At 37.1% G+C, this 288,358-nt stretch overlaps 1 long non-coding RNA gene and 2 pseudogenes across 1 annotated transcript; 2 read left to right on the forward strand and 1 right to left on the reverse strand.

Moving 5' to 3' along the window:
* Positions 1 to 13,856: 13,856 nt before the first annotated feature.
* Positions 13,857 to 163,963, forward strand: LOC140593816 (uncharacterized). Its single transcript, XR_011994113.1, has 5 exons — positions 13,857 to 14,368; positions 69,406 to 69,600; positions 71,691 to 71,817; positions 109,436 to 109,530; positions 161,588 to 163,963. It is a non-coding gene; the product is annotated as an uncharacterized lncRNA (long non-coding RNA).
* Positions 163,964 to 257,968: 94,005 nt separating this feature from the next.
* LOC112919399 (large ribosomal subunit protein eL18-like) lies at positions 257,969 to 258,927 on the forward strand (annotated as a pseudogene).
* A 930-nt stretch (positions 258,928 to 259,857) lies between these two features.
* On the reverse strand, positions 259,858 to 271,169 carry LOC112919398 (large ribosomal subunit protein uL4 pseudogene; annotated as a pseudogene).
* Between the last annotated feature and the right edge of the window lie 17,189 nt (positions 271,170 to 288,358).

Genomic DNA, 288,358 nt, shown 5'->3' on the forward strand with positions numbered 1-288,358 from the left:
AATTAGGCAATCTAGAAGAAATGAATGCATTTATGGAAAACCACAAACTGCTAAAACTGGAATAGGAAGAAATAGGAAACCTGAACAGATCAATACCAGGGAGGAAATTGAAGCAGTCATCAAAAACCTTCCAAGACACCAAAGTCCAGGGCCAGATGACTTCCCAGGGGAATTCTATCAAACGTTTAAAGAAGAAACCATACCTATTCTACTAAAGCTGTTCAGAAAGATAGAAAGCGATGGAGTACTTCCAAACTTGTTCTATGAGTCCAACATCACCTTAATTCCAAAACCAGACAAAGACCCCACCAAAAGGAGAATTATAGACAAATATCCCTGATGAACACAGAGGCAAAAATTCTCAACAAGATACTAGCCAATAGGGTTGAACAGTACATTAAGATTATTCACCATGACCAAGTGGGATTTATCCCTGGGATGCAAGGCTGGTTCAACACTTGTAAAGCAATCAATGTGATAGATCATATCAACAAGAGAAAAAACAAGAACCATATGACCCTCTCATTAGATGCAGAGAAAGCATTCGACAAAATACAGCATCCATTCCTGATCAAAACTCTTCAGAGTGTAGGGATAGAGGAAACATTCCTCAGCATCTTAAAAGTCATCTATAAAAAGCCCACAGAAAATATCATTCTCAATGGGGAAACACTGGGAGCCCTTCCCCTAAGATCAGGAACACAACAGGCATGTCCACTCTCACCACTGCTATTCAACATAGTACTAGAAGTCCTAGCCTCAGCAATCAGGCAACCAAAAGAAGCAAAAGGCATTCAAATTGGCAAAGAAGAAGTCAAACTCTCCCTCTTTGCAGATGACATGATACTGTACCTAGAAAACCCAAAAGACTCCACCCCAATATTGCTAGAACTCATACAGCAATTCAGCAACATGGCAGGATACTAAATCAATGACCAGAAGTCAGTGGCATTTCTATACACCAACAATGAGACTGAAGAAAGAGAAATTAAGGAGTCAGTCCCATTTACAATTGCACCCAAAAGCATAAGGTACCTAGGTATATACCTAACCAAAGAGGTAAAGGATCTCTACCCTAAAAAGTACAGAACACTTCTGAAAGAAATTGAGGAAGACACGAAGAGATGGGAAAATATCCCATGCTCATGGATTGGAAGAATTAATATTGTGAAAATGTCTATGCTACCCAGGGCAATTTACACATTCAATGCAATCCCTATCAAAATGCCATGGACTTTCTTCAGAGAGTTGGAACAAATCATCTTAAGATTTGTGTGGAATCATAAAAGACCTCTATTCATCACAATGCCAGATTTCAGGTTATACTACAAAGTAATCATCAAGACAGTGTGGTACTGGCACAAAAACAGACATATAAATCAATGGAACAGAATAGAGAATCCAGAAGTGGACCCTCAACTCTATGGTCAACTAATATTTGACAAAGCAGGAAAGACTATCCACTGGAAAAAAAGACAGTCTCTTCAATAAATGGTGCTGGGAAAATTGGACAGCCACATGCAGAAAAATGAAGCTAGACCATTCTCTTACATCATTCATACAAAAAGATAAACTCAAAATGGATGAAAGATCTAAATGTGAGACAAGAATCCATCAAAATCCTAGAGAGAACACAGGCAACACCCTTTTTGAACTTGGCCACAGCAACTTCTTGCAACATACATCCATGAAGGCAAGGGAAACAAAAGCAAAAATGAACTATTGGACCTTCATCAAGATAAAAAGCTTCTGCACAGCAAAAGAAACAGTCAACAAAACTAAAAGACAACCTACAGAATGGGAGAAGATATTTACAAATGACATATCAGATAAAGGGCTAGTATCCAAGATCTATAAAGAACTTATTAAACTCAACACCAAAAAAAAACAACAACAAAAAAAAAAAACAAAACCAAATAAAAAACAATCCAATCCTGAAATGGGCAAAAGACATGAACAGAAATCTCACTGAGGAAGACATAGACATGGCCAACGAGCACATGAGAAAATGCTCCACATCACTTGCCATCAGGGAAATACAAATCAAAACCACAATGAGATACCACCTCACACCAGTGAGAATGGGGAAAATTAACAAGACAGGAAACAACAAATGTTGGAGAGGATGTGAAGAAAGGGGAACCCTCTTGCACTGTTGGTGGGAATGTGAACTGGTGCAGCCCCTCTGGAAAACTGTGTGGAAGTTCCTCAAAGAGTTAAAAATAGAGCTGCCCTATGACCCAACAATTGCACTGCTGGGGATTTACCCTAAAGATACAGATGCAGTGAAACTCTGGGACACCTGCACCCCGATGTTTCTAGCAGCAATGTCCACAATAGCCAAACTGTGGAAGGAGCCTCAGTGTCCATCGAAAGATGAATGGATAAAGAAGATGTGGTATGTGTATACAATAGAATATTACTCAGCCATTAGAAATGACAAATACCAACCATTTGTTTCGATGTGGATGGAACTGGAGGGTATTATGCTGAGTGAAATAAGTCGATCAGAGAAAGACAAACATTATATGGTCTCATTCATTTGGGGAATATAAAAAATAGTGAAAGGGAATGGAGGGGAAAGGAGAGAAAATGAGTGAAAATATCAGTGAGGGTGACAAAACATGAGAGATACCTAACTCTGGGAAACGAACAAGGGGTAGTGGAAAGGGAGGTTGGCGGGGGGTTGGGGTGACTGGGTGATGGGCACAGAGGGGGCACTTGGCGGGATGAGCACTGGGTGTTATGCTATATGTTGGAAAATTGAACTCCAATAAAAAAATATATATAAAAAAAACTATTCAAACTTCCTTTCGGTTTTCCACTCCAATAATTATTTCCATTTTAAAAAGGTTAATAATGTAGGGTTTTAGTGATGTATAAACTTTGTACACAGGATAAGTTGACCATCTACTAGATTATCTTGTACCAAGGAAATATCCATTGCAGATAAAGTGGTACAAACAAAATTGATTTACTTATTTAATCAATTCACTAAAGAGATAGTTTCTCAAATTTATTTTTTTATATCCTGGGTCTTTATTTCAGCTCTAGACCAAAAAAGGAATTTATAACACATGACAGTAAATGAAAGAAAATCATGATTCTTCTTTTTTAACAATAATTTTTCATTGCTGATCAATCATTTGATTGATTAAAATTCAAGGAATTTCTAGAGTGAAAAAAATTCTATTCAGTACTTTGAATACAATAGTTTTTTTCACTATAACTTTCTTAACAAAAACAAAAGTATGGGATAGTTATATGATTATTAATTTAGACCAATGCTTCTCAAATATTAATACGAAGACCCATCAACTGAGGATTATCTTAAGATGCAGATCGTGATTTGGTAAATCTAAGCTGCAGCCTACAATTCTGCATTTTCACAAGCTCCCCTGTAGTATCAAGGCTGTTGGCCCTTATAGCAAGGAGTATTCTAATAATGGTATTCAATCTAGATGCTATTATTATTTTATGATACTTCACAACAGTTCACTACAATTCAGTACTCAGTACTCAGATGCACTGATAAGTAACAGAAGTAAGATCGTCCTGCTAGAACAGAAACACAGCATTTTATCTGAACTATTGATGCTTATGTTAGAGGCCTAATATTAAGCATGCAGAGACTACCTTTTTTTTTAATTTGACTGATTATGGAACATTTTAAAATATTTTTAAAAATGTAAAAGCCCTCTTTCTTGATTGTCCAGTAAAGAATCTGCCAGAAGCCAAATGACTTTCTTACATAACAACCTTCCTTGGCTCTAAGACATTCCTCTTGTCTCCATTTTACAGTGCTCATCAGCTTCTTGATCAGCTTCCTTTCCCTTTGTATTATCTTTTTAAAATGTAGTTGGAGACTTTTTACATATACTTCCTGACAACTAGGGAAAATTCATATGAGACTTCAAATTTATGGACATCACAGGAATTAAATGATCAAAAACTACTGATGCCATTAGCAGTACTGCAGCCAGGAGTGTTAAAAATTAGATAAAACTCCAGAAAGACAAACAAACAATACCTCCTATTCCTCTATGAAATGTTAGTAGTTAAGACGATAACAGAGGAGAGATGTTAAACTACAAACATTTTAATATTGAGACCTACAAAATCCCTAGGACATTTTGCTTCTTTCATTCAGCCTGACGTCAGGGCACATATATTTCACAATGTATAGAAAGAAGTCACGATCGCCAGTAAACCCTCCTGAGAATATGTAAATCAAAAAGGCCTCTATTTTAAGTTATCCAGAGATGCTGAAGATCCATAGATATGGGAAAAGAGTCCAAGTATTGGCAATATTTCTTCTCCTTATGTTATTCCTAACTATGAAAGGTCTTAAACAGTCAGACATGTAGTCTAATACAATTCACAAACAAAATAAGTATCATCATACCCAAGCTAAAACTGTCTTATTTATTTATTTATTTATTTATTTATTTATCTATCTATCTATCTATCTATCTATCTCTTTATCTTGTAAAGATTTTATTTATTTGACAGAGAGAGAGAGAGCACTAGCAGGGGGAACAGCAGAGGGAGAAAGAGAAGCAGACTCTCCACTAAGCAGGGAGCCCGATGTGGGGCTCAATTCCAGGATCCTGGGATTATGATCTGAGCTGAAGGCAGATGCTTAACCAACTGAGTCACCCAGGTGCCCCTAAAACTGTCATATTTAAATTAGTAATCATAAATAATTTTAGTCATCATGAGAGTGCATTCAGTTACATGGTGCTCTTATTTGCAGCTAATTTGTTCTGGCAAGACCTTCACAATACAATTTTATTTAAGATCATCCTTTCCACTGAGCACTCATTGAAGTGCTTAATTAATAGAAATTGGCCTTAATTTTTTTTAAGCTAAAGTTGCCTCTTCCATGTTTCATAGCCCAGGACACTGTCATCTCTACCTTGTGTTATGCAAGTGCTTAGGGTTTTTTTTTAAAGACTATTGAAGATATTTATTCTGCATTCACAATTGGGCTTAATGGAGAAAGGTTTTGATCTCAAACTTTTGAAACATATCTGATATGTAAAGTGTATGTCCCTTAAGCAATATGAACCACCCATGGGCTCCTATTAAGAGAATTCAGTCTAGTGTCAGAGATCCAACACCTATCAAGTCCCATCTAGCACAAGTGATAGTCACAGAGACAGTTTAATGTATTACTATTCAGTTCTATCTCTGTTTCAGATGGCATGCCGAGGTAGTAGCGTGCATCCTATTGATCACTTCCATTACCGCACATGCATCCAGTTTATTTTTACTATGCTTCTCTCTCCTTCATAAACTCTGTGTCCTCTACAAGCCTTTTAAGTGTGTTTCCCAGAGTCCCAGACTCTAAGTCATCACCCTAATATACACTGCCATCTATAACTGCCATCTACATGCTGGTAAATTCCAGAACTATTGCCTGTACTCAGACCTCAGTGCTCTACTGGAATTTTCCATTCAATGTCCCATAATTACCACTGAACTCATCTTCACCCTCTTCCATTCTTTGCTCCCTACCCACAAATCTAATTTTCCTCTGGTATTCTTGATCTCTGTACATAATCTCACAGCTGCCCAGTCATCTAAGCTAGGAAACTACTTAATTCTTCTCTCTTCCCCTTCTTATAGTCATTAACCCATAGAAGTCAATCTCCTAAATAGCTGTAGAATCGTCCCCTTTTCTATGTTATCATTGCTTCCCTTCAGATCTTCAGCACTTAAGAAGTGAATTACACCAACGGCCTCCTAAGTGACCTCCCAGTCTGTCTCCCTTCCACACTGGCTAGAGTAATCTTTCTAACACAAAAATCCGATCATGTGACCCCTCTGCCTAAAATAGTGAGAGGACCACCCATCATTTTCATATAAAGTGTAAGTTTTTGGCCTGATCTTTGGAATCTGACCTCTACATACATCTCTGATTCCACATCCCCATGTAAACCCCACCTTCCAGGTTAGGAAAGATATTTGTTATTCTCCTAAATGTCCTGTACTCTTTCCCTGCTGCTTAGCCTGCTATTCTTCCTCTTGAAATGCATTTTCAGTGTCCATCTATCTGATTAAGCCTATTTAGTCTTCTCTGATCCCCCATAGTCTCACCTAGGTCCTCCTTCTTTGTGTCCCTCTAACAAATAAGTGACCACACACCTTTATTTCCAGCTCTAGCCTCTCTCACTTTGAAATGTTGGTTTTACCGAGCATTTCCTCCTCTGTACTGTGAACTTCTTGAGAGCAAGAATTATCTTATTGAGCACCATATTCCCAGAACTTAACAGTGCATCCGGTATATATCATTAGCACTTGAAAGCAAACAGGTGACTGACTGACTGAAAAAATGAATGAGTGAATGAACAACAATAGAAATGTCTTTACTTATTCATGATATTTGGTTCATTCAACTATATAAGGATTCATTCAACTATCATCAACTGATCAGAATTTCTATGATTTTTGCAAAACTGTGGTAAGGATATTTTAACTGTGCTATCCCAAAGATATATGTATTAAATTATTGCTTAAAATTAGTTCAAAAATAACAATTCTCTCTGCAAATGTGGAGCCATTTTTAGCCAAAATGTACAACTATGTTCCTTAACGTGTTTCCTTTTTTTTTTTTTTTGCATTTACTGCCAAAAAACCTAAAGACAAATTTAATGTTTGATAGTAATAGTTACACCATCTCAAGTTCTGATAATTTCAATCCCATTTCATCTCATGGAGGTCTATTTCTATGCTAAACTCTTCTACTATACATTATTTCTAAAGTTTTCTATCATAAATTATTATATTTGTAAGTAGTTGAAGAATGATAGAAAAACCCAATCCTCCAAAATACTTGTTTCTTCCACCATAAGTCCCAGGCATTAAACTATTTAAGCCATACAGACTTGTAGTAACCTACCAGAATCCTTCAGTTTGGAGTTAGTCTGGTTCTGCAGTTATGCATATCAATCTAAATGTCCCACTCACATAAAATTGATTGAATATTATAGCTGCCAGCACAATTTATCTGCAATAATAAAGTTCCACTCATGCTTGGAATGTGGTCACATTTTTATTAATTATAACCCATGGCCCACATAAGTTTTGTTTCATTCCATGTAGTATTTTAAATGTTAGCTGATAATGGAGGTGGACAAATTTAGCAGACGATAACAAATGTGATTCTAGAGCAGTGATTCACAACCCTGGATATACTAGAATCTCTTGGAGACATCTTTAGAAATATTTAGGAAAGATCCTCAATTAAAACAGAATTTTGGAGCATGTGGGTGGTTTAATCAGTTAAGCATCCAATTCTTGGTTTTGGCTCAGGTCGTGATCTCATGGGTCATGGGTCAAGCCCCATGTTGGGCTCTCCATTCAATGAGGAGTCTACTTGAAAATTCTCTCCCCTTCCTGCTCTCCCTCTACCCTGTGCTCTCTCTCTAAAATAAATAAATCTTTAAAAAACAACAACAACATAATTTCTAAGGTGGTGGGGTTGGGGCTCAGCATCATTTTTTCCAAGGATCCCAACTGATTCTGATGTGCACTGAGTCAGGAATGCTGATTTGGAGCCTGAGAGAGAGATGAGAGAGACAAAGATTTGCCTATCCTGTTTTTTTAAGTGAAAATAATTCCACCTTTTAAAAATCAAACATTTACCTTACTGAAATGGAACTTGCTATAAAAACTTGAATTGGAGAAAGGAAATTAGCGGTGATTACTCATTTTAAAAAGGATTTTCTGTCTTTATAAAGGATTGATCTAAACATTTCTTCAAGTGACAAGCAGTGATTTAATTGATTTGTAGACTTATCTCAGTTATTAATTATGCTTGTGACCCTTGCAAAGTCACTGGAATCTCTCTAGACCTCACTTTTCTAATGTATAAACTGAAGGAATTGGAGTAAAGAAGCACGTTCCTAGCTTACATGGTACTACACATTGGTGTCCAGATGTTACATGGAGGTGTAGCAGTCAGGGCACAGACTATGGAACCAGGCTGCCTATCTTTGAACCCCAACCACGCTAATTATGTTATACCTTGGAAGGTACCTAGTTTAATCGACTATAAATGGCATTAATAATACTCTATATCTCACAGGAAGATTAAATGAAATAATACATGTCAGAGCATTTAGAACCATTTCAGGCACATTTTAAGCACTATTAAAACATTAGTTAGCTTTCCTATTAATAATGTTACACCCTGAAAAAGAGTCAGGGCCTTTAGTGTATTAATGCATTGGTGAGCCTTTAAGAAGGGAAAAAATATGTAGCATTTCAAAAATATATTTGACCAATTAACTTTGATGGCAGGAGTACCGCTCTCTATGGAGCACATTTTTAGGAAAACTGTACTACATGATTGTTGTGTCCCTTTAAACTCTGATAAGGTGTGATTCATCTGTCTTGGAGACCCAGAAAACTGTGGCCCATGGACCAAACCCAGCTCACCATCTGTTTTTGTAAATAAAGTTTCAATAGAAACCTGCCATGTTCATTTGATTACATATTGTCTATATCTACTTTCACGTTACAACAAAAGAGCTGACTACCTGCAACAGAAACCATACGATACATCAAGCCTAAAATACATACTGCCCAACCCTTTACAGAAAAGCTTACTGAACACTGCCTTACATATGTAATGTATTGGGAAGCCTACAGCTCTACCCAGAATAATTTAATCATCAAGACAGACAAATTTGATTTTATGAATGGGCATATTTAGTACATAAACTCATTTGGCTGAAGGAACAAAGGAAACGTTCATCAATGTGGGATGGAAAGAGAGAGTGGCTATAAGGGTAGGAGGCTCTCAATAATTGGCTAGAAAGGATAATAAAACAAGGATCACAGAGGAAGAACTGCTGATGGGAGACAAACAAAGCAATTGGGAAAACAGAAGGTGTCTTGAAGGTTTTGACCCTGGTTGAAGGTGCTGATGTATAACAGGAACTTTCTCCCATGTTCTCCCCCAAAGCCTATACATCCTCCCCAAAATATTATATTTCATTTATAATTACCACTATTAATCACATAAAATCCTAGAAAAAAAATTTTTTGTTAGGCTGCTTGATTTTTTTAGGATAGGTATTATTACAGGATAGGATAGTTTTATAGATGAATAAACCAAGCCATGCAAAGTTTAAGCAACTTCCCCATATCTAGTCAATGGTTGAGGCTGTAGTCACACCCAGTTTTTTGGTCTCAGATTTTCCATCACGTCTCAACTGAACATTTTCAGTTCTAGAACTTCTCTTAAGTGAAAAAAAAATGCTATCTAAAATTCTGATGACCAGGATTTCTTAGGCATTGTGCTAGGCCACTGTTCATCACTGGGCAAAGCTTTACTATGTCTACCCATACTAATAATCTGTTGCTTTCCACAAGTTTCATTCTTGGGTAGAGGTGAGAGACAATAGGAGATGAGGGGGCAAGGTGACTTAAGGCATCTTCCTATGTCCTGCATCAATGGCAACCCTGATGAAATTTGTCTTGCCAAGAAAGATAAAGAAGGGGATTCATTCAATATGAATAAAAACACAGGAAGCTATTAAATAGACAAAAATGACTGTTTGAAATGGCAGCTGCAAACCTTATCTCTTATACTTCGTTGCTATAAGGACTCGCCAGCTTTTCTTAGCCAAATGTGAATTAGAAGAAATAAAATTTAGTGTTTAGAAAATATGCCTAGTTTTCCACCAAAGCTATACAATTTGTCTTGAAGTAAGGAATTCAACATCAGCTTTTTAAAATGATGGTGATTAAGTAGACTACAATATACTTCCAGTGTTCTGTTCTTTTCATTATTTGTGGCACCCTGATGAAAAGTAATTATGCTTGGGCGAATTTTCCTCTTAGATGTAATTTGGACCACTTATCTGAGATTCTCAGAAGGGAGCTGACTTGACAACTAAAAAAGAACACCTGTTTCTATCAATGTAAAGGAAGCTTTCCTGAGAGCCCTTACCTCTGCCTAGCAATGCATAGCATGTCTGCAGTGAGAAATATTGAGTGATACATTAATGAATTGCCTTCTCTTTCCAGCAAACAGAATCAGGAATTAAGTGGTGGGATTTTTTACATTTACACAAGGAAAGGAATAAGAACGGTCATGAATATAAAATAACCACAACAGAAGAGGATGTGTGGCAGTGATTGAGAGCTCTGAGTAATATTGATGCCCACCCTAGTGACCAACACACCTGCTATAGTATGTCCCTCAGCAACTCAAGAGCTTTTTAAAAAAATTTCATAATTTGGGATGGTTATTTTATTAAATAGATCAAAGGGATCTGCAGAAAATGTTCATGTATGTTTTATTGTTTCCAACACAAATTACGGAAGTGAAAATTCTATCCATCCACTTCTTGTTGATATTAAAAGTAGGCATGCAGCTGGCATGATACTTATAGTGCATAAAAGGTCCCATGGCTTTATTGAATCACTAAAGAATTTCATTTTCTGACTAGGACCCATGAAGCTCCAAATATACTTTTAAGAGGCTTTGTTTCTTTTATGATCTATAAAAGGCTATACTGCTATTATGTTGGCTTTTCCAATGTGTTTTAGCAAACATTGGAAAGCACTTTAACAAATACAACCAATTGGCCTATCACATTCTTGAGATAGACATCAATAAGTAAAATAAGTACAGTATCACAGATCTAAAACACAATTTAAGTAGATCTACTGAAAATCAGTTAATGGACTTCAAAAAAATTTTGTTTTACTCTGCCTTTTATTTTACCATCCCTACTTGTTTGCTTTGAATGGGAACCTAATTTTCTGATGGAAACTACTGAAATGTTGCAACAAGTCATTTTGGTTGTTTATCTTTGTAACACATTTGGATTTTTTTCACTCTGTCAATTTTTTAAGTATTTGCAAGACTAGCTACATGAACTTTTAAAAACTTTCTATTGAAAATAGCATACATTAAAAATACATATAAGTCGACTGCTCAATAAATCTTTTTACAGACTGAATATAACCAAATAGCCAGCACCCAAATCCAGAAATAGAACTACAAACCCTAGAAGACTTTCTTCTTACTTTCTTCCTAACCTCAGCAATCAGGCAACCAAAAGAAATAAAAGGCATTCAATTGGCAAAGAAGAAGTCAAACTCTCCCTCTTCACAGATGACATGATACTGTACCTAGAAAACCCAAAAGACTCCACCCCAAGATTGTTAGAACCTATACAGCAATTCATCCATGTGGCAGGATACAAAATCAATGCCGAGAAATCAGTGGTATTTCTATACACTAACAATGAGTCTGAAGAAAGAGAAATTAAGGAATCAATTTCTTTTACAATTGCACCCAAAAGCATAAGAGACCTAGGAATAAACCTAACCAAAGAGGTAAAGGATCTCTACCCTAAAAAGTACAGAGCAATTCTGAAAGAAATTAAGGAAGACACAAAGAGATGGAAAAATAATCCATGCTCATGGATTGGAATAATTAATATTGTGAAAATGTCTATGCTACCCAGGGCAATTTACACATTCAATGCAATCCCTATCAAAATACCATGGGCTTTCTTCAAAGAGTTGGAACAAATCATCTTAAGATTTGTGTGGAATCAGAAAAGACCTCTATTAGCCAGGGGAATATTGAAAAAGAAAACTAGATCCAGGGGCATCACAATGCCAGATTTCAAGTTGTACTACAAAGCTGTGATCATCAAGACAGTATGGTACTGGCACGAAAACAGACAGATAGATCAATGGAACAGAATAGAGAACCCAGAAATGGGCCCTCAACTCTATGGTCAACTAATATTTGACAAAGGAGGAAAGACTACCTACTGGAAAAAGGACAGTCTCTTCAGTAAATGGTGTTGGGAAATTGGACAGCCATGTGCAGAAGAATGAAGCTAGACCATTCTCTTACATCATTCATACACAAAGATAAACTCAAAATGGATGAAAGATCTAAATGTGAGACAAGATTCCATCAAAATCCTAGAGGAGAACACAGGCAACCCCCTTTTTGAATTTAGCCACAGCAACTTCTTGCAAGACACATCTATGAAGGCAAGGGAAACAAAAGCAAAAATGAACTATTGGGCCTTCATCAAGATAAAAAGCTTCTGCCCAGCAAAAGAAACAGTCAACAAAACTAAAAGACAACCTACAGAATGGGAGAAGATATTTGCAAATGACATACCAGATAAAGGGCTAGTATCCAAGATCTATAAAGAACTTATTAAACTCAACAGCAAAGAAACAATCCAATCATGAAATGGGCAAAAGACATGAATAGATTTTTCACCAAAGAAGACATACACCTGGCCAACAAGCACATGAGAAAATGCTCCTCATCACTTGCCATCAGGGGAATACAAATCAAAAAACCACAATGAGATACTACCTCACACCAGTGAGAATGGTGAAAATTAACAAGACAGGAAACAACAGATGTTGGAGAGGATGTGGAGAAGGGGATACCTTCTGTACTGTTGGTGGGAATGTGAACTGGTACAGCCACTCTGGAAAACTGTGTGGAGGTTCCTCAAAGAGTTAAAAATACACCTGCCCTATGACGCAGTAATTGCACTGCTGGAGATTACCCCAAAGATACAGATGCAGTGTAAAACAGAGACACCTGCACCCCAATGTTTATGGAAGCAATGTCCACAAGAGCCAAACTGTGGAAGGAGCGTTGGTGTCCATGGACAGACGAATGGATAAAGAAGCTGTGATATATGTATACAATGGAATATTACTCAGCCATTAGAAATGACAAATACCCACCATTTGCTTCAACGTGGATAGAACTGGAGGTTATTATGCTGAGTGAAGTAAGTCAATGGGAGAAGGACATACATTATATGGTTTCATTCATTTGGGGAACATAAAAAATAGTGAAAGGGATTATAGGGGAAAGGAGAGAAAATGAGTGGGAAACATCAGAGAGGGTGACAGAACATGAGAGACTCCTAACTCTCAGAAACGAACGAGGAGTGGTGGAGAGGGAGGTGAGAGGGAGGATGGGGTGACTGGGTGATGAGCACTGAGAGGGGCACTTGATGGAATGAACACTGGGTGTTATACTATATGTTGGCAAATCAAAATCAAATAAAAAATATACAAAAAAGAAAAAAACAGAAAATATAATTTATAAGGTAAAATATAACTTTTGTAACATAAAGAAAAAAAACCATTATTTACTTTGATATTCTACTAAAAGAATATGTATGTAATTTATAAGGAAAATTATAATACTTTGTTGAAGAAAATAAAAGGAAATTTATATACATTGAGGGCTATACCATGTTTACAGATGACAGACACAGTTTGCTATAGACATTTAAGTGACTCATTAAAAAGAAAGTTACCATAGAATGGCCTAGAATGGAGTCTAGTTACAAAGAACTATGATCATACGTATAAGGCAGAGTCTAATGAGATTTTTAATGTTTCACTCTTAAATATGTGAGAAAAGCTAAGGATTACCACGTACATAGGAACTCTTCCCATATATGTAAGAAAGATATCAGAATATACACAAAAGGGTACAGATAATATAGAAAACTGGGACACCTCAATGGCTCAGTTGGTTAAGTGTCTTCCTTCAGCTCAGGTCATGATCCCAGGGTCCTGGGCTTGAGCCCCATGTTGGGCTCCCTGTTTTGCAGGGATAAACTATGCTTGTCCCTTGCCCCTCTATTCTCCACCAGCTCCTGCTCTCTCTCAAATAAATAAATAAAATTTTGTTTAAAACAAAATAAAGGAATAAAGGCCAGAAGAACAGTGTTTAAGTAGTAGAAATTTCAGAAAGGGAATATAGATAAAGCATTGGGGAAGAAATTGTCAAAGACATAGTAAAGAAAATCATCCAAAAGTGAGGGACATAAATTTTCAGATTGGAAAAGTTCACTGAATATTCAGCACAATAATATTCAGTAGACTTTATTCCTGAATGTTTAGAAGTAATTAGAAAAGTCATATCAAGACATTTAATCATGATATTTTAGAATATCAGAAGACCCTAAAAGCTACCTAAAATTAAAAGTAAAGAAGTCAGATACAAAGGATTTGAGTGGCTCAAAATAAATATTGGATGATAGAAAACAAAGAAGCAGTCTTCCCATTAGGAAAACAATTCTATGCCTAGCCAAATTATCAATCCATAGAAGTGCAGAGTAAGATATTTCCAGACATATAAAGTCTTTAAAAATGTATTTCCTGTTCAGCACTTCTTCAGAACCTAATGAAGAATGTTTTCCTGTCAAAACAAGTGAATAAAGCAAGATTGAGGAAGACCTAAGATCCGATGAACAGGATACAGAATAGAAGAAAGTAAAGAGGAATGACAATTCTGTTGAAGGCTTGGAGAGAATCCAATTCATGTGATAGTCAGAAGGTAAGAGAGTTCTTGGAAAAGTGGAAGTATCTTTAGTTAAAAAATGGAATCATTGGGGATCCCTGGGTGGCTCAGCGGCTCAGCGGTTTAGCACCTGCCTTTGGCCCAGGGCACGATCCTGGAGTCCCGGGATCAAGTCCCGCCTCAGGCTCCCCGCATGGAACGTGCTTGTCCCTCTGCCTGTGTCTCTGCCTCTCTCTCTCTCTCTATGTCTATCATAAAAAAAAAATCTTAAAAAAAATGGAGCTATTACCTTGTCAGTATGACGGTGTAGAAAAGTATATTGAGTGATATTTTTATACGATTGTGGAAGGTATAGGAAGCCATCCATAGATTTAAAGAAATGAAAATAAATGAAATAAAAGAGAGATATTTTGTAATTCCAGGAAGAATTAGAAGAAGCACTAGAAGAGGAATTAATATAATCAAAAGTAGAGAAAATATCTACATAGTTATAATAAAAGTATTCAATATATATACTATAAAACCTGTGATATAACAATATTGAGAAAATGGGAAAAGAGGAACAGGAAACCTAAGAGATTTTAATCTAACAGGATAATTAGTAGGAAGTCTAACATAGTTAACAATATGCATCAGATGTATATTTTTTAGAGATGTGGAGCAAATCCCAAAATAAATAGCAAAAGCTATAGAAAGTGATTGTTCCTGGGTAGTGGGAGTGGGGTTGGGGATGTAGGAGAATATTTTTGTCTATGCTATATACTGAACATGTTGTAATGTTTCCAAATAGGGTCATTATTGGGTTTTGGGCGTCAGTGCTTTTCTTCTGGGGAGCATCCTATGCATTGTAGGACATTTGGCACACCTAATCTTTGGATATACAATGCCAGTAGCCCCTCCTGGAACTTGTGACTAATCTAAATACTCCTACATTTTCCCTAAAGCCTTCTGAAGGAAAAATGGCACTACTTGCAGCTGAGAGCTATTATGTTTCTTCAATAAAGATAAAGACTAAGTATAGAAATTATGGAACCTGTGGGATGTAGAGAAGGGTGTACTCAGAAGAGAATCTGTAGTGCTAAAATAATTTCATTATAAGAAATATATAATAAGTGGAAACATTCACTTAAAAAACTTGAAAAAATTAAAAAACAAAATAAAGAAAAGATAGTTAAGATTTAAACAGAAATGAATGAATTAGAAGAAAAAAAGTAGACTTGATATATAAGACCTAGCTCTTTGAAAAGGTCAAAAGACTTAAGAAGCCTCTGACAATATTAATCAACAAAAAACATCAGGAAAGTACAAATGTATTATATGGAAAATAAGTGGTACAACTACAGATTAAAAGAATATATTTTTAAAAGATTTTATTTATTTATTTATTCATGAGGTAGAGAGAGGGAATCAGAGTGAGAAAAGGCTCCTCGTGGAGCAGGGAGCCCAATGCAGGATTTGATCTCAGGACCCTGGCTAGGATCATGACCTGAGCAGAAGGCAGATGCTTAGCCTACTGAATCACTCAGGCATCCCCAGATCAAAAGGACATTTTTTAAAAAATGGGAACACAATGCCATATTATACAAATATATTTAAAAATTTTAATGAAACATAATTTTCCCAGCAGAACTGAAATTATAAAAAATAATGAGGAAAAAGGAATCTTGAAAAGAAGAAATATGTTATTAAAAACTTATCTTCAGAAAACCAAACACTCACTTTTAGAAAAATACAAAGTTTATATTACACAGAAGTTCTAAGAATCTTCAAGGAATAAATATTTCTACATCACTGGAACTATTTTATAAAAAGAATGGAAAGTTTCCCATATAACAATAATATGAAAATGGAAGTTGTGAGCATACACATGCAAATCCTGAAGACCAATTTATTTATTTGACTATTTTTATTTGCAAATAGTCAAATTCTAAATGAAATATCAGCAAATTTTATTCAGCACTATAAAAAAGCACTAATAAATTACCAACCATGTAGGAATGTTTCACCAGGAAATCTATTAATATATTTTACCAAAAGATAAAAATTATTTGTTAATCTCAGTAAACATTAATAAATACATTTGATGAATTACAACACACATTACTGATATGGTGTTTTAGAACACTAGCAGTATAAGGATACTTCCTTGAGTTTTAAGGAAGTTGTTGTTTGGAACAGTTAAGTTTCCTCTATTATTATTTTGGGCTAACATTTTATTATTAATGCCTGGTTTTATCACACTGTGTTCTGAGAGGCCAGATCCCACTGGCCAGCATGATTATTCATCAGTGGACTTTTCCGTTAAAATCGAGATGCAGACAGGGGTGCAGATAATTGTTATCACTGTGCTATTCTGGACATGCTACTCAAGGAGCTAAAGATAAACAAAAAGGAAGAGAAGGGGGGTATAAAAACTTTTGCAAACAAAATCAAAAATCATTGTTATTTGCAATGATATAATCGCCTAACTAAAAACAATTATCTGGAAATGAATGGATTGAAATGTGGCTGGTTTCAAAATCCATATGCAAAAAAAATAGTTTTGTCCTCTACCTAGAATAAGTGACTGAAACCCCCCAATTTAAATATTTTTATTTTAAAAAGCAACAAAAATGTGAAATTAAAAACCTATGGTACACGTGTTACATCTTTGTATATTTGAACAAATGAAGAGACACAATCTGTCAAAAGAGTGTGTGCTTAAATGGGATCTCGATCTTGGGGTTGTGAGTTTGAGCCCCACATTGGGTGTGCAAATTACTAAAGCAAATAAACTTGAAAAAAGAAAAAAGAAAACTGGCTCATTTCTAATGATATTTTTTAAAAAAATAAAACATCCATATGAAACATTTTTTTTCTGAGAACTTATTAAATAAATTTATACTTAATCTAAAAGAATGAAGAAATATTAAAGTTGTAATATGCAATTTCCATAACTGAAGCAAGATGGTTCTGATGTCAGAGAAGATAGGCATATCAAAGAATTAAATAAAATACAAAAAAGACCCCCAAATTTATAACTGAATACAGTAAATTTAAAAACTAAAGTTGGTGAGGGACAGGGATTATTATTCCAGAATATACCATGAATTAAATATTTAGATTTTTAATTGTGTATGTATTAAAAATATAACTTCCAATGGCAAGATCGAAGCACCAAAAATGGAGCTAAAAGGCAAATGACAAACCAGGAAAAATCAGTTACAAAATATAAAAAATTCTAATACATCCTTAATATATAAATCACTATGAAAAAAAGTTGGAGGGATCCCTGGGTGGCGCAGCGGTTTGGCGCCTGCCTTTGGCCCAGGGCGCGATCCTGGAGATCCGGGATCGAATCCCACGTCGGGCTCCCGGTGCATGGAGCCTGCTTCTCCCTCTGCCTGTGTCTCTGCCTCTCTCTCTCACTGTGTTCCTATCATAATTAAATTAAAAAAAAATTTAAAAAAAAAAAAAAAAAAAAAAAAAAAAAAAAAAAGAAAAAAAGTTGGAGAAAAACACAAATGGAAACCACACAAAGTCACCAGACATGGTATATCAATGGCTCTGATAGCTGTCTTAGATTCTTGTGGTGGAAATAAAGTCAACTCTTGTGTAGGTAATTTTAAGCCATTTATTAAAATTCTTCAAATTGTACACACCCTCCAATCTAGCAATTCTATTTCTAGGAATTTATCCTAAGGAAATAATTGAAAAAGTACACAAAAATGTATGTACAAAGATGTTGACTCAACTTGATTATAGTGCATAATTTCTATATATTTTAGGATTTAACTGGCTAATATTTTATTAAAAAATTTTCATGTATGTTCATGTGCAGAGATGATCTATACTTTTCCTCTCGTGATATCCATCTGGTTTTGGTATTTGCAGTGATACAGGCATCATAGTTTGAGTTAGTGTTTCCTCTGTTTTTATTTGCTAGAAGGAATTATGGAGAATTAATATTAGTTCTTATCTAAAAATTTGATAGAATCCACCAGTGATGGGATGCTTGTGTAGCTCAGTTGGTTTAGTGTTGGCTTCAGCTCAAGTCATGATCCTAGTACATCCCAGGATTGAGCCCTGCATTGGATTCCCTGCTCAGCGGGGAGCCTACTTCTTCCTTTCCCACTCCCTCTGCTTGTGCTCTCTCTCTCTCTCTCTCTCTGTCAAATAAGTAAATTAAAAAAGAAAAAAAAAAAAAAGAATCCACCAGTGAAACTATCTGGGTATTGTACTTTCCTTTTCTGAAGATTATTAATTATTGATTTAGTTCCTTTAATACATATATTAATAGTTACATACCAATAAATATATTCAGAATTATATTTCTCTTTGTGTGTGCTTTGGTAGTTCGGATCTTTTAAGAAATTGGTCCATTTCATCTAAGTTATCAAACTTGTAGATACAGAATTGTTTTTTAGGATTTCTTTCTTTCTTATCTTTTTAATATCCACAAGATCAGCAATAGGAACCCACCTTTTCTTTCTTACATTGGTAATTTATATCCTCCTGTCTTCTCTGCCCCTTCCTTTTTAATTTTATTGATCTTTTCAAAGAAACAGCTTTGGTTTTATTATCTGTTGTTTTTCTGTTTTCATTTCATTGATTCCTGCTCCAATTTTTATTATTTTCTTCTGATTGCTTTAGACTTAAATTGTTCTTCTGTCTCTATTTTCTAAGGAGGAAATTTAGGTTATTAATTTTACTATTAATTTATTAAATTTAGATGAGATTATATATTTAGATATTTTCCCTTTGTAATGTATACATTTAACGATGCTACAAATTTCCCTCTAAGCACTGCTTGTGCTGCTTCCACAAATTTTGATATGTTTAGGTTAAAATAGTTATTAATTTGTCTTGAAATTGTCACTTTGACCCATGTGCTATTTAGAAGTGAGTTGTTTAATCTCCAAATTTTTGGATATTTCCAGCTTTCTTTCTGTTGTTAATTTCTAGTTTAATTCCATTGTAGTTTGAGAACATAGCTTGCATAATTTCTATTTTTTGGAAAATTTGATAATGTGCATTTTATGGTCTAGAATGTGGTCTAAGTTGGTGCATGTTCCATGGGATCTTGAGAAGAATGTGTACTCTGCTGTTGATGGGGGTTTTATAAATGCCAACTGGAACAAGTTGATGGATGGTGCTCTTCAGGTCAACGAAATCCTTACTGACTTTCTGCCTGCTTGATCAATTACTGAAAAAAGTACATTGAACTGGTTTGTCTATTTCTCTTTGCAGTTCCATCAGTTTTAGGCTATCATGTGTTGATGCTATGTTGTTAGGCACGAACAAATTAATGATTGCTATGCCTGTTTGAAGAATTAGACTCCTTTTTACTATGTAATGTCCCTTTTCATTGCTGATAATTTTCCTTGTTGTGAAGTCCACCATGTCTTAAATGAATATAGCTACTCTAGATTAGATTATTGCTAGCACGTCATGTCTTTCTCTCGCCTCTTGCTTTAATCTGCCTGAGTTTTGATATTTCAAATGAGTTATCTGTAGACAACTATAGCTCAGTCTTATTTTCATCCACTTTGACAATTCCTTTCTTTCAATTAGTATATTCAGACCTTTCGCATTTAAAGTGATTATCAAAATAAATAAATAAATAAAGTGATTATCAATGTGGCGGGATTAACGTCTGTTATGTTTGTTACTATTTGCTATTTGTTGTGCTTGTGCTTTGTTTTTCTTTTCACCACCTTTTTGTGCTTTCTCTGTTTTAATTAGGCTTTTTTACATGGTCCATTTTATCTCCTCTCTTAGCATACCATTTAGGCTTCTTTTCAAAAACTTTTTTGCGGTTGCCATAGAGTTCAAAATATGCATTTTTTGTCTAATCTAAATCCATCTGCAAATCCACTCTGGTGGTACCACTCTGGGTGCAGTGCATGTACCTCCTAACAGTATTCCCAATTCTTCCTTCCAGTCTCTTATGATGTTCATTTCACTTTTCCGTGTGCTATAATCATCTGATACATTGTTACTATTATTTCTTGAAACAATGAATTATTTTTTAAATCATTTTAAATAAAATATTTTATTTTACCTTAATGTGTTCCTGTTTTCTGTTCTTTAATAGATCTGAATTTCTGACCGATATTATTTTCCTTCACCCTGAAGAACTTCTTTTAATATTTCTTGCAGAGCAGTCTGCTGATGAATTTTGTTTCTATTTGTCTGAGACATTGTTTCTCTTTCACTTTTTAAGGATAATTTTGCTGCATGCAGAGTTCTAGAATGGTGCATTTTTCTTTCGGCACCTTAAATATTTCACTGCATTCTTTTTCTTTTTTCTTTTTTCTTTTTTTTTGACTTGCACGGTTTGTGATGACACATCTGCTATAATTCTTAATCTTCTTCCTCTACAGATAAATTATTCTTATTCCCTGCACTTCTTTTAGTAGTTGGTCTTTGATTTTTTACAGTTTGAAAATGATATGCCTCTGTATTTTGACATTTAACCTGTTAGATGTCTCTGACTTTCTTTAATACTTCCAATATTTATTACAGAATATTTCCATCCTACCTTTTTTTCTTAATGTTGTATTCCAAATATGTGCATTTTATGCCTTTTGAAATTTACTATAGTTCTTGGATATCCTTTTTTTCTTCATTTTTTTTCCTTCTTTGCATTTCAGTTTAGAAGTTTCTATCCAAACATCTTCTAGCTCACTGATTTCTATCCAAACATCTTCTAGTTCTCTTTCCTCAGTGTGTCCAGTCTACTAATGAGCCCATCAAAAACATTCTTTATTTCTGTTACAATATTTTTTATTTCCAGCATTTCTTTTTGATGTTTAGAGTTTCTATCTCTGTGCTACATTGCCTATTTGTTTTTGCATGTTTTCTGTTTTCTATTAGGTTCCTTAACATATTAATCATAGTGATTTTAAATACTTTGATCTTCAAAGAACTGTGTCATATCTGAGTCTAGTTTTGATGCTGGTTTGGAATCTTTAGACTGTATTCTTTATTTTCTTTTAGTATGCCTTGTATTATTATTATTATTATTATTATTATTATTATTATTATTATTATATTTTATTTTTTAAGCATGACATGATGTATTGGGTAGTAAGAACTGAGGTAAGTGGCCACTGGTTTGACCCTCCATATTATTAATCTGGCTAGGAGACAGGATGTGTTTACTGTTTGTTGTAGGTGCCAGTGGCTTTCAGTTTCTCTGATGTCCTTGTTTTGGTCTCTCCTTTGTCTTTACGGTTCTCTAAGGACTCCTCCTAAAGTAGTCTGTGCCTTATAGCTCTTTGGGCTGTCATCCACTATTCTTATATTGAAGTCCTGTTTTGACATGGTGTTTTGGTGTGAGTGAGAGGAAGTGTTTTATAATTTTAAGATTAAATCTCTGTCTTTTAGTGGGCCTGTGTCCTTGGGCTGTGCCTTTACTCATGTTGAGCTCTTTCCCTCTACCTAGGTGAAACAGAGGGGTGAGAGGAGGCTAGAAAAAGGGTCTTGCCCTTCCCCCAGGTGAATAAGGCTCTGATACAGTCTTTTCCCTTTCTTACGGAGAACATTCTGGCCATATTTCAATATGATTATTCTCGCTTCCTTCCATCAGGGACATACTGGGAATCTGTCTTGGCTTTTCAAGGTACAAACTTTGTGAGACCTACAGAAGTCTTAATTTTCTCAAAGACAGTAGCCCCCAGGAGTTTCTTATTAGCATTCTAATTCACACTGAGACTCCAATCGTCTGTCAAAATCATCAATTTTTTCTACCAACAGTGCATGGCTCCAGCAACTTCTGCTCTGGGTACTCAGATGTTGACTGTTGTTTCTGTATTCTCCTGTCTCTACAGATTTTAGCATTAGAGTTTGCCCTATGACTTTAATTCTCTGATGGAGGTAATTGATTTTCAGTTTGTTTAGTGTTTTCTCTTAAGGATGGCATTGACAATTTCCCAGCTCTTTATATGTCAGAACTGAAATTGGATGTTGGGATTATTTTTCCTAAATTTTATTTTGCTTCTGTCTCATTTATTTCTTTTTAAAATTTGAATGGTACAGTGACCATGCACCGCATGAACAATCTAGATCTTAGTAGACTTCCCATTAATTCAAGCTGATCCTCTTTTGGCCTAACATCAATCAGTACATGAAACTCAGACCCTTTGCTGGTTTTCACATGAAATCCAATTGCACTCACCATTCATCATCATTCTTCTCTTTTTCTTAGTTTTGTAGTCTCTACTTAAGATTAATGGAGGCACTGAAAAGGATGACAGTCACATGCTGCACATCATGCCCCAAAACAAAGCCCCATTAAACACATCTCTTACAAAGTCCCCCTGTCCTGTTGCTGCTGTAGGTATTCTGCTTTGCTGCCCTCTGGACACCTGCCTATTCTCCCCAGCAACGATACTCAGCTTCCACTTCTTAAGAAAAAAGTTAGATTCTGTAAATGAAGTACTTATTATTTTATGGAGGTCAGCACATATGTGAGAGTGAGATAGTGAAATGCTCTGTCCAGTTGTACCTTAGATTATACTTTCCTCACCAACAGCTGCTTCCAGGTAGCTCTAATTCAGACGCCCTCTCACAGTGGTAGCTGCTTTTGTAAACCACCTCCAGATTGCCTACATATTCCAGAAACTTGGGTTATTTCTTACAGTACAACACTGTATTCTGCATCCTGATGGTCCTGATACATCCATTTGTCACAATATATTGTTCCTGAGTCTTTATCTGAATGTTTCCCTCTGATACTAGAAGTGTAAGTTTATAGAGTACAAAACTTAAGTTGTACACTATATTTTAGTTATCTTTTAATATTTAACATCTTGCAGTATTTTTGGCATATGGTGAGTGCTCAAAAATATTTAGTGAATGAATGACTTATTGGTAATGATTTTTTTTTATCAACAAAGTGAGAATGTTTGTATACATTTATGATACCAAGGGAAAAACAACTTATAACAATGAATGCCAATTACTATGATTTTTACACATTAAAGTTTTTCTTAATACTTTGCCCAAATTTGAATCACTTTTGAATTAACTTTGGGATTACTAATGAAACTGGGATAAAGTTTCCTGAAGGGCATTTCTCAAAAATAACTCAATTATCCAAGGTAAGCATGTTCCACATGAGGAATTTTAATTCTGTTCTCTAAGGAATTAATTCATGAATTGTACGATTTGTCCATTCTTATTAAAAGGAGAATCAATAGGACTCTAGAGTAAAATTAATTTATTTCACTATAGCACTCATGGTTTTTATTAGTTTTTTTCTAATATGAAAGAATGTTAAACTGAGATTATATATTTTTTTCCCAGAAGATAAACATGTCAATACTATACTCACTGAGGTCTACAAATCCTGTATTTGGCAATGAAGACACATTATTAAGGCATTGTAATTGTCTATGTAATGCATTATGGTTTATTAGAGAAACTTATCCTGAGGTCTTTGGTGTTCATTGTCAGCAATTGATAAGCATTCCCTTAATACATTTTGAAGCAGAGTGAATGGCAGCTAAGTATGTAAGTGGTTTTCCAAACAAATTACTCTCTGATTTGTGCATACATAACTTATATTTAACTCAGAGGTTTTGTTTATGAGATTTCACCAACATTAAATTTTCATTTCTAAATCTCTTGATAATTTGAATTATAGAGAATAAGATGGATTTATTTAAGAAAATGGCATACTCTTTAAAGTTTTAGATATTTTGTTACGTTTTATACCTCATCAAGCATTCCTTTAACCCAAATTCTTGTGCGTGTGTGTTTTTTCCTCCTCTTGGGAATGATAAAAGACTTGGGTAAAGTGAGAATTATGCTCCATTATGACAATTAGAAGGTACTCTATGAATTAGGTACTCAATTTGTGTGATACATTGCAAGGAATTGCAAATCATGTTTTGTCCCTAGCTTCACCTGTTTGAAAAAAAAAAATTAGTCCCTTCTTTCCCCAACTTGCTGTACCGAGAGAATTCTTATCTACAGAAGTCAAGGAACAGCTGTTTACTAATGGATCACAGCAGGAGAATAAACACAGCAGTCTGGGCAGAGGATATTTTTCACTCTTGTGCAACTTGTTTCTCAATATTTTGTCCTCTGTTGTGGATTATAAAGTGTGTATGTGAGAGTAAACATCAGGCAATCACTCTTCCTCTCCCTGCATGAAGAATAACACTTCGAGGCATATTAGTAATTCATATATTCTGAGCCATGTGCAATGCAGTTCTTTATTGAATAAAATGAGTACAAAGTAGAAACATGGATCGGGTTTACTTTTCTCATTAATCATAAGAACAGCATAGTAAGATGAGAATGTTTCTTTCAAATGGGGCATCCCTGATTTGGCTGTTTTTATATTCTGTTATATTAAGCTACTACCAATTACTGCATGCTTTCCATAATTACATGGCTATTGCCTGGATCTAGGTGAGACATTATGAGGATGAACTAGAGAAGTGATTAGAATGAGAACATTTCAAGAAGATAAGAGTTTTCAAGAGTTTTAAATACTTGAAAGAGGTCATGTATAAAAGGAAATTAAAAATCCAACCCAATGCCATTTGCTGGATTTGGCAATTAGGAGCTTTTGGTAGTGTTGCAGTCAGCTTGGAAGTGATACTAAAAAGGATAAAGATTATATTAGTTAATGATTAGTCTTTCAGGCAGATTGGCATTAAGGACCATCAGAGTTCATTTGGAGTTTTGCTTTAGATGAAGCAGGAAGTATGCATTTCTTTGGGTTGGGGATATATCTGGAATTATTTCTATTATGTTAAATTCTAAAGTTTTTTTCTTTGAAGTTGGGTTTGGGTTGTGGAGGATGCTTAGAAATTACTATTAAATAAATAGGAATAGAGAGCTCTTTCTACTTCCTGAATGGGATGCTGCCCAATTTGTGGATCTTTGAAGAAAGCCAATTATCCTTTCAAATTAAACATAAATGATTGAATGGGAGAGATCATTTTGGAGGGGGGCACATGATTATCTCCACATTGTATAAAGATCGAAATAAAGGAATACATTTTTGAATGTGTATCTTGTGTATACCTTACCATATTTCTTTATTTTCAGGTATAGTATTCACTGTTGTCTTCATTCATATTAACACTGTCCAAATAATAGATGCCTGGGCTATAGACTCAATGACATGGAGTGGTCATATAATTTTCAAGGGGTAAACAATTTTGATGGGATAGTTTGGTATTTGACAGTACCCTGCCATTACACCTGTGTATTGCTTGCCTCCCTCCTGAGTGCAAAGGTTTAGCTTGGAAAAATAGTAGAAAGAATAAGATCTCTATACTAACTTTTAAAAGACTTAATTAAAAAAAAAAGGACTGCGAAGAATATGTAACAGGAGAAAGATTTAGTATCCCACACTAAACAAGCAAAACACTAGACAAAATATATAAAACAATGACTTTTAAGACATTGCATCAAGCAATGAAGGACCTTGAATGATGAGAGACAAGTGACTTGAGCACAGTGACTGTCCCACTTACTGCCTAGCAATAATCTCCAGGCTGTGTCCAGGAAGGGGAGATCTAGGTGGTCCCCTGAGCAGGCTCCATGAGAGTTTGGGTTGATCAGAGCAGCTAGATTTTGCAGGACAGAGTCCTGGAGAGGTGAGAACTAGACAGAGAAAAGAAAAGAAAAAAAGAATTGAAAGTTTACACAGACCTGGGAATTGTGCCTGTTCTTGCCAACCATTATGGAAAACCTAATTTATGGAAATTTTGTAAGTACATAAAAGTGCTTTACATCAGAATTGTGGCAAAATTAGCTTTAGGCTAAGTGTACTCTGGTCCTGCTTAATCTATTTTAAATACAAGACTTAACAGAATCAAACTGTTTCCAAGTAACTTAATTATATGCCAAAACAAAACTAAAAAATGATGATATATATTATAGCCATATAGCAGACTAACACTATGTGAAATGTTGAAGTTCTTTAGACAGACGATACCAAGTGGAAATATAGATCTAATCAGGAATAAAGAGAAATGAAAATTGGGGCACCTGGGTGGCTCAGTAGTTGAGCATCTGCCCTCGGCTCAGGTTGTGATTCTGGGGTCCCACATCGGGGATGTCCCATGCCTATCTCTGCCCTTGTCTCTGTGTGTCTCTTATGAATAAATAAATACTTTTTTTAAAAAAAGAGAAATAAAAATGGTAACACATGGGAAAATTTATGAGACATTTTTATTATTAAAATATTTTTGAAAAGATGATTTAAAAATAATAACAATGAAGTCTCAGGTTTATAATGTACATAAAATTATAAATCTCAAAGACCAAGAGAAGAAAAATCGAAATATACTATTACAAGGTTATTACATATGAAATGATATAATATCACTTAAATATGGACTGTTATAAGTTAGAGATTTTACTATAAACCTAAAGTAATCACTGAAGTAACAGTACAGAGAGTTACAGCTAAAAAACCACAAAATGAAATAAATTGAAAATAAAATTCAATTAATCCAAAATACAGAAGAAAAGGAGAGACAAGGGAAAGATATGTGGCAAATAAAAACAGAAATAGTGATAGTAAATCTAGCCATATCAATAAGCACAATAAATATAAAGGGTCTAAATATTCCTTTAAAAGGCACAGATTGTCAGACCCAATTGTAAGCTACCCAGAAGAAAGGTACTTTAAATGGAAAGACATTCCTAGGTAAAAAGTTAAAAAATAAACACATACCATGCTAACACTATCAAAGAAAGCTATAGTGGTTGTATTTTATCAAAATAGATAATAGCCAAGAATGTTCTGAGGGGTAAACAAGATCATTTCATAATTATAAAAGGGTAGATGGGTCGAGAAGATGTTACAATACTTAATGTTAGAGGATCTAAAAATAAGGTTTAAAATACATTAGGAGAAAGCTAATAGAACTGTAAGAAGAAACAAACAAATCCATAATTGTAGCTGGAGATTTCAGTCTTTCTCTCGGAAATTGATGCAAGTAGTTGGAAAATCAACAAGGATGTAGAAAACAAACACCATCAACTTAAGCTAATTGACATTTATAGATCATTCTACCCAATAATAGAATTCATATACTTTTCAAGTGCTCGTTAATTATTTGCCAAGGCAGACCACATTCTGGCCCATAAAAAGAGTCTCAATAAGTAACTTGAACTCAATAAAAAATCAAATTCAGCATACCAAAATTTGTGGAATGCTTCTGAAGTCATAGTTCACAGGAAGTGAATAATACTAAATGCCAGTATTAAAAAAAGAGGCTCTCAAATCAATGATGTCAGCTTTCACTCCAAGAAACTAAAAAAATGAGAGAAAATTAAACCTAAAGTACACATAAGAAAGAATATTATAGTGTAAATTGGTGAAATAGAAAGCAGAAATATACAAAAAAGGCAATTAAACCAAAATTGCTTATTGAGGTCAATGAAATTGATAAATCTCTAGCCAGAGTGATGAGGAAAAAAAGAAAAAGAAGGAACAAATGAGTCAGATTAGGAATGAGTGGTGACATAATTATAAATTCTTTTTTTTTAATTTTTTTATTAATTTTTATTTATTTATGATAGTCACAGAGGGAGAGAGAGAGAGAGGCAGAGACACAGGCAGAGGGGGAAGCAGGCTCCATGCACCGGGAGCCCGACGTGGGATTCAATCCCGGGTCTCCAGGATCGCGCCCTGGGCCAAAGGCAGGCGCCAAACCGCTGCGCCACCCAGGGATCTCTATAAATTCTATAGATATTAAAGGATAATAAGGAAATAATATGAACAACTTAAATTGACAAATCAGAAGGCTGAGTTTCTTAGAAGATACTGACTACCAAAGTTCATGCAAGAAAAAGATAATCTGAGTAGTCCTTCACCAATTAACAAAAGTTTGCAGATAGAAATTTTCCCATAATGCAACTACAGGGCCTGACGGCTTCACAGTTGTTTTCTACAAAAAATGTTTACTATAAACCCACAGTTATCAAGACAATGTATTTTTTTAAAGATTATATTTATTTATTCATGAGAGACACAGAGAGAGAAAGAGGCAGAGACACAGGCAGAGGGAGAAGCAGGCTCCATGCAGGGAGCTGGACGTGGGACTCGATCAGGGTTCTCCAAGATCATGCCCTGGGCCAAAGGCGGCGCTAAACCACTGAGCCACCTGGGCTGCCCAAGACAGTGTATTATTGGCACAGAGAAGGACAGAAAAGTCAATGGACCAGAATGGTAGTCCAGAAATAGACTACCATATCTATGACAACTGGTCTTCAACAATGTACACAGGTGATTCAGGAGAGAAAGTATGGTCTTTGCCACAAATAGTACTAGAACAGTTGGGTGTCTAGGGGCAAAAACAACAACAACAACAACAACAAAACAAACCAGAATAACAACAAAAAAAAATCTTTGATTTCTATCTCACAGCAATAAGAAATTAACTAAAAAATATAATATACCAAAGAAATCCTAAACATGTAAAACTCACTAGAAGAAAACATTGGGAAAAATTATTGTGATGTTGGGCTAGACAAAGATTCCTTAGACATGGCATCAAATGCATGATCCATAAAAAAGAAAAGAGAAAATCGGACTTAATCAAAATTTAAAACTTCAGCATTTGAAAGACACTTTTAAGAGATGAAGACATAAGTCATAGAGTGGGAGAAAATATTTTCAAATGATATATATGATACAGGACTTCCACCTAGGATATATAAAGAACTCAACACATAATAAAAAAAAATAAGCCACTCAATAAAAAGATGTGCAAGTTTTGAACAGACATTTCCCCAAAGACCTTCCAAAGATAAGGGCGAATTAACACAGGAAAAGATGCACAGCATAATTTGCCATTAAGGAAATGCAGGTTAAAACTATAATAAAATACTGCTTTCTGTCTATTAGAATGGCTAAAACTAAAAAGATTGACCATACCAAATGTTGGAGAGGATGTGGAAGAAATGGAACTTTCATACAATGTTGCTGGGAATATAAATGGTTCACATTACTTTAGAAAGCAATTTGGCACTGCCTCAAAATGTGAAACCCAGCACCCACCATATGATCCAGCTGTTCCACTCCCACATATTTACTCAGGAGAAAAAAAGCATATATTCATACTAAGGCATTCATAGCAGTTTTATTTGTAATACTCCAAACTGGGAATAACTCAAATAATCCTGTCGATCAACAGGTAAATGAAAGAATGAACTCCTGATACAGGCAATGACTCAAAATAATCATCATGCTCAGCACATGAAGCCAGACAAAAAAAAGTACATAAGAAGTTATCGATTCCATGTATATCGAACTCTAGAAAAATGCAAATAAAAAATGAATGAATGGTTGCCTGAGGATTGGGATCAGAGTAGGAGAAATAGATCATGAAAGTAGTGAGGAAATTTGGAGGGACAATAGATACATTCACTATCTTGATTGTGGTGATAGCTTCACAGAATTTACATGGATCAAAACTTACCAAATTGTACATTTTAAATATGTGCAGTTTATATCAATTAGACAAAGATTGTTTTAAAGAAAGAGTTGCTATTTATTCCTGGTCATTGGCTTTTAAACTGTCAGGTTTGTACTTTTGGATATTATATAAATTAGGACAAACTGCTGCTGTGTTGTCCTAATGACAATATTTCTTGACCCTGAAATCTGACCCCTAGACTCTTTCCTACAAATCTCTCATTAATTGGACATGAAAAGGTGAAGAAAGTGCAGAACAGAAGAGGGTGGCTTTCCCCAGAAACCTGTAACACCAGGGACTAATTTTTTCCATTCCCCTTGTAGCATTGCTTCTGAGGTCTTGAACAGTATTTTTTTTTTTTTTTTGAGAGGGAGAAAGTGTGTGAGCGGGGGTGGTGGTGTGGGTGAAGTGGAGGTGTGTGGTAGGAGGAGGGGCAGAGAGAGGGGGAGAAAGAGAATCTTAAGCAGGCTCTGTGCCCAGCATGGACGCAGGGTTCACCTCCCAACCCAGAAATCAAGTCTGAGCCAAAATCAAAAGTCCAGTGCTTAGTGGACTGGGCCACCTGGGCCCAGGAACAATATTTTTGAACAGCTTAGGGACAGTCTTCCAGGACAGGAATTTGAGGTGAGAGAGAATGGGAAGCCAGCATATATTAAGATCTTTGGAGGATGGGTTGATGTGTATAGTTTTGAAACAAAGCAGATCTATGTCCTATTTATGGTTTCTTTTTTGGTGATTTTTACTTTATTTTGATTTTTAAATAGTTTTAAAAAAGGACAGTGGATTTTTATGTTCATGAAACAGGAGATTAATAAAGATTAAGAAACACTATTTTAGGATATTCTTATTACCTTTTATTTAGTGGCTCTTAACTTTTTGAGGAGTTTTGAGAGCTATAGGCCCTTTCCCTGGAAAAATGAATCCACACATAATGTTTTGTAGAAATGTAAGGGATTTCACAGAAGCAACCGCCAGGTGCCCATGGATTCCAGGTCTATAGCTTGTATCTACAGTCATCTTGTTTCAGATGCCCTCAGGGCAGTATTAGGAACAGTAGACCCAACATGTGCTTCTGGAAATATTTTTTAAAAATGCAGGGTGCCTGGGTGGCTCAGTTGGTTAAGTGTCTGCCTTTAGCTCGGGTTATGATCCTGGACCCTGGGATGGAACCCCCTGCCCCTCCAAGTCAGGCTCTGTGTTTAGCAGGAGGTCTGCTTCTTCCTCTCCCTCTGCCTTTCCACTCTGCTGGTGCTCTCATAAATAAATAAATAAATAAATAAATAAATAAATAAATAAATAAATAAAATTTTAAAAAGATGAGTCTGACTGGTAAACATTGGGATGATGAGATTATATTGGCCTGCAGCCTTTGGAGAAGAAGCAGAAGGTAAGCCTTGGCTAAGAATATTAGCTTTATTTCCTGCTACCTCTGTGATTTTGGGGAAAGCACCTAACTGCTCTGAATCTCACGTTTCCTCATTTTAAAATGAAAGGAGAATCCTATCCTGTCCAATCTCTTTTACAAGCATTGTATAAGGCTCAAATAAGACATGATTAACATTGACTATGTTAGTGTAAAAACTATCAAATGTGGATAATTATTACTCTGCATAGAAAAGACAGGAACTACCTAAGTCAAAAGGGGGCTTTTAGATAATGCATTTGATTATATGCTTTGAGATGGGACATAGATTTTCATCTATGGTATTTGCATAGTACTCTTACAATTTCACATAGCTTCTTCTTCTTTTTTTTAAAGATTTTATTTATTTATTCATGAGAGCCAGAGAGAGAGAGGCAGAAACATACAGAGAGAGAAGCAGGCTCCATGCAGGGAGCCCGATGTGGGACTCGATCCCAGGTCTCCAGGATCAGGCCCTGGGCTGAAAGCAGGTGCTCAACCACTGAGCCACCCAGGCGTCCCACAATTTCACATAGCTTCTTGATCATTCCAGAAGGCAATGAAAATCAATCAACTTGTTTCCTAGAATGCATTTGCCATTGCCACTAGGGTGCATGAATTTTCTGGTTTCATCAGGTGCTTTCCATAGTCTGAGGCTTGTTCTGCCACAGGGTCGAATGCTGGCAGAGGTAAGGCGGTGAGGGGGCGTTTATGAGGTCCCTTGAATGTTCTTGCATGAATGGCTCTGTCTCTTCACATTATCAGGCCCAGATAGTATGCTGAAATGGTTCTAGTACCACTAAAGAGTAAAACATGTTTGTAAAATTCATGCTGCTTAACCAGGTGTTTTTTTTCTTTTCTTTTCTTTTCTTTTCTTTTCTTTTCTTTTCTTTTCTTTTCTTTTCTTTTCTTTTCTTTTCTTCTTTTCTTTTTTCTTTTCTTTTCTTTTCCTTTCCTTTCCTTTCCTTTTCTTTTCTTTTCTTTTCTTTTCTTTTCTTTTCTTTTCTTTTCTTTCTTTTCTTTTCTTTTTTTTAATACCTGTCCAGGCTATTATTATAAAAGTAGATTAAAAGTAGATGTTGACTGCACCAGCCTTGCAGGAGTCAGGATAGAGTTGATGCTGAAGTACCATTTCACTTTTTCTTTTTCAAAGTATAAAGCTTTTAAAGAGGTATAAATTTTCTTGAACAGCATCTCAGCAACTTGTATATCAGTTGGTTTGGTTTTGAAAACTCCATGCCTGTGGTTGCCTCCTCCCCCTTTCATTCCATTGTATTGGCCACATTGATACCGCCAGTACAAACTCATTTATAGTCTAGGCGCCAGCAAACTGGCGCTGCTGGAACACCTCAAGGGGAAGTAATTATTCCATCAGAGGACTCTTATTGTCCTCATCATGCCACTAATTTCTGCATGATTTAAATGTGCATTTTCCACTGCCTATTATTTGCCTGCTGCTGACACCACAGGTGCTATTATCAGCAAGGGCCTGGCTGGCTATCTTTTTCTTCCCTGTGGTGTCACGTTGGTATTCTGACATTTGAAAAGAGAAAAAAGCATGGAGGAGATTGGAATCTAGTTCTTGGCATGCCCTTACAAAGCACTTTGCACTGCACTGGAAGTCACAGATCTGGGCTCCTATTCTGGCTTTGCATTTACAGGTCATGTAAACACGGATAAGTCACTCAGCCTCTCGGTGTTTCAGTTTCCAATTTGTAAGATGACAAAACACGGGTTTCAGCCTTTTGGAGTAGTCCATTTCCTGAGTATCATCTCATTCTTGGCCCCCTGGGAAAATCTGAAATGCAGAACAGGTATATTTATATAAAGCTATAATAACAAGTTTAATTAACATGATCTAAATGAATATAAAATGACATTAATTATGTGGCAGCCTTCTGTCATGCTGTCAAATTCTTGATCTTTAAGGCTGGAGATATGAAATGCTTCTTGTCGACGAGTGTGAGTGGCTGGAGAGCTTACTACTAGGCTCTCTAAACACCCAGCCTATCCTGAGGAAAAGTTACATATTCTGGGCAGCTCACAGAGGATGGTGGGCCAAGATGTCAGACTCTGGGGGAATGACCACTGGGGTACCTCTGCATGATCCCATAGAAGCACCAGCTGTTCCTTGGCATGATCTGGCTTTAGGATTCAATATCTGTATGATGGATCAAATCGTGGTTGGGGAAACAGAGTGTGGCAGGCACAGCATCCACTAAATTTCATATACTTTCTTACATTTCTCAGGCTCCCCTGCAGTTAGGTTGGGGTCCTGTGGCTAGTTCTGACCAATGAGATAGGAGTAGATGTATTGGTGCCTCTTACAGATATAAGCATAAGAACCAGTCTACTAACACCAATTTTTTTATTCTGCCTTGGCAGCACGTTCTAGAGGATATAACTCCAAGATGGAGCTGGCTGGTCAATTTGGATTGGACTTTACCGAAGCAAGGAATAAAACCTTTGTTGTTTTAAGTCATCCAAACTGGGGGCTTGTCTGTTGCAGTAGCTCGTGTTAATTATCCCATTTAAGACTGGGTAAAAGGTATGGGAAATTGAGGACAAGTACTTGAAAGTTATTTAGAAACAATTTCAGTTCTCAAGGAAGAGTATTCTAAGAAAACTTTTCAAAAATAGATTGGTCAAGAAAAAAATATTGACTTATCCAATGAGCTAGTTAACTGTGTCCGGGTTCACCACAGTGTTTAAGAAGATATGCATACACGGGATGCTGTTAAACAGCATCCAAGGTCTTCCTGCTGTACCTGTTCCCCTGATGGTCTAGGGGAACCTAGTGAGGGAGACCCACTAAGATGACGCCTGTGAAGCGTTGCATGAGTGTAAGACAGCGTTAACAAACGGTGGGCTTACAGAGAGTGTACCGAGCACATGTTTTCCCTTTACCAAAGTCAACTTACTCTTTTGTGATTTCCAAGGAAGACTTCAGACTCTGTTTATTGGATTTTCAGTGTCTTTTTATAGTACTACTAAACCAGAATGACTTTGACATAGGCACCAGGCACTTTCCTTTCCTAATTTACTAGATTTCTTCAGGTCTTAGGCTACTTTTGCCTTTAGGATTGTTGCCAGGCAACAGCTGAAAGTCATTGGTCTAAAACACCTTAGAGAAACTCGTCTTTTAAGAAACTTTAACAGTTTCTTTTGACCCCAGTAAAAAACAAAAGATTGACTAGTATTTTGAAAGGTGGCTTTCAGTACCTTCTGAATGTTCTTTGTTTGCTGTTTTGGGTTTTGGTAAAGGGTTTTTGCTTTCTCACTCTCAGGCCACATAAAAGCAGCTCCCCTTCAATAACTTTCACTGGTCAACACTTAAGAAAGGAGTGAACAGGAGCGCCTGGGTGGCTCAGTTGGGTGAGCATCGGACTCTTGATTTTGGCTCAGGTCATGATCTCAGAGTTGAGGGATTGAGCCCCCACATTGAGCTCTGCACTCAGTGGGGGTCTGCTTGAGATTCTCTCCCTTTCCCCGCTGCCCTTCCCCCTACTCACATTCCTTCTCTCTCTCAAATAAATAAATAAATGAATGAATCTTTAAAAAAGAAAAAAAAAAAGAATGGACATTGTGGTCAAGGTGATCACCACTCAGCAGATGGTTATGACTACTCTTTTCACTTTGAACAAGGTGTTGGGGGCAAGAGATCAGGCTGGGGGCTGCAGAGTGAGTCAGAAGAAATTCAGGACAAGTCATGTGCAAATAGAACGTATGTGAATAAGAGAGCCAGCCACCAATAATCCAGGCACTGTCCAGAGAGATAGTTGGCATTTCTATTTTATGCCAAAACAATTCTTCAGAAATATTAGTGATAGAAGTTACCTTAATGATGTTAGTTGGAAAATATTAATGATAGAGGAAGCTTTGAGCTCTTCTGGTCCAAATTCTCTAAATTTCAGGAGTTTGAAAGGCAGCAGCAAAGATATGGTTTGCTTAGTGTCACAGAGTTAATGGCAGATCTAGGACTAGCATTCAAGTCTCTGAATTTCCAGTCATTGCCTTTTGTATTATACCACTGATATGTTCCTTGGAGATGAGTATGCAGACAATGCACACAATTTTTGGTAAAACTCATCTATCTAAGAACAAATAGCCCCAGGATATGAAGTTACTGTAACATTCATTCATTCATTCATTCATTCATTCATTCATTCATTTCTTCTGACCTTAAGGAGCTTCTACTTGAAAATAATATTAACTGACCCAGACATTAACTTAGAGAAAAGATTTGTATGTTTCTTTCCTTCTTAAGCACACCATTGTTTCGTGGGGCTCATAAAACACGTAAAAAAGCAGTAGTCATGCACGGGGTGCCCCATTCCTGATTTCGGTTTCCTGAGGTGTAATGGTTAATGCTTCTCTCTTTCCGTTATGAGTAGAGAGAATTCAGCTCACCTATTCTACTCTTCCAGAGCTTCTCAGGGCAAGGAAGATGGCCTCCCATGACCATTCAGACAGGTTGACACCCATCCTTTCTCAGGACTGTGGATTTCAGAAGGCCACCATCCTTCCAAGAAAAGTAGTACTTTCACTCAGGTTTTCCTTCTGCCAAGGCTCAGAGAGCAAACACAATCTTATGCACAATCTGGAGCTAGACCCCAGCAGCCACCCTGTTTGGGAAGGGCGTTGGAGCTATGAGAGCAGGAGAGCTGGTATGTGTGTTAAGATGAGTTTTCCAGGTGCCCCAATTTGAACCTAGTTGAGTTCATGTTCCTTCCTTTTTGCCTAGGCACTTCTCCCCTACCGTTTCATAAATAGCAACTTGATCTGAGCCTTCAGAGGAGGTTACAGCTGCTCGAAGCCCTGCTGTTATCTTTCAATTGCATCTGGTGCACCAATAAAACCAGGTTGCCACGAGCACTAGTTGTTAGTATTATGTGTTAGGATTGTGACATTTTTGGGGCAAAGAGCAGGTAAGTTAAAAACCATGGAATCATAATGTGGGCATTCCATCAGGAAGGGTGGCCAGTCTGAGGGTGCCAAGACGAGAGAGAGAGAGACAATCTGAGTCAGGTGTGCCGAGGGCCAACACTAGAAGGTGAGACTGAGGCCAATGGAAAGCTTGGGGACAACCAGAGAAATCAAAGTTCAGACTAGTCAGCAGGAAGGGCATGAGTCTCCTGTAAGCCACCCAGGTATGGTGTTCTAATGCTGCCCCCATCAGGGAACCCTGTGTTAAGACAGAGATGGTGGGGTGCATGGGTGGCTCAGTTGGTTAAGTGTCTGACTTTGGAGTTCAGCTCAGGGTCATGGGATTGAGCCTGGTTAGGGCTCTGCACTCAGTGGGGAGTCCTCTTGGAATTCTCTTGCTCCCTCTCCCTCTTCCCCTCTGCCTACATGTGTGTATGAGCTCCCTCTCTAAAATAAATAAATAAATCCTAAACAAACAAAAAACACAAAACAGAGATGTTCACTGATGAGAGGATGCTAAAAGCTGCCTGAGGCTTATATGACAGTAGCAGTGGTGATTTAAGCCCTTCCTTTACACAAACACAGAAATAAGCTCCAGGCAAATTTAAAAGGCTACAGATTATCTGGGCCACCTTAAATGTGAATGTAACATTGGCTTTGATAGGTGGTTGTGTCAGGATCCACTAACTTCCCACCAACACCTGCAAATGCATATATACCCCACCCTCCTTGTGTATGTATTACATACTTCATAAATATGAGTAGTTACATTCATGACATTGCAGTTTATGTACTATATATTAGTGGTAATATATATATATATGACATGAGTTACAACACAGTAACACACACACACGCAAGTAAATTTTGCAGGACCCTGTGTCCTCTTCAGAGGCTGAATGATTTTTTCCCATTCCTTGCGCTGTGCCCACCTACCCTCCCTGCATTCATCATGATTCTTCTGTCATATGCTTGGGCAGTGCCATAGGTTCCAAACCTCAAATGCCCTATATTTTTTGAAACTTACCTGTTCAGTGTCCCATTTCCTGAGAACCTTTTTAGTGAGGTTGATTCTAATCTAATAAACTAGTTCTCCTCGGTGGTTGCTAATGACTTACTGTGTTATACTATTCAGAGAATGTAATTGTGTGTTAACTGAGTCCTATCCCAAATGTGCTGCTGTCAGGGCCTGGAAGAGGTGAGGTAAGTGGGGTGCCTTAATTTAAGGAGGTACTTGCACTCCTCAGAGAGTAAGTGTCCCCTTAGATTTTGTGCCTTAGGAGCTTGTGTTACCCCACCCTCTTTTAGGCCCTGACTGCTAGTGCTGGATGGAAATGTAAAGCACTGTCGCCAGCAAGAAGAGAGATCATTCTTGTCACCTCCAAAATCACATTCCATAAGTATCTGCTTGCTTTGAAGCATTAACCTTAGGACAACTTAGGTCTTAAATTCACTTGCTGAAGTCAACATATAAAATACCACATAAGACATGTCAGTTTGTCAGGATATTCCTTGATGATTGAAACATAGCTTAAAAAAAAAAAAAGATTCTGGGTAATAACAACAGAGGAAATCGGGCACAAGATGATACTAACTTGGCACTGACTAGTTTTATTTTAGTAGAATAGAAATTCTGGATTAGTATGGTATTAAAGATGAATTTAAGGCCTAGAATGTGACACAATCAGTAAAAATGGAGTTTGTAAGGTCACAAACATAGCTGTATTTCTCAAATAGATTAATTATCTTTCAAGGCAAAATTCGCAGGATTCTCAGAGGAAACATGCTAGCATGGGCATACCCCATCATCAAGGGGGCTTCTTCCCATTTCCATTTCCAGGTACAAATGGATGGGTGTAATGCTGATGTTTGTTGACTTCTGATTGCCTTGCTTAAGTCACAGTACAAAGGTAATATTGTGATAATAAGGAATATGTAGTGCAATCATTTTGAAGGTTCTAGAAATCATTCTAGTCACAAATGTTTTTTCCAAATGGGAAATTAAATGAACAGGAAAATATTACATTATTTTCTTATTAAAGGAATAGTGGTTTTGAACAATTGCTTTTGAAAACAAATGGGCGATTATTTCACATCTATCACCAAGGGCTAACTATATTAGCTAAAAATAAGTGATAGGGGTTTTGTTGCAGGCATTCCTATTAAGGAAGCAATGGTACATAATTTTCTCTAGTAGATGCATGCTAATGATCTTGAGCTTCAGAAACTTCCTCTAACTCCCAGCATTCTTCTCCAAGGGATACTTGATAGACTGGAGCTATGGCATGTAAACACGGAGGGGGAAGGAAAGACACTGATGGAGCTGGAGTGAAACTTACTGCACATGTTTTCAATAGCATTAAAGAAGGGATGGTCATGTGCTTATTACTTTTCTGTATCACCTATTTTTTTCCTTATTTTCTACATCCATGTTTAATGATTTATTCAGCACTGTGGTAAGGGGAGAGGTGGGTCGACAGATTTCTGCAGGGATTCAAACCCTGTCTTAAACCTTAGTCTCAACTTTTTGATGCAAAAACAGGTTAGATTTCTTTGGGTACACAATACCTAAGTGCAAAAGTTAGAAATGTTTTATTGATATTTTTGTTTTTCCTCTTGTACCACCATATCCGGATCTCAGGTTTTCTCAGCTTACAGTAAAATTCTGACCATGCTTCTCCAAGCTGCCATCTTTTAATGACTTCCCATTGTTCTGGCCATCAAATCCAGATGCTTAGCCAGTAGTAAGCCCTGCATGACATGACCTCTTTTGGCCTCTCTACTCTCATCACACTCATTGTGTGCCAAACACATTGGCTTCTTTTTGTTCCTGAAATATTTATGACTTTGGATTTTTGCATATATTCCCTCTCTCTGGGATGCAGGAAGTGTATTAATACACTGGAGCAGCAGGAGAGAGAAGGGAAGGTCTTTGAGAGGTAACCAGAGAGAATGAAGAGGGTCCTCTGCAATGGGACAGCAAGGAGAGAGCTATGAAGCTCACAAGGGAGTGTAGACTGGGCAGCAGTTCCCAGGCAACATCCAAGGGTCAGGGGCAGACAGATGGGTGGCACCCGAGGTGCCAGAACTCAGCCTCCCCCAAAACTATCAGGCCCTGAGTGGACCATCAATGTGTCAGGGCCCTTGATCCTGAAGAAATCACGCACTCTGGACAATGATGTTTCAAATAATTCATGTGGACAGGTGACCAGTGGCCTCCTCAGATCTGGATGCTCTATCAATTCAGGGAAATGAGCCCTTAACATTGATTCAAGTTGCATTTCCTTTCAATCTGGGCCGGAAATAGGTTGATCTAGAAAAGAAAGATGTTTCTTGCACACCTGAATTTGTGAACTTTATTTATACCTGCTACTCTAGTGATTTATTTAACTTATTAAATTAGCATGATATTCATCCTTCTTTTGTATTTGTGTTATATCTCTCCAGCTCTATCAAAAGCTCCTGGAGAACTGTGTGATTTCAGACTCTACTAGAATTTTCTGCATACAAATAACAACCAGGTTTTTGTGTACAGAAAAACTGGGGACACTGTCTGGCATAGAGACTTTAATTAGTCACTTGATAGCCATTGTCCTCATAAGTGGTCCAAGTGCTGGGAAGTAGTTCACATGCATTCAGTAACCCAACCATTATTATAGAAGTAAGAGAAGATATGTGAGTCAGGGAGTGGGAGAAAAAACAGATAGGTCAGCTGTTAGGGCTTGCCTGACTCAGGGCTATCATTTATAATAGTAACTGCCATTTGTGTGTCCTTACTAGAGCAGGGCCGTGCTGCCCCCACCCCCCTTGCTTTGTTCCAGTGCTTGTGTTAGTAAGGTGAGAAATGCCACTTCAAAATCAAAACTAAAGAGGTGCCCATTAATCAGTAGGACAAAACTGTATATAGGAATTACTCTAATTTTGTTGTTTACATATCTGCATATGTATGTATTTGGAGAATACACACCCACAAATATTTTTATGGATATGAATGAAAATATATCTCTCTATGCCTATATCTATATCTATAAACTCTAATCCCGGTGATCTCTGAATGGTGAGATCCCTGATGACTTTTATTTATTGTTTATAATCCTCTAAGATTTCTACAACAAACACATTTTTTAATATTCAGGAAAAATAGTAAATGATTCAATTTTTAAAAAGACAAGTGGATAGAGGCAAGATGCATTATTTTTAATCCATACTTTATTTTATAGCAGAGTTAGCACAGTATTTATTTGCTTGACATGTATCTGGGAAAAGAACCATGGATCTACATGTTCAGTTATTGTCATTCTCTGACCTGTGTTCTCCAGAATATTTTTAGTGAAACATTTTCTGAATTGTATTACTAAAATCAATTTTACAAATCAATAACCTTAACGTACAGGATATATAGCAATTTGGTTATAGCTCTGTAACTAATATATGAAGACAAATTCAAAGTGATTATTTCAAAATGAAACCAATGGTCAACTAAAAATATTTGACAAAGCTGTTTATTAGATATATGGTTTTAAACAGAGGAAGCATTAATAGTTGAGTCAGTGGTAGACCTACTCCATGCCTTTTTTTCCCCAAATCTGACCAAAACTTCTGTCTGTCCATGCCCTTGAAGAGAAGGGAGCTAACTCTTAGTATCTCTGAGTGGGCGGTAGCCTTATGAGTACCTGAGTCCACATAATTACGTATGAGTATCAGGTGAGCAAGAACCAGCAGATAGATGTATCTGATTTAATTTGCCAAGTAGTTTCTTTTTCTTTTCTCTTTTCTTTTGACACTGTTTAAATAGGAAATGCAATGAGAAAATTTTACATAAAAGAACTAGATTTCCAGTTTCTCCTGAATTCCAAGGTTTGGTAAAACCAGTCTCATTTGCCTACATGGCATGACATGAGCCAGATATCAGGGTCCCCACCTGCCATGTTTCATACAATTCATTTATCTGCCTGGATCCTGCAAGCACTTCAATTTACAACCCATGAAAGCCCTCTAAACCCAAGACACCAAGGTTTGGGACTTTGCTTTAGCATAAACATCAAGCTATTTCCTAATGCTAAGTCATCTAACTAGACCACAGTCCCTCGTCATTAATTGTGAAATGCAACTGCCTGGAAGAGCAAAAGTTTTGGCAGCTACACTTGACCTGAGCTGAGGTTAACCTTCTATAGCAATCATCAAACATTTTATTCTCTAGACTCCTTTCACTCTTGAAAATTACTGTGGACCCCAATGGTCTTTTGCTTATATTAGTTGTATTTATTCATAGTTACCACATTAGAAATTAAAATGAAAAGTTAAAAAAATATTTATTCATGTTTGTCCTCAAATAACAAGTCCATTACATGCTAACAGAAATAATATTTAATGAAAATAACTACATTTTTCCAAACCAAAATTTTATTAAGAAGAGGGATTATTATATTTTCTTGCAAATCTCTTTATAGGCTCACTTAACAGGAGATAGCCAGAGTCTCTTTTCTGTTTCAACATTCAATCTGCCCTTAATATCACACATCAAGGAGCACCTTGAAAACTTCACTATACATTCAGAAACGAGGGAAAGTAAGAAAGTTAAATGTCTCAGTATTTTTATAAAAATAATTTTGGCTTCATAGATCCCTTGGAAAGTTTTGGAGATTTCCAGGTATCTCTAACTTATACTTTGAGAACAGTTGGACTCTTATAATTTTTATTTATCCCACTTGATAGGAATGTTCATGTGTTTCACTGGAGAAAACTACTGTGTTTGATTACATGGTGTGCCCCAGACTTTGAGGGGAATGGGGACATATAATATAGTATGTACCCTATATGAATTTTGTAAAATATGAAAAACTCAAAATTTCCCCCAAAATCTGTCCTTAAAGTTTGTGGATAAACAATTATGTACCTTGTACACTTTCTCAAATAAAAAATTAGTTTTAATTTGTTAATTAAATTGTTTTAATTTGTTTCATTGTAACAATCCAAACTGAAAACACAAATTAACAACACAATGGTAACAATGAAAACCTCAGCATAGTACAGAGGCAGATATACTTCTGAGAATTTAAAAATTTGCAGCATCTGGAGATACAGCATGATTGAAGAACTATATCCCTATATTTTGATACATCCCTTTATTCATCCAACAGATAGTTTTTAATCATCTACTTGAACATCTATGATAGTCTTAGTTCTAAATTACTGAAATTACTTAAAGCTGGTGAAAAAATCACACGGTTTGATGAAATCTCCAACCCAGGAGAATATACATGAGTATTTAATTTTGTGGGATGATTTAGATGTTGATAGGGAGTTTGCAAGTGTTGATAAACTATGGCCGGTGGCCCAGACCCTGCTCTCTGCCTGTTTTTAGAAGCACACAGCTATGTCCTTTCATTTATATATTATCCAAGGCTGCTTTTGTAAGACCTGAGTCTGTATGATAGCAAATATTTCAAAGCCTGAAATATTTGCTGTCTAGCTCTTTACAGAAATGTTTGCTCACCTCAATCTTGAATGTTGATCTGAATGTCCCCTGAACAACTGGAAAAATAAGATCCAGGTTTTTATATGATGAGTGCTTTATGACTTTTATGTTGTGAGACATCTCTGATGATTTTAATTCCAGAAAAGTGTGGATTGCATCAAGAGATTCTAAGTTGGTGGAATACATACTGAACAGAACTGATTTACTAAGAGAAGAGTTACAATGGAGGCTAATTGGTCTTTCTAGATAAATTTCACTGCTGACTTCACTGTTGCCTCCTGGGCTGATGTCCAAGGCCAGGGTCTATCCATAGCACCAGTTTGTTCAAGTACTTGATGTGGGTAAGAAGCTTCCAGATGGACATTGGTGCTCCAGATGTGGCCTTCCTACCCTCTGTTCAGTGTCAGGGTCTTATACCATTCAGTGCTGGAGCCTTTTAACATTTCTTTGAGACAGTTAGATCAAACTACTTCTGGTTCTTCTTTTTCACACAAATACTTGGATCGCAAAATGAATCCTAGCTTTGTGAATTGTACATCTGAAGAGTTTGAGTTAGGACCACAGAGAGCAGAGTGGATAATGTTGTCTTAATGTAATTATTGTGTCAATCAGCCTCAGATTAACTGTGGTGAAGAGATTTGCTTCTTATGAAGTCAGGATCAATTAATTTACTGTATTGATTTGGTGTTTACTTTAAGGAGAATGTGTGGTTGGAAATAGGGACCATCCACAGACAAAGTATGAAGGAGTAAATTTGTCTCTCTTCTACCATCCTATTAAAAACTTCCTCTTTCCTGAGATGATTATTTTTTTAATTGATACTAATGGTATTGGATAACTGTAGTAATAATTATAAATAATGTAAAATTCATACAATTTAATCTCTATCCATTATTTATTAGTTGCATATAAGCTTATACTTTATTTGTCACAACTTTATTATGTTGATCATAGAAATTGAGACAAAGAAAACAAAGAGATTTGGCCCAAATCGCATACTCGAGAAGTAGGAAATTGAGATCAACCCTTGGCTTTATTCATTTTTCCAAATCCTTTGCCTCTATTGTCTGTAGGATTCCCAGGACCATCCACTCAATTCTAATTTTGGTCCTTTTGGATAATTCCCTAGGCTCTAGGCATTGCCTGTTCCCTTTTATTTGTCATTACAACCAGCTCCCAGATAGATTGCTGATTGTCAGAAATGTGAAAAATTAACTCACATTGGGACTAATTGGGATTGGTTCATTTATATATTATACATCGAAATGTTGATGGCCTCTTTTTACCACATATTTTGCCTATTTCTGGATTCTAAAAATGAAGGCAATATGCCTGCCCTCAGGAAGCTCCTGGCTCACAGACATATATACTGGACAAATAATGACCATATATTGCCTTTACTCCATGGTATATATATCCATTTTAAGAGGGATAGTGTTGTAATGATGAAACTTTAGGCACCAACCCACCAACCTTATACAAGTATAATGGAAGAGTGGGGGTGAGGGGTCCAGGGACCCTAGGATCTGTAGCAGCTTTGCATAAGGCTCATTTTGTTAGAAAACAGTCCAGTTTAGGCTGCTACCATGCCTATAATATTAGCAATTGGGAAATTTATCAAGATTTATCTCTTTTTTAAATCCAAATTTTAAAATGTAGCCCAGTAGGTTGGTTTTCCTCAATGACATTTTTGGCAAATCACAATTTTGGCAAAGTGGAAGGTAAAGTGACCCAGAAATCCCGACAAACCGACCTCATTAAACTAATCCTTATTACTTCTCCACCACTTACTACCCCTAGTCCAAACTGCTTTGTCCTAATTATTCACTAACATATTATTTGTTTGTCTAAAAGGTATATAAGCTCTCTGCTCTGGTGACTTTTTGAGGTTTTCATTTTCTTGTGAAGGCCCCCATGTACATGTAGAAATTCAGTAAAATTTGTATGCTTTTCTTCCGTTAATCTGTCTTTGTCAAGTTTAATTTTCAGACCCTGCACAGACCCTAAGAGGGTTGAGGAAAACCTTTTCCTTCCCTTCAGCCCTATTATCTCCTGCCAAAAAAATGGAAGATTCCTGATGGAAGATTACTCTTGAAATACATCATTTCTGAATTTAAAGATATAATGAAACACTGCCATAATGATACCATGCTTGCATAGAGACATCTTGGTTTTAAGTTTTATTTATTTATTTTTTAAAAAAAAGATGGGGGGAAGAGAGAGAGAGAGCAGGGAGAAGGTCAAAGGGAGAGGGAGAGAAGCAGATTCCCCTTTGAGCGTGGAGCCCCATGTGGGGCTCAATTCCATGGCCATGAGATCGTACCTAAGCTAAAATCAAGAGTCGGACGCTCAACTGATGGTGCCATCCAGGTGCTCCAGGGACATCTCTTTCCTGTGTGTCCAGTGAAACACACACAGATGATCTGTTAAAATTGCTCTACTTTTATTTTCTATTTTTACATGGATGTATTATCACACTGGAGATAGAGGAGACCTCAGGCATGCCATGGTTTGCTATGAGCAAAAGGTCTCTCTTGCTTTTTAACATGACTGTACAATATTTGCAGATATACACACCACCAGAGTTTCCTTGATTGCTATGAACAAATATAACTACAAACACAAAAAAGTCTCAATGAAAATCATCATAAATACTTCAGATGTGTTCAAGGAAAGAACAGAAATCAGAGACATAAGCAGTTATGTGATTTGAGTGCTCATATTCTTAAGGAGAGGAAAGTCAGCTCTCCTCAGCAAACAGGTGTCAGTCACTCCAAGGAGAATACTGCTGGAGGATAAGGTGAAGCACTTCAAGTTGCTCTGCTTAGAGTTTTCCAGCCAGCATTCAGAGATCCTGATGCCAAAGGCTGCTCTCTAGAAAATGGGCGGACTCTTAACTTCTTGTATTAACAATATTACCTTATAATTATAAGTGCCTTTCCTTCTCCACTTGTTACCTCATTTCCCAGAGCTCTAAATACCTTCTGCCTTCTAAATATTCCCTTATTAACCTCAAAGCTGTGGTGAAGCCAGCAGGGAATTTAGAAGTACTGTTCATTTTCTGAGCTCAGAAAATTCTATCACATCAGGGTCAAGCCACTTGCAAGATCTCTGCTCATCAGAAATGCATTTGAACCTTCTGGCTTTGCATTAAGAAATGAGGAAAAAATAAAATTACGTCAGTGGTAGTCACCCAGAGGAATGGAAGAGCATGGTCACCAAGGTGTTGGTTGAAGGCATCTCCACAAGTACACAGCTTGAGGCCTGGGCAGTCTTGGAGTGCTTTTAGATGTTCTGTTTACAAAAGGATTGTTTGTTAAAAATATAGTCCTGGGACAAAAACTTTAAAAATATATATATTTTATTTATTTACTCATGAGAAACAAAGTGGGAGAGAGAGAGGCAGAGACACAGGCAGAGGGAGAAGCAGGCTCCATGCATAAAGCCTGACGTGGGACTCGATCCCAGGTCTCCGGGATCAGGCCCTAGGCTGAAGGCACTAAACCGCTAAGCCACGGGGCTGCCCCAAAAACTTAATATGTAAAAATGTAAGTTTTTTTTCATTTAATTGAGTGGCTTTGGTTGTGGAACACAAAATGCAAGCAGATACAAAAGTAATGGAATCTGGAAATAGATTTTGTATGCATAAAATGCTATGACTGCAAACAAAGGTTAATGTGTAGTTTAATTAATGTTCTCCATTACAGAGTCTTGTCTTTGCTAGGCTGCATCTACATGAGGAAGCACGAACTTGAGTTGTTTACATCAGGAAGGTCAGGGAACTACTTAGGGGAACACAAAAGAATAAATCCAAAAGGTGAGAGGGGAAGAAAAAAAAAGTTAAGATTGTTAGGCAAGGCAAGGTTAGAGAACCTTTGGGATACTGAGACAGCTGTGTGCCTGTGTGTGTGTGTGTGTGTGTGTGTGTGTGTGTGTGTGTGTTTTAAGATTGAGAAAAAGAAAAGGAATTTTAGAGATTTCATCTGTGGATTAAAAATTTAACATCCTTATTTATTTTTGTTTGTTTCTGGATGTTGTTGAGGGGTTTCTTTTGAAACAACACTGATAGTGCCACAAAGCAGCTTGGTTTTAGTAAGCAAAACCTATGAAATGGCTGATTTTTGTACATCAAACGTAGTCAAATATTGCTGATTTTTCCTGGGCCGCCTTACATTTGGACTGAGGTAGTTCATGCACAAGGACTGGTATAAGTATTCCAGGCAGAGGAAGTCACAGGCACAAAGGGAGGCAGAGGAGGAAAGGCAGGCACTGGGGCTCGTATGCCACTACCTGCAGAGGAGCATCCATGACCTAACGCTGATACTAGACTAACCGAGTGCTATCTGTATGCCCTTTTTTTCATGTGCTAAGCACTGATAGAACAGCGTCCAGTACAGCCTCACAAGGATCCTATGAGGCAGGTGTTATTAGTTTGAATTATTCTCGTTATTATTTTACTAATGAAAAAATGAGCCTGAGATAGTTAATTTTATGTGTCACCTTGACTAGGCTGTAGTGGTGAGGTGATATGGTTAACATATAACTATTAGACATTGAGTGAAGCATATTACCATAGCCTGGGTGGTCCTCATTCAATCATTTGAAGGTCTTAAGACAAAAGACTGAACCCCCTATTTTGAGAAAGGGATTCTGGCTCCAGATGACCTCTGGACTTGAGACTACATCAACTCCTGTCAGAATTTCAGTTTGGGCTTGCCAGCCCCCACAATCGTGTGAGCCAATTCTTTAGGCTCAACCTCTCCCTCTCTCTCTTTTCTCCCTCTGTCTTCCTTGCCCTGCCCCCTGTAAACTATGCCATGGGTATACCTTGTTCTATGGTGCTTCACTTGATTGCACTCTGCAGATCTTGTTTTTTACAAATCGAAGGCTTGTAGCAACCCTGCATTGAGGAAATCTATTAGCACCACTGGGTCACATCTTGATAATTCTCTTAATATTTCAAAAATTTTCATTCAGATGATGATTAGCATTTTTTTAGCAATAAGGTATTTTTAAATTAAGGTATATTCATTATTGTTTTTAATGCTATTGCACACTTAATAGACTGCAGTGTAGTGTAAGCATAATCTTTTAATACACTGGGAAAACAAAAAAAATCATTCACTTTGCTGTATTGTGAATTTACGTTATTGCAAGGGTCTGAACTGACCCTGTAATATCCCCAAGTATGCCTGTATGTATATATACTATATTTATAGAAATATATATTGCATGTTAAATATACTTAAAATGTATAATATGTCATATATATAAGAACATGTATAAATATACATATATACATATAAATATATAATGTACATATACATATCCTATTAGTTCTGTTTCTGTGGAGAACCCTAATATAGAGTCTTATTCAGGGAGCTGGAAAATTATGGAGCAGGGGCAGGAAATCAAGGTTTTTCTGGTTCCAAAGTCCATACTTTTAATAACTTCATCATACTGCCTCCCCCTTATTTTTCATTATGAAAGTGTCATCTTATGTTCCTATCATTTGTTTATGTGTTCGTTTCCTCTACTAAGCTACAAACTCAAGAGGGCAAGAAGTTTTATATCCCTGACATCTAGCATAATGCCTGTCACATGGCATTGCTCAATACATATTTTTTTTAGGGTCTGAGACAAAAAATTTATAGTAATGTGCTTTGAAAACTACAAGCACTATCAAAATATGGGTTTTGTTGTGACATGGCAAATACATAATTCTTGTACAGTTATTTCCTTATTTATTTATTTAAAAATTTATATATTTATTTGAGAGAGAGAGAGAGAGGGAGCATGAGCAGGGTGAGGGGCAGAGGGAGAAGCAGACTCTCCACTGAGCTGGGAGCCCAATGTTGGGAGTCAATCCTGGGACATCCCAGGATCATGACCTGAGCTGAAGGCAGTAGCTTAACTGACTGAGCCACCCAGGCACCACATTTTCTTGTTCAGTTATTTATAAGCAAATACAGAATGTGGGTACCTAAAAATCAGACTGTGTATGCCTAAGCCATTGTGAATGTCTAAGCCAATGTGATTACTTGTTATAATTTTTACCCTTTGCCAGCAACCAGAAGTGAAAGAATATTTCCAGGAAAGAAAATAAAATTATATTTCTCTCCAAAACAACTAAAGAAGGAAATAGCAATCATAGATTGTTTTCCATATAGAATAAAGCCAGCAGCCTTTAAGTTGGAAAAGGCCAAGTAGGTTCAATATCAAATTCTAGCTTTGATTGATTGGAAGGGCTGTCTACAGCCCTTGAAAAGATTGTGATAGCAATTGGCCCCTCAGTAAAGAGTGTCATGATTAACTAGCAAGGACTGCCTTGGGCAGAGGATTGGGGGGTGGACAGCACAAGTGCCATTTTGTCTCCTGCTCTGATTTAAGCAATACAAGACTAGTTCTTTTATTGTTTTTGTGAATTAGTGAGGCTCACTGCTGGAAAGAGGACAGGAACAAAGGTTCAATTTTAAAGGGAGCCAGAATGAATTTCTTGAATCAGGTAAAGCATTCTGAGTTCCTAGATGAAGATTAATCTCCTTGATGCTGTCTTTAACAAAGAGTATATTCCACAATTTTTTTCCCTGTAATCACCAAAATCAGATAAAATCAAATTAATCAACGTTTTTGGGGACATGTTTACTGGACTAGAAGAATAAATTGCCAGGGCCCTGTCCAAAGGGTAGGATAACTGGGTAGAAATATATACTATTGGCTCAGCTGGTTAAGTGTCTGACTATTGATTTCAGCTCAGATCATGAGATCAAGCTCTGAGTTGGGCTGGGTGTGAGCCTGCTTAAGATTCTCTCTCTCCCTCTCACTTTGCCTCTCCTCTCTCTCTCTTTCTCTCTCTGAAAAATAAAAAAAGAAATATATACTATTGTTAGAGGGTATTTTAGTTTTCACCTACATTTCACCATAAATTAGACATTAATTTCATAGTTTTATACACTCACTGGTTGGTCAATGTCTTTGCACACTATTCCTTTTTGCCAAACTTCCATCTGGGATCACTTCACTTTTATTTGAAATTTATATATTGTTTAGAATCCATGGTAGTAAGGGTCTTTTGGTGGTAAACTCACTTAACTTTTTCTTTTGTCTGAAAATGTCTTTGTTTTCTCTTTGTTCTTGAAAGATACTTTTGCTTGATATGGAAATTTAAGTTGGCAGTGATTTTCTGTCATTTTGCTTTTCTGTATTCTTCTGATTTCCATATTTTATTATGTGAAGTCAGCAATCACTCCATTTATCTTTCTTTTGCATGTAATCTTCTCTTACTCCTTTGAGTGTTTTAAATATATTTGCTTTTGTCACTTTGCAGTGTCACTATTGTGTGTCTAAAATTGAATTTGTTTTATTTCTTTTTGAGATGTATTGAAGTATTGCATCTAAAGATCTTTCAATACTTCTTAAAAGTTCTCAGCTTTTTTTATCTTCAAATATTATCTATTTCCAATTCTTCATCTTTTTCTGAGTCTCTAGGCATTTTATAGCCATTGTCACTCTATCCTCCATGTCTTTCAATCTGTTTTTTTGTATTTTACATCTAATTTCTTCATGGCTTTGTTTCAGTTCTCTGATTCTCAGTGAATAAGCATTTCATCTGCTGTTTAATCTCTCTTAAATTTCTAATTTAATTATTAAAGTTTTATTTATTTGGTTTTTATATAAATATATATTTTGGGGGTTTATTTTGGATATATTATCCAAATGTAGTTTTATTTGATTCTTCATCAAATCTGATCATTCATTCTCTATCATGTCTTATTCTTTGCACATGCTTTCAAGTGTATTTAATTTTTAAAAATAATGTAAACATATTAAACAGTTATTTTGCATCCTTTATTTGATAATTCTAATGTCTGACATTATTTTTAGTCTGTTTCTATGGTTTATTCTTTATGGTACCTTTCTCTTGTGAATTCTTGGTTTTTGTACTGGGAACTATTTGTTGTCTTGGTCTGTATCTGCATCACATCTTTGGTTGGGATTGAATTTGACATCGTAAAAAATGACTTACATTTATTTATGCCTTTCTGTTTTGTGTGATACATCCAACTCAAAAGCATTTTATAATTTAATTCTTAATGTTTGGACTACAAAGTGTGTATTTGGGCCAAGCCCATTTGAAGACTAAGTTGAGCTCTCAAGTTCTTGGGGTAGGCTTTTTTTTTTTTTTTCATCTAGGGTCATAATCAAGACAGGCAAATTTCCTTACTTTCTCCTTTAGTGCCATTAGGGTCTCTGTTTTATACATGGTCTCCTATCGGGCTCCCCATCTTCAGTGGGCACTAGGCTTTTCTACCTCCCCTCATGTACAAAGAAGCTAACAAATCAGAAGCTTAGCTTTCTGTCATTCAGCAAAAATCCTTGGAGCAAAAGCCAGTCTTGGTATTTACTTAACTCCCAGTTACTATTACACCTAATTTTTAGGATCTTTGGAGTCCTTATTTTTTTTGTGTGTGTGCTATTTCAGCAGTGCACTTAAAATGATTTCTAAGAAAATAACCCATTTGGAAAAGTCATTTGAGTTGTATAACCTGTTATATTGCTGAAAAGTCAAAATCAAGTTTTATCCCACCATGCTTTAATCATACTTCTGCTGGGGGCATTTGACTTGAAGACATGGAATCTCTTCACTCACCGAGAACCACAATCATTGAAGGTATTTAGGGTTTCTCTGATTTGGGGGCTGAAAGCTATAAATGCATTTACCAATTTATGTACTTCTTATTGTACTGGACTCTACAATGTATGAATAAATGGGAATTCACATTAATTCTGGTTAGAAGACTCCTGGAGTCATTTCAACTCCCATCAGCTTTTACCTGTATATTAATAAATCATGTCAGGGCAGGTGATGGAGAATATTGAAGTATACTGTACATGAGGTAGCAGCAGAGAAACAGGGCCATATGGCTTTGCAAAATGTCTTATGGCTATTATGCCACACATAATCTCACTCTGGGATGAAGGATCCTGTGACCATAAGTTTGTGCTAGGAAGGGCAGGCTGCTCATCATAAGGCACCATCTGGTAGAGCTTATCCAGATGCAATTTCCCTTAGCTATTTTCCTATGCTCAGCTCCATTACCATAATGGATAGATTTCTATCATCTGTTCCTTGGGAATATTTTGTAATATCAGTGTTTACAGTGTTAAGATTTTTAAAAACAGATTTTATTTATTTATTCGTGAGAGACACAGAGAGAGAGGCAGAGACATAGACAGAGGGAGAAGCAGGCTCCCTACAGGGCGCCTGATGCAGGGCTCGATACAGGACCCTGGGATCACGACCCATTTCAAAGCAGACGCTCAAACACTGAGCCATCTTGGTGCCCCTACAGTGTTAGGATTTAAAAAAAAAAAAGGTTTTTGGCAAGGAACTAAAGAATGTGACAATTTATTGTCAATGAATTTGAAGAGTAAAATATTTCTTTGCTCTGAGCTCTTTTGCTCAGTTTTGCCTCATGAATACCCTGTTCCAATTACTTGAGTCTTGAGCCAATGGGGAATCACACTGGGTTTTGGGTAGTTTTGCTACCATGTGAATCTTCTTTCCCATATTACCATGACATATTTGGTATGTAAGTAAGATTCTGACATGGAATTACATCACTGCAGATAAAATACCTTTTTAATTCTAATTCTTCAAAACAGCATCATATTGCTTTATACTGTTTTGTGATGACAAGCAGGCTTATAAATTTTAAACCAAAAATAAGGATGGCATTTGAAATAAAATTTCCTTTATCATCTTTAAATGTAACAGATAATAACATCTAAAGAATTGAGCAAGGTGGTAAACAATCTTAGTGTCTATGAATCATAGCACATGTGTTTTCATCATTTCTTGGGATCATGACCTTTTGCTGTGTAATTCTGCCCACATCACTGGTATTTTTGAAGAATTTTCATGTACAATAGCAAGAGATAACTAAAAGTAATACTCACGGAGGTGCCTGTCAAATAGAGTGTCTCTAGTCCTCAGTGTAGTTTACACAGTAAAAATTATTATTATTATTATTATTATTATTATTATTATTATTATTTTTAGAGAGATTGTTGGGGAGGGATAGAGGGTGAGGGAGAGAGAGAATCTTAAGCAGGCACCATGAGCAGCATGACCTCGATGCAGGGCTCTACCTCATGATTCTGAGATCATGACCTGAACTGAAATTAAGAGTTGGATACTTAACCGACTGAGCCACCCAGGTTTCCCAGAATAAAAATTCTTAATATAAGTTTACAGGGTATATTTTTCAACCCACTACACAGAAGTTTGGCTATGAAAGAGTCTATCCATTATTTGAATATGAGAAGATTTCTGAAGGACATGGCATTTAAATTGATTTTCAAAGGATGCCTCTTAGTGTGGAGAAACCATATTTTTTAACAGTAGAATTTTCCTCTAGGAAGAGCCTTGTTTTATTTGATGAATACTCTGAAAATACTATTTGAGGTGGGGTTCTGACGCCACTTAAGTACGGGCTATGTACCAGACTTTTGATTTCCTGAGTAGAATAAGCAAAGTGAGTGTGAGCTGAATTCAGCTTTTAGGAAAATAAAAAGAATTTTTAAAGGCAGAAGAATGCAACAGATGGAAGACAAATGAGGTGTCTTCAGGGAAGAGGCTTTTAGGGGAGAAGAGAGAGATCAATGGGGAATCACATTGGGTTTTGGGTAGTATTGCTACCATGTGAATCTTCTTTCCCAATTACCATGACATATTTGGTAAAATACCCACTTTAATTTTAATGTATCCTGGAATTAAACCTACCAATGTCCTGCTTCAAGGCTGTTGCCAGAGGTCTAGTCCCTGATAATTAATAGATAGGGTTGTGATGATAGTGAACTGTAGTATTTTTCTTATTTGGGCTCTTAATAAAATTTACAGAGAAGGCACTTAAGGGTATATTTTCTGGCAAGTGTTTGAAGTCCAAATAAACTCAACTCTTCATTGAGAGCTTATTAAAATATTATAGAGGGCACAGGACAGAGAGTGAAGTTGGTGGGCCTTGATGGAAATTGAGGGCTCTTGCCAAAGAGTCAGAGGGATAGATGACCGTTTCAGTTCCACATGGAGAAAGAAATGAAGAGCATTATTTAATCACAATATGGGGGAGTATGAGGGAAAGTGGTAAGAGACAAGGCTGGGAAAATAATCTAGAGCCAAAGTATAAAGGACCTTGAATGACAAGATTAAGTATTTGATTCTTATTTAGAAAAAAAGAGAGTCATAGAATATTTGTTTTAGGCGGTAATTTGGATTTATAAAATGTTTTTTATTACTTCTAAAAACAATACATTCTTATGAAACCACATAATACAGAAAAAAAAAGAAAAAAGAAAATAGATATCCTGGTATCTTACCACCTATATTTTTTATATTCTTTCTAGAATTTGTTAATACAGGTTTTAAGAAGTAAAAATGTCATTATGATGCTCATACTGCTTTGGCAGCTGCAATATTTTATTAATCATTGAAGACTTTGATGGAGATTCATTCTATGTGAATGAATGTGGTTGCAGTGAAGTCCTGGGTTGTAGTGAGCAGAGCCTGGAGTACTGGCACAGCCCAGGAGAGGTCTCAGGCAGGGAAAGGTCAGGGTCAGTAAGAAGATGGAAGAGGCCAAGGAGAGCTGGTTGGCATGCTGCTTCCTGGGGGAAATTGAGGCACAGGAGGGCTTTGTGGGCAATGATTCCAGTTTTGAACCTGAAACTGTTGAAAGGTTAGGCAAAACAAGGAGTCAGGATGGAACAGTTTGTCAGTTTTGATAGGAAATTGCTAGGTTTGACTTGAGAGTTATGTGTAGCTGCCAGCAAATCTGGGTTGGAAATGTCCGGTGTAAATCGGAACATTGGGGCATGGCAACTAGGCTAGAGGATGGGAAGAGAGGAGGGAACAGTAGTTGAGTGTTTATTCATGCTCATCTCATTTAAATCCCTCAACCTTGCAAAGTAGGAATTCTCATCTCCATTTTATAGGTAAGAAAGGCTCAGCCAAATTATTATTATTATTTTAAAGATTTTATCTTTAAAAAGATAATAAAAGAGGCAGAGACATAGGCAGAAGCTTCCTGCGGGGAGCCCAATGTGGGACTCCAACCACAGTGGCAGACATTCAACCACTGAGCCACCCAGGTGCCCCTCAGCCAGATAATTAAATCATTAACCCACAGGACTACTAAATGGCAGAGCAAGAGATTTCAATGCATGGCTCCAAATGCTAAGCTCTTCTGTCTTTGCTATGCAAAGAAATGTTGAAGGGGTAGAATGAGTGGGGAAGATCATTAAAGAAAAACTTTTTGTGTGGGAATATATATGTGTGTGTGTATGCAAACGTGTGTATGTGTATTTTGAGTGTTCATCATGACTGAGCCCTGAAGCTAAGAAAATAACACCCCCTCCCCTCCACACACACACTCAATACTGTTTCTACAACCATGAAGCTTACATTTTAGCAAGGGAGACAGTCATTACACTACCAAGGATCAATTAATTTCAACTAAGTGTCCCGGAGGCGAGTTAGAAGGAATTAGTATTTAATAGGAGGACCGGACCCAGTATTGTGGTCAGGGAAAATTTCTCAGAAGTGACATCCTTTTAGATATAGGTTTCAATGAAAGAAAAGGGAGAGAAAGTATTCCAGTCATGGAGAGGGACTACCTTGAGCAAATTCTAAGGTGGGAGAGAGGCTGGCAGGCCAGAGGTTCAGTATGTCTAGAGTGTAGAATGAAGGAGGAAGATGGCAAGAGATTTAGACTGGAGCTGCAAGCAGGGTGCTTCCCTGCAGGGTTTTGTAGGGCACTTTTCTTTCTTTCTTTTTTAAGGGGGGGCATTTTTTTTCAATGGTAATACAGCCATTCAAGAGTATGGGAAGGGGAGTAACATGTTTATTTAAATTTGTTTACTTAGAAGACCTCTCTGGCTTGATGTGGGGAATAGGCAATAGGTAGTGTGGTATGCTGCATTATCTTTTCCAATTCTGCATTCCCTCCACAGTTGGAATAACGGATCCTTGCTTTTAACCTTGTGACTTCGTACCTATTTCCACTAGATTCAGGCAGTATATGTACATACCTGCTAGATGGTAGGCTTGGCAATGTGACATGCATTGCCCAGTGGAATGTTAGTGAAGGCTCTGGGTGTGTTTCCAAGGTTTGTCTTGGCCTCTTGCCTCTGCATCAGTCATGAGACAGCACGCCCATGTGCCACAGGTCCCAGGATGAGACTCAGACAGACCTGAGCTAAGCCAGCTTCCAGGCCTTGAGTGAGAAAAACAAATAACTGTGCTGTAAGCCACTGAGATTTCATGGCAGGCTTTTCTAGCACATACAGGAGGGTATCAGATTGAAAGCAAGGAGACGGTCTGGGTGAGAGTTAATGGTGGATCAGTTTAGGATAATGGCTGTGCAGAGATGATGGAAAGAACTAAATAGATTCCAGAGATGCTTAGGCTTTTGGGTTGGTAATATGGATGACTGATTGGATGCAGAGGTAATGAGAAAGAAAATGCCAAAGATGATATTTCAACCAAAGACTTTTATAATATTATCTAACCTTATGGTCCTAAATATAATTGAATATGCCCAGAGCTTTCAAATGCTGTATGTCATTTTATTTGTGACCACAGAGATCATTATTTTGTGAAAAAATTCAATAGTCAAGCCTCCTTCTCTTAGGAGTCCCTGGGGGAGGTTGCAGGCTGCTGCTACTATTCCCAAGCCTTCCAAGGACCTGTGGCCATGGGCTAGTCAGAGCACAAGCCCTGACTTTTGACGTGATTGATCATCTAATGTCCTGTTAAGGCTCTGGGGCTGTCATAGGCATGCCAACTTTTACTCTTAAGAAGCACTAAACCTATCACTTTTACAAGGCAGCAAACCACCACCCCCCAACTCCCATTTATTACATTTTAGTGTAGGATGCTTGTCAGACTTTCTGCCTGAGGCACACTTTATGCCTGAACTTGGATCCATGGCTTTATAGCCTGCCTTTTCCCCACACAATTTCCCGATTAGTTCTGGGTAATTGTAATGGCTGGGTATTTATTTATTTTTTTTTCGCAGAGAAGCAATAGACTATTTTCTGTCCGTTAGTGAGCTGCAAGCAGCATGGGTTTCATTAACATAGTGAGAAAATAAATGTTGGCAGTTCAGTTGTTGGGAAAATGAGGTTGCAAACTGCACAAAGTCAAGAATCCAGGCAGAATGTGACTCACTCTGTCATTGAGCAGGTGGTCTTGTGGTCCACAAGGGTGTGTAGGCAGTATGCTTGCTGTGGCCTCCTCCTGATCAGGGGGTTAGGGAATAAGAACCATTTGCGAGTCATTCTTCAGGCAGTTTAGACTGTTCGGTCTGATTTTCCCTGTTCTGCCTGCTGCATTCGCCTGTGTTAGACTGAACTCCAGCTTAGCAGTTGGTCTCCCTTCTCCTTTCATTTGGATTCAGCCATTACAGAATAACTAAAAAAAAAAAAAAAACTGACATCAGAATTAGGAAGATTAATTACAGTTAATTCTTAAGTGTTTCAGTAAGTTGGTAAAGTTGAGATGCATGAATCCCATTTGGTCTTGTACATCCAACATTCCTTTAAGATTTACATCAGAGCAGCTAATAAGGTCTTTATAAAATATACTGATGTGTGTTTCTATCTTTTTTCATTTTGTAGCCCTTGAAGTTTAGGGAAAATATGGCGCAATAAAGGGGGAGAACATGACAAAGATGTAGAAAGTGGTCTAGAAAATCTCCAAGCCATGTCCTGAAAAAAGCTCCTCCTTTTATGTAAAGCCAAATACAAAACAAATGCTTTTTTCCTTTTTTTTCTTTTCTACTTCATTTATCAGAGATACTGTTTCAATGGAAATGGCAGGAGATTTGGAACCAGTAAATTTTGTTTTTCTAGTTCTGACTCTGCCAAAATTTATCGTATGGCCTTAGGCTGGTCATTTAGTACTTCTGAGCTGTAGAAGTCTCCTGTGGAAACTGAGATTTTTCTTGGATGATCTCCATGAGGACCTTTTTTAGACAAAAGTCTATGTTCTTTATTCTGTGAATTGGCAGTTGATGCTGGCCTGGATCTATTATTTTATAATGATATTGTTGCTGGTGTAGACACCTTTCGGAATTCACAAATCATTCTTTGACCTGACAGTAATTTATTTTGACTGTATTGATTATCCTAAGTGCCATTCATTTTTCATGATTAAAAAAAAGAGCATCTTTTGTCTCCATTCTGTTTATATTTTTTCAAGGCTATAATTCTCATCCCTTTAATCTCATAAGTCTAAATCTAGCAATGGAAGGTGCTAAGAAGTGCAAACACAGTGAGCAAAATGAAATACAAAGACAAAATCAAGCACACAATTAAACCAACAAAACTAAAATCAAAATATTAGAGGCTAAAAAATCCAAAGCAAGATTTAAACTATCCAAAGGGGTCTAGCTAGGAGCTCTGGCTTAAATTACCTACAAAATGACATCAGGTGAAGAGGATCTGATTGGCTTTGAAAAAAGTGTTTTATTTCCTGGTTATTTTGACCTTTCAGGAAGAACTCTTTGCTTTAGCAATTGACTTCATTATTTCTGCATCTTCTTCACATACTGCTTTCATTTATGCAAGTTGATTAATTTTTTAAAAGATTTATTTATTTATTTATTTATTTATTTATTTATTTATTTATTTGAGAGAGAGAGCATACATGTTGAATGGGGGAAGAGGCAGAGGGAGAGTGAGACCAAGAGTTAGAAAGAGAGAGAGAGAGTCTCAAGCAGGCTCCCCAAAGGAGTGAGGAGCCCAATGTTAGGCTCAATCCTAGGATTCTGAGATCATGATCTGAGCTGAAACCAAGAGTTGGACATTCAACTGACTGAGCCACCCAGTTGCCCCTTTGTAAGTTTCTTAAGATACCCTCCCATGGGTACCTCAAAGGATATTTCAGGCAGAACTGAAGATGACTTTGAGCAGTCCCTACCCAGAATATGGGAGTATTTACCCACTCCTGTGAAGGGGTCCAGAATATGCCACCCCAATCATGCCACTTTGGCATATTTGATTATTTTGAGCTAAGGGCAATTGTGAAATAACAGACCCAAAAGAGCTTCCTGCCCTCCTCATCTGTCTGAAAAAAAGGGTGTAAATCCCCATGCACCCACACCTCAGACCAGGACGAAAAAAGAGACACTTATCACTGGAGATGGAGAGCTGGCACTGAGATTGGACCATGTTACAAACCTTAGTAAGAGGACTCTTTTCTTCCATGATTAGCTCTTCCCTGTATTTCCAATTCACTTCCCATAGTTTGTGAGCCCTGGCAGCCCACATGCCTTTCTTTTCTAGTCATGTTTTGGCAGTTCACTGCCCTTTGTGAAAATGTTACATGAGCCCCTGAGTCTGACTGCTCCTTTGGGTTTTCACGTCTCTCTGATGTCCCCATGCACACAAAATTTTAAATATTGAGAAAATTTGTATGCCTTTTCTGTCAGACTGTTAGTCTGTCTTTTTAGTTTAGCTCACAGGCCCCAGTCACTGAACTTGAGGGAAAAGGAAGAGGGTTTTTCCCCTCCTATATACCTGAATTTCATTTATCTGCCAGGAGAAGGTCAGGAGTCACTCTGCCATCAAACCCTAACCGTGGTCTTTGATAAAGGAACAGGAGTGAATCTATACAGTTGTAATGGCAAAGGGGATCAGGAAGGTAGGATGCACTTATCCCAAGTAAGATTTGGCCAGCAGGGAATCATTAATGGTTCTTCATGGTTGGAAAGCGGTCAGAACCTTTGGAACCACATCTTTATTAAGATGTAGACTTGACTTTTTGTTTTCCTTCCAGTCAGGTGTTTTATAGTTTCGTAGTCTGATAATATTTTCCATGAATTTGTCCTACATTCCTTTGAAGTAACTCTCTGTTTTATCTAAGAAGACTTAGCCTTGTTTACTATTAGCTTCTCATACAGACAGCTGAGTTTTTAAAGAAAAATAAATGTATTTAAAGACAGAAAAGTCTAAAACATGGTACATGTGACTTGGAAATGTTCGATATTTTTGCCATATGCCCTATGACTTTCAAGGCACAGAAACCAGAATTCTATGTGGCTTAGGTGGATTTTTGTGCACAGTATTCTTCTCTAATATATCACACTTAGAGAAATTGACATTAATTTGTCTAGTACAGACCTCTGGAGCATTTTGGCATTTAATGGCTATCATTACAGTGATATTCTTAATTCTGCTTCATTCATTTATTAAAAACACCTGTTTAGAACCTATGAGATGACAGATACTGTGCCAGTGCTGAGGGCACAAAAATGAACATCTTAGAGTTCTCGACTGACTTTGACTCCTTCAATTGGCATATATGGAGGCATCTATTGAAAATTAGGTCAAATACTTATGAAATCTTTAATTTTAACTACTTAAATTTCGTAGATTGTTTACATGCATGATGGTCCCAGAAAATTTTGGCTTACTGAGTAAGAATAATTCAAAGTATTTTAATTTACTAGAATGGCTTACCATTAAAGATTCTAATAAAGAACAATACCAAATAAATATATTTTTTCCTAACTACAGTTAATAATTATTTTTAGTTATCCACAAAACTGTTTTCATGCATGCTTAATTTCTTAATTACAAGGAATCTGCTCACACCTTTAAAAATTAAAAAAAATAAGGGGTACCTGGGTGGCTCAGTGGTTGAGCATCTGCCTTTTGCTCAGGTCATGATTCTGCAGTCCTGGGATTGAGTTGGCATCAGGTTCCCTGCAGGGAGCCTGTTTATCCCTCTGCCTATGTCTTTGCCTCTTTCTCTGTCTTTCATGAATAAATAAATAAATTTTAAAAATTAAATAAATAAAAATTTAAAAAACAGAGTGTGTGTGTGTGTGTTGAGTGTTACATCCTCACAAACAGTCCAAAGTGGCTGCCAGTTCTGTCTTTTACAAGCCAAAATTTATATCTGACTTTGAATTGCTTATTCTTATTTTGTAATGGAATAGAAATAAGAACAGATTCTGCATAATTATAGTTACTCTAAATTTTAATACAGTCTTTTAAATAAAAATTAAAAATAATTTCTGTCATATACACTTGTCTTCTGGGTTATCAATATTTCTAAGTAATGTTAGGGCTCTGGATTAACCATACACATAATTTTAAATCTCAGTGTTTACACTTTTTTTAAAAGCTTCAGAATGTGCTTAATGGGAATTTCTAACAACCTAAACAACATTAGATGTCAAGAGACCTTCTGAAAGGATAATTTTTTTTCACACTTTTTCATATTTCTTTGCTTCCTCTCATGCATCATATTTATTTTATTAAGTGTGTCAAAAAGAGAAATTTCCCTAAAGAGAAAAATGTTTTATTCTTTACCTACCACTTGGTTCAGCTCAAACTTGACCAGGACATGGGTTTGGAGATTCTTGCTTTTGTTCAGAGCTGAAAATACATACTTTCAGACCTCTTCCTATTATATGATTCTCTCATATATATATGAGAATCCATGGTGTCATGAAAGAAAATCATTAAGGGTTGATTTGTTGGATTGCTAAATCATACCAGGTAAGAGGAGAAGGGAGGTGTGTAATGCTGGGGGTGAAGTAAAGATATATCCAGGAGAGAGGCCTTCCTGCCCCTCAGAGATTAAGGTAATTTTGGCTCAGCCCCAGCTCAATGTCTGAGAATTCTGAGCTCTTCTCACCATGTAGTATCTTCTGACATAATTCTTCTTTGTGGTTTCCTGTGGACTTTTCCACTGGTGTTTCAAAACACCAGAAAAGTTTAAAGTATTAATAGAAAAGTTGAGGTACAGTAAGGTTAACAGATTAGGAGATGATTGCCTTTGAAAAACTAGTTATTCACAGTTCCCAAGAGGGGGAGTCATGCCAAGACTGTGGGGCTACACAGGGAAGCACGCGTGGGAGTCAGCCTGAGGCAGGGCAGCAGGGAAAATTCGAGCAAGAACCTTTAATGTGGTTTCTGTAGGAAGGAACAGGCAAGGCAGGGTAAGCAGCCTTGGGATTGGCAAATCAAACAATTTCATCAGGCTCTGGGGCATAGAAGCTGTCCCTAATTGTTTGAGACGATTAGAGGATGTGAATGGTGGCCCAGAGTAGGAGGCTAGTAAAGGAGGTGGTTGGAAGCATGGGCTCTGCATTACTTGGTTGGCATTTGAAGCTTGCTTCCAGAGCTCTTGGAGTGTGGTTTACTATCTCTAGGAATTGGCCAGCTCTGGGAGAGTTAGCAATAACCCAGATGTCAAAGCATCAGAATATGTGGTTAAAAAGACAAGGTTAATAGAACTAGGTCTAGCTCACTATCTTGGTTCTTCCTCTTATAGACCTAGACTGAAAATACAGCCCCTTCATCAGTGTCCACAAAAGTTCTAATCACAATAAGAATTGTATTAGTTTAGGCTTGAAGTGTCCTAGGGAAGTTCCAAGGAGTTATAAACAACTGTGGGCATTATCTCTTTTCCTGTCTTTGTCTAGGTCCTTCCCTCTCCAGTGCAAACAATTTCCCCTCCTTGCCTCTGGCAGGCAAATTCTTATATTCAGTCCCTCTAAGGTCTTAGCTTCTACTCAACCAGGAGTTTCAAATCATTTTCTGAGCATTGGTGGATCTCTTCTCCTTATGATAAATGCTTCTGTCAACTGCTAAGAAAATAAAAATGCCCTATCTCATACTGATAACATCATAAACATATATAAACATCAAACTGATAAGATGGCTGGAGGAGAACTGAAAATAACAAAAAAGCAAGAAGTGATTTTATATTAACCACAAAGTTGAAGTGAATGTGGAGAATGTGTCACCTTTGAATCCTAAGTGACAGTTTTGGCAGCAGCATTGATAAATGTACCAAGACTTTGCTCCCTGAAGCAAGATGTGATCTGTGAGATTGTGTAGAGGAATTTATCATGTATGCTTTCATTATTACAATGCAATTTGTATTATCATTTGGGGGAAACCAAGGATGGTTTGCTATGTAGCAGGAGAAAGAGCTCCTGGGTGCATAAAACACTGGCCTCTGAGGAATGAAGCTGTCTCTATGACATGTGCCCTGAGTTATTCTGTGAAAATGACCTAGGAGCATCTTTGAATATCTGCTGTCACAGGACGTGTGTGATGGTTAATCTTATGTGTTAACCTGAATGGGCTGCAGGATATCCAGAATGCTGGTAAAACATTTCTGGGTGTGTCTGTGGGGGTGTTTCTAGAAGAGATCACATTTGAATTAATGAACTGGGTAAAGATCACTCTCACTTTGTGAGTTGGCATTGTGCACTCCACTGAGGGCCTGAAGGAGATAAAAAGGGAGAGGAAGGGCAGATTTGTTCTGTTTGAGCTGGGACATTCATCCTCTCCTGCCTTGGACATTGATGCTCCTGGTTCTTGGGCCTTTGGACTCAGACTGAATTACGGGTCTGGCTTTCCTGGTTCCTTATTGGTTATGTTTATCTAGAAAACTAATACAGCATGAGCAACTGGGAGCAAGGATTCCTGGCATCTAAAATAAGAGCTGTACAATTGGTTTGCTGGGTTCCCTTGGGTCTTTCTGGGGTTCACAATCTTCTCATCTACAACATGGGAATAATGTCTGTATCACGTGATTGTGCAAATTACTCCAAAGAATGTATTTAAGTGTTCATCCCTGAATTTAGTTGGTGGTTACCATTCTCTGGTTAAGTTGATCTCAAATACAATGATAATCTAAATCTTAGCATAATAAACACTTTTATTTGCCTGGAACTAATTGGCACGATACTTATTACAACATTCAAATGTTCTTTAAAAAAATAAATTTGATAGAAATTTACTTTTTAAATATATAGTGGCCTATGTGTTCTTGTCAGCTACAAATTTCTTGAGCTGAATTTAATGGGTAATCAAGTCATATGGTGTGAGGTACTCCTCTTGATTGGACCAGGGCTGCTGATTGTTGCTCGGGCCTCATCATCAACAAGGAAGTGGCACTTTCAAAAGCCAGAGAGAGAGAGAGAGAGAGAATATGGAGTGGGATCATGAAGAGCTCTTGATGAAGAGCTTCCAGAGAACTCTCTGAAAAGCATCCAGAGAAATCAGGAATATGCTGCTCAGGTACCTTGGTTTTGCCATAGCTACTTCCTTCTTCTTTCCAAGTAATTATTACCTAGTTATATATATATAACATATATATATATATATTATATATATATATAACATATATAAATATGTTACATTTAGTGAATAAAATTATCAGTGTATTTGTGGCTAATCACTGCAGTCAGGATATGGGACAGACTGGAAAGCAGAGGATTAAAAACCCACCATAACCCATGTTCTTTCTATTGGTTCTGAGAGATTGAATATATAAACGACAGTGGCCAGACCATATATAAAGACATAACTTTGACTCACAAGCTACAACAACCTGTCCAGGAAACCAACCCCTTATCTACAATAAACATCCAGGAAGACAGCCTGCTTGCTATAACTCAGACTTGAAGGAAGCCAGATTTCTACCTCTAGTGACAATTCAAGAAGCTAAATAATGAGTTCTGTAACAGTTGGCCCCAAATAGCCAGAACCTGATTAATAAATGACACCTTCTTGGGGCACCTGGGTGGCTCAGCTGATTAAGTGTCCATCTTTGACTCAGGTCATGATCTCAGGGTCATGGGACCAAGACCCATATCAGGCTCCCTGCTCAGTGGGGAGTCTGCTTGTCCTTCTTTCTCTTCTCCTGGTTGTGATCTCTCTCTCAAATAAATAAATAAAACCTTTAAAAATAATTTAAAAAATAACTGACATTTTCCCTATTTTTTTGCCCCCATGTCCAGTTTATAACCAATAAGAGAAAGCTAAATACATATTCTTAACCAATCACAGAGCACTTCTAGCTAGCCCACCTGCAGCTTCCTTATGCTAACAGCTTCCTATCAGGGCACACTTGAAGCCTTACCATTTTCACCTTAAAATTTCTAGCTCCTCTGCCTGTCTTTGAGTCTATACCAAGACACAAGTGATAATGGTGGACTCCATTGTTATAGCAAGTTCAGAATGAATAGTCTTCGCTTTCCTCATTGGTTGGTGCTCATTTCTTTCCAGAGTTTGGAGAAGAACAAGAGGGCTGAGTGTAGATGGCTCCATACAAATGCAGGAAAACTCAGTGACTGCCAAGGCTGGGCAGTGGCATCTCTCCCTAAGTAGACAGCCCAGTAGGTTTGTGTGTGAGTGGGTGATCATAAAGATCTAATGTGTGTGGGCAACCAAACTTCACATCTTAGCAATGAACGTGAGGGATGGGGTAAAGGCATGGCAAAAACAAAGCAGCACAGCCTCTCCAGAAGGAGTCCAAGAGAATTAGGTAGAAAGCCAATAGCTTGCAAAGACCCACGAGATACAGCTGTACTTTTAACTGTCCAATGTGCTGCTGTTAAATTTTAGAAACTTATTGACTTTAGCAATTTTAGGACAATATTTTTCTAACTTTTAAACTGCTTTGACATAGCCTTGAAATTCATTTAAGAGGATTTCCCCCCTACCTTAAACACATCAAAGCAGGGCTTCAGGCAAAAAAATAACTCAGGGAGTTTTACTCCTATGAAAGTCAATTTGGGAAAGATAAATTTGCAAAGTCAAAGTGAAGTTACAAAAAGCATCATCAGAAGAAACAAAACCCAATTGAAGCTACTAACAACAGAGCATTTTTACTCAGTTTCACTTACCAAAAATAGCTGTACACATGACACAATTGTGATTAAGAACTTCTAACTGTAGAATGGATCTTCCTCACCTCGTTGGTTTTCAGTGCTAATTGAGCTGTGTTTCTTCATTTATTTTATTGTTCTTATTTATGTACTCTCAGTTACAAAGGTCATCACTGCAATGCTGGGAGTCCTCCCTGGGTCTTTAAGAATCTAGAGGCTTCCACTTACCCATTTAAGGTGGTGGTTTTTTTTTTTTTTTTTTTTTTTTTTTTTACCGTTGCAGGTCATTAGAACCATCTTACCTCAGACCAATTAAATCATAACCTCTCAGAGCATTTTAAAAATAGCTACCCAGGTGATTCTAACATGCACAGAGTGTTGAAAAAAATCCTCCTAAAAGAGGCAAGATTTCCTTCACAGTGTCACCTTGAGTTGTGTTCATTTTGTTTGAGGATTGTCAAAATTTAACAAAGCAACTTTTACCTTGTCCATTTTAAAGTGATGGTAATGCCAATGTTATAAACTGACTCGTTGGAGCCTTGCTGGACTTGTTCACTGCTGCTGTCCCAGGGTCCAAGGTGATGGTGGTGGTGGTGGTGGGGTGCTCACTAGACTTGGGGTAATGGGACAGCAGAAGGCAGATTCATCTATTTCTTCTCTGTTGCTTTGGTGTTCAGTGTGAAAATGACTAGCTAGCTGATACAGGAGGCAAAGAGATGAAGCACACACATAAGTCAGGTAGGTTGTATAAACAGTCGGTAATGACACAGGGTCACATGCTGGCTCCATTAGGGAGTACAGTGTCTTTTCACCACTGCAGGTGACCACCCAGAGGACACAGGGCCTACAAGTATGGTGGCACCTTTGCATTGATGATTAGAGAAAGCCTTGAGAAGCTGGTTTGGAGGCATGGAATCTGGGTCTCAGATTTCAATGCAGAAATAACACCAAGTGACTCCATATGAGGAATTTTGTTTTCTAGAATTCATGAGACCACAAATGAAGTACCATCTCTTTTAGAATAGAGCAAATAGGAACTGTGTGACTATACTTTAAAGTTCTCAGTACCTGGGCAATCAGAGGAGGGAAGCAGGACTGTCAGCCCCTTCACCAGTCTGCTCCTGTAGTAGTGGAGGGTCCAGCTTCCCAGTTTCTGCTGACTGGACCTTTCCTTGAACAGATATGTCTAGGGACAGCATTTAGGGCTTCCTGACCCCTTAGAAGGGGCTCTGCATTCCTGATTTACTTTGAACATGTTCTAATAGAAATGACTGCTTTGGATTGTTTCTTAATTTCTCCTGCCCCACTTAATCGTTAGAGACAGAAGTATTCTCATTGTTTTTGAACTTCTCATTGATCTAGGAGAAAAGAGGTTCAGAATAATATGCACTCTCACTGAAGTTAAAGGAGTGCCTTGAAAGTACCATTTTATGCATAGTCCTTTCAGAGCTGGGGGAGGGTCCCTGGCAGGCTGAGTTGTATCCTTATTGCTTATCTTCTGATGACTACTCTTCCAAAAGCACAAAGTTCACCTGTGAGTAAAACCCCTCCAACATTACCACTGCTTTCACCATTCAGCAGATTATCAATGACATTTGCTAGTGGAACAGGAGGCAAGTGAAGCCATAAAGAATATTAGAGTTAAAATTTTTTTAATTTACAAATTTTTAGTAGAGTAGTTTTAGGTTCACAGCAAAACTGAGTGAAACTACAAAGATTTCCCATATACATCCCACCCCCAAGATGCATAGCTGCCCCATGATCAGCATCCCCTACCAGGGTAGTACATTTATTGCAATTATAAACATAGATTGACACATTATTATCACCCCAAGTCCATGGTTTAGATTAGGGTTTACTCTTGGTAAACTCTTGTGTATTTTATGGGTTTGGAGAAATTTCTAATGATAGCAATTATAATGACCATAGTGTCATACAGAGTCATTTTACTGCACTAAATCCTTTGTGCCCTGCCTATTTATCTTTCCCCTTCCTTTACAGTTTAATTTTAACTACTAAATTTGACGATTCCACTTACTGAACACTTCCAGAACTATGTTCATTTATTCAACAAATATTGTGTGAATATATTCACTGATCTAGGCCGCACACTGATGTAGGCACTGGAGATACAGGAATAAACAAGCAGATTGAGATCTGTTCTCTCCTGAGTCTTATATTTTAGAGGGACAGCAATAAACAACAAACAAGTACAAATTAAAAAAAAAGTAGTAATGTGAAGAAAACAAATGAGTGACATAACAGAAAGTGATCGGTGTGAGAGGAAGGACAGGGCTCCTCTATAATGGATGGTTGGGAGTCATCTTTCTGAGGTGGGGGTATTTAAACTGACATCTGAAATATGGGAAAGCCTGGGCCGTTCAGAGATTGGGGAAGTGTTGCATAGAGCAAAGAACAAATTCAGTTTTTTTGCCCAAACAAGAATAAGTTGGTACATTTGAGAAATGGAAAGAAGCCCCTTGGGGATCCCTGGGTGGCACAGCGGTTTGGCGCCTGCCTTTGGCCCAGGGCGCGATCCTGGAGACCCGGGATCGAATCCCACATCGGGCTCCCGGTGCATGGAGCCTGCTTCTCCCTCTGCCTGTGTCTCTGGCTCTGTCTCTCCTTCTATCTCTCAAGAATAAATAAATAAAATCTTTAAAAAAAAGAAAAAAAAAGAAATAATTAAAAAAAAAAAAAAAAGGAAAGAAGCCCCTTGTGCCTAGGGCATAGTGAGTGAACTAGAGAGGGGCAAGAGCAGGGGGGCAGAGAGGTAGGTGGGGCTGGACAGCACAAGGCTTCCCAGGTCATGTCAAGGCACTGAGGGTTTTCTCCAAGTGAAATGGGGAGGCACTGTAGTGTTTAAAAAGGGGAATGCAAGTTTTATGAAAATCATGATAGTTACTTTGTGGAGACTAGTGGAACGTTGTGGACAGAGCAGTGAACCTGAATTGGCAGCTATAAGGTAGGTTAGGAGGCTATGCAGGGTCTAGTGAGGGATGGTGGGGGCTTGGGTGGTGGCGGCGGCAGTAAGATGGAAGGAAAGGAACAAAGAGGTAGAGTCCGGGGACTTGATGGATGAGAAACAGGGTGAAGGAACAAGGGCATTGAACATGACTGTGGTATAAACATTGACAAGACAGGGAAGAATAAATCAGGAGCAAGTTTTTTGTTTTGTTTTGTTTTGTTTTGTTTTGTGGGGAGGCTTGGGAGAATTAGTAGTTGTATTAGACCTGGTAAGTTTGGGAAGCCTACCATCGTGTTCATGTTGAATCAACAGTTGAATGTCCAAGTTTGATGCTCAAGAGGGAGGATGGGGCTGAATGAAGATGTAAATTTCAGAGTCACCAGGGAATAAATTGTATTTAAAGCCAAGGGACTAGATGAGATCATCTAAGAGAAATAAGCAGTAGTCTGGAGGGAGTAGTGTGAGGTCAAGAGAAGATTGATTTATTTACTTTTACAGCAGGGCTACTAGAGTGTGTTTGTTGGCTGATGATAATGGAGGTGAACTGGTCAATGTTAGTGTCAAACAGCAAAATCTGGAGGCCTGGTTGTAAAGTCTCCCCTACCACCTCATCCAGCAGGATTAATTATATCCTTGTCTCTACTCTCATAGGGTTTGCTCAATAGTATTTATAACGTTTTATTATGGTAAGTTATGTAATTTTCTGACTCCCAGGTGGATAGTAAGCTCCTTTTTACTATCACAGGTGTCATTTATTAACTGTCAACTATGTCAAGCCTTTATTAGGCACATGATGTGTGTGATCTTAGTTACTCTTCACAATAGCCTTTTATGGAAGACATAATCTTCTCCAGTCTATAGATGAAAAATTCAAGCTCAAGGAGGCTAACTGACACACAATAATTTTGGGTTGGAAGCAGAGTTGAGATTCAAGTACAGATCTGCTTGCCTCTTAGTCATATGCTTTTCCTTGCCACACTTCTTTTTCAGTGTGTTCTACTGTGTATTCTGGTATCTGTTTAGCACAGTAACCATCAGGTATGTGCTAACCTGAAATTCAGTAATGGTGAGTGAAGTAAAACAAAGCTACAGTAATAAGCCTTAAAAATCTGCAATTTGCTAATTCTCTCATTTCTTGTTGAAATTCCATTTGTTGATCTAGGAGGAATATCCCAGATTTTTTGAACCTACACTTGTCCTTCCACTGGAATCCTGCTGTACTTCTTGATCAGGAGAAAGACAGAAACAGGTGAGCTGGTGCTGGAGGTCAGTTGAGCAGATGTTGGCAGTTGTTGAAGCTCTACTTGAGAACTTGCTGGGAAGAAGGAGCAGTGGAAAGAGCAGAACCTTTGGCCAAGTAAGTGAATATGATTTGCTGCAATTCGGCAACTACACAAGTCAGAGAATGTAATTCTTTGCTTAACATCAAAATGATTATTTCCTTTTGTTTGGTCATTTTCCTTCGTAGGAGTCTTTTGCCAAATTTGTCAGATTATGATGATAACCTCATGCAATTTATTTGCAAAAAAGATAGATTATTTCTTTTGGGGGATCTTTTGTATTTATTGCAATCATCAGATACACTCATTTATAAGTTTCACATAAATTTGATGTAGTAAAAACAATTTTGTCCAGTAGCCAGAATGGTAGCTACTGAGTCTAGAGGCAAATATTTGCTATAACTGAATGAAAACAATTTACTATACTTTATCTGTGCTATATTAGCACTCACTTGTGTTCTATTCTAGTATACCTGAGATCAACTGGCCTGAGTGGGGATTTTGCAGGTCCTGACCCTACTATATCACCAAGGGTAAAACTGCAGGACTCACAGAGTTCATTGTTTACCAAGTGCCTGTTCCGTGTTGCCAACTCTTTTCTATACTTTGGGAACTACAAGAGAATTACTATCCTTAGGAATTTTCATGCAACTGGGATTTCAGGATTTCAACAGATATTTAAATCATCATAATGGTTGGACTCAATTAAGAGCTAATCATTCATTCAGAAAGCTCATACTGCCTTTTATGTACACAGACGTAGTGTTAAGAACTACAGAAAGTTGAACAAAACAAAACAAAACAAAACACACCAATATTCTGCCCTCAATGAGCTCAGATTCAGAAGAGAAACAGACAAATTAAAAATGAGTAATTTACTATATGGAAAATGTCTTGATGTAGATAGGAACAGGATGCTTTGGGGACACATAGATGGAAACTGTAAACTCACTAAGAACCCCTGAGAAGGCTTTTTGGAAGAGGGCAAGATTGAGTTAACTGTAAAGAATGAGCAATAATTAGCTAGTTGAAGAAGGTGGTGGAATAGGGAAAAGCATACCTGGAAATAGAAATGCATTTGTAAAGATAAAAGAGTTGAGGAATTGGCTGTAATTCCATGTGGCTGGAGCACTAGGTGAACATGATGTGCTGGAAAGCAGTGAAATGTGAGGTTTGAGGCAAGCAGGCACGAGATAAGCAGCTGCCTAGTTTTTCTAAGGAGTATGGATTTTATCCGAAGGCAATATAAAGCCTCCACTGAGACACTTTAAGCAGGTTTTTAGGAAATAATACTCCAGAAGGAATGTGGATAATGGCTTTGAAAATGGACAAAACCATAGCAAAGAGTCTGGGAAACTGCTTTAGTAATCTAGTTTTGAAATTTTGTGGGTATAAATTTCTACCTGTGGGGGTGGGACTGGAGAAGGAAGACAGTTTAAAAGGTAGACTTAGGTGATGAAACCAACAGATTGTAAATTATTTTAATGTTGCTGGTTAGGGAAGGAGGTCTAGGAAGTCTTGATTTCTGCCTTACATGGAATGGATGAATGACACGTTCTCTGGGTCTGCTGGTGGAGGGGGCAGGGAAAGGGTAAAATAGTGAGTTAACCCCAGAGCATGTTATATTTGAGGTACTTGTTCTGCATCCAAATGGAGACAGCCAACAGGTAGAGAGTATTTCTGTTGGATGCATAGACAGGAAATCATCTCAAAACATGCACTATTTAGAGCTAGGGTAGTTAATGCAGAAAAGATGTAGAGATGTGGATCTTCAGCATTTGCAGGTCTTAAATTCTTTGACAACCGATCACTCTCATAGATATTGTCATTATCAATACATCTAATTCCTCCAGAATCTTAATTTCATCCATTCCACTCTCCGACCACTGCTTCCTAAATTTATAACTCACTCCCTCAGTGTACTAACTCCAATGATGTGTCTACACCCACTGGGACCAGCAACAATCCTGTGTTTAAATCTTTTTCATCTAATAGTATTTCACCATTTTTTTCACTATCCCTTACTCCTTCAAGGTTCAGAATCCCTGCTTATGCACATTAAATTTATGGTCAATCATTCTAATCATTTTCTTGCTCTCTCTTGCTTCATTGTACTTACTTGACAAACAGTAACCTTGACTAAGTCCAATCTTTTGTCTACTTTTAGTGCCTATGACTGTGCAGCTGATTGTGATTGGGAAAAAAAAACACACACAGCCACACTGCCTGGTCTCATTTCTACATCCTTGACCTTGGATTTCAGGTGGTTCTTTCAAGTGCCACCTGACAATAAGGTAAGATGTCCTTATCTCTTATTGTACTAGATGGCTATTTTATACCTTCTTTCATTTCTTCATTCCTTCTTCCCCAAACAGCCCCTAATCCCTTCTTTACTCTCAAGAGATGAATTTGCTGTTGGATAATTTACCTGAAAACATCGACAGAATCCCTCCATCACCTCTATCCCCCCAACAGAATCTAGTGCCCATACTCTGCTTTCTTGTCCATTACCATAAATAAAGTCTCCATATTCATATTGAAAGCCAGACATTCCAAACATGTATGCACTAGATCCTGTGTTCTCTTGCCTCCTCAAGGACATCACTTCAGCAATCTCCTCTCTTTATCTCATCAATTTTCCACTCTCTGCTCAACCATTCTCAATAAAACACAAACTAAAATAGTTCCTCATTAAAAAATAACTGTTTCTCTCACCATCATTTTTGGTCCTCTTTGGTGCAGAATTCCAATTTCCCTTCTGTTCATTCTTAGTCCTCCTCCACTCAGGTCTTCATCTCCACCAAAATTGCCCTTATTGTAGTAACCAGGAACCTCCATGGAACCCACTTCAGCTCTCATTGTCCCTTTTAATAGCACCTGACATAGCTGATGTCACCTGACTCCCCCTTCTATGTTACTTCCTTTGGCTCCAGTATCTCAGCTTTCTTTCTTTCTTTCTCCTCCATTGCTGGTTGCTTCTTCTCAATTTTCTTTGCTGGCACCTTACCTCAATATTTGAGTGCTGTAGGTCTCAGTTTTTGATCCTTTCTTTTTTCCCATCAAAACTCATTTTCTTAGTCATATCTTTCTGTTATATAACTTTAAATACTGGGTATATGCTAATGACTCCTAAATTTATAACTTCTGTCTAGACTGTTCTTCTGAATTCCAGATTTATATATTCGACTGCTTGCTTAATATTTCCACTTAGTTGTGCATTAGACGCTTCAGGCTTTCCAGGTCCCAAACTGATCTTCCCACTGTCTGTCCCCCTTCAATATTGTCTACCCACAGTTTTCCTCATCTCAGATGATGGTGACTCCATTCTTCCACATGCCAAGGCCAGCAATATCGAGTTGTCCTTAACTATTTTGTCTCTCATATCCTCTATCTAATATATTGGGAAATACTGTTGGATATAACTTCCAGCATCTCTTGTGCAGGTAACTGCAATAGGCTTCTGATTGGACTCCTACTTCTACTCCTGCCTCTTTACATCCATACTGAATACCCCAGCCAGAGTTGATTCTTCTACTTAAGCCACATAGCATAACTTCTAAGCTCAAAGCCCTACAATGGTTGCTTATTTCACTCAGAATAGAAGTACTTATAGTAATCTAAAAATTCCTGCATGACCTTGGTCACCATCATCTTTCTGAACTCATCTCCTTACTATGCTCCCCTAGTTCCTCTGTTGTTCTTTGAGCAAGTTTTTATTTAAATTACAGACAGTTAACATACAGTGTGATATTAGTTTCACGTATAGAATTTAGTGATACATTACTTACATTTAACACATAGTGCTCATCACAATAAGTGCCCTCCCTAATACTCATCACCCAGGTGACCCATCCCCTGCTCACCTCCTCTCCAGTAACCCTCAGTTTCTTCTCTATAGTTCAGAGTCTGTTTTCCGGTTTGCCCTTCTTTCTTTTATATCCTCTATGTTCATCTGTTTTGTTTCTTCAATTCTACATATGAGTGAAATCATATGATATTTATCCTTCTCTGGCTGACTGATTTTACTTAACCTAATACTGTCTAGCTCCATCCACACCATCACAAATGGCAAGATTTCATTCATTTTTTTGGCTGAGTAATACTCCATTGCGCACACACACACACACACACACACACACCCCAGTACATCTTCTTTATCCATTCATCAGTCAATGGATATTCACACTTTCCATACTTTGGCTATTATTGATAATGCTGCTATAAACTTCAGGGTGCCTGTATCCCTTTAAATCAGTATTATTGCATCCTTTTGGTAAATACCTAGTAGTGCAATTGCTGTATCATAAGGTAGTTCTATTTTTAACTTTTCAGGAACCTCCACACTCTCTTCCAGAGTGGCTGCACCAGTTTGCATTCCCACGAACAGTGTAGGAGGATTCCCCTTTCTCCACATCCTTGCCAACACCTGTTGTTTCTGTGTTGTTAATTTTAGCCATTCTGACTGGTATACCTCATTGAAATTTTGATTTTTATTTCCCTGAGGTAGGCCTGTGTTGCTATATACTTCCCTCTGATGACTGCTTTTGCTGCATCCAAAAGATTTTGAACCATTATGTTTTCATTTTCATTTGTTTCCATGTATTTTTTTTTTTATTTTGTCTTTAGTTTCCTGGCTGACCCATTCATTCTTTAGCAGCATGTTCTTTAACCTCCATGTGTTTGTTGTCTTTCCAATTTTTTTTTTTTTGTTGTTGTTGACTTCAAGTTTCATAGCATTGTGAACAGAAGAGGTGCATGGTACAGTCTCAGTCTTTTTGTAGTTTTTGAGGTCTCATTTGTGATCTAGTATGTGATCTACTCTGGAAAATGTCCCATATGCACTTGAAAAGAATGTGTATTCTACTGCTTTAGGATGAAATGTTCTGAAAATATCTGTTAAGTCCATCTGGTCCAGTGTGTCATTCAAAGCTATTGTTTCCTTGTTGGTTTTCTGTTTGGATGGCAATGATGTAAGTGGAGTATTAAAGTCCCCTACTATTATTGTATTATTATCAATGAATTTCTTTGTGTTTGTTATTAATTGTTTTATATATTTGGGTGCTCCCAAGTTGGGGGCCTAAGTATTTATAACTGTTAGATTTTCTTATTGGATAGTCCCCTTTTTATGATATAGTGTCCTTCTTCATCTCTTGTTACAGTCTTTTGTTTAAAACCTATTTTGTCTGGGGGCTCCTGGGTGGTGCAGTCAAATGCCTGACTCTTAGTTTCAGCTCAAGTCTGATCTTAGGGTTTTGAGATCAAGCCCTGTAACAGGCTCTGTGCTCAGAGGAGAGTCTGCTTGGGTTTCTTTTTCCCCTCTCCCTCTGTCCCCTTCCTCCCCACCCCTAAAATAAATAAATTTTTAAAAATCTAATTTGTCTGGGGTGCCTGGGTGGGTCAGTCGGTTGGGTGTCCTACTCTTGATCTCAGCTCAGTTCTTGATCTTTGGATCATGAGTTCAAGCCCCATGTTGGGCTCCATGCTGGGGGTGGAACCTACTTAATAAAAAAATCTATTTTGTCTGATGTAAGTGTCACTACTCTGGCTTTTTTTTGATGTCCATTTGCATGATAAATGGTTTTCTATCACCTCACTTTCAATATGCAACTGTCTTTAGGTCTGAAATGAGTTTCTCATAGGTAGCATATAGATGGGTCTTGTTTTTTTTTTTTTCCATTCTGACACCCTTTGTCTTTTGTTTAGAGTATTTAGTCCGATTACTTCAGAGTAAATATTGGTAGATATGTATATATTGTCATTTTATCACTTGTTTTGTTGTTTCTAGACATCTCTATTCCTTTCTAATATTTGACACTGGGTCTTTCTTTTTCTGTGTGTGTGTGTGTGTGTGTGTGTGTGTGTGTGTTTTAAATCACTTAGACCCTAGAATCTAGAAGAGTGTGTAACAGAATATAGATCCTCCACAAATATTTATGGAAATAAGTAATATTGAATGAAAGAATACTTTGCTTCGAAAAAATGTACATATAGAAAATAATTTGTATTAACTTCAGAGGCTCACTTATCACCATACAGGGTTTATCCACTGACTCTGAGCTAATTACCCATGGAGAAATTAAGAACGACAGAAATCAATTGGCACATAAGCGTTTTAGGAATGGCTGAAAAAAGAGGAATATAGGAAGGAGATAGATGGAGGGTCATAGATGCAAGTGTGAAGCCAAATCTAAGATGCCACAAAGTTGGATGTGGGGTTTTGTGAACAGTGTCACATGCTACAGAGGAAATTATTTAGGAGGTGAAGGCTGATGGCAACTGTTGAGTGTTGGGATTAGGAGACCATCACCTAGTGAGGTGGAGTTATTAGGTAGAAAAATGAATAGAAAAGAGAGCAGAAATTATAGGCAGTATCTCAAGACAATTGATTAGGAGCAAAAGGAATTAGGTAAATAATTGAAGAAGCTGCCTTGTTATAAATATGGGCAAAATCTTATTATGTTAATATGCTGAAGGGAAAGAACTTTAAATAGTCAATGAGGGATGTGGAATTCCCTCATTGTAGTTTGGGGAAGGAAAAGGAATCTTAAGAGATGGGTAGGATTTGACTGTGTGAGGATTCAGTCTCAAAATATGAGACAAAAAGTTTGTCTTATACTGGTTGAGATTGTGCCCTCAGTAATTAGAGTTAGTATTGTAATCCTGCTCTGCAATTTACTAGGTATATGACTTTGGGGATGATTCTGAGTCTGAATTTCCTCATCTGCAGAATGCAACTAACAACAGAATCTTCCTCATACAGATATTATGAGGGTTGAATGAGATGGTTTCACGACCTAGGTGTCAACCTGAGACCTACCTGCCCCTCAAGTTCTAGGGAAAATTGGTTTAAACCTTTCCTGATTTCATAATATTCAAAAGTCTAAGGACTTTCTCCAAATCTTTTTGACCCCCTTGGATTTTACATTCCTAGGTCACTTCGTTCCCTTCTTCTGTGTGCTGCTTAGCAGCTTCTATGTACACTGTACTCACTCTAAGAGGGCCTGTCTTCTTTCTGTGGCATCCTTAAAAAAACCTAAACAATTTCAAATACAATTAAAAAGCCACCATCAAAACAAAACAAAACAAAAACCCATTCAATGAGTATTATGGAAAATTGGTAGGGAGAAGAGTGCAGTGGAGGGAAGATTATGTCAGCAATTTCAACAATCCTGGAGGCAAATGTCAGCGTCACCCTTCCTGTACTGTTTCTCCGCTGTATTTCACCTTTTCTGAGTCTTGAGTCTCTCTCCATGTTGCTACTCCTCCCTCCCTCTCATTTCTTCTTTCCCCTATTCACTTGCAGGAGTCAAATCCCCATGGTGGATTATATAGGGAAGCTTTCTCTCTCCTCTGAAGTCTGGAAGATTCTCAAAAACAGCCTAATTAATAGGGGTTTTCCCTCCTAATCACTTAATAAGATTCCTCCAGAGGAAAACAATTCTTTTAAGAGGAATTCAGGAGCTGACTATTTAAATAATAACATTTTCTTTATCCTGCAACATTTGTAAAGTACTTGAGTAAGCAAATCTAGCTATTATTGTTATAAAGAAAATGAACATTTAGTTCAATCCAAGGTTGGACTCTGGCAGCAGAGTATGGAAGATCTGGAACTCTTCTTATTTCCATTTTTGCTGTGTTTGGACACTCCATCCTTAACATGCTCCATGTTAAGCTCCAGCCCTGCCTTTCCAGCTACCAACTCGGTCTCTACTTCTGAATGTCTGGTTGGTATCTCACCTGTTACACACAATTTATGTTTCAATAGAATGGTCCATTCTCTATGCTCTCTGTGTCAGAGTTCTCGATTACTACTCTGAGGTCATAGTATAGGCTACCGTAGTGGTTGATGGGGCAAAATGAGAAGAGAAATTATTAATTTCTCCAACTCAGGATAAATATGTGGTATTCTTAGTTTCTTCTACTCAAGGATAACTGTTAGTCAATTCTAGTCACAGAAAGCGATTAGTAGACTTACTATGTCATAACCTTTATTTTTGTGAGTTTCACACAATCTGGAGCTGATCCCTGGGTAAATGCCATTCTGATTCCATTAAGGTTAAATTTCAAACAGACAGTAAAGGGCAAAGCAAGAGCTGAAAGTAATTACAGAGAAGAGTGCACATCTGCTCTTCCAGAGTGTCCATCTTGCTGCTGATGCTGAAATGGATTAGTCCTTTCTCAGAATTGGCTGAGCAGCTTGAACGGTAGGATGTTATTAAATGACAAGATGAGTCCATTTTGGAATGAAGTCTAAAAATCAGGGTGCCGAAAATAAATCACACCAATAACAAAGTACATTTCTCCACTTCTCTGGAATCAACTAAAGTTATCTTGCTGAGAACGCAAAACATTGACCTTTATCCTAACCAAAAACTTCTAATGTAAGTAACTGGGATATTTGAAAAATGATATATGGTTCATTACATGTAGAACAGTAACCACATTCACCTTCATGTAAGGTCCTTCTCTAGTAGTAAGTTGTGATTTTAAGACAATTTCCAGAGTCCTTCAAGCCTTTGGAGAAACATTGAGTTCCTGTTATGGTTTATGGGCTTTGTATCTACATGATAATAGAAGGCAAATCTTTTAAGTGGCTTATCAGTTGGAGTGGCCTCAGGAGCTTCCCCACAGGCTGCTAAAATGGCTTTTTCTATAAATTGAGTGTTCTAAGTTTTATTTTTGTGTCTCATAGATGACGTAGAAATCTAATCATGGTAGTGTAGCACATGATACTATTGGAGACACCACCTAATGAGTTTATGATAATCCACCATAATCCTAGAAGACCCATATTTCTGTCCAAATAGGACATGGAATTTTTTAATGTGCATCTTTAAGTGCTTGCCTGACTCTTGAGGATAATACACTATCCACTTAGTGCCTCATTGTCTCCCTTCCACAGATGCCGCTAAAGTGAGCATATTAAAGATATTGCCTACCAATCATATAAATTAGGTAGTTTTTTTACAATGACAGAAATAATTTTTATCTATTGCCATTTAAGTAGTTCTTACATTATGCCTTTTGAAGCTCTTCTGCTTGTGATAATGGGTTATATGAAAATAATAAAGTCTTTGGGAATGTCACTTCTGAGAAGCTCTGTTTATTCTAACACAAGATATTCCTTGGGGAGCCCCCAAACAGAATTCCTTTAGACAGGTATATATTGCTACTTGCCCAAGGCAACTTTTTTATGCCCTTACCTGGGAGACAAGGCTATCTGAAGCTCAGATCCTTGGAACCAAAGGCCATTGCCTATTTTTTCTTTTCTTTTCTTTTTTTCTTTTCTTTTCTTTTCTTTTTTTCTTTTCTTTCTTTTCTTTTCTTTTCTTTCTTTTCTTCTTTTCTTTTCTTTCTTTTCTTCTTTTCTTTTCTTTCTTTTCTTTTCTTTTTTCTTTCTTTTCTTTTCTTTTTTCTTTCTTTTCTTTTCTTTTCCCTTTCCTTTCCTTTTTTTTTTTTTTTAGTATTTATATATTTATTTGAGAGAGAGAGTGAGCATGTGCACAAACAGGCTTGAGCAGGTAGGAGTGGGGGTTGTGGGGGGAGGAAGGCCCAGAGAGGGAATGAGATAGAAACTTTAGCAGACTCCCCACTGAATGCGGAGCCTGCTGTGACAGGGCTGATTTCATGACCCTGAGATCATGGCCTGAGCCTACCCAAGAGTCAGCTGCTTAACCAACTGTGCCCCCATTGCCTAATTTTATTTTATCTGGCCACATCCTTCCCTATTACAGCCCTACAGAGGCTCTATACATACATGTTTATTTTTTGCAGGTGAGAGAATCTCTGGGCCCACATGAGATACACTTAAGCTAGCCCCACGGTCTCACAGTCCTACCATGGTGGCGCAAATTTAAAGTGGCATTAATCTCTTTGATGCTTCCTGATATCCTGTCCTCACTAAGATCTTAGGGATCACTATTGTTTTCTGACCATCTCTACCCCTCCTTAATTTTATCAGTAGGCAGGGACTAGGCTCTTAGCTGCTCTAAGCTTGTAGGTCCTCAGAAAGGCAAGGACAGTTTCTTGTCAGGTCTTTGAAATGTTCTACTTGGTTACAGGTTCAATTCCTCTCCTGGAAATTCTTTCATCTTTTCCAGGACTTTGCCTAGAGGACAGTAGCTACAATTGCAGTTACCACCTGATTGGATTTATATTTCACCTTCAATATCAAAACTCATTCATACATTCAGTTAGGTGAGTTAAAGGCACTATGTTAGGAATCACCATCCCTGCAACTTGCAAGTCTTTGATGATGGCAATAATCACAGCAGTTGTCCCAAGAATATGGGAACATTTGGTTGGCTATCCTGTTAGGGAAGAGAGTTATAATTGGGCTCTGTGAACCTCCACTCTTGACTAGCTTCTAGTAACATTGGATCATTAAGTGTATGAGTTCAAGGTCAATGTTCAATAATCCTCAAAAATATTGGTATGTCCCCTTTCCCCTATACATAGTCACTGTGGTAAATGGATGCAGGTTCTTTTGGGAAGCCTACAAGGAAGATCTCCTGTATAAACATGTGGCAGTGTCTTTGGTTCCTTCCTCATGGGAACCAGACTCTAATATGAGAATTTAGTGAAAGGCTGGAAAAACTGGGGCCTCAATCTCAGCTCTGTTTACAGTACCTCAAATTTTTGGTGTCTACAAACTGAGTAATATTTTTGTAGGCTGCCCATCAATTTCAGTCCTAGACACCATAATCAGTTGTAGTCATTACCAAATCCCTGATTATTACCCCAGTCCTGCTGCCCTATCAGTATCCATGCCCTCTCTGTCTCTGGCTATCAAGTGGCATCTGCACTACAAGATCCCGTCATCCACACTGATATTAGGGAGACTTTCTTAGGGCATTCTGTCCCTTTGTCATTGCCTATTGTCAGAAGACAGCCAGGGTAGAGCTTTACCAGATATCCAGTGCTTCCAGCAATATACTCATTAATGCCTTGAAGAAGGGAGTGTCCTTTGGGTCATCCTAAGTGGCATGGTTAGAAGTAGATAAATGTTCTCCATGATAAATCCACTCAAATCTGCTCATTGCTTCCAGATTTCATCAAGCTTCCAAACTTCTCTATAATCAGGATTTCTCAACCTTGGCATGACATATTTTGGATCAAATAATCATTTGTTGTGAGGGGTTGCCATGTGCATTGTAGAACGTTTATCAACATTCCTGGCCTCTACCCACTAGATGCCATCAGATCCTCCCTTCCATTTATGACAATCAGCATCATCTCCAGACATTGACAAATGTCTCATGGGTAGGATCCAGGGGAGCAAAATTTTTCCTGGTTAAGAAATACTGCTCTATACTATTGTGGAAAATTACAGTTGAATTCAGGTATCAGACAAAGAAAACCATTACAGCAAATTGTTAAAAAATATTTGGCTATTGCAGTTAACACACTGAATCTACATTTTTAAGTAAATGTATATATATCAATAAATTTGACTTAGTACAACATTATGTTTATTCTTGCCTGATCTACTACCCTTAGAGTTCATTCCTGTTATACTCCTTATATTTTTCCTGATATAGTTTGGCGGAATCTTCCAATTATTTCCACATATGACCTGTTTCTCCTTGGTTGAGACTTGTGATTAAGGCTTTGGGGTTTGCTGGTATCTGATCTAATTATGGAATCCGGAGACAATCTGGAAGGTTACAGGTAGCCCTGAGAAATACCATCACCCACTTGCAAGAAAACTGCTTTTGGTGATGTGGAAGAGAAATTTTCTTCTCATCAAATAACTCCATGTTCCACTATACTTTTTAGTCTCCTTGCAATGATGGAGTTCCTCATTCTGGTAAATGTATTGGAGGAGTTCACTGAGAGGACATGACCTCTGGTTGGCCTATGAGCTGAACCTGGGCAATCAGATGCTGCTCACCCCCTTCCCTGTCCTTGGAATTTACCCTCTGCCTCTTGTTCTGCAGTGGGAGCTGCCCAATGACCCCTTGAGATAGTAGGATGTTGTTGGAACCATCTGGATATTATAAGTAACTAAACCCAGTCAAGCCCTCTATATAAACTCTTAAGATTCTGGCAGGTGAATGTGGAGACCTACTCCTCTTGTGGCTACCCAAGACAAGCTTCATGTATAAGTTCCCTTGCTTAGTAAACCTGCCACCTAACAATCTGGATTGGTCTGTCTCCTTTGGCCTCTCCCTGCCCTTCTTGTAAGGAGCTGGTTTTAGATTTTGATTTCCTGAGGTTGTGGACTAACAAAGAGGAATAGGTGATACTTTTATGCTGAGGTGTTTGAGAGCTGGTTTGGGAGTCTCCCTTTGTCTCTTCCCTACCAACAGCTACCATGTGCTCTACCAGTCCAGCTGCAAGTTGACTGAACTTCAACCAATCTGGAGCCATAAGCATCCATGTGGAATAAAGTCCCTGCCTGTCTGCACCAGATAGGTCACATAAAAGAGAAACACACTCTTGTTATGTTAAGTCACTGAGGTTTTAGAGTTGTTGTTACTACATCATAGCCCATCCTGTCCTTATTAATCAAGGGAGGCCATTACAGAGTTTTCAATTATGGGGATGGCAGCCCCATAAAATAGGGGAGAGCGCCAACTTCTGCTGGCAAAGGAGGTTTAGTAGGTATTTTTTCCTGAAAACTACAGTTGATAATTTAACTAAGTACTTTGCCACTTGCATGCCATGAACAATCAATATTCATATTTCTGCTGACAGTGAAGTCATCATTGCCTTCAGATCTAACTAGGTTAGATGAACTGTCCTCAGTGCCTAAACCTGATGGTCTGCTTCCTGGAATCCCTTATAATATCAAATTCTTTTGGTCAGAAGAAACAATCTTCATTTGAGGAATCTCACTGGCAAAAAAATTCTGGGGAAAAAAATGGCTTCCAGATTTGTAAAATGTTCTAGATCAGAGATGGTATTGACTTGCCAAAAGATTTCCAGCCTTTGCCAAGTATTTCTCTTTAAATTCTGTTCTCAGCTTATTGTGAATACCCATTATTTGTTTTTCTGCATCAATTAATGTGAGAATCACTGTTAAAATGTTATTGGCTAGCAGAAAGTTTGAGATATTAAATGCTTGTGGTACATGATAAAAATGATCGATATGGAGGATGTCTTATGCTTAGGATTGTTGCCATCTTACGCTGGGTTCTTCTCAAGGATAATGGACTTGCCTATTCGATTCCAAGTTTATAGTATATTGAACAGTGCCTAGAATATAATGTGTTCGCTAAAAGTTATTGAATGACTGACTAAATAAATGTGCATTTCAGCATCTTAAAAACATGTATTGAAAGACCAGTATAGGCCAGCTCTGGGCTACAATTCAAAGAATAAAGATGACCTTAAGGAATTACAGAAAGAAAGTTGAGGGAAAAATTATAAATACAAATTTTGAATTTATTGTTTACAGGGAGCTATCAGAACACAGAAGAAACCCAAACAATATCTGATCAGAGTCTTGAAATACTGGCAGGAATTTATTGGGTAAAGTGGAGGTGAGAAAAGAGGGTATTTCTGTAGGAAGAGGAAATAGCATAATGCCCTAGAGAAACTATACACAGTTCACAAATTTTGGAGAATAATGTTGGAAGGTGGAAAGGGCAAAGAGCCAGGCTGAAGATGCAAGCAGAAGCTATTCTCATATTGGAGCTCAGTGCACTGGTCCATGCTTCCCAACTGTTTTTAACGCTATGACCCTTCTTCCCCATCTAACCTAGAATGCCAATTATGTAAACCAAATAAAAATAAAATGTTATTAGTATATTTTTAATTGTCAACATTTATATAATACAAAGGACAGTGAGAATAATGTGTATTTTTATGAAATAGAGACTTTGATCTGAGAAATTGTATATATTTGTGCATTTTTAGTACAGTTTAAAATATTTTAAATTTATGTATGTATGCATGTGCATACATGCAGATCAAGTGAAAAATTCAGATCAAGTGAAAAATTACTTCTACAAAATAATAGGGGTTTGAAAAATTCTACTCTAGGTGATACACAACTATTAAGTTTTTTTGTAATCAAGAAAAGACCAAAACAGTTAGCTTGCATTTTAGAGAGAAGAAGCCTAGAGGCAGTGTGGAGGGAATATGTAAAGAGAGAGGAGACTGTGGCTGGGGGACCTGATGCTTACTGGATGTCTGTAAGTGCACCTTCCTTCCTGGCCTCCTTTTCATTTAGGTTAGAACCATATGACCATGACCAGTTTGGATCAACTTTGTCACTTCCAGGCTGAATCAGAAAAAAAATGAGTGCAGTTCCTCTATCCTGTCTCTTCCTTTTTTGCAAGGCAGTCTTGGGTACTACTGTTGAGACAATGTTCTCACAAGTTGGAAACAGCCTGAACTGTTGTCATGACACAGAGGACAGTGACCATAGAGAATCAACTCTCTCCCACTGGCCCTTGAGTGAGAGAGAAATAAACCTGTACTCTGTTATGCCATGGAGATTTCAGACTTAGTTTCTTATCAGCATAACCTACAGCCAGTGGACTCATAAGATAATGAGGGATGCAAAGCAGAGATTGAAAAGAGGGGAAAATTGGAAAAAAATTATTATCGAATTGGCAACAATTTGTAATTGATTTAATTGAGGGATTAAGGAATGGAAGGCATATAAATGACTGTAGATGTTAGGCTTGAGCAACTATGCATGAACATATAATCAAAATACAGAAATAGAATATGGTATTAAATGAGTTTATATTTATATTTCATTTGTAAAAGTACTTTTCTCAGTTCCAGCTGCATAGTAACTCAATAGATAATTTTTTCTTCTATTCTTAAAATTCACATCATTTTATGTAAAAAGACATTTAGCAAAGGGCTAATTTTCTTAAATCTTTTATAAATTATTATTATAAAACTAATAATTGTTCTGCCTTGAAAATTGGAACTTAATGAAAACAGGGAAAAAGTCATTTGCAGTACCAACCCTGTCTATCAAGTTTCTGTATCTACAAACAAGCTCAACAATTTCACCCACCAGGCACTTATGGCGCTCTTTGCGGTGTTTGCAGCAAGCCTTCTGAACCCTACTTGCTTGTTTCTGATTTACTTCCTTTCATTCTGTTTCACAAAACCAGAAACTGGAGAGTGGGCCAGTTTGAATGGAGATCAGAAATGGGCTAGGTAGTGAGGCCCCTTGGGCTAATTCCTGCTCATTGCCAGTGGAGGGTTTGTACAAACCAGGTGCCACCCCTGTTAACAGGTTGACTTCTTTTGCCATGCCTTTTTTTGTTTGTTTTCATATGCTTGAAGTCATATTATATATTCAATTTAGAAACTTATTTTTACTAAATTTCTCAACCTACATTTTTCCATCGCTACTGCATTTTTACTTAATACACTTTATTTATGGCTGTAATCCCATTTTATCTTGTGAATATATAATAATTTGCCCTGCCTTTCCTGTACTTTTAAACTTTTAGGTTTTTTTCACCTTTGCTGTTTTTATTTTAGTTTTTTATTACTGTTAGTCATGATGTAGTGAACAACTTGATGTCTAAGGCTTTGTGTAATTAAGCCTATTTTGTGGGGAGGGGTGCCTGGATGTTCAGTTGGTTAAGTGCTTGACTTGGTTTGGGCTCAGGTCATGACCTCAGGGCTGTGAGAATCAGCCCAATGGTGGGATTCTGTGCTGAGCACAGAATTGGTTTGAGATTATCTCTCTCCCTCCCCCTCTCCCCACTCATGCATGCTCTCTCTCTCTCTCTTTTTCTCAGACAAATAAATAAATAAAATTGTTAAGAAAAAAAAAAGACTATTTTGGGGCGAGGAATGCTGGGAGTGAAATTCCTGCATCAAGGATAAGGCTGCTGCATAAATATTGCAAGTTCTTTCTGAAACTGATCTGATAATTTATATGCCAAAATTAATGATTAGATTCCCCTCTTCATACCATAAGGATTTCATTAAAAAGTAAAAATAAACATACGCATATATGTACAAATTATTGTTTTTCTGAACCATGTAAGGTAAGTTGCAACCATGATGTCCCTTTACCTCTTAAATAACCACTATAATTACTAAAATCAGGATATTAACAATATTAATCAATTATTATTATCAAATCTTTAGACCTTCTTTATATTTTACCAGCTGTCCCCATTACTACCTGAAAAGCAGAAAAAAATAAACGATATATATGTATACATATATATACCTGTATATACTGGGAGAGATGAAACACATATGGTAAAAGGTTAACAGCAGGGAATCTGGGTGCAGGATATACAGGAATTTTTGGATTATTCTTGCAAATTTTCTGAAATTATTTCAAAATAAAAATTACTGAAATTGTTTCAAAATAAAAATGACAAAAGAAAATAATCAATGATCAGAAATAAAAACCTCTCCCACACTAAAGTTTTTCTCTACTTACTGTTGATACAATTTTAATACCAGCATTTAATTAATAATTTTAGTAGTAATAATATATGATAGTCCACAATAAGGATTATTATTTATAAGTTATGCGGTATCATGATTATGGGAGCATCACTAGAAACGTTTAAATGGGATACGACAAGGCTAAAGCTTAAATTAATTGTCCTTTCATTTAGAATCACTGCTCTGCAAAATAATCATGCATTCAAAATCCTTTTAATGCATGTTTGTAATGAGTATTACCACAAATCTGCATTAAAATCGTTGTTCAATTCAATGTAATGCTTATTCAGTGAAAACCTGAAGATCTCAAGATGTTAATTTTCTTATTGATTTGCACATTCAGTGTGTGTCAGACATATATATTAATAGTCAGGGTTTATGTTGGGTTCATTGACTTTTATTAAGCACTTCCAATTTGCTAAGTGCTACATACATGATAGGAGACAGTCACTGTTTATTTTCAAGGTGCTTTCCTAAGATTGAATAATAAAGACAGCTTGAGCAAGGCTGGCCCTGTGCCAGGCTTTAATAAGGCTACCACCCGGCTCCTCCTTCTTCCAGATGGGGAGGAGGGGGTGGGTAACACGTGCTGCTTGGGGATGTGGGAAGAGACTGCAGGTGAGTGCGGGTGCACCTCCTCCCTGTAAGCAGCTTCCTCAGCTGTCATCTCTTCTTCAGGAAAGTCATTTATTTGGTGTTGTGCAGTCATTTAGAGGACAGTTCTCTGTGGCTCACCTCAGGATGACTTTGCAAAAGCAAGGAACTCTGGAAATGATGCAGGCAGAGTTTGGCCTCTGCCAGAGCTGTGTGGCAGATGGCAGCTTTGGGAGGCAAGAGGCTTGGCTGGGTTTGGTCTGGCCAGCAACCCTGGACAGCAAGGAGATGCACAGAGAGCAGAGGAATTCCCATCTCTCTCTCTTGGCCATCTTGATCTAGCCCGACACTTACCTAGTTTGCCAAAGTTTTCCCTGAATAATCTGAATTCACAGCGGCTCTCCTTTCATTGACTCTCAAGGGTTTAGCTGTGGGCTTTATTCTACTTTCAAAGTCTTGCCTTGACCTGGATTCATGCCTTTGTTGCCTTGCTTGAAGGGTGTGTGCCTCGGTATTCAATTAGGTATAAAATCTCCCTCTTTCTTCAGACCAGGGGCAAGAGTTCAGTGGTGCAGGGTTCAACTCCAGGTTCTTTCTTCTACTCCAACTCTAAGACTTTGGACAAATATTTAAGCTCTTTTAGCCTGAGCTTCTGTGTCTGTTAACATAATAATAAGAAGCTTTTATTACAATGGTTACTTCTACCTACACCTCTCTTCTTCAGGACCTTGCCCTTGGGATTCTGGATTAGATGGAAGTAAACTGAATAGACTAAATAAACAATTGGGAGATTTCACTAAACTTATTATACGTCTTGGAACGTAGGTGATACGTAGTGATGGTTACAGGCTCACACAGAAGAGAAAACTTTAATTAGCATTGTGTAGAGGTGTTCCTACCTAACAGAACAAAGTCTCTCACTATGCCTTCTTCCTCCACTCTTTTCCACTCTGTAATAATAGGCACCCTCTAAATAATTGTAGCCAAATGGGAAGCTACCCTTCTAGAGTTTCTGGACTAAAGTTCAACTTTGTGCTTTAGGACAGATGGGTCTACAGTAACCTCAATTTTATATATTGGTACGACTGGAGGCAATGGCTCTGAGTTCCAGCAGATGGCCACAATATTTTACAGAGAGGAAAGACTCAGGAAGTAAAATAATTAGGACAACAAAAAGGACAAGAGTAAAGGAACCATGTGGCTATTCCAGGTGATTCTATCTCGAAATCCAGGGCCACACAGGTTGAGTATCACACAACCGTCTTTGATGCCCCTGGGAATATTGCCAGATACGGTTGGACACAAAGGAAAGTTTCAGAATTTTTTTTTTCCTGTTGATTAGTTTTGTCCCAAATTCATTTGATTATTAAAAATTTTGTGATTGTTATTATAACTCAGTAATAACAGGAGCCTGAATCTTTATATTGTGAAACTCTTCGACATCGACATATAAAAGTGACAAATACTACAGTTCCTGTGTTGAGAAAATGTTAGCTGTTATTATTATTACAAATGTCATATGCCTTACTGAATCCTGCCACATGTGAAATATGGCTCCTCCCAAAGCTTGATGAACCAGTCAAATTACTCTAGCACCCTTACTTAGACAATTACCAATAAACTGAATCTGCATATTTAAACTACTCGCATTTCCTACAAACCAAACCTCTGCCATTCCCAATCATCAAGGGTTAGTTTACCAAGCTCGGGCTACATCAAAACTAGTAGAATCATGTGACAATTCTACACATTTCTTTCTTTCATGAAAGCCAGCATACTCTAATTTTTCCTTTCTGTTTACCTTCTTTGATTTTTACGAAGAAGTGAAGTGTGGGTATGGGTGCTTTCTCAGTTTTTCAGCCTAATCAGAGTTGAGGATCTTTGCTAGAAGGGAGAAGGCAAGTCAAGGCAAACTGTGTGAACACGTAATTTATGATTACAAATTTCCACATCTACTACACTTGACTCCATTGTAGTTTAAAGTCATTTTCTCCCATGTCAGATTAAAATGTATAAATTCTGTTTATCCTGTTTATCCAGGCATCTGAGCCTGTAGGGGCCAGGAGAGGTTCTTCAGAAATATCTATCACATAAGGTCTGGGGATCTCAGGAGCCAGGTGTTGATTTGAGCAAATTTGAAGTAACATCCACAGGAACTGCTGACAAAACCGCTTAACTCTTCTCATCTGCCTCTTGTCTACTGACTAGTCTTGTAAATACCACTGCACCACGTGGGGGTTGACCCCTAAATAGCAGGTGTTGGTCAGTAGCCCTCTGTGCCCTTGGTGGTGAGTGACTCTCTTCCACAGGCCTGCGTACTGTTACCTGATATTCAGGTAGGTATCAGTAAACCTCATTGCTTAGATTGTGTAGCTAGAGGCATAACTTGGAAGCATTCTTCTCTTGGCAGTTTCCTCAACCTTACTGGGGCTTTAACATCAAAATGCAAGTCATAGAAAATCAAACAGAGTGGGATTTACATGTTCTGGAACAAGACGGTTGCTCCTGTTTTATTTGCTTCACTCAAAGGGCTTTGATGAAGGATGTTTTGATGAGACTGTTTCTCTGAACAGTTGGAACATCCATATAAATGATTGTTCTACAGATTTAAAGGAAATTCTCTCATACCAACTCACAAGTTCTTTTTACCCAGCTCTAATTACATAAATTGTTATATAAACAGATGTCTGTTACACTAAAGTCTACTTCACTTGGGAACTCAAATCTTTCTGAGTTCATATGCCAGTGGGCTAAAAGAAGCATCTTTTGATGTTACCAAGGAACATTTTATGCTGTCAGGATGTGAGCAGAAAGGCAGTCATCAATCAGGCTCCTTTGCCTTCATGCTCCAAGGAACAGAGAGAAAAGACCCAGAAGAGAGAGCACACTACAAGTCTCGGCTTGATCCCTAACGGAACTCTTTATCTTGGTTAAATTAATTCCTTTTCCCAAAGTACACACTTTTGTCAGTGTCTCCTCTATAACTGTGATAAAGACAATAATATATAAAAGACTTTCCTCTGCAGAGTTTTATTGATCTTTATAAGAAAGTCACGAAATAGGTAAAGGAGAAACTGTGGTCTTCCATTAGACAAAGACTCGTATTTCAAAGCCACAGTGCTAACACCAATTCATTCATTCACTCACTTATTCATTCATGCATGCATGCATGAAACAAGTATTTTTTTTATTGTTTGCTATGCACCAGGCACTGTTTTTGCTTCTACAGAATGAATGACTACAAACAGACCTGAGCATTGCCCTCAAAAAACTTACAGTTGAGGAAGCAGACATTAATCAATTAATAAGAAGAAGTTGACAGGATGCTTTAGTGGCTTAGTTGGTCAAGTGTCTCCCTCTTGATGACGGCTCAGGTCATGATCTCAGGGTCACGAGATTGAGACCTGAATCAGGCTCTGTCCTAAGCATGGAACCTGCTTAAGATTCTCTCTCTCCAGGGAGACAACCACAAGAGACCTAATCATAGGGAGCAAACTGAGGATTGCTGGAGGGGGGGAGGGTAAGAAGACCGGGTAGCTGGGTGATGGACTTTAAGGAGGGCACGTGATGTAATGAGCACTGGGTGTTATATAAGAAACAATAATACATTACATGTTAATTAATGAATTTAAATGAAAAACAATAAGGGAAGAAAAAAAGATTCTCTGTCTTTCCTTCCCTCTGTCTCTCCCCTCCACTCTCTCTCTCTCTAAAAAAAAAAAAAATAATAATTGATAATTATAAGCCATGGTAAGCTTATGATTTGAAAGTATAGGAATTATAAGGGTATATAGGAAAGATACTGAAAAGGATCCGTCCAAGAAATGAATTTTGGGTTGAGTCTGAATAATGTGTAGGGTTTGCTTAGGGTGGAGCAGGTCAAGGGAACACAAGAGGTAGGGCAAAATACATTATGCTTTGTGATCCTGAAAAAGACCAACTTGACAGGAACTTTACCAAGGAGAAGGCAGGGGGTAAGACAGAAGAGGGGTCAGAGGCAAGGGATCAGATTGAGAATAGCTTTACGTGTCATGTTCAGACTTTTTCCTCATTCTAAGAGCAATATGACAATACTATAGATATATATTTTTTGAAAAGACACATAACCAGACATGTATTTTTAGAAGTAAGTCTGAGTATAGTGTAACTAATCAGCAGGAGGGATCAAAAGTGAATGGGAATTACTAGCAAGTTGGCATTCTGTAGTCGGTTGTCTGTGAAGGAAAGACTGGAGTTCTAACTAGATCTGGATAGAGAGGCATGAACAGATTTTTATGGATATTTAGATAAAGTTTAGAGGCGAGTATCCTTAGCATCTCCTACCTCGAGAACCTGGATAGAGTCCTCTTTTAGGATGCTCTGCAACACGACCTGCTGGAGCTGATGGTCTTCAGCTTTATATCTGGGGCAACCTCTCAGTTATGCTCTCTTTGGAGCTCCAAGCACTGGCTGCAGCTGCTGCCTTGGTCCACGTATTAGTAGACACTTAAAGACTCTGAGCCTACCTGAGACTCGGAAGCATGGCATTTCTTGGCTTCTATCTCCAAATCCGTCAATTTTTCTGTACCTGATCCCACCCTTGCCTGTGATCTTAGGAGCAGAAACATCCCTTTATTTGCTGAAGGTTGACCTGGGCTTCTGTGGGCTGGATCTCTTTCCCTGTCTTCTGCCCCAGGACCAACACTTCATGTCTTGCCTTCCACCAACATCTGAACGCATTTTTGCCTCTGCCCATTTCTTTCTTGACGGTCTGTGATTCACTCATTTCTCTTTCTGCAATGTCCCCTGGCTGCCACCCTGTGCCACCAGTCAAGGCCACGGGACCACAATTTGTGTCCACTCTCTTCCCACACAAGTCATTCCTGCTCAGTTTTCCACTATTTCACTAACAATCTCCTGGATCTCAAATCTGCTCTGTAATCATCAGAGCATGTTTTTGAATAATTCCCCAGCATTTGATGTTATTAACTACTTCCTCCTTTCAAAACTCCTCTTTGGGCTTCCACGACACTACTCTTTGCTGGTTGCCTCTTTTCCCTCTGATGATTCCTTGCTACAAGGTTTCTCCCATTTTCCTATTGTGACTTCATTATTGGCCCAACGTTACATTCCAGGGTACCTCCTTTTTCCCTGCTGCGACATGTGATGCTCCATTGGTTTTAACTATCACACACATGTTGTACTCACAAAAGGAAATTTCTAGCCTATACTTCAGTCCTTGATGCCAGTATTTTCTTTGTAATGTGACGTGCACACCTATACTTAAACACCAAAAAACTGAAATTAAACAAAAACAAAAACAAACCCCCCAAACTCTTATGCCGTATATTTAAGATATTAGTGATAAGAAGTGAACTGTCTTAGTCCCTTTCACTGGACATATTCAAGCTGAGTATAGACAACCATGTCTTGGAGATATTATAGAGTAAAGCCAAACATTGAAAAGGGGGATAAAGTTAAATGAAACCTTTTTTAAGGACTCATGCAACCTGGAATTTAATGATTCAAATGCCTTATATGGACATGGTGACGGTGATACATTTGGCATTCACATATTTAGTTTTATTAATTCTCTGTATATCCTTGTTATTTAAGTATTATGTCTGTACTTCTTGTGTGAACAGAAAGAGGACAATTTATCTATAATCACATGGCAGAATATAGGTGGCAGAGCTGAGATTTGGAGATTTTATTTATTTCCTGACTCCAAACCCCATAACTTTCATATGACAACAGATGCTTCTTTGATGCCTAAGTATTGTTTCTTCAACAGGATTGTTATCTTTGAAGAACGATGAAAATAGACATTTATTATTTTAATCCCTTAGAACGCCTTGTCACTGTTCTGAGTGCAGGTGTAGATTTAGATTTCATGAGGGTTGAAGCTTGTAAAAAATTCGAGGTGCCGCTCTTAGGAAAAATGTATAAATTTATGAAGATACCTTCTGTGGCTTTGGCAGGGGCCCATACATTTGGGGGGCTCTGAAACTTAAACCTCATTAGTCTAATTACATGAATTGCAGAACTTAACACTTGTTACCTAAACAGAATGATGTGTATCCTAAACCATTAGAGAAAAGAGTAGAAAAGCCCATAGAGCCACAATTACTCTAACCATTTTAGCTGTTTCTAATCAGTGATGTGATACTTTGGATGGTTTCCAAAGGAATTAGCCTATTTGTCTAAAAGCTGGAGCTCTTCAGGAGTATGTGAAACTGGCGTTCAACACAGATTTATTTGTTAATATTTGCATGCCATTGGAAGTCATATTCTTCTCATTAGAAAGATATATTTGTAAGTGTAACTTCTGAATGCTTCTTAGCCATCTGAGACAGACTTAGAAACCCAAGCAGAACTGTTGTCCTGTTCAGATAGTTTCTATGAGACAAGCCTCCAATGTGCAGATGTGAGAGATACTTTGACAACAAATGAAAGGTGAGGGGTTTGATCACAGTGATGGCCGGAAGCATGAAAGATAAATTAGGTACAAAGCAAGGAAGTTATTAAGAAGTGAGTGTTTTCAAGACCATGAAATATGTGCTCAGGCACCCTTGTTTACCATTACAGCTTGTTCTTGTCTAATATAGAATTGCTTGCTTTTCTCTGGAGTTCTAATCCAAAGTCACCCTGAAACATAGCAACAAAGTTTATGCCTGAATGATTCACTTCCTTAACAGTGTGTCTTTTTAGTCATTAGTGTAGGTAAGAGGATGAATGAAATAATATCGCCAGTTGTATTTCAGTCTTCAGGGAAATGGTGGATGGATGATTCTCTTGCTCCTTAAATTCCAACTTCAAAAATAGGCAGCTGAAAAAACCCTTACTTAAGCTTCCATCCTTATTTTAAGAGGAAAGGAAAGAAATTAGCTGTCTTTGTTCAAGAAAGGTGTAGAAACATTCTTCCAGTGATAGCCAGCTGAAGACTGAGTGAGCTACCAGTGTTTGTTGAGAGTCAGCTACACTGAGGAGTTTGAACTTGGGACTAGCTAGACATATTGCTTATGTGCTACAGAAAGGGTTCAAACACTAGTGTGCATTGGTGGTTTAGTAGTGAACATAGCTGCCTTCCAAACACCAGTGAGTAGGTTTAACTTGATTATCTTCAAAGCAACTTTTAACTCTGTGAGATAGGTTTATTTTTTTATTTTTATTTTTTATATATTTTTTATTGGATTTCAATTTGCCAACATATAGCATAACACCCAGTGCTTATCCCGTCAAGTGCCTCCCTGTGAGATAGGTTTAAATAATGACTATTCATGCTAAACAACAAAGTTTTGATTTAAAAAGGAATAAGAGAAAGAAACTTTTTTTTTTTTTTAAGAGAAAGAAACTTTGATGAGCTTTTGTTTTTCCATTTGCTCTTCTAATTGACATTTACCATTGTGCCAGTAACTGCACCAACATATAGCAAATAAACTGGTGAGGATTATGTCTTACGATAGATCCTAAGACATGTGCCAAGACATCACACGGTTTTGTTCCATGTGGAGCTGTCCATGCATTGCCAAGTAACGTATTATTCAGGCATTGCATTTTACACTTGCCCTTGAAGCGATTCTTTAAACCACGGGAAAAAGAAGAAAGAATAGCTATAATTTAGGACATAAATAATCAATGCAATGAAACAAAGACTATGGATAGTGACAAATGAAGACAAGAATGCTGACTATAGATATTAATGCTGATCTTAAACAAAAAGATTCATAAAACAAAATGGGTACTTATATTTTCCGTCATCAGGCTTCAGTGAATTTCTGCTTTCAATAGCTGCACAAAGCCTTTTCTCCAAGTGCATATGAGGTTTTCATGTACTATGCTTACTAATGACCCAGAGTTCCTTATTTTGTCCAAGTAAAGATTATATAGAGCTTTTTCCATTTTACACTAGCAGCAGTTACTTCATTTTACACTATCAACAATTTGTTTAAGTAAATAAAAACAAAATAAGTAGAGACTGTCTTCTTTGATACCGTGGACCAGGATTAAACATATTACCTTGTAATAGTAGTCTTTATTGTCACCTGCCTGCTTTAATGAAAAGTAGATCAAGCAAAGTATGTGAGTTCTATTTCAAAAATTGTTATATGTTCCAAGAATTAACAATAATCATTATATTCAACTTGTATAAGGCATTTTAAGTCTCATTGGAAACGATTATATTCCTCCAACATGATTTCTTTTAAGCCTGAAAATTAAAGCTGGGAAAAATTGCTGAATGATATTCTGTTAACTAATGATATTATTTATTACTATTACTTAGCTAATAGTGCTACTTGAAATCACAGTGAATGTGAAATCATCATTTGCAAATCCTGTAGTGCTCTGTTATCCAAGAGAAAATGCAAAGGTGCACACATAAGACCCAGGAACTCTGTCAGTGGGATGTTCATAGTTCCCCAAAGAGAGAGATGAGGAACATGTTTACAAGTTCTTATAGTACCTCTCCTCACAGGGAGTATAGATTTTTCTCTTGAAAAATGGCATGATAAAAATGGCATGATAAAAATGGCATGAAAAATGGCATGATATTTGTTACCAGGTATTTGTTTGGTGGCCTCAGTGAATGCTTATAGTTTGGTCTGTATATATTTATTCATCCAAATATGTTGCTTATGATTTGATTACATTAGCTATGAAGAAACTAAAGCATCAGACTGATTTCAATTTAGGGGCTCTATACATATACCATCTGTTAGAAAAATAATAGATCTGGGATCCCTGGGTGGCGCAGCGGTTTGGCGCCTGCCTTTGGCCCAGGGCGCGATCCTGGAGACCCGGGATCGAATCCCACGTCAGGCTCCGGGTGCATGGAGCCTGCTTCTCCCTCTGCCTGTGTCTCTGCCTCTCTCTCTCTCTCTCTGTGACTATCATAAATAAATAAAAAAAAAAAATTAAAAAAAAAAAAAAGAAAAATAATAGATCTTAATTTTTAACAATGACACTGTGTGTATTATCATCTCTGTATCATAAACAATCCCCAAACTTAGCAGTTTAGGACAATGGCAGGTTGTTATCTCATGGTTTCTGTGTGTCATGAATTCAGGAGTAGCATGATTGGGTGGTTCTGCCTCAGTGTCTCTCGTGAGCTGACAAGTGAAAAGTAACTTCTGTCTGGATAAAATAGACCTTTTAATTCATTTCTGGTCTCAAAGTAAGAAGTGAAAGAAATCTTTTGGGGCATTCTTCACCACTACTCAAAGGCCATAAAGGATCAGTGAACAAGAAGCAATCACAGATAGCCAAAGTTGCTCTGAGGGCAGATGATTGTGCTAGCTCTATCATCTATTGGAGACTAAATCTCTGATAGTTAAAGACAGAAAAGCTGACACTGGGAATTCTTCATTAGCCCATACAATTTTAAGGGGCTAGATTGGTCCCTGAACACAAATTCTTTTAACTTCTAGGAGAAGTGAAGGTAAATTTACTCTGGCCCATGCTCAGTATTCGGAACAAAAAAGGACATATAATTACAAATATAGATATTTAAAACACAGTAAGTGAATATTATGAGTGATTGAAGGCTGACAATTTTGAGAATTTATGAAATGGAAAAATTCCATAAATAATAGAATCTGTCCAGAACTAATTCAAGAAGAATGCCTAAATTGTCCTATAATGACTAAGTGAACTGAGTCAGTAGATACAAAGTTTCCAGCAAAGAAAATACTAGGACTCAACAGTTTTGCAGGTGAGTATTACCTTAAATCTTACATTATAATTGGTCTATGAGGTCAGTATAACTTTATATCAAACTCGGCTCTTATGCTTCTGTTTCTGCCACAAAAGAACCTTCACTAGTTAGCCTGCTAGTTCAGGGAGGATGACAGATACATGGGACAGACCAGACTCCTCCCCCCCAAGTTTGGCACCAAAGTACACCTTGATCCTGCTTAGGTCAGTTTAACTATAGTCTATCCACAGATACATGAATGAGTATAAATAATTATCGTTTTAAGCCACTGAGTTTTGGGGTGGTTTGTTATACAGCATTATTTTTTTTTAAGTAGCTACCTTATTCGCTGTAGAAAATGCTTTTAATAAAATTTGACAACTATTCATGCAGGACTATTAATAAAATAGCAATTGAAGATAATTTTATTTTCTGTGTAGAGTATATCTCCCATAAAACTATACTAGGTATTATGAAAATTTGGACATTCGTAATCCCCATGCACTACAAGTTTCATTTCTAAGAAATGCCCTAGAGAAACTCTTTTACATATGCACCAAAAGGAATATGCGGTCATACTTGTAGCATTTTTATTAATATTACAGAAAACCAGAAACAACCCTAAATATCTATAAAATGAAAATAAATTGTTGCATATTTATACAATAGAATAGCAAACATCAGTACATATGAATAAACTATAATAATATGCAACAACACAGATAAATCTTACCCACATAATACTGAGAATGGCAAAATGTTTGGGACTGTATACATTGTGAATTAATTTGTATAAATCACAAAAAATGGAAGCTCTTAAGTTCAATATGGCTTCATAATAGTTATTTTGCTATTATGATTATAATTTGTGTGTCTGTTGCATATACCTATCTGTATTTATCAATATGATATAAAATATGATAGTATGAAAAATAAAATAGAGGTTTCTGTCAGAATGACATTATTATAATAATTTCAGTTGGTCAGTCAATAAACATTTATTTTAGCCTCAGTGGCTTTTATGAAGAATAGACAATGTGCAAAGATGAAAGTGATTTGAAGTATTGCTGATTATGCACAGTATTATATTTTGTGGTTATTTTTGCAGCTATAGAAATGCAAATGTCCCCTGAATAAAACAGGTGACAGGAAATTTGAAGCTTTGGAATATTATGTCTTATTTATTTGTGAATGGCCATTATGCGGTCAGGATGAATATGATGGTATCTATTCTCAACACTACTATTCAAAATTTTATAAAGACTGAATATAAACGGGACACACATGCTTATATGTATGCATTAGTTAGGGAAGGATAAAAATGTCATTTGTACACAATATAATCATCTACCTAGAAAATTCAAGAAAATCAATAGAAAAAACTATTAAAATTAAGAAGGCACTTGTATACAAAATTCAGTACATAATAACTTCTCTATACAGGGCAATAGACAATTAGAATATATCATGGAAAAACATCCCAAATCACAATAGCAACAGAAACCAAAAAAAAAAAAACAAACAAACAAACAGTAAGAATTAAACCTAGTAAGAGTTCTAAAAGACCATTATAAAAAACAATGTAACACTTTCTGAAGAATACATAAACCATCCTCAATAGAAGCAGAGACATAACAAGTTCCTGGAAGAGAATACATAACATTTAAAAGATGTTAGTTTTTCCCAAATTAATCTGTAAATTTAATGTAATCCCATATAAAACCCTAAAAGAACTATTTATGGAGCTTGACAGATTTAGTTTAAAGTTCAATTGAAGAAGAAAATAGCCAAGAATATTTTGAAAAAGACCAAAGGGTGATATTTGCCCATCCATGTTAAAAATATCTAGTGTAAAGCTATTGTAGCTAAACCTATGTAATAGTTCAGGAGTAGACAGCTTGATTATATAGAAAAGAGTAGTGCAAGATCAACTACAGCTACCTAGGGAAATTTCATATGTGACAAAGGCAATGTCATATGTTACCTTGGGAATTAGTGGGGAAGGAATAGATTGTTTAATAAAAAAGTCATGGGACAATTTGAAAAAAAAAATTAAGTTTTGCCTCATCTCACACCCTCACAAAATTGTTTGGAAATGTATCAAGTAATTACACATAAATAACAAATATAAAATTATGTTTAGAAAATAAAGAGACTTTTCACTTGTAACTTAGGGTCTGGAAGAGTCTCCTGATAAAGGGTCTAAATTCAGAAATCATCAAGAAGAAAGTTTTCATATTTGCCTACACAAAGTTACAAAATTTAAAATGGCAAAAGTCACAGTAATTACAAGTAACAAATGTCTTTATGAGAGAAATATCTCCGATTTGCCCAAAGGTGGAAATATAAGATGATTTGATAGGAAGGAAAGACTGGAATCAAACTATGCATCCATCAATCCTAGGTTAGTTGATGCCTGAGATCTCTGCACTGCAACGTAATCACATAGTGCTATGCATAACAACATGGAAAGATCTCCAGTACATGTTGGAAATGGGAAAAGTAAATTGCTGATATTAAGTATAAAATTATGTCATTTAGGCAGAGATTGCTTCAAGTAAAATTATGTGTAGATATATAAGCATATAAAAATGCATACATGTATAATGGTATATCTTATATTGCATAGAATGTCTGGAGGAATTTACAACCCACAGTTAACCCTGGTGACCCATGGAGAGGGGAATGAGATCCAGGTATGTGGACAGAAAGTGACGGTTGACTATCTGTTCTTCCAGTGTAGTACTTCTGTGCTTGAACACTTTTTACAAAATATATTTTCTTTTTTCTTTTTTTTTTTTTAAGATTTTATTTATTTATTTATGACAGACACACACAGAGAGAGGCAGAGACACAGGCAGAGGAAGAAGCAGGCTCCATGCAGGGAGCCTGATGCGGGACTCAATCCTGGGTCACCAGGATCACACCCCGGGCTGAAGGCGGTGCTAAACCACTGGGCTACTGGGGCTGCCCTATATTTTCTTATATAATTAAAAAAATATGAAGAAAGAGAGCTTAAAATATAAGCAAAAGAATATTTTTTCATATCTGTATAAAAATTTTGGTATTAAATCATCTACAGCTTGGTTAATCATACTAATTACATTTGCCTACTTGATTTGTATTTGAAGCAAAAGTAAGACTCTTTCTTACTACAGTTAAAAAAAAGTGTTCAACAAGTCATTGATGGTGGTAAATTCATGCGCTTCACAGTTTCTTGTGCTGAATTTTAGGGACATGGGTTGACATGTGTACATGTTTATGGGGGAGTGAGTGAAGAATGGCCTTTGACACACAAACTTACTGAGTTCTGGCTGAATTGATGTCATTCCCACCTCAATAAAAATTCCAACAGACATCTGTGGGGTTATAGCTGAGTTGAATACCAAGCTATATTTTAAGTTATGAGTAACATTCATTGCTTTGAATTGGTTGCTAAAGGTAGGTGTGTGATAAAATATTCTATATAAAAATGCTTTGGATGAGTAAGCTAGTAATACCTAATCTTTTGAGAGTTGATGAAAGTTAGGATCTTCAGAAAAAAATACTCAAGTGTAAAATTTTGTATACAGTGTCTCTTCAGTAAATTTCCCACTTGACTTTACACAAAGAGGGTATGACATATTTGCTGCACAGGGTTCAATACCCCCTTTCCCCCGACCCAACCACCTGCAATCCTACAAATATCCTTGGGTAATTTCAAGTACCAGGCAATGTGGCACACGCTCCCTTATTCAATGTTCCTGGAAATATCAAAATATAAGACAAGAACTCTTGCACCATAGCAGTATATATTTTTAAGATTTATTTATTTATTTGAGAGAGAGCAAGAGAGAGAGAGAGAGCACACTGGAACAGGAGGCTGGGCAGTGGCAGAGGGAGAGCGAGAGAGAGGGGAGAGTCTTAAGCAGACTCCCTGCTAAGTGTGGAACCTAGTGAAGGGCTTGATCTCACAACTCTGAGATCATGACCTGAGCCAAAACCAAGAGTTGGTTGCTTAACCAACTGAGCCACTCAGGTGGCTCAATATATGAGCCACTCATATATTTTGTTAAATAAAATAAATATGTATGAAATAATAAAACAACATAAATTTGTTGGTTGGTATTTTAATACTATATATTAGGTACATAACTAATGCCAAGCACTCTTCTAAGGGAAAATGGGAAGTTCAGGAACTTGCCCATGATCTCACAGTGGGTGGCAGAGATGGGATTTGAACCTAGGCAGTCTGGCTCCCAAGCCTATGCTTTTGAGTTCTATGATATATAGACTGTCAGGTCCCATCTTCTTTATATACCCATATGCTGGCTTTAAGGTGATGGGAGGTCTTCATATGTAGTTTTGCTATGGCTGGGCTTCCAATTGTCCTTGAAGATTCTCTTTCTTCAAGGATCCCTCTGAAGTGTTTGCCCCAGAGCCTCAAGGCTAGAGCTCATGATCACCCAAACCCAAATATTTTGCTGGGAATAAGAGGAACTAATTTACTTTTGCTTGCACTGTGTTCTCTGTTTTAGAGACTTTATTCATCTCTCTTTTTCTCTCCTCCAGAAAGTTACTTCCAGTCTCCTCAGGAGACCTTTTCTCTTCAGACAATTAACAGACTCTTTTTCCTGTGACACCTCACACAACATATGGCATTCATTTGGGGTTGTCTTTATTGCTCTGTCATTATTGTAAATGTACATATGAATGGAGCCTAATCCAGTGCAGAGGGAGAACAGGTTGTGTCTCTTCTTTCATCTGGTCATCTTTATTTCACTTGCTGCTTTTCTCCTAGGCTGCCAGCACTTTGTTATACATAAGTGTGGCATTGCCTTTGAAAATTGCTCCCTGAATGTGAAAACCTCCCAGCTGCCTCCTATTCATATGCCTTCTCCAATCCCTACTGTATTGACTGCAGTGAATTCAAAGCAAAGCAAAGCCAAACCCATCACCCCTTCAATTAAACCCAGATGACTAAACCTTTTACACAAAATGGACTCATTGCATATGATTTTTTTCCTCAACTTCTCAGATTAGGCAGGAGTATTTCTTTGGGATAGAAATATTTTTCCAGTCTTCTAAATAGGCTTAGATCCCACCTTAAAAGAAAGAGCATAGCTGATAAGGGTTGGGAACAGAAATGGGATTTAAAATGAACACTCAGGCTTGTGAATGAATGAGGGGATTGTTGAGACAGTGGGGCATATGGCAGTCAAAGTGTTTGATTCTTTAGAAAAAGGCCACTGAAGGCAGAATAAAAACTGCTAACTACCAGTTTTATATTACTATTTCATGTTCATATACTCATGTAGGACATTTGATACACCAAATCTACACAAAATTTAGAGGTATTCTTGAGAGAACATGTCTGGATTTGACTCTTAAAAGTTAAAGCTGGAACTGATTACACTGGTGGCTTGTTAAAGAGAATATTGCTTCTGTTAGATGGATAGATATTTTTAAAAACTTATTTTGTACAGTTTTCCCCTAGGACACAAATGTTATATGCTAAAATCCCAACCACATAAGGAGTGGATAATCCATCACAGTCTGCTCCCAAATGTTCACCATCCACTCTCCTCACCCCCTGACACCCCCCCCCCCATTCTGGAGTCCTCTGTCCTCCCCTTCCAACTCACACTGGATATGGAAGGAAGGAAGGAAGGAAGGAAGGAAGGAAGGAAGGAAGGAGGGAAGGAGGGAAGACAAAAGGAAGGAAAGAAGGCAAGAAGGAAGGAAAAAAAAAAAAGAAGGAAGGAAGCCAGAAAGTGGGTTAACTTTATTTTGAGGATTTACTGTGAGCCAGCCCAATGTGAACTGCTTTCTTTATATATGCTAATTAATCCACTCACCCAGTTTAATGCACAAAATAAACCAGCATCTCCAATGTAAGGTACTGATCTGTCATCTTATTTTATGGATTAGGAGACTGTGGGAAGGGGGAAGAAACTGCCCAAGATCATAACGTTGTTTAGTGACAATGTCAGGAAAAAGGTACAAATCTCTCAGCTCCTGGTTTAAGGTTTTCCTAACATTCCTATTAATCTTTGAATAGGACTCACAAACTTCCCATATTCAGTAGAAGTTTCAGATCTTACAAGGTTCTAGGTACTCTTCAATCCAGCCAATATCATATCAACTCCTTAGCTAAAGACAGTGACAACCAGTTCTTACCCATCTCTTCTGAGAGGAGCAGGAGGAACTGGTTGGTATTTCCCGATATGGTCCAACCAGGCCTTTAAAAATTCAAAATTATGACTATTTTAATACAAGGAAAGATATTAAACTTAAGATATGGAAATGTATATTCATTTATAGCTTTCTACTAGTTGCCTAAATTTAATGGAATCACAAACTAATCTGGACCTCAGTTTCCTGAATTGTTAAATGAGGGGTTTGGAAGGGATCATCGTTAGACTTTTCCCCCTGAAGCAGGACTTAATGAATTAGGGAAACCATTTCCAAACCCAGTACATTACAATGGATGAGATAGATCTTTTTCCGAGGTCCTTTTCCTAAATGAGTCATCATGTAATAATTTGGTAAGGGTACAGGTGCAGATAGGAAGGGAAGGGAGAGGTACAAGAAATGGAGTGGGAAGGTAGCCATCATTTGTAAAATAATAGCCAAGGGCATGGATATTTGGGGGAGGATTCCAGGTTATTACTGTCAATTGTTGAAATATTGTGATTTGCATACTTCCCAATTCCAGTATCTTTTCATATTTAAAAAAAAGTCACAAATTAACTTTTTGAAAATGAGTTGTTTAGAAAGTTACCACTTGAGGAAAGTTGGATGAATAAATATTGAAAAGTAATAAACGAAAGATCTCTCTCTACATTTTAAGAGTTTTTATTTTTATTTATTTATTTATTTATTTATTTATTTATTTATTTATTTATTTATTTATTTATTTTCATTTTAAGAGTTTTTAAAGTGTGGTTCTCAAGGCCTGAGTGTAACTGGTTAGTGGGGTTTGTTCTGAGCATTGCCCTGAGCTATTGACAAGACTTCTCCTATGACCAAATTTTAGTCTTCTAAAATTTGGCTTCTCTGAACCCTCGTCTTGATTAGGCTTTTTGACCTTGCCTTGTCTTTAGCAAGAATCCTATTCAGCCACTTTAGCAAGAATCCGCCACATCAACGACCTCACTCTGTGCGTTGGTTTTAAATCACCCACTCATCCCTATTGTATTCAGAGTTGAGCTCTCTCCTGTTACAATGGTGTGACCTCTATTGCAGTAGTATTGAATGCAGATTTCTGTACCATTTTAACAAGTGGTGAATCATAGTTCTTTGTCATGGTTCTATGTGGAACACTGGAAAGAAAGTATCCCTCCTGACCCGAGGGCCTGCCTGCACGGTGGATGGAGCACATGTAAGGTTTACCTATAAGACACATAGGAGACCACCTCGAAGACTATGAAGAATGTTTGGGGACACTGAACTTCAATGGTTTGTGATAGAAAATCTAGTAGCCCTTTGATTTCTTTCCAAAAAAAATTATCTTTGGCGTAGTTAGTGTACTTAAAGCAGGGGAATATATGGCACTAACAAACTCTCAGTAAATGAATTGACAGCTAGAGCAAGACTGTCTGGAGAGAATGTCTATAGAACTTTCTGCCCCATGCATTTAAACGGGTGCTCTAACTGGGCAGGACTGGCTGATAAATTTGTCCTGTGAAATTGGAGGAATGCCGCTTTCTGTCTTCCCTGCACCTCACCCACTTCCCTGCAGTGTGTCTTTCCCACACTGATAAACTAGGGATTCAGCTCTGGGGAGATTTTTCTAACTACTGTTGGGATTGGTATGAGGCAAGATTGAATCTAAGAAGGAATGTTCTAATGCCTAGAGGAAAATAATTCATCCCAAGAGAAGAAGCAGTCTTGCTTGGCAAATCCAGTATGGGGACTAACCAGTATATTTGTGCCTGTGAGCACCTGGGGAGAAGAATGGCTCCGGATGAAAATAGATCCAGTTTGTTTTCAAGTTTGGCAATACTGAGGGGCAAAATAATTTTGGCCTTTCCCTAATGAGCACCACACAGAAGGAAAGGTCGTTTCCTCCCAACTCCTCTGGAGCATTTATTATTGCCTGGGGAGAATTGGCATGGACTGGCTTTGAACAACGGTGGTGGATTACCAGTAGCAAGTGACTGATGAGAGAGCAAGAATAGAATGATGGGAATTCCCAGAGAGACTTTAAGAACGGAGCTCCAAAAAGATTTGGACTTCCCACATGGGCTAGTGAAGCACTGGAACTCTCTGGATTTGAGTATTAGTATTAATGAAGTTGCAATTGCTTTTGTAGGCTTGAAATATTATAGACAAGGCGTCACTGATTCAGGTTACAGATTTTGTAAGTATTGCATAACACGGTTTTTGTTTTATTTATTCTACTCACTGTTATGTTTGTATTGAATAGACTTCAATAATTTTTTCCATTCAGAAAATCTGTTTTGCCAAATATCACAAATAAGCAGGTCTCATTGTGTGAATCATGTGCCTCTAGCTGCTCAGAAGAAAAGTGAGCCCAGATTTGAGAGTCAGCAAAGGGGGGAGTTCTGGGTCCTGCTTCAGACCCATCTGACTGTACCTCTGTAAGTCACCTCATTTCTCTGGCCCCAGGTTCTGACTGGCCTATTAGGATGTTTATCATTGTTCTATATTTATAATAAAAAGTTAGGTCAATGTACAGTTGATATAAATGGAAAAGAGAGGCACAAGTGGCAGTTTTTTTGGCACATGCAGTAGAGACAAAATTGCTTCACTTAAATTCTGCTACTTATAGTAGTAGAACTTTGGGCAAATTAATTTTTTGCCTCTATTATCTGTAAAATAGGAACAAAAATTATACTTAACTCATCTTGTTGTGAGCATTAAATGAGCTAATATATACCAGGCTCTAATAAACCTCAGTGCATAACAAACAAATATGTTTGACCTTTGAAACTTTTGTTTTCTTATAGAATCTATTTGAATATTCCAATTTTATAATGTCTTCTACTGCTTTGATATCATCTATAGAGTGATTCAAAATTAGAAATGTCTAAATATACATTAAAAATATGCATTAAAAATGTCAAGATGATCTACATTTGGAGAGATAAGTGAATAAACATAATTTAGAATGCTACTTGACAGAAGAGTGTAACTTAATAGGAAAATAAGAATCGGATATATTTACTCTTATTTCCTTTTCTTTTGTTGATATAATTCTGAACCACATTTTTATAAATAAAATTAAGTCTTCAATCTTCATCCCCATTTTCTCTATCTCTATCTTAATCTTTTTTGGCACCAAAGTGTCCCAGCAGTGAGAATATTTTAATTGGATATTTTAAAATGAATTTTCCGGGCAGCCCAGGTGGCTCAGTGGTTTAGCGCCGCCTTCAGCCCAGGGTGTGATCCTGGAGACCCGGAATCGAGTCCCACGTCGGGCTCCCTGCATGGAGGCTGCTTCTCCCTCTGCCTGTATCTCTGCCTTTTTCTCTCTGTGTCTCTCATGAATAAGTGAATAAAATCTGTAAAAGAAAAAAATTTTCCAAATCATATAAATATTTCATTTCACCTTTACATTTGAAAGTGTCATTTATTTGTAATTACACACACACACATATACATATTTAGTATAAAAATTTGATATGTATTGACTTGGAGGAGAATACATCTAAATGATACTTCTGTATCTTCCCAATTTCATTGGTTACCACTATATCGTTTAAACAATCCCATAGGCCCACATATTTAGGTGCAGCATCCCCATATGTTACCATATTTTCCTCAACTGCTGTTATAAGTAAGTGTATATGTGTATGTATATATATATATATATATCCACATGTACACAAATATTTTTATATGCACATATATAAACATATACCCATACACACATATATACATGCACAGACATGCATGATATTTTTGTACAAAGTTATAAACAATAATCATTTTCTCCAATTATTCTTTGTTATTTGCAACTTAATTTCATTGAGATCAAAGGAGGTGAATTATATATAGATTCCTTAGAATTTGATGAGGTTAAATTTTCAGGTATAGCATGGAGTCAGTTTTCATCAATATGCCCTATATTTTTGGAAAAAAATTGTATTCTACCATTAATGGATATAAAGTTTTATATATCTTCATTAGATCAATATTGGTAATTATGCTTTTTAAATCTTCTACAGCCTTCTCTTAATTAACTCTATGCTAATGAGAGAAATCTGGTGAAATTTTGTACCATGATACTATTCTCCTTGTAGATTTCTTGAAAATTTTATATAGTTTAAGGAAATTTCATTAAATGTATATTTTATGTACATAGTTTGATGCTATTATATCTTACAGGTGAGTTGAACCTTTTATCATGACATAATAACCAACATTTCTAAAAAGGTTTTGATTGGTTTCTTTACTTGTTTCAATCTTAAAGCCCTTTGCCTTATATCAACTTTTCTTTGGTAGTATTTGCTTGTTTTATGTTTTTCATCATTTGCTTTTAGTATTTTGGTGTCCTTACATTTTACATATTTTCCCCTGTAGACAATATATAACTGGAGTTTTTCTTAATCTAGTTTGAAATCTTTCAAGTTCTTTATAATGATTACTTTTGTCTTTGGATTTACTTATTTTTACCTGTAGTTATTATTGTTTCTAAAGATTATATTTATTTGACACAGAGAACACAAGCAGGGAGAGTAGCAGAGAGAGAGTGAGAAGCAGACTCCCCACTGAGAAGGGAGTCTGATGTGGGACTTGATCTCAGGACCCAAAGATCATGACCTAAGCAGAAGGAAGATGCTTAACAGACAGAGCTACCCAGGTGTCCCTATTATTATTATTTTTACTTTTCTTTCTTCTTCCTCTTTTCTAACTTTTTTTTTTCATATTCTCCTTCAATTATTATTTTTTTTGTAAATTATTTGATAGTAATATACTCTGTGTCTTGTTACTCTAGTTAATTAAAAAATTTAGGTTATTCATTTTTTTAATCCTCCCACATATTAAAAGCAATTTAGAATTTTTTTTTTCTAGACATCCACCACCAACTTATAAGCTGCTTTTGCCCAGTAATTTAGTTCCACCTATTGGCCCCACGAATGAGACATGATCATTAGAATTTGTCGGCTTTACCCACTTATTTACCCAGTGTGACTGCACACTATTCCTCTCATACGTGCCATCTAGCCACTCTTTTGTGGCTTTCTTTCTCTTTCTCTCTGCTACCTAAAATACATCCTTACTTATTCCTCTTGTGAAGGTATTCCATAGTTAACTCTCTGAAATGTCTTTACATTACTCTCATTCTTTGTAACATAGTTCCTCTAGGTTTACAATTGTAGATTCACAATTATTTTCTCCCCACGCATTGAATATGTATTTCACTTCATTTCTGGTTCCATTATTATTTTTGAGAAGTCAACTGTTTCACTGTCATTCTATTAGCAACGTGTCTTTCTTTCCACCTGCTTTTAAGATCTTTCTTTACTGTCCTGCAGTTTGTTTTGGTGAGGCTAGAAATGGATTTGTATTTATTTATATTCTTGGGTTTTTTCTTTTTAAATTTATGTACGTGATGATTATTTCTTTTAATATTTTATATGTCCTATTATCCACATCACTCCCTCTGGGATACTGATTACATGTATGTTAATACTTATTGAATTTTGTATGTCTTTTAATCTTTTTATCTCCTTGTCTTTCTAGATATATTCTAGATATTTTATTCATATCTGTTTTTAAACTCACATATTCTTTCCTCAAGCATATTTAATTGGCTGTTTAATTTTGTTTAATGTTTTATTTTAATATTTACTATTTTATTTCTATTTAGCCTCTTTACATATTTGCTTATTCCCTGATCATATCTATAAATTTCTCTCTCTTTTTTTTTCTCGCTTGAAAATTTTATTGGTCAGGGAGAAAGGAAGTCAGGCAGCCCGCCAGCTTCCCGCCCAGGGTGCCACAAGCTCTCACTGCTTCCCATTGCTGTTGATGGGGCGGTTCACGAGCTCGGGGGGACACCAGGAATGCCTTGAGCTTGAGTCTGGTGCTGAGGTGTGCCACATAGGCCGAGAGCAGGGGGAAGGAGTCCAGGCAGCTGGGGGCCAGGACCTGGTGAATCAGCAGCAAGTCCAGCAGGTTGTAGCTCGCAAAGGAGATCTGGTTGCCCACGATGAGGGCCTGGCCCGCCTCATTCTGGGACAGCAGCATTTCAAAAGGCTTCAGGTAACCTGGTAGTGCCTTCACATAATTTCTCAATAATTCTCTTCAATAATTTCTCTCTTATTAAACATTGCTATTAGATACTACGTCTGATATTTTCAATAACCTGACTTAATATTGATATTTTTCCCCTCTGTTGTCTGTTGTGTCTGCTAGTTCCCAACTGTATTTCTTTATTTCTTTCCTGTTTCGTGAAATTGGATAGTGAGCTTCTCATTTTTCTTTGCGACCCCAGGTTGAAGTTGAAATTCTACAGAGATTTGCATTTATTTCGCTAGTTACTTGGTACCATTTTAAATTAAATTCTAGGAGGAGTTTTTGAGTCAGCCCAGTAGTGTAAATTCAGATCTTAGATGCACTACAAGGGCCAGTCTGGGATTACAAAAATTCAAAGAAGGCTTTTTTCCCCCTACACTTGGCCCTGGACCTGAGACAGGGAAATTTTCAGAATCCCTTTATGTGGCAAGATTTATTTTGTGTCTGATTCTACTTCTCACTTTTACTGTGAGTGTAGCCCTTTCAGGATCCATTCTTTTATCAGATTCTTTACCTTGGAAACATCCTAAGTTTTATCTGTTCTCTTCCACATCTTGTATTACCATGGAAGCTCGGAAACAGATGGGAGTCATTCTCTTCAAATTGAATGATGGAACAAAATACCCAGTAACACATGATAATGTACTTGATTCATCATTATTTTACTTTGTGTTCGCTAATGACCATGGAACCATATGCCAAGGGAAAAGTATTCATGAATTAAATACTTTTTGACCTGCTATCCCAAGATTGCCAGACTCTCAAATTGATGAGGAAAACACTAACAATGATAAAGTGAAAAAGAAAATTATTTCCTCAGGAAATCCTACCCATCTTAATCCAATCTTTGTACAGCTGCAATATATTTAAGGAGCACCAGGGAGAAATTATAGCAAGAGGGCTTAAAAAATTTTTTTAAACCACATAACATTGTATCTATTAGAGAAAAAAAGTAGAAAATTGTCTCTTTCAAAAACTTATAAGAATTTTTATTTTCTGAAAAACAGGGAAGGGGATATTTATCTGGATGGAAGACTCCAAATGGTGACAATTTTCTTCTCTCCCACCTTCCTTCCTCAACCACACCAAGGATTGATTATAGGTAATATTTTTTTCTAAATGATCTGATACAAGTAACTTCAGAAAAATAACATTATGCTTCTCTGGGTAATAAATTGGATGTTGGGATAAATTGCAGGAAAATTTCATGAACAATTTTAGAGATACCACTTCAAAAGTAAGGGGTTTTGGAAAACTATTTAAAAAATAAATACAAGATTATGGTCCTTCAGCTATTTGTTACAATATACAAAATGCTTGGGAGTCCTGAGTACCTATTACCTGAAGCCAAAGAGTTCAATAAAAGCTCTGTATCATTTTGCAAATGAACAGGCAAAGAGGAATTTCACATATGCAGAGAAGACAGGTGTTTGGCTTGCAGAGCATCAGGAAATTTCCCATATCCCCAGATGGCTTCCTGTCCCCAGTATATACACACTCAGTGCTATTGGAAGGTATATTTTACTACTAAAGATCCACTTAAGATGTGTAATGCTTCTATAGAAATACTTTTAAATCCAAACACTCCTTGGAAGTATAAAATTATTTTTTTCAAGTTTTTCTTTAAATTCTAGTTAGTGAATATATAGTGTAATGTTGGATTCAGGAGTAGAATTTAGTGATTCATTACTTCCATATAACACCCAGTGCTCATCACAACTGCCCTCCTTCATACCCATCACCCATTCAGCCCATCCCCTACTCTCCTCCCTCTGTTAACCCTCAGTTTGTTTTAGAGTTGAGTCTCTTATGGTTTGCTTCCCTCTCTTTCTTTCCCCTTCTCCTATGTTCATCTGGTTTGTTTCTTAAATTCCTCATATGAGTAAAATCATATGGTATCTGTTTTTCTCTGGCTGACTTGCTTCGCTTAGGATAATACATTCTAGCTCCATCCATGTTGGCACAAATGGCAAGATTTCATTCTTTTTGATGGCTGAGTAATATTTTGTTTATAAATATACCACATCTTTGTTCATCAGTTGGTGGACATTTGGACTCTTTCCATAATTACCTATTGTTGATAATACTGCTATAAACACTGGAGTGCATGTATCCTTTTGAATCAATATTTTGTGACCTTTAGGTAAATACTTAGTAGTATAATTGCTGGATCGTAAGGTAGTTTTATTTTTTACTTTTAAAATAAATTTGATTTATTTATTTGAGAGAAATGGAGAGTGGTGGGAGGGGCAGAGGGAGAGAGAGAGAGATTCTCAAGTAGCCTCTGCGCTGAGCAGGTAGCCTTACTCAGGACTCAGTCTCACAACCTCTAGATCATGACCTGAGCCAAAACCCAGAGTCTGATGCTTAACTGCCTGCTGCCCAGGTGCTCCTATTCTTAACTTTTTGAGGAACCTCCATACTGTTTTCCAGGGTGGCTGCACCAGTTTGCATTCCCACCCATACTGTAAGAGGGTTCCCCTTTCTCCACATCTTTACCAACACCTGTTATTTCTGTGTTAATTTTAGCCATTCAGACTGGTGTGAGGTGCTGTCTCATTGTAGCTTTGATCTGTATTTTCCTGATGATGAGTATTGTTGAACATCTTTTTGTGTGTCTGTTAGCTCTCTGTATGTCTTCTTTTGGAAAATATCTATTCATGTCTTCTGCCCTTTATTAAATTGGTTCATTTGTTTTTTTTTGGATGTTGAGTTTTATAAGTTCTTTATATATTTTAGACACTAACCCTTTATCAGATATGTCATTTGTAAATATCTTCTCCCATTGTGAAAGTTGCTTTTCAGTTTTGTTAATTGTTTTTCTCATTATGTAGAAGCTTTTTATCTTGATGAAGTCCCAATAGTTCATTTTTGCTTTTGTTTCCCTTGCCTCTGGAGACAAGTCTAGGAAGAAGTTGCTATGGCCAATGTCAAAGATGTTGCTGTCTGTGTTCTCCTGTAGGATTTTGATGTTTTCTTGTCTCACGTTTATGTCTTTCATCCATCTTGAATTGATTTTTGTGTAAGGTGTAAGAAAGTGGTCCAGTTTTATTCTTCTGCATGTTGCTGTCCAGTTTTCCCAACACCATTTGTGGAAGAGACTGTCTTGTTTCTGCTGGATATTCTTTCCTGCTTTGTCGAAGATTAGTTGAACACAGAGTTGAGGGTCCATTTCTAGTTTTTTTATTCTGTTCCATTGATCTATGTTTCTGTTTTTATGTCATTACCATACTGTCTTGATGACTATAGCTTTGTACTATAACGTAGAGTTTGGAATTGTGATGCCTCCAACTTTGCTTTTCTTTTTCAAGATTGTTTTGGCTATTTGGGGTCTTTTTTGATTCCATACAAATATTAGGATAGTTTGTTCCAGCTCTGTGAAGAATACTGGTGGTATTTTGATATGAATTGCATTAAATGTATAGATTGCTTTGGGTACTATGAACTTTTAAACAATATTTGTTCCTGCAGTCCATAAGCATGGAATGTTTTTTCCATTTCTTTGTGTCATCTTTAATTTCTTTTGTCAGCATTTTATAGTTTTCAGAGTACAGATCTTTTACCTTTTCAGTTAGTTTATTGGTAGGTATCTTATGGTTGTGGTCCAATTGTAAATGAGATCAATTCCTTGATTTTTCTTTCTGCTGCTTCATTATTGGTGTATAGAAATGCAACAGATTTCTGTACATTGAGTTTATATCCTACAACTTTGCTGAATTCGTCTATCAGTTCTAGCAATTTTTTGGTGGGGTCTTTCAGATTTTCTACATAGAATATCATGTTATCTGTGAATAGTAAAAATTTGAGTTCTTCTTTGACAATTTGGATGCCTTTTATTTCTTTTTGTTGTCTGATTGCTAAGGCTAGACTTCCAGTATTATGTTAAATTCAATGCTGAGAGTAGACCTCCTGTCTTGTTGCTGACCATGGAGAAAAAGCTCTCAATTTTTTTTCCATTGAGGATAATATTAGCCGTGGGTCCTTCATATATGACCTTTATGATGTTGAGGTATGTTCCGTCTATTTCTACTTTGTTGAGAGCTTTTATCAAGAATGGGTGATACATTTTGTCAGATGCATTTTCTGCATCTATTGAGAGGATCATTCTCATAACTTTTTTTTTATGAATGTGATGTATCATGTTGATTGATTTGCAAATATTGAACCACCCTTGCAGCCTAGGAATAAATTCCACTTGATTGAGGTGAATAATTCTTTTAATATACTGTTGGATTTGATGTGCTGGCATTTTGTTGAGAATTTTTGCATCCATGTTCATCAGGGATATTGGCCTGTAATGCTGCTTTTTAGTGGGGTCTTTGTCTGGAATCAAGTAATGCTGGCCTCATAGAATGGGTTTGGAAGTTTTCCTTCCATGTCTATTTTTTGGAATGATTTGAGAAGAATAGATATTAACTTTTCTAATAAAAGTTTATTAATGTTTATTAGAATTTAAATGTTTATTAGAATTCCCCTGGGAAGCCATCTGGCCCTGGACTTCTCTTTGTTGGGAGATTTTTGATTACTGATTCAATTGCTTTGCTGGCTATGGTTTGTTCAAGTTTTTACTTCTTTCTGTTTCAGTTTTGGTAGGTTATACATTTCTAGGAATTTATCCATTTCTTCTAGATTACCCAGTTTGTAGGCATATAATTTTTCAAAATATTCTCTTATAATTGTTTGTATTTCTGTGGTGTTCATTTCTCTCTCACTTGTGATTTTATTTATTTAAGTCTTTTCTCTTTTTGGTAAGTCTGGCTAGGGCTTTACCAATTTTATTAATTTTTTCAAACTAGCTCCTAGTTTCATTGATTTGTTCTACTGGTTTTTTTTTTTTTTTGGCTTTATATCATTTATTTTTCTCTAATCTTTATTATTTCCCTTCTGCTGGCTTTGGGCTTCATTTATTGTTCTTTTTCTATTGCTCGCTTCAGCAGCACATATACTAAAATTGTTCCTTTTCTAGATCCTTTAGGTACAAGGTTAGGTTGTATATTTGAGACTTTTTCTGCTTCTTGTGGTAGGCTTGTATTGTTGCATATTTTTCTCCTATGACTGATTTCCTGTATCCCAATGGTTTTGGATGGCCATATTTTCATTTGTTTCCATGGTTTTTTTTTTTTTTTTAATTTCTTTTTTAAATTCCTGGCTAACCCATTCATTCTTTGGTAGGATGAGTAGTTTTTTGCCTCCATGTATTTGTGGTCTTTCCAAATTTTTTCTTGTGGTCGACCTCAAATTTCATAGTATTGTGGTGTGAAAATATGCATGGTATGATCTCAATCTTGAGTGCTGGTTGAGCCCTGATTTTTGACCCAATATGTGATCTAATTCTGGAGAATATTCCATGTACACTCAAAAAGAATGTGTATTGTGCTGCTTTAGGGTGAAATGTTCTGAATATATCTGTTAAGTCCAGTGTCATTCAAAACAATTGATTCTGATGCTTAATGATTTTCTGCTTAGATGATCTATGCACTGATGTAAGTTGGGTGTTAAAATCTCCTACTGTTATTGTATTGTTATCAATAAGTTTCTTTATGTTTGTTATTAATTGATTTATATATTTGGTTGCTCCTAAGTTGCGGGCATAAGTATTTGCAATTGTTAGGTCTTCTTGTGTGATACACCCCTCTATTATGACATAGTGCCCTTCATCTCTTGTTACAATCTTTATTTTAAAATCTAGTTTGTCTGTTATAAGTATAGCTACTCTGGTTTTCTTTTGACATCCATTAAGCATGATAAATGGTTCTCCATCCTCTTACTCTCAATCTGCAGGTGTCTTTATGTCTAAAATGAGTCTCTTGTAGGCAGCATATAGATGGCTCTCTCTCTCTCTCTCTCTTTAATCCATTCTGATATCCTGTTTCTTTTGACTGGAGCACTTAGTCCATTTACATTCATAGTGTAATATGGTAGATATTACATATTGATAGATATGAATTTGGTGCTATTGTATTATCTGTAAAGTGGTGTTTCTGGAGATTTTCCCTGTTCATTTCTAGGCTTTGTGCTTTTGGTCTTTTTTTTTCCCCACTCAAAGAGTTCTCTTTAATATTTCTTCCTCTTGGTTTAGTGGTCACAAACTCTCTTAGTTTTTGTTTCTCTGGGAAACTCTTCTCTCCTTCTCTTCTGAATGACATCCTTGCTGGATATTCTTTTTTTTTTTTTTTTAAGGTTTTATTAATTTATTTAAGAGAGAGAGAGAGTGAGTGGAAGGGAGAGGGAGAGACAATCTGAAGCACACTCTGTACTGAGTGCAGAGCCCATGCAGGGCTCAATCCCACAACTGTGAGATCCTGACCTGAGCTAAAACCGAGAGTTAGGCGCTTAACTGACTGAGCCACCCAGGCACTCAGGCACTTTGATAAAGTATTCTTAGCTGTGTATTTTTCCCATTCGGCAGACTGAATGTATTGTGCCACTCTTTTCTGGCCTGCCAAGTTTCTGTCAAAAGATCTACTGCTAACCTTATTTGTCTTCCTTTGTAGGTTAAGGATTTCTTTTCCCTTGCTGCTTTCAAGATTGTTTCATTCTCTGTATTTTGCAAATTTTACTGTGATATGTGCTTGGTGTTAGTCTGTTTTTGTTGATTTTGATGGGAGTTCTCTGTACCTCCTGGATTGGATGTCTGTTTCCTTCCCCAAATTAGGGAAGTTTTTAGCTATTATTTGCTCAAATAAACCTTCTGCCCCTTCACCCTTTTCTTTTCCTTCTGGGGTTCCTATGATACAGATGTTAGTATGCTTTATGGAGTTGCTGAATTCTCTAAGTCTACATTCCTGATCCAATATTTTTCTTTCCTTCTTCGTTTCAGCATTACTATTTTCCATAATGTCGTCTTCTACATCATTTATTCATTCCTCTACTTCTTTCATCCTCTGGTCATTATACCAGTCTGTTTTGCATCTCAGTTGTAACAGTTTTTATTTTGGCCTGACTAGTGTTTAGGTCTTTTATCTCTGTGGTAAGAGACTCCCTGATTGTTGTTTTAAATTCTAGTTCAGGCATATTACTTATATCTGTTTTGATTAGATACCTGGTTGTAACCTTTTGTTCTTTCTTTTGAGATGAATTCCTCCATCTTGGCATTTTGTCTTGGTCTCTGCCTGCTTTGTGTTAGGAAAGCCTGTCATGTTTCCTGCTCCTGAGAGTAATGGCTATATTAAGAAGAGATCATATATTGTCCAGGGCCTGACACTTCAGGAAGTGTCTCTGGTTATGCTGTGTGCACTCTGCTGTTCTGTTTTGGCTGCTCTTTCCCTTAGTTCAGTCCTCTGCAGTGTTTCTCTTTGAGGGCAGTGGGGAGTGTTTGGACCTTGTCCACTGTGTGGAGTCTTAACTAGGTGTGTTTTGGTCTGCTTGTTAGAAGAGGATAAATCCTATTTCCCCTAGAACTGAAGCTTTGTAATATTCTATGGTCAATAGGCTTGGTGGGTGTGGGGGTTTATGCTGGTCTTCTGGGGGAGGGGCACACTGCTATTTTGACTCTCAGGTACACTTGCCCTAGTGAAGAAGCATATGCATAGTGAATGGGGGCAGAGCTTGGTGTAAGCAGCTCATGCCTCCACTGCGCTGCTTGCTGAAGTCAGTCTGTGCTGATGAGTGGGAGTAAAAATGGCCTCAGCTGGCACTCTCCTCCCCGGAGAGGGGAGTTCACACTGGTGCTGCTCAGAAAGCTCTCACAGAAGAATGAACAATCTCTCCCCATTTGTCCTAGGTATTCCTAGACACAGATCCCTGTGTCTTAGCTGTCTGCCCATCTGGTGGCACAGTGCTCCTATGTCTTATCAGCATGTTGACTGGGTTTTAAAATTCCAAATCTTAGGGACCTATCATGGCACAGACTCCATTTGATCCTCTGGGGGTGGGTCTTGCTGCACTGTGGCTGGTTCTGGTTTGTCCCAGAAGAGAGGTTGCACGAACACACAAAGGCTTGGAGTTTATAGTAAAGTACAGCAAAAAGCTGGCATCCAGGTTTGCTGCCCTTAGCAGCTGCCTCTGCTTCTATGCTAATGAATGGGGTGGCTCAATGATGCCCATTGGCTCTTTTGTCCCTGGAGAGGCAGTGCTGCCATTCCCTAACACAGTCCTAGAAGGGGTACTGTGTCTCCCAGTGTGATTCAGGGAGTCCTCAGACCATGCTGTCTGCTCCTGGGCCTCTGGCCACACCCCCCCCGGCTCCGCCCCCCCGCTTCTCCACAGAAGCCCACCAAGCTCTACCTAGCGATGGTGTGGACTTCTAAAACTGCAGACTTTGAGCTCCACTGCTTGTAAAAACTTGTAATTATCAGCCCCTCTTGTTTTCCCCATCAATGGTTTTGGGGAAGTGTTTTTCTTATGCAATTCCCTGTGCCCTGCTGTCTCTCTCTGTCTTCTCTCACTCTCATCAGGGCTCCCTCTCCCTGCAGCACCAGAGATTCTTTTCTCTTCCAAATCATAGCTCCACTCCTCTTACCTTCCATGATGTGGCCTCTTTTCTCCTAGTTGTGCAGTTTGTTCTCTCAATCTTTAGATCGATTTCCTAGGTTTCAGAACAATTCGATATATATCTAGCTGTGTTCGATGAGGCAAGCATAAGGTCCTCCTACTTAATTCCTTTTTACAATTATTTTTACCAAAATATGGAGTTAGTCTCTTTTGGAAAATAGGGATGAGCATCTGAAATTTAGAAAGAAGCAGACAGATTTACAGCAGGCAGTGAGAAAACAGAACTGAAAAGGCCCCAGAAGATGCTCTGGTTAACACAAAGCACAGAGCAAGTAAAGAAAAGCACGGTGCTATGGAGTCTAAATGTACCTGTTAGGGGCCAATGAGCAGAGTTCAGGTGGGCCATGGTTGCATAAAGTAGTTCTGGTACCAGCAGTTGATGCCTGGATTTAAAGAGTGGGATTTAGAGAAATTCTTAATCCTGAGGGCATCAGGGCAGGACTCTGTTAATGAGCTGGGGTGTTAATGAAAGGAGAAGACTAGAGAAGAACCAAGGATGAGCCTGACACAAGAAGCAGATTAAGAAGAAAATTTCAAATGAGAAAATAATAAATGGAGTTCTAAAGAAGTCTTTTGGCTTGTGGTTTTCTATGCTGACTTTTGGTCTCAGAAACCCTTTAATGCCTAAGAAATTACTGGCAGTCTCAAAAGCAGCATATTGTTTGTAGCAGTATATTTTCAGTTGGGTACATAGAGCTCTATTTTTCAAAATGGGGGGAATATTATAGAAGCATTTTTAAATTACTATGCATATTCATATTTAATACAATACCAGAACTCGGGATCCCTGGGTGGCGCAGCGGTTTGGCGCCTGCCTTTGGCCCAGGGCGCGATCCTGGAGACCCGGGATCGAATCCCACATCGGGCTCCCGGTGAATGGAGCCTGCTTCTCCCTCTGCCTGTGTCTCTGCCTCTCTCTCTATCTCTCTGTGACTATCATAAATAAATAAAAATTTAAAAAAAAAAATACCAGAACTCAAGAAATGGTAATTCTTTAAAACTTTGTTATAGTGCAGAATCTGAAACTGTATTAACAATGTTACCTTAAAATCCATTGGCCTATCTTGTACTTAAAATAGATGTTGTACCTATGCAGGATTTTGTGATATGGATTGGTCATTTCAAAATTATTAGTGCCCAAATAATGCAGCTTTTTCTATGTTGATTAGTTTCATTACATAGTGTTAAAAAGATCACATATGATAGGATTGCTATTAATTTCATTAAAGAAGTTATATATTTTAGATGCTAACAAAGCTACTGATGGCAGATACACATTTTCTATATTTCTAAATTCTGCTCAAAAGCTTGAATTTTATCATTGATAACAAATGCTATTGCATATTTTTTGTGAAGTGACAGGCTTACATGGTTGATTGCAGACAAAATATCTGCCAAACACCCAATCCTGAAGAAGCAAAGACTGACCCTCTGAAATTCTTTCCAGTAAATATGGAATTCCAAATAATGTTAGCTCCTTGATAAGATGGAGTAATAGGAACTGGATTTACCTAACTGCCTGAATTTTTAAGAAAAGGGCAAAGTATAGAAACAACGATTTTGAAGGTATTTGGAAATGATCCCTGAGAAATGGAAAACAAATAATATATCTCTTTTTTTGCTCCAGGTTATAACACTTGAGAGTTTCTAGGTCATGGCGCAGGAAGGGGAAACCAGGACAGAGCCTATCAGATTACCCAAGTGCAGAAGGTGGAACTGAGACTCCAGACAGAACAGGGCAGCTAGAGTTAATGGGACAAAGTACAGGAAAGGAAAGAACTGACAGAGAAACCTAGATATCTGCATCAAGTTCACCAAAGAATATTCATCTGCTGACTAATCAGCATATGCTTATAACAAAGTATTCCCAAAGTCAGGGAAAGAATCACCCAAATGATTAGAGGCTAACAGTGCTATGATCCTTTTTGTGTGTGTCTTTTGGTGAATATACATACACATTTCTGCTGGAAATTTCTGCCTAGGAGTGAAACTGGCCTAATAGGGTATGTGTTTGTTCACCTTTAGTAGATGTACCAACTTAACACTTCCACCACTGCTGCCAGTTTTTCTACATCCTTTTTAATGCTTGTGTTGTCTATTGTTTTTATTTTTGTCACTCTGGTGGGTGTAAACTATTATCTTATTCAATTTTAATTTGCATTTTCCTGGTTACAATGGAATCAGGTTCCCTTTTATATGTCCATTGACTTCGTTCATATAACCATTATGGTATAACTAATCATTAAAATAACTTTGTAATAAAAACCAATTTCTTGTTTTATTGAGTTAATATAATTTTTTTTTCCCACCTCTCTAGAAACAATACACTCAGACATCAAAGTTTAGAGGAAATTCTTTGTCGGAATTGTTTGACCATCTTGCAAACAGTCCACTGAAAATCTGAAATTTAGGAAAAACACTATTTAGTAAGTAGTTTTGGAAAAGCTTCATTGATTGCACTGGCCAGAAATATTTTACCAAACTGAATAAGTCTGCTCAAGTTTTAATTAGATAGTGGGTGATGATAAGATCTCAAAATGAGCTGAATAGCAAAGCCTTTCCTCATGGGCTTGTGGGGGAGGCTTGCTATTTCCAGTCTTCGTGTTAGAGCAACTTACCTCTCACAAAGTAAGAGGCTTGGGTACATGGGGCAGAAGATGTTATCATGTGATACTGGTAAATTTTCTCTCAACAAAATTAGAACAAATTGACAGATCTCTGTCAACTTTAGAAATAACTTTGCTATGTAAATAAAAATAAGACTACATTGAAGGGGGCATCTGGTGGTATAAAAATAGACTGCACATGGCCCAGTGAAAATTAGCTATCATGAAAGGGTTTGCTAATTATTTTTTCTTTGGTGCTGTCATTCCTGAAATACCTCTACCACCTGAAGCCTTATGCTTAGCTTTTCTCAAATCACTTGACTTAAATGTTTAAAAAAATTGTAATGGGTTTCTAAATATGCCAGAAGCATACTCCCAATTAACATAAAGAATCTGTAAGTCACAGTAGTCCAAAGGTGCTAATGGATATCAGTAGACATTCTATATCACCCCTTAGGTAAGAGCAAAGTCTTTGAAACCTCCCACATAAAACAAAATATCACAAAGTAAATAGATATGAAATAGCTCCCTGACCCTAATGCTTCTGCTTCTTAAATTTTGTACTATTCATTGTGATGAGACCCAGTTTTTCATTACAGTTCTCATGCTATACTCATGATTTCAACAACTAAGGGAATGTTTAAAAAAAATGTGAAGGACTCTTTATCTGAATTATGTCTCCTTAGTGAAAATACATTTTTTAAGTTGCAAATTTTTAGCCTGTGTATTGTCTCTGTCTTTTAATTTTTCTGTTTAAGTAAGTAAGGTAAGCAGTGATTCAAAGAGCATGTATCTTGGGCACTATTGGTGATAAGGAATTTGGCTTATAGTCTAACTATAGAGTTTGGTTGAGCAGAAATTGTAGTTTTAGGTGAAACAAAAATAGCAATCTCTAGGAGAATTTATTAAACATCAGGCATCAGGCTAATAGGTCTGCTTTCATCGATCTTCTCTTCTCCCTATTGATTGTACAAGTTAAATATATTGTTTCTATTCTGCGGATAAGGAAACTGAGGCTTCAAATATTTACATCCTTTTCCTTTTTCCTTTTTAGTATTCTGACTCCTTAGAAGTTTCTTTTGCTAGTCTCTTTCTTCTCCCCTGCCTTCAGAGCAGTTTCCCATGTTCTGTTTTCTTTTTTCCTCTGTAGGAAAGTTTGACTTACATTATGGTTTCCTGTAAGTTTGGGTAATGATATAGAAAGTGTTAAATACACCCCCAATTAAGTGTGGAAGCCAATGACAGGTGAAGGAATACTTCATTATGGAACCTTAAACATTCTGCATATTTCAAATAAATAACTTTTTAAATTAAAACTGTAATAGAAAATAATCACAACACAGTATTTACTTCAGTTAACCAATTAGGTGAAATCGTTACTGTATGCCCTTTGAGAGAGAAAAACTATATCTTATACATATTTATGTTGTGAAGAATTAGACAGCCATTGACACAGAGCCGGCACTCAGTATTCAAGAAAGAAGACAATACTGATATGATTTTAACTCTTTAATTCCTATAGTCCATGAAGTATAATAAGTCCTATCAGTTTAATGTAATGTAAGTCTTTTCAGAAGTATTAAAAAGTAGATATGAATGCTACTGCTTGCCAACCAACCATAGCATACATTTATATAGAATATTTACATCCCACTTTCTTTTTTTTTGGTCTAATCCTTAATATATTCAGTCTAATCCTCATTCCTCTGAGTCATATTGAGCCATCAAGAGTTATGCATAAAATCATGGTGATATGCTTATGATCTTGGAGTTTCAGACCCTTTAGTATGAACATTCTGGTGATTTCAAGGTTTATTAAAAAATCCTTGTTTTGTCATTGCAATACATTTTGAAGTTCCTTTTATTTTATGAAAATAAAAGTTTGGTTTTTATCCTTGTAGACATTGTCGAGCCATTGATATTTTTAAACATTTTCTTAAAGATTTTTAAAAAATTTATTCATGAGAGAGACACAGAGAGGGAGGCAGAGACAAAGGCAAGAGGGAGAAGCAGGCTCCCTGCAGGGAATCTGATGAGGGGACTCATCCCAGGACCCTGGGATTATGACCTGAGCCAAAGGCAGATGCTCAACCACTGAGCCACCCAAGTGCCCCATTTTTAAACATTTTTAAAGCCTTGAAATACAATAAGATTTGTATTTGAGAAAATACTGAAAACAGTATGCAAGGGAAAGTTATAAGGGCAGGAAAACTAGAGGTAAGGCATTAAAGAACAGACTTAGGTAGTAACCAGCTAAGAGATAATGACACTCCCAAACTCATATAGTCAGGGTGAAGAGGGAAGGGCATATTTGAAAGGTATTAAAAATATGGAATTAACATAATTGGTAGCTAATTGGACATGCAGAGTGGGGGAGTAGGAAAAGTTTAAAATATATTGATCAAAGAGGATAAACAGAAGTCCTTAAACCAAGTTTCTCAGGTGTATACCTGGGTGAAAGAATCAAACGTGTTGATTTCTTTCCTTCCTTCAAACATATTTACTGAATACCTTCTTTATACCATGTTTTTGTAGGCTTTGGGACTTCACAGTGAATGAAACTCATTTCTGCTCTCAAGACACTACATTAAGGAGACATAGAATGAATAAACTAGTAAATGTTGTGGATGTAACATATTATGGAGAAAAAATACAACAGAATAAACTTCTACTTTTTTAAAAAAATTATTTATTTATTTGACAGAAAGAGCACAGCAGGGGGGGCAGCAGAGGGAGAGGGAGAAGCAGGCTTTCTGCTGAACAGGGAGCCCTACATGGGGCTTGATCCCAGGGTCCTGGGATCATAACCTGAGCTAAAGGCTGATGCTTAACTGACTGAGCCACCCAGGTGCCCCTAAACTTCTACTTTGAATTGTGTTAGAGTAACTGGTATCAAACCAATTGTCCAACTAAAAACAACTGTAAGAGCTAGGATAGATAATAAATAAATGAAAAGGACAAGTATTTGAAAACATCAGAGAATATCCAACATAACCAGGACTTCAGGAACAAGATTCTAGAGGAAAAGGATAACACAGAGATGTGAACCTGATATATTGTACTCAATTTTCTCTTTGAGGAAGCCTTTTGGGGCATTTGCTGACTCCAAAGTTATGCATGTATGGAACCGTTTTCTAAGAAACCAAGATGAAGCAGTGACAAGAGGCTAAAAAACTAAAAGAAACTTTGTGTAGTATCAAGAAAAAAATGAACCTGCCAAAGAAGGGAGATTCTGGTCAACAACCCAGGACTAGGCCATAAGAATAAGAGTAAGCAAGGAATAAACTACCATCAGCTGGATCAAGGAGATCAATCAGTACATTATAGGCCTTCCAAAATAGCATTAAATACTCTTTGGAAGAAGATAGCACCACCTGGTGCTATCCATAACTTCTCATATATGTCTGCCTTTCTTTCTTTTTTTAACTTAAAAAATGTTTTTAATTCCAATATAGTTAACATACAATTAGTTTCAGGTGTAAAACAGAGCAATTCACAATTCCATACATCACTCAGTGCTTATTACAATGTAGTACACTCCTTAATCCCTTTTGCCTATTTTACCCATCCTCCCACTCACCATCCCTCTGATAAACATTAGTTTGTTCACAATAGTTAAGAGTCTGTTTCTTGGTTTGTCTCTCTCTCTCTCTCTCTTTTTTTCCCTTTAATCGGTTGTTTTGTTTCTTAAATTCCACATATAACTGAAATCATGGCATTTTTATTTCTCAGACTGACTTATTTCACTTACTATATTCTCAAGCTCTATTCGTGGCATTGTAAATGGCAAGATTTTGTTCTTTTTTTATGGTGGAATAATATTCCAGTCTGTGTGCACACATGTGAGTGTGCATGTGTGTATAGTATATATAGTATATATACCACCTCTTTTTTTCACCTGTCACCGAATACTTGGGCTGCTTTCATAATTTGGCTGTTGTAAATAATGCTGCGATAAACACAAGGATGCATGTATCCCTTTGAATTAGTGTTTTTGTATTCTTTGAGTAAATACCCGGTATGATGATTAATTGATCTTAGGTTTGTTCTACTTTTAATTTTCTGAGGAAACTATACTTTTTCCACAGTAGCTGTACCAATTTGTTTTCTTACGAACAGTGCATAAGTGTTCCTTTTTCTCCACATCCTTGCCAACACTTATTTGTGTTGTTGATGTTAGCCATTCTGACTGGTGTGAGGTGATGTCTCGTTGTAGTTTTGACTTGAATTTCTCTGATGATAAGTGATGTTGAGCATCTTTTCATGTTGGCCATTTGTATGTCTTCTCTGGAGAAATGTCTGTTCGTGTCTTCTGCCAATTTTCAAATTAAGTTATTTGCTTTTTGGGTGTTGAATTGTATCAGTTCCTTATTTATTTTGGATACTAACCCTTTATCACATATTATTTGCAAATATCTTCTCCCATTCCATAGGTTTTCTTTTAGTTTTGTTGATTGTTTCTCGCACTGTGCACAAGTTTTTTTTTTTTTTTTAATTTTAATGTAGTCCCAATAGTTTATTTTTGCTTTTATTTCCCTTGTCTCAAGAGACATATCTAGAAAAATGTTGGTATGGCTGATGTCAAAACCTTGCTGCCCATGCTCTCTCCTACAATCTTTATTGGTTTCAGGCCTCACACTTAGGTCTTTAATCCATTTTGAATTTATTTTTGTATATGGTGTAAGAAAGTGGTCCAGTTTCATTCTTTTGCATGTAGCTGACCAGTTTTCCCAACAGCATTTTTTGAAGAGATTGTCTTTTCTCCATTAGATATTCTTTCTGTTCTGTCAAAGATTAATTGACTAATAATTGTGAGCTTATTCGTAGGTGTTCTATTCTGTTTCATTGATCTATGTGTCTATTTTTTGTGCCAGTACTATACTGTTTTGATTACTACAGCTTTGTAACATAGCTTTAAGTCTGGAATTGTGATGCCTCCAATCTTTTTCTTTTTCAAAATTGCTTTGGCAATTTAGGGTCTTTTGTGGTTTCATATAAATTTTAGTATTTTTTATTCTAGTTCTGTGAAAACTGCTCTTGGTATTTTGATAGGGATTGTACTAAACCTGTAGATTTCTTTGGGTAGTATATAAATTTTAACACTATTTGTTCTTCCAATCTATGAGCATGGAATGTCTTCCCATTTCATTGTGTCATCTTCAATTTCTTTCATAAGTGTTTTACAGTTTTCAGAATATAGGACTTTCACCTCTTTGGTTAGGTTTATTCCTTAGATATTTTATTATTTTTGGTGCAATTATAAATGGGATTTTTTAAAAAAATTCTGTTTCTACTGCTTTATTATTAGTGTATAGAGATGCAAGAGATATCTGCACATTGATTTTGCTTCCTGCGACTTTAGTGAATTCATTTATCAATTATAGTAATTTTTTGATGGAGTCTTCAGCATTTTCTATATGGAATATCATGTCATCCGCAAATAGTGAAAGTTTTACTTCTTCTTTACCAATTTGGATGTCTTTATTTCTTTTTGTTGTCTAAATGCTGTGGCCGGGAATTCCAGGACCATGTTGAATAAAAGTGGTGAGAGTGATAATCTTGTCTTGTTCCTGACTTTGGGGGAAAGCTGTCAGGTTTTTCTCATTGAGTATAATGTTTGCTATGGGTTTTTCACATGTGACCTTCATTATGTTGTGGTATGTTCCCTCTAAACCTACTTTGTTGAGGGTTTTTATCATGAATGGATGTTGTACTTTATCAAATGCTTTTTTTTTGCATCTATGAAATGATCATATGGTTCTTATCCTTTCTCTTGCTAATGTATAATGTTGGTTGATATGCAAATATTGAACCACCTTACAACCCAATAAATCCCACTTGATTGTGGCAAATGATTTTTAAATGTATTGTTGGATTCTGTTTGCTAGTATTTTGTTGACGATTTTTGCATCTACATTCATCAGAGATATTGGACTGGAGTTCTTTTTCTGAGGTGTCTTTATCAGTTTTATATCAGGGTGATGCTGGCCTCGTAGAATGAATTTGGAAGTTTTCCTTTCTCTTCCATTTTTTGGAATAGTTTGAGAAGAATAAGTATTAATTCTTCCTTAAATGTTTGGTAGAATTTGCCTGTAAAGCCATCTGATCCAGGACTTTTGCTCCTTGGGAGTGTTTTGATGACTTATTCAATCGCCTTGCTGTTCGAATTTTTTATTTCTTCCTGATTTGGTTTTGGTAGATTATATGTTTCCAGGAATTTATCCATTCCCTCAAGGTTGTCCAATTTGTTGGAGTATAGTTTTTCATATTCTCTTAGAATTGCTTGAATATTTGTGGTTTTGGTTGTTATTCCTCCTCTTTCATTTGTAATTTTATTTATTTGAGTTCTTTCTCTTTGTTTTTTGATGAGTCTAGCTAGAGGTTTATGAATTTTTTTTAATCCTTTCTAAGAACCAGCTCCTAGTTTCATTTATCTGTTCTAATGTTTTTCTAAGTTTCTATTTCATTTATTTTTGCTCTCATTATTATTTCCTTCCTTCTACTGATTTTGGGTTTCATTTGTTGTGTTTTCCCCTCTAGTTCCTTTAGTTGTAATATTAAGTGGTTTATTTCATATTTTTCTTGCTTCTTGTGGTAGGCCTGTATTGATATAAACTATCCTCTTAGAGCTACTTTTGTTGCATCCCAAAGGTGTTTTTTTTTAAGATTTTATTTATTTATTCATGAGAGACACAGAGAGAGGCAGATATATAGGCAGAGGGAGAAGCAGGGTCCATGCAGGAAGCCCAATGTGAGACTTGATCCCAGGATTCCAGGATCACTACCTGAGCCCAAGGCAGATGCTCAATCACTGAGCCACCCTGGCTCAGGTCCTAAAGGTTTTGAACCATTTCATTTTCATTTGTTTTCATGTACTTTTGGATTTCTTCTTTTATTTCTTGTTTTCAACCAACTCACTTTTTAGTAGTGTATTACTTAACCTCTATGTATTTGTGGTTTTCCAGAGTTTTTTGGTGGTTAATTTCTAGTTTCATAACATTGTGGTCAGAAAAGATGCACAGTATGACTTCATTTATTTTGCATTTGCTGAGACTTTTTTGGTAGCCTAGTATGTGATCTATTCTGGAGAGTGTTCTGTGTGTACCCAAAAAGAATGTGTATTCTGTTATTTTAGGGTGGAGTGTTCTAAGTATATCTGTTAAATTCAGTGATCCAATGTGTCATTTTAAGCCGTTGTTACTTTGTTGATTTTCTGTTTGGATTATTTGTCCATTGATGTAAGTGAGGTATGAAAGTTCCCTTATTATTATTGTATTACTATTAATTAGTTCCTTTATATTATTAATCATTATATGTATTTGGGTGCTCCCATTTTGGGTGCATAAATATTTATAATTGTTATATCTTCTTGTTGCATTATCTCCTTTACTATTATATAGTGCCTTTTTTTTGTCTGCTGTTACAGTCTTTGTTTTAAAACATATTTTGTCTGGTACAGGTATTGCTACTCTGACTCTTTTTTGACATCTATTTGTAAGATTAATGTTTCTCCAGTCCCTCTCTTTCAATCTAGAGGTGTCTTTAGGTCTTGAATGAGTCTCCTGTAGGCAACAAATATATGGGTCTTGTTTTTATCCATTTTTCCTCCCCGTGGCTTTTGGAGCATTTAGTCCATTTACATTCAGAATAATTATTGATATATATGTATTTATTGCCTTTTTTTTAAACTTGTTTTGTGGTTGTTTCTGAAGATTTTCTCGATCCTTTCTTCTTTTTCATGGTTTGCTGGTTTTCTTTAGTAATATTCTTGGATTTATTTCTCTTCATTCTTTGCATATCTATTGGTGGTTTTTGATTCATGGTTACCATTAGGTTAGTATATAACATCTTTTGTATATAACAGTCTATATTAAATTGATGGTTGTTTAAGTTTGAACCCATTCTTTATTCCTCTGCTCCCATGTTTTAGGTATATGGTGTCATATTTTACATTCTTTTATTTTGTAATTTCATGAGATCCTTGACTTATTTTTTACAGAAATGTTCTTTTTTTTCTCCTTTGTGTTTTCTGCTTTCATACTATCACTTCTGGTTTTTCCTGTTAACTCAAAGAGTCCCCTTTAATATTTCTTGCAGCACTAGTTTAGTGGTCATGAACCCCCTTAGTTTTTGTTTGTCTGGAAACTCATTATCTTTCCTTTTATTTTAAATGATAACCTTGCTGGATAGGGTATTCTTGGCTATATAGATTTTTCCCCTCCATTCAGCACTTTGAATACATGTCATTCTCTTCTTGTTTGCCAAGTTTCTGCTGAAAAATCCAATGATAGCGATACGGGCTTTCCCTTGTATGTAACTGTCTTCTTTTATCTTGCTGCTTTTAAGATTTTTTTCTTTATCACTATATTTTGCCATTTTAATTACAATATGTCTTGGTGTGGATCTAGTTTCATTGATTTTCTTGTGGGTTCTCTGTACATCCTGGATCTGGACATCTGTTATGTCCTGGTTGCTTTATCCTTCAAGCCAGTCAGCTGCAGAGGCTCTTTTTGTCTTTTGCAGGCAGTGTTTGGTCCCTGGCCTGAATGTGGCATATTTTAACTAAGTATGCTCTGGTCTGCTTGTGAAATGAGACCTATCAGCATTGCCACTGGAACTGAAGCCCTGCGAAGCCTGCTGGTCAGGAGACAAAGTGTGGGCAGGGGTTTGGGCCAGACTTCTGGGGCAGGGAACTGCTGTGCTGGGACTGAGACAAGTAAGATGGGAAAGGCAGTTCTACTGGAGTGTGGGGGCAGGACTTAGTATAAGTAAGGTAGGTAGTGAGTGTCAGTACTGTGCTCGTTCCTGCAGGTGGTCCTTACGCTGAGGGACAGGGGAAGCAAATGGTGTCTGCCAGTTCCTTTGCTCCTAGAAGGGTCTCTCCATGAATGTAATCTGTCAGGGAAATGCTCTGGGATGAACCAACCTCCTCACTGTGTACCCCAGGCAGTCTTCAAATCTCTGTTTCCTAGCTGTATATCTGCAGGCTGTTTGCTCTGCCTTCTGTCCAAGTGCAGCCCCAGTGCCCTCCAGACTCCCAGAGCCAAACCCACTAATCTTTAAAACTCCAGACTTTGAGCCTCGCTGGTTGCAAGAATTCACAGAATTTGGCCCCTCTTACTTTCCAAACCAATTGCTATGTGGAATTATCTCCCCTATGTTCTCCTCTGGTGTTAGTCTGTCTCTGGTCCTTCCCTGAAGCGGAGGCTCCCCCATCCCACGTGGCCACAATCTGTTTGTCTCCCAAATTGTGTTTCCATAGTTCCTACCTTCTTTTCAGTGGCCTCTTCTCTACTTTTAACTGTGGAATTTGTTCTGTCAGTCTTCAGATTGAATTCCGAGGTACTTAGGATGATTTGATAGTTATCTAGTTGTATTCGTGAGATTAGGTTAGCCTAGGGTCCTCCTACTCCACCACTATTTCTCTGCTCATGCTTGCCTTCCGATAAAAAAATTACACAGCATGTTGCAAACATGACCAAAATGAAAACCAAGAGAAAAAAAGACAATAGGAAAAGGTCTACTGATGATCTAGACATCATAGTGTGCTAGTTACTTTTTCATATCATGATATCTCAAAACTTGGTGATGTCAAACAGATTGATGATTTTGAGGATCAAGAATTTGGGAAGAGGTTGGCAGTTTTTACGTGGAGTGTTTCATATAGTTGCAGTTAGATGTTGGTTAGGGCTGCAGCTATTTGCAGGCTTTAGTGGGTTATATAACCAAGGTGGCTCTTCACATGTCTGGCAGTTGATGCTGAGTGTTGGCTGGGAACTCAGCTTGGGCTAAATACGGGTGATTAAGCATAGTGTCTCTAGCATTGTGGTCTCAGTGTAGTTGGACTTCTTATATGGGAACTGGTTCCCTCAGTATAATCATCCCTGAAGGATCAGGCAGAAGCTGTAAGACCCTTGTAACACATCATTGGAAATTACATGGCATCATATGTGCATGCTTTTTGGCTCCATTAAATATAAAAACATGAGAGACACCTAACTCTGGGAAATACACAAGTGGTAGTGGAAAGGGAGGTAGGCGAGTGGTTGGGGTGACTGGGTGATGGGCACTGAGGGGGGCACTTGGCAGATGAGCACTGGGTGTTATGCTATTTGTTGGCAAATTGAACTCCAATAAAAAAAATTAAAAAAGAAGATAAAAGCTGTGCAGATTCAAGGAGAAAGAACATAGATCCTGCCTCTCAACAAAAGGAGTGCTAAAGAATTTGTAGGCTTTTTGAAATTTCTAAATGGAGATATAAAATATAGACTTTAAATAATTATGATAATTATGTCATCAAAATGGTAGAGTAAGGAATTCTGAACATTTACTTCCCCATAAAAGCAAATTTAAAAATTGGCCCAAACTGTCAGAATTAACTTTTGAAGGACTTTGGAAATTAACCAAAGGCTTGCTGGATTGGGGAGCATTTATTCAAGAAAAATAGTTGAATGTCAGTAAGCACAATGAGCTCTGTGGCATTTTAAATTTCCCCAACCCCATGTCCCCTCTCTCTGCTCAGCGGTAGCTTTAAAAACAACAGCCTAGGTTCTCAATACTAGAAAGAGCAGGATGGACTTGATTTACAAAGAAATTTGTTTTGATTGGTCTGATGGCCCCCTGGGAGACTGGCTCATGAAAGGCTTATCTTTATTTCACCTGACTGAAACCAGCACAGGGCTAGGGCTGCTAGTTGATGCTCATTTATAGGCAAATGTTTTAGCTGTTACTGTCTAAAGTGGTAAGTGCCAGTGGGGCAAACAATAGACTAACCAACAATCTTGGGAGAAAAGCCTGGTGCAAAATATGTCCATAAAGTTTTTGAAAAGCTCTGACATATTTTTAAAGGCATATTCTAGAAGGACACATATATACCTAGGGCTAGGGCTATACTCAGGAAAACTTGAAAGAGCCCTAAGCTTTTACCCTTGGCTGACCTTGAGGTTAGAGAAGCAGGAAGTGAAGGTGAAGGCAGAGTTAGAAACTCCCCATGCACACATAAAGCCCTTTGATAGGGATTGGGAAATGTTTTGGCTCTAGACATTTAAGGAAATTTTAATCTAATCATTACCTGACTACTAAGCTGATGAAACTGATCTTTGGTAGTCATGTATGACAAAGAATAAATGTTTTAGAGAATTAGTTTAGAAAATTCACGAAATAAATAAACAAAAACTATAATAAGCACAAGAATAACAAAACTAGGTGAGAGAAGGGCATTTTATTTCCAGAGCTGCCACATTTATAATATTAAAAATGTCCAGTTTTCAACCAAAATATGAGACATGGAAAGAAACAAGAAAGTATGCCTTATACATGCAAAAGGAACATTCAATTAGCAGTTGTTTCTGAGGAAGCCCAGACATTGAATTTTCTAGAAAAACAAAACAAGAAAACCCTTTAAATCAGCTATTTTAAATATGTCCAAAGAACTTAAAAAATCCAAAGAAGTAAAGAATTAAAGGTATCCTAGAGAACCCAAGAAAAGTGTGAAAACTCTCCAAATAAAGACTATCAATAATGAAGTAGAAAGCATAAAGAGAAACCAAACAAAAACTCTGAAATTAAAAAGTAAAATTGAAATGAAAATTCACTGAGCTTAACAAAAAGTCTGAGCAGGCAAAAAAAATGCATCAGTGAACCTGAAGATAGGTCAATTGAGATTACCCACTATGAGGAATAGAAATAAAAGTGAATACAAATGAACAAGTAAAGATAAATAATCTAAATAATCCAATTTAAAAATGGGCGATGCTTTGAATAGACAGTTCTCCAACTATTCTCCAAATAGCCAATAAACACATGAAAAAAGGGTCAATATCATGAAGTATTATGTAAACACAAATCAAAACCACAGAGATAACATTCCACACCTGTGAAGATGGGTATAATCAAAAATAAATCCAGTGGCAAGTGGATGCAGATATGAAAAAACTGCAACTGTAATATGTTGCTGGTAGAAATGTAAAATGGTGTAGCCACTATTGAAAAGTTTGGGCACTCCTCAAAAAGTTAAGCACAGCATTACTGGAAGATGCAATCATTCCATAGATAGGTACATCACCAAGGGAATTGAAAATGTATGTTCACATAAACGTGTCCATAAATATTCACAGTAGCATTATTTGTAATGGTGAAAAAATGGTAATAAAAATATCCAGTAACTGATGAATAAACAAAAGGGCCATATTCATAAAATGCAGTATCATTTGGCCTTAAATAGGAACATGCTACAACGTTGAAGAACCTTGAGGACTTTGAAATATAAAAAGACAGGTATCGTAGGAGTCACTTATATGAAATATCTAGAATAGGCAAATCCACATACACAGAGTAGATTAGTGGTTGACAGGGGAAAGGCTGAGAAAATTAGGATGACTGCTAGTAGATATGGAGTTTCTTTTGAGGATGGAATTTGAATAGTTAATTTGGAATTAGATATTGGTGATTTTTGTTCAACATAGCCAGAATACAAACAACTGCTGAATTGCACACTTTAAGTTGTGGATTTTTATGTTATATGAATATTTCAATTTAAAAATAACTATGATTAGTATTTTCAAGCCAGTAGATAAAAAGATGGATATTTAATTAGAGAACTAGATCTTATTTTTAAAAATCAAATGGAAATCCCCGAAATAAATATAATTACTTAAATTAAGAATTCACTATATGGTATATAACAGATTAGACAGAGTGAAAAGATCAGTAAAGTGTAAAACAAATAGGTTGGTAAGAAACATTCAGAAAGAGAAGGAAAAAAATAGGAAATACAGAAAAGAGACCAGTGGAAAATGGTGGAAAGATCTAACCTGCTTATATTTTGTATCCCAGAAAAAGAGGAGAGAATAGAACAGAAAGAAACATTTTTAAAAAGAGATATTGGTAGAGAATTTTCCAAAAATGACAAAAGATATCAAGTCACATATTTAATTTAATTTAATATTTTCAAAGAAACAATGCAGTAAAAGAAATACTACAGTGTGTTCTTCAGGTAGACTGGACAAGATCTCAGGTGCAACTACATACATCAAGAAAGAATGAAGAGCATTGGAAGCAGTATGTGTGTGGTTAAATGTACAGGAACATTCACTGTTTAGAATAATAAAAGTAATTATTATGAGGTTTAAAATACATGAATAAATACATATATGTAAAAAATATATAGCCCCAGGATGATCATTTTTAAAAACAACTTAAATATATGTAACCAACAAGCTAATAAGTAGATGGGGGGAAGGTAGAATGATTTTTAAAAACTCGTTAATCCAAAAGAAGACACGAAAGGAGAAAACAGAAAAAAAAAAATAAACCCAAAGTATAAGATAAGAAAAGAAAATACAGGACAAATAAAAAAAAAATCATGATAAGTTTAACTCTTCAAATATCATAATTCCACTATATATGAATAGACTAAGTGTTGTAAATAAATGAAAAAAACCCGTTTAAAAAAACAAACCGGGACCCCGGGGTAGCTCAGTGGTTAAGCGTGTCTGCCTTCGGCCCAGGGTGTGATCCTGGAGTCCCTGGATGAAGTCCCACATCAGGCTTCCTGCATGGAGTCTGCTTCTCCCTCTGCCTGTGTCTCTGCCTCTCTCTCTGTATCTCTCATGAATAAATAAATAAAATATTTAAAAAAAAAATTAAAAAAAAACAAACCAACTATATTTTGCTTATAAAGAATGCACTTTAAAAACAAGAAAGTTTAAAAATAAAAAAAATGGAAATTTGTAATTCATGAACACACTAAACAAAAAGCTGATACATCAAAACAAAGTGCATTTCTTGAATATAGCATAAAATTAGACTTTTTGTGTGAGCCAATCTAAACATATTTTTCTTTTAATGAATAGATTAAAGACCATTTGCATTTAAATTAGTGATTCATCAAATGTGTTTTGTTTCGGCTAAGTCAAATAGCTTAAATTATATTTTCAGCATACATCGATATAATTACTGTATGTCTTACATTGTACTATCTGTTAATGATTGTGCTTTTATTTCTTTTGTTATTTAGAAAGACTTGTATCCATGTCCTAATTATTTTCTCTATATTAATACCTATAATATACCTATAATACCTATTATATATATACCTATAATACCTATTATACCTATAATATAATACCTAAATAATGACCTTAGTTCTTTTTTTATTGTTGTTTATTGTTGATTTATCAGCTTGATGTAATATCCTTTGACTCTTAGTACCTCCAAGGCAATGAAATAATTCATACTTCTTTCCACTTGTTTTTTTCCTTCTCCCTTTTTTTGTTCTATTGTTTGTATGTTATCTGAGCATATAACAGATATATGTTATTCCTCCAGCTTCACATAGATCTCATTTAAAAAAATATATTTTATTTATTTGAGAGAGAGTGAGCAAGCACAAACACGGGGAGTGGCAGAGGGAGAAGGAGAAGTAGGTTTCCCCCTGAGCAGGGAGCCTGATGTGGGGCTCAGTCCCAGGACCCTGGGATCATGATCTGAGATGCAGGCAGATGCTCAACCTATAATCAGTCCTTAACACAATTCTTCAGTTGAAATGTCCTTAATCTTTTCATTAGATAAACTCATCCTTTAGCAGGTTTCTCATAAGGGCTCATGAGCAAAATATTCTCTCATATCTTACATGCTTAACACTGTATTTCTATATGCTTGACATTAAAGGAAAATATAAATATAAAAACCATGGCTTATACTTTTTTGCATGAATTCTTGAAAACTTTGTTTTATCTACTGTCTAAAAATCTGATACCTCCTGATTTCTTTCCCTTGTAAGTAGTTTGGTATTTTGCCTGGAAACCAAGAAATTAATTTTTTTCTTTATCTTTAAAGTTTAATCATTTTACTGGGATACACCTTGGAGTTTACCATTATGTGTCAGGTTTGCCAGATACACAGGAGGTCTTTTCAGTATGGAGTTCTTTAATTTTATAAAAGGTATGTTATCATTATTATCATCATTATTATTACTGCCCCATTCTTTTGCTTTTCTTCTTTCTCTAATCATATGTATATTGGATCTTTATTGTCTAAATTCCGTAATTCTCAGTTTTACTCTAATCTGCACTTTTTTTCTTCGCTTTTCTAAATTACTTCAATTTTTAAAAAGTCTCCTATCTACTTTAACTGTGTTCTCAGTCAATGCATATAACTCAGTCTTAATTTCAAGATCAACTTGTCTTCTCTTTCCTCTAGTTTGGCTAAACTCAGTTTGATATTATCCTATGTTTTGTCCATATCTACCCTCCATTTTGGAATTTTAGTTCATGATATTTTTTCATATACGCAACTACTTATTAACATCACTTATTTGAATTAGTGATTGTATGTGGCAATATTGCCTTATAGTTTTATCTTTTTCATCCTAACTATTTTTGGTGTTTTTATATACTTGAAACTTTTCATTCTCATTTTCTGTTTTATTTTTAAAGTAACTTTGTATAGATGTTGATAATTTTGTTGATTTGCTCATTATTAGCTCTACTGGTTTTCCTAGACAAAGAATAAAAGATCATTCTATAGACTGAGGAAGCTGGGTTTGGACCTAAAAAGATGTGACTTGCTTGGTTTCCACAGTGATGGGGAGGGGCAGAGGGAGAGAAAGAAGCAGACTCCTCGCTGAGCAGAGAGCCTGATGTGGGACTCAGTCCCGAGATCATGACCTGGTCAGACACTTAACCAAAGGAACCACCCCTACATCCCTACCTGGTTTCTTAATTCAAGAGCACTACTGTCTGTGAAGCACAAGGTCTTTAATAAAGGTTCATTATGGGGACAATCTTTCTTCCTCTGATGCTTTGTTAATATTTTGTTTCTATTGAGTCATTATCATCAGATGCTTTCTTCTTTCTCATCACCACCAAACCTCTGGGAAGCATTTTTACAACAAAGCTGTCATGCTCTTCCCAGAAGCTGTGCCTTCCTGCGGGTACCTCTGCTGGTCCTGTGCACTTTCTAAGATGCTCTTTTTTTTTACTCCCTATTGTCACTGCTCACCTATGGGGTTGCAGATCTTTTCTTGGTATTCTTCAAGATACAACCCTTCCCTCCTGTGAGTAAACCTTAATCACTATTCTACTACAGCTAGAATCCTGGTGTATTCTGTTCTCTTCTGCATAATCCCCATCTGACCCTCTACCCTGGTTTGTAATCCAGATGTTTGCTTACATATAAATCAAAATTTTCAATGTCCTCTACTTCCTTGCTGTTGTCATAGAGTATGGGTGATGTCATTTGTTGTTGTTGATATAAATGTTTGTGGGGGAGTATGTCTGGGAGAATTTGAAATTAGGTGGCCACAATGAGCCTATGGGAAACCACAAGCTCTAATTTTCTTTAAAATCTGATGTTTGAAATTAGGAAGACTGGTAACATACCTGGAAAAGCCTCAGATTGTATAAATCATTATTTTAGAATTCATGTTTTGTATGGTAATTTTATATTTTGCTAAAAAAATTTCTGTCCAAAGTTGAGACTGAATATTTTTTTTTCAGCATTCTTCTGTGCCTAGATTTAGTTCCTTAGCACCAGTTAATTTGGCAGTATTTTGGTAGTTCATTTTTCATATTCATCTTTAATTGAAGACAAGCAAATTCACTGCTTTTAAAATATCTAATCTAAGATATCAGACAGATGGAGATGGAAAAAGAAGAAATTTCATTCCACTTATCTTCTGTTGTATATTATTACTAAGTTTTGCCTTGTATGCTATCTATGATTTTTTTTAACTTTCAGTTTCCCTACTGAAAGGTATTGATATAATTGTCTTTTTTTGATCTTTGGGGATTATTTGTTTCTTTTGTTTTCCCTCAAATATCTTTTTAACCTGTGTTGAAAAATTCTACTAGTCACACAGAGCAGCATTTAGGGCATCTGATTTCCAGTCAAATCAAAATATAGCAATTATATATGCCTTTTACTTAAAAAAACAAATCTCTTTATCAATTCTTTTATAAAAAAAAAAGGGGGCAAGGGGCAGCCTGGGTGGCTCAGCAGTTTAGTGCTGCCTTTGGCCCAGGACCTGATCCTGGAGGGCCCGGGATTGAGTCCTGCGTCAGGCTCCCTGCATGGAGCCTGCTTATCCCTCTGTCTGTGTCTCTGCCTCTTTCTCATGAATAAATAAATAAAATCTTAAAAAAAAAGGGTTAAAATTTTTTTCCTGTTTTACAAAAAGTCATTGGTAATATTTATGGGAGACATACTTTTTTTCTGCAATAATGTGCATGTATCATTCCTTATATTAAAATCTTATATTTCATTTTTTTACCATCATAAAGATAGTTAAGGGGAATGAATAGTTCTAAGTTCTGCAAATATTCAAAAGTCCAGGATATTTGATCACATAATTTTACTTTTCCTGGGTGTATGATGATAAAATTAAAGTTTTAAATTCAAACTATTGTAATATTCTCTGTATTTTGAGAAATATACATTAAGCATCTGGTATATATGCAAGACTTGTTCTAGGAGCGTAGAATATAGAACCAAATAATATAAAAAAGACTTTTGCTTTCAATAGGGAGAGATTAGACAGGCAAAGAAGTGGATTGAGGGACAGATTAAAATATGTCAGATTATGGTAAATTTTTAACTTAACTAAAATAAGGTGAATGTGATAATTAATGGCTAGTTTACATTGGATGGATAAGGTGAAGAACATTTTAGGGAATGAAAACAGCTTAATAAAAACAGAAAGATGGCCAATATTGACAGAAAAAAAGTCTGGGGATGAAGAGAGTTTTTTTCTTTCTTTGCAAAATTTTTGCTTTTTATTGAAACTATCAAATTACTGTGAATTAACATTTTTGTAGATAATATTTATAATATCACATAATAAATGTGGAAATAGTATTCTCATAATTTGAAAATCTAGTGATCTGAGATTGTTCACTGACTTAATTATTTCTCATTGAAAAACCTAATGGAAAAACTCAGTTTTGATTATGAGCTCTCCTGTACTGAACAGAAATCTGGAAATGTGGTTTTAAGGAATCTCTGCTCCCTTTGAAAGCAATACTTCCCTAAGGATAACTTTTCAGCACTAACAGCTGTGTAACTCTCTAGTTTAATGAAAGGAAGTGCTGGAGCAAAGAAAATATGGTGTCTGCTTCTGCAGTCTTCCAAATGGTTCTTGAGGCTCTTAATGTGCAATGAAGATGAGGTATAAGTGTCGCATGTAAATGGTAAGGTCTTCTGAAGTACCTTATCTTCTTCACTGTGTTTACAAAGCAACATGTAAAACTGTCTGCCACAGCAAGGGAAGAAAAACCGTTTTCCCTCAAGTAAAGCCCAAAGATGCATAAAAAAATATGTATGTGAGCGTGTGTATACATTATAAATTATAATCAAGAAGAATTATATAATTTTGTGTGATGTGGATAATTGTACTCTTTTCTAAAAATTAGGATGATTCTCCCACCATGAAGAATAGTTAATGTATATTGAAAGAGAGAGAGAGAAAAAAAAAAAAAAAAGAAAGAGAGAGAGATCCATCTGGGTATTCAATGTTATTCAAATAGAGTAACAGCTCCACAGGAAGGAAGGGCTCTGCTGTACAAAGAATTGAGGTGGCTATGGATGAAAAATGTTCAGAGTGAGGAAGACAAATGAAGGTTAAGTACCTGAACCTATGAAATAGGAGAATACTGTCTCAAAATAATAAAGAGATACCACGAAAACTAAGGAAGGATGATATAAGATGAAAGGAAGAAGGACATAATCATTAATTTAAATACTTTGTTTTGGTTATTGAAGAAAATGCAAATCTAAATATGTGTATCTAATTTTGAAGGCTGCTGGATGGAACAGTTCGATTAAGATGCATAACATTTGGACCTCCAAGGGATGTGAAGAAATGAAACAGCAAAAAGAAACAAACAAAAACTATCAGTGCAAAATGTCATAGAAAAAAAGAGAAGAAAATAAGAAAACATAATAAACAGAAAGTACAGGATGAAATGGTACAAAAATTTAAATATCCACATTTAAATAAATATTAATGGGATTAATATATACTCTTAGATTGGATAAACTAAAGATTGATCTCTTTCCTGGATTAAGGACACACAGTGAAATATTACTTAAAATTGAGAATAAAGCATTGGAAAAAGAAATTTCCAGCAAATACTTAGAACAAGGAAGTAGATGTGGACATTTAGTAAAATTGGGTAAATGAAAATTCAAGTCGAAGGCTTTGAATGGAAGAAGACAAAGAAGAATGTTTTATATTGAAAAATAAAATCTGCTGAGAAGACACCTGCCATTGTTTTTGCCTAAATTACTTCAGAGGTGTCCTAATTGGTCTCCTTTCTTTCACTTTTGCCCCAGTACATCCGCTTTTTAATAGAAAAGTCAGATTTGGAAACATCATTCCTCTAATTACCCCTCCACTGGCTTTCAAATTCATTGCGACCAGAAGCCAATTCTATACTAGAGCCTTGAAGCTCTAACTCCTTCACCCCCATTACCTCCTGACAACCTCATCTGCTCTACTCCCCCATGACTTACTTCGGTCAAGCAAAGGAACCTTGTTGCTCCTCAGAAGTGCCCCTAGCACCCTCTTGCCTATGGCCTTCCCACTAGCTGTTCTGTCTGCCTGTTAGTTGCTCTTTGTCTCTAGACTACTTGTTTACCTTCTTCAGAATTTGCCACCCTACTTAACATTACTACCCTCCCCTTCAAGCTCCACATGGCTATCTTCACCTTATCTCCCATTCACTGGTCTTATAAAAACAATGTTGTATTAGCTCTGGGGAGCAAGCAAGGGTAGGGATGTACGGCTGGCTCTCTAAGGTTGCCAGAGGCAGTAGGATGAAATTTATTTGAATCATGCTAAGTCAGGAAAACTTCTGTGCTCTGTGGAAGAAAATTTCTTTGAACTCCATGAATGATTATACAAAGCAAAAATTACCACCAAGTATAAAGGAAAAAGTTGCTTGTCTTTTCAAAGCTTGATATTATTCAGAATGAAATGTATATCTACACACTTAAATTGAAGAAGAGAGTCTTTTTGATCAGTAAGGTTATCTTTGAGTACATTTTGAGAATGATCCAGGAATTTTTGGAGGATATAAACAGATATTGAATAAAATACAGTCTCTTTGAAGTCAATTAAGGAAATTGATGTAAGCAAAGGAATACAAATGTGCATTAAAAATTGAAATGTCACATGTAAAATATTTAAAAGATTTTTAAAAAATCAAATTTCATTTCAATTTTTGGCCTTTCCTGATTTTTCAACTTAATAAGAAGCTAAGAAACTTAAGAATAAGTTAAGAAACTCCAGAGTAAAAGAAATTGATATCCAAATTTTTATGTAGTGTTCTTACAAAAAGAGAACAATCTGTGTACACATGTGTGTATATTTTTCTTCTTAGGTGATTTCAAGAATGCATAGTTGTATTTGTTTCTGCATTGTTTTTCCTCTGTATATTTAGCACTTTGCTCTACTATCTCATATCTAGAAATGATATTAATTCATTCAAATATTTAGAATAATACATGTTACAGTGTTAATTGTGGAAATTAAGACATTTCAACATGAATCTGGTTTTAAGAGATTGTACTGCCAGAGGAGAAAGCATAGAATATCAACCACAGAATTCAGTGGAAGCTCCTGGAGGTAGCACACAGTAAATACTGCTACACCCTTTTCAAAGCTCATTCACAATTATTTTTCATTTGAGTATTATTTTTTACATTTGAATTTCTACATAGGTTTTTATATACAAAATTTAAAATATCTAAGTTAATGGATTTTGGTTGAAGAGAAAGATTTAATTTTCATGAGCTTCATACAACTGCTAACATTTGAGACTTAGTGGGGAAAGTACCTAATAATAATACTTAAATTAATTAGTTTATTTAAGTGGAAAGGCATATCTTTGAGCTTGACCAACCAAAGATAATAAGAAGGAAACAGGCAGTGCCACCTTCCAGCTAGTGTCTAAGTGTCTTTCTTTGTAGACAGCAAATACCTTAGAAGAAGGAAACAATCCCTTGAAATCCAGCCTTCCCAACAGTGAAAGTATAACTGACAACAAATAGCATTCTTGACTGATATGATCTCTTATTCTTTTCTTTTTTTTTTTCTCTTATTCTTTTCTATATCATTCCCAAGTATCTGGCTATTTTATAAGAATGTGTTGGTTTAGATAAACAAAGTATAGCTAGTTTGGCAAACTACCTCATGAATCTTAAAAATGCTCATTCCCACTGTAATTTTACTTCCATAAAATATTACAAAATTCAGACAATGACTTACATAGAAAGTTTTTAGTTGAAATTTTACATATGAGTAAACACGCAAGCTCATCTACATAGTCTACATACTATATTCTACCATATATAGCTATAAAACTATCTATATTAGACAAATAAGTAGATAGAGTATAGATAGATATAGATCTACTAGAGTATACTACTATAATAGTGAACCTATATGTATCTATAACTGTATCCAGTAGAGGGACCACACATAATAATAATACTTCTAAGAACGCAGGGTGTGCATTGTGAATTACATATTCACATTGTAATGTAGACTGTGTAATGATTTATGCTTCTACACTTCTGTATGCTTTATTTTTCTATAACTAATCTAATTTTTCTGAATAGACCATACCCTGCTAGGCATTAGGGTATAAATAACTTAAATTTAAAAATTTCCAATTAATGCTTTTTCTCTCTCTCCCAGTTTAGTAATTTCCTTTTGTTTAAAACAAGCTCTCTCAGACAAGTATATAGTCAATTCAAAACTACACTCATCATCAGGCTATTTCTCTATTCTGCTTCTTCCTTGTCTGATATGGTATTTGGAATTTAGGGGGAGTTTATTGTCCTGAAGGGCTGGGATAGAGTGCAGGCTTTTTGCTAGTTTTAGTTGTAGGGCTGCTGGTAGTTGGTTGGTATTCACCAAGGTATGGAAGGGCTGGTCCTAATATAGTCTCCTTGCTGCAAGTGCTCCTGTAGACCACTGCTGATGTAACTTGTGCTGTGTTCACTTGGGCAGTGCTCTAGGGCATGTAGCAATTTGTTCCCACTCATCTCACAGATAACTGGTTTCTGGCAGAGAAACCCATTTACTCTCTGGACTAGTAGTGTACTCTATAATACTTACCTAGGAATGATTTCTCCAATGTAATAGTGACCCCTGAATCTTTCTGGAAACTTCTCCAGCCATTTATTCCCCTCTAAATCCGGCCTTGGGAGTTTGGAAAAATATATAGAACTACTGAGCATTTCCTTGCCAGTGAGTAAAAGGTGTTGGGGAATTGCTTCAGACTCAATAATCTGAATGCTTTCCTCTGTTGCTACTGTGCTATCTGTTGCCATACTGGCAATACACTGGCAAGCTCATCATGACTGGTCATCCCTACCCAAAGTGCTAAACAGAAAGTGGGTAGAAAGCCTTTGGCTTACTGTTCTCTCTTGTTTGGAAGTTTTATGCATATGAGAAAGTCAGGACCCAAATGTCTGAATATTTTCTTTTCCTACTTCTGACTTTTTTCTCTTTGTACAATCTTTTTTTTTTTTTTTAATTTTTATTTATTTAATGATAGTCACAGAGAGAGAGAGAGAGAGAGGCAGAGACACAGGCAGAGGGGAGGCAGGCTCCATGCACCGGGAGCCTGACGTGGGATTCGATCCCGGGTCTCCAGGATCGTGCCCTGGGCCAAAGGCAGGCGCCAAACCGCTGCGCCACCCAGGGATCCCCCTCTTTGTACAATCTATAGTGTTCAGACTTCAGTTCAGGCTTCCCCCTTCCCTAGGACAGGGCATACCCCATTAATATCCTCTAACTTCTGTACTCCTGATTGTGGTAAACTTGATGGTCAGGACTACCAAACTTGGGTGGAAAAGCCCTTTCCCTTTTGTCAAAACCTTTGTGTAGCAACTATTGTCATGGTAGGGGGGAAAAGCCAAATAAACAAAATATAACATTTGATATTCAAAGCTGATAAATTACTTTTTCTCCTAGATGGAATGTATCCTTTCTCAGAGCAATGAAATCAGTACAATTTTGGGAAAAAAAAAGTAGGGAGGTCTAAATCAAGTGTTTAAGAAATGGTTGGGGAAGACCATTGTGGGATATGTAGAAAAAGGAGAATAAATTTTAAAAAGATAGAAGAAAATACAAAATAAAAGATGGTGAAAAATTGGAAGCATAAGGTATGGAAAAAGACCATACATTTTATTATACACTTCACTTTTCTAAATCCTCCTTTAAGCTGATTAGTAAAATGGGCTGTAACTAACAGTAACTAATATGTGACTAGAATTTAATACATTTGAAAATATGTGACAAATATTCCTTCTTGTAAAATATAAACAGGGCTAAACATTATTGGGTAGAAGTGAGTTAGTCATTGTGTTGAATACTTAGAGCAAAATCTTTGGTTGCTTAATTGTTAAAAATAACAGCACTCTTATTGGTACTACCTTGTTGATCATTGGTGGCTTCATACTTTTAGTTTAGGAATGGAATTGGGGAGGCAATTTAGTTTGAAGGAGTAGGACAAAAGTAGGATAAAAACAAAATTATATCATCATTGTAATGCATGTAAAACTGAGAAAAAGTCAACTGCACATATCAAAGAATGGTGGTAAAAGAGCTAGCAATGGTGGGTAAAGACATTTTGACCCTTGCCTAGAGGTTCTCACTTTTCCTGATGGCCTAGCTTCCTGAGGAGGATGAAGTTTTAGTGACATGGAGCAGTTTGAATAACATTTCTGGTTTCCAATGACATAAAGATAACCAATTTTATAGTTTTTACACAAGAATTTACAGAAATATATGGCACATCTATAAGGACAAATTCTTTGACTTATAAAGAAAAATAGAAAATAGAAAATTAAAGTATTCTTAACTATGGAAGGTATAAAACTGGCACTTTCAGATATTTTAAATTAATCTCCAATCTTACATATATATATATATGTATATCATCAAACATACATATACATAGTTTGTAGATATATCAATGGCTTTTAAAAAAATTTATTTATTTATTTATGAGAGACACAGAGAGAGAGGCAGAGACACAGACAGAGGGAGAAGCAGGCTCCTTGTAGGGAGCCCAACATGGGACTCGATCCCGGGTCCCCAGGATCAGGCCCTGGGCTGAAGGCAGGGCTAAGCCTGAGCCACCCAGGCTGCCCAATATATCAATGGCTTTTTAAAAAAATCATAGTGTAGGGGCTCTTGGCTGGCTCAGTCTGTAAAGCATGTGACTCTTGATCTTGGGGTTGTGAGTTTAAGCCCCATGTTGGGGGTATAGTTTATTTAAAAAAGAAAAAGAAAAAAAAGGGGCACCTGGGTTGGTAAAGCATGCAACTCTTGATTTCGACTCAGGTCATAATCTCATGGGTTGTGGGATCAAGCCCTGAGTTGGGCTCTGGGCTTAGTCTTAAGGATGCTAGTCATAGGATTTTCTCTCCCTCTCTGTCTGCCCCTCCCTCAGGCTTGCATGTACACCCTCTCTTTCTCAAATAAATAAATCTTTAAAAAAGAAAAGAAAACAAAATCATCGTGTAGAACTTCCTATTATTTCTTTTAGTACTTTTTTTCCTCCCTAAATTACTCTTTTATCTGATAGTAATGTTATTTTGTTTAGTATTTGTCAGTTGTATCTCTTTCAGTTATCTTGTTTTAAACTTGCCTTTTTGCTTCAGATATATTTCTCATAGATAGCATGTATCTCTTTATTTTTAGTCCAAATCTGATATTATCTACATCTAAAACCTAATCCATTTATATTTGTTGTTATCACTAGCACGTTTGAACTTTATACTATCTTATTTCAGTTTTCTGTGTACCCTTTTCTTTATTTCTGCTTTTTTTTTCCTTACCTCCCAGTGAAATGTGAAAGCTTTTTACAAATTCTCTTTAATGGTTACCTTTGAATTTTTTTAAACAAACACTTCTCTAATTTTCCCCACAACCTTCCATAGAAATCAAAATTGCCCCGCAATGCTCTTTTCCCCTGTTCTTAAAAAATTATACAAACGCATAAACACAATAGTAGAAAACTCCCTTCATCACTTCCCCCAAAATTATACAACAGCACAGAAAAATCTTTTGTTAGTCAATGCTGAACAAAAAATGAGATGTAAAATTTGAGTGCGTCATGGGTAAAACTATGTAATATAATGTTCTTACAAAAAGTATGCTTCTCATTTGGTCCTTCTTTGTCCATTTATAGCATGTTATATACTGTATCTTATCTCTCATTGATGAAATAGTGAATGAAACTTGCGAAACAGACTGAGTGATACCACTCTGATGTAAGCCATAGTGTTACCAAGCATCAAGTTTCACAAAGATTTGCTTAGGTAAGGTACAGTTAAATGGTATAATTACGATCATAAATTACATACTCCGTTGTCCTCCTGCCAATGTAATTATTGTTGAAATAATTAGAAGTTTCCAAAGTGGATGTTCACTGCCAAGGTAAGGAACTAGTTAGATTCATGATTAGCTCTTAAATTTTAATTACCTCATTTCTTTGAACTAATGTTTCTTACCTGTTATATAAAAGGAACTTATAAAAGGTATACAAAAAGCAATGGAGAGGATGAAGTTATAATTATATGCATGCACCAGCCTCTGAAATTATCGATGCAGCAAGGATAAAACATAATTTTAAAAGTTCCAGTAGGAACATATGGTGAACAGTTTGCAGAAATTGCAGAATATCATAAGCATATGGGTCTATTCCATATGATCTTAAGCAATTTTAGGGGCAGAGAATATCATATCAAAGAATATGCTCTTTTAAGTGTCAAAATAGAGCAATATTAAACATTGTTGGCCTGAAAACTATGGGGGTGGTGAATATGTGTCTATGTGTGTAAGAGAGAAAGAGAATAGAAAAATGACTGATGACTTAATAAAAATAAAGTATATTCATTATAAATAAGTAATTGGCCCCTTAGGAGTCCATTGTGTCAAAGCTGACCGACAGAGACTGTGATTTTGATTTCAGTGTTCTTAACATTCCTCCATTGAAAGAAGCCAGCAATGCACAACAGAAATGATGACTCTTATTAAATATATTTAAAATTTTTATTTAGACATATTTTTAAAGGCTTTATTTATTTATGAGAAATAAGAGAGAGAGAGAGGTAGAGAAACAGGCAGAGGGAGAAGCAGGGTCCATGGAGGGAGGCTGACGTGGGACTCGATCCCAGGTCTCCAGGATCACGCCCTGGGCCGAAGGCGGTCCTAAACCGCTGAGCCATCTGGGCTGCCCTAGGTATTTCTTTAACATCTTAACTATTCAATGTTTAATTAATGTTTAATTTTAGCTCATTAGTGTAGATTTGATTTATTTGAACTATTTTTCTTTTTGTATCATTCACATTTGTTATCTTTCATTAATGAATAACAAATTATTCAGAAAGTTTTAGTACCATGTTCTTTTAGATTAGTAGCATTCAGTTAGACCTCTCAAAAATGTTTTCTTTTTGACACTGAATGTTAGTTATTATATAAGCACACTGAAGGTCTTAATATTTAATGCAGTAGTTTTCTAAAAACAGAGTGTGTTAAAGAAACACAACAGAATTTTTTCAAGCCAAGTAGTCTTCAAAAAATTGAAGCCCTCTGTGCTGGGGAATTAAAATATGAAAAGACTCATTGAGTCCTAATGAATATATATGCTACAAGTTTTATCATTGTGCTTAAAGCAACTCACATCAAAATCTTTCACAACTATTTCTCCAATTTTGAGATTTGATTCCTGTTTCTATTCCTAGACTTCCATCTGCTTTTGCTTTAAATTTTCTTTCATAACCTGTCTAAACAGTTGTATTTCTGAAGTAGTATTTCATCAGCTCAAAGGGTGCTAGACCTAGAAGGACCTTTGGAAATATCCTAGTACGGCAGAGTATTTTCCACCCAGCACATCTGAAGGATAGAACACACTTCTGTTAGTTATGAAGGCTCTATGGATTTTAATTGCCGTGGTAAGGCAATGCATGGGAGTGGTGAGGAGAGGGGACAGACTTTTGACAGAATTTGAATGGGAAATGCATGTGTATGGTTTTAAAAACATACTTGAGAGATCTGGATATGCCTTCTCAAGGTGAGTATCTTAGACTGAAGGTAAAGCAAAATAGGAACAAATAAATTGCAGCTGTCTATAGCGGAACTAGAACTAGAGGCACAATTTTGTCTCTTGATCCAATGCTTTTTCTTTGGTATGAAGTACCAGAAACTGATTTGTGGTGCTTTAATTCATAAAGACGTTTTTTGAAGTACATAGGATAGCTTGGTGGAATTGAAAGGAAAACGGAACAATCAGATTTCAGAGCAGGGCTAGATATTTGCCTCTGGGAATAGTCATTCTTTTACTAGCAGCATGAATCAGATCAGCAGTTCATGTGCCAGTCTGTTAATGGATCAAATTCAACCAACCTGAGGTTATTTGCCCATCCTTTGGCAGGAATGGTGTGGAGTATCTTGATGAGAGATACCACCAAATCTTCAGAAGGGTTGATTTCCTAATGAGAAAATTAGAGTGACGGAAGAACAGGTAGTGGGCAGCCAGAACAACATCTGTCCACTCCAGCTCTTCTTGAGAGAGGTCTCGTTCCAGCAAAGCTATAAATCCTGCTTTTTTGGTGTGTGACAGTCGGTCCTGGTGTAATTTCTGGCTGCCTCTGCAGTGGTCACAGGCAGAGATCCTCTTCCCGAGCTCATGCCATTCTCCCATTTGGATCTTTCTTCCCCTGAGCCTCCAGTCAACAGATGGGATGGAGCACACAAAGGGAGGAAGCATTCCTGGAAAGAAGCTTTATGGAAGGAAACATAACAGTGAACAAAAGCTGAACAAAAAACATTCAGCATTGGAGGGAAAAAAAATTGTGGGAATTTACACCAGCTCTTTTCTGTTTTCTCACGTAGGGCATTTACTGAGGAGAGAGTGAGGAGAGTTGGAACCAGTGTACAGCAGATTAGAGGTAATTTAGAGGTTGCTGAATAGCCTGGAACACCCAGATGAAGGGCAGAAGTGTGCAAGGGCCAGGCCAGGTGCCCAAACAGTTGTCTCCTGGCTCTATTCTTCTTCCCATGAGAACTGAAGGAGGACAGAATCTGGAATGGAGAGGCGAGGGATTAAGGAGTAGCAAACTAATAGGGTTCTGAGGTGTGAATGTGGTTCACATTTGGATTGTGGGGTCAGAATGGAAGGCAGCACCTAACACCAATGAAGGAGATTGGGGCACGGAACAACTGGGCACCTGGAAGCTGTCATGTCGAAGGGCCACAAGGTTGTGACCACAGGGAAGACTTTCAGTTTGCCAGATTCAGGCATGAAGTCTGGGTGCAGCTGATTCCTGAGTATGGCTAAGGTGAAACGAGTGCAAAGTGATGGGACGGACAGGAGCAAAGACTAAACTGATAAAAAAGTCACACTCTGTCTCTCTCTCTCTCTCTCTCTTTTTTTTTTAAAGATTTTATTTATTCATGAGAGATACAGAGAGAGGCAGAGACAGAGGCAGAGGGAGAAGCGGCTCCCTGCAGGGAGCCCAATGCGGGACTTGATCCCAGGACCCTGGGATCATAATCTGAGCCAAAGGCAGATGCTCAACCACTGAGCCACCCAGGTGCCCCAAAAGTCACTCTCTTGGGTTTAAGAAACTATCTGAGTAATATGAATATAACATGGAGTAATGATAAGTGATTGCCTTGAGTTGCACTTAGAGTCAAATTATATTGGAGCCTCAGCCAGAAAATCCATCCTGTAGTTCTCTTTTGGGAAGGTTATTCTTTTACCTGCATAGATGAATGTACTATGCTAGGAGAAACACACTAACTGAAGAGAATTTAGCCTCCGAGCCTGACTAACTCAGTACTCCATTTTTCAAAAGCTATAAAATGGTAGAAAAGTGACAGGCCAAGTACTTGGAATGCTGAAGGGTCAAGGCATTTGTGAGACTGACAGTTTTTAGAGTCATATTCCTTGGCATGAGATGCAAAAGTATGTTTTTCTGCATGAAGCACAGCCATACAGTTTTATAGACTACTTTAGAATTTGATACTATTGAAAACCAGGATAGTAACACAAGCTTGAAACGCTAAGTAGGAGCCAGCTAAGGAGAAAGCCAAATTGAAATAAGTGAAGAGCAACTAAAACCTCTGGGAAACCTTATCTAAACTCCAGACTGCGCACCCCCTCTGATGAGCTGCCTAAGCTTGGTTGGAAATGCCAACCCAGTCTTAAAATTGCCTCAGCCAACAGGCAGCCTACTTAGCCAGGAGAGCGATTTCAGCCTTTAGGGGAAGAGGCTCAATTCCTCAACAGAGGAAATTTTTCTGTCCTCTAAACACCCTGTAGAAACTCTTCTAATAGATTTTTTTTAAATTGTTTTACCTTTTCTTTTAAAAAATGCATTTAACTCTGGTTTGGTTCACAACCTTGGGAATTTTCTGGGTGAAATCCAAAACTGGTCCCCCCTACCAGGAGGGCAAGGAGAGATCTAAGAAAAAGCAGGCTACTCCAGCTTTGCCGGTGGCAGTTTTTAATAAGCAAGGGAACTTACATACAAGGCTTGTCCTGGGTAACAACAAAATGAGTAGATCTCCATGCCCACCCGCCAGATTCTTAAAATTCACAGAGAGGCCTTAATGGGGTTTAGTCACATATACCATCCAGATGGTCTCAACAACATCTTACTCTCTCAAGGCTGTGTCCTTTGGCAGCTCCCACTGTGGGAATGATGGGCAGACGGTACATTTGGAGGACAGAGGAGGAAGTGAGAAGCCTTTAAGTGCCTGGGTCCAGTTTGAGGTTCAATTTGCGATCACTTCCTCTACTTGACCAGTGCTTATAATCTTAAATGCCCTTCTCTTTTGTAATGTGCCCTGAGCTGTCAGCAAGGGGTTTACTAGCATGGAGGTAGTTGGTTTTGTGGCTACCTGGCTGTATTGGAGGTGGAAACCATAGCAACAATTTAGGCACATGTAAGAGAAGCAGATTAAGATGATTCTCAAAAAAACATTTTTTTTCCACCAACAGCCATTGATTCACTAAGTCCCCTAGGCTGGGGCTGAATCACTCAGGGCATTCACTTGTGTTTTTATGTGATTTAATAAAAATGATATTTTAGCAGACTTATCAGATATGAACATATAGGGTTTTTTTTGGATAATGGCACAGGTGCTTCCTTGCAAGGCAATGATAATATCCCGGACCATCCCTATTTTAGAGGACAGCATTTTTCATTAGAGACATTTCAGTGTTTGATAAGGACAGGCTTTGCCAGCTATCATTTAGGGTTGTTGGATAGATTTAGTAAGGAGATATATACACATATATATATCCTTATATTATATGATATTATCTCCTTATATGATATGATATAATATATAATAACTACATATTGATGATTATTATATTAATAATTATTTTTAAAAATCTGTTGCTTTAATATTCTCTCTCTCTTTCTATTAACCCTGCTGCTTGCAGATTACAGGGGAGATGGGACCTTCATTCAATGACATGTTCCTTTGCTTAGTCTTGCACATCATGATCTTTGAAATGTGACCCCATCACTGTTTATTCTACGAGGGTATCCATGTATGGTACTTGGCCTCTTTACTCTCCTAATAGTGGCAGCCTGACTTGCACAGTGACAGGAGGAAGCTTGGGTTAGGCCAGATGAAGAGTCCACACAAGCCAAGGCGTATTTAGAACCCTCACTTGCAGGGAGGGAGCTAATATAATTACTAGTGGATGGCCCCAGACTTCTTCAGCAGTTGCCTTGGGCATGGTTTAGAACACACAGGGCATGCTATTACTGTATTAATCCAGTCACTGTGTTTTAAGGGCAATCCAGTATCCTTGGCAATATGCCATTGCATCCATGCACTGTGGTGACCACTCTTTCTCTGTATCCAATCTGCTGTATATGATGATGAGTCAGTTGCTAGGGCTCATACCCCACTTAGAGTATCAGCTTTCTAATTGCCAGGGAGAGTTGGTACCTTATGAGCAGGGACATGGAAAACAATGAGGTCTGCCTCAGGCTCTTATAGATGAACTCAAATGCCTTTTTACATTTTGACCCAACAAGGACTTATTTCTGATCATCCATTTTTTGACTTCCCATTGTCTGAGCCATAGGGCTAATGCCTTTAGAATAGCCCAAATGTTAGTGCGAAGTGTTAACAGCCAGGGCTCATGAGTGATCACCAATCAAACTGCTCTGTTTCTGGTTATTCCTGTTTCCATCCAGATGGTGCTGAATAACAACTGCAGTTCATGTGGACAGATTGTCTCAATAGACCAATCTATACATCAGGCATCCGTGGGAATTTCCTGTGTTCCCCGTCTACAGGTCACAGGTGCCACAAGAGAAATAGGAGCATTTAGAAGATCTTCATACTCTATGGGCTTAGGAGTATCTGCAATTTTAGAGACAGTGGGTTGGTGGACAGGGTTTTCCTCTATTGCAAATAAGCATGCCACTTAGTAAAAGTGGGGATTTGAGCCATGGCAGAGATTGGTCCATGGGATGTAGTTTTAATCCGCCCCTTGTTAGAAAAGGAAGTTCTTACCATGATATGCCATTCTTTTGTAAGAGGGAGGCTATACCTGGAGGAGCACTATGTGCACTGTTAGGAGGTATTGCTCTGGTGGTATGTTGGGTTTCTTCTCCCTTCTGGAACTGGGACCAAGATTCTGAGGGTATTATCTCTTTCTGTTGTCTCTGTCAGCCCAATCAATACCTTTCAGAGTCATAGACACATCTAATTCCAATGGTAACCCTACCTGGGAGATGCCCAGAGTTTTAGTCTGTTTCACTGGTATTTCTGCCTTTGCAGAGGTGGCTTGCCACTGTGATACCCAGTCTACACTTGCTCTTTCTTTACCGGGCAGTATAAGGGATGGAGGCACTGTGCCAAGTGGGGAATAAAAGGCTTCCAAATACTCAAATCCCAATAAAGGCTTACAACCATTTCATGTTTTTAGGGGTTGGATAGGCTTGTGCCTCAATACTTCCAGAGCCTCTGGGATAATGCACATATTGCCTGACCAAACAACTCCTCAAAACTCCCAAGGCCTGGGCCCTTAATTTTCTGTAAGTTCACTGTCTATTCTTATTCTCTTACAGATGTTCCAGCAAAGTCTGCAGTGTCTTGTAGCAGAAGCAAGTCTTCAAATGTTAACATTTTTTTGGTTAATGTAATGGGCCCATTTTACTTATGTGGGATGGTAGCCAGGGATGAGCCTCTGGTTACTATCCCATGACATATGGTGAGGCTGTGTAAGTAAACTTGGGGAGTACTCGAAAGGTCCATTGTTGCCTCTCCCATGTGAAGGCAAACTGATCTTATAACTTAGTGGCCAGAAGTGTATTGAAAAAGGCATTTGCTAAGTACAGCACAACATGGTGTACTCTTAGGACCATAACCGAAGTATTTAAGATGGTGGCAATGTTGGGCACAGCCACATAGATGGATGCATTACCTTGTTTAATTCTTGGTAGTCCACTGTTAATCTGCGTTGAGCCATCTAGCTTCTTACTGGCCATAATGGCCTATTGAAAGCACTATGGGTAAAGCATATAATACCCACTGGATGTAGTTCTTGGATAGTTTCTCCTATCTCCTTTACACCTCCTAGGCAATTTTTATTGTTTGACAATTACAGTTCTTTGCAGGGATGGCATGGTTATTGGTTCCCAGGTGCATTTCCCCTTAGCACTGGTTTGATTATTCTAACCTGTGGGTAGAACTCACTAATAGAGGTTTGCAGAGTTTGACCTGTAGGATATCAGTGCCCAATATTCTCTCTGGTATTGGAGAGATAAAATATTCATGTTATTGGGAATGGTGGGAAGAATGCCCAGTTTACCATGTCAAAAGGACCTTCCTGACCATAACTATTTTTCCCACATAACCATCAATGATGCTGAGGGGGCCAGAAAACTTGTAAGGGTTACCATGTATTAGAGTACATTTGGCTTGAATATCCACCAGGACGGTCACTTTTTCATTGTTTCTGGAGGGCCAATGAATAGTGAACTCAACATGAGGCTTCTGATTGCCTCCCCTCTGATGGCCTTCACCTAGAGGCAGTTTTGACCTGCATCTTATACCCAGGGCATGGGAAGCATCCACTCTGAATAGGATTGTATCCCTAGGGTTTCTGCTGGAGCAGTCCAGGCATCAGTGACAGTAGGAACAGATAAGGCAGGTCTGAACTATTGTTCAGATTTTTAAGGCTTTCCATGGACCCACCAACACAGTGTTAAGTTCTTGATCTATCTGTTCAAGTGGGGTCCCCATAGCAATGAGGTCAAACCACATTTGCTTCCAGATTATCTTTACTGGCTTATTTTTACAACCAATTGGGATAGCCTTTTGGCCTTCTGAGTTCTCTCTTTATTTTGGGTCTTTCCCACTGCCCATACCTGTTTCTGGGATTCATCAGTTTCCTCCAGATCAGCAATGGATCAGCCCAACATCAGAAATACCTTGTCCCATGGATGTGCTCAGCATGGATATCAGCATCCCATACCAGGTGCTGGGACAGAACAGAGTCTTTCATTCCTGCAGTGAATGTGGCTCGATCAAGGCCTTCAAAGACAGGGGCCTGTCTCATTCTCAGTTCCCTAAGAATTTGACATAACTCCTCAGTAGATTTCTAGGGACCCACATGTCCAGGGAGTTCCCCCTCATTGGGCCAAGCCACCCTGTAGGCCAGAATAATCAAATTTAGAAGGGAATGAGTAGCATGAACCGTCTGAGTGCTATGTACGCACTGTCAGAGGGCATTGCATGTGGTGATATTACTCGTTTTCTTTGTTCTCTGCCAGGTCAGAGAAATGTCACCTCCTCCCCAATGTAGAAGCCTGGCTATTGTGCAGCCATGCATTTCCCTTCTCCACCATAGTGTGCTCTGCACAGTGCCTTAAACAAGTGCATTAGACAGGCTGGTATTTTTAGGGTATCCCCATACTCCTTCAGTGTTCCACAGGCATCTAACATATGGGCCACCCCTTCCCACATAAAGGTCAATGGCCAACTTGGGATTTCCCTGGCAGACGCCTTTCTCAAGGCCCATTTCTTTGGTTGCCTGGCTGACTCACTAATTATTAGTTTGCAACCTCAGGAGCCTCCCAGGTAGAATCTAAAACTGGCCCATGTGCAAAGATAACAGAGAGCAACCTAAGGAAAGGCAGTCCACTCCAGATTGATAGATGGTAGGTTTAATAAGCATGGGAATTTACTCATGAGTCTTGTCTTAGGCAACCCCAGGATGAGTAGATATCCAAGCTCCTCTACCAGAATCTTAAAAGTTTATGAAAATGCTGAAACTGGATTCAGTCACCATACACAGTCCAGATGGTCTTAACAACACCTTACTCTCTCAAGGTTGTATCCTTGGGCAGCTCCCACTGTGGGAACAGAGGGTGGAGGATGCATTCCAAGGACGGAGGGAGTGAAGAGCCTCTAATTGCCCAAACAAGCTCTCAAGTCAACTAGTGGTCATGACATCTTGATTAACCCTCTCCAATATCTGAGAATAGAATAACAATTTTTAAAAAATGAAGAAATCAATTTATATTTCCTAGAACCCTTAAACATAAATCACCTTCATACTATTATTGGTTTGCTTATTTTGTAACAAATCACCTATATTTTAATAACAAGAATAAAAGCACATCCTGTAATGCTCTCAACTTGTAAGTAAAAGCATTTGAAACAGTTTTCCCTCAGGAAATACGTGACAACTTACTCTAAAATAGAAACACCCTTGTCTAGCCTAAAGACAGGCCATGTGCAAACTCTTCCTGTAGCGGTAACACTCAGCTGTCTGTGATCTCCCAACATTATCCTCATCTTTCAGGCTTTCTGCCATCTCTGTATTTATCTGCTGGGCTTTTCATTCCTGCAAGTCATTGGCACTCCTATTGCTCAATATGTTCTACTTCTGGGTAATAGGAAGAATTCATGAAAACTGGAGCTGTTTTTATAATCCTTTATAAAAAACAAAAGCTAGTTAGTAGTGGTCAAGTTTTTATGAGAAAAGGCACTGAGGAAAGTCTAAGTTATGAAATGGGGCATCATCTAGTGTAGTCCCAATGGTCACACTTTAGTATTATCACAAATGTTGGAAAATTGACTTTATTTTGCGCTAACATCAAATCTACATTAAGAACAACAACTGCAGGGCAGCCTGGCTGGCTCAGTGGTTTAGCACTGCCTTCAGCCCAGGGCCTGATCCTGGAGACCCGGGATCAAGTCCCGCGTTGGGCAACCTGTGAGGACCCTGCTTCTCCCTCTGCCTGTGCCTGTGCCTGTGCCTCTCTTTCTCTGTCTCTGTGTCTCTCATGAATATATAAATAAAATATTTAAAAAAAGAATAACAACTGCAGACCTTCAGAAGGATGGATATCATGTCTTAGAATCATGCATTGATGTGGGAAGAAAACAGGAACTCATGTAGGTCTCTAAGCTGGGGGTGTTAGATTACTCCTTTCGTTGGCAATTACAGTGATGGACACCCTCATTCAGAGATCAGGGTCAAGATCTGCAGCTGGGATTGGGTGGTGATGGAACTTGACTACAGGACACAGAGCAAAGCAGAACTACAGTCTTTGTTCTGGAGTAAGGCAGGCCTGATAGGTAAAGGACCTGGTCAAGTCTGAGGGAGAAGGTGGAGAACAAGAATGGTAACCAAATCAACAGCTTTGTAGTTAAGGTCAGAAAAGCATGAATAAATGGGCTTAGGAGGCCGGAGATTTACCTGAGCAAGAGAACTCAGGGGGTGTAGCTTTCTATGGAGAACAGAGCTTGTGGGAGGCAGGACAGCTATTATGTGCTCTGAGAGGTTCAATCATAAGCAGAATAGTCATAATCATTGCAGATGCACTTTTAGACTCAAATAAGATAATGTACACAACTATTTTTAAAGTGTGACACAAATCAGAGGTGTCATTATTGTCATTAACATTATTATCACCATCATAAAGCCCTAAACATCTAAAAGTCTGTATGCTAGAAAAGATTGAAAAGAAATGATTCTTCACCCAACTATTTAGATGCTAAATATCAGGCACAGTTAGAACTGGAAGTAAAAGGATTTAACTACTGTATGCAAAACCTAAATTAAAAATGTATCTCATGTACAAGTTTAGGGAAAATTTATATTCATCGTGGCAAGCTAAGGTAGGTACATCTGTGGACCTAACATGTCAAAAATTGTCAGAGTGAAACAAGTGGCCCTTCTGTGAACAATGTGGGAAGACCTCGCAGATGAGAAGAGATTTCAGAATTTCTTTGAACTTTACAGAAGCCAGCTTTACGGTCTAAGTGAAAACCTGCACATTGTCAAGTCACATATTTTAACATAGTGAACATTCTTTATTTCTTTTGATGCGTTCTGTCCTGACCGATAAAAGTGAAACTCCCTGAAGACAGCCCTTAAATTCCCTGATCTTGTAAGCCAAGAAAAGTGCTAAATACTCTGCAGGTATTTGATTTAGTGAGCACTTGGTGATTACGGCTGAAGTAACAGTAGTCAGAGTGTGTCCCAGTTTTGACAAAGGAGAGAGCCTAAATGGAGTGGGTGGGCAGAATGATAGGAAACAGAAGACAAACTAGGACATGGGAAAAGGAAAGGAGCCAAATGAGGCTTTTGAAAAATGGTTTAAAGAATAATTGTGTAGATCTGTAGGAAGCCACCATAGAACTTTCTAAAATGAGACACATAAGAAAAAACAAATGGCTGAAAAAAATGGAGATGATGGCAATCGGTTGGGCAGAGAAAGGGGTAGGGTATTTGCAAAGGTGGGAAATCCAACAGGGAGAAATTGTGGGATAGCCTAGGGGTTGGGAGGAAAGTGTTGTCCAGGGGACATCCAAGTGGAATTTGCAGAGCAAAGTGTAAAGAAGAGGATGAGAGTGAAGGGTGGTATTTGTGTAAGAGGATGTGAAAGCAGGACTCTCTGTTTCAGTTTTGGTTGAAGACTCAAAGGAGGGAAAAGCAGAGGTGCTAAGTATGAGTACTCCTTTAGTATTTCAGGGTATCCTCTACATAGAAACTATACAGGGGGGGAAACGAAAGAAAAAACTCTAAGGGTATTTAGGAAGTTGATATTACAAAGATGGCAGACTAGTTTTGGAGAAGTTTCTTCAGAAGCAGCTGATTGAGTGCCATGATATCCTCTGCCACCCCATTCCTACCCTGGTTTGTGAGGTACAGAGACTGGTACCAGTCCCACATCTAAAAGCCGAAAGGCAAGACTGTAGCTGGCCAGCTGCCCAGGACAGCAGAGCTGAATGGGCTGCTTTGGGAGTGGCTGTACGTGTATGAAGGTGGAATTACGGACAGTGTTGGCCTGGAGTTATTTTGACCCCAGAGACTCTCCTGGAGGGCTAATGGAATTTGGGCAGCGTCAAGCCCAGATTGTGTCAGTGCCATAATCATGGCAATACTTACCAAGTAAAGCCTTCCTGGTTTTCCAGTCCTCTCTCCTACTCAATCCACTTCTAGAGAGAAGAAAAAGGCTATCAGGGAAAGGGGGGGTGAAGAGGAGAGTATAAGGAAGGGAAATAAAGGGCTGCCTAAGCAGCCCACCACCCCTGCCTCTTTCCCAAGATAGATCCAGGAGAAGAAAGTAAGTGAGCCAGTCCAGTAGTGAGAAGTTTTTCAACTGAAAGCCTTATAACTTATAACTTATAACTATGGCCAGTAGAAGTCTACAGGGGCAATATTTGTTTCAATATAAGGAAGGACATTTAAAAAATTGAATATATTTGGCATATAACACTATTTAAATTTAAGGTGTGCAATGTGTTAATTTGATGCATTTATATATTATAATATGATTGCCAGTGTAATGAAATTCAGCACCTCTGTCATGTTATGTAATTATCCTTTCTTTTTAGAGGATGGGATAATTATATTTTAGTCTTTTAGCAAGTTTGATGATTATAGTATAATATTTTTTTCTATATAAATTATACTGTGCATTAGATCTCTACGATTTATTTACTATTTTGTTTTCTTAAACCACATCAACCTTCTGCCTCCACCCCTCATACCTTGGTAACCACTATTTTAGTCTCTTTTTACACGTTTGACTTTTTATTATTTATTTATTTTTAAGATTTTTATTTATTTATTTGAGAGAGATTGAGAGAGAGCATGAGCATGGGGGAGAGGGAGAAGCAGGCTCCTCGCTGAGTGGGGAGCCTGATGTGGAACTCCATTCCAGGACCCTGAGATCATGACCTGAGCTGAAGACAGACGCTTACCCAACTGAGTCATCCCCAAGTATGACTTTTTAGATTCCATATATGAGTGATTAATGTCACACAGTACTTGTCTTTCAATGTCTGACATATCTCACTTGTATAATGTGCTCAAGATCAATCCATGTTGTCACATATGTCAAGATGTCCTCCTTTCTCATGGCTAAATAGTATTCCTGTGTGTGTGTGTATGTGTGTGTACCACATCTCTTAATAAAATGTCAAAATCAGGATCCAGTGAATTCTACCTCATGAGGAGTTCCTCAGCATTTCTAGAATGGTTGCAGTATCACAGAGTGCTTAAAGGAGACGATACTGTGAAGATAGAGATATTGTGGAGGTGATTCTAGCATGAGGTAGATGTTGGACCCCATGTCTCTTTAATTTATTTGCTATTAAGATTCTGTGAGTCTCCTCACAACTTCTCAGACTTTATTCCTGACTTCCTTCAAGTGCCAGATTTAACTTTACAGAGAATGGTGATAATTTCAAACTACATAATTAAAATTTAAGTTTTCATTATATAAAGTTGTCATAAGCCTTTAATGGCCCCCATGAATGCTTTTGAAAATAATTTGGCTTATTCTTTGCCCTCGGCTGGGAGTCATGCTCTGAAATATAGCCACACGGCTAAGTCTTCATGAGGTTTTCTCCTTGACTTCCAAGGTCTCTCCAGACAGTCTCTGTTTTTAGCAGCATCATTGCATTGAACTCATCCAGTGTAGTGACCTTCCAACTGAGAATTGTTCATCAATGATGCACTGTATTGTTCTTATGCTTTTCCTTCTTCCCAGTCACTGTTGATTTCACCACCCTTAGTCAAACAGAAAACTGATAAGACATAAAGAGCAAACCCTGGCATTTGTCTGCATATTCAAATTACCACAGAATCCTAAGTGTCTGCTAAGGTGGAAGGAACTGGTGAAGTCAAAGCAGGACTCAGAACAGTGCCCCAGGGGAGCCAGGCCGCACAAGACCCTAGATGCCTTTCCTTCCTTTTGTTGCCATAGCAACAGTCACAGGCAAATCTCAGGGCCTATTGTGAAAACACATTTCCTTGCATCCTATAACTATGACAAGTACAACAGGATGCTCATTTATTTAACATGACAATTCTGACAGAAGTTCTACATTTCTCTCTACTGATACAGGCAATGGGGTGGATGAGAAATGAACAGGAATCCAAGCCTCCATCAACGTGTTGAATTCCTCAGCAAATATATTCTGAGTTCTTATTATGTCTTGAGTAGAGTTCTGGGCTCCATGGGAAAGGCAAATAGAAATGAGACCATGCTACCCTATACTTTACAAGGTTATAATTTAATTACGGGGTCAAAAATCAAACCAGTGTTCAAGAACAATGCTAAGGGTTATTGGAATTCAGTAAAGGAAATAATTAATTTGTTTTTTTCAATCTACAGAATCAGCTGAAATGCCATATATTATACTCACACACTCTTTTTTTTCCTCTTCTCTTTGATATCCTTGCTTTTGATTCAATAAGCTTTTGTAAGATGACTATGACATTTCAGATCCATCTATTAAGGATATTTGTCAAGAGTGTGTATATTATATGTACTTTGATTTTCAACTATGTACTGATTCAAAATTATGTTTATTCTATGTATAATCTTAAATAATATGTGCATATGAGCATTGCCAAGGTAAGGATAACATTTTTTATTAGACCAACACTGTACCTGGAAAGGTGTTTTTGGAGGTTGTATCCTCTCCTCGTTCTACTTCTGTTGTCAGAGACCCAGGATGTTTAAGGCCCAGGATGTTACAGACATGAATTCAAACATCAACTTTATTACATACTAATTGTATATTCTTGGAATGTTTGTACCCTCTTTGAGTTTTAATATAAAGTAACATATAAAATCATTGGCATTTGTGGGTCAACGATTTTTGTACCTGGGTGATGGTATAGGGGGTTTCATTGTACCATTGTTTATGATTGAAATTTTCATATTGAAATATTTGTAAATGCCTAGCACGTGCAGTATTGTATGTTCTAATGTGTTTTGAACACTCTGACATACCATCTCTTTCCCTCTCCAAAATTAATTGGTTTCCTCTTATGATCTCCATCACACTGATCACCTGTACCAATATTATGAAACTGATCATCTTTTGCCTGCAAGTGGCATTAGCACTGTCAAGTATTTATGGCTTAGCTCTTTGTATAATCAGATATTTAGTAAATATATTTTAATAATGATTGTTTTTTTTTTTAAGATTTTATTTATTTATTCATGAGAGACAGAGAGAGAGGCAGAGACACAAGCAGGCTCCATGCAGGGAGCCCGATGACTCCACTGAGCCACCCAGGCATCCCAATAATGATTGTTTTATCTTTAAATTAGTCAAGTCATGATGCCAGGAACAGTACCAAGGAAAACTGGTTATATTTGTGGTTTTCATATATAAGTTCAGAAATGAACTTATTGAGAAATGTATATTTTCATCTTAGAAAGAGCTGGGATCTTTCATACTGATGAGCCCGGAGCACTGGTCACTGATAAGTATCCTCGGTCAAGTTACAATAGCCCTTCTGGCCCCAGTTCAGAATTGGTGACACTAGTATTCACGTTGCTGAGTCCATAGCACATGTTTTCACAGAGGAAATGTAAGTAATTGTCATGACCTCACCAGTTCATGAAGTAGTTTAAAAATTCCTCATTTCGGGCAGCCCGGGTGGCTCAGCGGTTTAGCACTGCCTTCGGCCAGGTTGTGATCCTGGAGACCTGGGATCGAGTCCCATGTTGGGCTCCCTGCATGGAGCCTGCTTCTCCCTCTGCCTATGTCTCTGCCTCTCTCTCTCTCTCTCTCTGTGTCTCTCTTGAATAAATAAATAAAATCTTAAAAAAAAATTCCTCATTTCTCCCCTCTGTTAGCTAAGCTGCCATTTTATTTGAGTATTGAGTTTAAATTGTGAGGTCATTAAAGAGAACAGGTCAGCGTCTATCTGTGTGTAATATGCTAATTCATAACAAGAGTTATTTTTTGTGGACCAGCTGCTTTCTAAAAATTCAGGGGTGTGGCTGGAGAGAGTCACAGATGATAACAAATGCTGCAAATGGAAACACAGTTGTAACATATGTTTTTTTATTTGCTTTGTATTCCATCTCAGACCCATTCTGTCTAAACAGGGATCCAAGCTCTCAAAACTAACGTTTCTGGTTTTTACCATTAGCACCCTCATTCTCTAGATTATTTGAGTTTGAAGACATGGAGTCAACAATGGTTCTCCTCAGGCATTGCCCAACACTAACCGTTGTTCATTCTTGTTCCAAAATGTCCCGGACACTCCAACTGCCACCAGTAAATTAGTTTAGGTCTTTATCCTTCCAAATTTAAATAATTCCAACGGCTTCCTTACTACCTTACTCTAATACATTTTTTTACTACCAGCTTAATTTTACTGTGTTAAGTTCATTATGTTAGTTGCATGCTTTTCTCTTGCCTGCAAGGATTAAATCCCAGTTCCCAATTTGGCCCTTACTGTGTTCTAATTTCCCATCATTCATCTTTAGGAATACTCAGACACATTATACTCAGTCATCCTTGGTTTTTTACATTATCCAGAAAAGCTCTTGTTGTTCACATTTTCTTTCCTCCTCACATTTACAAATCCTGCCATTCCAAATCTATGCCACTTCATCCTTTAGGTTTTCTCTGCAATACCAAACTGTATTGATCTCTCTTTTGACTCTTCTGTAGCATTGTCTCACAATAACTCCCATTTGGTAACCAGTTGCATTATTGTTTTGTTTTTCTAGGTTTATGTGATAACAATTATCCAAGATAGCTCCCAATATCTATAGTCTTGTGTTCAACTTCCACATTGAATCAGAGCTTTGTGACTAAGTGTATGAAGAAAGTGATATTGTTTGACATCTAGACTAGATCATAAAAGATATTGCAACTCTAAACTTCTCTCTTGGATCACATACTTGGAAGAAATGTCATAAGAATACTCAAGCAGCCCTGTAGAGAGGCCAAAATGGATACATACTGATTTACTACTATCAACTTGCCAGCCTTATGTGTGAGTCACCCAAGAAATGGATCCTCCAGCCATCTTTTAGACAAGAAGGACAACCACATGAGAGGTTTGAGTCATAACTGTCCAGTGCAGCCCCTTTCAAACTGCTGACTCACAGAAATTGAGAAATATTATAAATGATTATTATTTTTTAAGCCACAAAGTCTTGAGGTGATTCTTTAAATAATAAATGGAAAAATAATAGTGTATTACTTGCTTCTCAACTGCATTGCAAACTCCTCCAGCATAGAACATTTGTTAGAAATCTTAAAATCCAGGCTATTATTTAGATACCATTCAACACTATAGCAAAATTAGATATTGCATTTAGAATTAGAGAAGGAGCCATCATTTACTGAATGTCTACTAAGGGAATTTACATATGCATGAGCTTTATATACATGGAAATGGCTACATACATAGATATAGAACAAGATGTTCTTTAAAGACATAAAACACTGCAAAATTATGAAGTCAAATTTTCTCTTTCTTTTATCATCATTTCCCAGGCTTTTTAAAAAAGTAAGATGATGATTTTGAGAGCATTTAATAAGCTACAGAGTGTTCTGTAGACATAAGGCATTATGGCTTGCATCTATTTCTTTCTCTATTGAGTGCTTTAAAGGAATGCTTTGATACTTCTACTCTGGTGTTTATTTTGCTTTGCTAAGACTAGAATTAGACTTTTCCTTGTGATACAAACATCTCAAGTAAATGGCAAAAGAAAGTACTTTGGTATTGCATTGTCTCTCTTGCTATGTGCCTAATGAGTGTTTGTTAAAAATTGCATCAGTTGAAGTCTCTGAAGGGAAGAGATGGCCCACTGAGATGGGTAATGGATGAAAGTTTAACCGGGTTAAGGGAAATGAAAGGAAAGATATGGATGGACCCCAGAGAGAGTAATGAAACTGCAGGAGAAGGCTGGCCAACAACTATGCGTCTTGGTAGAGAATGAAGCCAACTGGATTTAGCCTTGTAAGGAGGGACCAGAGGGAATTAGTTCTTTGACTTCACCCTCCTTGTACATTTTGCTCTCCTGTCCATGCTTTCATACTGGCTGACTGCACCCCAAAACCAGAGTAAAGAAGCTGGGGGATGACGTTTATACTGGACATCTTTCTGGGGCACAGAGGAGGATGGAGAATAGTAGAAAATTAATTGAAGAGCAATGGAAAATATAAAATGGAAAATATCCAATAATTGCTACAAAGTGTAGCATTATTTATATAATAGCAAAATAACCCATCTTCAACAGCTTATGGTAGGCAGGAAAACCAGAGATTTATTTGAAGGGACAGCTAGACACAAAGCTTTATATCAGACAGGGTTATGCCCTCATCTAGTAGCTGGAGTCTTTTTGTTAATGAGAAAAAGTCCTTTAAGTTTGAAAAGGAATATTGAAAATATAACTATGCTAATGGCATTGTCATTGAAACTGGTTGGATTTAACTTCCTAGCTACTTAGCTATGTAAATGTGACCTACCTAGAATATACTGAAAAACCACCTAGAATGAAGCTTCAGTGAAACGGATAGTATTTTTTTCTGTATCCGTTTAAAACTTCTTCATTTGATGACAACTTCTTTTAGAATAATTTTGGTAGTATTATTCCATGGCTGGTATGCATGAAGGTTCATATTTTAGCCACTAACTTAACTCTAAAACATCTTTCAATTTGAACTATAAAATTTTTATAATGCCAGTAAAGGGAAATTCAGACTCATAACTTGAAAAAAAAAATCTGCTAACTGGCATTTTATTTTAATTCATGTGGTACTTCCATAATTTTAAATTGTGATAATCCCTCACAATTATAAAAAGCTGGTAATTTTCTCATATTTTGCCTAGGTGTGCAGAACTTACAATATATATGCATTTATGCTGTAACTTTTTTTTTTAATTTGTTCTCATTATGTCAATGTGACACTATAAGCCTATAAAATATTCCTAATTATGTGACTGATTTTAGATACTCTTTGGGATTATATAGCCTCTGATAGGAGTTTCTTAGCTGCATGCTTGGAGATCATATTTTACCTAAGACAGGTACTTTTCTCAATTTATTGTAAATGCCTAAGATTGCTCAAATTAAAGCAAACGTTTTAAATAATTTTAGTGCATGCCAATTGTCTCGATGTACCAGGGCTAGGTTTATGAATATAGTTTCACCAGAAGAAAATCTCAGATGTCCTTTATCATCTGTATAACAGGGTTCCCCCCCCCCCCTAGTTTTGGATAGCTTTACTGTTAAACCAGGGACTGGTAGAATAGAGCCCTGGGTTCAGGCATGGATCTTGTTGGGCTCTGCACACTTTGCATTGACACTGGGCATGATTCCACTTTGCCCCCACCTCACCCAGCTCCTTTCTGGTAGGGCCTCCAATCAAGTCTTCATTCCTTTAGCAAATGATTGCTTCTTCTAGACCAGTGGTTTTCAAACTTGAGTGTGCAGCAGAATACCTGAAAGGTCTTGTTAAAACAAATCACATCCCAGAGTTTCTGATTCCATAAGTTTGGAATGTGGTCCAAGAATTTGGTCCATTTTTGGTAAAAAGCATTTCCTATGTATGTGAAGGTAGGTATTTATAGAGCATTTCATCAGACATCATTCTTACTACCACTTTCACATGTAATAGTCACCTCATTAAGGTGGAAATTCAGTGATGATGGATGAAGCAGTTTTGGTGGCAGCACCCTTGTTCTTGAAGCACTGCCATCAGACAGATAGATCTAGCATTATATTGAATGTCTGTATGAGAAAAAAAATGGTTGTTTCAGGCTTCTGGTGTATAGTGCCAGATCTTTTTGAAAGTTACACATTCACCTTGCTGTGGCTACCCTTCCTATTGTGGAAGAAATGAAAAGCAGTAACTTTAGTTCATTTTCAAACTAATTAAATTAAAAAATATATTCTTTGGTTGTACAAAAAGTGACAGTCTTTGGCAGTAGCAGCCTTTGGCCTCTGGCTATGAATATGTTATTTCAACAGCAAAGAAAACTACATTAGTAATCTGAAAAGAAAGAAAATGATTTGCATATTTTGCATGGTGTTAAAGAAATATAAACAGAGTTTAAATAATATACAATGATCTGAATATGTATTGGGGGAGGGTAAGAGAACCTTCACTATTAATTATTTTCCATAAAAGTTTTTAAGAAGTAATTAATATTCATGAATAGTTCATTCTTAATGATTTTGAAAGAATATCACTTGTGCAGCTTATAATAAAATAAAATTAACATACAAAAATGGTGGTACACTAGAAAACAGCTTTCGACAGTTTCCAGGATGACTATTTCTGACCTGCAGACTCTAATCTAATTCTCCCTTCAGCTATAGCCCCAAGTTCATAAGTTGATATTAAATTCAAAACTTCTTTCAGAGGCAGTCTAAGTAAAATAATAGCTCCAATTCTTATTCTTTGGTGCTAAAGAAAGAATTTTTGGTCCAGTATTTTTAAGATTTAGAAAGGAGAGCTCAAAACTGATTTTGAAAGAATGGTGTGCAGGTGGGATACAGTCATGCATGTCTGCATGTGAGGACACCCTGAAAGTGCCCTCTATTCAGCCCTAACCCTTTGAGCTATTATTAGGGCCAGCCCACCCCACACAGGGACCTGGCAGGAGACAAGTCTATCCATTTGTCTAGAACATGGTTTGCCAAACTCAATCTTGGCTATAGAACCTGATAGCTCTGGGGTTTGTTTCCACCCCCTTTCAGCCATGGTCTGGGCCATTCCTGCCAACACATGGACCCAATCTAGTGACCAGACAGCAGTTCTCACAGGAATCTGGCAGGAACTACACCTGCCATGTACCTAGTAATAGGCCTGCTGTCTAAGAACCTGGCTGTAGATTCTGAAGTGGATTTATGTTTCACTGCCACTCTACTGAACAAAGTACTGGATGCAATTCTATTCACACAGTGACTGGACAGGACCCATGTCCACCCAAACCTCTGAGAGTAAGCTCATCAACCATGTACCCCACTACTGATCCAGTGAAAGCCTCATAACCAGCACTAACCCAGTATGACTTCAAATCCAGAGGTAATCCCATAAGCTGAGGAATCAGATGGGGGATGTCTATCTACTGAATCCAGTCTGTAAAGACTGGAAGAGGAGATGGCTCCTTCAAACACAGAGACACAAATGCAAGGTTATGTGGGTCATAAAGAATTAGGCAACTATGATACAACCAGTGGAAATTTATGAAGCTATGGATAGATAAGATAGATAAGATAAACCTTCAATGAGAGTTGGTCGCAAGGGACAATGAAGTTCATTTTATAGTGATAAAAGTGTAAATTCATCAACAGGATGTAACAATTATAAATATATATGCATCCAGTCTTGGGGCACAAGTATAAAGCATATTAACAGAACTGAAGGGAGAGAAAAAAAAGAACTGAAGGGAGAAATAGACAGCAATATGGTAACAGTAGGGAATTTTAATACTCCATTTCAACATTGGATAGATCCTGCAGTGAGAAAATTAATAAGACAACAGCAGATCTGAATAACACTACAGACCAAATAGACCTAACAGACAAATATGGAACCTTCACTTCCATCCAACAGCATCAAAATACATATTCTTCTCAAGTGTACACAGAACATTCTCAAGAATAGATCATATATTGGGCTACAAAGCAAGCCTTAACAAATTTAAGATTGAAATAATATCTAGTATTTTTTCTGGCCACAATGCTGTGAAACTAGAAATCAATAATTGAAGGAAGCCTGAAAAATTTACAAATGTATGGAACTTAACACATTCTTAAACAACCAATGGGTCAAGAAGAAATCAAAAGGGAAATCAGAAAGTTATCTTAAGGTAAGTGAAAACACAACATATTAAAACCTCTAGACAACAAATTATATAATCTAGAAGAAATGGATAAATTCCTAAAAGCATACAACCTACCAATACTGAATCACAAAGAAATAGAAAATCTGAACAGACTATTAAAGACTAAGGAAATTGAATCAATAATCAAAACCCTCTCAAATCAAAGAAAAGCCGAGTACCAAATTTTACCAGTTATTCTACTAAACATTTAAAGAATTCATGCCAATCCCTCTCAAACTTTTCCGAAAATTGAAGATAAAAGAATACTCTTAAATTTATTTTTTAAGGTCAACATTACCCTGATACCAAAGCCAGATAAGGACATGGCATGAAAACTACAGGCTGCCAGTTACTGAATGTGTAAGTCATAAGTCATGGGGATGAAAGGTACAGCACAAGGAATATGATTAATGGTATTGTAATAATGTTGTTTGGTGATAAATGGTAGCTACACTTGTGGTGAGCATAGCTAATGTATAGAGTTTCAAGTCACTATGCTGTACACCTGAAAATGATATACCATTGTCTGTGAACTATATTTTAATTAAAAAAAAAAAGAAAAGAGCAGTCCAACTCCTTGATGAATATAGATGGAAAAAAATCTCAACAATGCTCTAACAAACCAAATTCAGTAGCATGTTAAAAGGATCATATACCAAGATCAAGTGGGATGTATCCCTGGGATGCAAAGATGGTATGTAAATTGATAAATGTGATATACCATATTAAGATACTGAAGAATAAAAATCAAACTAACCTCTCAATCGATACTGAAAAAGCATTTGACAAAATTCAACACCCTTTCATGATAAAATCTTTTAACAGACTGGGTATAGAAGGAACATCTCTCAACATAATAAAAGCCCATATGAAAAACTCACAGCCAATATCATCCTCAATGGTTTTTCACCATTGAAAAATTGAAAGATTATCTTTTAAAATCAGGAATAAGACAAGGATGCCCACCCTCACCATTCCTACTCAACATAGTACTGAAAATCCTAAACAGAGCAATTAGGTAAGAAAAAGAAATAAAAAACATTCAAGTTGGAAAGAAGAAAGAAAATTGTCTCTGCAGGTAACATGATCCTACATAGAGAAAAACCTAAAGATGCCATCAAAAAACAAAACTCATAAATGAATTTGGTAAAGTTGCAGGATACAAAATCAACCTACAGAAATTAATTGCATTTCTATATACTAACAACAAAACATCTCTAAGAGAAATAAAAACAATCCCATTCACAATAGGGAAATAAAAACAACCCCATTCAAAAGCAATAAAGCACTTATGAACAAATTTAATCAAAGTACAAAATCTATACACTGCAAACTATAAGACATTGATGAAAGAAATTGGAGAAGACACAAATAAATGGAAAAATATCCATGATCATGGATTGGAAAAATTTATATTGTTAAAATGCTTGTACTACCTAAGCCATCTATAGATTGGATACAATCCTTATGAAAATTCCAATGGCATTTTTTTCAGGAATAGGAAAAATAGTGCTAAAATTCATTTGGAACCACAAAAGATCCCAAATAGCCAAAGCAATTGTACGTTCTTTCTCAAGTTAGAGACAACACATTTCCTGATTTTTAAGCTTTGCTATAAAGCTGTAGTAATCAAGACAGTATGATAGTGCCATAAAAACAGACATCTAAACAATGAAACAGAATCAAGAGCATAGAAATAAAATCACAAATATATGGTCAACTAACATTGTTAAGGAAGCCAAGAATACTCCATAGGGAAGAGATAATATCTTCAATATGTGGCATTGGTTAAACTGGATATAATGAAATTGGCTCCTGATCTTACACCATTCACAAAAATTAACTCTAAATAGAATAAAGACTTAAAGGTAAGACCTGAAATCATAAAAATCCTAGAAGAAAATACAGAGCAAAACTCTTTGACATTGCTCTTAACAGTGATTTTTTGGATATGATGCCAAAACCACAAACAACAAAGTAAAAATAAACAAGTAGGACTACATCAAACTAAAAAACTTCCACATAGCAAAAGAAACAATCAGCAGAATGAAAGACAACCTATGGAATGGGAAAAATATTTGCAAATTATATATCTGATAAGGGGATAATATTAAAAAAATTATAAGGAATTCATACAATTTAAGAGCAAGAATGCAAACAATCTAATTTTTTAAAAGATTTTTATTTATTCATGAGAGACACAGAGAGAGGCAGAGACATAGGCTGAGGGAGAAGCAGGCTCTATGCAAGGAGCCTGATGTGGGATTTGATCCCGAAACTGGGATCATGCCCTGAGCCAAAGGCAGATGCTCAACCACTGAGCCATCCAGGCATCCCAGCAAACAATCTAATTTAAAAATGGTTGTTTGTCAATTCTGTTATACTAGGAAAAAAAAAAAAAGAAATGGGCAGAAAATTTGTATAGACATTTTTCTAAAGAAGACATACAAACAGCCAAGGGGTACATGAAAAGATGCTCAATGTCATTAATCATTATGAAAATGCCAATCAAAATCACAATAAAATAGCATCTCATAAGTATTAGAATGGCTATTATCAACATTAGACAAGAGATAATAAATGTCAGTGAGGATATGGCAAAAAAGGAACCCTGATCCACTGTTAGTGGGAATATAGAATGATACAACCACTATGGAAGACAATATGGAGGTTCCTTCAAAATTAAAAATAGAGCACCATATGATCTAGCAATTCCACTTCTGTGTATTTATTTGGAGGAAATGAAATGATTATCTCAAAGAAATATGTGCAGGGGTGCCTGGGTGGCTTAGTCAGTTAAGTGTCTGCCTTCAGCTCAGGTCATGATCCCAGGGTCCTGGTATAGAGGCCCAAGCTCCCTGCTCAGCAGGGAGCTTGCTTCTCCCTCTTCCTCTGCTCCCCTGCTCCTGCTCTCTCATTTGCTCTATCTCAAATAAATCAATAAAACCTATTTTTAAAAAGAGGGAGATCTGCAGCACCACACATGTTCACTGCAGCATTATTCACAAAAGTCAAGACATAGAAGCGACCTCAGTATCCATTGATAGATGAGTGCATAAAGAAAATATGGTATATGTATATAACGGTATATATTTAGATATGTATATTCAGATATAAAAAGAAGGAATTCCTGCCATTTGTGATAACATGGATGGAAATTGAGAGCATTATGCTAAGTGAATTAAGTCAGAAAAAGACAAATACCGTATGATCTCACTTATCTGTGGAATTAAAAAAAAAAAAAGAAAACAACTCATAGAGGCAGAGAGTAGAATGGTAGTGCTAGGACTTGATACATGGGGGTGGGGTGGGGGGGTGGGGAGATCTTGGTAAAAGTGTATAAACTTCCAGTTATGAGCAAGTTCTAGAGTTCTAATATTCTGTATGGCGACTATAGTTACCAATACCGAGGTATATATTGCAAGTTGCTAAGAGAATAGAATACATGTTCTCATCACACACACAATTTTTAAATATATGAGGTAATGGATGTGCTAACTAACTTTATTGTGGTAATCATTTTATAATACATATGTATATCAAATCATTATATTTTATACTTTATATGTATCAATATCATATGTCAATTATATCTCAATACAGCTGGAAAAATTTTTAAGATTTTGTTTAAAAGAAAAAAATAGGATGGTCTGCATAGGACAGTGTTCTCTCAGGGGAATCTTATCATAGTCATTTCTGTTTCTGAAATGAACTTTTATCTTTTATCAGTTTCTTATTGAACTCATTCTCATTTAGTACTCACAGCACTGATAGAAAGCCCCGCCTTAGGATGAAAGGGCTGTCTGGTAATTACATGATATAACCAGAAGCCATAGCCAACAAACAGTTACGGAATATGGTTCAGGAAAAAGACTATTGTCATCAGAACATAGGCCATAAAGTTGACAATGAGCCACTGTGTTTGTTTGTCCAACCACTGAATCAAATTGCACTTCTAAAAGAGGGCTATAATGAGTGAATTTGACTGATTATACATGAAAATTCAAATCCACCATCTTCTTAGGTGGTGCTTTCCTGTAAGCCCACTTTTTCTAACACTGTCAGCAGCTTTTCTATTCACAGCAACAGTGATCCAATTAAAATGGCCATCAGAGCAGAGCTGAACTGCATTAAATGGTTCCCATTAATGTCATATTTAATTTAGAAGTACAGCATTGAGGATGTTCGTTACTGTCCTCTGCAAATCTTTATTCAGCTTGCAGACATCAAGTTTTCTGAATTATATTTACATCTTTTAGGAAAGATAAAGATCAACTTGCTTGTATTCCAAAACAACTCTGCCAGATTTTTTATGTCCTTTTAAATTGGGAATATTCCAGTCACCAGGTTTAAACTAGTTTCTGTAGTAATCTTTCATGAGGTGTGAGGAAAAGGAACATGTACTTTAAAGTGAATCCCCAAGCAAATTGCAAACTTCTAGGAGCCATATTTAAATATGTCTTCCAGGAGGTGATGGACAGAATCAGAACTGAATTATTCTATCAGATTTCCAGGATTGACAATGTTATTGAGCCTATTTTACCACATAATTTAGAATCAGGAAATAGGAAGCTTTAATGATATTAAAAAAAATAAATCTAAGGAGTGCTATTATTGACATGCAGTAGGGGTCCAGCTGGTGTCATGTGACCATGGCCATACTCCAGGTTTCCTTGGAGCCTCAAGTCAGCACATGACTGAATGGTGAGCTCTCATTGATTTCTTCAGTCTACACACCATTATTCTGATCTTCATATGTAATTTTTAGACAAATGTGTATGTACTTTAAGAGACATCCAATGTCTATAACAAAGATTAGTGTATAAAGAAATATGCATCAATAATAAGAAGACAAAAATAAAAAGATTAAGAATGGGCAGGATATATGAACAATCAATGGAGGAAAAAAAAACTAGAGTGTCTACAAATACATGGAAAACACATTTAAACATAAGACTAGTCAGAAAAGTACAGATCAAATAACAAAATACAATTTCATAATTATGAGACTGGCAAATGTTTCAGTGTAATAGTATCAGGTTTCAGGAAAGTTATGGAAGTTTGGGAACTCTACACTGCTGGAATGTAAACTGATGAAACAACTCTAGGGAGTAATTTGGCATTAAAATAGAAAATCCACATATTCTTTGAAAAGAAGTCTCCAATCCAGGTTCATACCACAGAAAAAAACTGAGACACGCATATGGGTATAAAGTAGATTGATTCTATGAGGAAGTATTTTTTCCTTTTAATTTTATACTTTGACTTAAGTTCAAACTTAGAGAGAAGTATCTAGAACAATGCAAATAATTCACCCAGATATTCCAAATGTTAACCTATTTGCATGTTTTCATACTCTTTATCTGTAGTAAATTATTTTTCTGACCCATTTGACAAAAAGTTGTAAACATAATGTCCCATCACTCTTTAAATATGTCAACAAATGTTTCCTAAAAATAAGAACACATTCTCACTTAACCAGAATATAATTATCAGAATCAGGAAATAATTAATATTAATTCCATATTATTTCCTAATCTGCAGACCTATTCAAATTTCATTAATTTCCCCAATCTTATCCTTTATAGCATAAGAAAATGCCAGATCACGCACTGCATTCTAATATCATGTCTTTGGTTTTCTTTAATCTGAGAGATTTCCTCAGTCATTTTTTTTTTTTGTCTTTCATGACATCTGACACTTTCAAAGGGTGATGAGCCGGTTATTTTTTGAAAATCTCCTTAATTTGGATTTATCCAATGTTTCCTTCTGATTACATTCAGTCTGTGCGTGTTTGACAGGAATAATGCAGAGGTAAAACTGCGTCCTCAGTGTGTCTATCAGGAGACACATAATGTTGATCTGTTCCATTATAGTGTCTTTTTTTTTTTTGGTCACTTGGATAAGAAGCATTTACCAGTTTTCTCCACTTACAAGTTGCCATTTTTCTGTTTTGTAATTAAGAAGCATTTGGAGAGAGATAAAAAAGTTTTATTTTTCCTTGGAGAGATACATTCATTTACAAGGGGGTGCTGCTTGCCATTGTGTTATATCTCAAAAAAGTGATCAAAGATCTTAATAAAGTTTGGATAAGTTCAATTGAAAAGATCAGGGAAACAAAATATTATACACACATACTCATGGATAGAAGTATGTACATAAATGCTCCATGAATAATTTATTCATAATAATAAATGCTTTCATTTTCCCATTAACTTCATGCTTAATTTTTTTGTCCTATTGAACCTTAATGTGTATTTTTCCTACCCATTTTCATGGGCTTGACTACTGTCAAAAAAGATGAATGAAAACATAATAATAATAGAAATGTCTGTCCTATTAAACTGGTGCATTATTACAAATATTGTATTAAGTACTATATTAAGGGCTATATTAAATTATTAAACACTTAGCCAAGTCAAAAATTAACTTTATTAGAGATTTCTTAGTTTAAGAGAGTTCTTTCTGCAGAAATACTCTTTCTTAGGGAATTTAGATTACTTCTAAAGCCCCAACAAGCAGATAGCAAGCCACACATCACCCATCCTTCTGGCCAGAGACAAATAGATGATTTGACCAAGTACAATTGGACAGCTTGATCAAATTGAACTAGTCTGACCACTTCTTAGGAATTGTGTATTGAGATACAAAAAATATAGAAAGTTAGCTATAGGCAAGGATATTCAAGGTTGAGGCTGACCAGTCAGTCACCTTGCATATTGAGGCAGAGCAATGTGGTCTCAAGAAAAAAAGAAAGATGATGTACACGTGTAGCAAACTTGAGCAAAACCAAGACAGCAATAGTCAGAGTATAATTGAAGAGAGTAAGAGTGGGGGAAAGAAAAGAACACAAAAAAACAACAACAACCTAAAACCAAACAAGCAAGAAACCCAAAAGCAAACAAACAATTAAAAAAAAAAAAAAAAAAAAAAAAAAAAAAAAAAACCAACTCAGCATCCCTGGGTGGCTCAGCAGTTTAGCGCCTGCCTTCGGCCCAGGGTGTGAGCCTGGAGTCCCGGGATCAAGTCCCACATTGAGCTCCCTGCATGGAGCCTGCTTCTCCCTCTTAGGCAGCTTCTCCCTCTTAGGCAGCTGTCTGTGTCTCTGCCTCTCTCTCATTCTGTTTTTCATGAATAAATAAATAAAATCTTAGAAAAAAAATAAAACGCCAAAAGGAAACAAACAAGAAATCCTACAAAAACAAAAACAAAAAAACAAGAAGAGAGTGAGACTATACAAAAGAAAGAAGAAAATGAAAGCCACACAGGGGTAAACACATACGAAAAGAGAATGAATCCTTTTGTGTATCTGAGAAAAAGGTATTCTTGGTAAACGTACTGGGAAGGTTTGGCCATAAAGCTGACAACATGTATTTTAGAAAGTTTATGCCACAAAGGACACCTTTTGTCATTTGTAACAAGGTGTGAAGACTAATTTTATAGGTCAATTTGACTGGACAGTGGTGCCCAAATACTTAGTTAAATGTTATTCTGTATTTTTCTCTCATGAGATATTTGGATGAGATATTATTTAATTTGGTGGACTTTGAGTGAAGCAGATTGTCCCCCATTATTTGAGTGGGCTTCATTCAATCAGTTGAAGGCCTTACTAGAACAAAACTGATTTCCTCTGAGCAAGAAGGAATTTGACCAACAAATTGCCTTTGGATTCAAACTGTTAAGTCTCCCCTGAGTTTCCAGGTTGCTGGCTTACCCTATATATTGTGGATTATCAAACCTTCACATTTCATAGGCCAATTTCTTAAATTAACACAGCCCCTGTTTCTCTTTTTTTTCTCCTCCTCTCTCCCTTCTCTGCCCCTCCTCCCACACCTGTTGATTTGGTTTCTCATTCCCTGATGAATGCACAAAGTAGAAAAAAGAAGTCTTAATCATTTTTAATCCTTTATATTTTGTTCTGCCATGAGAATGTTTGTGTGTTTCATATTTTCTAATATTTCTGTAAGTTCTCCTCCCAATTTCCAACTGACAAAGGAAAGTAAAGCAGATGTCCTCCCTGACAGTAAATGTTAGTAATAGATTCCCAGGGGAAGATGGTCCAGGTGTGACCAAAAATGTCAAGGACAGAAGAATCACTCTGTATACTCTTGAAGAATGGACTATACTCTTGAAGTAGGGGACTTTTACTGCTTATCAAGGAAGGAAGCTTCACAGAATAAGGTCGAGAAATCACATATTCATTCACCCATCAAATATTTATGGAACACAATTATGTCTCAGGGATTGTTCTAGGTACCATTCTACCCATCCTATGGTGCTTACATTCAAGGGGGTGGGTAGTAGAGAGTAAAAAAATAATAAATATGTAAAGTATTAAAAAGTGGTGAATAGTTGAGGGGAAATAAAGGGGGCAGAGAAGGGTTAATTTTGCATTTTTAAATATAGATATCAAGATAAGCCTAATTGAGAATGTGATATTTTTGTAAGGAATTAAAGGAGGTAAGGGGGCACTGCCCAGGGTTGTGTAGGGGAAAGAGAGGAACAGCAGAATGAACAATCACTATGAAGACCTACCTTTGGACACATGCCTGACACCTTCAAGGAACAGCTTGGAGTGGCTGCTGTGAATGCTACAGTGGAGCAAGGGAGGGACACATTAATAAGGAAAGAGGCCAAGAAGGATAACAGGAGAGTCCAGTTCTTATGGAGCCCTCTGGAGCTTCATAGGCTGTTAGAAGGCCTAGGCTTTTGTTCTTAGTGAGATGGGGAGCTTTTGGAGGGTTCTGAACAAAGTGACAGAATTTGTTTTTTTTGAAAAAAAACTTTCATTATGAAAAATTTTAAGACACAAGTAAAGAGAGTAGTAGTATATCAAATCCCCAAGCACTCACCACCAAGCTGCAATAACCACTAATGTTCTGCCATCTTTGTTTTAATTATTCCCCTCTGTTGTTTTTAACTTAATTGTGAAACACCCAAGTCTCAAAATCAAAGTCTGATGAGGTGGGAAATTGTGTATGTCTGTGTAGCCAACACCCAAATAAAGATATAGAACATTTCCATTACCCTTGAAAGTTCCCTTATGCTCCTTTCTGGTCAAATCCATTCAATGGGAAAGGAAACCACTATTCGAGTGTCTATCATCATAGTCTCTTTCCATTTTCATCTGCTTTACCCAGACTATGCACCTGTCTCCAGGAATGAAACTATTGTGACCCTTAGCTCACTCATGATAACTTCATCCACATCTGGAATTTTTGAATCCACATTTTTTTCAAAGCTTTATAAAAGTATATATGTCATATCATTTTTCCTCTTTGCTGTTACCATGGGAGCAAAAGTCCTTCTCACACCCTCCTACCACATACGGAACTACCCCTGACCTGATGAGACCTTCAGACTGTGGGAGTAGACAGAAGGGAGATGAGGACCAAACACCAAGCCATGGAGTGCTTTCCTCCAGTTATCTGAGAAAAACAGGATAAAGAGCTTAGGAAATTATCCTGGAAGACAGATAGTGAATATTAGGGAAGAAGGAAGGGTTGTATCTGGAGCTTCCCCTTAATCTCTGTTGGTAGAAGCAAGGCCATCTGAAGAAAAGTGTCTTTAGTCCCCATGTATGGGTCACGAACTTGATCCTTGTTGAGAAAATCCGAGGACGCTCCATGATATTCCTATAACACAGAATTCTCTTGTCCCCAAAGATCCAGAGGTAGAAAGTTGGCAGAAGGAGGGTCTTTGTCCCAGTGTGTAGATATGCCCTTGAGAATATTGTTGATTGTATAATATTATTCTGAGAAGATAATAAAGTAGTTCCTGTTGAAAAACTTCTAGAACAACTGTCTATTTCTTATAGTTCTAACTCACTATAAAAGGAAACCGCTACTTCATTTGCGGATTAGTTAAAAAGGGATATTTCTGCTGTTTTGGCCAAGAATTCCCCTAAACCAAGTAGGTACCTGAAGATTCTTCTGTTCCTGCCTCTAGTCCTCTGTGATGCTCAAGGATGCTACCTGCTGTTGGAAGCCCTAAAGTATTTTAATAGTGAAAGAAAATCTTTAAAAAACAAAAACAAAACTTAAGTTACTTAAGCAGATGTCTGTTATTGGCACTCAAAAGATCCTAAGACAAGAGAAAAAGCCTCTGATTATGACAGATGATGAAATTTGGTGTAAGATTGCCTGCCCCATACCTGGCTCATACTTTTAGATTCCAGCCTTCATCTTTTTAACTATCCCTAAATATGCCTACCTGTAGTGACACCACACTACATGATATGGAAATCTCCTATCTGGATATGGTCCTTTAATTTCCCTTTTGCTAGGGCACATATTTAACCGAGACACCATGGCTATAGTTAAGACTTATTAAGCATTCTTTTTTTTATTTTTATTTTTTATGATAGTCATACAGAGAGAGAGAGAGAGAGAGAGAGAGAGAGGCAGAGACACAGGCAGAGGGAGAAGCAGGCTCCATGCACCGGAAGCCCGATGTGGGATTCGATCCCAGGTCTCCAGGATCGCGCCCTGGGCCAAAGGCAGGCGCCAAACCGCTGTGCCACCCAGGGATCCCCCTTATTAAGCATTCGAAACTTGGTTATTAAGTGTGGAGAACTTTAAAGAAAAGCAACAAAACTTTTCATTTTTTTCCCTACTTGTAACAATACAATTTTAACAGGCCAAGCATCAGTAGAATATCTAGCAAGGCCTCTGTTACATGATTGAAACTCAATTTCAAAGGTTTTAGAACTATGTAAAATAATTGCTGAACTTCTAAATATAGGAACAGTTTAATAATTCAGATTACTTATAGTATCCTTTTGTGTTATGCAAAAGGCTTTTTATTTGTTTTAAATACAGTTTTGTTACAATATAGCACAGACTAAAAATCAATAGTGTTCATAAATAGAAGTAGTAGCAGGAACTGCTATAATGAACTCATTTATTTGTTTAACATAGCTTTAGAGTGGCCGCTCTGCAAAATGCTGAGCTAGACACTATGATTATATTAATTATAACTACCTTGGATTTTCTGCTATTTAGAAATTGAATATAGCTGGCTATAATCATACCTTTCCCTTAAATCTTATTTATATTTTCAAGAATCTGCTATTGAATGTAGTACTAATGTAGTTCATTAATTTAGTAACCAATAAAATAGTAGAAATTGGAAAGCATTAGAGATCTAAATGAAGTCTCCCTGTAGTATAGTTCCATTTACAAGAATCTGAACTTTACATTCAATTTTAAATCCTTGTTTTCTAGCTAAAAGGAAACTGAGAGGAGAATATGAAGAAATACTGAATGAGAAAAATTAATGGGTAAGAAATAATGTATGATATGAAATAATGAAAAGTAGGAAAAAAAAAAACCAGATTCATATATGGCAAGCAACAGGTTATCACACAGATAAAATGGGAAAATTCAAACTGTTCTTGGTTCTAATTATCATCAAGGTTTATAAGATTGGAAAGTCTGGATACAGAAAGTCTATCATTTTGACAATTTTTTATTATGCCCAATTCTTGACTGAAAAAAGTTTTGAAATATGAAAATATTGCATCCAATGTCATGTAAATCAAGTGCAGCCTATATGAGTTTGGTGATATTTGCAATGTGTCATAAAAACAAAATCAATCCCACCCAGTTGGTAACTTTGTTTGAATGTTTGTATAAAACAAAAATTCAATAAATGGCTTGAATACAATGTTGTCACCAGAATATTTTAAAGGGTTTCCCATTTATGAAGGAACTTTTTTTTTCTTTTTTAAGGCAGAGCTAAATTATAAGATCCCAAACCAAATACACAATCTGAGTTATCCAGTCAAAAAACTGGTCATCTTGGAGCACCTGGGTGGCTCAGATGGTTGAACGTCTGCCTTTGGCTCAGGTCATGATTCTGGAGTCCTAGGATTGAGCCTAGGATTGGGCTTCTTGTTCAGCAGGGAGTTGGCCTTTCCCTCAGCCGCTCCACTCGCTCCTGCTCTCTTTATCTTCTCTCTCAAATAAATAAATAAATAAATAAATAAATAAATAAATAAATAAATAAAATCTTTAAAACAAAACAAAAAACCCTGTTATCTTATTAGACTGGAGGTTACTCAAAGGCAAGGACCTCTCTATCCTTAACACCTCCCTAAAAAGATGATATCTTTTGTTCTTGAAGTCATATGCCAGTTTCTAGTGATGTCTATTTTTTTTTTCCAAATGGGAATAAGTGATTTTTATTTTATTTTATTTTAATTTTTTTTGGAATAAGTGATTTTTAAAGCCATTCTGAAGTTTTTTAACAAAAGGTTCTTACCATTTTGTAGGATTCTAAATTAATTTTTGTTTCACTTAAAAAGTTTTAAAAACATTTATTACTAAGATATCAATTATATTTTTCTCAATACTTAAAAGATTATTAATAGTGGTTCAATAGCCCTGTCTGTGTATTCTTATTTCCTCCAGATAGGATTTATGTTTCTATGAAGACCTAGTTGTTCCCTTATCTCTACATCTTTTTCCTCAAGAAGTTTATTCTAAACTTTCTGATTTGAACTGAATATCTGTGACCGCCTGCCCCCCACTGCAAAATTAATAATATGTTGAAATCCTACCCTCCAACATGATAGTATTAGAAGTTTGGGCCTTTGGGAGGTGATTAGGTCATGAAGGTGGAGCCCTCAAGGATGGATTTAGTGCCTTTATAAATGGATTTAATGCCTTTTATAAAGGGACCCCAGAGAACTCTCTTGCTCTCTTTTCACCGTGTTATGATACAATGAAAAGATGATAATCTGCAACCTGGAAGGGAGTCTTCACTAGAACTCGACTGTGCTGGCCTCCTGATCTCAGACTTGCAGCTTCCAGAACTGTAAGAAACACATTTCTGTTGTTGATAAATCACCCAGTCTATGGGTTCTTTGTTACCACAGCCCAAACTAGGACTCTTTCCAATGTGAAGATCTTTTTTCTACTAAATTAAGGGGGAAGAAAAGTGGTAGCTAGAACTGTCATTTTTGCTTTTGTTAATTATGGTGAGTAGTATGAAGCACCACCAAAAGCTCTCTCCAGGATCAAGAGACATTCCCCAGCAGCTGGGAGTGCTTTTAGCTGACAGCCTTTCCCAGGAAGAGCGACTTCCACCACTTTTTCTGAGGCAGCCAGCAGCTCATGCCAGGTCATGAAGGGGTATGAAGCTTCCATGCCCCAACTGACAACTCTGCAGACTGACGAGTTTTAGAGTTTCCTGTGAAGTCATTTTGCACTTTTATTGACAAGAAATCCTAAGCCAAGTTTTCCCTTTGCCCTTCCATTCTCCAGCAGGTGTAGATTTCAAGATTACTCCCTGAGAAACTAATGTCCATCTCAGAGACTGCTTTCCCAGAAATCCAATCTACAACAGTGATCTTTCTAAAGAAGAGTCACATCTTTTTCTTGAAATGTTCTTAACATAGATTTTACATGCCCTTGTTAGGACTTACATTTTTGCAAACCACACTTAACTGAAAGAAGAAAATTTAGGCTTTGTGATTTCCCCCCTGATAGGTAGGAGTCATTACTGACTGCCTAAGGACTCCCACAGATATATTGGAAAATAATCTCAGGACTCTCCCCCACTCTCCCCAAAAATACTAAAAGGGGGAAGAAAATGGGCAAGGACAGGCATAGAGGGAAGAACAGTGCCATGGCTATTATGAACACCAATCTCAGTCCTTGATAGCACTCAAGAATCAGGGCAAACTAGATGCTTGAGATAAGAAGTCCTTGAGACAGAATGAGCTATTTAAAAGATTCTAGAACATAGAGAGATATGGAAAAATTTCTCCAGTTATAAATATGCCTTAGAAAAATATATTTCTTACAAATACAAATAAAATATTAATAAATCAACTCTAGTTTACCAAAAGAAGAATATATTCTATTAATAAGACTTCTCCTAGGAATACAAAAGATGCTTCAGCATTAAGAATCTGTCAACATGGGGTGCCTGGGTGGTTCAGTTGGTTAAGCACCTGCCTTTGGCTCAGGTCATGATGCTGGGGTCCTGGGATTGAGCCCCATGTTGGGCTCCCTGCTCAGTGGGGAACCTATTTCTTCTTTCCTCTCTGTTTGTGCTCTCTCTCACTATGTCTGTGTCTCTGTCTCTCAAATAAATAAAATCTTCAAAAAAAAAAAAAAAGAATCTGTCAACATAATTTATTACATTAATACATTAAAGGAGGAAAAATATGTAGATGGTAATAGTAACGGAAAGGCATTACAGAAATTCAGCATTCCTAATAGAAATTCTAAGGATAAAAATAAACTATTTAAATATGATAAAGACCACCAAAAAGTAATAGTAGATGTGATAATAACTAATACACTGAAAGCTTTTCCAGGAAATCAGGGATACCTCTTATAAAGCATTATTTTAACAACAATTTTCATTAATAAGAAAGTTTTAAAAATCCATACAAAAATTAGGGGAAAAAAGGTTCAAGTTACCATATTCCTAAAAGATTTATTTATTTATTTTAGAGAGGAGAAGAGAGAGTGTGAGTGCATGGGGGCAGGGCAGAGGGAGAGGGGGACAGAATCTTAAGCAGACTCTGTGCTTTGCACGGAGCCCATCATAGGCCTCGATCTCACAACCAAGATCACAACCCGAGCTGAAACCAAGAGTCTGGCACGCAGCACCCCCAAATTATTTGCAATTGCAAATGATAATCTTTTATACCTAGAGCATCCACTACTAAAATCAATAATTTGGTCACTATTCAGTTATGAATGGAAATTGAAAAGAATTATAATAGTGCTAAAAACTACAAAATATCTCAAAATAAATTTTCCAAGAATTGTGACTGATATCTATGAAGAGAGATATAGTTTTCTCATAGAGAAAACTATAAAGCTTTATTGAAATAAATGAATTGTGTCCCAAAATATTTTAAATAAGAAAGCTTAATCTCATAAACAATGTGAATTCTTCCCAAATTGATAGATATATTTAATGAAAGTTCAATCAATATTAACATTTTTGGAATACTATTAAGTCATTAATTTCATGCTGAAAAATAAATGCTTGGAAATTAGGCACATTTTAAAATACAATCACATATTTGCCTTATATGATATTAAAACTTACTGCAGGGATGCCTGGTGACTCAGCAGTTTGGCGCCACCTTCAGCCCAGGGCATGATTCTGGGGTCCCAGGATTGAGTACCACATCGGGCTCCCTGCATGGAGCCTGCCTCTCCCTCTGCCTGTGTCTCTGCCTTTCTCTCTCTCTCTGTGTCTCTCATAAATAAATAAATAAAATCTTAGAAAAACTTACTGCAAATAAAATCAGTAAGCATACTGATTTTTATTTTTTTGTTGATGCAGGAATAGGCAAAACAATGTAAGATATGAGCAAGCCCAGAACTCAGTATGAATACTTGAGAATTTAATAAATGGCAGGTTTGTATTTTGTTGCAATGGAAAATGTTGAAAATACTGGTGCCAGAATAATTTATCACTGTTATAGTAGAAAAAAATTTTCATACATCTTCCAAAAAGATACTCCTGGAGATTTTAAATACAAATATACATATAAATATATATTGGGGCACCTGGGTGGCTCAGTCTGTTAAGTGTCTAACTCATGCTTTTGCTCCGGTCATGATCTCAGAGTCCAGGGATTGAGCCTCCAGAGGGCTCCAGGCTCAGCGAGGAGTCGGCTTGAAGATTCTCTCTCTCTGCCCTTCCCCTTACTCATGCCCGCATGCATGAGCACATGCTCTCTCTCTCAAATATATAAATCTTTAAAATAAAACCAAAAAACAAATATATACATATATTTTATTAATTATTTAATACATATTTTAAAATATTTTTTATGACCTTAGATTTAGGAGAAACCAGAGGTCATGAAAGAAAGAGATACTTTTGGCTAAACAAAACTTAAGGAGCCTATGTTTTATTTATTTAGTGATAGACTAGATTAAATATTCATAAGACACAGGAAAGAGAAAACTTAATGACTCTAATTTATAAAAAGCATCTATAAATTTATCAGAAAATTAATCCCAATAGAAAAATGAGACCAGTATATGTGTAGACAATTTAAGAAAAAAGTCCAAATGGCTAGTAAATAGGGGAAAATATGTTCAATATCTCTACTAGTCAGGGAAACGAAAAGCAAAGCAAACATTCCTATCTATTGTATCGGCAAAAATTTTAAAGAATGACACCATGCTGCTGGGTGATGATGCAGGGAAGCAGGCACCTTCACTCACTACTGCTAGGCAGGCAGATTTCTTTATTTGGAAAAGAAATCTGGCAGTATCTGTAAAAATTATAAAGATACATACATATCTTCAATTTAGCAGTTTCATTTTTGAAATGTTATCCTATAGAAATAAGGTTTTTTGTTTGTTTTTTAATGCCTCAATTCTCTGTGGTGGCAAAAACAACAAAACTAAATGCTTATTAGTTAAGAAATATCTGGATTAATTATAGTGCACTCAAATTATGGAGTATTATGCAGCCATTAAAAACAATGATTAGTGCTACATCTATTGAACTGAGCAAATATATCTGTTCATGATGAATTAGTGAGAAAAGCAAGTTGATATATAATGAGTAATATATTTCTCATTTCTTTTTTTTTTTAAAGATTTTATTTATTCATGAGAGACACAGAGAGAGAGAGAGAGAGAGAGGCAGAGACACAGGCAGAGGGAGCAGCAGGCTCCATGCAGGGAGCCCGACGTGGGACTTGATCCCAGGTCTCCAGGATCAGGCCCTGGGCTGAAGGCTGTGCTAAACCGTTGAGCCCCCCCGGGCTGCCCAATAAATTTAATTTCTTTTGTTTTTTTTAATTTTTTTTAAATTTTTTTTTAATTTTTTTTAAATTTTTATTTACTTATGATAGTCACACAGAGAGAGAGAGAGAGAGGCAGAGACACAGGCAGAGGGAGAAGCAGGCTCCATGCACCGGGAGCCTGATGTGGGATTCGATCCCGGGTCTCCAGGATCGCGCCCTGGGCCAAAGGCAGGCGCCAAACCGCTGCGCCACCCAGGGATCCCTAAATTTAATTTCTTAACAAAAAACACAGTTTGTGTGTATACACATACACATAAATATTAAAAACTCAAGTAGATATACACACATGTATACACAAAAATATATGTGTATATATTTGAGAAATGTGTATTTACATATATGTGCACACGTACATACACATATATGTGTAGTGCTAGTGTACATACACGTACATATTCGTATAAGCATGGAGAAAGGTTTGGAAGGATAGATCCCAGGTGTAAGCAGGCAATGCCTATGCCCCATCTAGATGCCTTTTTCTTTCAGTTCTGTTGTACTTATCCGAGCTTTGAGATGCTTTGTTACTAAAACTTCATCTGTGACACTGAGAAAACTGCTTTGGGCACTGGAGCTAACTCATTAAGAGAACTGGAAATACTTAGAGTTATATGTCCTTCATGGGCTTTTGTACTGGGCTGAGCATAAAACCTTTGCTTCTGGGCATAATTCATACTCCAAAGATTTCTGAGAGAAGGTGGAGTTTGGGACTTCCCCTGAAGTTACACCCTTACCTGGCTTCTTCCTCATTCCTATCCTATTTCCCCTGTTTCTTTTCTTTTAAATATTTTATTTATTTATTCATGAGAGACACAGAAAGAGGCAGACATAGGCAGAGGGAGAAGCAGACTCCCCGTGGGGAGCCTCATGTGGGACTCGAACCCAAGACCCCAGAATCATGACCTGAGCCAAAGGCAGACTCTCAACCACTGAGCCACCCAGGTACAGGTACCCCTCATTTCTCCTATTTCTTAACTGGTTTCTCTTGGGAGTAAATCCTTAATAAATCACTTCCATCTGAATTGTCTCAAGAGTTGCTTCCAGCAGAATTTGACCTTAAGGCTCCAGTCCAAATTTGGTGACTTCAGAAGGGTAAGGAGTGTATCGATTATTATTTATGCATGTATTGTGGAACTAGTTACAATAAATATGTCTTACTTTTTAATTTGAAAAACAATAAAACAGGCACTGCACCTGGCTGGCTCAGTTGGCGGGACATGCAACTCTTGATCTTGGGGTTATGAGTTTGAGCTCCAAGTTGGGGGTGTAGATTGTACTTAAAAATTTTTTTAAATATACCTTTTGATATAATTTACTTATATTCTTTACTTAGGATAGTTAAGGGAGGATTTCTTAGTTGTGCCTTCTTATTCATCACACAGAGAAGTAAATACATATAACCCTACTTCTCAAGTAGCACCTGATGTTATATTGCCATATTTTTGCTTATGATTTTAGGCCATAAAATACATCAGAATAAAGCAAGCATTCTGTACCTGGTTTCATTTGTTCCGGTTTTCAACCACACTGAAGAATCAGAACAAAGTTCCAGGATTCACTTTACTTCAATTTCCTTTATCATTTTTTAAAAATCTTTTATTTGAGAGAGACAAAACAGGGGTAGGGACAGAGGGAGAGAGAAAAGCAGACTCCCCACTGAGTAGGGAGCCCACCTTGGGGCTCGATCTTGGGACCCTGAGATCATGACCCGGGCTGAAGTCAGATGCTTAACTGATTGCCACCCAGGGGCCCCTTCTTTTATCATTTTTAAGATAGCAATTCAAAAACACTTGTCTTTTGTTATTTTTCCAATGCTTCAACCTCCAATTCCATTTTTCCCCTATTATTACCAACAGGTGACTTACAGAAATACTTTGTAAGTGGGAATGTCTAGAGACAAGTTTTGTTTTTAACAAAAGCTGTGAAATCTCTCATACATGCACATCTATTTTCTAATGGTTTTCTTTTAAAAGGAGCTCTGAGATATGCTTTCTTGCCAAAGAAAACTAGTCCTCCTAGCAGATGGCAGCTAAATTCAAGCTGTATTCAAATATTTATGTTAAAAACAAGTAGCCTTTTAGGTAAACTGCTGTCTCAAAACAAGTAACCTCTAGATTGTATCAAAGAAAATCTGATAAGAAAATTGTATTTCTTGGTATTTTCATTCTTTCTTCTGTTCAAACATGAGTAATTCTTAATCCAAATTATGTACTCACTGGAGCAGGCATAAGGTAAGATACATCACTGATTTATCTTGTTGACTATCTTTTGTGATGTACAACTGCCACTTAATTGTGTTCCATGTCATCACATTATATTTTATATGACACAATTTTAAGAAAAAAAATCTACTCTGGTGAACTATTTTGCAGGACAGAGAGTTTTTGACACAATATTTACACAGTATTTTCATCCAACTTGATAAAATTATTCTCATCTAGGAAAAAATATCCTATAAGTGAAAAAAAAAAAACCTAGAACAGATATGATGTACATAATAAAGTCTCTTCAGGTGAATGAAAATCAATAAATTGATCAACTTGCCAGCACATTTATAGACTATTTTGCAAATAATGGAAAACACCTTGAATATTTTGTTGCATCCAAATACATGTACTCTATCATGATATATATTTTTGAACTGATGAGTGCTATTCATTTGGGCATAGTTCCAATGAAAATGATTCAGTGGAACATAAAGTATTGAGGGAAGCCTAATAAATGTAGATATTTGTAGATGGATTCAGTGTTTACAAATAATTTCTCTTTGAATAATGGATGTAGTATCTTGAATTATTTTATTGAGATATACTCTACATAGAGTACAGTGCACATAATCTTAAATGTCAAGTTCAATGAGTTTTGGCAATTACATGTACCTGTGCAACTAACAAGCCAAAACATAATACAGAATACTGCAATCACTCCAGGAATTAACCTCATTGAGGTTTTCAGTCAATTCACCTCAGCAGCACCATATTCTGACTTTCATTCCCACAGGTAAATTTTATTTTTTTAGACATTATATATATTATATATACATATATAAAGAATTATCTAGTAAATAATCTTTTGTATCTGCCTTTTTTGTTCAAATCAATGTTTTGGCAATCCAATCGTCCCTGCTGCTGTATCAGTAAGCTTTCTTATTGGTCAGTAATGTTGTGCTCAATGAATGTACCACAGTTTGCTTATCCCATCCTCTTTTGATGGACATTTACTGTTTTGACTATTGTGAATTAAGCTGCTGTGAACATTTGTGTACAGGTCTTTATGTAGACATATATTTTTGTTTCCCTTGGGTCAGCATCTGGAAGTGGAATTGTTGGGTCATGGGGCATATGTGTGTTTAAAATTTTAAGAGCTGCCACACGATTCTCCAAAAAAATTGCTTGATCTTACTGCCAGCAATGAGCAAGGATCCGAGTTGTTCCATATTCTTGTCAGCATTTTTGGTGTTGTCAGTCTTTATTTTGGTTCTTGTAAAGGATTATTTTTTGGTATATTTCATGGGCTTTTCCACTAAAGGTTCTAGGAGGAGCCTGTTGCAGTCTACCACATAGGCCTCAAGAAGTGAGATGGGTGTTTGCATTAGGAGAGAGAGTTGGAAGTGTTTGCCTGATGCTAGCCCTGTTCAAAGTTCTTGAGGACTTGTGTGTTTTCTCATCTTTTTTTTTTTTTTTTAAACTTCATTTTACACTCATCCCATGACACATGACTGTTGCCTTCAGGGTCCACAGTGCAGAAAAGCATCTTGTTCTGCTTGGCACCTCCTAGCAGTGCTCTGATCCCTCACCTTCACGCTGCATCTCCTGGACTGTGATCTTCTGGCCAGTGTTCACACCCACTTTTGAGAAAATGACCATCAGCTTCCTCTTTGCTCTTCCATGGCTCCAAGTTCCTGCCAAACCTGTCCATATCCTTCCCTAGAAGGACTTTCTGGTGAGGCCCATGCTGAGGAGCCCATTCATCTCCAGCCTCCAGGGAGCAGGATCTGGTTCTCTGCCATGTTGGTCACTCTCCCTGGAGCAGATACATCCATCAGAAGGATAATAATACCTCAGAGTCAGAGGCAGCACAGAGTCAGGTGGCAGAGGGAAGCCAGCCTGGATAGAATCACCTCTCGGATTCAGAGTGCTGGCCCACGAGCCAGGTGTGGGCCACTGGTGGCCTCCTATCCTTGCCTAAGCCAGAGACATTGGGCAGTAGAGAAGGCCCATAAGCCTTCAGTGGGACTTGTCTCAGGCCCTGCCATCCCTTGTCCCAGGGAACTGTTTGCTACCATTATGAAACCTGCTTAGCATTTTTCAGATGTAAAACATTCATACAATTCTAAAAAGAAAATACTAGGATCTTATTGTTCCATTGCTAAAGCACAAAAGTTGTAAGCAATAATCTGTAAAAGACAACACACAAATTGCTTAAAAGCATATGACAGTTGACTAACCTAGGGAATTAAAACCATTTGTTTCATTATTTATTAATCTCATTTGCATACTTCTGAGAATAGTACTCAGTGTTGTCTGTGAAGAGTGAAATAGGCACTCTCATCTATCACAGTTTGTTTTTAGAAAACAATTTGTAAATAAGCATCAGACAATTTAAGAATATATATAATATACTCTGTTTTATACATTTAAGTCTTTTATACAAAAATAATCAGGAAGACATCAAAAAATGTGTGCATAAAACATTAATAAAAAATTATTATACAACTTATATCTAAAAATACCCCAAATACTCAATATTTGAGAAACTCATTTTGCATGGTCATATAATGGAATATATTATACCACTGGAGGGGCCAAGGGCCCTAAAATGGGCCATTTTTGGCATGTGGCTTATTTGAATTGAAGATGATTGAGACCCTAGGAGTTCAACAGGAACTTTTGCCCCTCCCTTAGCTCCATAGGAGAATGTAAATTTGAGGATCTTTCCAGAATAAGGGTTATTATCAGAGATAAATTTAATCTGAGTAACCAAGCAGTATGGCAGGGCAGACATTTATTTACCAAACATTTTCTCTTTTTCATCTTCCTATAAATTGAATTCCTTCCCTTTGAAGTCCCAGATCCCTACCCCCTTCTCCTTAGTTTAGAATGACATATATTACCTCCTATGCCTGTCTTTGCAATTTTTGTGTCTGTGTGGATTTGCTGAACATTCATGTTAAATTTTATTTTCTGTTAATCTATTCCGTTTTCATTCTTAGTGCCACTAGAAGGACCATTGAGGGGAAAAGTAATTCTTGCTCCCTGATACCACCATTAAGGTTTTATTTACAAAAATATTTATAATAGAAAAATGTCTAGAATTAAAAAAAAAGGAATGATACAACATTTTGATTATGTGATCTCAATTATTTAAAAGTTTCTTTAAGTATTGAAAAATATATGCCAAATGTTAACTGCATTTTTTTTCCCTGGTTAATAGCATCATAGATATTACTTTTGTTCTTTTAAGATATTTTGTGTGTTTTTCAAATTATCTTTTAAAATCACAAAAAGGAAATTATGTATATAATATACATATATTTAAAATCTGAATGATGAGAAAAGCCCAAACTTGAACTTAATTATATTGATTTTGCTTTAGTAAAAATCTTCAATACTGAGCTAAAAAGTGGATAATAAAACTAGATTATGAGTAAAAAGCCTAAAATTCCACTTGGGAAAATTTGAAGATAAAAAAGTCAAAATGTCACAGTGAAAACATTTCATATAATAAGAAAAAAAAAATCAGTGAATTTACTAAGAACAGAAGAGAACTAAGTATTTAAAAACATTTTAAGTTTTGCTTATTTAAGTAATCTCCACACTCAATGTGGGGTTGAACTCACAACTCAGACCGAGACTCACACTTTCTGACTGAGCCAGCCAGCTGCCCCAGGAACTAAGTCTTAAACTCAATAAACAGAAGCCAGCTGTCTTGGAATGCTCAGAATACAGCTCAATTTGAAATTTCTTGATAAATATTATTGATTTTTTATCATTCTTCCTCTGAAAATAGAATTTTCCAAGAAGAAGGAAAACATGCTAAATTTAAAACCCTAAAAGGAAGAGTATTTTTATTGCTGTAATTAAATGTAATCAAAAAGTTGGAAATTATGCACTCAGAGGTTGAGGGCTGATTTAATACTCATGAAACAAAGCTCAGGCTGTGATTTATGAATTAAGTAATTTTGTCGAGTGATAATAGTTTCTAAAAAAAACCTAGGGCAATGAGAGAATTTCAGTGTATGGGGAAAAGAACTTCAAAGGGAAATATAGATAGGGCTGATCAGTTTTTCTTCCCCAACTAGCACTGTGAGATGCCCCCCCGCCCCCCAACATTACTGTGTGAATCCTGACTCAGCCACTCAGTAGCTGATTTCCTTGGACCAGGTACTAAGCATTTCTGGGCTTGAGTTTTCTCTTAAAATGTGTCTGTTGTAAATGTTGCCATTCTTTTTCCAGTTCCTTATTCACTTTTAATTTACTTTTCAACAATTTAGTGCAATTCAGTCTTGACAGCTTTGAAAATGTGATAGGATTGTACTTCCTTGCCTTCTTGGATCTGGGTGGGCCATGTGACAAGTCCCGGCCAATCATTCGTGAGAAGCAGAACATTATGACCCATGCAACACAGCACGGGGCTCTCTGTGTCTCTCATGACAAGCAGAAAACTGATGATTGCTGTTGCGTTAGCCTGAATTCTGAAAGGCGGTTAATGTGGAGCAGAGCCCCAGGCTAACCTACAATGGACGTGTCTCATGACAAGAAATAAACTTTGTTGTTTAAAGCTGCTGCAATTCAGGAGTTATTTGTTGCCAGAGATAAAGCCAGGCTATCTTAACTGATATATAACTAAAATATTAAACAGTACAGAATTGGCTAACTGATTAATGATGTAACATAACTTAGAACCCTGCATATCATTAAGAATTTTAATGTCAGATTATACTTTGAAGTGAAGCGATGGTTATTGCTACAGGAGAGCTTGGTTCTTGTCTCACGGAGTCGAAGAATGATCTCAAGGACAAAGGAGAGTGACTAAAGCCATAGAAGTTTTTTAAGTGAGGATACAGAGAAAGCTCTCAGAAGTGAGAGGGTTCCTTCAGGGTTGCCACTAGGGGCTTGTAGGGTTGGTCTTTTATTGAAAGCTAACCAGGGGACCTAAATCCTTTTAACATATCTATTGAAATCCATTGAATAAGGACTAGTGATAACATCTTTAATGGCTTACTTCTCTGGGGTCTGGTTACTCTTTGTCACAGGTGACAGTCATAAGACACCTTCCCTGCCTACATCTAGGGCTGGGTGCTCTGGCTTGCTCCCTTTTCTCTGGTTTTCTTACACCTCAGTGTTATTTTGGGATTTTTGTGAGCCTGGTTCCATGGCCCCTACCTATCTCTCCTTACCTAACCCTGTTTGTCCCTAACTCGTTTAACATTTTATTGAAAAAAAAATGCTATATATAGATAGGTAGATAGATAGATAGATAGGATGGTCTTATTTTAATGCAAATTTACATGCATTCATTTGCATAAAGGATTAGACTGTTTTATACTAATATACAGCAAAATATTACACACCAAAGTATTAGTCAGGATAATAGAGTAGTGTTTCCACAGGTGCTGGGTTGTTTTTTTCCCCCTAGTTATTTCTATACTGTGTTGTTTTCTACAATGGATATATAAAACATTGATGAAATAATGGAAGTTTTTAATAAGAGAAGAAAAATATGGGAGTGAGCTGCAGTGTGGCAAGTACTTTCTATATAATTAAATACTAATTTTCCCAGTGCCCAGTATCCAAATAAAACTGTGTAACAGACATTCTTGATAAAATTGGAAGACACTTACTCTAGGGTAAAAGGCTGTTCCCCTGACTGTTAACAATCATCATACCCTAAAATATCTTGTCTTCAGTTGAAAGACAAAGGTTTCAATTATAGAGGAAAATTCTGAACATGTGACTCCTTCCTGTGGTGACAATAAGACTTGACAAGTAGTATTTGCCCCTCGGCATTTCCTGATTTTTGTTTTTCTCTTTAGAAATGACTCAAAAGGTCTCCGTTAAGGAACCCCTCCAGCAGAAGTCTGACCTCCTGTGTTTGCTCTCAATCTCCATTATAATAAGTTTCTGGGTCTTGTCAAAAGAAAATAGCCTCAGGGTGTTCATGTTGGTCACCTTTTAAGGCAGCTTTTCTTAAGTAATGTTTGGAAACTTCTAGCAACACTGGGAGAGATTAGTTCAACTTCCTGAACTGTTCCAGTGCTAAAAATCTTTGGAGTTTATTTTATCCCTCAGTAAACTGGGCACAAATTCCTCTGCGGGACTACTGACAGATTTTGGAGGGTTTTCCTTAGACAGGCCCAAGGGCATACATATTTTGAAGTTTAATGTAACCTTTTAATCTATTAAAGGCATCCACAAGAGGGGAACTGCTTAAAGGCTTTCCTTGGACAGTGTATTTTTTAATTGATATGATAATGAAGCCAATGAACTTTCTCCTCCTTTGCAAATGTCCAAAACTTTTCCAACAGAGCCAAAAAAGCACAATCCAAAAATTCTTTAAAGATAAATCAGCTCCCAACATTCAAAAGGTCAACGTAGCACTCTTGTCTTTTAGGATATTGATCTATAAATGCAGACAGAACCTCTATTTCTTTAAGTAAATGAGAGTTAGTTATATGGCTTTACATAGTACAAAGTTTGTTGGAGGGTGTATATGTGTGTGTATGTCCCATCTAGCTAATAGTTGTTTTGTTGTGTATCTAATAACCCATATTTTGAGAAATATCTTGGGATTGTCTTGCTGCAGCCACAGAGCTGGACACTACTGTGTTTTCCACATCTCAGATTTGTCTGGTGGACCGTAGATGCTGTTCCCAGTGTCCTGCAGGTGACAAGACCCTGCTTCCAATACTCTGACCTCTCACTGAAGCCTGCCAAATGTCACTGCCTTATCTCAGTTGTGCAGATAGGAACAAAGAAAGGTCTGGCTTCCTCCTACAAGTGAAGCTGGATGGAGAACTGCGTCTGCTCCCCTGTGGCAAGCCCTGGCTGGAAGCCAGCCGTATCCACCAGAGCGGTGGTCTCATCTGAATCGCCAGTTGTGTTGCTAGTGAAGGATGACAAGATTTAGGGGAAATGGAAAAGGAAACCAAAACCTTGGTATTTTAGATTTAGACTCTACATCAGTTGTTACCTAATAGTATAATGGGGAAGTCAAATCTGCTTCCTAAGTTATTTTAGTATAGATAATTAATACGAAGCTATAAACTGAAGTAATAGTCTAGAAGTTTTAATTTGAGGGGAAAATTAATTCACTGGGAGAAAATTGAATTTCAGATCCCTTCGAGGATTTCCAGGCTGTGGATAGAAAGAGATAGTTTCCATTCCAGAGTGTTATAGAGGCAACGTTGTCCTGGCAATTAAGTGGATATAAAAAGTCCTTAGAAGGAAAAATTAGAGATAATATTAAGGTTTGGGTCATAAAGTGGCACTATTTATGGGAATAACAGTGATAAGAAAATAAAGAGGTAGTAAGAAAAAGTATTGAAGAGAAAAGAGAAAACAGCTAATTGCTATGGGAAGATCCTAAAAGAGAAGAGAGGGAAAAGTCAGGTATAACTAGGGAGGGTGGGGATATAAGTAGAGGGAAGGAAGCTAGATTTCAAGGAACGTGTTATGCCAGGACATATTCACTGATCCCTTGACTGTGTGTGTGTGTGTAAGAATGTAAAAATGTAAGGTCCCTTTGCACATCCAATTGAAGAGTTTGACAGATACTTAGTATATATCAAATTGAGCAGGGGCCTTCCATGCTGGTGCCAGAAGCTGATGACAGGCACGAAGTGTAGTGGGTCTAGCTTTTGATTGCCCAGAAAGAGGAAAGAGAAAACTAAGCGCACCATCTAGAGGCAGAGCAAGGGTAAGGAACAAAGGAAGCAGTCCAAGAGAGCTCGTCCAAAGAGCTCAGACAAAGGGCAAAAAACTGGCCCCTGGGTAAAAGGTCTGTTGTGAGTACAGAAGACAGAATGAGCGGAATCTGGAATGGATATACGGTACCCAGGGGTGAGACCCCTGAGGAGCTCATTTGGAGTCAGGCCCCTTCTACAAGGCAGGGGCAGTCATGTCCTTGGCCATGCCGAAGGAGATGGAAGTATTAGAGTTGATCCTTAGGCTTTGGAGACATACAAATACATAGCAAATGCCATTTGTGTTCAAGAGAGTGTCCAACCGACTATGTGGTTGAATTTTTAAGGCAAGACAATGTGAGTTTTTTTCCCAGTTAAATGAAAAATGATAATTAGGATCCATTCATTTATTTGCCCTTTTATTTAGTACAAGCATGCAATACATCACAAATGCAGAGTAGTTTATTTCCCTTAAAATTTATTTTCCAAGTCAGATTTTTGATTTTATAAGGCATCCAACTCTGTGTTTCATTAGATAGAGTACCTCTCTTTAAATTCCCAAATACAAATTTACTTTTGACCTGCTGAGCTTTGATTTTTATGGCTCTGATTAACGAAGAGCAGAAGTAAAAAATGCCACCTCTTTAGAAGTGTGAAACTGATTTAAGAGATGAAACCAACGCTTATTCACTGCATATCCTAAGTAATTGATCTTTCCATGAAAGATTTGATGGACAAATTGCTTTCATTAGTAAGAGTTTTAGGAAGGCTGATTTAACATAAACCGGTCAAGTAGGTTCCAGTTTGACTTCTTTTCACATAAGCCACTTTTGCAGAGTTAGTAAGTCTGAGAAATATTAAACTCTAACTTTTTATGTCTTTCTAAATGGCCTTCCTGGTCTGTCACGTATGTAAATTCCCTTCCACATATTAATCATCAGTGCCTATATGTTAAATTGAGCTCCTTCCCATGTAATCCTGCCTTATGTATCTATTTTGTAGGTATCAAAACACTCCCTTCCCTTTGGCTCCGCTCCCAGCATGGAGCCCAACCTGGGTTTCAAATTCACAACTCTGAGATTAAGATCTGAGTAGAGATCAAGAGTTGGACACTTAACCCACTGAAATGCCCGGGTGCCCCCAAATACTTGCCATTTTAAATGTCTTTTTAGGGTATCAAAAGTAGGGTTTCAGCTTTTGTGTTTTGTTTTACTTTGTTTTTAATTATTCTCTGTTGGTCACCTGGGCCATTGTCAATTTTGTGTCTTGGGAAATGACACCTTTTAGGTACATATCTTAGCTCGATCACTTACTGCAGTCTGGGTGTAGGGACTCTCAGAAAAACGGGAAAATGGAAGCCAGAGGAAAATGCAAATGCCAATTCTTCCTGAGGAAAGGAACAGAGAGGAAGAGTGGAACATAGGTGAAGAATGTCCTAAAGGGAAGAGACAAAGCTGGGAGTGGGCTGGATGGTCTGGACTGAGCGCTGAAGATAGAGCACAGAGGCCAGCATTGGCCTGTACAGCTTCTCAGAGCTCGGTTCACTCTTCTACCAGCAGAAGAGGCCTGGGTCTGTGCTTTAAAGATTAAAAGAAGTGAAATATCATTTTATAGCTTAAGAATGATGCTCTTGATGGCAGCTTTACACACAACGTATGGGTCTTACACATGTAACCATGTGCAAATAATGGTTCTTTTTGAAAGTGGAGGGCACACTAATGTTTAGTGTTCTCATATAATCATTTCATTTATTAGTTCTTAATAAAAATGAGAACCTAATATTAAAGTTCTCTGAAGGGCTTTCTACCAGACAGTAAAATTATAGCATCATCGTTTGCGGTTTTCAGGAGATGGTTTTATAAATGAAGATAGAAGCAGAGCTCAGGATAAATTCTGGATTTCCTCCCTACTGTTGTACCTAAACTGCTCTCACCGCGATTACCCTGACTTGCCCATTGCTAACTTCTTTGGAAACCTTTAGGCCTAACATCATTTCACCTTTTGGCAGCACTTAGCGCTTCCTCCTACTTAAAATACGGTCTTAATATTAATAGTTAATATTTAACATGCGTGATGCTAAGAATTTTACTTGCAGTTAACATTCCAACCGTATTGTGAACCTTATTTACAGATGAGGAAACTGGCTCAGAGAGTTTAAGTAGCTTGATGAAATCTTTATAACTGTCAGAATTCAAACTCTGTGTGTCTGATCCCAAAGCTGGAGCTCTAATCAGTATGGCGCTTTGTCCACTGCCTGCCTTCCAGGCTCCTCTCTTCTCTTTTCTTCCGGTTTATCTTACTTGGTGCAACAACAGAGTTTGAAGTTAGCAGTAGTCCTTAGCCCAGACCATACAGCAGTGTTGCCGGGGGCTTTCTGTTAAATGCATACGGCTGTGCCTTGCCTGAGAGCACTGAACCAAAACCCTTAGGGATGGGCCTGCCCGGCTATCTGTAGGTTTGCGAAGTTCTCCAGGTGACTCTAGTGGCAGAAGGAGTTGAGAGAACAAAGGCAAATCAAGAAGAGTAGTTCCCAGACAGAATTTGTTACTAGAATTAACTGAGAATTTTAACATCCTGTCTGGGGTGGGCAGTGAATCTGTGTTTTTTTTCAAGAACTCACAGGTGATTCTGATTACCAATCAGATTCCGAAACAACTTGAAGATACCCTCTCACTTACCCACCGGCTTTATCCAGGGACTTTGTGGTGTAAATCTTCTGTGTTGTTTTAAATACCAAACTGCTGCGAGCAACAAATGAGATTTTGAAACAGAAGTAGAGAAAATTGGTTTTCAAGCTCCTTCCTGTGACTGACAAGGGTGTCTGTGGCTGACACCTGCTTGTTTCTGCATCACTTCGTACTTCTTCCTTAAAACCTCATTAAATAGAAGCATTCCCAGAGTTGAATGCTGTTTCCTGTCTTCATTTCTTATATTCTTTCCCTCGCTAGGAATTCCTACCTTTCACACCCAGGGCTAACTCTGTCCTCTGAACCAATCAGGTCTTTCTGCATCCAAGAAGCATCCTCCCCAGTGGGTTTGGGCTGGGTGGCATAGGTATGTGGTTCCCAGGACCCTGTGCGTTCTGTCACTGCATTTATCACATAATATTGAACCGCTCTGCCCATGTGTCTGCTCTCCGACCAGCTTGTTAGTTGGGTAAGAATGGGGACCATGTGTCATCCACCTCTGTATTCTTAGGCTCAAGCAAAGTTCCTGGCAACTGATGTTATTTCATGAATGTTTGCCAATTTGATGCTAAAATGACCTGATGTCACTTCAGGTAATCCTTCCCCAAGTCAAACAGTAACTCTCAGAAAAAAATGGAAATATATCAGATGATTAATTCTAAAAAACCACTTTTTATGTAATTGTAAAAATAAAATATCTATTGAAGAAAACTTAGAAAAAAATCATAGCTAGAAAGATAAAAGCCCCCAGAGCCCTAGAGATAACCGCTATTGAGGTTTGGTATATTTCACTCCTTTCACTACTAATTATGTAGTGAAGGTATTTTCAGTATTATATGTGTGTATGTTTCCTGGTTTCCAGGACCACAGATCTAAAGTTTTGAGAGCAATTTCCCTGTCCCTCTCTACTCTCTGAGAATCTGACTCCTTTTGTGCCTGTTCCCCATCATTCATTGTAGCCCTGTCACTCTCCCTACCAGGCCCAGGATCCATTCCATTTTTGGCATCCAATTCGATTCCAAAGATAATGGTTGAACAACTTAGCTCAGAAAAGTCACTGTATTAAACATTATGGAGAGTATAAAAACGAGAAAGATGCAAATTCTGTCCTTAGGAGCCTATTAGCAAGGGAGAGTACAAAAGACACCAAATAAAAGACAAAAGATGCTAAATATGGGGGTCCTGTGTAAAATAATTTTATTTAGAGGGGGAATCAAGAACTGATGGAAAGTGGTGAATCTGAGCTGAGCCCCAAGGGTCTGGCAGGTGGGCCAGGGCACACCTGGAGAGGAAGTGGCAGTTCCAAAATCAGCACGAAGAGTAATACTTTCCTCAGGCTCACCTCTGTTGCTTGTTAAATTGGCAGATTCCGTACCTACTGGATTGAGGAAGGGTGGCAGGGACAGCAGGAATCTGCCATTTTAACAAGCTCTTGAGGTGATCCATACGGCTGCTTTACAGACAGGCACTTGAAAGGATTAGAGTATGTTCAGTTTATAGCCTTGGGTTTACACCACAGACGATGCAATGTGAGGCGTGGGAACACCGATTTTTGGATGATGTAGTGGGAAGCAAATGACACCCTAAGCAGTTAGTACCTCATTCCTGGGGTAGTAGGGAGCCATGGAAGGTTTTTTAGCAAAGGGAATGACATCATCAGAGCTGTGAATTAGAAGGAAGGAACCTTAAGGCTTAGTTCCTAATCTTTGGTATCTATCAGAATCTAAACTGAGCTTTTAAAATATACAGGCCTGGGGCTTCCATGTGGAATGTAGAATCTGTTGGCCAGGATTTCCATGGGTGGTCTGGGTACAGTCTAAAAGCCCATGATGCTATGTTAATGGCAGATATATTTTTATGGCGGTCGATCTAAGAGTTCTGTGAGATCTTGCTTGCCAACTTGTGGTTTCTATTTCTCTGAATGAGACAGAAATTTTTTTTCCATCACCTCAGGAGACCTGTAGGGTTCTCTCTTCTCTAGAAGATCTCCCTGAACTGAATCCCTTAGGTTTTGAAAAACTAGAAACTAGGTTGCTGCTCTAGCTAAACTCCCTTGAAAGCATCACCTGCCATGCATGCTTAATGCTCATGAGTGAGCTCACACAAAAAAATACTGAGTCATGCGAAATAGGCATTTAAGCCAAATTGAAGTATTTGAGGCCAGAGTGATCATAATACTCATTTTAGAAATGGAGACAATAGAGAAAAAGGAAAGTTGCTTAATATCAAGTGGTAATCAGAGATCCTCATGACTGAAACTCTAAGTCATTGCCCTAGAATATGTTAGAATATGTTCCATTCACATTCACAAACGGGCATTACAATTTCTAGCATATCTGCAAAGTAGCTGTTATGTAAGAAATATAACTTATACATGAACGTCCTTAAGAACTAGATGAGCACAGTCTCATGTTTAAATTATAAAAGCAAGTTTCTCAGACCTAATGTTCAATAGAAAGACTATTATCTGGTAAACATTCTTTACTTACATGTGATAAACTTCATATATGTTTACAAATTCTACAAACTTGGAAGAAAGTATGATTAATCAATTAACTTTCTCTTTTTTTCTGATATGAAAACTGAGGCTAAACTTAGGTAAGTTGTAGAGACAATACATGAACTCCTGTCTGCATCCATAACATTCTGCTGTCACTTTGCTTAGGATCCTAGCTTTGACATCAACTAGCTGTGAGAGATTTTATGAGACATTTCTCTCAATTTTAATTTTCCTTATCTGATAATATGGACTTAAATTTGTTCTTTAAAATTCCTGTGTAGTATTGAGATTCTACAACCTTGACTTTCACTAGTTGTCTACTTTCTAAAATAAACCATACGTGTAACTAAAATCGAATTATTTAGATGCTTCAGATTCCCTAAGCTACATGGATCATTGTTCAATCTTTGTTATAATATTTAAGATCATAACACAACTTATATTTTTCATAGTACAAAGAAGAAATTCCGTTGTTCTTATTTACTTGAATTAATTTTGCCTTGCATTCAAAATTAATAGACAAGCCCATTCAAAGCTAAACATTTCCCTTTTGAAGATTTTCTGTCTTATGACTTATTTGGAATTGTTTTAAATTTGCATATACATGGAGATTTTATTTCTGTTTTTGACTCCTAACTTAATTGTGTTGTAGACCGTGAATACTTTATAAGAAATTTCTTTGATGCTATTGAGACCTATTTAGTGGAATTAGTAGAACTTTCCTTCATTTATTTCATTTTGCTTAGGAAGGCAGTAGCAATTGGATGCTGACCTACATTAAATCAGGCTGTCCAAATTGCTTATATCTTTACTAATTTTACCTATGAGGAATAGAGGATTGTTTTGAAATCTCCCACTATGTTGGTAAACTTTTTCAAATCTCTTTCTATATTGTGAGGATAATTCATGTGTATATAGATTCAGAACATTGATATTCGGATCAGTTGAACCTTTTCTCTTTATGCGGTGATTCTCTTCATCCCTAATGGCTTCCTTATAATATATTTTTTCTGTCTTAAAATCTATTTGTCTGCTATGCAAGCTTTCTTTGGTTAGTATTCACCTGATAGCTATATGTCAATATATTTATTTCTTTGAATTCTCAGATATGTTTCTTGTAAAAGGCATGTACCACCAGGTATATAACTTTTATTGTTATTGCTTATTGTTATGTATTTGAGGTAGAATTTTAAATATAGGTTCTCGATTTTTTCCTCTCTTTTTCAAAATCTTCAAAACATAAGCAAAGTTCTCGTCTTGCTTTTTTCTTTCAACACGACATCTTAGAGAGCTTTCTATAGTGGTCTATAGGGCATCTACTTATTGTTACCCACTCTCTGCATCATGTCCCTCCCCCCTTTTTTAAGATTTTATTTATTTATGAGAGAGAGAGAGAGACAGGCAGAGGAAGAAGCAGGCTCTCTGTAGGAGCCCTGTGTGGGACTTGATCCTGGACCCCAGGACCACGCCCTGAGCCAAAGGCAGAAGCCCAACTGCTGAGCCACCCAGGTGTCCCATCATGTCCCTTTTGAAACAGTTCTACTGATATACATTTGGGTTATCACCAGCATTTTTCTTACAAGTACTAACTTTGGGTATCATTTCACATTTCACATGTGACAATACATCTGGAGGATAGATTTCCAGAAGTGCAGTTCCTGGCTCAAAGTGTCTATGCATTTGTAATTTTGAAACATGTTGCCAAATTGCCCTCTAAAGAAGACTGCACAAATTTGAACTTCCAAGAACCACGCACGAGAATTCATAGACTCAAAGGGAGAACATTATCACACTGTTAGATATTATCAACGTGCTTGGTGAAAGTGGAGTTTGAAATTACATTTCTCTTATGATTAACATTAAGGCTATTTTAATAAGTTTTAGGGGCATCTATGAAATGTCTGTTCATAACTTTTGCTTATTTTTCTGTTCCAGTGTTGGCCTTTTTCTGCCTATAACAAGCACTGTAAGCATTAGATTAGTCCTTCATCATGAGTTGCAAATGGATTTCCAATCTGTCATTTATTTTGACTTTGTTTTCAAGTTCTTTCCCTTTTTTAAAATATGTACAAATTATTTATTTTATGTGGTTAAATATGTCAAGTTTGCCTTTTATAATTTATAGATTTTTGATTCCTAACACTTTAGAAAGGAATCTCTCTTGTTGTAGTAATTTTATGATTTTATTTTTTTTATATATAAATCTTTGATCTATTTGAAATTTTTTTCTGGTAAGTAGTGTGAGGTGTGGGTCCAACTGTATTACGTTATCTTTTAGAAGCCTATGCATTTATTTCATTTATTCATTTATTAACTGGTCCATAATTTCCACATGATTTGAAAATGCCACCTTTATCACATACTGTATTCCCATATATGTTTTGATCTGTTTCGGGACTCTGTCTTCTATACTGTGACTCTATCTATGTTTCGTGAAGCAAGACTACTTTGTTAATTACTGAGGCATTATAATCATTATAATATGTACTAATATGTGGTAGTTCGATTATTCTCTTCAATGATTTTAGAGTTTTTCTGGCTATGTGTATATGGATTTTTTCCCCATATAAATGTAGGGTCAACTTATGTGTACCTGAAACCTATCTCCCATGGTTTGTTGATATATTGGGAGATTATAGCCTTCATAATCTGGGAAGAATTAACATACTTATGATGCTGAGTTTTGCTGACTGAGAAACTCAGTGTTTCCTTTTGTTCAAGACATCATTGGTGTTCCTCAAGAATGTTCTTAAATCTTACTCATGTGGGAATTGTGCACCTTTTGCAAAGTTTATTCCTGGAACTTTTTTTCTTTTTTACTGCTATTACATATGGGGTCTTTTTCCCATTGCTTTTTTCAAATTGGTATTGTTTATACATATTGCTATACATTTTTATACATTATTTTGTGCCTTGAGATCTCATTAAATTTTATTATTTGCAGGGATTTTTCTAATTAGTTTTCTTGAATTTTATAGTTAAGATATTCATGTGATAATTTTAGCTCCTTCTTTCCAATTTTTATACATTCAATTTTTTCTGTCTGGTTGCATTGGTTAGTGCTACCCATAAAATGCCAAATAACAGTAATAAAAGTGGGCAGGCTTATTTTATTTCTGACTTAAGTGAATGTCATATTTAGAATTAAGCATGATGAAGATTGGGGATATCAGATAAATATATTTTATTATGTGGAGAAAAATATCCATCTATTCTTTAATTGAATATCTGTATAACAAATTGAAGAAAAAATTGAAGACATTTGTCAAATAAAATTTTAGTATCTGTGGAAATAATCATAGGGTTTTTTTTTAGAGCTATTAACATGTTGAGTTTATATTAACAGATTTACTAATGTTAAATCATCCTTGCATAACATAAGCTTAAGATGTGCATTCTCTTAATATCCTACCAGATGTTTGCTAATATTTACAGATTTTATACTGATAAATTTTTCTTTTTAAGAAAACTTTTTGGGTTTTGAATTCAATACTATAGTCACATTTAACAAAAGCGTTTGAATTTTTCCCCTTGCATATGTGTTTAGAAAGGATATTGCAAACATTGCAAATATCATCTCTCTCTGTATTTATTAAAATTCTTCTGTAAAATTGTTTGTGCTAGATTCTTCTCCTGCCAATACTTGTTTTACCAGTTTTGCTATTGATTTTTTTTTTTTTTAGTGTTTCATGGTCCCTTAAAGAAATAGTGCATATATTCTTGATTTTCTGGGTTTGGAATTCATATTTATCAATCTGAATGACTTATTAAATACGTTGCAGGACTTTTTAGCCTTATTATTTTTCCACTTCTTCATCATCAACCAAGAGAAATAAATAACTGCTGCAATTGGTCTGTTCATACTAATTCTTCCTATGTCACCTGATATTTTTATTCACAAATCTTGCTGCTATGTTACTTGGTACATAAATATGCAAAAATATTAGGTATTTATTTTGAATTGTAGTGTTAAAATCATTATCTGTCTTTTTTTGTGTGTGTGTGTGTAATTTAACTATTTTTGGCTGAAATTCCGTCTTTTCTTAAATATTCTTTTATTTTTTTATTTGCTATTCTATTGAATCTATCTTACATAGTTCTTACAAACAGAATTGGATTTCCTTTTTGATACAATCTTTAAATGTTTTTTTAAAAATAGGTGATTGTTTTAATCATGGTTCTGGGGGAAAAACGCCCATTTTAAGCATGTCAGTGAGAAAAAGAGAGTATTAGAGGCTTACACAACTGCAAACACTGGGAAAGAAAATCTCAGGAGGCTACTCTAAGGAAATCTGGAAGCACTAGGGTAATAGGGGAGCCTCTATCAGTGATTCCAGCTGCCTATAGCACCAAAGTGGGCATGGTTCTCAGGAGTAAACCCCAAAGAATTCACCACCAATTTTCTGAGGTACCCACGTACAGAAAGTATAATCTCAGCTGACTTTGCACAGCAGATCTTTTTGGGAGGACCCAGAAAGTATCTCTGATGATCTGGTTTGTCTGTCCAAAACAGCTGCCTATGGCCTCCTAGAGCATCTAGTAAGGTTCTTGTAGCATGACATCATCAATGATTTGGGCCTGCAGGTGGTCCTGAGATGATCAAAGAAAATTAAAACATGATTCCATTATCTTTCAACTTCCTGTATTCCTGTCTAGAAATGTGTTGTCATATCCTTTGCAGGATTCTCTGTATTTCAATTTTTACTTTCCCTATTAAGTTCTCTTATCTTTAGTGTTCCACAGTTTTTTTAAAAAAATGATTTTATTTATTTATTTGAGACAGAGAGAGCACAAGCAGGGGAGGAGGGGCAGAGGGAGAGGGACAAACAGACTCCCTACTGAGCAGGGAACCTGACAGGGGGCTGCACCCCAGGACCCTGTGATCATGACTTGAGGCAAAGGGAGATACTTAAAGGACTGAGCACCCAGGTACACCTAGAGTTCTACAGTTTTAATAAAATGTTTCTTGGCATTGTTTTTGGTTCATCCTACAGAATACATTGGAATTTCTGAATCACAGTGATGCTCTAAACACTTGACTCAGGACAATTCATTTTTTTTCCAATCTCTTGTGTGTTCATTGTTTCAATCTCTGGATTTAGCTTGCTATTATTTTTTTTTTTCAGGCAAAGAGAGGAAATCTTCAGAAATTTAATTTTTATTTCCTGAGAGTCCAAAATTTAATAATCAGTTTATTATATAGAGTATATAGCTATATTTTAGTGGGAAAGGATTTCAGAATACTTTCAATTGAAAATATTCAGTCCAGATCACCTACCATAAATTCTATGTCTGAAATAACTTAATTTGTTGGAGTAATGGGATGGTGTGAAGTGATTTTTAAAGTGATTAAAACACTTGGTATTTTAAAAACAGAAACTCTGTAAGTACATTAAAAATAAATTCAGAATTTGTAGATATTAAAAGTCTTTCTTCCCTTTAATTACTATCCTAGAGATGATTCTGAGCCTGCTTTGCTCCTCAGTGATAGAAAGGTTCTGAAGGATTTACTTTTGTTTAATATTTATATATTCTGAATTTCATGCTCTTTTCCTGAAGGCAATATATATATTCATAGTGAATTATTTAGCATCAATCATGGGTAACCTTGATGCTACTCTTCCCATAGGTATTCAATGAAACATGGTTTTGAGAATCTTAAGAAAACAGTATATTACTAGCTTTTAAAAATGTAAGTGAAATGGTTCATTTCCCACTATTAACATTAATGTAATGAGATTTTTATTTCTGGACTGGCCAATATCCTCAGTAATAAAAATTTAAGTTAATATTCACTCTTTAATTCTCTTTGCCAATTTTTTCAAACATTGTCAAAAGATAATGTATTATGGTTTTCTTCTTAAGAACAACAGAGACAACAATCTCTCTCGTATCCAAAATAAGAGGGCTCATCCTCTATAAAGTCAATCATATGTTATTAATAAATTATGGAACCTAGAGTTCCTATTACACATTTTATTCTAGATGCTAAATGCTTCATGAACCACCTTCACCTACACAACACTCTCATGGAGAAAGAGGATGCAGTTTTTATTAATTCCCATTTCCCACATGGTAAACACGAAGCACAGAGTGATCAATTGTCATAACCCAGAGATTTACTTGCAAAGCCAGTGTAAGAGCCTAAGGCTCCCCTTATTTTTATCCACGAGTTTGTTTCCTAAAGCCTCTCGAAATAAACTCAAACCTGAGAAGCAATAGTAGTAGTCTGGAGACTGTGTTTTCTTTCTTGTGTCAAAGAAATTAAGGATCCCTATCACAATCCATGTTGTATCAACTCCTTGTGGTAATTTTAGGTTACCAGTCTCCTATATTTTTTGGGGGGAGGGAATTTCAATGAGTTTCATACCAAGGGTATGGGCCAGTGAAAATAAAAATGTATTCCTTTTTTGTTTTTGGCCAGTAGAGTCTAGGAGCGGCTAAGCTCACTCAGTGAGCCATCATGCCATCAAGTCCTCTATGTGCTTACTCTCATCTACATCCTCCTCTGGATGAGACCCTTGCTTCTACCTGGGCTTCATATCAGATGCCATGCTGGGCAGCTTCGCTTCAGCTACCGCGTGGCCCTGCCTCTGCTCTGTTTCTTCAGACTACAAACCACTGGGACTTGTCCACATGTCCCCATTTCTTCTCTGCCTTGGATTCTATTCTAATTATTCTATTCTATTCTATTATTCTATTCTATTCTATTCTATTCTATTCTATTCTATTCTATTCTTCTATTCTAGTTGTATCTTCTACACAAAATTTCATGCAGCACTTACTGATATTATTATTTCTATTTTATAGAGGAGGAAACTAAAGCTTAGGGAGATGAAGTCACTGGACCCAAAGCACCAGAACTCGCACCCGATTGGTTTGATTTCTCAGGCTCGTTTCTTTACCACAAGCCACACACATACATGTTGAGGATCTTCACCTGGCCTTGGTGCACGAAGCTGAAGCAGTATTCTGAGAAGCGTCACCGAATGTCCCTCTTGCAGTGCTTCTCTGCAAAACTTCACTTGCCCTGAAGCAGGGACAGCTTTCCTCTGATCTTTGATTATTCGTTCTTCCAGCTCATTGACCCTCAAAGTACCCGTATTTTCTCTACCTAGGGGTGTTGTGGACCCCAGTGGATGCACACACATGGGGGTGTGGCTGGGTATGTACCTGCCTGACTGCCGGTTTGCCTATTCTTAAGAGGAAACAGAAATCAGGACAAATCCTTTTCATAAAACTTTCCCTGAGACCTAGAAAGCCTTATGCAGAAGGTGGGTCCACAAAAGACATAAGACTGTATGTAGGAACTTGAAGTACTCAGTAAATAAAACATCAAGAGCGCCCCTGGCTTTCACATGATATGTTGCGCCTGGACTGGAAGCTTCTTCAGAGAAGAATCCAGGTTTACTTGTTGAATATTCCCCGTGTGTTGTACGCACCATAAGATGCTTATCTCTGCCACTTGCACACAATGTAGGTGTGCCAACGGTCTTTTTACTGTTCCTAGTTTGGCCTTTAACCCCCCCATTATAAGTACCTTTCTCTTCTCCATTCCAGGCAATTTCAGAGGCAGCCAGAGGAGGGTCCCGGGACTGGTCTGAGAAGTGTGTGCCTTGCATTAAATTATCCTTGAATAAATGGTCAACAAATGAAATTAGGAGCTTTCACATAAACATCCAGATTTCAGACACTTCATGCTATGTCAGGAGACCTGACAGAACTGGTCTGGAGTGAGGAGAAAGCATCCCAGATGGGGGGATGGGGTGAGGGTGAGGGTGGGGGGGTGGGCTTTCTGTTCCTGACCCTCCCTACCAAATTCCGATGGCTGAGGCCAAAGAGCATCGCCTGCAACTGTCCCACGCTGCTGATTTTGTTAGAAAGGAATTAAAAGGCAGGTAAAACAATTCATACAGTCATTTTTCTATTCCAAGTGGGAAAATAAAAGTGTGTGTTTCAAGAAGAAAATGTGCGAACATATTTTGTTGCTAAAGTGAAGACTACCCCTATGAGTTTTATATAAAGAATGTTTGTGATAAAAGAAAAAAAAAACCTGAGATACTATGAAAAATAGGCTGTGGTAAAAACTATAAAAGTATGGGAAATATGCTTGACTTAAAAATGAGAAAAACAACAATATTTAAAATACTTTGCTTTTCAAAGTGATGTTGCTGCAAAACACAACTAGGATTTAAGAAGTCTAGTTTGCAGTTCAGTTTGAGACTCCTGGGCTAGAATGTTGGACTTTGTTAGCCTGCTTGGGAAATTAAGCACTAATTATTTAATCTTATTGCCATAATAATGACTGTTGTACGAAAGAAACTCTTTAGGAGCTATAGTCTGTCATACAAAGCTATGTAAGATGCAGCCCCTGCCCTTTAGGTACTATCTAAAGGTTGTCCCTCATTATTTAACGTTTATTGGGTTCCCCTGTGGGTCAAACACTGTGCTGGATTGGTGATATCAAAATGAATAACAGTCTCATCTCAGGAGAATTTTATAGTCAAGTTGGAGAAGCATATCACTAGGCCAGGAGGTACAGTGCAGAATGATTAGTGGTGGGGAGGGGGTGGGCACAGAGCACAGTGACAGCCTAATGTGTCAGAGAGAAAGGACAGGCATGGGGGCATGATGAAGGTAGTGAACAACAGAACCAGGGAATCTGTTGGGAGGTGATTTCCCATGGAATCTCAGGCGTTTCTTGCACAAAGAGGCACCGAGTTATAGTTTAACCTATCTTTTTGAGGATGTCTGTATAGCAAGTAGCCTTAGAAGATAGAGAGAAGTCTCTCCCAGGTGAAGGGCAGGCATGCTAAGTGTCCAGTACAATAAAGACAAGGTAACCCTCTGATAACATCTTCTTATAAAAGATTTGGGTCCTTTAAGCTTAGGGTTCCTCTTCTGTAATGCAACCCACTGAGTATACAGCTGCCATCTGCGCCCATGCATATTGCCCCCGTGGCACTTGAGGGCAAAGAGAACTAATGCAGATATGCCAATTCTCCCACTGCTTGCTGTGTTGTGAGCAATAACATCTCCTGTCTCGGACCCAGAAACCTCCTGCTTCTGCCGGCATCCATAACTAGCAAACCAACTTGTTAAGCTTGTAAAGTAGAATAAAGTCTCAGACTCATCATAGTCCTTGGCATAGCCTGCTGGCCAAATTCTGTTCTCTACTCTGTTCATACAGAAACTTGTGTTTTGGTGGTATCTAGATTGGGCGAGGGATCAATTTGTTAATTAAAGTAAAAAAAAAAAAAGAATGAGGGGAAGTGCCTTGAAAAAATAGAGATTCTGCTCAGCACAGCTCACATTTCTGTGCAGGTTGTATGCACTTAAGGACAATCTTGAGTGAAATAGAAGTCAGAGGAGGGGTTTTATAAAACAGCAGCACGTGGCTGAAGAGAGCTGTGGAGTATTGGAGACATTAATATTGCTTCTCACCAACTAGGGCCATCAAGTTAAATATTCACTTCAAACCTCTGGGTGTATGTTTCTCTTTCTATCATCTATCTATCATCTATCTATCTATCTATCTATCTATCTATCTATCTATCTATCTATCTATCTATCATCATCATCTATCTGTCTATCTATCTATCTATCTATCTATCTATCTATCTATCTATCTATCATCTATCTAGTGTAGATAGTGGAGGTACATTAGCTGTCTGGTTCCCACAGTCTTTTCTCATCCCTTCACATTTATATCTGTCTTCCAGCCAGACTGAGCCCCAGCTCCTGCTCTGTTGTACCCTCCAAATGGTACTGTGCAAGGTCACTCATCAGCCATGCCATGCAACCTCTTTGTGGCAAGATGTGTCAGCATCCTGAAAAATGTTAAAGAACCCAAAATAACCAAATAACCTCTTGAGTTATATTCCGAAGCTGGTTTAGGTTTTATGTAACTCCACTCTCTTCCTTGAAGCCCTAAGCCCTCAAATGTGTCTATTTCTGTCTCGAACTTTTTCTGTTCATAAAAATGTAGTTATTTTGATTGGATTTGCATTTGTTCTTTCTGTCACACAGAACAACACAAACATCTCTGAGATGTGATGCTGGATTCACAGTTAGAGGCATACGTGCTTCTTCCTGTCCTGGCATTTAATCTGTGTAAGCAAGTCACCAATCACTAGAATATTAGCATAGTTAAGGCAGTCATACACTTTATAGAAATATTTTAAAATAAACAAGTTAAAATAAGGCAGGAGAAGGTTGTGATAAAGTTAATAAGGAAAAAAATCACTTTCCACAAAACAAAGGGAAAATGTAAGAATCCCATCCTAGGGCTTGGCAGGGACAAGTGCCATGTAGCAGATGATGGCTGTAAAACCTGGCTGTATTTTTCTCAGCCTTCCAGTCGTTGCTCGTGTATGCATTGTTCAGTCAACAGTCCATAAAACAGGATTTGTTTGGTCTGTTTGTGGTTTTTTTTGGTAAGTCTGTGGGTGTGATGGTAGAGGAGGGGGACTGTGTTCGTTAAGGAAAGCAGAGTGAAGGGGTATGAAAGTGGAATGTACTGAAAATGGCAAAAAGCAAACAAAGTCCAAAGTGAAGAGTTTGTGTGTCATTGACAGAGAATGGTGGTCTCTGCTGGACACCATGCTGAGCTTGGAAGCCCAAGCCCTGCAGGGCGATGTCAGGTGTCAGGCCTCTGCTAGATACCCTTTTAAATCTCTTTTTTTCTCTCTATTCCTGCAAGACCGGGTATTGTCTACTCTGGCAGGGCTTTAAAACTCCACTCAACTACAGATCTTTTGCCACTTTTTTCCTTTCCCTGGTTGCTGCATTAACACCACGCTCGCAGGCTCAAATTCTCTGCCTAAAGGAAGGCAGCACTCATGTGCTCTGGAAGATGACAGTTTATCAGCCCAATTGAAATGCAGTCTTTTAGGATTTGTGCTGTTTCTCTCAAACTCCGTGCTAATCCTCCTGTTATCATCTCTGTCGGATTTGTTGACTACAATCAGTTTGACACTCAAGGTAGGCATATCTGAAGACAAGTCACTAAGCCTATATTTCAGGGCTTTTGTTCGCCAAGGCTAAACCTAATAAAGTTTTTGACTGTGAATCACCTTTTATTAAATAAAACAAAAGCCATCTATCACCTTCCATCTCTGTATTTGCCTATTTATATGCACGAATAATTGATAGACTTCATTACTTTCATAAGCAAGAGAATGCAAGTTCAAGAGTCCTGGTGATTTGTTTACTGGTTGGTGCTGCAGCCAGGGTAGGAATCATGTATTCAGTGCAATATCTACAGGGAAAGAGGCTAAGCAGTTGGAAATGTCTTTGCCTCAAAGTTCACCCAGAAGCACATGTCTACATACACATACTCTGATCCCACTAATCTTGGATTTGTAACAAAAGCAATCTAGATGAAGAAGATTGTAGACATTAATGTAACAAGCTAGGGAAAACTATATTTGATTCCTTCTAGAAAGAGCTATTTGGGGAGAAAACACTTTGATGGATAAATAAAGGTAAAGAATTGTATTCTAGAGTCTGTTCAACTTTCAGATGATGATTTTTTAAGTGTTGGGCATTAAACAAAAAGGGAACTTTGTCATACTTCTTAGAATGGGGAGGGGGAAAAGGAGGAAAAAGAGGGAAATGTCAGTGACATTGTAGATCGTTGTGGTTTGAAGGAAGAGAATTTTCCTGTGACTCTCACTGTTTGGTAATTTTAGTCAAACTCAAATTAGTTTGTGTGGACAGAATTTTGTTAAAAGTGAGATGTTTAATGTGTGTGTCCAAGCTGATCTACAGTAAAGATTGCTACTCTCATCGAGCAAATAAGTGTGATAAGGAAAATAAATCAGGGTATTAAAAACAGTTGAGTGGGGCTGGCCTGGCTACAGACGATGAGGAAAGGGCTTTTAAATGGGATGAAATTTAAGCTAACTGCAAAGTTAAGATGCCCTTCTTTCTTTGGAAATAATTTATGTTCAAATGTTTTGCTAGTTGATTGTAGGGAATGCAAAGATGGAAATGGTAGTTCTGATCTGCAAGGTAATTAAGGTCTTAAGAGGAGGAACAGGATACAACAAAAGTATAAAGCTTTTAATAACGTTCTATACACTCATTCAGAAATAGCTCTGTAACATACATCCAGCTGGAATTAATCTCTGTGAGAACCAAGAGAATGACTGACTAGCTCCATGTTGAAGAAGTCTTCTTAGCCAAGGAAGAGCAAACCAGTCAAGTGTTTTGGTTGCGAACTTCAGAATCTAACTCAGGCTAACTTCATAAGAATGAGGAGTTGTTGAGTGTGTGTAGAGGGGATCTCAAGAGTGGTAGAGAAATGGAAGAACAGTCTTGGCAAACAGGCAGGAAACAAGATGCTGCTTAAGATTATGCAGTAGCAAAAATTTGGCCACCATGCCACCATGTCACCATTTCTTTATGCCACAGTCACTGCTGTGGACATTGTCTCCATGAGGGAGGCAACTCCTGGCACAGCCATTCATAGACTGCACCACAAAAAGCAAATTGTTACTGTCCTATGCTCTTGAATCACTTCTATGAGTTCAAAGTCCCAGACAAGTGCCTCTAATCTGCTGAGGCAACATATCATATCATTTCTTTTCCTGGATCAGGGGGCAGGGTTACATCTGGCTTCCATAATGAGAGATAAAGCTCTGCATTTTACTAAGACTCACACAAAGGGATTCCTCTGAAATGAGAAAGAGGATTGGATTCTGAGCGGGAAAATGATAAATATGCAATATACTTCACCATTTTTGGCTGCTTGCCCAACATCCATGTATATATACCTTTATCCTTATGCTACTATTCCAAAATAAAAAACTCGTGCCTAATATAACTAATATTTGTATTGTCTAAAATTGTACTTACCCTACCCCAAGACCAGAATCTCTCCTATCCCCTCCATATAAATTAAAATCTTCTATCTTCAAGTTTGTCACAATCCCACTACAGTGATGTACATTGAAGATCCTATATCACTATTTACCATGGACCAATCGCATTATCATCATCTGGGAACTTGTTAGAACTGCAAATTCTTGGATCATTACCTACGTCTACTGAATTAGCATCTTTGACCACAGTGTTTAGCAATCTGAATTTTAATAAAACCTTTAGTTGATTATAAGAGCCACTGGTTTCTAGGACTTTCGGTGATGATGGAAATATTCTGTATCTGTACCATTCAATATAGTAGTCACTAGATATATGTGGCTATTGAGCAAATGTTACTACGGTGTAGAAATTTAATTTTTAATTTAATTTAATATTAAATTTTTAATTTAATTTAATTCTAATTTTAATAGTCACATGTAGCTAGTGATTATCATGTTAAGCAGTGTAGGGCTCTAATATTACCACTGCTGACTCACAATAGTAGGAAAAAAGGAGAGAAAAGAAGAGCTTTACCCCTATAACTAACCTGTGTAGTCTGCTCACAGGAAGGGGTTATGAGTGTAACTTGTGTTTATAGCTCCCACATGATTTATTCTGCTTTTGTTTCCAGCTAGCATGTGTATTTCTTAGAGCCCGTTAGATAGTTTGGTGACCTGAAGTTTATTCTGGAGGGATCCTGATCTTTGTTAGTCCTGCCAGTTTTGTGTAACTGGTCAATTTCCATTAAGATTTCCCTCTGGATAGGGTAATAGAAGGAAGGGCCTCAGTAGTCTCCTAAATCCCATCAATATACCCTTATTCCCTCTTGGTAAAATAGCAACACTTGGCCATATTAATAGGGTTAATTCATATTCTATCCAACATCTAACTTTAGCTTTCACTCTTTTACCAATAGCATGAACTATTCAGAAGCAGACTGTCTATGGTGGACTCTGATGCACAGTCCCCCGATCTTCCTTCTGTTATGTAGGGCCTAATACTCCAACTTCTAAGATATCTGCTGGCAAAGAGCCTCAGCTGTCATCCCCCTTTGGGGATTGCCTCAGTTGGAAAGAGCCATATCACTAAAGTCCACATTCTCATTTGAGGTGACTTGCATCCATTGACTGGTAAGACCCAGGGATGTAAAGACCTGGTCTTCTTACCCAATTTAGAATAATTGTAAAGGACCATCCATCTTAGCTACCCATAGGGTCCACTGAATTTACTTGAGATCACAGCGCAACTTGAATTCACCCTTCACCAAGTCCTGCGTCCATATCTCTTCCCTTTCACTGGTGTAGATCTCTAGAGCATTCCTGAAAAATCTGTGTGCAAATCTTCATCTCAGAGTCTACTTTCTGAGCAAATCCACCTGTTTTATTTAAATTCTGAGGAAGAATTGTGCCCACTATGGGAAGCAAATTCTTCCTTGGACATTAAAAACCTAACACCCCAGAAATCAGAGTTGCGGGAATGGAAAGCAAACATTTTGTCAGTAGATCATTTTTTTTTTTTCTGGATGCATGTATTCTGACATGAAAGTAACTACTCTATATATTGTTTGTTCGTTCAGAGCATCTATTACATCCAACAGCTCTGCATAACAATCTCTCATGGCATTGTCTCTAAGCTGGCAGAAACCATAACTAGCTTGTCAATCATCCTTTCTTTTATTTTTCCAAGGCCAGCTGCTTCTGGGTACAGGATAAAACCATCGACTCTCTTTGGAATCATGATGGAAGTGGGGCATTTCTCTCCACCAATTTCATATCAAGAGAGATTCCCTTCAAATGGGAGGGCAGTTTAAATACACACAAGTGAAATGTTGACATATTGCAAGGGAGACTGGAGGCCAAGAAATTTTGTAGGATGGGGCAAATACACTCTAAATGAGAAGAATAACAAGATGAACATGCATGTAGCTGAGTAAATACTAGACAAGTTCATGAAATAGAACGTAGTTTGACTTAACCCAAAATTGAAGGCAAATATTCACATTTTAAGACAAATATTATAAATACTATCAATGATTAAACATATCCATTTAAATACAAATAAATATTTGATATCCCAGTTAATTATTCTCACATGTTTTCAAATGGGATCTTGGACATTAAATCTCTAGTGAGCATAATTTGAATTAATTTACATGCCCTAAGGTAAAAAAATAATTTAATTTGATATATTAGATAAATCTGACTCATAATAGAGATGAGTATTTTTGCTATTTAGTCTGACAAGTGAAATTTCTGTACATGTTACATTCCATGAGATATAAGTGACCATCTGGACTGTACCCAATGTAGGATGATCACGGTCATTCAAAATTACTCCATCAACTGAATTTTTAAAATGTGCATTGGAATGCAAATGTCAACTTATGTCTGGAAGCTTATCAGGATAATTTGAACGATTAGCTGTGAAACTTCATTTTGAAAACTTTGAAAATTAGCAGCAGTTGGATAAACCAATCTCTCATACAGACAGAATTTAATTTGTCGTGCTTGTTGACTTAGTATGAAATAAAAGTATCTTTAAATATTTTTTACATATGTGTAAGCTTCATCTCCTTATATGTATAAACACATACAATCATAAAAGTAAGATCAGGTAAGTCTTCCCAGAGTAGATGATACTTAAACTATATTATGAAGAAAGATTTCTCCACCTGGAGAACAATTGTATTAAATTCCAGTGTATGGAGGTAAAACTATAAAAGATTTGGTGTGGCTGGATAATGGCATATATATTAGAATGGCAAGAAATAGGGTTAGAAATGAATGGGGCTTAGGTCACAAGAGGCATTGTATGTCATGCCAACATATTTGGCTAGTAGTCTATACTTTAGCACCACAACCTCAGACCTAATCTCCAAGCTGCTTCCTAAACTACATCTTCAGTAATTATTCCTCTCATTCTAGTAGGGCTGACTGCTTCTGGGGACAGAAGAGAAATCTCTTAATACCTATATTTAGCTAAAATAACTAGACATTTCAAAACATGTAAGTAATAAGAAAGATTAAAAAATTAATTTTGTACTGAATTATAATAGTCACACAGTAAAGTACACAATTTATAAAATACATATTGCAGGTTGTGAAATGATAGAAAATATATGTATTGGTCTTTGTGCCTGGTTCCCAGCACAGAGTTCTTAAAACCCACGTAATTTTCTAAATGATAAGAGCCACTAGGAAAGCAATAGGAACATCTTGTGTTCTAATACTTGGTCTTTGATTCTGGTTTCAGACATGAGAACTCCTTGGATCCCTTGAAATTCCTGAGTGACAAGAATGTCTTTTGTTCTAATGAGGCAACTTCTGGTGGGCTATAGAGAGACTATATCACAATTAGAAGCTTAGAACTTTCAGCCTCACCCCCGTCCTCCAGGAAGGGAAGAGGGGCTGGCGATTAAGTTCATACCTGAACACTTCCATGTGACGAAGCTTCCGTAAGAATCCCCAAAATATGAAACTTGGAGAGCTTCCTGGTTAGTGAACACATGTCCATGCATCCCAACTCCACAGAGAGAGAGAGAGAGATGCCCCTGCATTCAGGACATTTCTAGATCTCACTCAATATATCTTTTCATCTGGCTGTTCATTTGTATTCTTTACCACATTCTTTAAAATAATAATATGTAGGAAAACTTATTTCCTTAATTCTGTGAGCTCTTCTAACAAATGATTGAAGAGAAGGTCATGTGAATCTCTGATTTGCAGTCAAGTCAAACAGAAGTTTTAGGCAACCTGTGAGTGGTATCTGAAGTGGGAGACATTCTTGTGGCACTGAGACTTTAACCTGGGGGTCCGCTGCTAACACCAGCCAGTCTGCATTAGAATTGCTTGATGTGGAAAACCCAATATGTGGCTCAGAAATGTGAGTAGGGTAGTAGTGTAAGAGTCAAGAAGAACACAGTGCATTTTCCCTATGACAGGTTAATGAGTTACCACAAACAGAACGTATCATGTAACCATTACTCAGATCAAGAAACAGAACTTCAAAGCATCTCAGAGTTCTTCCTGTTGGTTCCCCAGAGGTAACCATCCACCCAGTCAATTTCTGACAGCATAGGCTAATTTTGCTTGTTTTAAACTTTCTATAAATGGGATCATACAATGTGTATTCTGTCTGATTTCTTTTGCTCAATAGTGTGTGTAGGGGGGGAGGAGGAGAGATTCATTAGTATTGTGTATGGAAGTATTTTGTCCATTTTCACTGCTGAACAGTATCAATTTTGTGAATACATATAATAATTTATTCATCCTACTGTGAATAAACATCTGAATTGCTCCCATTTTACAGTGATGATGACTAGTGTTATTAGCATTTTTGCATGTGATTTTTGTCGCATATAGGTATACATGTTTGTTGTATATACACCTAAGAGTCAAACTGCTAGTTCATTGTATAGGTATGCTTAGCTTTAGTGAAATTCAGCCGGACAGTTTTCCAAAGTCATATATATCAGTTTATATTTTTACAACAGTATATATAAATTCCAGTCACCCTAAGTCCTTGCCAACACTTGATACTATAAGTTTTTTGAAATTTTAACAATTTCACCAAATGTTCTGTTCAATCCCACAACGAAGCATCTACTCTATGCTGAAATTTGGCTAGTCTTTCCCAAGATATAAGTATGAATTAGAAGCGATCCACCATGCTCCAAGGCCTTCTTGCCATTTATTTGAAATAATTCCATAACTTAATTATTCCTTTTCATCAAAGTCAATGATGCTATATAAAAAATTATCTGAGAAAGACAATTCCAAGGCTCTTTAAAATCCCAGGAAGTTACTTTGGAAACTAGATCCATAAATAGGTGAGAAAATTATTCCAAAATTTTAGTGTAATTAACTTAATTACTCTGAGGAAAAGTCTAGAGGCAGTTCACATATTAATAAGACTCTCATTAGCAATATGCCTATAAACTGCTGCACCAAAATAAGACATTAAACTTTTCACCTATAGCAATTAATAAGGAATTTCACCGTAAAAAGAAGTAAAATTTTTAGAAATAAGATTATTGCTTGAGTAAGCTTTTCAGACTAGATACTTATTGGAGTAATGTGGGAATGCAATTTTAAAGTAATTATAATGGGATATTTTTTAGGATATAAAACAGAGCTCTAAATAATGACTTATTTTAAGCCACTTGTCAAAATGAATAAGAAAAGGAAAAAAGTGAGCAATATTTTATAAAATAGAGGTTTTATACCCAACTTTGGGAGTGAGGTGTTTTTGTTCTCAGGATTTAGTAAATATAACATCAGAAAGACTAAAGAGCCCCTTTCTGGGGCAGGACAAAGAGATATGAGAAGAAAGAAAGCAAAGATAATTTTTAGGTATTCAAAGAGTTATTGGAATGACTTCAGTCTACCTCACTGGCCTGTGGGCTACCAGCTCAGAAGTCAGTGGATGGGATAGCAATCTTTTCTGTGTCCTGGGTCATATACTGCTTCTCCGTAGTGAACCTCTGGAACACCTTGTTAGGGGCACTTTTGTATCCATGATGGAGGAGAGCACAGCCAGAGGTGAAATCCTTCAGAAATAGACTTCCCATATTGTTTCATGTGCCCATTATGTTCACTCATATAATAAGCTTTGATTGAGGGTGCACTTGCTGTGTGAGTTGATGGCTATATCCATGGTGAAAAGACAGACACAGGCCAGGTGCCTAATATGTGATAACTGAGCCCTGGCCACAGTGTCCCTCCCAACTTGCCCAGTCAACTCCAGGAAAGCCATTATTTCCCCAGAAATGTTATCCTAACTGCTTATCCATAAAGTCTGAAATTAATGCTCATATTAATGCTCTCCTTTATGAAAAACATTTTCTGCCTATGGTCCTTTCAGAGTCTGAGAATATGTCCGGAAGATTAACTGCTTTGTCCTATAACAAAACAGATTGGAACCATATGTGTGCTTAAAACAGGGAGGAATAAGAGAAATGCGTTCTTTTTTTTTTCTTTTTTAGACTTATTTGAGAGAGAGTTGGGGAGGGGGCAGAGGGAAAGGGAGTCTAAAGCATACTCCCCACTGAGCGTGGAGCCCCACTTGGGCTCAGTCTCACTACCCTGAGATCACAACCCTGAAATCATGACCTTGAGATCACGACCTGAGCTGAAACCAAGAATCAGAGGCTTAACCAATTATGCAACCCAGGGGCCCCAAGAAATGCATTCTTAAGGGAAGGGAAAATATCATGGAAGGGAAACATTTCGGAGATGTCTAAAGAAAAGATTGATCTCCTCCATAATGTTGCATGTAACTGACATCACATAATTATCTTGAGTGTAGATCCCTTGCTGATGAAAAGTAAAAAAAAAAAAAAAAAAGAGGAGAAAAGGACAAAGTGGATTAAACTTACCTCAGGCCCATGGATTCTCATTCGATTTTACTTTCTTTAGGACCTAGGGTTCATGGTCCAGTGGTTATTTTCATGACTGTTATGTCAACAATTACCTTCCTCTTCCCTGGATTTTGCCTTGGTTTTCAGACAATGTTGTAAGGAATCTGAAATACATACTGAAATATATTGGGGTAACATGATTATTCCATCTGTTGCTATAATTTGATTACCCTGATTATTCTCCCAAAGGACATAGTATTCTTAACAATCAAAATAACAGAAAAGGAAAGTAATAAAAAATCGCTATTCACAAATATAGGCTGTTCGCAAAGAATGTTTCACAAGGTGGATGTGAATATATAGCTACTCAATGCCAAGCTTATTCCATAAGATGTGTTGTGCAGGGTAAATTAAGGAAATGACATCTTTAATGAGATAAGCTGTTATAAAAATATTCCCTGACCTTAGAGTTCGCATTGGGAAGCTTTTGCTAGTAACATGTTCATTGATGTTGCTTATATGATTTAACCAGGTCAAATTTGATGATACTCACATCCTTAACAGTTTAGAGTGATTACTCTGTCATTGGGTCTGGAATTATTATTAGGCAATGATAGAAAATGCAGGGAAGACTTGATGTAATCATAAATTTTCCATGTCCCTCTCCTCTCTGTTGGGATATAGAACTGAAAACCATTTTCCTTGCATAATTTAATTAACCTGTCACTTTATTTTGGAGGCTTGCTAATTCATGATCCAAAAGGACTGATTTATGGAGCATTATGAGGACAAAAGCTAGATGCTGAATAGAATTAAGAAGCATAAGTATAATGTAAGAGTAGAATTATTTTTGAATTAACATCGATTATAAAATGAGTTTGAAAGATTATTTACTGCTTAAACTGGAAAGTCTGCACTTTATTGACCTGATTTTTTTTTCATGTGACTAGAGTTTCCTGCTATTTCTTACTGAAGATTTAAAAGAATATTGAAGGATAGTAATAGCAACTTTTTTTTTCAAAAAATTTTTTTTTATTTATTTATGATAGTCACAGAGAGAGAGAGAGAGAGGCAGAGACACAGGCAGAGGGAGAAGCGGGCTCCATGCACCGGCAGCCCGACGGGGGATTCGATCCGGGGTCTCCAGGATCGCGCCCTGGGCCAAAGGCAGGCGCCAAACCGCTGCGCCACCCAGGGATCCCAGCAACTTTTAATAGTACCAGTTATTTAACACATATTATGGTAGTTTCTATTGATATGTACAATTTTTATTCACAGAAAAAGTTGCTAGGTAAAAATTATTCCTAATGATTATCAGATCATGCTTGGAGAGTGTTGTTATTCCAACTTAGTTTGCAAAACTTATTATGATGTCAAAAGAAAATTAGAGTGTATGAAAAATGGGAAAATAGCCACATTTGAATTTGGAAGACTCTTCCTCAAAAATTTTTAAGTATTAAGAATTAATTGAAAGAAACATTGTTTTTTGAACAATATATAGATATTCTCTTCTAGAAGATCAGGAAGGTATCTCAGAAAATATAAAAGCACTTATACTTTAATGGCTGGGAGCATTTATAAACAAAAGGAGACTGAGTTATACCAAAACAGCGAGAAGGGAACAAAGATACCACTCTCTTGGCGTTTGAATGTTAGTCCTTTCCTTGTTAGGGACTTAGAGCAGGGCTATGTAGAATGGAAGCTTAGTATGTGCACAGTAGGTCAGAAAGGGTCTTAACAGAAGGGTGTGAGTTGGGTGGGGTCCTTTGGCATCTTGGGAAAGTTCCAGTTATTCTTCTGTATTCTTGCCAGAGGTCATTATTAGTGGAGCCAGGGAGTGAGCTGTAGGGTGGATATCCTCTATTTATAGGCAACTGTTTCTACCCTTAGACCTAAGTAACAGGGACCCCCACTCTCACATCCACCCCACCCTCACATTATAGAAGGACCCTCTTGACCCTCTTCTGGCTGTGCCTTACCCCCTGGAGTTGGAGTTCCTGGGGCAAATGCAACACAGCCACCTGGACCCTAAACCTCTCTCCTTCTGATCATGTGTGGGTACCTGGGGTCTCAGAATTGCCTGCCCAATGGCCCTGAACCTGCTTCCAGGGCTCTGTGAGACTCTTTCAGTTTCTGATTCCTCTGAGGATGGGCCATATCACACATATGTACGATACGTATAATATATCACACATATGATCACTTTTATACCTAAGAGATAGTCAAAGGGAAGCTGTGTGCAGGCATGTAGACAGAGTCTGGACATGCATGAATGTGGGGTACCTCCTGATATGGGATAAAGCCAAAGATGGCAAAAGAGGTGACTCAGCTAAGGATTAAATGCTGGGGCATGCTTTTCCCTCACCTTTGCTTCCAGCACAGATTTCCAAAGGCCCAAGAATTCTAATTAAGATCCTATCCTTCCAGAGCATTATGAAAGTATATTTGTCAAAGTAGGAGAATAGAACATATTTTATTTAACAGATTGTGAGCTTGACTTAAAACATTTAAACATTCAGAGAACAGCAGGTGGATTTCCATTTGTACTCCTGGTCCAGGCATGGCCTGCTGATGCCAGGGCCCTGTGGATGTTGGGCATATCAAATATTCTAGGTAAAACTACTTACACTTATATTCCCTAAGAACATAGACTCTTTCATCTTTAGCACCTAGCACAATGCCTGATGTCTAGTAAGCACTCAATAAATATCTGTGGAACAAAGGACTAAAGTGGAGTTGTTCTGGTAAGCTGAGTCATGAAAATTCACATCTCTGGAACAGATACTCCTAGTGTGGGAAGACGTAGGAAGCAATATTTTCTACAACAACAGAGAGTATATTACTTGTGTAAATCACTTAGCAGTATTTCTGTCACTTAGTAGACCCACAGTAAATGTTACCTACCATTATTAATTATACGGCCCATGAATTATGAATTCCAGAGATTTCATCAGTTGAGGTTCTGTAGGTGTAGTTTGTGTAGGTGCTTTAAAATATGTGATCAATTTTTCACATCATAAAAGTTTCCACAAAACGATTTCTTGCCACCTGAATAATTTAGCATCTAACCTAATTGGTAGATTCCAACGCTTGTTGAACTATTTACTTGATTAACTCTACGGCTATGACATCCTCAGAGTAGATATAAATTTTATTTCAAACTATCTTTTAAGTGGTAGAATTTTGTTGCCCTCAAATACTAATGTGCCTGTTAGTTCGAAATTTTCATATTTGATGTTTTTCTCAGGCTTCTTGGTCCGTGCCCAGCCTGTGATTTCAAAAACGCCCATGCTGGAGCCAGCAAAGGGTTTAAGTTACAAGAGGAAATACTATATATATTTGATAAGTGCCTGAGGGAATGAGTCTCATTTCTTAAAGGAACCTGTCTGAAGGATAGAGCATCTATCCATTAGTTTGTCCAAGTTTATCCCTGACTGTAGTTTGCCCGAGTTTATCCTTACTTTATCCCAGGAAGTGGCTGAGCCATAATTATTTCAGGCCTCTACAAAAAAACAAACAAAAATATCTTGACTGGGTTCGATTCATATATATTCTACCTTTTAGAAACTTCAATACCATATTTGCCTATTTGAACAGTGTTTCTCTAATAAAACACGGATTACAATGGCCCTTCTGAGTTTAGTGTCAGATAAACCCTTGCCTTTCCAGAAAAATTTGTATGGCAGTGGTGAGGGAAAATAGTTGATTGGAGTATTCGACTGTGTAACATGAAGTGAGTCTCTTTCTTTAGCAGCTGACATAATTCAACCCAATCCAGTTCCAAAGAATAGTGATTAGTTCATTGTAGGAGACAGGTAAAACCTACTTACGTGGTTTTCTTATGGGGGGCTCTCTTTCATTTTCATTTTTAATTTTCTCTCCTGTTTTTGACTTTAAATTCAGTTGTATATACTACTCAAAATCCTCTTGGGAATAAGCAGGCTATAAATACTATATGCTCTGTAGTATAAACTCACGGAGATAAGGTTGTACATTTTCAGTACCTGTTTCAATGCCTGTATCTAGTATGCTTGTAACATGAATGCAGCCAATAAATGAGAGTAGGGAGATGGGAGAGCCTTTGAATATTCCAGAGAGATCCAAAATTCTAATAATAGGTTTAAAAATTCACACTGAAGCTATAATTTTTCAGGATGAAATTTTATCCTGAGCAAGAGAAACCAAATTTTAGTCTCCTAACCTCGTGCCATCTAGTAGCATTACTGACGAATCTACCCAGGGAATTGCAGAGCCTGTTGCCTGGGCACAAGCACACAGGATTGCCAATCTTCTGAAAAATAATCTGTTCTATACCCCTCTCTTTCACCAAAGAGGTGTTTAGATGTTTAAGAGAATTCTGTTTGGGTTTATCGCAATAACAATTTAAGCTATGTGGGAAAAGCACATTTGTCCTCATCCTTCCAGATGTTGTTCCCCAGCATTCCTAAAAAGCCCCCGTTTTCTCTATATATGCCTGTCTGTTGCTCACACCGAGGAGCTGCATTCTTGCTGCCCTGTTGAGGCATATTGCCTCACCGGATGTGAGTTTGGCATCAGTAGAACCAGTCGTGGAAGAACTGATCGTGAGCAATTGTACGATGATCGACAAGGGAATAAACCAACATGTTGTTCACTAGTCATTGTAGTCTATAGTCTATGAGACTATAATTATAATTATTATAGTCTATGAGACTATAATAATATACGGATGGTCCTTCCAAAATTATGACTATATGTGGTCAGAAGAATGATGGTAATTGTATCTATCTATCTATCTATCTATCTATCTATCTATCTATCTATCATCTATCTATCATCTATCTATCTATAGCTATATAAATACAGCATATATATATATATATGTATGGTGTATATGTATACATATACTGTATATGTATGTTTAATATTGTATTTATAGCCTTCACATTACTAGTTTGAGCCTAACAATATCTCTGTGAGTTAGAGAAAATTATTACTAGTATACTCATTTCAGAGTTGAGAAAACTAATGCTCAGAAAGACTGAAGAGCTGGTTCAGGCTAACATTACTCACATTGTCACTAAGACAGAAATGCAGCTTTGGGCGATTTTGTCTCTCTGGCTCTGTCCTACAGGATACAATTAAAATAAAAGTTAGCCATAGGGAGGAAGGAGAGAGTGAGGCTTAGTTTGCTAAGAAGGAATGTTTTTCTGAAGATTCTGAAAGGATGAAAAAGGAGAGCCAATTTAACTAAAGTCCTTGGGAATAAATAGTAATAAATAAATAAAGTCCTTAGTATAAATAGTAGCCAAGGCTTTCCCCAATCGCAAAGTGTGGGAATTTGAAAACTTACTTCAAAATGGATTCAATACATGTACTATATTGAGCCAGAACTACCATAGATTAGATGAGTATTTTCATCTTCTAAAAAGTGACTCCATTTCAATTTAAATAAAATTAATTTTTTCTTTCTCCCCAAAATGTGATGTTCCCTTTTAAGTAACAAATGGCTAAGTCTATTTACTACATGTCAAGTACTCTTCTAAGTAAAACTATATATTTTAACTGTGATTGAATCCTCACAGTAACCCTAGCAATTTGTCCTAATAATTATGCCCATCTTACAGATTTAGAAATTGAGACATAAATTGGTCAATACATTTCCTGATGTCACACAGCTTATAATTAGCGGAGACAGAGTTTGAATCTGTTCCAAAACTTTTACTTTTAACACTAGGTTCTGGTGTTTTAAATAAACAACAGACCTGCATTTTTCTGGTAGAACATCATAAACAATAAAATTTCTTAGTGAAGAGCTTTCTTTCCTCAAAATTACTGCTAAGTATAAAACACAACATTTTATTTTGCATGCTTTCTACTCCACAATAAGAAATGTGAAAGAGTAGTCATTGTGATTTCAGAATCAAATAAAATAAAGCAACACCAAAGGCTCTATTCTCACTTGAGCTTCTGGGCACTCCAGATGCTAATGCTTATTGTGCTTTCATGCATTTTTTAATGGAAATCTTGAGGAGGAGACAAAACAGTGATGAAACCATAGTGACCACCTGGGGATCCGGTGAAGTGTGTCACATTTGCTAAATCCCTTGAAAATAGAAATTAAATTACTTACATAGAAAGTCACCACTGTCATCCTGAGACTGTCCCTCAGAAATGTTCCTTAGGAAAACAGACACAGAAGCAGTATGATCTTAATTGTAAAAATAAGAGGTGTAGAAAGAAATATGCCAATATAAGATAGTAGTTACTGCTATAGACTGATAATGGATTTTCAAATATTTATGTTGCTTAAAAATTTTCTAGTGTAGGAGCACCTGGGTGACTCAGTGGTTGAGTGTCTGCCTTTGTCTCAGGTAATGATCCCATGTTCCTGGGATGCAGTCGTACATCACGCTCTCCAGAAGGAGCCTGCCTCTCCCTCTGCCTATGTTTCTGCCTCTCCCTCTGTGTCTCTCATGAATAAATAAGTAAAATCTTTAAAAAATTTTTTCTAGAGTAAATGTATGTTTATTTAAAAATGATATGGAAAGTAATATGAATTGCTTTAAAATTATAGAAAATACACAGGAAAATTAATTATTAAGGTAATTGCTAAGAAAGTAGATCATAAATGTTCTTATTATATAAAAGAAATGATAATTATGTGATGTGATGCTGATGTTAGCTAATGCTACGGTGGCAATAATTTTGCAATGTTCACCTTAAATTACAATATTAAGATTTGAGTTTGATCAATGACTTATACACAGAGAATTGACTATTATAAACTTCTATAACAGGGATTGGCAAACTTTTCTGCAAGAGGCCAGATAATAAATGTGTTAGGTGTTGCAAGCCAAAAGATCTCCATCACAACTACTCAACTCAGACATCGTAGCGTGAAAGTAGCCATTGACTGTATGGAAGCAAATGAACATGGCTGTGTTCCCATAAAGCTTTATTTACAAAACAGTTAGTAGGGTAGATTTGGCCTGCAGATTCTAGTTTGTGAATCCCTGTAGAAAATACTATGTTCCAAGTTAAGAGTTAAAGCATATTAAAGCTAAAGGAAAGTAAAAGATTATCTAAGCCAAACTCCCTCAATTTGTAGATGTTCCCTGAAGAGACAGAAGCAATACTAGAGAGTAGTAATAAATAAGAACTTCAGTTTAAAAGAGACCATGGTTTGAGTTGCAAATTACTGAACTTCTCTAAGCTTTAATTTCCTTATTGGTAAAGTAGAGATTTTAATAATACCTCATAGAGTTATTGTATGTTAGGTAACAATTTAAGTTAATAGCTTAGTTCAAAATCTGGCATACAGAAAGTATTCCTTAATTATTAGCTAGTATTGATATCTGTGGTCACATGTTGCCTGATGGCCAAGTCAAGCATCTACGTCAATGTTGTTACAGCCTCCTGACAGGGCTTTGACTGTAACTACTAATTTTAGCACTGGGAAAAGTTGTGAACAAGACCTGCTCTTACTGCTCTGACCTTATAGCAAGTAGTATGGAGATAGAATATAACCACATAAATCAATGAATAAATAAGATAGTTTCAGGTAGTAAAAAGTGCTCTGAATAAAATGACACAACACAATGAGATATATAGTTACTGGGTGGGGTACAGATAAAGGGGGGCTTACTTTAGATTTGCACTGATCAATAAGGTAGCTACTGGCTATATGCAGCTATTTGAATTTAAAGTGATTAAAATTAAATGTGAAAAACATCCTTTCTTCAGTTGTACCATGTATTTCAAGATTTCAAGTGCTATTGTCACACATATCTAGTGCTATTATATTGGATAGCAGAGAACTCTTTCATTATTACAAGAAGTTCTGTTAGTTCCAGATGGAGGTATGACTAATAGAAAGAAGGGAAGGAAGGAAGGAAGGAAGGCAGAAAGAAAAAGAAAGGAAAGAAGGAAGCAAGCAAGCAGGCAGGCAGATAGAGTCATGAGAGTGCTAGAGATAGAGACAAAGATAAAGATAGGTATACATGGTGATTGCCTCTCTGGGGGGGTGATATTTGATCTGAATAATGAGAAGGCACTAACATGAAAGTTTCAAGGCAGAATGTTCCAGGGAGAAGGAAAAATTGAGTATGAAGGCTGAGACTGAAACAAGCTTAATGTGCTGGAAGCACAGCCATAGTGAGGAAGGGGAAGAGTTGGGGAGATAAGGAGTAAGTCATATAAGTTCCTCTATGGGACTTAGGGTCACTGGGGATATTTTAAGTAAGGGAGATACTGATCTAATTTACATAAAGATTAGGATTGGTCTGGTACCTATGTGGAGAATGGACTGTCAGGTTGCACAATGCAAGTATGGGATCTTAGAGGAGAGCACTGTAGGTGGGAGATAATGGTGGCTCAGGATGGAGGTGGAAATGATGAGAAAGAATTTAGATTATATTTTGAAGGTATGGTCAACTAGATGAACTGTTGGAGGAGTAGAGGAAGAAAATCGGAATATTAAAGATTATTTATAACTCTTTCTTGAAAATAGAGGTGGCAGTGGTAATTATGAATAGAAGTTAGAGCAGAGTTAGGAGAGAAAATCAGGAGTCCTGCCCTAGAGCACTAAGTTGATTGCCTGTTAGACATATGTATTAGTTTCCTGTGGCTGTAGTTAACAAAATACCACAAACATGGTGGCTTAAAAAACAGAAATTTATTCTCGCATAGTTCTAGAGGCTAGAAGTCCAAAATCCATTTCAGTGGCTGAATTCTAGGTGTCAACAGGCCCACATGTCCTTTGGAGGCTCAAGTCCATTTCTTGCCACTTCCAGCTTCTAATGACTGCCGGTACGACATGGCTCCATGGTCACATTGCCTTCTCTTCTTCTGTGTGTCTTCTCTTCTGCCTATGTGTAATTTTTTCCTGTCTCTCTCTCTCTCTCTTTTTTTTTTTTTTATAAGAACACATATAACTGCATCTAAGTTCCACCCAGATAATTCAGGGTAATTTCCCCATCTCAAAATTCTTAGCTTAGTGACATCAGCAAAGGCTTTTTTTTTTTTTCCTAATAAGGTCACAATCATAGATTCCAGGGTTTAGGATGTGGATATTTTTGGGAGTGGGATGGAGGCATTTTTCAGCCTACTACAACATCTGAGAGGAATATTGAGCTGAACACATGCACCTAAACCTGAAAAGGTTTAAGGAACTGATGAATTGAGGAGTTGACAGAGATGGGATAGAGAATCAGCTATTGCTTTTGGTAAAGAGGAGTTAGTGAGTGGGGAACATAAAATTCCAAGTAAAATTGGTGAAGAGGAAATGGAAGTTCTATTTCGGGCAGTATGGTGTTCTCAATAATCTGACAACCTCACAGTTTAAAAAAAGAACTTGAAATGTTTGATAAAATATAGCAAACATCCTCTCAACTATATGGCAGAACTCACAAAGAAAAAAATTATAGAAATCTTCAGAGCTCCAAAGCAAAGAGGAAGCTGAAAACAGAGGGTGAAGCCATTATAGAAGTTCTGCTGGTTTGGAAATATTTGTCCATCTAAAATGTGATCTTTAATGGCTACAATGTTTTGGTATTGAGATACATACCTAAACCTGCCGTGAGATGTGATTTATGGCAATATTTGCTTTCTAGAAAGAAAGATGACAGCAAAATCTGTCAAATTTCACCTGAGATCTGGATTTTTAAAAAATCTGTACAATTTTAACCACAGTCCTATTCACAAGGGTTGGGTTTTGAAATAGTATTGTCCAGGGCAGTAAATGCTAAGAGATTAATAAAAGTGATCCTTGTTCACAACAACCCTGGGTGGTGAAAGAAGACTAAGAAAATCTCCTCTGGACAATAATGGTGTACCCTCAATCCAGAAAGCATAGAATTTCTAACCCTAAATACAAGATCATACACACAAGAGGAAACAAGCTGCCATAGTTGAACTGTAGAGGGAAAAATCAAGAACAGATATGGACTCCTATAACTTTCAGATAATGAGAGCTGATTTCTTATTTTATTTTTTTAATGAGTTAGCTTTAAAGAAATAGTATTAAAAGGTATAAAGAAATAAAATGCTGAATTGAATAAATGAGAAAAGCTAATTAAAAAAAAAAAAGATTGAACAAAGCACCCAACAGAAATTTAGAAATTAAACACATAATAATTGAAATTTAAAATCTGTGGGTGGTAAAATAACATGTTAAACCCAGCAGAAAAAAAATAAGTAAATTAGAAAACAGAGCCGAAGAAATCACTCCTAAGGGAACAGAGACACAAGAGAATGGAAACTCTGAAAGAGAGGTTAGGAGATGTAGAAGATGGAATGAGGTATTAGTTATCTACTGAGCTGTGTAAAAAGCCACCTGAAAAGAGCAGCTTTTTTCTCATTCTCTGGGTTGTTGGGCAGTTCTGTTGATAGTTCCACCTGGACTCATACTCACATACCTGGGAATTTATCAAGTGTTCAGCAGGGAAAACTGGGATAGCTGTTCAGCCCTAAAAAGGTTAGATCACCTCTTCACATGGCGGTACACTGTTCCAAGGCACCAAGCTCTCATATGCAAGTGCATTATCAAACCTTCTTGTATCACATTTGCTAAATGCTCAACAGGCAAAGGAAGTCACATGGACAAGCTCAGAGTCAATGTGGGAGGGAATAATTCTGGAATACCAGGAAGTATTACAGTAGCATTTATTACAAATGAGAAAGCCTAACATGTATCTCAGTGGAATTCCAGAAAGAAAGGAAAAGATTAACAATTAAGAGAAGGGAGGGGAGAGGACAGAAGGAGCAGACTCCCTCCTGAGCAGGGAGCCTGACATGGGGGTTGTTCTCAGGAATCTGGGATCATGACCTGAGGCAAAGGCAGATGCTTAACCAACCACCCAGGTGCCTCTAAGATAGGCAACTTTTTAAAAGTTGAGCCAAAATAATTGTTTACATAGAAATCTATACACCCAATGAAACATCTTTCAGAATAAAACTAAAATAGAGATTTTCAGAAAATTTAAAACTGGCAGAGTTTGCACATAAGTGATTATCAATAAAGGAAAAATTTAAAGAATATATTTCAGGAAAAAGGAAGTGACTCCAGAAAGAAGTCTGAGATGCAGAAATCCATGACAAGAAAAGAAATTGAGAAATGTAAGTGCATCTAAACTAACATTGGTAGTATAAACAATAATAAAATGTCTAATCTGGAGGGTACAAATAGTGAATCTAAAATACAAGGAAATATAACAGTAAATTGAGACATGCAATGTTAAAGAATATGGATATTTTTACATTAGTCAGGAGAAGAACAAAAATGTTGATATATTTTAGGATTTGTTAGGTCTGAGTATTCATAATTTAGAAAGAAGTACTAGTAAAATAGAAATAGAATCTAAACAAGTGTAGATAATATTTCAATTTAAAAAGGCAAAGATGGAAAGAAAGCAGAAGAAAAACATTACAGGAGAGGCAAGGTAAATGCAAAACACAACATGTATATGTATCAGTAATTTAAAGAAATATAAATGGTGTAAAGTTCCATTTCAATATAGTGATAAAGGGAAAAGAAGGCAGGAAGGGAAAAAAAGAGGGAAAGAAGAAAGAAAGCAGGCAGGCTGTACCTATATGTTTCTAGCAGAAGCACTCTTAAATATAAGAATACAGAAAGGTTAACGATAAAGGTATAAAAGGTATAGGCCAGAAAATATTAACAAAATAAAGATGGCATAGCAATATTAATATTATTTAATGTGGACCCAGATTCTAGATCAGCTCTTAAGGACCCAGGCTCCTGACCTGCCCCAGTCTAGATCAGCCCCTGCGGACCTAAATTTAAGGTTGGTCTCCAAAACCGCAGGCCAATGCCTATAAACCAAGCTCCAGTTTAACCTTAGCACCAGGTGGGCCTCCAGAGCACAAGTCTCCAGGCTGTCTCCTGCAAAACCATGCTCCCAACCAGTCACAGCATTGGACTGGCCTTGTAGATCTAGATGGCTGGATATACCCCAGTGGTTCTTGGAACCTGTTTGGCCTTGTGAACCCAGACTGTACACCAATCCTTATGTACCCAAGCATCAAGTGTGCCCATCTGCTGACCTAGGAACCAGAATAGTCTGTTATAGGACTCCAGCAGCAAGCCTGCCAGGAGATACTATTAGATGGTCTAGTCTGGGTCTCCATACAGGCTGACTGGTGCAGAGGACTTGAACAGGACATTTTTCCAAAGAAGACATACAAATTGCCAACAGATGCATAAAAAGATGTTCAACATCACTAATCATCAAGGAAATGTCAACCAAAGACACAATGAGATATTACCTCACACTGGTTAGAATGGCCATCATCAAAAAGACAATAGACAAATGTTGGTGAAGAGATGAAGAAAAAATCCTTATGCATTATTGGTTAGACTGCAAACTAGTACAGTCATTATGGAAAATGGTATGGGGTTTCCTCAAAAATTAAAAATAATGCTACTATATGATCCAGCAATCCCACTGATATATTTTTTAGGAAATGAAGCCACTATCTCAAGGAGATATCTACACTTCATGTTCATTGCAACATTATTCACAATGGCATTTACCTTAGTGTCCATCGACAAATGAATGGATAAAGAAGGTGTGGTATACATATATGTAAGTACAATGGAATATTATTCAACCATAGAAAAGAAGGAAATCCTGCTGTTTGTAATAATAGAGCTAGATCATGGAGGCATTATACTAAATGAAATAAATCAGACACTATATGTTTTCACCTATATACGGAATCTAAGAAAGCCAAATTCACAAAAATAGAGAGTAGAATGGCACTTACTAGAGGCTAGGGGATGCAGCAAATGGGGAGTTGTTGGTCAAACTTGATGGTCAGAGGTGTTGTTACAAACTCCCAGCTATAAGATGAATAAATTCTGGAGATGTAATGTACAGCATGATGTCTAAAGTTAAGAATTCTGCATTAGATACTTGAAAGTTACTAGGAGAGTAGATCTTAAATGTTATTACCACACACAAAAAAGGGTAATTATGAAAGGATGGTGATGTTAATAACCTTATTGTGGTAATCATTTTGCAATATATATGTGTATAGAATCACCACACTGAAACTTTAATTTACATAAGTTTTATGTCAATAATTTCTCAATAAGTTCAGAAAAAATAATAATCTAAAATGTAATCAGCAATTAACTTCAAAATATATTTATAGAATTATAAGGAGAAATTAACAAACTATAATTTGGGGAAATTTTATACTATTATCTGTAATGAGCAGATGAAGCAGAAGAAAAGTCAGTAATTCTATGTAAGGCTTAATAAACTTGCCCTATGGATATAGAGAACACTGCATCTCAGGTTAAAGATTACACGTTCTTTCTGAGCACATTTGAAACATTTAGGGAAGAAAATGACAATAGAGTATACCATAAAACACCTTTTAACAAATTCTGTAGAATTAATATCATAGTATCCACATACTCTGGTTACAATACAATTAAGGCAGACATTTTTTTAAAAGTTACTAAAATAATAAATAGATCTGAAAATTAAAAACATACTTCTAAATAATCCAAGGGTGAAAAAATCATAAAAGATACGTGAAAATACCTAGAACTCTTCAGTAACAAATAGACAATCTAGCAAAACTTTTGAGCAACAGCTCTTGTAGTCACTATAAGAATGTTTTAAAATTAAAGTACTATTACAGAAAAAGAAAATGAGAATGATCATGAGGGAAGTAGAATAGATAAAGCAATAAAGATAAGTGGAAATAAATGAATTTGAAAATAAACATTCACAGAGAAGGTCAACAAAACTGAGCACATGTTCTTTGGAAAGGTTGAAGAAGCACTAAACCATTGAGAAGGTTAATGAAGAGAAAAGAGAGAAGCCACAAAGACATGTTTGGAACAGAAAGAGGTATGTAACTACAAAAAAAGGAGAGATTAAAAAGACTATAAGGAATGCTAATTATTTTTACATTTGCATATTTGAAAGTTGCCAAGAGCATAGATTCTAAAAAGTTCTCATCACCAGAAAAAAAAGGCTGTGACTATGTATGGTGATGGCCAACTAGGTTTATTGTGGTGATTATTTTGCAATACATAGATAATATTGAATCATAATGTATATCTGAAATTAATGTACTGTTATATGTCAAATTATTCAATCAATCAATCAGTCAATGGCATCTGCTCTGGACTGTGGAACCAGTTATAGGAAGGAAGGGAGGGAGATAGGAAGGAAGAGTGACATTGCGAGAGTTAGTACAAATTGGCTTTTTTTTTTAATTTGTTTATTCATGACAGAGAGAGAGAGAGAGAGAGATTGAGAGAGAAGCAGAGACACAGGCAGAGGGAGAAGCAGGCTCCATGCAGGGAGCCCGATGTGGGACTCGATTCGGGGTCTCCAGGATCACGCCCTGGGTGGAAGGCGGCGCTAAACCGCTGAGGCACCCGGGGTTCCCCAAATTGTTTTTTATAATAAGTAAATTGAAATAGCAAAAGGAAGACTTTCAACTAACTCACACAGCACCTGTTAAAGTCTAGAGCTGAGTCTATCTAAAGAAGAAATATGGTCAGTTTTTACATTGAAGAGCTTCAGCAAAGTCATTTGAAATATTAAAAACAACGACAAAACAACGCTAAAATAATTTCAGGACAATAATTTTTGGAAACTAAGAGGAAGTAAGTTATTTTCTAAGGAAAAAATGGCTTGTAAAAGTGAATTCCAAATAAAGTTGAAAATCTAAGAAGCCTCATAACCATTAAAGATTTTGAAAAACAATTCTAAATCTACCCATAAAATCACACTACACTAAACTATTTTATTGGTGTAACTTAGCAATCATTCACATTAGAGATATTACTTACCTGTACAAATTCTTCCAGGAAATGGAAAAAGAACAGTCACTCTGTAACCCATTCTATGAGGATGGTGAATCTGACTTTCTCATGTAAATACGGGAAAGGGGCATACATAAAGAGAAGGAAATCAAAGGTGATCTCACATATAAACAGAGATAAAAAGGTTTTAGCAAATAAAATAAACAATGTTTATTTTAAAAAGAATTCAATATAGCCACTATGCTATATGCCCTGGATGTTTTTGTCTTCCCCCAAAATTCATATCTTGAAATCTACCTCAGTATGATGCGGGTTGGCGATGGGATCTTTGGGGGTGATTAGGTTATGAAGGCAAAACCTTCATGTATGAAATTAGCATCCTCATAAAAGAGTCTGCAGAGCACTCCCAGCTCCTTTCACCGTATGATAATATAGTAAGAAGACAGCTATGTATGGACAAGGACGTGAGCTCTCACCAGACACCGAATCTGCTGGAACCTTGATTTTAGATGTCCAGCCTTTAGAAATATGAGAAATAAATTTGTTGTTTATAAGCCACCCAGTCTATGGTGTCCTGAGTAGATTAAGACAATGACAAACTTTGGTTCATTCTGGAAGTTCTACAACAGTTAAACAGAAGATTAAATAGTGTGACACAATATAAATTAAAGAACCCATATAGTCAGCATTGTTTTTCGTAGGAGAAAAACAAAGTTCACAATAACAACAGACAACATGATGTCCATTATAAGAAGAATAAATAAATGAATTGTGACATTTATTCTATGGAATAATGTACCACAAATGAAAATGGTGGAATTGGGAGACAATGTACTAGCACAAGTGAATCTTACAAAAATAATTTTGAGTAACAAAGGCAATTGATAAAATATATATAGTATAATATGATTGTTATAAAGCCTAAAAATATGCTAAACAATTCTGCATATCTTTAGGGATGTATAAATATATATATATATATATATATATATATATATATATATATATATAAAGTGAAAATATATGTAGGAAATGATTTTCAAAAAAAATTTAAACATCAGAAAAACACTTAGTATTCTGGTTACTTCCGAGGCCCTGAAGGTAGGAATGAGTTCAGAAGGAGTTTCATATTTTAAGTAGGAGAGAGGATAAATGGGTTTTCATTACATTAATCATTAGTTATCTTTTATGTTTGGAATATTATTAGTGTTAAAATAAAATAAAATAAAATGGAGACCAGGCTTAAAGATCCTCTAGGCAGAACAAAACTAGTCAAGCCATATAAGTAAAATAGTCTATCTTCTTTCATGAAGGTAGGCTAAGCTTACATTATTTCTTGGAAATACCTCTGATAATCATTAACAAAACTTAAGTCATCTTCCTAAAATAGTATAAGATAATCAATTTAACCAATGTCTTGCTGTCTGGAGATTCTCATTTTAATAACCAATCGTTGTAAAACTTGAACAACCTCCTTACTTTTACCTTGTAAGCTATCCTGTAATATCATGCCTGTGAACTTCATACTAGTTTCACGTTGAAAGTACCCCTGTTTGTGAATAGTTTACTCCCCATTCCATAAAATGCTTCTATCAAATAAAGTTCATTGAATTTTCTTTTGACATCAGTGTATAAATTCTTCTATGAGTAAGGCAAAGTAAGGAAGAGTAAAGAGGATAAATCTGATTGTCAACACACTGCATGTCCTAATAAGTTTCAAAGTTTGTTGGAATGGAAATACTAGGAAAAAGGATCTGGAAGGATATGAGACAAAAGTTAGAAGCCAGATGACTGAAACTGAGTTTCAGAAATGCAAGATTTAGGGTCATAATGAAATCTGTAATACATCTGTGGAGTGGATGGTTCTGATAGGAAGAAAAAGATCATTGCTGTTGAGGAAGTCACAAAACTATAAAGTCACTGTGCTAGATAAATCCTCTCTCTGGAATTTGAATTTGGCCAGAATTACAACACAACTATGGAGATGAAGCGTGGGGCAGTTTTAATGAATTCCTGGGTAAAGTCGGTAAGTCTCTGCTGACAATGTGGTAGAGTCAGATTTTCAAAAGACCTGTATTTTTGGTTTGTTTTTGTTTCTTGTTTTGTTCTAATAAACAAGGGAGAGAAAATATTTTAAAGAGTAAATGAAAAGCAAGGAGACCACAAATACATGCCGGTCCTGGAATATGAGGTTGAGTTTTGGGGAGCCTTTCCTTGATGGTACTCCAACGGAGGCAGGATGCTCATGGGGTCGCTCAAGTCGGTTATAGCTGGATCCTGAAAGAGTGTCCAGGAAAGAGACAGAGAATTGCTAGAGGCAGATGCTATTGCATTAACTATGTTCCATAGAGGGCACAATCCAAGTGTGTGGGAAGATGAGGGAAGGTGAGGTGGGCTGGAGATCATGCCAAATCAGGTAATATATTCAAGAATATGTATACTGGGATGATGGAGATTCATCTGGGAATCTTGAGCATCTGACACTTACTGTGATACATGGTGATACCCTGGAGATATCTACAGGAAGGGGGCAATGGTTGAAGTTAAACACCAGGGTATTAAGAGGCAGAAGACAAGCTTTGTCAGCTCAGAATTCAAATTTCTCTCACTTCCTTGGCCTCCTGTCATTATTCCTCCACATGCACCTCCACTCAGATCAATCCCTCTTCTCTGTGTCCTCTGATTCAGCTATGGATGTGGTATCCTTTCTGCTTTCCCATGAAACTGTGATGGTCCTCCATAGCTTGTTTTTTCTTTTGAATTTCTGACAGCACCTAGCAAAATGCTGGATGCACAGTGGATATTCAATAAATATTTGATTGATTGAGCTATAAATTTTATTTGTCTAGGTTATAACCAGTACTCAGACATTTGAGATGTGGGTATAAATTGGAAAGCAAAGGATCTGAGCTTTTATTGGAAACTTTTTCATGTTTGAAAGAAAATCTTGGCTTGTAAAGGTTTTGCTATTACTCTTGCTTCTTCCCCAGCTCATCGCAATCTAAGATTTATAAAAACATAAGTAGTTGCCGTGGAGACAATTGCTGGGCACTAGAGGAGCCATTTGGGAATAAAAGCAAGAGCTGCTATAATATTCAACAGCAAGATTTTACATTCATCTTTTTGCTTTCAATAGTAAAACTGAAAATAAAATACTGAAAAAATATTGAGTACTGTGAACTTGCTCTCTTTGTTACAAAGCTGATAATCATCTGGTACATACCAATAGACACTACCCTTTGTGAAGATTTCGGAATAATCCCACACCAGTTGAAAAGAGTCAATGCTCCTGGCAGTCCATTGAGTACTACCCCATGTTCCTGGCCCAACGTCCTCTGCAACTTCTTATGATACAGCAACTCAACTTGACACCTGGTCAAGTAGGAGCTCAGCACTACAGCTGTAGCTTGCACACCAGATGTCATACATGGTGTACCCACCGGCTATAAAATATAGTAAATATCATTTCTTACTATATTTGTCAGAGTTATAAACTAGCGTCCTACAGACATGATTTGTGTGGCCCTCCCAGGGCTTTATATTCTTCTGAAATTATTAAGTAGCATTTAAAATTCCGGTGGCTTCATGTAATAATCCACGTTTTTATTTCCTCTTGAATAATTGGAGGTACCCATAACATTGGGCTTTTATCTGCCCCCCCCCCCAAATAAGTCATGGAGTAGAGCAGCAATCCTCCCCTTGAAACACTGTATACATTCTGTATTGGCAGGCGCTACCACCTCTCATTGTCAAGCCACTGGATTGCACCTTTTTATGTTACTAGTTACCCCGTGGATGTTTATGTTCCACGCCAGGTTTTACAATAACCCCAAATCAAATTGCTAGGAGCTGTGCTTGCTTCTAGACTTAGGGGTCATTTGGTGCCATACCAGCTCAGTTCAGCACACTCTTGCTTTGTTGCCACCTCTTCCACATGCCTTTGCTTCTAGTAGTTATAATCTTGCAGCACACCTCCCTTCAATTCTAATTCAAGATGGTGCATCCAAACTTTGCAGACAAGACAACCTTGTCTCTGATGCCTATATTCTTAAAATTTCACAGAAATTGGGGAGAATTATGTACATTAGTCCTGGTATTTACGATCAAGAAAAGATAGGAATGAAATTTTGTGACCTCTGCCATATATCTTTGCTCAGTAAATGAAAAATTAAATCTCCTACAGGAAAACTGCTGCTAGCAATTATGCTGCTATTTCTGGGAAGGAAGTGCCCCAGCAGGGACAGGCCCAAGATTTCTACCTGCTTACCTGCTATTTTCTCCCTTAACTGTGACTACCACCTGCCAGCTTGCGAATTCACAGCTATACCTAACAATAAACAAGAAGGAATGTTCTGACACCATATTTAATCAGAATCCTTGCCTCTGTTTTCTGTTGCTGTGTGACATACCATTCGAAACTTAGTTGCTTGAAGGCACTGGCTGTTGATTTGCTCATGCTTCTGTGATTCAGCAACTTGGGCTAGGCTGGCCAGAATCATTCATGCCATTGCACTCACCTAGCAGCTCAACTGTGGTCTAAGATGGCCCCTTGCACATCTCTGGCAATTAGTGGGGAGTGCAGGGAAAGGCACTGGGTTCTCTTCCATGTGCCTGGGCCAGGTGTCTTGACATAGTGAGCTCTGAGCAACATTCTAGGAGGGTGAGAACAGAAGCTTTGGAATGCTAATAATGACATTTCTGTCTCATTCTACTGGCCAAAGCAAGTCACAAGGCCACCCAGACTCAAAGGGTAGGGAAGTAGATTCCAGTTTTTGATGACAGGAGCTGCAAAGCCATGAGTATGCATTCAGGAGTGGGAAGAGATATGACCACTATGTGCACAAACAGTCTGCCACATTCCACGTTGTAACAGAAGACAGGATTTATAGCAGAAAACCTTTGAAAATGTATTAGAATCATGTAACACACATTGGAAATCTCTGGTGAGATGGAGAATGCTAAGATAAGGGAGACTGGGGAAGATTTCTAGTTTGGAATTCATCAGGAAAATCCTGAGAGTGGAAAGAGAGAAAGAAGGAAGAAGTAGGGACAGAGAATAGAGGAGGGATGGTGAGGGCAGGAGTGTCTGAGAAGGAGAAGCCCCATCAAGGACCTGAAAGAGCCATCTGCCAGTGGCCACAGCTCAGCCCAATCTCACTCCCTCCCTTTAGTGATAAAAGCCTGGACTGTGTTTTCTGATCCATCCCTCCCCACCACTCAAGTATAGGACCTCCTCATCTCAGATCTAAATACTATGATATTTTCCAAACAACTCCTTCAGGGTTTCCTCTTCTGGTACATCCTGAACATCATACCTGCTTGGCTTAATTATTAAAAAAATTTTTTTATTTCTTTGTGAATAAGTAAAGTTGCTCATGTTACAAAATTCAAAAGTTACACAGACAGAAATCAGAAACTTGGAGAAGTTAAATGACTTATCTCCTAACAAGTGGTAGAACCTGGACTTGACACAGGCTGACTGTAAACCCATGCTCTTAACCACAGCACTGTTGACTTCTAGCATCAGGGCTCATCTGCCCTGTGCACAGAAAAGTTGGAAATTACATTTTCTCCCAACTATCAAAACTAGCAAATTTACTTTGATTAGCAAATGAGAAGTGTAGACCTGTACTTCTTATCTAAAACAATAAACTTAGAAGCAGTCAGCTTTGTCTCTTTCACAGAAATAAGAAGTTATTGGAATCAGATACCAAACATTGCTCATTTTAAGACACCGAATCATACCTGTACACGTTGTCATGCCAATAAAGGCACTGAAATTGAAAGAGAATTGAAAATTGGATGTGACCTGCATCTATCAGCATCCCAGGAGTCAAGGTGAAATGTGGAAGGGGAGAGAGAGGAGACTTTGGGAGGTGGGTGTTCGCCACCCAGAGAGGAAGAAAAGTCCCCTGGCTTCTGTCTCCCTGTCTAGCTTCCTTACTTGAAAAGTTGCCTTGGATGAGAGAACTCTTATATTTGTGCTTCATCAGCTTGGTGGAGAAAAGAGACATAGGAAGGAGCATGACCATTTAGTTTCAAAATCACAAATCCATGGGTCTTTGTGTAATGCATCTTGATATATTCATGCTACCGGCAGTACAATGGGGTGTGCATGCTTGGGTCTGATCATACAGCATTTGCTGGCATGTGCATTTTGTCCATAGAACATTTGCCCATAGCACCTGCCTGTTAAGGCCTGTTGAGCTTTAAACACTGGAGTTGTGGCAATACAAGAAAGAAGAAGGTCATCCTGCCCACTGGACTATTCATAGGCCCATCCCAAAGCAAGGCAGACTTACCTGAAGCTGGACTTTGCAGCTGTTCTTCTGCTAAACTTTTGGTTACTCCTTTCCATTTATCACACAATGACATCTTGCCAAAAAGGCTATTTGTATATTTCTGGCCATTTGTGGATATTCTGTAGTAAGAGACACTTGTACCCAAAAGGATAGGTTTCCCCCACTTTTTGGAAAAGTGATCGGGGCAATTTCTGTTCCTGGTTTTTAATCAGCCACCTAAGCCACCCAGATTAGTGGGAAGTAGATGGATCTTCCCCTGCTTGATGAAGAGAACTTCTTTTAGCCATTATGACCGATATAACATTAATCCTCAAAGCTGAGGTTTGAGTCCTCTTATTAGAAGAAAATCTTTTATCCCCTCCCTTAAATGTCATAAATAGGCCACTCTGGAAACAAGTCCTCCAAGGATACTTTGGTGAGTAAATGGGTCAAGAGAAAAGTGGGAATGCTTTTTCTCACACATTACACAAAATCCTTGTGATTCAACCACGAAAATTATTTACCTAAACACTGAAGTTCTTCCCCACTAAAGTGGGTAAAAGGAAGGACAGAAAAGTCAATGAAATTTAATTTTACCATGAGAGACTATCCCAACTCTCAAAAATACCAGACCATGCATCTTCAAAAATCATTCTTCCACTGCATATGATCTAATTTTCCAGAGAAGATGTTTGCGGATTTGTAAAGTATAATTTGAATTTTTAGGTATAAAATACAGTACAAATTATCTGATGTTTTATATAGTATATCTGAAAGGTAAAATTTTACAGTGCCTTCTTCATTCTGTGTGTGTGTGTGTGTGTGTGTGTGAGAGAGAGAGAGAGAGAGAGAGAGAGAGAAATAAGAAGGAGGGTGAAGAGCTAAATTTCCAGTTTGCCTTTCTAGAGACAGAAATATGCTTTCTGTGCCTTTAGCAATTATAGTGTGAATGGAGAAAGCAAAATCATGACCTCCAGGGTCCCTGCTCCAGGGATCACCATGGCAAAGGCAGGCTGGTCCTAGAATCAGGCTCCTCAAAAATAAGGGACTCATATCAAATTCCAGATAATTGAATGTAAATTATACCTTTCTGTATTCTATGTTGCCACACTCTTAGTTTATAGTGACTCAACAATAAGCAAACTTCTCAAACAAAATATCGTTTGAATGATGGAAGGTAGAGGTGAGAAAGCCCTCAGTCCCAATTCCTGACTTTTCCATTCCTCCTTTGCAAATCTGCATCTGAAGCAGGTGAGAGGACAGAGATGAATACAGTCTTGAGGAGTCATTCCCTACGTGCAGCACCACAGAGCAGACCCATTTATAATTAAATTATTGAAATCATTGGGGGTCAGGTGCAGTCTCTCACAGACTATCTAGGCAGTAATGGTGAAAGAGGAATAATGACCCCTCCTCTCTTCATTCCTTTAGTGAGACCTCTGTGATTGCTTTAAAGAAAATCTTGGTGTCTGTTACAAAAGAGACAGGAGTACAAAGGGCTTGCTCTGAACAGGCCATTAATCAGTATCAATACCTGCCTCACAAACCCACCAGGTAATTCCTGCCCATTTTGCCAAATTATATATATATATATATATATATATATATATATATATATATATATATACTCTGACATCTTCCACTCATGTATCAGGTCTGAAAATACTAAAGTCTTCAGACAAGCAGAAAAATGAAGTGCATGCTGAAACTCTGGGAGAAGCATCCTGTTTGTCTCTGTTACTTCAGCAAAATTGCCCTCCACTTCTCCTCTACTCACTGCTTCTTTCTGGAACAATAGCCTGGAATCATTGTCAAAGTCAATGCCCACTTGACATGAGGGATGTGTTTAAAGATTTATTCTGGATTCCAGATTCCAAGTACACATTTAAGACATGGGTTGTTATTTACCAGCACACCTATCAAAGTGGTCTTGTTTCTCTATAGAAATGACAAATTAGACACATGCCTGACTCATTTGTCTGGTTGTGGTTTATTATGGGGAAAGTTGGTTGCCTGACCAAATCAGCAATGCTGAGAGACCAGTCAAGAGATGTTTATGGTTTATCTACTATAAGTAAGGTAGTGGAAAGTCTGAATAGGTATCTAAGCTTCATTTAGATGCTGAGTAAAACAGAGAATTTGAAAATGAAACTATCCTGAAAAATTTGGATGCTGTGAACTTTACATGCCCACACTGTATGCCAGAAAATGCTTTTAAAACCTGTCATCACAAGTAAATGAGTAAAGAAAAGAATTAGTGCAAAATGTATGTAACATCACTGCCATTCAAATAAGTGTTTGCTTTAAACAGCAAATAATACAAAATACATCCTGAGAGTCAATGCTGGGTACTATGCCTAACTGGCCATCAACACACTGTTCAACTTGGGCAAATTCCCCTCCATATGTGAGTTTTAGTTTCTTCATCTGTAAAGCCAAGTGGCTGGAACAGGATGATCTATTACGTCTCTTGTAGTATGAAAACTCTATGATTTTGTGATTTGACTTTACTCACTCTTCCATTAATACTGAATTACTTTTAACAGAAAATAGATAATAAACATCAAGATAGCAAAACATATATTTTGCCTTTCATCATTAGTATACATCTCTGAACACTTAAATGCACAGTGCACAAAATTGTATTACATAATTACCATGCAATATCTACTGGTATTAACTACAAATGCTATAGTTTGTCAAGACTCAGTTTCTTACAATTATTAAAAATTCAGAACATTGAATTCTTTACAGAGTGCACTCATCAACCACTAATACTCATTTTTATTTTGCTGTGATTAACTTACTTCTTGGCATATTATCATAATTGGTTTGTAATTCCCTTGTTCTTCCCTAGCTATATAATCTTCAATAAACGTTTGGGGGAACATTAAAAGAATTGGTATTTTCATAATATAAGTAGAGGCTGAGGTACAGTTAATAATTACTTTCTGGAATGTGAAGCAACAGATGACGATCAGCTAGTTTTCATTTCCACGAAGAACAAAGACTAAAGCAGCAACAGGAAAGTTTGTGATTACCAAAAAAGAATACCTTCTGATCATTGTTACTCAGTAGAATTTGATACCTAGAGACTTGGCAAACTTATTGTTCTAGATGTATTTGAAAATATGGCAGATATATTTGGGGTTGGTGAAATTAAGAGCTTCTTGAAAACAAGACAGAAAGTTAACTTTTCTTCTAATCCTATTGGAGAAGTGGTTGGAAGAACACTAACAGCCTACTTGTCCTGCTATAGGTCTTCCAGGATCACTACTCCTAATTCCAGAAGACCTCAGTGTATTTCACAGGCAACCAAGAACATCTTCCTATTTTCTTCTACAAAAATTGAGACTCTATTCCCAAGTTTGTATCATAAATAACACTGCCAAACATAGGTTCTATAAAATATATATAAGCTCAGCCACATCAATTACACAAGTATGCCCCCAAGGAAGTCTGGAACAGAACTATCTTGCTTCAGCATTTCCATAGAAGACGTTTCTGAAGCATTTTGGCCACTCCTTTGGGGTTATATAAGCAAAAGAGGAATGGTGGCATTGTCATCCATCAACCAGATGTCACTGCAGGAGAGGGAGGGGAGGATGAGCTAAAGCAGCATTTCATAAGAATTAAACAATAAATAAATATTAACAACTGCTATATTTTACCGTACTTTTTGTAATCCCTCATATAATCCTCACAACAAACCCAAAGCCATACTCTCAGAAATATTCACTCACTTCAGGTTGCACAACTACTAAGTGGAAGAGTACGAATTTGAATCCAGATAAATGTCTTTATTTCAAAAGTGTTAATGAAAGGAACAATCATGGGCACATTTTCAAATAGATGATTTCTTGCTTGGTGTCCTTATCTGAATATTTCAGCCTCATTTATCTCACCTAATTAATCTAGGATTCATAGTTATTAGAATTTCAAAGTAGTGAAGAAAAACTGGATTTATTTTAAAAAAATGATACTGGGTAGCCATATAGGAAAAAACAAAACTAAGCTGGATCCTTTCCTTTGCATTCAAATTGTTCAAAGATCTTAAGTAAAAAATGAAACTATAAAAATAATTGAAGAAATAGGGGGGAAAATTTAATAATCTCAGCGTAGGGAAGTTCTTTCTAAGAATAATACAAAACTGAGAAGACATAATAAAAAGTATGATAAATTAGACTGTGCTAAAAATAAATTAAACATGGCAAAACACGATAAGCAGTGTCAAAAGAATGCCAACACCTAGGAAAAAATTGCAATTTGTATCATAATCAAATTTTTTTAAACTATGAAGAATGTCTGCAAATGAATGTATAAAATACCCCAAAACAGGATGTTGATAATGGGGAGGCTATGTATATATGGGGGTAGAGAGTGTGTGGAAATCTCTATACCGTCTGCTCAATTTTTTTCCTTCTGCTCAATTTTTCTGTGAATCTCAAACTGCTTAAAAAAAAAAAAAAAGTCTCTTAAAAAAACAAACCCACAACCATTCAATAGAAAAATGGACACAGGACAAAAGAGATCATTGACATTAAAAAATTTAAAATATTTCTTAAATATAAGAAAATATAATCTCCCTTATAAAAGAAAAAATAACATCATAAAGATACCATGTTTTATGTACTAGATTGGCAAAAATTAAAAGGTCTTATTCATACGTTTTGTTGAAAAATGTGGAGAAAAGGGTGTTATATCAATCTCTCACACATTTCTGAGTTGATTGGTATACCCTTCATATAGGGCATCTCAATAATATCTTACAAAAATTTTAATGCACATACTCTTTTTCTCCAGGAATTCATCATTCTGATATAAACCCATATGTGTGAAACTATACGTAACTATATGTACAATGTTATTCATTTTCAAATATTCATATTCATTGCATTTTTTTCTAAAAGCAAAAGATTGAAGATTCATATTCATTACATTTGGTAATAAGAAAAGTTTGGAAGCATCTATGGTGTCTCTCAATAGGAGACTAGTTAAATCAATTACTGTTCATTCCTAATGTTTGGTTTGTGGGGAGGATGTTATTGCCACATTTTTTTGGTTTTCATCAAAAAGAGTTTTTCCTAAACATTCTAATTTCTTGTTCAATCATTTACTGAAGCGAGTGGCCTAATTAGTGAGTCTGAATGAGAGACTGGGCCATGTAACTAAGCTTCTCCATCTTTCCTTTCTGTTTCACCAGGTCATGAGCCATGTAGGCAGGCCTGTGGCTCTTGAGCTGCCTATGACTAATGATAAGTCTGTCTAATATGGGAGTTCAGTATCAGAAAATTGTTGTGCATCTGAGCTGCAGTCTCTAAAATCAATTTTAATAAACATTTTGCTCTCTATCTGCTTTGTGTTTGTCTTATTTAAAAAAAAATGAACTCCAAACTTAGGTAAGAAAAGGATAGGTGTCATTTACATAGTACATACCTTTCATCCTCTCCTCTCACCCAAATGAGAAATCTTTTGTGGTGCAGGTAGGTGATCATCTCCAAGTCAAATGGAAAAAAGAAGAGCAAGGTGCAGAAGACCATGTGCAGAATGCTACCATTTGGGTAAAAAGAGTGAAGGAGAGAACATATGTTCATCTGTATCTGTATGACATAGCTCCTAAATGGGACAATGGAAGCTGATATTGTTGGCTGCATTCACACAGCAGGAGAGAGAGAGGCTGGGTGGGGGGGGGGGGTCAGGAAGGGGGGAGAGGGCATACGGGGCATAGAGAAAGCAGCAGATTTTCCATGGTGTTCACATCTGTACCTTTTAGAGTTTGAATACATGATTGCATATGAGCACATGAACTCATTTCTTCTGTAGTATGTTTCTAAAATTACCTTTCTCTTCCCCTCTTTTGCTCTCCCCCAAAATTCTACTTTGTTAGTGCTGGTGTTAGTAAGACAATATAATGAACTAATGTAAGAGGGGGTAAGAATTACTCTATGACAACTCATCAGCTTTCCTCTCCCCTGAGAACTAAGAAGACCTCTTCCTGAACTTTTCTCCCAAGAAAGACTCTTTCCATAGGGTGAGTGGGGCTTGGAGACATAGAAAGGGGAGACAGGGATGGGGTGGAATAGGTTCAACAGGAAAGGGGGTTGGAGGGGCGCTGAGGTTGTTGGAAAGAGATTGGTACAGACAAACTGGGATTTGGGGGGAAAGTAGGTGGGAGAGAAGCAGGGACTTTTAGGAAGTATCTCTGAGAACTTGCATGAATTCCATGCTTGTTGGCTTCTGACAGGACCGTGTACTCACAGCTTCAATGGAATTGCAAATATTATGAGTTGGAGCTTAAAACAGTCATGATGGTGTCTTGCTGCCTGGATTTTCCCAAATATCACCACCCTGCAGACACATAAAAACAGCTTATGAGGATTAGAACCCTCCCATGGGTAGACTTTTACTGATTCATTTATCATGGAGAGATGTAGCTTACAACCTAAGCCACTAATGAATCATCAAACCACCTATTTGCTTTCTGTTTTCTTTTCTTCCTAAATGGGGGTACCAAATAGCCTTAGTGTCCTGGGAGATCCCAATGACCAGTTTTGTTCACCACCAAATACCAAATATCAGCCCTGGACAGCACCCTGGACAGAAAGCTAGTTTAACCAGCACTTCCATGCCTTAAGGCTCTGCTGGAGGATTCTCTCCTGCAGTGAGGAGAGCTCACCTTAGATCCTGTTCCCAACCCCATGGACCCTACAGTCCACATCTTTCCCAACCTGACTATGTTTCTCATCCCCAGTTTAATCTCCAAAATGCCCAGTTTGGCTATTCATAGAAGACATATTTTAATGGGACTAGCTTACCATTTATGTGTAAAATACAACACTCCACAATTCTAAGGCAGATCATTAAGAAGTATCACATTGTCTTTGTCACAAATATTCTTTCACCTCAGTGTGAAAGCCTGTTCACATATTTTCAGTTTTTACAGTTTGTTGCTCACATAGCTCATAACTTGGAAATAAGCAAACACACACACACACACACACACACACACACACACACACACACACACAGGGAACCTTGGGCTTAAATGAGATTTAGTGACACTGATCCTCTCTGCTAAGATCTGATCAGGAGTTTGTTAGAGTCCTTGGGTTTCCTGCATTATCATTTGTTTCTATGACGATGGTAGTGATGGGAAATAATCACCAGCAAGGACTTTCAACCTATCGTCAGAGAGGTTTGGGATATGAAGAGAAAGCAGTGTAGAAATTTAATTTAAACCTCTAGGGGAAGAAATTTTGCCACAATAAATGTTGACTGTCATTCAAATACCTAAGCGGAAGTAGAATTCCCTATAGAATAGAGACTACTCTGAAACACACCACAATAAGGAATCTGTTCTTAGACTTTTTATTATTATCTATGAGAGTAGGAAGAACAAAGATAGCTAAAAAATGACATGCTTTGGATGTCTTTCAATGCTCTGATTCTATTTTTGGCTATCTCCCCTTCTCACGGAAGTCAAATCATCTAACCAGATACTGTTCATTTGGAAATGCTGCTTACAAGAGGAAGGTAACATCAAATTTCTATTATACATGTCCTTTCGAAACCCTACTGCAGTTTTCCAGCATTTCTAAATTCACAATATTTCTTGCTCAAGGGAATCAATAATTTATTGAATCACTTGTGGATTAATGAATTTAAGTCTCTTCATCTGCCTATACAGAATTGTGTTCCATTTCATATGACATCACCAGTGAACTACCCTGTCTCCCCTAAACGTCAGTCAATTAGAGTGAATGATGGCAAATGAATACCTCTTCCTCTCTTTTCAAGGAAAGCTGCTAACACCAGGCCACACATTAGACAATGAGTATCAGTCCTCCTTGCTCTAATGCAGAGAGGAATAGTGAGATTTTACCTGGATAGAGTCCTGCAGCCTGGGCAGCTCCGTTGCCAGGGGAGGAATTAGCCAAATAACCCAGATCAACAAGAATGTTCTAGAGTTGTAGCCAGAAAGGCAACTTGGGGCAAGGAGTTCTGCATCTCTGAGCTATTACCATCAAATACTCTTCTGCCCAGATTCTTCCCAAAGCCTCCCATCTCTTTTTTTTTCTCTCTCTTGAGCTAATTTCTGCTTTTCCACATCTTTGCAGCCCTCACATTTCAGATCGTGACTTCAGCTTGGAACCGTGCAAAGGCCAGCATTTAAAGGGCTAGGCAACACGTGGTCTGAAGGCAAGTATGACACAGAAAAGGGAGGGAGTGTGTGCTAGAGGCGAATATGGCAAGGAGATAACAGTTGTAATCTTGCTTTGTTCTATTTTCTATTGTGATGAAAAATTAGACCAACGAAAATCACGACTCTCTTCTCAATTTATCCATCTAATTACAGAATGTTTGAGGGTTCCTTCTCATTCTCCATTGTGATGCATTTTGCTTTTCTCTTTGGGATTTGGGATTGGGTGGAAAGGACAGGCTACAAGGCACCTTCTCATGCTACTGGTATGGTTAAAAGTTCTATGATGCTTAAGTGCTATTTTGTTGCTATAAAACTATATGCATGAATGATCTGGCAATGAAGTCTGAAACTTAAAGGATAAACAACTACTACATCTTGGTTAGAAGACAGCAGCCAGAACCAGACTCTGCTCAATTTGGCTGCAAATGACTGATGATTAGAACAAGGTTAGATTACTCCAAGTGCAGGTCACTTCTTCAAGCTAAGGCCTTGGTTAACAGAAAACTGCTTTGCCACTGGTACTTTCAAGAACAAGATTGCAGTCCTCCTAATTAAGGTGATGGTAGAATGGCTCAGTGATTTGGTGATTCAGTTTATAAGCAGAATGAGGAGTTGATAATGGAACCCACACCGCTTCTTGCCTGGTCTGCCTTTATACGAGTCAGGACACCAGGGCAGCTCTTAGGTGTTTGCTGAGAATCTGGAAATACATTTGCCTCTGACAGTGTGGCAGGTAAAATCCACATGTGATTACCTTTGGGAGCAAATTCTAAGGGATTACCAACAGGTGACTGCAAAATTTCAAAAGATTCAGTCAGGCAGTAATTGCAGGATTATTAATCAGGCTCTTTCAAGACGGCAAGAAGCAAAGACTCACTCAGGTTGCCTCAAATAATAGACAACTGTTGTAAAGAATAGGGAAATGAAGATACAGGAATTCTTCTCAAGAGCCTAATAACCAGGGATTATAGATCCTGAAAGCCTGCTTATAAGCCAACAGGAGCCAATGGACTCTCCTCATCAGAACTGGACATCTCCTGCTCCACTTCCACTCTTAGCCATTGCGATGAGTCTACAGTTCCATGTTTCTGCGCTTCTGCAACTGTTGACTCTCTTCTCTCCTTATGTGGTGGTTTCCCCTTATTCACAGCTTCATTGCCTCATGGCTTGATGTTCCTCTTGATTCTCTTTTACTGCCTTTTTAAAGTTATTTTTTTGCTTCTACTGATCCCACTGCCGGTCTGCTTTGCGTGCATCTCCTTCAGGTGCACCACTCTTCAAGTGAGAGGATTTAAATAGATTGGCCAAATCACTGCTGCACAGCATCCTGCTGGACAGGAGTCTCATATTGAGCTGGCTTGCAGGCCTCTGGCCACATAGAAACCACTGCTTTGAGGTCACTCAGCCTGTCCTAATCAGCTGTAGCCAAGGGAGCAGGGACGTATCATATAAAAACGACCCACAACGTGTTAAGGGACATCTCAGAAAGGTGTGGCCGATACTCTGAGGACAACTAGAAGACCTCTTTCCATGGCTGACCCAGTACCTCAGGTAAACAGGGTAACTTTTTCCTGACTGTAGCTCAGGAAATAGAAGCCTAGTCAGTTGTATTGTGCTGTGAGAACAGGCACATTTCCAGAAGATGAAAAGCAAAATTCCAGATCACAGTGGTAGTTAAATCACTACCCAGCAGGGAGCATATCCAGGCAGGCAAGCCCAGAGGTCACCTGAAAATTGCATTTATTGCAAAGATATGCTGTTTCCTTTGAAGCCATATTTTAACCCTCCTTGTTCTGAGCCTAGGCATGCCAAGCAGCATTTAGATAAAGCCAACTTTATGTAGTCTGCATACAAGTGTGAATGCTTTGTCAACATGAGTATGCAAATCTACCTGACAGCCAGTCATATTTCTCATTGTAAAGAGAATGTAAAGCCCTTCTGGACTGTGTGTGAGTGTGAGTGAATATGTGTGTGTGTGTGTGTGTGTGTGTGTGTATGTGTGTGTGTGTGTAGCATATAGCTGTTTCTAGACAATATGGATAGATTTATATAACATATACTAAATAATAACATTATCTACCAATAAATTCTGTTATATATGATAGAATGTATATTATACAGTATAGAAATACATAGACGTAGACAAATATGTGATTATATATTTCTATAATATATCATATATTCTATTATGTACATTCTATTATATTTATATATACATATATTTTAATATTTGCTGACATTAATATATTCCTGAGAGATAGAGGAATTCACCAAATTTCAGATTCTGGGCCTGTAAAGTTGAAGACCAGCCCTGAAATATAATAAATGCCTCTGAGGTGAATTTCATCTTGAGGGGCTCTAGCTCAGCTTCAGTGCATCTCTCCCATATTCTGCACCTCTGCCACAGCATGAACAATCAGCTTGCTGTCTGAAACTTCAATACAAAGTGCTTCTTTCTCAAGAGAATCTCATTAGTTTATTTTTTTTTCATTAGTTTATATTCAATAATTAATAAGGGTTATTTTAATTTAAGCAGACTGTTAGCCATAACATTGCACACACATAAAGATAAGGTTTTCCAAACTGAACTGTAGAATATAGTCCAATAGAAGAAAAAAATCTTTAAAGATCTCCTTAAGAACAATCTGAAATTAAGATAAATATACTATTATTGGGGATTATGGGCTCAAACTGGGCTGTTCAACATCACAGTCCTCAACCTCTACTCCTACCTCCACATATTTCCACAACCGGTAATTCTCATGTGTACACAGATCGAGGTTCAGTAAGGTGGTGTGCAGGTGAGAACCATTCTTCCACTATTCCATCTTCCTGAGAATTTCAAGGGTATTGGTTCCATTGCAGTCTAAGTGAGCGCTATCTGGAATTTCACAGTATATACCCTATGTGACCCCATTCATTGGTGCCACAACTGCATGTGATAATACACTCTTTAAATAAATAAACTTGTGATAGTGGCTAAAGAGCAAAGGACAAGAAAATGATGGAGGTAATTTGAGGGGCAATAGCACCTTTGATATATGAAAATATTCTTCTGAAATGTGACCATTATTAGACAGCTGATAAGGTCATTAAAAATAATTTAATAATTATCTTAAATTTCTGTGTCAAATGTTGTTGAGCAAAGACTCCTTAATGTGAGATGTAACATAAGCATCATTGAATAGAACAAATTGAGTATTAAAACAGATGACAAGAAATTTTATGTGTTGAGAACTCTACCATTAAGTTGTTCAGAAGTAGAAGATAAACTTTGGGGAAGACTGTGAGGGTATTCACATTATTCCAATAAAACTCATAGCATATATTTTTGCTTTCAAGCAGGAAAGAAGGGGTAATATTGACTGATCCAGGTCCAGGTGGGATTGAATTGTTCATTTCCTTTGTCTTTCTTCACTAACTTCTTCAAGCTACTTGTCTTTCTTTCCTAACTTCTTTACTAAATTACCGAAACAGTAATTTAGAAATTGTTAATTTCCATTGTCTTTCTTTACTAACTTCTTGAAGGTACTATAAGTAGCCCAGAGCTGTCACATACCTATTTATAAGAAGCTTTCCTTCTTTTTGATTTATTTAGAGTCTCAGTTTAAACTATTGCTGTCTCTTCACTTTTTCTTTTGAGTTCTTAGAAAGTGTGAAAGAACCATAATTACAGATAATTAGGAAACAAAAGACATCACTGTACACACACTTACTAAAAGCAATCAGTGATGAAATGTTTAATGTTCGAACTCAGAAAGAACCACAGTGGCCGACATCATTCTTTAAGGTTCTGAAAGAAGTAAACTGCATAAAGAGGAAATATTGCTTTGTGTCTGGGGTCAAGGCTCGAGAGATAAACGGTAAACATAAGAAATTCCTTGGGATGGGTTTACCTGTGGTAGGAAATTCCAGAAAGCACACTATACTTTCATTCTCTGGAAATTGGCTTCTATGACGTTCCTGTATGTGTGTGTGTGTGTGTGTGTGTGTGTGTGTGTGTGAAAGAGAGAGAGAGAGAGAGAAGAGAGAGAGAGGAGTTGGGGAGGGGGAGAGAAAAAGAGAGAGAGAGAGAGGCTAGTTATATGCAAGAATGTCTCATTTCCTTCAATCAGAAAAATCATTTTGAATAAAAATTTTTGATTGTGGGGGTGGTTATGAGATCTTTTCTGCTTAAAAGTAGCAATTCTCCACCCCATTAATTCCCTATTCAAAGTTCTTTGTTTAAACACTGATGTTTGTCTCCTGCTCAGAGCTGCTGATTTGGAAAGAATCCTGCCACATTCATTAACCCCCCAAGCATCCAGGGTTCTTGTTGCATTATCTTATTAAATGAGTGGTTATTTTTATGATGCATTATAAAAAAGCACAAGATCTACTCCCTGTCATAAAATAACCACACTGATTAAAAAACAAATCCAGCAGAGTGGCCTCAAAATTTTCTTTTGCCAAATTGACAATGACTATGAAAACTTTAAAGATTTCTGCAATATAGCTTTAAGATGAAACCCCACCGCCAACTATTATTGCAAGGTAGAACAGCACTAAAATAACCAGTGTGAGGAGAATCTGGCAAGGCGGAATGGTCTGCATCATATGCTAAAAATGCTTAGAAGCATTTAAGGTGAGCGTGAATCAGAGAACTAAGGAACATGATGTGAGCAAATCGAGCATGGCTCTTCTTGCTTGCCTTGTCCATCCCCCTTCCCCGACTGTCTCTCTAACAGTACAATCTCACGGGGCCACTGAAATGTTCTTAGATTTTAACCCGTTAAAACTCCTCTATGTTCCCTTTCTGTGTACAGATGAGGTCTGCGAGCTTGTTGGCACAAGCTCGTCAGCAGTGCTTTCTGAGTTCTGATTTCTGTCCCTTCAGATGAGGACCGTCTGCCAGCCCCATGGGTTCCCCACCCCCTGCAAGTTCTCTCCTCATCTCCAGATTTTATGCTGAGGGTCCTTCCTCTCTGGTCTGCATTTTTTTCTGGGTCCTTCAAATTCATGTTCAGAGATAATTTCTTTCTTTTTAAGATTGTATTTATTTATTCATGAGAGACACAGAGAGAGGCAGAGACATAGGCAGAGGGAGAAGCAGGCTCCCCGTTGGGAGTCTGATGCAGGACTGATCCTAGGACTCCAGGGATTACTGCCTGAGCTAAAGGCAGATACTCAACCAATGAGCCACCCAGGTGCCCCTCAGAGATAGTTTCTGCAGGGATTCCTCCTCAGACTCCTTTTCTTCCTGTAAACATATCGTTGCATCATCCTGTAATGGGGGTGTCATTTGGGAAGGCATCTGCTGGACGTGGGTATTTGGGATTGGGTTTATTGCCTTTAAGTTGTAGTTGCTTAAGCAAACACTGATTCTGTAGACTGGATGCTCATTTGGGTAATTAAAAATGCCGATGGAGATATGGTTGGTAGGGGGCGCTGAACCCCTCTGGTCCATCTGAGCAGCAGGAATTTACAGAGCTGTTGTATACATCTTCTATTCACACCTGCATTTGAACCCCTTTGGGGCAGAAGCTTTCTCATTCTTGTGTCCAACTGGCTAGTAGGGTCAGGCACTCTGCAGTGCTCAGGAAATGCTCGCTGAATTGGATATTTTAATCAGAAGAAACATATTTTGAATATTTCAGTCTTAACAAACAGAGACTAACTTTCCTGAGAAAATGATGGTGATTAATAAGTGAACCAGTCTTTAGGATTCCTAAGGAACCTGATGCATGCTGCATTTAACCTCATAAGTAACTCCACAAACACAAATTGTGGCATAACAGAAGCCACCACCAAAGGAACACAAGATATTATTAGTTTTTGCCTTGCCCCCCCTCCCTGAGTCCGGCGTCATCCTTCACCCCTCCCCCACCCTGCTGCCACCAGGCAAATGTTGTGTCACAATCAAGACAGGCTGTATGGCTGGCAGCCAAGAAATCTCACAAAGTGACTTTTACTACAGTAAATTCTCCATGGTCCGAGGCTTAGCCCATAGTCTTGAAAGTTCGGAAATTCAGCTACAGTGACTTTGTCAGAATTTTAATATTTCCCCTCCAGGAAGCTTTCCCCGAATTCAAAAACATGGATTAGACATCCTTTCTAAATGGTCCCATAAGATTCTGCATTTACCTCTGTCCAAGCCCTTAACTCACTATTGTTAATACGCATGTCTGTCTCCCTTATCAGACTATTGATTTCTTGAGGTCGGGGCTGGTCCTGTCTATTTATCTATATCTCCCTGTGAGGAGGGTGTCAATACATGTTTGATAAATAATGAATGGATGCATGTATTCAGTTTGAAGATGATTAATCTTTTGAGCAAATGTCACAAGATTCTTAAGTCTAAAACTATTTTGTCAGTTTAATCATTTCTCAGTTAGAAATATAGCTTCCAAGCAATGGCACCTTCACTTCTTTGATCATAAGGTATGTGGCATCTGATCTTTGCATTTCCAAGATGACCGACTCCTTGTTGGGACACATTTTAGTCCTGTACTCTTCAGTTCTGTGGTTTTGTAGCTGACCAAACTTCTGTTCTTCTGGGCACATTCCTCTCTCAATACATGTATACTGCTAGCCAAATTTCTGTTGATTCTTTCAATAGAAAGGAGACATTCTAGCTTCTCGGGATGGCCTTGCATATTTTTTCCTGATCCATTACATGCTGACTCATAATTTAACTCTCAAGTGGGGTGTCTCAGGGAGCAAATGGGTTTTAATTACACCCTGTCACTTCATATAGCAGATATTATTTCCCTACTTTACAGATGAATAAAACAAGACCAGAGAGGTCAAGTTAATTGAACAAGATAATACCACTCTTAAAGGGAGAAAATTTGGACGAAAATTGATGTCGTTTGCTTCCTAGTCTATGCTGCTTCTGTCATTCAAAAAAAATTTGTTGAAGTATAATGCACATGAGAAAACTGTACACCTCAATGAATTTCTGTAAACTGAACAAAACCATATAACCACCAACCAGACCAATCATCATCATATTCTTTTTTTTTAAGATTTTATTTATTTATTCATGAGAGACACACACAGAGAGTGAGAGAGAGAGAGGCAGAGACACAAGCAGGGGAGAAACAGGCTCCATGCAGGGAGCCCAACGTGGGACTTGATCCCAGGTCCTCAGGATTAGGCTTTGGGCGCTGAAGGCAATGCTAAACTGCTGAGCCACCCGGGCTGCCCACCATTATATTATCAACAACCTGGAAACCCCATTCATACTCCCTTCCAGTCACTGCTCTACCCCCTACCTGAGGTATATACAGTCTCCAGTTCTGGGCACAGATTAGTTTTCTCTAATTTTACACTTTACATAAATGGGATTACATAGTATACATGCCTTTTGCATCTGTCTTCTTTTATTTAACATTCTGTTTAGGACATATATCTATATAATTGTAGTTATTCATTTTCATGGCTGTATTGTATTCTATCTTATGAAAAGATCACTATTTGCTTATTCATCTGCTCTTGATGGGTGTCTGTATTGTCTTTAGTCTGGAACTATTATGAGTAGGGCTGCTGGGTATTCTCTTCCCTTCAAATTCTGACTATACATATCAGATTTTAGAGATACAAACACAAATTCATGGCAGAATGAATCAAGTCACTTATTTTTTAGATGTTGGTTTTACCCTAGCATGTCAAGGGTGGCATAGTATTAAAAAGTAATAAATATAATGAGCAACATTAAAAATGAAATGAGAAAAGACATGATCCTCTAAAGAGAGATATTTTTTCAATAAAATTCACTATTGATTTTCAATAACAACTCTCAGTAAATTAAGAACAAAAGGAAATTTTCTTAACATATTAAAGGGCTAGAAAAATCCTACAGCAAACATCATACTTTTTTGAAGTGGGGAAACACATTGTTTTTAAGATCTGGAGCAAGACAATTGTGTTTTTTCTCACTACTATTCATTATGCTGAAGATTCTAGTAAGTACAGTAAGATGTGAAAAACAAGTAAGTTGTAAGGTTAATGAAGAAGAACAAAAGTCTTATTATTCATAGATGATATGCTAACACAACAAATAAAAAACTATACACATAAATTATTAGAAATAATGGATGTGGAGAAAAGGGAACCCTTGTGCATTCATTAGTGGGAAGGTAAACTGGTGCAGCCACTGTAGAAAACAGTATGGAGGCTCCACAGGAGAATAAAAATAGAATTACCATATGATCCAGCAGTTTCACTTCTGGGTATTTATCTGAGGTAAACATAAACACTAACTCAAGAAGATGCATGTATCCCCATGTTCAGTGCAACATTATTTACCATAGCCACGATACGGAAATAACCTAAATTTCCATCAGTGGATGAATGAACAAAGAAATTATGGAATGGAAATTATGGAATTATATTATTCAATCATAAAAAAGAATGAAATCTTGCTATTGTGACAATATGAACTGACCTTGAGAGCATGATGTTAAGTGAAAGAAGTTAGACAAAGATAATATTTTCTCTCTCTTTTTTTAAAAAAAAAGATTTTATTTATTTATTCATAAAAGACACACACAGAAAGAGAGGCAGAGACACAGGCAGAGAGAGAAGTAGGCAGAGGGAGAAGCAGGCTCCACGCAGGGAGCCCGATGTGGAACTCGATCCTGGGTCTCCAGGATCAGCCCCTGGGCTGAAGGCGGCGCTAAACCCCTGAGCCACCCAGGCTGCCCATATTTTCTCTCTTTTATATGTGGAGTCTAAACAAACAAACAAAACAAACAAACACAAGCTCAGAGATACAGAGAACAGATTGGTGGCTGCCAGAGGTGGGGGGCAATGGGAGAAATGAGTGAACTGCGGTTGACTATTTTTTTAGTTAAATAAATTGAATAAAAATTTTAAAAATAAAATAAGTAACAAAAAATTTATCAAGTTTGCTAGTTGTAATATAAATTTTTAAAAGTTTGAATTTCAATATATGAATAAAAACAGAATATATAATTTTATTAAAAATATAGAATTTAAATAGCATTATAAATGTAATAATCTAAAAGTAACTTTAAGAAAATAACTCCTACAAGTCATTAAGAAAATGACATGAAAGTGTTGACAAAAGCCTTGAAAGAAGCATTTCATTGAGGAAGTCCCTGTAGTACAGACATAGAAAATAGGCTCAAACTCATGAGTAAGCAAGGAAATGCGCACAAATTCATCAGAATTCATTTTCTTTCTAGCACATTCACAAAAATTGTGTTGTCAAAGATATGGAACAACTAGTAAACTTACATGCTGCTGGTAGTCACTTCAGAAAACCTCTTCAGAAATCACTTCAGAAAACAATTTAGCATTATCTGGTAAAGTTGATTTTGTGCAGTGAATATAACTCAACTATTCCACTCCTGGATATATACCTTAGAGAAAAACTTGGATGTGTACAAATGTCTATCTACAATAGAATGGAAAAAATTGGAATCATCATATGAGAGATTACTATATATCAGGGGAAATAACCACATGTCAGGTACCTGCAAAAACAGATAAATATCAAGACCATAATACTGAACAAAAAAGCAAAGTTGAAGATTAGTACAGACAGTATAATTCCATTTATATGAAGTTTAAAGACAGAATAACTCTATTATGAAGGCATTGGTGCATATTTGGTAAATCTATAAAGCAAAGCAAGGAAATGGTAAATACAAAGATAAAATGATCATTACCAATGAGGGAGGAAAGAATGGGATGATTTAAGAAGAGTACACAGAGAATCTGAAAGATAACAAACAACAATGGCCTTTACACTTTTCAACTACATGGTCCCAACCTAGGCAGGGCTGATATGCAGCTGGGCAGAGCCCAACTATTACATCCCACTAGTTGCCAAGAGTTGCTTCAAGGAGACCTCTGAGCGCTCCCCTCAAACACTTGCATTGCTCCCACCTCTCAATTCACTTGCATGCAATTTAATTACTGATGTTTTGAGTTTTGACCAACTGACTATGTTACTATTTATTTTATCTTTATCTTATCTATTTTATGCTCCTTTGTCCTCTCTACCTTCTTTTGATAGCCTTTATTATTCCCCTCTATATTTTCTTTTATCTTGGAGGTTTACATTCTTATGTATTTTTTTTAAAGATTTATTATTTATTTATTTATTTATTTATTTATTTATTTATTTATTCATAAGACACACAGAGAGAGAGACAGAGAGAGACAGAGACATGGGCAAAGAGAGAGAACCAGGCTCCTCACAGGGAGCCTGATGTGGGACTCGATCCCGGATCCCGGATCACGCCCTGAGCTGAAGGCAGATGCTTAAACACTGAGTCACCCAGGCATCCCAATTCTTCTTCTGTATTTTTTATTTTTTTATTACTGGCTACTCTAGAGATCAAAACATGTATCCTTATTTCCCCACAATCTGCCTAATACTAACACTTTACCACCCTTGCAGACATGCTGAGAATCTTGCAACAGTTTTATTCCTTTTATCCAACTTCGTGCTATTGCAGTTACACATTTTGCTTCTACATAGATTGTAAGCCCCACAAAATATTGTTGTGATTGTTGTTTTAAATTTACCATTTTTAATCACCCAAATTTTTACCCATTCTGCTGCTCTTCATTCTTCCTGTAGTCTTGTGTGTCTATCCAGGATCCCTTTTCCTTCAGCCTGGAAAAAGTCTCTTTAGTATTATTTGTAGTGTAAATCTTTTATCTGCTGAAAAGTACTTATCATAATTTTTAAAGAAAATTTTTCTGGGCAGAGGACCTGAATGGATATTTTTCCAAATAGGACATACAGATGGCTAACAGACAACATTAAAAGATGCTCAACATCATTTATCATCAGAGAAATGCAAATCAAAACCACACTGAGAATATCATTTCAGGTTCTCTCTTTCCGGACCTGGCTGAGCAGGAGGCGCCATCCTGGGAGTCGACATCTGCCACAACAAGGACCGAAAGGTTGGGCGCAAGGAGCCCAAGAGCCAGGACATCTACTTGAGACTGTTGGTCAAGCTGTACAGGTTTCTGGCCAGACGAGCCAACTCTACCTTTAACCAGTTTGTGTTGAAGAGGTTGTTCATGAGTCGCACCAACCGGCCACCTCTGTCCCTTTCCCGGATGATCCAGAAGATGAAACTGCCTGGCCGGGAAAACAAAACAGCTGTGGTTGTAGGGACCATAACGGATGATGTGCGTGTCCAGGAGGTGCCCAAGCTGAAGGTGTGTGCACTGCGCGTGAGTAGCCGTGCCCGGGGCCGCATCCTCAAAGCTGGAGGCAAGATGCTCACCTTCGATCAGTTGTCCCTGGACTCCCCCAAGGGCTGTGGCGCCGTCTAACTCTCTGGTCCACGCAAGGGCCGAGAGGTGTACAGACACTTTGGCAAGGCCCCAGGAACCCCACACAGCCACACCAAACCCTACGTGAGATCCAAGGGCCAGAAGTTCGAGCGTGCCAGAGGCCGCAGGGCCAGCGAGGCTACAAAAACTAACCCCAGATCCTGCCTTGTTATTAAAAAGATTTTGAATGCAAAAAGAAAAGAAAAAAAAAGAGTATCATTTCAGACCCATCAAATGACTAGTATTAAAAAAGCAAGAACTAACAAGTACTGGCGGGGATGTGGAGAAAGGGGAGCACTGTGCACTGTTGGGGGGAAGGCAAACTGCTGCAGCCACTCTGGAAAACATTATGGGGGTTCTTCAAAAATTAAAAATAGAACAACCACATGATCCAGCAATTCCATCTCCGGGTATTTACCTGGGAAAACTAAAACACTAATTCAAAAGGGTGTATGCACCCTTGTGTTTATAGAAGTATTATTTACAATAGCCAAGTTGTTAAAGAAAGCCGTGTCCATCAATATAGATGAATGAATAAAGAAGATGTAATATATATATATATTACATATATATATAATATATATATAATATAATATATAATATATATTAGTATATATATATTAGTATATATAATATATATATATTAGTATAATATATATATATGTAATATATATATATTACATTACATATATATATAAAGGAATATTGCTCAGCCATACAAAAGTATGGGATTTTCAGCAACAGGGATGGACCTTGAGGATATTATGCTAAGTGAATTAAGTGAAATTAAGTTAGACAAAGAAAGATAAATACCGTATTATTTTACTTACATGTAGAATCTAAAACTCAAAGCAAACCAACAACAAAAAAGAAACAGACTCGTAAATACAAAGAACAAACTAGTGGTTGCCAGAGGGGAGGAGAGTGGAGAGATGGGCGACATAGCGGACAAGGACCTACAAACATCAAGTCATAAAATTAATAATTCACGAGGATGAAAAGTACAGTATGAGAATATAGTCAATAATATTGTAATAACATTACATTGTTGTAATAAATCATGGTGACAGGTGATAACTACACTTAAGGTGGTGAGCATTTTGTAATATATATAATTGTCCAATCACTACTTTGTACACCTGAAATATAATATTGTATGTCAACTATACATCAATATAAATAAATGAATAAATAAATACGATTTTTCACTTGTTACAGAATTCTAGGTTGGAAGTTTTTTCTTTCAGCATTTAAAGATGTCATTCTTTTGCCTCCTATTTCTATAATACTTGTCCAAAAGTCAGATAAAACTTGTTATTGATCCTTTGAACTTAATGTGTCCCTTTTGTTAGTTGCCCCCCCCCCCTTTTTTAATGTTTCTCACTGTCTTTGATCAGGTCTTAATTTAAAATTAGCTGTCCAAAATGATTGAGTTTTATGGAATAAACAAATATAAGTTTTTAGTCAGCGGGCTTCTTCTCTTGGGTGGTAGGTTTCTTTTCTGCAGGTTTCTTGTCAGCTGCTGGTTTCTTGGTAGCTGCAGCCTTGTTTCCTACCAAAGTTTTTTTCGGCTTTTTCACACCAACAGCCTTCTTTCCTTTCTTCCCTACCATGGGCTTCTTGCCTGGAACCCCCTTCTCCTCCGATTTGGCTTCTAAGGCTGCTGCTGCCTTATCCATCCGGAGTTTGTGATTCTTGGCCTGGCGAAGAATGGTGTTCCGGTGCATGGTCTTTGCATACGGGTTTAGCTTCAACATGATTCTTAGGTTCTTCAGTGGATTCTTCCTCAGGACCCTACGATGAATCTTCTTGCGTGGTGCTCGGAGGGCTCTTTGGATCTCTGGGCTTTTCAAGATTCTGCTGAGGTCTGCATTAAGCATTCTATGCATGGGAAGGTTGTAGTTACTCTTGAGGGAGGCAGCCTTACCCCAAGTGCCATACAGATCGTCTAACTTGAGGAAAGCACTTTCAGTCCAAATGCAGAAACGTCCCACATGCCCACCAGGAGCAAGTTTCAGAACATTCAGTTTGCTTACATTAAGTAAAGTAATTCCAGGGATGTTTCTGAAGGCCTTGATGATACCGTTGTCTTCACTGTAGATGACGCAGGGTCCCCTGCGCTGGATACCACGACGGTTTCTCATTTTGCCCTTGCCAGCTCTCCTTCGCTGAGAGGCATAGACCTTTTTGATATCATTCCAGGCTTTAAGTTTCTTAAGAAGCAAAACCGCCTCCTTGGTCTTCTTGTAGCCTTCAACTTTATCTTCAATCACCAAAGGAAGTTCAGGAACTTCCTCAATACGATGACCTTTAGACATGACCAGTGCTGGTGAGGCTGAGGCAGCCAGGGCAGAGCAGATGGTGCATCACTTTTGTGTTGTGTTCACTCTGCAGTGCCAATGGCGCCAGGTTTTGGTTGGTGCAAACATGCGGCCTCCACGACACATATTTCCAAGAGCACCCTGGCCAGAATGGTGAGGCCCACCCCTCGAACTCTGGGAATTCGAGCCACGGCTCTGCCAGTACCCCAAGACTCAGCACTGGTTTGATGACCTGATAATTCACTGACAGCATATGGTTGTCTGTTGTTTTTGCGCAAGTTGGTGTGAACAGAGTTCACACCATCGGGTCGAATGGGAGCCTTAAACACAGCAGGCAAGGTAACATTTTTGCCAGATGATTCCCTCTTTTCGGAGTACACAGATATCAACGGATGAACACAGGCCCTTGCAGGAAGAGGAGAGGGCCACGCTCCTCTCAACCCAGCCTTGTTAGTTGCTTTTAATATTTTTATCCATTATTATATTTCTCTTATATACTTTTTGTTTGATTATTCTTTTACAAACTTCAATTCTCTGATGAAAACTGCCCACCTGCAATAATTTTGGCTCTCACTTTCTTTTTCTTCAATCTATTATTTGTAATGTATGTGCTGTAATGGTCTCTGATTAAAATATTTAAGTACACAGTTTCGGAGAAATTAGCAATTTTTTATAAAATCTGGAGGGAAAGTTCCTCATGGCTTCTTTCTTACTTATTTTAAATCTAATTTAGGATTCTTCGCCTCTAAAAATCCTTTGAGTTTTGAATTATCTGAGTGGGGGAGGTTTCTTTGCATAAGGGAAACCCAAAGTTTTCCTTTACTTGCTTAGACTGATGATATTATTTCAATATCATATGTACCTGACAAGACGCAACCTTCTTCAGATCCCATTACAACTTTATTCTTAACTTTTTTAACTTCAGAGTTATCTTCCTAGCCTGCTGCTGAGATTATAATTTGATGCCAAACTACGGTGTTAAACACATTATGATTGAATCAAAACACAGCAAAGGAAACTTGATGCTTTGGAAAAGGTGCATTCTCTGGTTAAATGTGAATAAGTGTTATTTATAGATCCATTGTTGGATGTGGGCATGTCACATTGGTCTGGCAAGCTGGTAGATTCTTTGAAAGCAAGGCCTTAAATTCTTTTCAACTCTCTTGACACTACCTAACACAGCTCTTAATATATATGTGTTCAATTGATGTCTGTTGTAACCACTCAAAATTTGATGTGACATAAAGAAGGTATTTCTATGTCACTTCTGAACTTAAGACCAAGAATTAACTTTTATTATCTACTAATTTAAATCAGTAAAAAATGTCTCAAGAATATGAGTACACCACATGTACTTTTAGAGAGAGATAGTTCCAATGGCATCAGGTAAAGCTGTTGAAAATAATTAAGCAGTTTTGTTTTACTATATAGCTCTGATCCCTCTGTCCTTCTATAAAAAAACTCCAAGAAAATATTGTTTGAATAATATAGTTTTAAGAACGGTCAGCACAAAAGAGTTTAAGTTTTCAAAACACATTGTATTATAGCATTTGGTGGGAGAAGGAACACATATAAAGTAATTGTAAATAGCTGATGTTAGAGGTGAACTCAGATTGCAGAGGCTTAGCATAATAAAGATTTTTTTTTCTCTGTCAGTCAAAACCCAGCACAGGCTTAGTGGCTCACTCCATCATGAGGTTATGGAGTCTAGAACATGTGGCCTCAAAGTTACCAAACCACAGCAGACTGGGGTGGAGGAACTGGGAAATATTTTTAAGCACTGAAATTACTTGACACATTTTCCATTGGCCAGAACACAGTCATAAAGCCTAAGCAACTACAAAGGGGGACCAGAAATGCAAAGGACAATGGCTATTTGGTGACTTAGTCTCTGCTACAGGAATGATAGGAGAGAATATCAACACAATGTCAAATTGTCTAACCTGGATTTTTAACTCTTCTATAATTAGATGGGCATAGGAACAGAAATCTTATAGTGAAAATAAGAGGGGTTATTGGGTTTTTAAAAACAGATATTTCCTTGCATTCATTTAATAAGCATTTATTACTGGACTGCTATAACCACACACCTCTTGTAACACAATGAAGTAGAAATAAAATAAATTGGTAAAAACACTTTCTCTTGAGGAATATAGAATCTAAGAGTGAAGATAAAGGCAAATCTTGGAAGTTTCCTCAATTGTCATTTCTTTTATCTGTCTTCACAAACTGCTGTTTGTTTGTTTGGTTTTTTTTTACATTTGTTAACAAAACAAAGCTGGATTCCATTTCTGAGTATATACCCAAAAGAAATGAAAACAGGGTATTCAAAAGATATCTGCACTCCTCTATTAACTGCACCATTGTTCACAATAGCCAAGATATGGAAACAACCTAAGAACCCTTTGATGGATGAATGGGTAAAGATATGGTACATATATACAATGGAATATTATCCAGCCATGAGAAAGAAGGATGTTTTGTCATTTGCAACAACATGGATGAATCTTGAGGACATGTAAAGTGAGATAAGTCAGACAGAAAAAGACAAATACTGCATGTTCTCACTTATAGGTGGAATCTAAAAAAGCCAAATCCATAAAAACAGAGAGCAAAATAGTGGTTACAGGGGCTTGGAGGTAGGGGGATAAGAGAGGAGGAAAGGTGTTGTTTAAGAGTACAAACTTGCAACAAGTAGTAAATAAGTTCTGCAGCTCTAATGGAGTTTCACAATATAGTGAGAAAGACAATGACATTGTATTTTAATCGTCAAACTTACTAAGAGACTAGATATTAATTATTCCAATCCCTAAAAAAGAAATGATAATTAAGTGACATGATAGAGGGGCTAATTATCACTACAGTGAAAATTATATGAATGTATCACATCAACACATTGTACACCTTAAATTTACACAGTGTTATATGTCAAATATATTTCAATTTAAAAAAAACCTACTTAAACACTATTTTCAGTGCTTCATTTTTTATTTAAAGTAGAAATTGTATTCTTATCAGCTTCTGCAGGCTTAATGGTCAGCTGTTCAATTAGTATTAAAAAACCTAGATAGGGACAGTTATAATATTTTCGTTTCATGTGATAGGAAGAGTATTTTTCTAGAAATCGAAACACCAGGGCTTTTATTTTCCTCCTGCTACTACTGACTAGCCCTGTGACCTTCAAGAAGCCAGGTATCCCTAAGGTCTTTGGTTTCCCTGCATTCAAAGATGTTTTCCAAGGTCTCTTCCTAGTATGGATTCCATATCTTCTCTTTTTAGGTTTAGATTCACAGTTTGTCTCATTCCTCTCCCTTCCAATTCAGATACCTTCCTCCACTAGTGCCTGGGTACCCTATTGTGGTATCCCAGATGAGTTTGACATTTCCCCAAGGAGGCTCAGTCTCCAGAATCTGGACCAGCTTGAATCTCTTCTTACTCTGCTGTAATATGCTCTTGTCCTGTGGACCATTCCTTCAAATCCTGTTTTTGCTCCGAAGGACTTAGCTACTCAGATAAACTAGCAAGTACCACTATATTCATGAACCTGTTGCTTCATTCCTATGTCAAATAACACAAAGGCTAGGCAGGTGTAGTTTTGTGGGGGAAATTTCTTCCTACAAAGAGCATTGCCATAAGGGCAAATATGAGGTTGCTTGGCTAAAGGGAGGAAAAGAAAAGCCCTGCATCTTTTGGCCAATCAATTTTCTGCTCCTCTGACCAAATGAAAGAAAGGAAGAGAAGGAGATAAAGAAAGAAAGAGAGAAAGAGAGAGAGAGAAAGACATGACTCTATTTTGCTGTTGGTAATTTCACAAGAAAAAACTCCTTATGATATTCCCTCTCAAACAGCAACTCTCCATTTAAACAAATTTAATACCCTCCTGCCGTTACATTGGCTATACAAGCATGCATAATGAAAAGGTGTTGAAATTTTATCCAACACTTTTTCATGTGTAATGAGCTGATCTGGTTCCCTCCTTTATTTTGTGACTGTACTGAATTATGTCTACTGATTTCTGAGAGTTAAGCCAAACTTGCATTCTGGGAATAAATCCAACTTTCTATGTGTTCCCATTTTTACATATTCCTAAATTTGATTTGCTAATATTTGGATTAGGATTTTTGCATTTATAATTTTCTTTTCTTGCAATGTCTTTGTAAGTTTTGGTATCAAGATTATGCTATACTCATAAATAGAGCTGAGAAATATTTCTTTTTTTTATTTTTTAGACAAGCTCATGTGTACTTAGTGTTATTTCTTCATGAAAAGTTTATTGAGTTTGTTGCTAAAGCCAGGTGATCCTGGAGCTTTAATTTATTGAATGGTTTTTAATTACATATTTATTTTATTTATGTATCTTAGTAAGATTTTATGTTCTTTGTATCAGTATTAATAAGCTGTGTTTTTTCAAGGAATTGGTAAATTTCATGTAAATTTTTAAATTGACTAGCATAAATTGGTTATATTTTCATTATTCTTGTAATGGTTAAAATATCTGTAATGTTTCCTTTTTATCCCTGGTATATGCAATTCACATTATTCTTTTTCTCCTGATTAGTCCTCCCACAAGTGTTTTGTTTTTATTACATTTTTCAAAGAAGTAATTTTTGACTATGTTTATTTTCTCTTTTCTATGGGGTTGTCTTTTTAAATTTTATTGAGTTTAGTTTGTTATTTTTCTGATTTATTTACATGAATACTTGGATTGATTTTCAGACTTTCTTTTTTTCTAACACCTGCATTTAGAGAGAGAAATTTCTAAGTGTAGCTTTAGTGGCAACATAGGTGTTGATACATCATATTTTCATTATCATTTAAGTAAACATATGTTCTAATTCCCATTGTAAAGTCTTCTGTGATCCATTATATGCAGAAACGAGTTAACACACCGAACCTAACTGCTATATGTTGAAAGGCCTGATCACAAGGTTGGCCATTGGCTGACGTCTGGGAACATCATCATCATCCCCCCACCAACTGGTAAGAGTGGTTCACTATTCCTAGCTATGCAGACAACATAGTTTATACCGATCACCTGCTTTCCTTTTGGGAGCCTGGAATTTTGGTATATACCAGGCAGAGGCTACCCTTATGACCAGCCCCCAGTAAAAACTCTGGGCATGAGGTGTCTATGATTCTGTGGTTGGCAGCAGTTCACATATGTTGCCACAAATTGTAGTTGGGGAAATTAAGGGCATCCTGTGTGACTTCACCAGGAGAGAATTCCAGAAACTTACACCTAATTTCCCCTAGTTTTCATTCCATGTACCTTTCCCTTTGTTGATTTTGCTCTGTATCCTTTCATGTAATGTATCATAGTTTAGTATGACTATGTACTGAATCTTTGACTCCTCCCAGTGAGTCACTGAACCTGAGAGTGGCCCTGGAAATCTTCAACACTCAAATGTTTAAGCATTTTGGAATTTCCCCCTTAAAAGTACATTCATTTAGCTTAATTGCATTGTTGCCAGAAAACATATGTTGAATGATTTCAATCTTTTGAAATTTGTTGAAACTGGCTGTATGAAAAGTTAATTTTATAAATTTTCCAGATGCACTTATAAAGAATATATATTTTGAAGTTGTTGTGTGCAGTGTTTAAATATGTCAACTAGGTCAGGTTCATTAATTGCATTTTTCAAATATTATTCACTTATTCTTCCAAGTTTTTATTTAGATTCAAGTTAGTTAACATACAGTGCAGCATTGGTTTCAGGAGTAGAATTCAGTGATTCATCACTCACACATAATACCCAGTGCTCATCACAAAGAAGTGCCTTCCTTAATGTCCATCACCCATTTAGCCCATTCCCGATTTCCGAATATTTTAAATATTTAGTGATTTTGTTTGCATATTCTATCAGATACTGAGAGAAATGCATTTAAAAAAGACCTACTACAATGATGGTGATTGTGTATGTTTCCTGCTAGTTGCATTCATTTTTGCTGTATATATTTTGAAGCTACTTTATTACTTGCATCAAATTTAGAATTGATATATCTTCCTGATAGATTGACCATTATATTATATTAAAACATCTCTTCTAATCAGTAATAATATATCTTGCCTTAAAATCTACTTTGACTAACAGTACGACCTTATCTTGTGTATGTATATGTCTTTGTTTTGCTTAGGTTTGTGCAGTCTGGATCTCTTCTTTTTTGTGACTTTTATATTTCTGTGTCTTTGTATTTAGGTATGTCTCCTATAAACAACAAATACTTGAGTTTTGTTATTTTTACCCAGTCTGGCAATTATATTCAATGTAAATAGTAATAGTTTTAAATGTAAGCCTACTATCTTGTCCTTTGTGTTATGCTTGTCCACTTCTTCTGGGAAATAACTCTGGATCTTTACTGGTATCCCATATGGTTCTTATATTCCTTTACATACCTTTACTTTTTGTTTTTTTTTGTTTTCAGTCTTAATACGTTTTATTGACTTGTTTTCTAATTCACTAATCTTTTCTTCTACGTGTCTAATCGACAGTTAAACCATCTGTTGTGTTCTTAACTTCAACTATTATATTTTTTGCTTATATGTTTTACATTTGATGTTTTTATAGATCCCAATTCTCTGGTAAGTTCATATATCTTCTCATCTTTTTCCTTTGACATATTAATCATAGTTACGCTAAAAATCCAAGTCTATTAACACCAATATCTAAATTCCTGTGGTTCTGTTTTTATTAACTTTTTTTCTCTTAGTTTTCAGTCACTTGTTACCATCTTCTAGTCTACCTTATAGACCAATCATTGCTTATGAACTGTTGTAGAAAGAATTTGAGGATCTTGTTAATGTTCTTTTTTTCCAGATAGAATTAACTTTTGTTTCTTGCATATATTCAGAATAGGACATGTAATCTTAAACTAGACTGGAACATAACTAGTTTGCAGATAATTTTTTTCTATACACTGGTTAACTTCTTTTTGAATCTTAATCTTAGAGTGCTGATTTTGTACGGTCCTAACTGCAAGTCCAGAGGCCTCTCTTCTGCTTACAGGCTTTGATTCCAGGTGTAGTGTTCACACCTTTGTGAAACTATTGAGAATTCAGTTTCCCAGCTTCTTAGTCAAATCTTTCTGCTTTGCTTTGTAGCCTTTTGGTTCTTCACTGTTTATGAATTGGCAGATACCTCAAGGGGGAAAACAGTGCAGACTATTGGGATCACTGTAATATGTTTTTTGTTTTCCGAACATCTTCATTTCTCTCAACTCTGGACTGCTATAGCAACTTTGGAATCTTAGTGAGACTGTTGAAATCTTAACTCAGGATCCCAACTCATTAGTCTGCCACTGATTCTCAGCTTCTTAGACTTTTACTGAAATATCACAGAGGAAAATTTCTACAGAAATCCAGACCTATATCAATTCATTTTGCTTATTTCTGGAGTCCTGATACCTCAAATCATGGCTTCCTAGAGAGCCTTCTAATGCCTTTGAACATATGTATATGCATGCACACACATAGGTGCTGTATTGTTAATTCTTTTTATTTTGATGTTAGTCTGTAACAACATATACCACCTAAAACAGGCAACCCTGACATATTCTTTATAAATCTGAGATTTTTACATGTGACTGCTTCAAACTATAATGTGAGTTTCATTTCCAGGAATCAGAATTCTTTTTTTTGGTAAAGTCTACATTTATATTATTTTGACAGCCTTGCCATTCTGCGTTCTTACATTGACTTTATAATCTAAAACTCCCACATATTTTTCATATGAGCAGCTATTAAGCAGTGCTTTTACTAGTTGCATTTATTTAACTTAAATGCAGAATTTTACTTTGAAATTTATCTTGTTAATTTAAATCATTCTTTACAGTAAAAACAGAACCAAACTAGGAATTGAAGTTATCATTTCTCACAGTTTTATATTTTCAGTAAATCACTGATGAAACCTTGATAAAGCCATGAGCTCTTCTATCTTTGATTTTTTTTTTTTTTTTGCTCTTAAAAGAGATTTAGAAACATTTAATTCCCTTAGCAACTGGTTGAAAATTCATTGAAAAGCTAAATTCATTTAGCTTTTAGTCAAGCTAAAAGCATGACTAACTCAGTCTTGAATCCTTTTGTACCTAATGGGCAGTGCTTTTTATGTACTAGATCTACTGTATTTTTGGAACGTTCTTTTGATTCTGGGTGTTTAGCTTTTTATAACGCCATTTGTATGGTTCCATGATGCTTTTCTATAATTATTACTGATTATATAAAATTTTCCCCATTATTTTAAGTGTTTTTTAAAAGCACAAAAAATTTTGGAACACTCACTGTAAATGGTTGTCTTTCTTCTTCCTTGGATCATTTGTGCCTAGGTTACAAACTTTTCTTTTTGAAAGATTTTCAGCAGCCTTGAGCTAATTTCTTCCCCCAAATTGGTTTGCTGGATTGTTTTTTCCCCAAACTTGTAGAACCTGCTTTTTTATGCTTTTGTTCAATCTCTGGTCTCAGCATTCCTCTCTTAGATATAAAAATGCTAAGATGGTGAGTACTTTCTTTTGAGTCTTACCTTACCTTGATAGCACCAAAAAGACATTTTTGTTGATTAGAATTAAGTACAGAATAGTACTTATGGTTGTTTCCCCTTTCTTGAGGGAGAGCAAACTGTCAAAAGAGTAAGTCAAAAATTTATCAGATGTGCTGCTTTTAGCGAAAAGAGATTTTTGGCAGATGCACAGCTTGTTGAATTACACATAGTCCTTACTAAATCTTGCTTCTTTGATAGTTGCGTGATTTGTATTAGATCACAAAGTCTCAGTCCATGAAACAAACATAAGGGGAAAATGCCAAAATAGAAAATCAGATCAGGAAAAAAATGCAATGAAAAATAATTTTACATACAAATGAGTAAATGGAGGAAAAACACAAACATATGTGAGTTCTAATTAGATGTTGATTTATTTCTAAATGACAAATATATGATCACTTAGCTATATAGAAAACTGGAAATACTTAATATAAAATATATTTAAAGAACACAGAATTGGATTTCAAGTAGAAGTTGACTTTGACTTTGGCACAAAGACTGCCACGTCTGGAGGGAAAGCAGGGGAAAGGCCTGTAAACTTAGCCAGCCAACTTATTCCAAAAGGTGTACCAAATGCTGGTACATAAGTGCTTCCTCCAGGCCAGTGATATCTGTACCTGCAGCTAGCCAAGATCAAGGAACAAAGAAGTCAAACCGTGGTGGAACTGTTGCATCCAGGATTTGGCGAGCTACCTTCAAGACACATTCAGATGGAACTTAGACATTAATGGATTTGGCAGTTAGTGTAGAATTTTCAAATGGATCTTTCAGTTTAGCTTGAACTCCAAGAGCCAGATCTAAGGTGGCTGCAAGCTGTACTGCTTTCCATTTGCCTTAGGATACAATTGAACAAGCCATCCTGAAGTTGGCCAGATCCTCTTCTCTGGTTCCCTACAGACTTATTTTAATTCTTTTTTTCTTTTTATCCAAGCCAGGAACCAGGCTGAAATTCAATATCAAATAAAGATGGTAGGTTTTTCTGATTTAACAGTAATTTTTTACATACAATTCTATGTGGCAATGATGGTTACCTGTTCCCCAATCACTGTGCTGTCCTTTCACAATGCAGTTGTGGGCGGGAATGGGCTGCTGCATCTGTAAGTCTGTCCCAGCATCCCTATCTTCTATGTAGTGCTGTGGGACTTGTTCTCACAATGGAACATAAGCAGAATGGTGCCACTTCTAACCTGATGTGGCTACAAAGTACATACATATATTCTACCCTCTTTTTTCTCCCATCTGTTGGCTAAATTTTATTGCCCAGAGAAACTTGAGAAGCCACTTCTTTAATTTCCTCAGGAAGGGTTTCTAAACAGGTACAAAAAAAGAGTGTGTTCTCTCCCTACCAAGCAAGAACACATATACTAGACTTTTACAGACCAAGAAAAAATACTTGTAATGTTAAATTGCTAAGTTTGTTTTAAGATCTTTTGGTTTCAATAGTTAGCATTATATTAACCAACAATGCCTTTATGTCAGTCATATTCATGTGTCTTCACACACACACATACACACAGAAAGATCAGCACTCTTAGGCAATTTACCTCTAACATCTCACAGACTAACTGTATTAATCAGGGTTCAATCAAAGAAATGCCACCCCTATATACATACATGTCTATATATTTCCATAGGTGTGGGATGTGTGCATTCACATGCATGCGTGTAAAGGTATTTGCTATAAGGATTTGACCTTACACAGTTGTGAGAGTTAAGCAGACTCAGTAAGGCTATTGATTCTACACCTGATCCCACAGCTTTGAGTAAACAAGAAGCTATCTGAAGATAATATATCTGGGGAGTCAGGGAAAGTAGGGGCAAACTGGATCTCACAGGGACAAATTGAAACCAGTTCTCAAATCTCAAAGCTTCCAAGCTAGAAGATGTGAATATTTCACAGAACCCACTGGCAGTCGTCATCATGGATCTGAACACACATGTGGCAGGAGTTAAAAAAAACTCCAGAAGGATGTGGGGACAGATGAAACAGGTGCAGATTTGGCTGCCATCCCATACTGAAGAGGTGGGTCAACAAATACTCAAGAGTGTTCATGAGCTACAAAAACACCTGATGACCTTGCTTCAACCTTTGGGCACTAAAAAAAGACAGTTGCTGCTTCACTTCCACTTCCAAATCTTTTGCAAAAAAGTATCTTATGGATCAAAAGAAAAATTTCATAGGAGAGAGATGTTGTAAACAGTTCACCCTAGTCAAGTCAATGCTTTGTAAAGCCCCGACACCAGTCCACAGATGGAATCAGCAGCAGACTTTTGTTCTTTAAAAAGTTACTACTCACTTATTCCACAATTGTGAATTGAATGACACCTATTTTCTGGTATTTGGGAAATATTGGAGATAAAAACATGAGTAATATATGCTCCAAACTTCAAGAAATCGCTTTCTAGTTGAAGAAGCAAAGCTATAAACAAAATCATAATATAATGTCATTGCATGGTATTGCTATTCATAGGGCATTGTTCGAACTCAGAGAGGAAGCAACGCAGGATATTCATTACACTAGGCCACCTTCCCACACCTAAAATTACAAATATTGTAATTGTGGGTTACAATTACAATAACAATAATTGTTATTGGGAAACATCACACTGCCCCCAAATCAGCAACTTCCAATCTGCATTTTGTAGTCAGCAACATCACCTACTTTCTTTCCAAGTTGCTAGATTGAATCAAGTGTAGAAAGAAACGGAGAACCTCATCTTAACTTCAGAAGCCAGAGTTGAGGCTAAACACAGTCACTAGTCAAATGATGTCGACTGCCTTATTTTAAATTGAACACAATAGATAAGAGAGGCAAACAGAGTGAACAAAGATTTGGAGACATATGTAACATCATTTTACATATACTAATCGCTTGACCAGTAGCATGATTTAGTGATATAACAAGCATACAACTGACAAGAAATAGGAATTAGTTTTTCTTCTAACACTGAACAGTAAATTCTATATAGGCCCATCTTCAAGGCAGAGAGCATTCAATGTGTTTTTCAAATTGTTCAGGCATTTTATCAGCATTCCCTAATTAACCAACAAACATCAACAGAATTAAAAACCAATTATTATAGCCCTCACCTGCCAAATTGGAAAACAAAGACAGATTTACTCAAAGTCAGGGAGGATTTGTGACAAAGTGAGAAATAAAAGCCATATCTCTAACTCTTTTCCAGAATCCACACTGCTGAACTCCACCCCCTTGCAATGGACTGTAGAGCTCACAATACTACTCCTGCTGCTTTTCACCTGATGTGCCATTTTCTTCCTTCTCCTTATTACTTCCTAATCCCAGGGGGTATTACTAGTCCTGTTTATTCTAATTGGTTTAAACAAGTTGGAACATTATTTCCAAGGAAAGTGACCCCGGAAAGAGAGCTGTAAATTTGTGAGTCCCAGAGTAAAATTAAAACTAAAGTAATTAACTCCTGGAATCTTGAAGCTTTAATTTACTGCATTGTTGGAGAGATTTTGACTGTGACAATAGAAATAAATTTTTAAAATCAAAACTACAAAAGGAGAGAGAGAAATAATCCATAAGTGACTCTTAATAATAGAAAGCAAACTAAGGATTGATGGAAGGATGGGGGGAGGGATGGATGAAGTGGGGGTTGGGTATTAAGCAGGGCACTTGTGAGGATGAGCACTGGGTGTTGTATGTAAGTGACGAATCATAGAATTCTACTCCTGAAACCAATATTATGCTATTAACTAATGAAGTTTAAATTAAAAAATACTGACACAGTGGTAAAATTCTACTTGTTCTTTTGCTGATTGCTTAAGTCGGTACACATAGGTGGAGCAACTATAATTTAACATCCAAACTGGGATATTTTGAAAGTAAAAAAGTGCCTGTTAATTATTATGCCCAGAAAGTAAGCAGAAACAGAGACTGCATGGACAAACTTTGTGATGAACTTGACCAACTCACACAGTAACATGCCTTTTTGTTAATGGACGTGTGGAAACAGTTGTACCCTTGGCGCATGCACACCTCTCGTATTATTGGTTTGCCAGGTATGCTTGCTAGCTCACTGCTCCTCCCTCTGGAGATCTAAGTTTAGGTCATGTATTAGTTTTCTAGGATTGCTACAACAATATACAACAACCTGGGGGACTTTAAACAATAGACATTTATTCTTCCACAGTTCTGGAGGCAAGAAGTCTGAAATAAGAGTCATTGTCTCTTTTAAAGTTTTGTGGAAGAATCTTTCCAGGCTTTGCTCTTAGCTTCTTGTGTCGCTGGCAATTTTTGGCATTCCTTGGCTTGTGAAGCATCACTCCAATCTCTTTGTCCACCATCACATGGCATCCTTTCTATGTGTCTGAGGCAGGGTCACTTTTCCTCTTCTTGTAAGGACACCAGTCATGTTGGATTAGAACCCATCCCCCTGACCTTGTCTTAACTCAATTACATCTACAAAGACTATTTCCAAATAAGATCATGTTTACAGGGATCTCGGGTTAGGAGGACTTTAACATATCTTTCTGGGAAACACAATTTAACTCTTAAAAAATGACAACAGTATCGAAGAGCATATATTTGGGTTTAGAATGAAAAAGTAGCAATGGCCCAGCTGCCTCTGGAGTCTACTTTGCAGTCCTTACTATTATTGTTTCTTGAATAAATAGATTCGGAGTGAGGCCAGAAGCATGTTACTAAAGAGACACAGGGGAATTAGAGAGCACGGAGGAAGTCATTTCACAACATGGTCCAAAATCCATCATGGAACGGATAGTCTTTAGGAATACAATATGCCTTCTTTATGACATATTCCCTTACTGAAGTCTCTATGAATTCAGGCAACATACCTTTTAAATATTTCTTGGTTATCGTGCCAGAAAAAAAAAATCACACGTCTGTCTTAAAATACTCTTGGAAAGGCTAGTGATCCAACACACGTTGTTGTGAGCTCCTATGATAAAAGCGAAACACGTGACCCAGGCGTTCACCTTCACGGCACACAGCTAAATATATTCACTGATGTCTTTGATAAATTATTCATGTTACTTCTTTCTAAAAGCAACACTGCCACTTAATGCTTATCAGATCCCCTTCCTCCTTCATATTCTTATTTTTTCTTCAGACACCTGAGAGAAATCATTATCATGTCTTCCTGAGGTAGTACTAGCACCTCCATGCCTTCATTTTACAGGTTACATTACCCAGAAATGAGTTAATTATTAGCTGGAGTGATATAAAATCGGAGATGGATTGTTATCTAGAAAAGCAAAACTAAACGAGGGAGAAAATATTCATGCCTTCAGGCATTGCATTTCTGTTTATAGAGTATTTCACATTTTATTGTTCAAGCTTATTCCACTAAAGATGCTTTGGGTTTTTGTTCCTATAATTCATGGAGTAATGCATTTCCAGACTGTTTGTTTATTCACTAAAAGTGACATATAGGCCCCTCTCTTTCAAATGCCAGAATCAAAATACAAGGGTATGAAGTTATTGTAAATTCATCACAATTTATTGGGAGAAATCAGTTATTATTATAAGCTCCATGGTATAGATCACTATTATTCCACACTATTTTCAGACCTAATTAAAAAGGAATCTTTTTCTTTTGTCCAGAAAACTTGCACTGCATTGCTAACGGATTTGTTTATTTAATGCAAATGTATACCGCACGCTGTTCAGTAACGTGTAAATTATGCATGTCTGCAACCATAGCGGTCATTTTGTGTTCTGTATGTCGGGGGATTATATTTTATCTTGCATTTTCATGTGTCTCTATGCAGACATCCAAGAGACAGATTAAGAATGTTTTGAATTAAGGAGTTGGGGGGCATTTTAATCATGGGAGGTTTGAAGGGAATCTGATCAATACTAGAGATAAGGATGTGGTTTCTAGTGCTGCCATGACAGGTAAACGTGACAGCATTGGCCTTATACTGGAATGGAATGCTTAAAACTGCAACAAGATATCAATCTTTAAAACACCATCAAATGTCACATACTGTACTTAATCCATATTACTGTCCCTTTACTCCTAAATATCTTGGAACTGTGGTAAAACATATATTTTACATTTATAGACATTGTGACTCATTTCCTCTCACAATGTTTTTATTTTAATTCAGATAATGTGTGACAACTGGCTAATTGGTCAGAGTGTCTAGTTATGCATTTGTAATTATTAGTGCTTTTCCCTTTTATTGATTTGTGGTCATATATTTATTCTTCCCAAAGCCTCTTTAACTCTTAGAAAACTTTATGCTAAATAAGGCCAGATTTGAAGTATTCTTTTAGGACACCTGGTTTGTACATTTGCTAGTGTAGCAAGCCAGTAATGACCTCAGAAACTATTCCAAATGGAGCCACTAAAAAGCAAACTTGAAGATTTTATTCTTTCTTTTTAACTAATATTTTGTAATACCCTCTACTGGGGGCTTGATCCTTTGATCTATTATTGCATTGAAGTCTACTGATAGAGATGAGGGAAGGAATGTGAAGTCTGCATCACGTGACAATGTCATGGGGGCTTGGTAAGGCAGTGCTATGGACTGAATATTTGTGCCTCCCCATTCACATGTTGAAACTCTACCTCCCAACCATGTGATGGTATTGGATGGTAGGGCCTTTGGAAAATAATTATGATTAGTGAGGTCATAAGGATAGAGCCCTCATGAATGAGATTAGTACCCTTTTAAGAGGAACAAGAGAGCTTGCTTGTCTCTCTCTGTTCTCTTTGCCATGTGAAGATAGATGCAATGTTAAATCAGTCCTCTGCAATGTGGAAAGTTTTTTTGAAAACCCAGCCATGCTGGCAACCAGATCTTAGGCTTCTCATCTCCATAACTGTGAGAAATAAATTTCTGTCATTTATAAGCCACCTAGTGTATGGTATTTTGTTATAGCAAATTGGATTAAGACAGGTGGTGTAACCAAGCTTATATTTATCCACCCTTTGTAACTTTATGGAAGAGATTCATTTGTACATTCTTTGTATTGCTTTACAGATGATTTTAAGCCTTGTCATCTCTTTCTTTTGGTTAAAACTTTCGTTGCCTGCACCAGAGGATTGTTGCTCTATAAATTGGTGACCCCCACCCCCAAAAAAACCCACCACCAACAACAACAATTCCACTGGAATCTGGCTAGTATGCCTGTCATGAACTCAGAGGGTTGCATGTAAGTAATAGTAATAACAATAAAATATTAGCAGCCAATAGATATTATGCCAGATATTAGCCTAAGTATAGTACATGTATTATCTCACTTGATCCTTTAATCCTTACAAGAATGCCCCTTTTTTAGAGATGAGTAAATGAAACCATAAGAGGTTAAAACCTAGTAAGTAGCAAAACCAGTACTTGAACCCAGGAAGTCTGATTCTAAATGTATCATATTAGAGCTATTCTGAACTGGGATAAGATTCACAGAGAAGCAAAGAGGAAGAGGGTCAGTGAATATAGAAGTACTAGTCCCTCGCTGGTGAGGGCTTCATAGTGTGATGGCTGAACCTCTTGGACCACAGAACAGTCCTTGAAACAAATATCTACAGCTGATACATTTGCTCTTAGCCACCACATGTGTCACAAGTCTTAACCCCACAGTTATTAATATGTGTTCCCTGCTTTAATTCAAAAGTACAGAGAGAGGAACCGTTGCCAAGGATAGGGAATTTCAAGAATTGTAAAAATACAGATAAGAAGCTAGGAGAAGCAGTAAAAGGAATTAATTTTGGTCTCAACTCAGCTTTAAGCTAGATAATCCTTCTATAGTACAAGAAAAATGTAGATTTTCTTTAGTATTAAGCCAACAGAGAAGTTCTTATTCTATCCAAGGTGGAGATGATATCTCTCCCAAGGCAGAGGGACGTTCTTTAGTATTGAGGTCCTCACATAATGCCTACTGGGAGCTTAAAGAATACCTTGTCAACTGTGCAGAATCCGAAGCTATTCCCAAGACACATAATTTGGTCCAATGTAGTCACTGGATTAATCCTCAACAGTGATGTAATCACTGGAAGTCACTGAGAATGAGCACAACCCAAACCCTGCCCTAACTCCATGAGCCACTTACTGTACACAACTCCTCATCAATCAAAAACTGGGAGTACAAGAAATAACACCAGGAATGATCAACATATGACCTTTGCAAAGGAAAAAGGAAAAGGAAAAAGAACTAAACCCAATAAGCATAAAAACATGAAATGCATTTATGGAAAGATGATTCTTCACTTGAACATTGCCATGCTGGAAAAAAAAAAGATGATGATGAGGATGGTGTTGATACCCTTTATCGTTTGTTGAATACTGAATGTGCTAAGTACTACAATAGACATTGACACTATGTATTTAGGGATTGTTGTCCCAAGGTTTTTTTGGGTAAGTAAACTAAAGCTCAGAGAAGCAAAGCATTTTGCCTAAAGTCCCACAGCCATTCTTTCAGTGGTGAGATTCAAACCTAGTTTTTTATTGTTCCAAAACATGTGCTGTTCACTGCTTAGCTAGAGTACCTTTGTGTAAATGCTAAGAATCCAATTCCATGTTTCAGACTGTTGTAGACAGAATGTCTCCACAATGCTGAATTTCCTGCTTGACTAGAATGATATGAGAATACACTAAGGAGCTATCAAGGAGAGCCACAGGTGCTATGTTCTTCTGAAGATGGTCCAAAGTCCAGGGATCTCCTGTCCCTCTATCCATGAGGTTCCATAGAGGTCTGGTTATGCTGTGTATTTAGGACCATGGAAGCTACGGGGATTCAGAAAACATTTATGCAAGCCTACTGAAAATACCTTTTAGTCTGTCTTTCTTCAGAAATTAATCTAGTCCCTGCTGAAAGACCATAGCATCTGAGAAACTTAAACATTTATTAGGACTGGAGCAACCATTTCATGTGTGAATTCCAGTTCCTTTGGAAAACAAGCAGCAAATGAAGGATTAGGTATCTTTTCTAAAACTTATTGCAGGCTATTGAAACTAGTTTGTCTAGAAATCACAACTAGTCCTAGGCTGAATGATTTTGGGAAGTGGGTTCCTGGGAGTTCTGTGCACAGATTCTGTTGTTTGCTGACAGATCATATTAGTAGAATCACCAGGTACTGCATCAGACAAAGGACTGATACATTATTAAAATTACCCCATCCTCATACTTTTTTTCCTATTATTTCTTTCTTCTTATTTGTGGTAATAAAAACCTAGACTTTAGTCCTAGGGTCCAATAATCTAAAATTATGCATGTTTACAGCCTTCTCCAATGCTTTTGGCCCACAGATTTGTTGGCAAGGAGTCTTAGAGAGAACAGTATTTCTAAGCATAGGCAATGTGAGGAATAACTACCTCACCTTGGCTGGGTACATGTCAGGCCTGTGCATATTTCACCTAGAAGAGAGGTAATAGGAAAACTACAGTAGGCATGGAGAGGCTTGCCCAAACAGATGTTGCCTCCATGACAGCAGTTGCCTCACAGACCCAGAATGTGGTCAGTAAACAGCTGCCAGGTGCCAGCTTCTTCCTAGTCACTTCAAACTATGGAAAGCCATCTCACCCAAGGCCATAAGCTACCCTGAGTCAACCTACATCTGGTGATTGACAGGCAAAGGTCAATAAAACAAGTCTGTCAGACAATATTTACTTGAAAATTTGGCATTTCCAGAAGTTGAACCTGTCCTCTGTCAAGCCCTGTCCCTTGCTTCCTTTCATTGGTGTTGATCCCCAACAAATAAATAAATTTTAGCCAAGTTCTACCTTAGCATCTGCAGGAAACATTTACCAAACATTTCTTGAGCCCTTATGATGTGCCAGGGAATCCTCTAAGATTTATATGCATTATCTTATTTCTTTCTTCCAACAATCTTACAAATTAGCTACTATTATTACCCCATTCTGTCAGAGAAGGAACAAACTTAGAATTTGGGCCCAGGCTGCCCAAATTCGAAACAATATCGAGCCACTTATTTTGTTACTTATGTTTGAGGCAGATTTGGTGTTTACAGGAAACTTGGTATATATAGTGTAGTTAGAGGGCTGAGAATGGGGACACTTGGGTTGCTCAGTGGTTGAGCTCATCTGCCTTCAGCTCAGGTCATGATCCCAGGATCCTGGGATTGAGTCCCACATCAGGCTCCCTGTGGGGAACCCGCTTCTCCATCTGCCTATGCCTCTGCCTCTCTCTGTGTGTCTCTCATGAATAAATAAATAAAATCTTAAAAAAAAAAAAAGATGGCTGAGAATGTGAAAGAATTTGGTGAGAAAGACAGGTCTGAAACTCAAGGAAAAAATTGAGGTGAGGGTATAAAGCTTAAATTAACAAAAGGAATGGTATGAAGATGATCTATTGGCTATCTGTAGGGAGAGAGCAAAACTGTGGGGATTTCTGGTTTGAGAAAATAGGGTAAAATCATTAGCTCTGAGTCTCAAGAAGTCGCTTGGAAGAAGAATTAAATTAGAAACTGTGTGAGACCAAAGGAGACTCTTGCTGATGTGGAGGTGAAATTGGATGGTACTAAAAACAGAAAGTTTCCTGAAGTTTGAACTCTGCAACGATGCTGTGCAGGGTCAATTGTTGCTTCCTTATGTCTACTTTGTCAGCCCTAGGATTTCCCCACATTTTGTGGCCATCGGTGGGATACGTTGGCCTTCTGCTAAGAATCAGAGAAGGGGACTCAGCTCTTGCCACTGAAATGCAGGAGCAGGTTAATTAGAGTCCACAGTCTAGGGTGGGTCAAGAAATCAATCCAGAACTCAGAGAGCAGTCATAAACGTAGCCAGGTTACCATATGGGAACAGAAGGACAGAGATCCTTGGAATGAAACCCACAAACAGAAATTGAAATCAGAAATAGAATCAGATGAACCAAGCTAAAGGCAAAGCATACAAGATGGCGTTACATCAGAGTCAGTGAGTCAGTCAGCCAGAGCGCTGGTTCCACAGCCCTGACTACACATGAGAATCACCTGGGGGAGCTTTTAGGGAAAAACATGGGCCCTGCCTCCAATCAGGATGGGACAGAACATGGTGTTTTTCAGATGAGCTTCATGCACAATGGCTGTTATGATTTAACAAGCTGGAGGCACAAAATGTCAAGAAGTGAACAGGATTCATACTTGGGCTAAGAGAGAATAGCCAGGAAAGGCCATTCCCAAGTCATGCTCAATCAAGATGGAGTCTCAGCTTTACTTTGACTCTGAGAAATCACCAAGTGAGCCTGCTTCACGACATAGAGCATGAACTAGAGGAGAATGGAGCATGATAGCATTCTCCTCAATATGGCCCTCAGGCAGCTCAGAAAGCAGAACTTCACACCTCTAGATTCTTTCATTGATGATGACGAAAGTGGCCATCCTTGAACACAAGGTACAAGAACTTCATCACATTCACCATATACCCATAGTATTTTTAAAACAACTTAAGGTAGATAATATAAGTTCATACAAGTCAACTAATTTTGGCAGCCCTGGTGGCTCAGCAGTTTACCGCGCTTTCACCCGGGGTGTGATCCTGGAGACCCGGGATCAAGTCCCACATCAGGTTCCCTGCATGGAGTCTGCTTCTCCCTCTGCCTGTGTCTCTGCCTCTCTCTCTCTCTCATGAATAAATAAAATAAAATCTTAAAAAAAAAGACTACTAATTTTATTTTATTTTATTTTTTAAGGATTTTTTAAATTTATTTGAGAGAGAAAAAGAGCAGCGTGAGTGAGAGAGAACACAAATGTGTCGGGGAGGGGAGGGCAAAGAGAGAAGAAGCAAGCTCTCGGCTCAGCAGGGCTCGGTGTCTTGATCCCAGACATTCAACCAATTGAGCCACCCAGGTGCCCCAAGACAAATAATTTTACTAGAAAAATCAGAGAAAAAGCAAAATTATTTCAGAATAAAGTTACCACATAAAGAAATATAAAATTAGTTTCTATGTAATAACTAAAGGCAATATTGACTCCAAACCACTGTTGTTTGCCCCCATCCAACAACCTGCTTCCTTCTTAACATCAATGTTTAGGTTAGGACAAAGACAAATGTCTTTGATTTTTGGAAAATTGGGTTCTCCCAGGCTTCCTTAAAGGAGAAATAAGAGAAAGTTGGCAGGATTGACTCTGAAAATTTTTTTTTTCTATTTAGCTAAGAAGATGGAGCCTGGTGAAGAGAAAGACTTTTACTGTATTTCTCCCTTCTTGTCTGGAGTGGCAGGGACTAGTGTTCTCAAGCTTTCATTGATATTAGACTCACTTGAAGATCTTGGTGACAATGAGCCCAGGCTCTATTCTTCAAAGAGCCTGCACCTCTGCTTTATCAGTTATGCAATTTCAATGCACATCAAAGTTTGAGAACTCTACCTACAGCTGCAACCAGCCATCCTGTGTCCGGAGGAGATTCAGAGACACTGGTCCCCAAATGAAGTGCTGGACCCATCCCACACTTATCTTGAGGCTTCTTGCTTTGTAAAAAGATAGGAAAAAAACCCTGCTTAAGTTATTGTAAGTCAATGTGCCTAAAAGCATTCTCACTTGATACACAGCCAAAGATAAAGCAAAGAATCACAATCACAATAATACCCCCAATGCCCATAGAATCAAAATGTTCTAGTTGCTAAGAAAAAAATTCAATGTGAGCCCCAGGGCCCAAGAAAAATTCTTCCCTAGGCCTGCATAAAGGAGACACTGCTTGCCATGATGAGTAACACTTTGAGCAATATTCTTACAGGACTTAAAAAGAGAACATTTCATACAATCTCTCCATGGTGTCTCAATGCAAACTACCAAAGAATAGTGCAGTAAAAGTAACTCTGCTAAATAAGATGTAGATTGCAGGGGATCTGACTTAATCTAAGAATGAAATTTAAACTCTCTGGTTGGCTAGCTGTTGCATAATGTATAAAGACAAAAATCAAAAAGCCAGTCTAAGAATTGACTGATTAGTGTGGGCTTCTCATAACTTTGTTTGATAATCTTTTTTGACTTCTGATACAAACATGAATTTCTAACTTTTTCATAATTACCCAATATTTACCAAATAGTCCATGCTAGCTCTACTTTCTTCCACTTCATCAGTGAAGTATAAACAAATTTCAAACTCCACTTGTTCCAGGTGTATTTTATGTTTGTTTTGCAGCTCCATGTGTCTTCTTGGGTTGGACACTCACCCATCCCAAGAGCTTCTAAAAGGTGTTCAAATATTACTGCCTTTTAAGAGAGCAACCATAGAAAAGTGTGATCAGGATTGCTCATGAAAAGCTAAGACAGAGCAGCCAGTAATGGAAGAATGTTGGTCTCAGGAATGCAGGTGCAGGGATGAGAAGGTTGCTCCAGTGCTGGCCTCACAACACCTCCAAGCCTCAGATCTGGACCTAATCATCAGGTCTCACTATATAGCAGAACCTTATGTAATAACAGAAATTACTGCTTGGTGCTGACTTGACTTAATTATAATTCACAGCAAACCCACAGTGCTATAAGCCAATAGCTTTTTCTGCCTAGGCTAGAGATGATCAAATACTGGGTGCATTGACATGAGACTCATGTGGACAGCTTCTTTGTTATCTTTCCCTTGACCTCAGATTTTCTCTGGGTTGGGACCCATTCTTTTCTCCTTTAGTCCTGTCTCAGAGGGAGAATTGGTTTTTTTGTAAAATAATTATTCCACTTGTTATCTTGCTGCCTTTTGTCCTTCCATTTTCTCAGTCCATCAATCATCCCTGTTCTTCATATTCAACCTTTCACTTTCCTCTTTCTTTTCTGCCCTTCCAACTACAAACATGTCTTTATATTCCTGGTCCTAAGACAAATCCCTCCCTTGGTTCTCCTTTCACCTAAGCTACTGTTTATTCTCTTCCCCTTAATAGGGAACTTCTAAAAATAACAGTCTGTGCTCAGAGACTTCACTTATATTATCCCCTACCTCCCACTTCAATTTACTTTCCGATGCTTTGAAAAATAAGATTTTCACCTAACACTCCACTGTATCTTGTTTTTTAGAATAACTTCAATAAATGGATTATCCAAGTCTATTGTTTTACTGACATTCTTCCTTTCCACACCATCTGACACTGTTGATCCCTCAGCTTTCAAAATTTTCTTCACCCCTGATGTCAGAGGTGATACTTTATTCTTTTGGTTCTTATTGTAACTTCCATTTCTTTGACAAATTATTGCCGCCCTACCTTCTTGTATATACACAGATACACAGATATACACGTTTATATATGCATGCACATAAAAGCTGCCCATGGAAGATTGATGCCATGTCTATTCTCGCCCTCAACTGAAAATGACTAATCACCAGGTGGCAGGACGTGGAGATTTAACTCTCTTACAACAGAGGCAACCTCAGGGCACCTGGATGGCTCAGTTGAGTAAGTGTCTGCCTTTGGCTCAGGTCATGATCCTAGAGTCCCAGGATCAAACCCTGCATTGGACTCTCTGCTCAGCAGGGAGTCTGCTTCTCTCTCTGCCCCTCACCTTGTTAGTGCACTCTCTCTCTCTCACAACTCTCTCTCTCTCAAATAAATAAATAAAATCTTAAAAAAAAAAAAGAATCTAGGCAACCTTAATACCTCCAATTCTGTTCCTAGACCTTTTCACATCTTGCTGTTGGCAAACTCATTAATCATAATCTCTACCTAAATGACATCCACGTTTATTCACATTTAGCCCTGATTTTTCTATCCAGACTCAGGCCAGGATGACCACTTGCCGGCCTGTAGTATATGACTATGCTGAACATTTCTAATGCTTGATGTCCAAAGAAAAGCCTATCAAAATCTTCACCCACAACACCCAGTACCAAGCATGATGTCTTATAAAACAAATGCCTGTTTAATTTTTATATGCATTTTAAGAGTTTAAAAAATTATATACTATTTTAATAAAACTAATGCAAATTTGTGCATAAAAATGGTGACCTGGTCCAAATTTTAAAGCCATGAGGAGGTTTTACCGCTGAGCTACATTGAATGACAAGGGCCTAAGGCACTTCTGGTTCTTTCCATTATTTCTCAAATATACAATTTTCAGACCCCTTAACAATACACTTGTCCCTCTCTGGTCAAAGTCTGCCTTGTTAATATTCTTTTTAAAAAATATGACTCCTGGAATTGTCAAAATAAGTTCAGCACTGTTGTGTAACTCAGTAAGTTTTGTAGACACAGCTAAACCTAATAACCTATTCAACCTTCTATGTGGCTGCTGGCTTCAATTTCAAGTAATTGCTAAAACAGCACGGGCCTTGTGTGTGTGTGTGTGTGTGTGTGTGTGTGTGTGTGTGAGAGAGAGAGAGAGAGAGAGAGAGGTGGAAGAACAAAGAGTGGAATTTGCTTTTTGTATGTAACCTACCTCACAGAGGCCTTCCATCATCAAATATAGCATCTAAAAATGGACCCAAAGTTTTGTGAAAATAGTTATGGGAGTAGAAATACGTCTTTTAGCTGCATGGATGCTCTGCTATGATCCAATGATTAGACAACAGATGGACAAACACATAAACACTAAATAAAAAATATGTGCCAAATTCATGTCCAAGGATTTATTCATGAGCCTATGAAAAATTGAAGACTTATGTGCAGATATGCATATTTATGAAGCTGAAAACAATGGCATATTATTATTTCCTAACGACAGGCCTCTTGATTTTATGTGTGCATAAAATGACTAATTTTGAGATGCAATGTTTTTTTACCTGCATCTGTCTTCTTATATGATGGGTGAAAGAGAAATCCCCAAAGTCATATAGATTCATTTTAAGTCATAATGTTAAAATAGAACTCAAGACCTCATCTGACTATTGGATATTGCCCAATTCTTCGCTGTTTGCTTTATTAAAGAATTTAATGACTTTGAGTGATCTAAGATCTCACTAAAAGCAACTAAAGCCAATATTAGCTACATAAAGAGCTGAGTTCACATTGATGCAGCAAAAATTGCATCTTGTATTATTTCAGTTACTTAGTGGAGTGAGGGAAAAGTGGAATTTGTTTCTCATGTTCAACATCTGGAAGGAAAAAAAGCAAGAGCAATTAACATTTTTGAGGGTTCCTATGTGCCAGGCACTGTTAAAAGCACTTTACATATATATTAATTCACTTTAATTGCCTAATAGCCCATCAAAATGGGTAATGCTAATATTCCCATTATACAGATAAGGAAAACTTGGACCTAGAGCAGTCCCATTGCTAGTTAATAGTGGAGTAAGATTTCAATATGGGGAAAAAACTTCCAGAGGCAATATTTAACTTTTGTTACATAACATTATGTTAATTGTTTCCCAAATAAACACAAGTAGCATTTTAATTTGGTGGCAATGCTATATGTATTTAATTCTCTCCTTAATTCCTTTAATTATCTTCATAATTCTGCTTAAAACTTTAGCAACTTAGCATTCATTATGTGAAAAGTCCAAAGTATAAGATGCCAACATTTTGAGTTTTCCCAATACCACCCCCAACTCACAAAACTTTTCAAGGAAATACCCCAATTTTTGGGAAACTGACCCAAACATCGCAATCCATTGATTTGAAACTGGAGTGATAATTTTGCAGCATGACGCAGTCACCCCAGCCACAGTTTATTCCTGGGAGGACACATGACTTAGACTGAATCAAATGATCCCTGCCTTGGGAACTTGGGGACAGGTGCTCTCCCTAGGTGACTCAGCTACAACACATAAAATGCAAGCCCTTTTTGAAAGTTATGCAGCACTATGTGGACTAGGGGACAGCACAAGGAAAGAACAGTGTACATTCAGGGGGAAAAGCCAGACAGAAGACAAGAGTAGTATTCCAGGCTTTCTATAAGAGCTCCAATCTTGTGGTCCATTTTCTTGAGCCATTTGGGCTTCGTGCCTTTTGATCCCATAATACATTTTGGTATCCATGGATGCTTTGGGATATCTTCCTGATATCTTTTCTCTTTTTGCTTTGGCTAGTTCTAGTTGTATTTCTATTACTTGCAACCAAATGAATCCTAATGAGTTTCAAAAACAAAACAAAATATTGCATTTAGAAAAGGTATGTATATTTTATATGTTAATTATGTTTAATGAAATCTACAATAGGAAAGCACTTAGATTTTTTTTTGCTGAAATATTAATCAAATATTTTTATGAGCTACACCAATCTTTGAAGCTTAACCCTTTGAAAGGATAGATGAGAAAGAATATTGAATTTTATGGGCCAGGCTTATCAATGAAACTATTCATTTACAGTTTTACTTGCCTGGGGACATATAGTTGTTTTTTATATTTATTATCTAGGGTCATGAAATAAAGTTTCCCACATGTCAAAAGAATGCTGAATACACTGTTTCTTTTGACCTCTATTTGCCGCTCCTGGGTCAAAATGTTACCTGCCTTAGGCAACTTTTCAGCCAGGCAGTGGGTCTCTTAGCAGCCAGAGGCTCTGGGATGCAGGATGTGAGCCAGGCTCCATGTGGGCAGAATAATGGAATTTAAAGACAAATGAAAGTCTCCACCCTCTTTAAAAAATTTCCCTCAGATTCTTTCCCCAGTGAGAATGCTTTAGTGAGGAAGAGGAAAAACAAAATCTTGAAACCGTTCCCCCACTGTCCCACTATTTTAGACAAATGCCAAGTCAGGAGTGGAGACAGGCATAGAATTAAAATGCTATCACTAAAATGAGCAGTGGTTAACATGGTACATTGACTAGGTAGTAAAAAATTAAATCAGAGCCAAAGCTGTGGCATTAGTACAGCCTGTATTTTATTTAACTGGATCGTTCTCAAGTTAGGTGGTATTTTATTATCAAGAATTAGGTGGCTGGGATGTAATACTGCTGTTTCATTTAGTGAGAGTATTTATCCTGTAATAGCTAATGAGTGCTCAGTGTTTGAGAGGAAAAAAAATAGGAAAAAATTATCATGGATAATCTGAGTTAATATTCAAAAGAAATCATTGAGGTTATAGCTTGGCAGAACAGTAAATGGCTCTTTCAGATATTTGAGAAAAATCATTTGCTACTTAATTGTATAGGTCCTTCTTGTTTTGCCAGGGCTCTGGATAGTCACGTCTATACCTCGTTTTAGATGCAGATTCAGCAAATACTTATTGAACACTGACTACACATTTATAGGAAAATATGATGGAAAGATCCTTGGAATCAGATGAGCTTTGTTGCAAATCTCAGCTCATTCCCAGTTTGAGCTGTGAAGATAGCAAATTGAAATCAATTTTCTCACTACTGTTTTAACACTGACTTCACTTCTTCATTCCTAACACCTTTGGTCATGGAGTTAGAGGGTGCCCTTGCATGGCCAGTGGACTAGGGCAAGGGATTCTCAAGGACTCCCATGGCCCAGAAAGAGAGAAAGGCTTTCAGATGTCAGAGGAATGTGATTAGTGGTATATTTCAAATGACTGCAAAAGGGGCAGAAGAATAAAAGCAGCCAGAACCTGGAGGTGAAGGCCAGATTCCTGGAGCTGAAGAATATTCACCAGAATACATTCCCCTAGTTGAGAGAGCTGCAGGATGGAATGTCCAGAGGGTGTTCTAAGAGCCAAACAAAATGCCCCCAAGAAATCAGCTGTCCATTGGCCACAAGAACCCAAGTCTACCTGGAACAAGTTTAAGCAATATTTTTCTTACATACTTACTGCTCTTCTCTCCTCAACATCAAGTGCCAGAAAGTAGCAGGCCAAAGCTTTGGCTAAATTCTTTTTTTCTTTTTAAATATTCATTTATTTGAGAGAGAGGAAGAGAATGAGTGGGGGTAGAGGCAGAAGGGGGGAGAGAGAGAGAATCTCTTCCTCCTGAGCATGGAGCCTGAGTTGGGGCTCGATCCCACGACCATGATATCATGACTGGAGCCTAAACCAAGAATTTAACCCTTAACCAACTGAGCCACCCAGGTACCATCCACCTAATTTCTGAATGGGAACATACTGTTCCTTGAAATGACCTCAGACTCAGTTATCTAAAAATGAACAGAAAAGCATGAGGACTGTGAGACATTTCAGCTCAAGGCTGGTGATGAATACATTTTATGAAGTGGCAAAACACATATTTTAATTACATCCTGAGTTTTTCTTGTTCATTAACTTGGTAGAGTAACTGAGCCATTATTATTTTCCAGCCACTATATTACTAAGTGTTTTTCATGCATTATCTCATTTTATATTAACTCTCACATCAGATATACAA

The sequence above is a fragment of the Vulpes vulpes genome, chromosome 1 (assembly GCF_048418805.1).
Source record: "Vulpes vulpes isolate BD-2025 chromosome 1, VulVul3, whole genome shotgun sequence".
Classification (NCBI taxonomy): Eukaryota; Metazoa; Chordata; class Mammalia; order Carnivora; family Canidae; genus Vulpes; species Vulpes vulpes.